Source organism: Gouania willdenowi, chromosome 13 (genome assembly GCF_900634775.1).
Source record: "Gouania willdenowi chromosome 13, fGouWil2.1, whole genome shotgun sequence".
Lineage (NCBI taxonomy): Eukaryota > Metazoa > Chordata > Actinopteri > Blenniiformes > Gobiesocidae > Gouania > Gouania willdenowi.
In genome coordinates, this window is record NC_041056.1 from 43,022,488 (window position 1) to 43,296,805 (window position 274,318).

The 274,318-nt window shown below is 38.0% G+C and overlaps 5 protein-coding genes across 10 annotated transcripts; 4 read left to right on the top strand and 1 right to left on the bottom strand.

Moving 5' to 3' along the window:
- Positions 1-15,944: 15,944 nt before the first annotated feature.
- Positions 15,945-54,960, top strand: tpst1 (tyrosylprotein sulfotransferase 1). Of its 2 annotated transcripts, XM_028464692.1 has the most exons (5): positions 15,945-16,951; positions 38,315-38,513; positions 48,712-48,762; positions 52,276-52,324; positions 54,627-54,960. In XM_028464692.1, exons 1-4 carry the CDS (start codon positions 16,095-16,097, stop codon positions 52,309-52,311), a joined length of 1,143 nt encoding a protein of 380 aa, XP_028320493.1. In that variant the 5' UTR covers positions 15,945-16,094; the 3' UTR covers positions 52,312-52,324; positions 54,627-54,960. The 2 variants fall into 2 exon arrangements, with proteins under 2 accessions (XP_028320493.1, XP_028320494.1); XM_028464693.1 differs by lacking the exon at positions 48,712-48,762.
- Positions 54,961-55,814: 854 nt separating this feature from the next.
- lyrm9 (LYR motif containing 9) lies at positions 55,815-68,333 on the top strand. Its single transcript, XM_028464697.1, has 4 exons — positions 55,815-55,909; positions 57,078-57,208; positions 68,002-68,094; positions 68,172-68,333. Exons 2-4 carry the CDS (start codon positions 57,086-57,088, stop codon positions 68,184-68,186), a joined length of 231 nt encoding a protein of 76 aa, XP_028320498.1. The 5' UTR covers positions 55,815-55,909; positions 57,078-57,085; the 3' UTR covers positions 68,187-68,333.
- A 1,151-nt stretch (positions 68,334-69,484) lies between these two features.
- Positions 69,485-73,594, bottom strand: ift20 (intraflagellar transport 20 homolog (Chlamydomonas)). 2 transcript variants are annotated; one of them, XM_028464695.1, is made up of 5 exons: positions 73,502-73,594; positions 72,308-72,529; positions 72,155-72,240; positions 70,041-70,144; positions 69,485-69,952 (listed from the first exon to the last, which is right to left on the bottom strand). In XM_028464695.1, exons 2-5 carry the CDS (start codon positions 72,516-72,518, stop codon positions 69,871-69,873), a joined length of 483 nt encoding a protein of 160 aa, XP_028320496.1. In that variant the 5' UTR covers positions 72,519-72,529; positions 73,502-73,594; the 3' UTR covers positions 69,485-69,870. The 2 variants fall into 2 exon arrangements, with proteins under 2 accessions (XP_028320496.1, XP_028320497.1); XM_028464696.1 differs by lacking the exon at positions 70,041-70,144.
- A 1,895-nt stretch (positions 73,595-75,489) lies between these two features.
- Positions 75,490-88,955, top strand: tnfaip1 (tumor necrosis factor, alpha-induced protein 1 (endothelial)). Its single transcript, XM_028464694.1, has 7 exons — positions 75,490-75,761; positions 81,270-81,586; positions 82,795-82,964; positions 83,679-83,762; positions 86,783-86,835; positions 87,200-87,395; positions 88,531-88,955. Exons 2-7 carry the CDS (start codon positions 81,370-81,372, stop codon positions 88,759-88,761), a joined length of 951 nt encoding a protein of 316 aa, XP_028320495.1. The 5' UTR covers positions 75,490-75,761; positions 81,270-81,369; the 3' UTR covers positions 88,762-88,955.
- Positions 88,956-106,287: 17,332 nt separating this feature from the next.
- sgsm2 (small G protein signaling modulator 2) lies at positions 106,288-219,281 on the top strand. Of its 4 annotated transcripts, none has more exons than XM_028464684.1 (24): positions 106,288-106,485; positions 135,881-135,956; positions 168,664-168,832; positions 175,665-175,835; positions 175,964-176,031; positions 177,249-177,397; positions 177,464-177,598; positions 179,631-179,755; positions 179,831-179,898; positions 183,644-183,831; positions 187,262-187,388; positions 190,179-190,313; positions 195,779-195,950; positions 200,053-200,117; positions 200,251-200,396; positions 201,424-201,552; positions 201,623-201,805; positions 204,386-204,733; positions 205,362-205,486; positions 211,429-211,511; positions 214,926-215,035; positions 215,133-215,229; positions 216,108-216,275; positions 218,893-219,281. In XM_028464684.1, exons 1-24 carry the CDS (start codon positions 106,426-106,428, stop codon positions 218,979-218,981), a joined length of 3,186 nt encoding a protein of 1,061 aa, XP_028320485.1. In that variant the 5' UTR covers positions 106,288-106,425; the 3' UTR covers positions 218,982-219,281. The 4 variants fall into 4 exon arrangements, with proteins under 4 accessions (XP_028320485.1, XP_028320486.1, XP_028320487.1 ...); XM_028464685.1 differs by having other exon boundaries at positions 175,668-175,835; XM_028464686.1 differs by lacking the exon at positions 190,179-190,313.
- Positions 219,282-274,318: the final 55,037 nt, after the last annotated feature.

Consider the following 274,318-nt stretch of genomic DNA (forward strand, 5'->3'; position numbering starts at 1 on the left):
ATGTATTAATGCAGTATGATCAAGAATGTTTTAATGTAGACATATAGAATCATCATACTGGTGTGATTTTGTGCATCAAAGTGTTAATTCAAGGGTAATGCAAAATATCGAGATATATATCGTGTATCGTGACATGGCCTAAAAATATCGCGGTATTTATAAAAGGCCATATCGCCCAGCCCTAATATATATATAGTGCAGCAGATAATGTCATCATGGAGGTGGTGGTGGGGGGGGTTCAGTGGGTGACTTGGGTTGTGTTCATGTGGATGGTGGCAGAGGGAAAGAAGCTGTTTTTGTGTCTGGAGGTTCTGGTCCTGATGGACCAGAACCTCCTTCCAGAAGGGAGAGATTGAAACAGGGGAGAGATAGGGGAGAGAGCCTCTGTAAGCAGCTGTGGTGAGACTGTAGCTTTGATGTGGGGGGTGCAGAAAAAATGTGCAGAAAAGACATTGAAATGTGATGAAGAAGTGTCAGAAATGGGAGAAATGTAGCAAAAATACATTAAAAGGAGCAAAAATATGGCAAGAAGTCTTGAGCTGGTTCAGCTCCAAATGGTTCTGACCGCACCAGAGAGCCAGCTGACCCCCCCGTCTGAAGGCAGACTCTTCCCCGTCCTGGATGACACTGATGACGGTGGTGTTGTCTGCAAACTTCTGGCGACCCCCTCTCAGTGAATCGCGACTGCAAATAGGGTCCTGACCCCAAGGTTGAGAACCCCTGATCAAAGGGAATATGAAATCTGTCAGAACACACAAACACACACAATGCAGTCCCTGCTGTTAGTTACTTTAAGTGTAAACTCTCAGCTTTACAAACGATGACTCAGACGTGAAGGAGATATTTTTCCGTCTCCATCAACAGTAAAAAATATTGAAACATTTCTTATGAACTATGTTTCTTTCTGTTTTCCTCACAGCACAGACTCACTCATATTGTGCTTTATTATCTGAAGGCTCGTATTATAGTGTTAACCTTAGGCATCTGGCAACTCGTGGTGCGTGCACACACACAAACACTCGTGCCCGCACACACACAAACACTCGTGCACACACACACAAAGCTCTGCAGGTGAATCAAACAGCTCCACATCACAGTCAGTGAAATATAAATCACACGACTCAACAAATCAATAATGATATTTGTTGCCAATGCTTTTAATGGTGGATTTTATTGATTGGTTGTTAGTGTATGTGTGAACTGATGCAGAGAATAGAGTGAGCTCTGAAATAATGGAATTGGGACTTTTTAAAAGGGAAAGTGTGAGTCCCTGCAGGGTGGTGGTGGTGGGCGGGGTCGTTGAGGATCATTGGTTCTACTGGTGAAGGAGAAGGACTCCTATGTGGATGTGGTCCAGGTTCTGCAGTGTGTACTAGGAGTCATCGATGAGCTGTGCTGATGAAATGCTGCAGTTTGACACAACATGACAAGGCTTGCAGCAGACGAAGAGATTTAGCAGAAGCAGCCAGTGATGATGACATCACACTTCCCTTATTTAAAGGTCTCAGTTACTATTAAATCACATTTCATAATCAATCAGGATTTGTTCTAAAGTTAGGGCAACCATACTTCCACTTGTACCCAGACATGTCCTCTTTTCACGTCTTTTACTAACTCCTCAAAATGTCTGGGTTTTTCCAGGGAGCCTGAACGTATCTAGGGGAACATGTTAGTTTAAATGACCGTAACCAGGGTTGGGATCAATTACAATTACGTCTTCAATTATTCATGTGCAATTACAGTCTCCATGACAACAGACAGAATAAAGCTCAGTCAGCATGGGACCATGGGATAGAAACTAACAGCCAGTGCAGAAGTGTATATTTCAGTATTATTTACTTTTCTGCAACTTGAATTTATTTTAGTTTTTAGGAGGAGATGTTTCTCATTGTTTCAATGATTGAGAGATTTTAAGAAGGTTGATGATATTTTTCAAGAACAGATTGTTATAATTAATAATGCAGGTGATTGACTTCAGTCATTTTTTTATGTCTTTGTTATAAAGAGAGTAATTCGATTTTAGACCTTATGGACAATATAGGCCTGGGCAATATATCGAGATTCAAGATATATCGAGTTTTCTTTTTTGGCGATATAGAAAATTTAAATATTGCCTATATCGATAGATTTTTATTTTATAGCTCATTTTGTATTAAAACAGTCGTTTGAGGAGTCGCTTTTTAAGACTTTATTGAGTTAAAAATAGAGAGATTTATATCGTATATAGACAATATTAAAAATATTGAGATGTGAATTTTGGTCCAAATGGCCCAGCCCTAGTCCCAGTATTTACAGCTAGTGAACAATGAACACGTAGCATCTCAAAACACGTTTCTTTCACTTATTAAACGCACACTGTGGATTTTTGGTTCTGTCTGACAAAATGTTTGTGCCACAGCTTTAGTTTCCATCTCAGGAAATACCCACATGGGTTATTTGGTTTTTTTGTTTGTTTTTTTTTTTTTACATATTTTTCATGTAGTTCTACTTAACATTCCAATATCAAGCAAAAAATACTAATTAGAGTGAATCATGTAAATGATTTTACAAATATTTCCTAAGCTTAAGAAGTGCAGGATGAAACCATACATTCAAGTCTCACACAATCAACCTTGACCAAGAACTCTTGTGTAAGATTTTGCACAATGTTTGACACATTTGACAGTTAAACACTTACTACACATTCAACCACATGTTTATTGGGTAATAATATGGTGAAAATGCATCATATTCTCCAATGATTTCCATTTCATATGATCACAGAAAAGTAGAGGCCCTACAGACTAGAGCACATGTGTCAAACTCATGGCTCGGGGGCCGAAACCAGCCCTTTCGAGCAGTGGTTCTCATTCTTTTTTGGCTCTAGTTCCCTTTTCACTTATTTCTGAAACCAAGTCCCCCCTTTGTCAGAATGCAACATTTTGCTTAGAAGATTATTTAAAAACCTCTAAAGATCATAATGATGGAATGAATGAGTGATAACACACATTATAAACAATCTAACTTTGTAAATAAATGGAAATAAACAGTATTTAGTGGTAGTTGAACTAGATTTATATATATTTTTATATAATCCTAATTTATTCTAATCCTCTTCTGTAAACACGAGATTGTGTGTTGTTTTAATAAATAGATGAATAATAATAGTTTTAATAAAGAAATGAATAATAATTAATTAAAATTTTTCCAAAGTTTCAGGCGACCCCTTTTAAACTCTAGGTGACCCCACATAAAGTTGAAAAACATTAATTTAGGGGCGTCTGACTAGATTTATTTTGATAGTTTTATTCACTTCTGGTCACTTTATTGGTTAATTTACCTCTCTCTCTCTCTCTCTCTCTCTCTCTCTCTCTCTCTCTCTGTCTCAAGTAGTGCCATTGCGTACCCCTTGGGGTTCACGTACCCCAATTTGAGAAACACTGATTTAGAGCATCCAATTTGGCCCGCAATATAATCCAAAAAATCACTTATGGGTCTCAGTGTAACTATGCTTATGTCACGAGTAAAAATTTTTATCACAAATTGTTGAATTTTTTTATTTTTTTTAAACTTGGAATTGCTTCACAAACTGTTCCACAAAATTCCCCTAAAGGTAACAGAAAGAATGTTCACAGTTACGCAATATAAAAAAAATGCATTATTTTACTTTTTACAAGAATAAGGTGTTCTCAACCATGGGGTCACCAATTTGAGCCCATTTTTGCTTATTTTTACCTTTTTTATGCAACTACACCAAACTCACCATTTTTTAACCTATTTTCATCACTTTTTCTTGCTATTTCAATGCCTTTTTTTGCACATTTTTCCCACTTTCCAGACATGTTCAGCACTTATAAAATCTTTCCACCACTTTTCCACCTAATGTCACATATGTTGACGACCATTGTTGTCACTTTTAATCTCTTTTCACCATTTTTTCAGCATTATTTTTGCCAATTTAACCACATTCACCATTTGTCATGCCAATTACTTGCCAGTTTAAACTAATTGTTCCAGTATTGACACTTTATACCAGTGGTCTCCAACCCGTTAATCTTTGAAATATTCCCTGTCGATCACTTCTCCCATGTATGAAAGTGTGTGAATGCTGGGACACCTCATCCACACAGTAGCTCTGGTCAGAGAGCACGCAGCCACAGCACGACAACAGTGATCAACTGTTCATTAGTTCACTGATGTAAAGGATAAACCATGTGATCACATGGTTTATCCTCATGAGCGCCAAATTTGCAGGGTGTGACCCTGGATTTCCACTGGATGTGTATCTGCACTGAAACTGCTCCGCTGCATGACTTCAGCGCAATCTGCAGTCCATCAATCCCCACCGCCTCCGGTTTTGCTGCACATCTGTTGCAGCAGTGACTCAGGATTTCTCACTAATTTACGTGTAATCGCACGATACATATGTGTGATTCAACCATGGTTAAATGCAATATTTATATGTGAAATACGATTTTAAAAGTGCTCGATCAGGCCAACCATGGTATCAACAGAAAGGTCTGGTCCCCCCGAGTCCGAATATGTGCTTGGTTTTTGGGTGGAGTCCAAACAAAAGCTGAAACACAAAATTTTATTTAAAAAAAAAAATAAATAAATAAATAAAGTCTTAATTTTTCAAAAATGTGGTATCAGTGGACAGGTTTTATTCCCGAGTCCGAATTGGGCCCATTTGGGGTCCCGGAAGGTCGGTATTTTCCCCCTGAAAATGTGTTTTATTTTGAAAATAATCCTGATATTTTATTCTGTCTATGTACTACGTCCTGTCCTGCACAAACTTATTTTTGTTAACTTGCTGCAGCACAGCTCCAGCATCCAGCAGAACGGTGCTGTGCTGGAGTAGATTCGCATGCGGTGGAAATTGACGCATTGACTTAAATGCTGCATTCACACTGAATGTGTCACGAAATGTTTGTGCAACCAGATTAATATGCTAGTTACAAATAGCATTTTGGGTTCATTATTTTTGAATGTTGGACCAAAGCATTTTGGGTAATTCAAATAAAGTTAGCCTGAATAAAAAGTGTGAAAGTGGGTAGAGTTTGCCGTCACCAAGGTGGAGGTCAGGGATCTTGGGCTTGAAAAGGTTGGAGACCACTGCTTTAAACCATTTTAACACTTTTTCTGTCTGGTTTTTTTTTTTCTAATTTGCAACTTTAAACCAATTTCTGTGGTTTTTAAAATCCTATTTCACCACTTTTTCCACCATTTTTGGTGGTCACTATTGGTATTTCTTTACTTACTGTATTGTTGTCTATAAAAGGAAAGTTATTTTTTCTTACAGACAAAACAACGTACTTGTTAGTCTGGTCAATAAATGTTGAATGCTTTGTTTTTACCTTAGTTTCTAATGTTTTAAAAGTATTATTTGCTTCAACACACGTTCAGCAACATGTTAAAGTGCAGGACAGTTGATCTCCAGGAACAGAGCCTTAGATAACGTTTGAAATAGAGCTCGAGGGACCACGTGACGTCTATATAAACAGGATAACAGTCATTGCTGTGTTCCAGCTCTTCTGTGGAGGCTCAGGAATGTTCTGGATCTGTTTTCAATCGGATGTGATGAGAAACAGAATGATGGCTCATCTCTGTTCCTCTGTGCACAGCAAATATTAGTGTGTGATGATGCATTGATGAATTGCTGAAACTAATTCAGTTGAAAAATATCTCAGCTAAATATCTCCAAAATAATACACAAATCAATACAATATTAGCAGGGCTCACATTTTCCCCGGGTGCTTATATCACATGATGTCTTTTTTAATCTCAGATTGTATCAAAAAAAAAACTGAATTCTTCCAAAATCCTGCCATTCTTCTCAAATTATTAAACAACTTCTCCCGAAATTGAAATTCCATAAAAATTGGTCACAAAATTAAAAAATAAATGTAGTGTCTATGACTTGAACCCAGAACGTTCTTGCTGTCAGTCAGACGTGTTAATTACTACATCAAGTCTAAATGTACACGTCTATATTTTACAACCACCCCCCTTTTTTTACCCCATAGTCTTTTTTTCTAGATCGGCCCAGAGCACAAATACTTTTTTGTTTTAAGGCAAACTCATTAAGACGTACCCTCTCATTTTAGAAAGTATTCATACTTAAAGCTGAAATATGTAAAAAAATTTTGTTATTTGGTTAATCAGCTTATTAGCATATTGTGATATTGTAATATAGGGATGTAACGATTAATCGTAAGGCAGTTAAAAATCGATTCATAGGTATCACGATTGACATCGATACTTTGAAAATTGAATCGCAGTACTTTTTTTAAACAGCTATATATTTATCCCTTCTCTTGTCCAGCAGTGTACCGGCGGGCAGAATCTGCTACTACTTTCTTTCTGGCTGCCTTCTACTCTTACATGTTAATGTTACATGTTAATAAATGATTCCTTGCCCCTTTAGCACCGAAAGAATATCTGTAATATTACGTGAATATCTGTAAAAGTCACGTTTTTATATTAGCTCTGTCTGCTAGCATAGCATCTCTTCTTCACTGCTAGATTAGCTGCATGCCAACCGACCACTGGGTTACCAGCGCCCTCTGCTGGTCCAAACAAATATCTGACGTAAATCAGTGCAATGATGGGTTTTTTTTTAAATTTTTTTAAAGTACAATTAAGGCAGGGGCGTCGCTCTGGGCCGGCGTGCGGCGGGGGTCGCCCCCTGGGGCACCAGGGGACGGGGACGGGGTTGGTACCTGGCTGCGCCCGGGGGTGGGGGGTGCCACCATGCTCCGCGGGGCCGTCGCGGTCTGGGGGGTGCCGTGGGGGGGGTCTCCGGCTTTGCTGCTCCGGGGCCCGCAGTGCCGCTTGCCCGTCTGCACCATCTACCATCTCGCGTGGCCCGCCATGCGGACGGGCCCGGCTCACACCGGACAGGCCTCCTACATGTACACTTCACCTCACTCCCAGCTGGTCTGGCCCATTCACAATATGCACCACACACCCATACCCAACCCTTGGGGGGCTGGATGGTGGGACTGGGGGTGGAGGGGGCCGCCACCTGTGTCACTATGTAATGGCGTGGGGGCGGCACTCCCACCTCTAGTTATCCTACTAATCCCTCCAATTTTAATCACACCTCAACATGCCACCCCCCGGAGGGTGTATCTTCACTTACACCCTCCGGCCTATTACACCACATACACATATATCCACAGAGGCAGGATGGGGAGCACCGCTCCCCTCCATCCCCCTTCTTTTAATTACACCCCATACATTCACTAAACACACACACTCACACAGGGGATAGGGAAGTGCCTCTCCATTGGGGAATGGAGAGGCACCATAACAGGGTGGTGGGTTGGTTCACATATTTGGGCCTCTCCGGTGGTGGCCTGGCCCCTCTGTTGGTGGCTGGGCCACTGCATAGAGTAAAAATACATCAGGATGGTGCGGTCGGGCGTGGCGGTGGGTCTCGGGGGAGCTTTGCTGGGGTCTCTCCTTGCGGGGTCTTTCCGGGCGGTGTCGGCCTGGTGGGGCGCGGGGGCGCTTCCTCCCCTTGAGTGTGGCTTGGTGCTTGGTTCGTCGGCTGGTGGCCTTGGGGGCGGGCCCCGCGGCGTGCGGGCCCGGGGCGGCCTGCCTCGCCGGTTTGGGGGGTGGGTGTGCTGGGGTTGTTCTGGTGTCCTCGCCGGGGTTGGGGCAGGGTTGCTCGGCACCCCGGAACGATGCTGTTTACTGGGGGGCGGCCCTAGCTGTTCCGGTGGTGGAGGTTGCTGTCGGCCGCCTGGTGGGTCTGTCCTGCCATCTGCGGACTGGTGGGTGGGTCTGGGGCATCTTTGGCTGGGGGCTGCTGTTCCGCACTTGATGTGTGCCATTGGGGTGCCTCCGTCCCCGCGGTGGGGATCGCCGGTTGCTCGCGGGCCGGTGGGGGGCGCTGCTCCGTGGCTGGGGCGGCGGGCCCTGGGCTGCTAGCCTTGGGCTGTCCGGGGCTGTGCGGTCCTGCTGGGCTGTGGCCGGGTCCTGGTGGGGGGTGCGTCCCGGGGGGCTTGGCCCGGGGGCTTGCCCTTGGGGGGTCCTGGTCCCGGGGGGTGCTCCTGGGGCCCGGGGTGATTGGCTGGCTGGCCAGGCCGGTCCTGGCGGGGGTCTTTCGGGGCGGGTGCCGCGTGCCGCGCCCTTGCATACCTACTGGTACGGCCCCTGCTTGGGCAGTGCCCCGTGAGGCAGGGTGTCGGGGCAAGAATAGGGGGCCACATCCCGGCAAGGCGGTCTGGCTTGGCCCTTGGAGGGGGCCCTGGCTTTAAAAAAACTGAAGCCCGTGGCGCGGGCGGCATCAACAAAAGGTGATTTGGGGCGCCATGGGGGGCTAGATTGGGGTGCCTGGGGGCCGGCGTGGAGACTCCCGGCTGCCCCCTGGTGCCTTATGCGGCCCTAACCCTAACCCTAACCCTCTGTTCACAGCCACTACCATTATTCCCAAGCCGCACACTGGTCACCAAACTGGCTTGATAACACAACAATAAGCACAATATACACAACCACAATTTCACATCGCATCACTTGAAACCTATCGACTACTCCCCACCCATTCCATTTCCTATCTTGTATCCCTCTTCCCTGTTAACTTCCCCACCCCCCTCCACCCCCTCACCTTGGTGTAACACTGCCCTCTCTTTTTTACATCCTCCCTTTAATAAAGTATTTCTTACCCTTCCCTAGGGAGAGCTGGTGATGGTCACAATTATGCAATAAAATAAATACATTTATTTAATTGCAATAATAAAATATGCATTGCTGTTAAAAGATTGCACTTCTTGTAGTGTTAACCTTCAACAGCATGTGCAAAAAAAAAAAAAAAAAAAAAAAAATGAAAGTACAATTAAGGCACAAAATACATTTTCAGTTGCACTTTTAAAAAGAAAAAGAACTATTATGCAGTTTTGTATTGTTTACTATAGAACCAGAATTTAAATTAATAAGCTTCTTCTTCATTTGTATTATTCCTTTATTTACAGTAATTCAAGATTTATTTTTAGTTAAATTGCATTGTTTTGAATAGTTTATCAAGGGATTCTTTTGACAATAAAAAAATAAAAAGAAAATAATACAGTATTTTCTAGTTTTTTTCCCAAAAAAATAAAGGAATATTTTTCAGTCATCATTTGACTACAGTCCCATCTTGTAATATAAATCGTGAGAGAATCGTATCGTGAACCCAGTATCGTGAATCGAATTGTATTGGGAGTTGAGTGAATCGTTACATCATATTGCTGCTCGAGCTACTCGTCAAAAGTCAATGCGCGTTCCTGATCTGAGAGTAGGGACAGTCCCATGGCTTTATATTCTAGCTGAAGTCTCTAACGTGACTTTTGGAACAGCGGTTACACGGCAAAGCAAGAGGAAAAAGGAAGACCAAGGTGGAGAAGCAACAGAATAAAGGCACAAACGTGTTCAGGAGGAACAGAATCATGGAGGTTCTTTTGACTCGGTGTGCGGTAGACTGCGCACGATCCGTTTTCAGTCTGTGCGCTGTCTGCCCTGAGTCAAAGAGAGTTAGTGATAACAGATGGAATAAATAGCTTGTAAAACTAAGAAAAACATTAACCAAGGTGGAGACACAAGAAAACACAAGCTAAAGTCCCGGCATTTGCCACTAGTCTCTATGGAGAAAACAGTTGTTCCACAGTTGTGCACGCAAGCATTCCCAAGAAGATCAGTGAGTTTTCAGGACAGGAGAGGGGAGTGTGGAGCTTCTAATGTCTTTAAACACTTTTGTTGATACACACAGCCCTGGGCAGGGCAGGTTACACTCCCAGTTAGGATCATGGAAAATAACATTTGCTCCATCTCAGTATCTAGTTTAGACTTTTTTTTTTTTTTAGCGCTGTGTCTCATGTATGACGGTTCACGAGGGGAACAGTACTCAGTCATGTTGGAAAGTCCAGAAATCACACAGCATCTCAGCCTGTCATTCTGTGGGTCCATGTCAGAAAATACCACAGACCAAGTATTTGTAGTGTTGTCATAGCATGACATATTTTTCTCTGCTCCAACTAGACACAACAAAGATCTGCTTGTTCATCACTGCAATGCCAAAGTCAGTGTCTGTGGACCATTTCAGGGACATCGTACCAGGTGTTGGTCACTGGGTTGTAAGCCTCAGCAGACCTCAGCTCTCTGGACCCATCTCTGCCTCCAACTGCAAACATGTGGCCAATATATGCAATGACCCCCCCAAGTCTATATCGAGGTGTTCCCATGGGAGTGATCAGTGTCCACTGGTTGGTGTCTGGGTTGTGTTACTCAGCAGTATTCAGGTCTCAATAGTTAATCCATCCTCCACATCTGTAAATCTTCAGTGTAGTGCAGCTGGAGTTTCTCCTCTCTTTATTCATTGATGCAATGATTGTCCACTGGTTGATGTCGGGCTGGTAGCGTTCAGCAGTTTGGACTAACGTACTTTCACCCTGTAGCCTCCCATAGCGAAGATGCATCCCTTTAGCACAGTAACGTATAGTCCCATGACTCGTGCATTGGTGACATCTCCTGCCAAGTGTGTGTGACTAAGATTAACCTCCACAGGATCTTAAACCACCACCCACAATGTAGAGGTATCTACCAAGGAAGACCGCGTCATGGAAGAATGCTGGAGATCTGTAGGAACGTAAGTGAGTCAAGGGTAAGGATGGGAATCAAGAACCGGTTCTTTCTGAGAACCGTTTCCCAGTAATTCAATTCCTAGGAATCGTTTGTTTGCTTGCCTGTCAATTCCGTTTATTAGTTCCTCTTCCGTAAATATGTAACAATAAACTCCTCCAGGTCCTGTAAATTGTGTTTATGCTAGCACCAAGTGAAGCTCCTCCCACCATATAGTTGTTTGCTGTCCACCACAGAGAATCCACCTCCTCCACCCACAGCTGTGCTGTCCTCCGTGCTGTGTTTGTAGCATCTCTGTTGCTACGCTACTCACTTCTGGGTTCTGTACACTCGCGCAAAAGTTGCTTCTTGCACAGACTTCCACAGGAACGCACACCTCGTTACCAATTTACCTCCTCATAACAAGTATCAGACACGAGAGACAAACTGGTACTGATCGTTGTCTTTAGTTTGATCTTTCACACGTTCATTCACTCACACACACACACACACACACACACACACACACACACACACACGGCTGATGACATCACATGTAACAACGGGGACGGTGTCTCTGAAGGTCCATTTATAGAAATGTAAACAAAGGCAAAGCTAAAGCTTTACCGTTTAAATACATAACAATAAGTGCATCTGTAAATATTCTCAAATGTTTGTAGCCAAAGTGTCATTTATTGTATATATTATTATCCAGTGAAAACAATCTATAGCTGGTGGATTAAAAGACAGCTGATATCCCTGCAGGAAATTAAAGAGACAAAGATAATATAATAAAGAGTTAAAGCAAACAAATAATTTGTATTATTTCATCCCCTCACCCAATGAGAATCAATAATGGAATCGGAATTGCTAAATTCTTATCAATTCCCATCTCGTTATTGATGAAGTCAAAGGCCTTTAAGGTCCGAGCAGCTGACTATAGGAGGTTTTTGGTCTCAGTCCATCGTGATGTTTAGGTCTTGCCACTCCTATCTTGCATTTCCTCATGTTAATTTCTGCACCACCTTTTTTTGTAGTTTATTTTAGTCATCTTCCTGAATTCTTCCAGCACTTTCACCATGAGCTTGTCTCCTTCTACAGCTAAGATCAGTTGTCCGCTGTAATAAAACTGAATTTGGTTGGTTGAATTCTAAAATCTAAAATTTATCATCTGTGTGTGTGCGTGCACATGCGTGCGTTGGCTGTCCTGAACCACCAGCCTCCTCCTCTCTCTCCTCATTTTGTTTTTTCAGAGATCCAACACCAAATAATTGGTGTTGGATCTCTGAATTTTAAAATAGCAACAGTTTGTCAGGCTTTGGTATGGAGTCATGCATGCGCTACGCGCGTACACTCTATCACTCCACTCGGCGCGTTCTTCCCTGTCTTCTGCCCCACATCCGCTAGGCACGTCCCCCATGCTCTCTGTTGCTATGCGTGCTCCTCGTTTCCTCCTTTTAGATTTTCAAAATAAGGTCACCCTGCGCACTCGCACAGATGGAATTTCCACTCGCACACACTTAAAAAATGCTCGCATTTGCGACCAATTTGGTCGCAGTCTCTAGCCCTGCCAACTAGTTCAAAGCAAAAGGTTTAGGTGTGCTGTGTTGGGCCACCCATAAATGTTGCTTTTCTTTGAGTGCCTTACTTTTGGCATCCACAAGATTTGGATTTGGGTCATTGATCAGCCAGAAACTATGTGGCCATCTTGAAACAATACCCGGGCTTGGGTTTTGACGATCCTGTAGTTATCTGTTTTATTTTGTTTCTGATTCAGGCTTTTGTCTTTTGTTTTCTTTGGGTGGTCATTTCAGAAGGCTTTTGGTGTTGCAGGCTTAGAGTTGTGCTACTTGAGCATGAAGATCTGCGATTCGTTTTCTGAGGTCACTATCAGCGGCAGTAGAATTGTCCTCAGGAGCTAAGAAGGAATCAAAACTGCTCATGTTTGGAATACATGGGGATTGCATGTTTGAGACAGAACTTGTTTTGTTACATCCAAGGTGTTTCAATCTGGTTGCTTTACTTTCTATCTTATCCTCTGCTGTTCGTTGATCACACAGATGTAACTTCCTCTTCCTCCTGACACACAGCGATGACCTGTTTGACCCAGTTAGTTGATGGTTTTATCTCACGACAACATTATCAATAATCTACTCAGGTCCACATGTTCTGTGTTAGTATGTGGTGCTGTGAGCTGCTGGATACTTCACAATATCACTCCGTAGCGCCATAATCTCCCTCGTTACTGCTTCTTCCTCCTTAGCTAATGGTAGCATTAGTGGCTAATCTCACATCTAAAGGTGTGCTGCTGTCACCTTTAGGTCACAGTTGGTTACTACATTACGTTACAGCTTAGATATTGATGAAGGACTTCCGCAGGGTGTATTCTAGTAATCTCTGTGATAAAACGCAAATGACGAGTTATCTCGTTAATGGCACTGAGTGAGTTAAACATAAATAAAATCCTTCAAAGACTGAAATCAAGTATGTTGACTTTTGCACAAAACAAAACACTTCTAGCACATGATGTGTCTATGCTCTAGGTCTTCATCATCAAACCCAAAGTGTTCCATAGAAGACAATTTGTCTTGCCACTTGTTTACCAAGTGGTTTTGCTGCGTTTCTCCTGCCATGTTTCAGACCACTAGCAACAACTTTCCTTGTGTTAGCCCGCAGGCTAGCTTTAGCTTTGAGAGGGGTGGGGTGGAGGGGAGGAGCTTGCATGTGCGTGAATTATGCAACTCAGTCAGTATTAATATGTGTGTTAGGGTGTCCCGATACAACTTTTTCACTTTCAATATGATACCGATATTGCAGCCTTGCGTATTGGCTGATAGCGATATTGATCCGATACAATATCAGCACGAATCATACGTACTTTTATTACTTATTTTGTAGTGTGGAACGTCAGAAAAGGCTTGATCAAGTGTTGGTACTGAAACCGAGAACAATAGTCAGCAACAGTAGGTTACTTTGTGGGAGTGTGAACCACAGTCACCTATGGATAGAAGTGCTGGGGCGGAAAATTTCATCGGAGAGCTCATATCGGTGATTCTAGATGCAGTCCGATAAAATCCGATATTCGTTTTCTGGCTGATATCAATATCCGATCGGGACACCTCTAATGTGTGTGCCAAGCTTTATTATTTGTAGGTGTCCAAATTAGTGGGTTTGTTTTATTTAGCGAATAAAACATATGTAAAGAAAAAGGTTTTTTTAGGTTGTTATTTTTGTAATCGTTAGGTGTAATAATCAAAATCATAATTAAATTTTGATTAATTGAGCAGCCTTAAAAAGAGGATAAAAATATGACTGCAGAGGGCGACAGTTCCAACTCTGAGGTTTGGTAGTAGACAATGAAGCAGAGAAGAGGAGCTCCTGATTCATTTAGTTGGTCATCCTCCATATATTCAGTGCAACATTCAGAGGAACAAACCTTCTTTCTTCTAAGGCTTTTTCAGCAGATCTTAAAAGTTTTCCAGTTGTCAGTGGCGTCCCTTTATCATCAGAGGTCCAGGAGGCCTTCAGTAGCCCTCCTCCTTATTAAGTGTTGGTGTGGTTTGGTTTCACTGTTGCTCCGTGGAGAGCATTCTCAACACTCACTGATTCCCTAACAGATCAATGGGAGAAATCTCCAGCCAGGAGGATAAAATATCAGTAACAGGAGAGAGGAGGCACACTTAATTTAACACAAACAAATTCCAGCCTCCACACGAGGTGTAATGTGATGCTGTATCGAGGCGTCACACACACACACACACTTACGCACACTTACACTTACACACACACAGTTTATCTGCCCATGCATTGAAACACTTAACTTTTTCACTGAATACTCTGCTTCTGATGTATGCTTCTTTTTTATTTCAAGATACAATAGTTAGAACTTAGCAGTGAAGTATAAACACTTTATAGTATGGTCCTTGTGCTGTGGATTCCTGATGATTATTCAGGAATTTCTTTGAGTTCCCTTTTGGGTCATTTTTTTGTCACTAGTGAAAAGCTAATAATAAATAATAGTTATTAGACACAGAGCTAAAACAACAATGGCCTCATATAAAGGATTTTCAATATTCACGAGTAGTGAAATAACCCAAAGTTAGGGTCCAAAATAGTTGCGTAAAGAAAAATAGTTTTTGAGTAACCTTTATATTATAAATTAAAACAGATCAGATTTTTTCTTAGCATGTGAGCCTAGAACCAATGCATATCTGTGACTAATCATTAGTGATGTGAACAGTCTATGTTCATAGCTCTAAGCTGATCACATTACAGGGAGCTGAGACATATGCTAAGTAGTTTACTGAAGACCCAAACATGTTCCAGACCCAAACACACACTGACTTTGTGACTATTTAGAGGAGCTGACATGTCCACCAGATAGGATGTATAGCAGATCTATTTCTATATTCTGAGAGAGTGGGTGGAGCTTATTACTATACCATATTTACCTTTCCCTGCACTAAATTGTCAATATCTCTAAAAGTATTCATCAGATCAAACTAAACATTTACAGTGTAAATATTGAATAATCATGAAACAATTGGTAAAAATTTCATTTTTTTTTTTTTAATCGATGGGATGTTGAAATGACTCTCTTATTTTTACTTCTTTCCACTGACAGCATCTGTATTTACCTTTGTGAGTTTGAACTTGTGCTGCTGTTGGTACAGTCCTGGGGGACCTGGTGACCCCAACTGTAATGTGACCCTAACCTATCACTGCTGTTGGAGATTTGACCTCAGCTTTTTTCCACTAGAAACATTTATTTTTTTTTTAACTTCTTTTTGATTATTATGGTTTTTATTTCAGAGAAGACTAGATGAATTCCATAATCTTCTCTACCTGCCCACTCCTGCACAGGCATCTACTGCTACCTTCCACAACCTTTTCACATTTGAATACAGTCATAATAATGTGAACCAACACATTGAAAACACACTTTAGATAAAGCTGTGCATTTACTTTCGGACACAGGATAACATGATCACTAGTCCAACTTTAACACATGGAGAGAGATTTTGAACAGGAATATGGGAGGACATACTGTTTCTAATTCTGGGTGTAAGGATGCACTCAACCAATGATTCTATTTGAATCCTGATTTTAAAAAAAACAAACTAAAGGTTGGGATGTAATCATGCACTCCTTTCAGTTTGTAAACACAGTGATCATATTTTGGAGAAAAACTTAGGTTTATTTTTTCCATTTCAGAACATGAATTCGATTCTTTTCCACGATTATGGACAATGGGGGGGTCCTAGGATAGGCCCCAGCAGACTCCCACATTACTGGACAGGTGTGCACAGAGGATATTGTATTTGTAAGTTCTAATGATTTTGATGGTGTCATTGTTTGTTTCACAGGCTTCATGGAGCTGGACACTCGACACCTGCTACTCACCAGGGGGCTCGACCCATGCCGGGGTCCCAGCAACCATCCATAAAGGCTGGGAACCCTCTCCATCCCTCAAACTACCTTTGTGGTGATCTAGTCCTTTCCACACAGTGGATACCATGATAGGGAAGTTGAAGCAGAACCTACTGGTGGCCTGTTTGGTCATCAGCTCGGTGACTGTCTTCTATCTGGGCCGCCATGCCATGGAGTGCCACCATCGCATTGAAGAGCGCGGCCAATCAGCGGGCATCCTTCCTCTGTCCGCCTTAGGAGGTAGCATCAGAACCACTTTACGAACTGGTCAGAACCTCAGTGCGCCATTTGTTTACAATAAAGACATGCCCCTCATTTTTATCGGCGGTGTGCCTCGCAGTGGGACCACGCTAATGCGAGCCATGCTGGACGCACACCCCGAGGTGCGCTGTGGCGAGGAGACCCGGGTCATCCCACGTATCCTGGCCATGAAGCAGATGTGGAGCCGGTCGGGCCGGGAGAAGATGCGCCTGGATGAGGCAGGGGTGACCGATGAGGTGCTGGACGCCGCCATGCAGGCCTTCCTGTTGGAGATCATCGTGAAACACGGGGAACCTGCCAACTTCCTCTGCAACAAGGACCCGTTTGCTCTAAAGTCGTTGTCTTACCTCGCCAAGATCTTTCCTCACGCCAAGTTCCTGCTTATGATACGTGACGGTCGGGCTTCTGTTCACTCCATGATCTCCAGGAAGGTGACCATCGCTGGCTTTGACCTGGGCAGCTACAGAGACTGCCTGACCAAGTGGAACCGGGCCATAGAAACCATGTACACTCAGTGCCTGGAGGCCACAGACAAGTGTTTACCTGTGCACTATGAACAGTTGGTCCTCCATCCTGAGAAATGGATGAGGACTCTTCTGAAATTTTTAGACATTCCTTGGAATGATGCAGTTCTTCACCATGAGGAACTTATTGGAAAGGCTGGGGGAGTGTCACTGTCTAAGTAAGTACATTTACTATATCTTTACTGTTAGCTACTATTAAGGGTGTGTGATCTGACGATAATAGATCGTTGAGGATAAAAACATGGTGACGATCTACCAAATCAGACGTGATCGGGCCCAATTTCTGATCACGTGATTGGATCGGCATTCTCACAGGGGTTTCAAACGCATTTTAGTTCAGGGGCCAAATACGGAGCCGTTCATCTTAATTGGGCCGCAGATTTTAGCTGGGAAAACTAGTATTTTAATCTTTATTGTGCTCCAGTTTGCACTTCCACGTATACATAAATTAATATGTAATATCTTCACTTTTAATTTATTGGCTTTTATTACCCATTATTATGTAAATTTTGAGATACATACAACTGAATTAGTTAATAATTTCTTCCTAAGGGCTTTGAGGTTGACACGTGTGGCGTAGGGGTTGACTTAGTGTGTTGCAGCCACATGGGCATGTGCTGCAGGTGCATGGATGTTAATTACATTGTCTCCATTCTCTGAGGTGTTCTTCCTTGCACCAAGATCAAAGATGGGACGAAATCACAGCGTAGGGCAGATATGGGCTCCCCGGGCCAACTGGTGGCCCGGGGAGTCTTATTTTTGTGGCCCCTAAAGCAAATCCCCAAAAATTGTAATTCAAGAAGTTGGAATGAATATGAAGCCCAACATAATACACAAGGTACAGAAATGCACAAAGTACACAAAAAATACACAAAATGACTAATAAAGCATAAAATGACAACAAAGACAGACACAGCAACCACTTAAACAAACAAAATGAGTACAAAAACACACAAAACAACAACACATTACAGAATAGCTCCAAAGACACAAACTGTTAACAAAATTACACAAAATGACAGGAAAATACAGAAAACAACAACAAAAATACAGAAACTGACCCTAAAAATGCACAAATCAACAACAAAATTGCAGAAAATTACAGAAAAATACACAAAATTACACCAAGAACACAAAAAATAACAAAAACACACAATGATTCCAAAATGACCAAAAACTGACAAGACATAAAACCCACAAAGACAACACCCTCCCCCACTGTATTAATGCTCTGTTCCCTGGTCATTGCGTCAGTGGAGCGATAAAGTGATGGCGCTCCGTAGATATCTTTATATTCTGTTTTAGTCATATTTTTCAATCTGTTTCGATTTTTCGATTCTCTATTACATTTTTTGAACAATAACGTCACAGTATTTGCAGCAGAACTGCCAAATTAGGACATTGACTCCAGGCCCAACACTTCGAGCAATCCGCCATTTTTATTTCTCGCTTTTATTTTGTAGTCCAAGCTCCAGGATGCTGAAGTTACGAGAGGATAAGTCAAAATGTTGGGTTGTTGGATGTAGTAACCCACACGCTTCATTACACCGTCTCTCAGCATCAGAACCTTTTCAAAGTGCCTGGTTGAGTTTTATTTTTTATAGAAATGTACCACATCTGTGGGTAAGGTCATTTTTGTGTGTGTGAAGCACTTCAATGATGACTGCTTCATCAACCTCCACCAGTATAAAGAAGGATTTACAGAAAGACTTTGTCTGATTGAGGGTTCAATTCCTTCTATCTTTGGAGACGATGAACAGAGCACTTCGGTAAGCTGTAAATAACGCTAAAAAGTGTGATAAGACGTCCCTGTCATTGTTTTGTTAGCATTAGCAGTTGTACCGTCTTCATATGTTAGCGCTGTGTGCTCGTTTTAGATCCTTGATGATATGGCCTACGTGATTTAATTTAAGTCTAAAGTTTTCATTAGTCATTTCATTTTGACGTTTTTGTCTTTGAAAAGACTGTATTAAAATGCATTTTGTGACGTTAGCTTGGCGCTAGCGTTAGCTCACTTGTTTGGGTTCTGCAGGTTCATCATCTTCATTTTCATCTCGCTCCGCTGGGTCAGACTCTGGCTGGAACATGTAAGGCTGGATGGACAAGTCTAACGTTGTTGACATTGTGTAAATAACGTGTGAATAAACATTTTCTGTGCCGCCAGGGTATGAAGTGTCTCATTTGCATTTAAAGAGACAGCACCAAAATGAGTTGCTTTCAGAAGCAAATCAGAAAAGGGGTAGAAAAGGGGTGGAGCTATAATAATGAGGAATTCAGACCCAAGCATTACAGTTCAGCTTTATATAGACCACAACTGTATGATTTATATATAAAAAGGAAGGATTTAAAAGCATGATTTGTCTCCTTTAAAATAACTCACATGGGTCAACTCTTTAGGTCACATGGTCCACGGTGTGCCTTAACTTTAATGTTCTCTCGTCATGTAACTCACTCAAGATTCTATGACTGTTAATAGCTTTCTCTCTCTCTCTGTCTCTCTCTCTCTCTCTCTCTCTCTCTTTCTCCCTGTCTCCATGTGCTTCTGCCTTGTGTCAGTGTTGTTTACATTCTGCTGTTTAGGGAGTTGGTCAGAAACACTGGAGGGTGAAACTTAACTCTTTAGCTTCAGTCTCATCCTACCATCCACGCAGCTCTGAAACCTCGTCTCCAGGTGTTACGCCCACGTTTTTTATTGTCCGCTTCTAAAAACATTTCTGGTTCTTCCTAAGGTGCTTTGCTCCTGTTGATACCTTTACTCCACTTCTGCTCTAATAAAACAAGCTGCCCCTCCAGGATTTCACAGCTTCTTTATGTGATTAGTGCGTCCCAAACTGTCTGATTTGTGGCAGCTTTTTCCAAAAAAATTGAAGCTAATGTTGCAGTATTTCAAGGTTTTATTGTTTTCCATAAATCTTCATAGAACACTTTACTTTGCAAAATAACTGATTGCCTTTTAAATATTTTATAATAATTCAGAAAACAGCTCAAATTCACAACAGTTTAAAGCAGAACCAAGTAACTTGTGCTTAGAGCTTGTGCTTAGAGCTCCCCCTAAAGGTCCCTTTTGGTTATGTCACTGTCGTAAACACTCTGCACCCCTTTCCCCCTGCCCCACCCCACAGCTACATGGGCACTTTTGCTCTCCCAAGACAGTACCAAGCGATCACTGAAAAATCCTACTACAACAGTGACACTAAAGGTGCTTTCACACATATAGTCCCATGTGACCATGTGAACAGTATGAGGAAGAGAGACAAGTAAAATAAATGAATGATGTGGGAGTAATACGGAAGGAAGTGTGGAAATGTGTGTGTGATTGTTTGTGTGCTGACAAATGGATGATGGATATTTGTGTGTGTGCTGCCTGATGGAGCACTGGGTTGTGAGTGTGCGCGTGCCTGTTGCTGTGACGGCAGTGTGTGTGTGATTGCTGTGTGCTGCTGCTGAGCTGTCACTGATGGAGTTGCTCCGTTCCTCAGACAAAGGTCTTCTCTGCCTTTTTTTTTAGTAGACAACCGTATGCAGCCACGGTGCTGGTCATGATCTAGCATTAGTTTGTATTGGGCTGATGTAAAGCAGTACGTCTGCCACTGGGTCAGAGGCAGGAAAGTTGCAGGTGTGGTTTTCTGTCCAGAGACAGCAGGGGGGGGTGTAAGACCCCCCAATCACCCCATAAACACCAGTATTACCCTCACAGGGACTATGAGGAGGATTTATTAAGGTGAAAAAGTTACTTAGTTCTGCTTGAACAAGATATGGATCATTTCCATCCTATTTTAAAGGTTTTTGGTAGTTGTGGGACTTGATTAAAACAATTTATCAAATTAATTAGAGACTGTCATTAATTGATAAAAAGTGGAGGGGGAAGGGAACAGGGAGGAAGAGTTGGTTATTGTGAAGTGAGAGTGAGATGTGAAGTTGTAGTTGTGCATTTTGTGTTGTGTTGCGTAATCAATCCAGTCTGCTGACCAGTGTGAAGCTTAGGTATAATGGTGTCTGTGGACAGAGGGAAGGAGTGAGTGGTAGTACCTAAAACAGGTATTTAGAATCAACGTGTCTAAGATTAAGCCCACTGCGAGTTTTATCCACAGTCCAAGGCAGGCATCGTAGACCAATGTATGTGTAAAAAACGCTACTGCAAACCCAAGCGCTGCCCCGGACCCAAAGATGCAGCCAGGCTAGCGGAAAAAGCGACCTCCCCGCGGCCGAGCAGCCCTCCAGACGCCCCTAAGACCCCAAGCAGAGAGGCAGCCACCGTCCCCCACACACACACCCGAGAAATCACCAAGGAGCCGAGGACCCAACGCACCCCGCCGCCAACCCTAACCCCAAGGCCCCCCACCAACATCCCCCCCAAGGGCCCTGTCAGACCGCCACATTGCCACCGCAAGGGCGTGGCAAAAGCGATTAACTGATGAAAAATTTAGTGGATTTCAGAGAACAAGTGGGTGTTTAAATTCTTAAAATAAATAAGTGATTGTTTTCCTATAAGAATCTCCTCAGTACAGGATTGTCAGTCTGAAAGTGTGCAGCTAACAACCCAATCCTCATAGATGTGTGATTACATAATGACAGCATATTTTTACAAAGTGTCTATAGTTCCAGACCCAGACCTCAGACAAATCTGAGTATTGTTCCAGCACTTCTTGTGTGCATGCACAGTTCCGTCACTGTCGGAGGGTTAGGGTTAGAGCTAAAATAAAACTGACAAAACTACAGCTAGAAGGACACGACATGCGCACAGGAAGTGCTGAAACTATAGTCAGGATTGTCTGAGGTCCTGGTCTGGACCAATAGCAACAGCCTATTTTATAATCATGTGATGCAATAAAAAGCAGTTAGTGGCTTCTGGCTGTGATCACAACATTTTTTCCCTTTTTAACTTTTTGGTTTTCAGTTTTCATCAATGAAAATATATACTGCTGCAGCACAATTTATAATCTATTTCAGAGCTCTCAACTCATTTAAACAGAAGAAAGACAATACTTTACCAGTCACAAAAGAAATACTTGGTCATTACAGGAACAATAAACTAATAAATACACAAATATAAGAGAAGGGAAAAACAGAGAATTTATTTCACTAACAGCCAAGTATGACCTTAAGTGGGCGAACCACTTGAGATTGTCCGATCAATGTCAGCACCTGATCGATCGGAGCTTCCCTGATCATTTACAGACTTTTAATGTGAAGCCAAATATGAGGGGAAGGATTGGTTCTGATTGATGGTGAGGAGACGTGCTCGTCTGCTGCTCTTTCTGAACAGATGCAGTTACAGCACGTCGTCTGATGTTAGAGGAGCTCTGTGTTAGCGTTGTTGTTACAGTAAAATAGATCACATCTATGGATACTCAACCATAGGAGCAGGCTTTTGGCTACACAGGAACATTAGGGGATTTGCTCAGTGCTTATTTTGTATGACCAGCAGAAAAAAGGAGCTGGTCACCATAATCAATGTAATTAATTCAGCCTTTGAACTCAAATCTTTGACTGATTTCATGCACTTTCAAAAGGAATGGGTAGATATCACAGAAGGGTTATTCCATGTCATTTCAACAAATGTTAAGGACATCCCACGCACGTCAGCGTCTGACATTTTGACTAATTGTTCCGTGATTATTCAATATTCACACTGTAATTTTTTGTTTGATCAGATGAATACTTTTCAGATATGAACAATGTAGTGAGGGGGGGGTTTGTCCTTATTTTTCTTCCATTTTCAGCTTCAAATATCTCAGGAACTACAGCACATAACAAATTATAATTTGGTATGATAATACAGCTCTACCTACTGTGGTCACAGATTTGTTTTGGGGTCACAACTGTCTTTATCCTCTTTCTGTATACAAAAGAGCATTACATTAACTTTTGCTGTTTTTTTAGAGCAACCAAAAGCAGCACAAGTTGTGATTGTGTCTGAAAAAGCTGCTAAATGATCTAAAAAGCTATTAGATTATGTAAAAAAGCTACTAATCATCTAAAAAGCTGTTAAATGATGTAATAAAGCTGCTAAATGATCTAAAAAATGTGCTAAATGATCTAAAAAGCTGTTAAATTATGTAAAAAAAAAAACTGCTAAATGATGTAAAAAAGCTACTAAATGATCTAAAAAAACTACTTCAGTGGGGCAAAAAACTATTTAGTCAGCCACCAATTGTGCAAGTTCTCCCACTTAAAAAGATGAGAGAGGCCTGTAATTTGGATCATAGGTAAACCTCAACTATGAGAGACAACATGAGAAAAAAAATCCAGAAAACCACATTGTAGGATTTTTAATGAATTTATTTACAAATTATGGTGGAAAATAAGTATGTGGTCAATAACAAAAGTTGATCTCAATACTTGTAATGTACCCTTTGTTGTCAATGACAGAGGTCAAATGTTTTCTGTAAGTCTTCACAAGGTTTTCACACACTGTTGCTGGTAGTTTGGTCCATTCCACCATACAGATCTCCTCTAGAGCAGTGATGTTTTGGGGCTGTCGCTGGGCAACACGGACTTTCAACTCACTCCAAGGATTTTCTATGGGGTTGAGATCTGAGACTGGCTAGGCCACTCCAGGACCTTGAAATGCTTCTTACGAAGCCACTCCTTTGTTGCCCGGGCGATGTGTTTGTGATCATTGTAGTGCTGAAAGACCCAACCACGTTTCATCTTCAATGCCCTTGCTGATGGAAGGAGGTTTCCTCTCAAAATCTCACAATACATGGCCCCATTCATTCTTTCCTTTACACGGATCAGTCGTCCTGGTCCCTTTGCAGAGAAACATCCCCAAAGCATGATGTTACCACCCCCATGCTTTACAGGAGGTATGGTGTTCTTTCTCCTCCAAACACAACAATGAGTTTTTACCCAAAAGTTCTATTTTGGTTTCATCTGACCATATGACATTCACCCAATCCTCTTCTGGATCATCGAAATGTTCTCTAGCAAACTTCAGACGGGCCTGGACATGTAGTTGCTTAAGCAGGGGGACACGTCTGGTACTGCAGGATTTGAGTCCCTGGTGGCGTAGTATGTTACTGATGGTAGCCTTTGTTACTTTGGTCCCAGCTCTCTGCAGGTCATTCATTAGGTTCATTTTCTAATAATTGCTCCCACAGTTGATTTCTTCACACCTATTGCAGATTCAGTCTTCCCAGCCTTAGTTTCTGGTGTCCTTTGACAGCTCTTTGGTCTTGGCCATAGTGGAGTTTGGAGTGTGACTGTTTGAGGTTGTGGACAGGTGTGTTTTATACTGATAACCAGTTCAAACAGGTTCCATTAATACAGGTAACGAGTGGAGGAGGAGCCTCTTAAAGAAGAAGTTACAGGTCTGTGAGAGACACAAATCTGGCTTGTTTGTAGATGACCAAACACTTATTTTACATAGAGATTTACCAATTAATTCATTAAAAATCCTACAATGTTATTTTATGTATTATTTTTTTCTCTCATTTTGTCTCTCATAGTTGAGGTTTATCTATGATGAAAATGACAGGCCTCTCATCTTTTTAAGTTGGAGAACTTGTACAATTGGTGGCTGACTGTAAATTATCTAAAAAACTACTGAATAATCTATAAATCAGGATGAATGTTTCACTTCAATAGAAAATAATGGGATGTTTACAGGCAGTGGGACCGTGTGACATCATCAATCGCATGATTTCAAGATGGAGGAACACAGGCTTTAAAACTGTAAAGTAGTCCTGTTTTTAAAAGGAAATTAAATGGTGCGTTATAATGTGTTTAGTTAAACATAGATCTACTATAAGGACATTTAGAAGGTTTCAGGACACGATTAAATTTCGATTCAGTATTGATTGATTTGATCTTTCAAATTTTACTTAATAGGATCGTTTCAAACTTGTGGGGTAGGCCAGACTACTGTATAGAGGGTTTTCCCACGACGCCACTTTCTGGGCAATAACCTGGATGTGCAGCCATGTTGGAAGTAAGCAGATGTTTACACTACATGTTGGAGGTTCACAGAAGTGTTCTCTGCGATGGATAAATCACAGAAAAGCTCCTCAAAATGCATTATAGGCATACAGGGAAGGACTTGGTCTGCAGGGCAGGGCACAATATTTGGATAAAAAATGGTTTATTGGTGGTACAGATCCATACGAGTTGGCTCCCGCGTCTTGGATCAATGACGACCCGGAGAGTCTTCCGTCTATTATGTATCCTGATATCATCAACTACCTGGATTTCACGAATCCCTACACAGCGGAAGACCTTAAATCTTATAGAAGTTTGGAGGTCGGCTGCGGCTGCAGAGGCTCGCGTTAGCAACGGATATACTGTATATCAGCAGATAACTCAGTCAGTTTTAATAATTTCACAGTGAGTGTAGTTACTAGATTGAGGTAAATCAAACAGTTTTAGTTCGTTATATGCGACTACTCTGGACCTCGAGCCTCGGATTGCTACCGCGGCTACATCCAGCGACCTGTGGAGTAGCGGAGCCTCGTACCAGTGGTGTTCGCTAGCGGATTAAACGTAAGCGGTGTGATCAGAAGCAGGAGCAGGGATGCCGAGCGGGGCTAGCAACCAAGCTAAAAGCTAAGCTCAGAGAACGCAGCTTCCTTCCATCCTGTGTTCTAATGTCTGTTCCCTGGAGAACAAACTGGACCTGAAGCTGGATTTAAATGTAAGACAGGAGATGTTTACATAAACATCAATAACAACTGGTGCAACAACAGTGAGTTAGTCACATGTCACTGCTCTCCTGATGTAGAACTACTGACTATAAAATACAGACATTGTTCTTCCCTGATCTGTTAGAACTTTTGGCAGTTTATAAAACTCTACATGTTTTTCACGGTCTGACCAATTAGTACAGCCAGAAACACGGTAATAGTTCACCATTTCCTCTCAAAATTCGGGATTTGCTTGTTTGTGTGCTGTTTGTAAACCTACTGCTTATCTCCAAAATGGCGACTTCCAGGTTGATGATACGTTGTGAAAACCTTTTATAGTGTGAGACTTGGCTTCAGCTTCTTGATTCTTGTATATGTCTGTATTTGCACATTTGTATATTATTATTATTATTTTTATTTTATTAATACATTTTTTTATTTATTTTTTTACTGTAATGTGTGCACTTATTTAATGATTCCTTATTTGAATAACAGTTTTCTTTCACTTAATTATGTAGGTTTTTTTATTTTATTTATTTTTTTTGTTTAGTTTTTCATTTTTTCAGTTGTAATATTTCACAAGTTTCTGTAACAAAGTAATTTCTCCCTGGGATCAATAAAGTATTTCTGATTCTGACTACTGGGGTTAGATTTTGGAGAATTTCAATGAAATCAGTTTCTTTACTCAGCAGCAGCTCTATTTACCAAAGAGGCCCTCTACATGATGACATCTCAAGGACTGCACTACTACCTTTTCCCATCATACACATGGCCCCACCTTCTCCTAAGTCATTTATTAAAAATGCATGTGTGTCAAACCCCATGACACCTGGTAGAAAACCCTTCTATCCCACCGTAACCACCAGCAGCACTAAACTAAACCAGCCGTGGGTCTCTATCTGTACAACAAAATCTGTCAGTGTCCAATTTCCCTTCATTAACATCAATTAGCTAATGTGGGTAGATAGAGTGGAGAGCATCTGGATCCATTACCACAACATAAAACATTGCTTCATTCAGAGCCTGATTGCATTCTGGATGTATTGAAATATCAGCCACTGGGCATAGAGAACAGCACCTTGTGTAGAGGAGATGTGGTGATGAATAATTGAGAAGCTGAAGGCTATTAGAAGCATCAGCCTAAGGAAAAGTGGTCATGTGACGGGTGAAAGGCTTTTTTGTCACATCCTATTTAAAGCCAAGAAGATGAGTGGGTGAGTGGGCATCTACCACTTGTTCAGGATTAAGAGTGCAAATAATTTAAGGTCAGCGTCAACTCTAAATCAAATCAATGGGATATTTAAACGTAGGAGCTGTCTCATTCAGTTACTCTCTATCTGTCCTTCTTTCTCCTAGTAATATTAATATTCATAATAATAATACTGATGCTGCTCTAACCATTACTGACTGAGCTCTATTAAAGGCTTCACCAGGACTAATGCTGCGTTCACACCAAACACGTTTTGGGCGTCAAAATCATGCCTCACGCCTGTAGTTAGACGCTTTTGCTCATTGAATCAGACGCTTGTCACCAACGTCGAAGATGCTCTGGACGTGCGTCCAAAAAAGTTGGGAAGGGGGCGCGTTGAGGGAAGGGGCTTCTTTGTTGCCTGTTGCTTTCATACAATGGATGATATTGTGGCAATCAGTTACGTTCATAATTCACCCAGTGATGTAAAATGTGAAGTGGTGGAACATTAATTATTGTGATGAGAAGGTGGTGTTTCTGGTCGGATGTATTTAGGTGTGATTCAGTGTGTGCACTGTGATGTCAAAGGGTTATAGAGAAGTGTGGTTAGATGGAGAATAAAGTTTGGAGTTCCTTGCTGAACACGCCCCCTCCGACTCCCGTTCATCGGCTCTACGTTATCCAGAGAGTGACTTGGCTTTATTTGTGCCTCGGCGTCGTTTCTGGATTCACCAGATCTGTGCTCGGACGAGAGTCGCTTTCAGCGCTACTTCTCTTTCTCGCATCGGTACTCGTATCTCCTACCAGGACCCCAACTACACTCTATGCCAGCAGAAGTGCCTGTCTATATGTCTCCGCCTTCGATCAGTGTTTTTTTTTTTTGCATTATTCTGAATATGTCACGCTTGAGGAACACTCTTGATTGGTCGACGCGCCTCAAAATGCCCCAAAAGTTCAACAATCCCAACTCCAGTGTCGGCCACGCTGGACGCACGTCAAAAGCGTCAAAACGCGCTGCACACGAGGCGCGGGACATGCAGCAGGACCTCTGACGCTTCTTAGAAGTGTGTCCACCATGTATTGTGAATGTACACCTGCCGCTTTTGACACATTTGGTGTGACTGCGCCATAGCTGCTACATGTTTAGCATTGAGGTGTTAGCTGCTACATGTTTAGCATTGAGGTGCCAGCTACTACATGTTTAGCATTGAGGTGCCAGCTACTACTTGTTTAGCATTGAGGTGCTAGCTGCTACATGTTTAAAATTGAGGTGCTAGCTGCTACATGTTTAGCATTGAGGTGCTAGCTGCTACATGTTTAGCATTGAGGTGATAGCTGCTACATGTTTAGCATTGAGGTGCTAGAGGCTACATGTTTAGCATTGAGATGCTAGCTGAGGCTAGCTGATCCACAAACTCTTTCTTTAACATTTTTCCCACAACTGAGCTTAAGTATTATGGGTATACCGAGAACTCGTGAAAAGGAAAAGGTTCTGTGCTGTTTGGAGTGAAAGAAAGAAAAGTTTTTAGTGCATTATTTTTCTGTACGTAATTAATTGCAATTCGTTTGATAAAGTACCAGCCCTAATGTTAATGACTAATATGTTGGTTCAGATTCATCACATCAGGTTTCCAACTTGTGTGCATATATTGGGATGATGGTAACTAACTTCTAAAACGTATTACTCAGAGCCTACTTTTTACACTAAAACTACAAATGGTATTATTTACATTTCAAGCCCCATTATAACAATAATCATATATACAGTATATATATACATATATATTCATGACTCATTATAAACTACAATAAATTGGTTTCATTGAGCATTTTTTTCCTGTTCTCTGCATTTGATACTATGAAGCTGAGTTTTTCAAACTCCTGCTTCATGTCAACACCCCAGCAGTCTCCTGGGTACTGATGGAGTTAGCTAAAGTGATTCCCAACCCATTTGTTGCAGAGTGGATATTTGGATGGAAGCCCACCTCTCAGCAACCACCTCAACCATCCTCCTGAGAGGCTGAAACCAGTTTACTCTATTAATCATGCAAGAGAATATACCTGGACAGTGTAAAGATTCAATTTCACACGTAAGTGAATTAGAGGAAGGTGAATTCAAGCTAACTGAAATGTACAGGCAAAGAGGAAAGATTAAGAAAGACTTGGTTCTGAACCCTGGGGGGTCTAAAGTTGAGTCAGCGTGTCTGAATCACATGACATTAGCCTTGCAGTCTAGTGAAGCCTTTAAACTCTGTACCAGTGTTAGAATGATGTTAAACAGCCCAGTAAAACCACTGTTAGGATAAATAGAAACACTATGTATTTAAGGCTGTTAGAAAAATAGATTAAGTGACAAATAGCAATATTTTACCATGTGATTATCATATCGATCCAAAAAAAAAATCCAAAATATTTTTTTTTCTGAAGGAAAACCCATTTAATTGCACTAACATATGCATAGCATGTAAACGTGCGGTCACTAGGTGTCAGTGAACTCACCATCAGATTGATTAAACCTTTTCTAACATTCCACGCTACAAAATAAGTTGTAAAAATATGTATGATTTATGCTGGTATTGGAATCGGTATCGGCCAATGCTCAAGGCAGCATTATTGGTATTGTATCGGAAGTGAAAAAGTTGTATCGGGACAGCCCTAGTAATTGTATGTATTTCTGAATATATTTTGTTTTTGTTTTTCTTTGTTTTTTTTTTACTATTATTTTGTGAGTTTGCTCTTTGGGCTGCACAAAATTAGTCAAAGGGCCTCATGTGGCCCCTGAGCCACCAGTTACCCATACCTGTTCTAAGATTATCTTTGGGTGAAATTTGTCACAATCCTTGAAATACACATGATGCAGTGCTGCTAACAAACAAACACATAAATAAACGGAGGAAATATAAGCTCCTTGGGGGAGGAAAAAAACCAAGTGATGTGCAGCTTTCGGTCACTGACAAAGAGGAAAACTGAGAGTAAATGGTAAACAGGCTTCACTTTATAGCACAGTTGGAGTCAAAGCACTCTACAATGAGTGTTGTTGTGTGGTTTGTGTGCAGTGAAGTGTGGGTAATGTGTTGTGTAATAGTTTGTTTATGTTGGGGCACAGACATTGTCATTTGGAAGTGCACACATGGGTCAAGCATTTAGGGCTCAAACATACTCGGGTGGACACCCGCAAAGCCTAATCTGCGTGGAGTCCACCAGGCCAATTAAAGGCAAAACTCAGATTTTATTACCGCAAGGACTCTTTCACGTATTGATGTCACACTAACACTGCTCAGCATTGTATCGACCCACATTACATGTAACACCGACCTGTATTTCACCGCCTGGTGAAACAGAAGAGAGACTGGCAGACGAGCTACGAAACTAGCAACACTGGTACACGGACTACAGAAAAGCCCTAAGAATCATGGGACATATTGGATTTTAATGGAAACTACTCCCCGGTGGTACGCCCCAGTATGTAAGCTCTGAGGAGAACAGACAGTCCGCGCGGAGTCCATTGTGCGAAGAGCCAAAGAATTAGCTGCCGCCTTCACCACCTTCACCTGGTCCATATCTTCACCTGGTCCATATCTTCACCTAGTCCGTTCCTTCACCTAGACCGTTCCTTCACCTAGTCCGTTCCTTCACCTAGACCGTTCCTTCACCTGGTCCATATCTTAACCTGGTCCGTATGTTCACCTGGTCCATATCTTCACCTAGTCCGTTCCTTCACCTGGTCCATATCTTCACCTGGTCCGTATCTTCACCTAGTCCGTTCCTTCACCTGATCCATATCTTCACCTGGTCCATATCTTTACCTGGTCCATATCTTCACCTGGTCCATATCTTTACCTGGTCCATATCTTCACCTGGTCCATATCTTAACCTGGTCCGTATCTTCACCTTGTCCATATCTTCACCTGGTCCATATCTTTACCTGGTCCATATCTTCACCTGGTCCATATCTTCACCTGGTCCGTTCCTTCACCTGGTCCATATCTTCACCTGGTCCATATCTTCACCTGATCCATTCCTTCACCTGATCCATTCCTTCAGGTGTTCGGATGTCATGCGTGACTTTAACTTTAGTTTCCTGAGCCGTGTTCATGTTCTTTGTCATTTAGTTATTATGAAAAACAATAGATTCTGAACATTTATGAATTATTATTGAAGTGTCACGTGGACTCAGGATTAATCTAACCATCGATGTGTTGGCACCCTTCTACATATGCTTCTCTTAGGTTTACACACAATTTATTCCGTCTGTTATCACTCTCTCTGACCATTGTACTTTACTACCAATAGGACGTGAACACACATCGACTTTAGTCCAGCAGCCAATAGTAACGCTCAAACAGCTGATGGAGCATTCTGTTAGTAAAAAGATCTCTGATTGGCTGAAATCTCGTGTCACATTCCTTCATGTCTAAAGCTTGAATAAAGAAAAGAAAAGAAAAGGAGCAGAGGTCCAGAGACCTCTCAGAATACTTTGGATTAGAATATGATCAAAGGTTAGGATGGATTCATTTATTTATTTACTTACTGCAGCTTTAACATCTGTCTCCCCCCCGTTTGTGATCCGTGATCACTGATAATAATCAGAGCTCCTACATTGGTCTGAGTCATGTGTTCATGTTGAGATGAGCGGTTTGTCTTCACTTCAACTTTAAGATATTTCCACATCATTCCATCTGTAAAGCTGCTACCACACGTCTGTTTTCTTTCCCTTCAGGCATGTTAGAGTCAAGTTCTGTTTACAGCAGCGTACAGAAAAAGATCAGCTGGAACTGATAAACTAAAGCCTTAAGATCAGATACAACAGAAAGATCCCATTAGGACATCCATACTAGTTATTAGACACATCTGTTGCATCAATCAAAAATGATCTGCTCAAAAATGTTGACACATGTTCAGTTCCTTTTTCCCACGACTGGAGGTAGAACCTTAAAAACAACAAAGTGATTCCTACATGCTAAATCCACTTTTTTAGCCGTTAAATGCATTTTGTTGTATATTTAGATTGTTTAGAAGCACAGAAAAGTTCAAATTAATCTCTTCAGGTCCTCCGTAGATATCTTTATATTCTGTTTTACCCATATTTTTCAATCTGTTTCGATTTTTCGATTCTCTATTACGTTTTTTGAACAATAACGTCACAGTATTTGCAGCAGAACTGCCAAATTAGTTCATCAACTCCAGGCCCAACACTTCGAGCAATCCGCCATTTTTATTTCTGGCTTTTATTTTGTAGTCCAAGCTCCAGGATGCAGAAGTTTCGAGAGGATAAGTCAAAATGTTGGGTTGTTGGATGTAGTAACCCACACGCTTCATTACACCGTCTCCCAGCATCAGAACCTTTTCAAAGTGTCTGGTTGAGTTTTATTTTTTATAGAAATGTACCACATCTGTGGATAAGGTCATTTTTGTGTGTGTGAAGCACTTCAATGATGACTGCTTCATCAACCTCCACCAGTATAAAGAAGGATTTACAGAAAGACTTTGTCTGATTGAGGGTTCAATTCCTTCTATCTTTGGAGACGATGAACAGAGCACTTCGGTAAGCTGTAAATAACGCTAAAAAGTGATGATGATAAGACGTCCCTGTCATTGTTTTGTTAGCATTAGCAGTTGCACCGTCTTCATATGTTAGCGCTGTGTGCTCGTTTTAGATCCTTGATGATATGGCCTACGTGATTTAATTTAAGTCTAAAGTTTTCATTAGTCATTTCATTTTGACGTTTTTGTTTGTTTTCGTTTTCTGAAATCCTGAAGCAGCTTTACAGAAAGTCTGTTAATGAGCCTCTCAGCTGTGTTGGAGCAGGGACACATTGAAAACCTGTTGGACCACCGGCCCTCGAGGACCGTGTTTGGACACCCCTGCCCTAGGGGTACATGTACCCCCATTTGAGAAACACTGCTGTACTGTGTAATATTCTCTGCACTGTGATGGAAATGATCTATATCTATAAATTGTTGTGAATCTGCTCTTGTCTGTATGTATATGAATTGAAAAGCAATCAGGTTTGTTGGGGGGAAAATTGACGAGTCTATGTAAAGTTCTATTTATTATTTAATTTTTTATTCTATCTATTTATTTATAGAAACCATTTTTATATCTAATAAATCAAATATATATTGAATAGCAATTGTCCATTTATTTCATGTAATTTTAAGGAATAAATACTACATCATGATATAAAACTTTCTCCATATCGCCCAGCCCTAGTGTGATCAGTGTGTTCTCTCTTTATTCTCCTGTTCGTGTGTTTAGAGCTGATAAAATGCATCAGTCTGACATTAATCCAATAGATTGTTTGGGACAAACATGAGTTTCAGCTGCTGTCCGTCATGTCAACAGCAAAGAGCTGCAGTGCTAATGGTCCACTACTATCTGACAATTATGGGAATGTATGAGGAAGTCTCCCAGTGATTACAAAACACAACGTGCTCTGTATCAGATGTCTTTATAGCCTCTGCCTGTCAGTAGAAATCAATAATGTTTCTTCCACAAAACAAAACGCGTTGCATTATACAAATCCAGGGAACATCTTATGGATTCAATAATCTTTACATAAAGTAACAGGTTTGACTTTTTGTAGATAAAACGTAGGAATATAACGATTCATGTCTTAATACCTTCTAAATGTCCTTATTAGTAGATCTATGTCTAACTAAACACATTATTTATTTAATTACCTTTTAAAAATAGGACTACTTTACACTTTTAGAGCCTGTGTTCCTCCATCACATGATTGATGATGTCACATGACCCCACTGCCTGTAAACTGTAAAAGGACTTCCACCCAAAAGTCCTTCTATTCTCAGGGTTTGTTTGTCTTCAACAGTCCTTGATTTAATCTCTAACTTCAGCCACCAGAGCGTGTCAGCTGACAGCTTCACTCTAATAGAAAACAATGGGATGTTTACAGGCCGTGTGACATCATCAATCACATGATTTCAAGATGGAGTCCCATGTAGTCCCATTTTTTTTCAATATATATTTATTGATTATGATGAAAACAGAATACAATAACACAGGACATACAAAAACAACAACTGGCCCGTTCATACAGTTAGTCCCATATTCAAAATGAGAATGCTCTTTTAATAATGGAGGAGGTTTTGAGTCCAGAATATGTCAGGAATGGTTCCCAGGTTTTTTTAAAGATATCATCTTTATGATGCAGCCGACAGGTCAGAAAATCAAGGGAAACAAAACTAAGAACCATTTTCTGCCTTTGAGTCTTTGAAGGAACATAGTCTGATATCCAGTTGACTAAAATACATTTTCTAGCACAAAAAGTCAACATTCTGTTGTGTTTACCTTTCACCACAGGGTCAGTTAGTCCCAACAATAAGGATTGAAATTCAAATTCACATTAAGGATTTGGTTTATCTCCAGTCCAATCATATGCCAGAACTGCTGAACCCCTGGACATGACCAAAAGCAGTGCGTGAGGGTACCAATGTCTGTTTTACACTTAAGACATAATGGAGATGAGTCGGGTTTGAATTTATTGCGTCTGTAAGGGGATATACAGTATGAGCCCTGTGGAGAATCATACGCTGAGTGGCTTTAACCCTGTTACACACGCACAGTGTTTTTACATTAACCAAACCTTTTCCATTCATCGTCAGAAATGTTGATTTAAGTTCCCTCTCCCAGAGTCCCTTTAGCTGAGATGTATTCACAGCAGAGTATCTCCTGAGGATATTATAAAACTTTGAGATAGAATCATTCGATTTAAATTGAAAGATCTCTCTTTCTGTGTCAGAAATTTCTTGAAACTCCAGATGTGATGAAATCTCTCACCTGTAAATATTGATAAAAATCCCTCCACTGAATATCATACCTCTCAACCAACTGATTAAATGACATTACATTGTTCCCCTCTAAAAAAGATTGTATTCTGGATAAGCCTTTTTGTGTCCAACTTCTATCTAAAATCTATTGTCTAACATCCCCGGTAAGAATTCAGGATTATTACATATAGAGGTAAAAACAGAAGTCACCTTCAGCCTGCCCTCTAGTTTTCTTAATGATCGCCATGACTGTAGTAATATTAATAGGATTAGAACAAACCTGCCTTATAGAGTTTACTTTCTTTAGAAACAGTAATGTCGTCAAAGGGCAATCAGACAAGGAGCTTTCTATGTCCATCCAAAGTGAAGTAGGACTTCTCTAACCATAACCCTAACCCTGAGGCGGGGTTTTCTTTTGGACCATATAAAGGAGCTAAGCCAACCATTTACCTGTTTAATCACCTTATGAGACAATAAGACTGGGAACATCTGCAATGGATGGAGTAACCTGGGAAGGATATTCATTTTCAGTAGTGCAATTCAGCCCATCCAGGAAACAGGAAGACTATTCCATCTCTCCAGATCAAGCCGAATACGGTCCAATAAAGGAGGGAAGTTGGCTTTATACATCTACTCCACTTTAGGCGTTATGTGTACCCCCAAGTAAACAAAGCCCCCTGCTGACCACTTAAAAGGAAAAGGACACATAGGTACTTGTTTTAGTCTACCCAGGGGCATCGACTCAGATTTTGTAAAATGTATTTTGTAGCCTGAAAAATAGCTGAATGTATTTATTGTTTTGATAAGACCTGGTATGGACCTCTCGGGCTCCGTCACAATTATCAGGACATCATCGGCGTAAAGTGTAATCTTATGTTCCCTGTCTGCAACTTTAAGTCCGCTAATGGAGTTATCTGCTCTGATGGCCTCAGCCAGGGGTTCCATTGCCAGGCAAACAGCAGTTCTTGGGAACCGTAGTCCCATTTTTAAAAGGAAATGAAATGAATATGGTGCATATAGAGATGTAACGATTAATCGTAAGGTAGTTAAAAATCGATTCATAGGTATCACGATTGACATCGATACTTTGAAAATTGAATCGCAGTACTTTTTTTAAACAGCATGGGGCGCTATATATTTATCCCTTCTTCTGTCCAGCAGTGTACGTGGCGGGCGGAATCTGCTACTACTTTCTTTCTGGCCGCCATCTACTCTTAAACATGTTAATAAATGATTCTTTACTCCTTTAGCACCGAAAGAATATCTGTAATATTACATGAATATCTGTAAAAGTCACGTTTTTCTATTACCTCTGACTGCTAGCATAGCATCTCTTCTTCACTGCTACATTAGCTGCATGCCAACCGACCACTGGGTTACCAGCGCCCTCTGCTGGTCCAAACAGATATCTGACGTAAATCAGTGCAATGACGGGTTTTTTTAAAAAGTACAATTGTTAAGGCACAAAACACATTTTCAGTTGCACTTTTAAAAAGAAAAAGAACTATTATGTAGTTTAAACCAGAATTTAAATGAATCGGCTTCTTCTTCATTTGTATTATTCCTTTATTTATTTCATTCAAGATTTATTTTTAGTTAAATTGCATTGTTTTGAATAGTTTACCATGAGATTCTTTTGAAAATAAAAAATAAATGGAAAATAGAACAGTATTTTTTAGTTTTCTTCCCAAAAAAAATACAGGAATATTTTTCATCCATCATTTGTCTATAGTCCCATTTTGTAAAATAAATCGTGAGAGAATCGTATCGTGAACCCAGTATCGTGAATCGAATCGTATCGGGAGTTGAGTGAATCGTTACATCCCTAGGTGCATAATAATGTGTTTAGTTAGACATAGATCTACTAAGAAGGATATTTAGAATGTTTTAGGACACATTAGTAAAAACAGGTCTTCTTCTAGGATCATCTTAACTCTCACTGATTCCGTGTGTTTTCTGTTCTATTCTATTTTTTCTGTCAAGTCCAACACTTGGCTCTGTGAGCTGTGATGTCATCCCTTTGCTGAAGATGAAAATACCAGTGTGTATAAACTGTGTTTGTGGGAACACTTCAGACTCGTAGATAAAGAATCCTTTCCTCTTACTCACTTTGACAACAGCCCAGCTTTGTGAAGCTAACGATGACTCAGTAATGAAACTTTCCATTCTGCTGCTCTTCCTATTCTAACGGATGAAAGATGTTGAAGCTTCACATGAGGTTGATTTCTGTACCAAATGGTTTCTGTTGTGGTTTTGGAAGCTGAGGAACGTAGAGCACGTTAAACTGTAGACATGTAGAAGTTTGCAGAGTAGAAACTGAACAGACAGATCCTTTATTTAAATTCCTGCTGACTAAAGGAAAGCAGGAAGCCATCGCTGATCTTGTTTCCTTATCAAGTTACAGCCAGTTAAACCCAGTCAGAAAGCACTGCTGGACTCACTGGGTCACATATGGGGCAGTGGGCTCAGAACCATAAAGCTGTGTTTAGATGATTACACAGACACTGAATTTAGTTTATATTATTCCTTCCCCGGGATGCACAGAAATAAACATTATTGGCAGAAAGATGAAATAAATGCGATGCACCAAATTTCAGCCACCAAAAATCTTCGGTCAAAAACCGAAAAATGCACTTTTGTTTCATTTTCGGGCAAAAAAATTACAGCATCCTGTTTCGGCCGAGTTGTTTTGGTAAAATTCGAAGATGCAGTTCTGGGCCATTTTTGAATGAAAAATTTTATGTGGCCGAATTTTTGTTGCTTCACTACTTATTGCTGTCAGTCAGAAAATTGTTCTCAAAAATTAATGTTTTCTTTCAACATTCCTTAGGGTCATTTCATGGCATTTCAACACTTTTTTTAGGACATCCTACATACTTGGCTCTCCAAAAATTTAGCAACTTTTACCAATTGTTCCTAATTATTCAATAGGCACACTGTAATTTTGTCAGATGAATACTTTTTGAGACATGGACAATTTAGTGATGGTGGTATGTGTCAATTTTCGTGTGATTTTTGTGTGTCCTTATTGTTCTTCCATTTTCATCTTCCAATATATCAGTAACTCCATCACATAGAAAGGTAAATATGGTATAGTAATAAGCTCCACCCACTCTCTCAGAATATAGAAATAGATCTGCTATACATCCTATCTGGTGGACATGTCAGCTGCTCTAAATAGTCACAAAGTCAGTGTGTGTTTGGGTCTGGAACATGTTCACTAAACTACTTAGCATATGTCTCAGCTCCCTGTAATGTGATCAGCTTAGAGCTATGAACATAGACTGTTCACATCACTAAGGATTAGTCACAAATATGTATTGGTTCTAGACTCACACACTCTGGAAATATGAACAATATACTTTATTTTTTACTATTTTTTTGTAAAAATAGTATATATGAAAATATACTGTTTTTATACTATTTTCATATTCCCATAACTGCATGTGGGAATGTAAGAAAAAAATCTGATGTATTGTAATTTATACTATAAATGTTACTCTTTAGTGGGATATAAAACATTTGTGCTGTAGTTCCTGAGATATTGAAAGATGAAAATAGAAGAAAATAAGGACACATACCCCCCCCATCACCACCACTAAATTGTCCATATCTCAAACAGTATTTATCTGATAAAACTACAAATGTGTTATTCAATGTGTTACTATTGAATAATTAAGGAACAATTGTTAAAAACTCCAGAATTTGTTGTAGGCCGACGTGCGTGAACCATTTGTTAAAAAGTCATGGAATGTTTTAGTTCTGGTCTTGGTCGTAGCTCACAGTTCAGATAACTGAGCTGTTGTTCTTTTGTCATGCTGTGGAGTAAATCCTCTTTACACATGTTACAGTGATTGGTCCCTGAGCTGCATGTTGCTGACCCCTGGTTCAGTGAATAAATCCCCTCCCTCTCCTTCTAGGGTGGAGAGGTCCACAGATCAAGTCATTAAGCCAGTCAATGTGGAAGCCTTGTCCAAGTGGGTGGGGAAGATTCCTGTCGATGTCGTCAGAGACATGGCCGCCGTTGCTCCCATGCTGTCCAGGCTAGGCTACGATCCTCATGCTAACCCACCCAACTACGGTCACCCTGATGCCAAAGTGCTGGACAACACCAGAAGGGTGAGTACAAACCATAGACTAAAAAGAATGGACGGGACAAGTGAAGAGAAGCTTTTATTTTTAGAGCTCCACCTGCTGACTGGCTGCAGTATAGGTCATAAACCCCGCCTCCTCAATAATAACAGATGGGATGAGGGTCAAACTGTAAAGTTAAAATACTCGTCACATAATTTTGATCATTAGTTATCACCCTACATTGTGTTCAAGTGCTCATTTTACTGTGAACTTTGTTTTAAATAAGTTATTTGAGGTTGAAAAACGGGATTTGAGTCATATATGATGATGATTGACAGCCGCGGGCCTTGCGTAGATCTCTTTGGGCTCTGTTCTCTCGTCTGGACTTAAGCGCTTTTTTACGCGCCTGCAGTTACGCACTTCTCTCCTATGCGTATTCTCCGGTCCAAGCTGCTGACACGCCCACCATACCATTTTTTATTATTATTATTTTTAAAACTATGTCTTTGTACAAGTTAGAAACACTTATTAATGACTTATAGGGTTGTTTGGTGCATGATAAGAGTACATGAACAAAAGCATATAAGCAATAAAAAAACTAATAAATGAAGTTAGAATGTATATGGTTGAAATAAAAAAAATAATCGTTGAGTTTCCTTTGCACATCAATTTATGTTTAACTAATATAAATAATCAACTTAGGATAACAAATTCACTGTCTTTAAAAAAAAAAAAAAAAGACAATAATTATTATTACATAATACAACATAATAAACCATAGAGGATAAAATACAATAAACAGAAAATGATTCCCTTAGAAAACTATATTTGTATGTATTTTCTGGGTGACGTCACTGGTGTTTTATGAGATTGGATATGATCCCTCCTTTGTATGTATATAATTTGTGAATATTGTTTGTACATTGTAAATATCTCTGTAAATAAAAAAAATTAAATAAAAAAAAAAAAGATATCACTCTGAGTCAGTGCGGAAAATCAAACAAAACAAATGTTCCCTCCTTTGGCTCCTATAGCTGGTGACAGCGCCTGCACAGTAGATCTCCTATTGCTTTATCGTCTCTGCCTCGTTCAAAGCCAAAATAGTTCCAAATGTGACTTTTGGAGTTTGGTTTTTTGAGCAGTGTTATGGAAAGCAGGGTAAAAGCAATTCTTCAAAGGACATTTACTGACCATTTTATAGACAAAATAAACACAAAAAACAGACAGAGATGTTATTATTACAGGTGTTAAAGGGTTAATACAAAATAGGCCATAAAATGTATATCTCCGACATATGGAAAAATTATAAAGGATACTGCGAATAATAATAAATACTTGTATGATGTGATTTTATAAATACAAAAACAAGTTGAAAAAAATGTGATATAGAAAATTACAATAGCGCTTATATCGAGATATATCGCGAAAATAGAAGACTCAATATATCCTAATTAACAATATATTGCCCAGTCCTACTGGTTACAGCAACTGGTTAGCTCATGGAACTGCACCGTATGGTGTTTGGAGTGGATCAGAAGCTGTTTTCTGAACTCAAACCCAGACAAACCAAGGAAATGAAATGATCAGATGTTCTCCACCCAGTCAGACCCAGTCCACCACTAAACCAGTCAGACCCAGTCCACCACTAAACCATTCAGACCCAGTCCACCACTAACCATTCAGACCCAGTCCATCACTAAACCAGTCAGACCCAGTCCATCACTAAACATTCAGACCCAGTCCACCACTAAACCATTCAGACCCAGTCCACCACTAACCATTCAGACCCAGTCCATCACTAAACCATTCAGACCCAGTCCATCACTAAACCATTCAGACCTAGTCCACCACTAAACCATTCAGACCCAGTCCACCACTAACCATTCAGACCTAGTCCACCACTAAACCATTCAGACCCAGTCCACCACTAAACCATTCAGACCCAGTCCACCACTAACCATTCAGACCTAGTCCATCACTAAACCATTCAGACCCAGTCCACCACTAAACCATTCAGACCCAGTCCACCACTAAACCATTCAGACCTAGTCCACCACTAACCATTCAGACCTAGTCCACCACTAAACCATTCAGACCCAGTCCATCACTAAACCATTCAGACCCAGTCCACCATTAAACCATTCAGACCCAGTCCACCACTAACCATTCAGACCTAGTCCATCACTAAACCATTCAGACCCAGTCCATCACTAAACCATTCAGACCCAGTCCATCACTAAACCATTCAGACCCAGTCCACCACTAAACCATTCAGACCCAGTCCATCACTAAACCATTTAGACCCAGTCCATCACTAAACCATTCAGACCCAGTCCACCACTAAACCATTCAGACCCAGTCCATCACTAAACCATTCAGACCCAGTCCACCACTAAACCATTCAGACCCAGTCCATCACTAAACCATTCAGACCCAGTCTGGGACTAAACCATTCAGACCCAGTCCATCACTAAACCATTCAGACCCAGTCTGGGACTAAACCATTCAGACCCAGTCCACCACTAAACCATTCAGACCCAGTCCATCACTAAACCAGGGTTTAAAGCGTCCTAGAATTCTCCTGTTTGCTGTTGACTCCATTTGCGTGTTCACACAGACCAAACGAGGAGGACTATCTCAGCAAACTAATCCTAGATCTGTTGGTGTGAACGCACCCTTAAGTCCAGCTTGTGGCTCCGCCCCCTCACCACAGACTGGGACTGAGACAAGATGGTGGATCTGTAGAGGAAACTGAAACACTTACAGTGTGTGTTGGACAGAAGGAGAATAACAAGTGTGTGTGTGCAGTGAAGGAGGGGCTGCAGACCATTTTCTATCTATTCTCTAAAGCAGGGTTTCTCAAATGGGGGTATGTGTACCCCTAGGGGTACGAGATGGCACTACAGGGGTACTTAAGAGATGGAGAGAAAAATAACATATAAAAGCATTAAAAATATAGGGTTTTATCATGTTTATGTTTAGTTAAAAAATTATAATAATACTGAATATTAAAAAGAACAAACAGACAAAAATCAACAAAATACACAAAATGACACCAAAAACATAACAGACACAATAAATGAGAGAAAAATACACAAATCACTACAAAATACACAAAAGTAAAATAGAGAAACATACAAAACGATATGAGAAACAACCAAAAACACACACACTGAGAGAGAACAATACAAATAATACCAAAAACACACAAAATAAGACAAATATATGCTGAATATTAAAAAAGAACAGACATACAACAATGAAAGAACAACAAAAACACTCAAAAGGATGATAGAAATGATCTTGATAGGAACATGAACTGAAAATACAAAGGTCCGTCTTGGTTCCACATCAGGAGGGAGATGACTGGAAATAATAAAAAGTATAGAAATAATTTTATTCAGTTCACTTATTTACAAAATGAGATTCTTTAAAATGTGTTATCACTCATTCATTCCATCATTATCTCTAGTTTTATTTCACAGAATTCTGAGCAAAATGTTGTCGTTGGACATGGGGGGGACTAGAACCAATAAAGTTTGACAACCACTGGGCCAAACATGCACGTACAGTACATGCACCAGCAGAAGGAGAAGCATTATCAGAAATGTACAGAAAAAGTCTCCAGATGGATCCAGTTGAATAGAGGTGAGTGGTGGGGGCAGTGAATGCCCCTAACCCCCACCCCCCACCCCCATGCACTCCAACACTTTGGTCATCTAAACAAATCCAATATGAGATAAAACCACATGTGGAAAATGGTTCCCCCCCCAATACTCTACAGCCAGGATTTTAAAGAGGAAAGTGGCTAATGTGAAGCTAATGGAAGGAGTCGCACAAAAAAGAAGGGGGGGGGGGGTGATGGGGGGGCTGCAGAAGCAGCTTGAAGTAATTACTGATCACGTCTGAGACAAAAGGTGAATCTACCACGATGACATCATCATTACACACAGTGTAAGATTTACACATGAAGCACGTTCAAAATATTTGCTTCCACTGATTCTTTCTGTTGACCACAGTTTCCAACAGTTTTTTTTTTTTTTCAATGGAAAAGAGGCTCATGTGGTTTTCGAGGTAGAAGAGAAAACTTGATGCAGATTCATATTCATATTCTCAACCTTTTTAGCCCACAATTCTATGAATCTGTGATAACCACATTTATTTATTCATCTGAATAATATCCACTGTTATCCAGAAACGTTTATTATTATTATTATAGTCATCTTAAAGATGGAAATCCTGGTTTTAATCACTAATAAAATGGTTCAAAGTGACCAAAAATGGTGGAAAAGGAGGTGAAATGGGATTTAAAAAACCACAGAAATTGGTTAAATTAGAGTGGTCAAAAACAAGGGTTATAGTATTCAGTATTCAGGCCCCTTTACATTTTTCACTCACTTTCATTATGAGTGTTACAGCAAAGGGTCTGAATACTTATGACCATGTGATATTTCATTTGCAAAAATTTCTACATTTCTATTTTTTTCTGTCAAGATGGGGTGCTGAGTGTGAAATAAAATTATATTTTTTGATTTTAGCAAATGGCTGCAATGAAACAAGAGTGAAAAATGTAAAGGGGTCTGAATAAATTCTGTACCCACTGTAAGTGTCAATATTGGCTTAAAAGTGGCAAAAATGGGGGGGGGCTCTGGTTCTATTGGACCAGCCCTGGTGACTCTGGTCTGGGATCATGTGAGGTCTGTTTCTCTCTCTCTCTGCTGTGAATTATGTTCATTTATCACGGCTCATGAAACCACAATCAATAAGTTTTAAGTGGCTTTAAAGTCGTCCTGGTCCCCTTTGAGAGATGGAAATAAGGATCAATAAGTTCTCAGTTCCTCCACATTTAGAACAACACAGTGAGTTATAGCTCTAAGGTGTGTGCTGACCTTTGACCTGCGGACCTCCCCAATGACTCGTCCACATTATGCATATGAATTATTAATGGAGGCCACATGTTTCACATTACTAATGTTGGATTTATTTAGTTGTAGCTGTAAATCTTCACAGTCGATCATGTTTCCAATGATCATCTTCATCCTTTATCTTCCTCAAGCTGCTGGAGACGACTATGTTTAATCAGATAAAAACATATCGTCTCCTCAAGCATAGACATAAACACTAGACGTCGCGGAGAAGCCGCCATATTGTGAGGGTCTAGTCTGCCCTTTAAGCTAAACAAGTCGACGCGACATGTTTTCTGAAGAAAACCACGAAAATATACATTTACGTGACTGTGAAGAATCATTGCATTCATTTTTAATTTATTTATAATTCTGAATGTAGCAAACATAGAAAGTATTGAGAGGAAATGGAAATGGAATCCTGGGACTGCTGTACTTTCCTTTTTGAGCAGAATCATGATGTGACTAAAATATGTGACATTTACTGTATGTACAATGAACATGTACATTAGGACACAAGTTCTAACATTTTTGGTGGAACAAATGTAGATATGTATATATATTTACACAATAACATATTTACCTATTATTTATGCATTTGTTACATTTTTTTTAATTATATTTGTTGTGACATTATTTACATATTTATAGATGGATGACAGAAACTGCTCAAACTGATTTTGAGGTTGTTTTATTTCACCAATTTAAAAACCTTGGAAAAGGACCGTCTTACACAGCCTCTAACATGACTTGCCAATTTGAAGTTTTAGTCTTCTCATTTTTGCTGTGTCATGGAATCTTAGTTTGATGAAAACTGTAACTACTGCTGACATGAGCCCAAAGTGATGGTTTTCAAATTATGCCATACTGTGTGTCCTTGATGTGCTTCCGGTTGAGAGAGGACACACTCATGGTTTGCTCTGGTTCTGACTGGCCAGTGAAACGTTCTGCTGATGTGACAACTGTCCCCTCAGAAGGAATCACCTCCCCTATTCCCGAGGGTCACTACAGCAACGCGTCTCACAACAAACCCTGTTATATATGTCAGAGCATTGTCCACAAGACCACCAATACATGTGGTCACACACGAGAGCAGGGATGTTGGCGAACGGGGAAGGGAGGTGTTCAGACTCTCCTGCTGCTGGAGCTGAGGAAAGATCAACAGGGACACAGTGTCATTGAATGCTGCTACGTTTCCAGACTCGCCAGGAGAAACATCACAGTTGACCATGAGGCGGCGGGAAATAGCCGATGGATTGTTATTCCTGCCCCCTGAGATAAACAACAAAAACACATCACTATCAATGTACAGACGTGCTGTGGACATTTACTCTGATCAGATCCTAACAAATATTAGCTAAACTAATGAAGCTTTACAGCTAACAATGTAGCCTCTGCAGACCATAGCTTATCAGCTTCACAACAAAGTATTTTTTTTGCATTGACAGTACTGTATATATTTGTTTATCAACACTAAGCAGACCATCACAGCTCTCAGTCACAAGGGGGAAAAAGGAAAATTCTGAAATCCCAACCACTGATTCTCAAACAGTGGTACGCAGGCTCCATCTAGTGGTACGCCAAAGAAACACCTAATTAAATATAAATACAATTGAAATTTATTTTTTTTATTTTCCTATATTTAAACACAGTGTTACTGTTCAAACTGTGTGTAATGTAACAGTGGCTGACAATAATAATAAATATGTACTTGTTAGATAAAACCTCTGCCTTGTTTTTAATGAATACAACTACGCTACTGTATTTTAATGTTGGTCATTATGGGGGTACTTGGAGAGCCAAGTATTTTCTGAGGTGGTACTTGGTGAAGAGAGTTTGAGAACCACTGCTCTACCAGATGTTCTGATGGAGTTGAAGAGGAACTCCAGGTGATCTTCACTGAAGCGATATGTGCAGATGTATCGCTGATTTTGAAGCTGCTCCAGTATCATAAATATTAGTGTGGATGTTAACGATGTACCCCATGACAGACAAGAACCTTCAAAAAGAGAACATTTTTAATATTTTCATAATAAGCCACAATAAACCATAGTTAAAGAACATTTTTTTACCTCATTTTATGACAGTAACGCCACTTGGAACAATGGCATAAAGCAACAAGCAGCACACTAGAAAAAGATGGGAACCAGTGAACAGAGCATCACATGAACTTGATGCAGAACAAGAGAATGGAAGGGGACCGGGCAATATATAGATATTATTTACATATGTTTGAAAACACCAACAGTCATACTTACAGGACGCTTACAACAGCAATAGAGGTAATAGATCCAAGTCAACGCAATATGCGTTTTTGCACTAATTGCCCGGTCGCGAGAATGTCATGAACTAGACATTTCTGAACTTATTGTGTGAACATAGGCCTCATATTGCCAAAAAATGCTTTGATCAGTGAAGGGGTGTGCCGCCTTTCATCATCAAAGCCATCAAGTAATTCCTGCCTCTCAGCAAGAACTCTACCCTCTCTGACCAGTTAAGAGGATCGCTTTGAGGGATTACGACCGTTCATTATGTCAAAGAACCTGTCCATGAGCTCATATAAGAGAAAATGTCTGGTTAACAATGGTATCAGAATCATGACCAAAATAAATAACATGTTTTGATGACTTGGTAGCCGTCTTTCTGAAATGAAAAAGGGAATCATATTCACAGCATGGGCAGAAAATGGGTACGTTGCAATTTATTTAATGTAATATTACCTCAATGACTTCAGCTGTTGCTTCACAGAGCATAAACTGTGAATATCCAAGGTCCCTCGATGTGCGTAGAGCCACGGTCACAGAACGACTCAGTGTCTGAGCAGCCAGGGACACCTTCATCTTCTGGGAGTCGAGGTTTACATGTTTGTCTTTATTCACAGCATGTACTGTAGTTCCTTTTTGACTTGGACATTGTTCAGTTGAACAACGTACGCCCAGTCCATCTGGCCAGTGCTGCTGATTATTGGGCTGTAAGCCTGCATCATGTTACGTGTCAGTTTTAACATGTGGCAGACATCCAGCATTACATACACCCTTTCTCCAGTAGCTGGAGGTTTGTAAGGGCTCAGTGGACTTCGCCTATAGCTGGAACAGATATTTGAAGCGTGCTCGTCCATAGTGTCACACACCACTGTAATTCCAGCCTCGTGCTGTACCTTCTGGGTCACAGGTGACAATGAGTGGGTCAGGTGATAAGCAACTGGGGCCTTGTAAGCTCCCGCCATGAACACAAGAGCCACAGGAGCAACATCTCTCGTTCACTCCATCTCCCATATCCACAAAGCTGGACATGTATGAGGATCATACTGGACATGTTGAAGTCCAACATGAGACACACGTCCATATTTAGTGAGGTCCTCCTCCTGTTTTTATGTCCAGCATCATGTTATTAAGGCCAGGTTTGGCGTCCACAGAACTCATCTACTTTGGTGAAATGAAAAAGTAATTAGTGTGAATGCCTAATCACGATTGTCGAGATCCACATTGATGTGTGGCCTTTTTTCATCTTGTTAATTTCATAAAGTGATAAAATTATATACACTGCTTGTATAGACAGTAGAGTTTAAATGACATGAATAATACCATTGTGATGTATGTGGATGTGGGAGATTCCAGTGAAATGACTCCTGTAGGTAGTTAGGTAGGTGTGTGTGTGCGTGTGCTTTTGGTTCATGTCTGATCCTTGGTGTATTCCTGGCTCTGTTTTGGTAGCAGGTGAAGCAGAAGATCTGAAATGTTTCCCTCAAAATAAAAACTAGGAACTTTAAACACAGACTGAAATGTTTTACCATTTGTTTATCAAATCTTCTTACAACTTGAAATGTAGTTTAACCTGAGTAACTGGTCATATTTGTTCATTTATGATGTGTCACCACTAGAGGGCAGTCTAAAAGAGGATAATGTATCATTAGTGGCTATGCATGGATATTTATATTATAGTAAACAATGTGATCACACTATTATTATATTCACATACTCTTTATGACAATTAGCATACCCCTGGGGGTACTCATACCCCACTTCAGGAACAGAGCTGAGGTCACTTCCTGTCTGGATCATTTAAAATATTTGTGAACAAACAATGACTTGTGTCCATTTCCTGGTTGATAACATTTAGAGCAGACATAGGCAACTGGTGGCCCGGGGGCCACATGTGTCCCTTAGTCTAATTCTGTGTGGCCCCCCAAGACAAATCCATCGAAAGTTGTAATTCAAAAAATTGGAAGAAATATGAAGGCCAACGTCATAATAATAATAATAATAATAATAATAATAATAATAATAATGCATCAATTTTATATAGCGCTTTATCATAGACACTCAAAGTCACTTTACAGAATTAAGGCATTATTCTTTCACTCCACACTTAATGGTGGTAAACTACTATTGTAGCCACAGCTGCCCTGGGGCAGACTGACGGAGGCAAGGCTGCCATAGTGCCCCATCGGCCCCTCCCACCACCACCAACACTCACTCACACACTACATTCATACTAGGCAATGTGGGTAAAGTGCCTTGCCCAAGGACACAATGACAGATACCACTGCAGTGACTGTCCCCCACTGTGGCCCCTGGAATTCTCAGTGGTCTCCATCATCTACTGACCAGGACCAGACCTGCTTATCTTCACAGATCTAACGGGATCAGGCAAAGACAGGCTGGTATGGACACAAAATAACTCCAAAAACACACAAAACAACAACAAAATGCACAGAATGTCAACGAAAATACACAAAGCAACAACAAAAACCCCCAAAATGCACAAAAAAGACGCAAATATAACACAAGAAATAACAAAAACACTTATAATGCCAGCAGAAATTCCCAAAATGACAGATTTAACACAAAATGATTAAAAACTCAGAAAAAATACACATAAAGACAATGACAAACCCTCAGTTTTTTCCTGTGTTAACGCTCATATTGTTGATAATGTGGCCCTCGCATCAGACTGTCACATTTTTGTGGCCCCTCTGTGATGACAGTAGCCTATTTTAGTGATTGATCAGGGCTTTCTGGGGGAGGGGCATATACGAGTGTTTCAGCTGATTTAGGATTGAACAGATTTCCTTTAAAAACAACCGTTTTTGTTTAACGGTGTGTGTTGGTCATTCTCAGCCCTGAGCTTATCACACACACTCAGCCTTTCTAGGAACAGTTCTCATTGGTTGAAGGTTGTTTGCTCTGACCTTGTGTTTAGCCCCTCCCCCTCTCTACCTCTGTAGCTGATACGTGTAGTGCTGTTTAAGTCCCAATGAATTCTCATCCACTTCATTTCATTCTGATTCATAACTAACTCCAGTCAAAGCCTCTAAATCGGCTTCTCTGTGTTTCCAGGTCTTTAAGGGGGAATTTCAGCTCCCAGATTTCCTAAGAGAACAAACGCAGGTACAGTAAGACATCTGCCTGTTTCTCATCATTATACAGTCATTCCATGTTATTTTATCACATTATCAGCACATTCCACACACTTCAGTCTCAAAAAATCTGACATTTTTACCAATTGTTTATTAATAATTCACTATTCTCGCTGTAAATGTTTAGTTTGATCTGATCAATACTTTATAGATATGGATAATGTAGTGGGGGTGGGGGTGTGTCCTTATTGTTCTTCCATTTTCATCTTCCAATATATCAGTAACTCCATCACACATAAAGGTAAATATGGTATAGTAATAAGCTCCACCCACTCTCTCAGAATATAGAAATAGATCTGCTATACATCCTATCTGGTGGACATGTCAGCTCCTCTAAATAGTCAGTGTGTGTTTGGGTCTGGAACATGTTTGGGTCTTCAGTAAACTACTGAGCATATGTCTCAGCTCCCTGTAATGTGATCAGCTTAGAGCTATGAACATAGACTGTTCACATCACTAATGATTAGTCACAGATATGCATTGGTTCGAGACTCACACACTCTGGAAATATGAACAATATACTTTATTTTTTACTATTTTTATTGGTTCATAACTACATGTAGGAATGTAAGAACAAAACTGATCTGTTTAATTTATAGTATAAATGTTACTGTTTATTAGAATATGTACCATATTATATACAGTATATATATTTCTGTGTGACTTCATTTTTATTTTGGACCCAAACTTATTTAATCACTGATGAATATTTTAAATCCTTTCCATGAGGTCATCGTAGCTTAACTTTGTGTCTGATAATCATTTATTATGTATTAGTTTTTGACTAGTGAAATAATGATTGTGTTAGGGTTACATATGTATTGTGTTCTACATCACATGTCAAACTCAAGGTCCGTGGGCCAAATCTGGCCCTTTAAAGCAGTGGTTCTCAAACAGTTTTGGCTCTAGTCCCCCTTTCTCTTATTTCTGAATCCAAGTCCCTCCTTTGTCCAACTACAACATTTTACTTATACAACTATTATAAAAACATCTATAGATCATAATGATGCAATGACTGAGTGATAACACACATTTTAAATAATCTCATTTTGTAAATAAGTGGAAGTAAACAATATTTAATTCAGTGGTTCACAACCATTTTGGATCACGACCCATTTTGATATCAAGACATTTTGGTGACCACAAAGACCTTTTTATTCTAGAATTAGTTTTTGATCATGTTTCAACCCAGATACATTTATACAGTAAGGCAATAAACTATTTAGTCAGCCACCAATTGTTCTCCCACTTAAAAAGATGAGAGAGGCCTGTAATTTGGATCATAGGTAAACCTCAACTATGAGAGACAACATGAGAAAAAAAATCCAGAAAATCACATTGTAGGATTTTTAATGAATTTATTTACAAATTATGGTGGAAAATAAGTATGTGGTCAATAACAAAAGTTGATCTCAATACTTGTAATGTACCCTTTGTTGTTAATGACAGAAGTCAAATGTTTTCTGTAAGTCTTCACAAGGTTTTCACACACTGTTGCTGGTAGTTTGGTCCATTCCTCCATACAGATCTCCTCTAGAGCAGTGATGTTTTGGGGCTGTCGCTGGGCAACACGGACTTTCAACTCACTCCAAGGATTTTCTATGGGGTTGAGATCTGAGACTGGCTAGGCCACTCCAGGACCTTGAAATGCTTCTTACGAAGCCACTCCTTTGTTGCCCGGGCGATGTGTTTGTGATCATTGTAGTGCTGAAAGACCCAACCACGTTTCATCTTCAATGCCCTTGCTGATGGAAGGAGGTTTCCTCTCAAAATCTCACAATACATGGCCCCATTCATTCTTTCCTTTACACGGATCAGTCGTCCTGGTCCCTTTGCAGAGAAACATCCCCAAAGCATGATGTTACCACCCCCATGCTTTACAGGAGGTATGGTGTTCTTTCTCCTCCAAACACAACAATGAGTTTTTACCCAAAAGTTCTATTTTGGTTTCATCTGACCATATGACATTCACCCAATCCTCTTCTGGATCATCGAAATGTTCTCTAGCAAACTTCAGACGGGCCTGGACATGTAGTTGCTTAAGCAGGGGGACACGTCTGGTACTGCAGGATTTGAGTCCCTGGTGGCGTAGTGTGTTACTGATGGTAGCCTTTGTTACTTTGGTCCCAGCTCTCTGCAGGTCATTCATTAGGTTCATTTTCTAATAATTGCTCCCACAGTTGATTTCTTCACACCAAGCTTTTTACCTATTGTAGATTCAGTCTTCCAGCCTGGTGCAGGTCTACTATTTAGTTTCTGGTGTCCTTTGACAGCTCTTTGGTCTTGGCCATAGTGGAGTTTGGAGTGTGACTGTTTGAGGTTGTGGACAGGTGTGTTTTATACTGATAACCAGTTCAAACAGGTTCCATTAATACAGGTAACGAGTGGAGGAGGAGCCTCTTAAAGAAGAAGTTACAGGTCTGTGAGAGACACAAATCTGGCTTGTTTGTAGATGACCAAACACTTATTTTACTGAGGAATTTAACAATTAATTCATTAAAAATCCTACAATGTGATTTTATGTGTTATTTTTTCTTTCATTTTGTCTCTCATAGTTGAGGTTTATCTATGATGAAAATGACAGGCCTCTCATCTTTTTAAGAAGGAGAACTTGTACAATTGGTGGCTGAATAAATACGTTTTTGCTCCACTGTATATGTATATATATATATATAGAAGTATAGAAACACAGTTGTTTAAGATTGTGTGTTATTTTCAGACCCCAAGGTGGAAAAACTCTGATTTATTGGATCCTGAATAAATTTTCTCACATTTGAGAAACTCTGCTTTAGATCAGCAAAAAGCAAAAAAGTCAGAGAAATCATGAATCTCCAAAATAATACACAAATGAAATAAAACTCCACAATTTTAACAGTGAAGGTCGTGCATGGACTGAAATCTGTCATTATTACTTTGATATTATCAGTGTTTGAAATATTTTATAATTTAATTATACGTGGAAGTGCAAACTAGAGCACAATAATGATTAAATTGCTCGTTTTCCCGCCTGAAATCTTTTTTCAAAATAAAATACTACCACATGCTTCCAACATGAGAAGCTGTACCTCACCAAGTATGAATTAGAAAAAAACACTGTGTAAATGTAGAAGTATGTCCATAATTAATAAATAAATGTTTTTCTGATGCAATGGTTTTTATATTTTTTGTTACTAGTGAAAAACTAATAAAAAAACATTTTTATTTTCTATTTTTGAAACCAAAGTGCGTAAGATTTCCTGAGAAAATGAGTAGAAATGACCTTGAATGACCCTGTTTCTCTGTTCTAATATAGAAGACACTCAGATACTCATGGTTTTTTGTGTGTTTCTGGACTTTTGGACGTTAAACACGGCTCATTGTTGGTTCTTTTGTTCCTTGATAGGAGTTTTTCTAAAAGCTGAGTCAGCGTTATTATGTGACGTCTCGACTGTTCTTTGTCACAGAAACACAAACTAGCCTTAACATGTTCTTTGTTCTCCTTCAGATCCAGAAGTCTGCAGAGGGACCCAAACCCAGTTAAAGCAGAACCACAGGTTGAGAACCACCTCCTTTATTACATTATGTCGAGTGCATGTCCCTTTATTATTCTTATTGTTATTGTTATTTTACTATTATTATTATTATATTGTTATTGTTGTTATTATTATTATTATTAATAAAGTCAGGATAGAATCTATATTTAGTTGGAAAACATAAAAATGTAAATGATGTTTTGAATGCATTTTATTCACAAGTTCAATTTTTAAATATTTAATGAGATGTAAATAATTCTTAGATGATTCACACGTTTGTTTTATGTCTGAGGCGTCATCGCCCTCTGGTGGACATAATGTTTCTACTGATCTAAATAAAGCCTGCAGAGGGTGTAGGATCATCATCAGCTGAATCTTTGTTTTTTAATGTTGATATTAATAACAATAACAATAATAATAATAATAATAATGCTTAGGCTTTGCAAATAAAGCACACACAAAATGACTCCAAAAACACACAAGATGACAATAAATATACACATAAGGACAAAAATACTCCAAAACATTCAAGATGAATATTTAGACACAAAAACTGAAAAATATACAAAAACACAAAAAAGAGAGGAAATTTGATTAAAATACACAAAATGATTCGACAGAAACCCAAAACTTACAGAAAAAACACACAAGACCACTTTAAATATACACAAAATATACAAAACGGCAACAAAAAAATACATGCAAAGAGACTAATTTACACAAAATGACTCCAAACACACAAAATAACAAAATGACTCAACAAAATATGCAAAAGACAAGAAAAATACATGCAATGAGAGTAATACACATAAAATAAATCCAAACACACAGGATAACAACAACTGTACAAAAACAACTGTACAAAAACAACACAAAAATATAGAAAACAACAATTACATAAAGGCCCTATTTTACAAATCTATATAATTATATCTTGGATTCATCTCCTTTAGGCAAGACAAATATATTTATGTAGTGCATTTCATACACAAGGCAACTCAATGTGCTTTACATGATAAAACAACTTCATAAACAAACACATGACATCATCAACATGACCATAAATCTCTCTCAATCATACACAGTACAGAAAAAAAGTTCCTTTAACTTTGATTTAAAAACTTCAGCTCTGCTTGTTCTCAGCTTCTCTCTGACAGGGAATGTTTGGTTAGTTGAATCTCGCTAACAGAGATTAAGTCAGGATATAATTATCTAGATTCGTAGCATTAAGGCCTTAATGTGCAAAAACGTGAGATTATTGATGATAATAATCCATAGGCTGACAAACAGACAGAGCTCTGCAGTTAAACTTTATTACATCACACACATGTTTCTATTCAGGTAGATCTATTTATCACACACTGCGATGAGAACACATTGTTTACTATAGTATGTTCCTGATGATGCTGTCAGCCTCACTAAGGTGTATGAATTAATTAATGAATTAATGACTTCACCCGTCCACGCATACGGTTCGACACACAGGCTTCATCAGCTGACAGTAGATCAGTCTATCAGATATAAATCTATAATGGGACAAAGCTGCCATGGAATGCGTTAGTCAACCACTGGGAGCAACCTGGGGTTCAGTGTTTTGCCCAAGGACACTTCGACACATAGACCGGTATAGACTGGGATCAAATCCCAAACCTCTCTACCACCTGAGCCATGATTCTAATGAAGACGAGCACTTAACCTAAACACTGTCAGCTGATTGGCTGAGAGGGAGAGCTCCAAGCTGAGAAGAGTTTGATAGAAAGGGGGCGTGGTCACGGACAGCTTTTAACCATGTTTAAACTGTAGGCTTGGCTCTACTAAGAACACTTTGATGAAATTACCCCCCGGTTAGCCGTTCAGCCTAAGCTACCATGGTGATTTAGCTCCGTAAGACGTTAGCGAGCGTCGTAGTCCAGCACACACTGATTAAATCCTGGAAGTTAGTGCAATAAGAGGAAATCTAGCTTCGTAGCTTACCCCCCAAAAAGACAAAAAAAATCCCAGAACTCGAACAAAAACAAAAAACTAAACAGGAAAATAAAATGTGTAAAATACACAACATGACTCAAAACAGACAAAAACACAACACACACACACACACACACACACACACACACACAGTCTTTGTTGTTTCTTGTTCATTTCTAAATGGTCATTATTCTAATGATGTAATGAATGTTGATCATGTGACCCTCAGATCAGATATAATCACTTGTTTTTGGCCCCGCCCCCTGTGATAGTAGTTGTGTATCTCTGCTATAGTGAGACATTCACTAGGTTTGAATCCTATGGAGCTGATCGAACCTGTTGTTGTTTATCTCTGCAGGAGGCGGAGCCAAGGAGCGCGTGGTCCAGCGTGGGATGGGACCGCCTCCTCGTCTCCTCGTCCAATCAGCTGCCTTAGTTCTGTGTTGTACTGATAGACCATGTGAGCTGAATGTCATTTCCTGTCGTGTCGCGCTCATCGTCACATTTAGATGAAAACTCTGTGATTCTGTTATAAGAAACTGCAGTGATTCGACATGGAAAAGTATTTATGAATGCAAAGATGCAATACCTATTTTAATGTTTCATTTTTCATGCCTTTGTATCGTGCACTGTCATCGGTACTGATCAGTCTGATGTATCGACTGATAAATAATGCTTTTTTATGAAGAAAACACGTGTTTGCTGTTTTTATTCAGTCACATTTAATTCAGATTTATTTATCATAACAAACAGTTATAACAGAGCTATGAACATAGACTGTTCACATCACTAATGATTAGTCACAGATGTGTATTGGTTCTAGACCCACACGCTCTGGAAACATGAATATACTGTTTTTATTGGCTCATAACTACATGTAGGAATGTAAGAACAAATCTGTTTAATTTATAGTATAAATGTTACTATTTATTAGAATATAAAACTATTTTTCTTTAAGTGACTTCTTCATTTTTATTTTGGACCCAAACATTGGGTTATTTAATCACTGATGAATATTAATAATCCATCGTAGCTTATCATTGTGTCTGATAATCATTTATTATTAATTGATTTTAAAAAACACAGACTACTCCATCTTGACAAGTATTTAATTTGATATTTTTAAATTACAAACAGTACAGAGACAAAATGTTTCTTATTAATCTTTTATTTATACCGCTTTAATTCATAATTTAAATATTATACAACTTCATCAAGTGCTCAGAAAATAATAAAGCTTTAAAAACTGTTTAAATAATACATAAATATACACTGATCACTACATGTACTATTTATACCACGAGGGGGAGCTGTTACTCTACAACAAAGCACTCAGGTTTTATTTTGTTTTTTTATATATATATAAACAATCAGAAACACCATGAAGCAGTCACATATTTAAATGTGTACTATTAAAATATTTAATATGGTCGGTTTACACTCAAATATCACGTCTCATGAGCTCTGTCGTAAGGATTGAGTGAAGGAAGTGACGTAGTACTCGCGCATGCGTTGAAAGGATCGGGCGGTCAGCGCGTGTGACTGGGTTATGTAACGGAAGTAGGAGTCAGTAAACGTCCCAAACTTCCGGTAAGGATCTGCAGTGCCGTGTTGATCCGAGAATTATCATCTGATTTAACGGTATTTATTGTTTATTGTCTTGGATTATTTTAAAAGTGTAAAGAATACGTAAAACACTGTGTGTGGTTGAGGGGACAACAATAGAGGTCGGACTTAGTCCTAAATTATTATAATATTTAAACCTGAACAAGAAAAACACAAAGTAGCCTTAGTTTGTTTTCATCACTTCTGTATTTAATGTAACTGAGTGGTTCTCAACCTTTCAAAATAAAGGTTCCAGAGAGCAGGGACCCTCCAAAAATAAAGGTCCCAGAGAGCAGGGACCCTCCAAAATAAAGGTTCCAGAGAGCGGGGACCCTCCAAAATAAAGGTTCCATAGAGCAGGGACCCCCACTGTAGCTGAAGGTGGTTGAACACAGACATGAACATTGAAGAACAGTCATGTGGAGACAGGACCATCTATAAGGGGGAATAAAGGAGAGATTTTTGGGGTCCATCCATAAAGTCAGTAAAATGATGGTCATTGTTCTATGAAGCTGTGATAACCACATTTATTTATTCATCTGAATAATATCCACTGTTATCCAGGAATGTTTACTATTATTATTATTATAGTCATCTTAAAGATGGAAATCATGGTTTTAATCACTAATAAAATGGTTCAAAGTGAATAAAAATGGTGGAAAAGGAGGTGAAATGGGATTTTAAAAACTACAGAAATTGGTAATAAGGATCTAAAGTGTCAATATTGGAACAATTAGTTTAAACTGGCAAATAATGGGCATGACAAATGGTGAATGTGGTTCAACTGGCAAATATAAGTATGAAATATGATGAAAAGAGGTTAAAAGTTATAATAATAGGTCAACATATGTGACATTAGGTGTAAAAGTAGTAGAAAGGTTTATAAGTGCTGAACATGTCTGGAAAATGTGTAGAAAAGTCATTAAAATGTGATGTTGAAGTGTCAGAAATGTAGCAAAAATACATTAAAAGGAGCAAAAATATGGCAAAAAAAGTGATGAAAATAGTAAAATATGGTGAGTTTAGTGAAGTTGTAAAAAAAAAAAGCAGAAATGGGCTCAAAATGTTCAGAAAATATTTTTTTAGTTTCTTGAAAGCATCAGGTGACCCCCGTGTCTTACTGTCCACTCACATTCACTGACAACAATAATAATAATATCACTTTTCTTTCTTTCCTGTTGTTAAACTATAACTTTATCCACAGAGGAAGTGATGTCACCTATTGGATCAGAGCTTGTTCACACACCTGTTCAGCTCTATCGTTACCTGTTGAGAAGCTGCAGGAAGTTACCATCAGCATCAATGCAGCAGCATTACAGACACGCCATCAGACAGGTACAGGTTAGCTCCTCCCACAGGTACAGGTTAGCTCCTCCTACTGCAGTGGTTCTCAAACTTTTTTGGCGTTTCCCACTTTTTCTAGCCCCGCCTGCTCCCATTGCCCCCACAAATCATCTGAGAAATAACCCATTTTCAACAAGGAACATCATATTGCAAAATAAAAAACAAATGTGAATCTGTCAAAAATACAGGAAATAATAAAACATTGTTTCCAGTCTCACATGCTGACATCAATTATTATTTTTAGTTCCACGTCACATTTAGTTTCTGGTCCAAATCTAATGCAGTCTAATCATTTAATATATACATTCTTATGTCCTCATATTACTTTCTTTGTGTGTTTAGTGTTAATGATCTTCATAATAAACGAAGAAAAGTTTTTTTTTTTTTTTTTTTTTTTTTTTTACCTTGTCTGCACATGCTGTCGAAGGTTAACACTACAAGAAGTGCAATCTTTTAACAGCAATGCATATTTTATTATTGCAATTAAATAAATTTATTTATTTCATTGCATAATTGTGACCATCACCAGCTCTCCCTAGGGAAGGGTAAGAAATACTTTATTAAAGGGAGGATGTAAAAAAAGAGAGGGCAGTGTTTACACCAAGGTGAGGGGTTGGAGGGGGGTGGGGAAGTTAACAGGGAAGAGGGATACAAGATAGGATATGGAATGAGTGGGGAATAGTTGTTAGGTTCCAAGTGATGCGATGTGAAATTGTGGTTGTGTATATTGTGCAGTTTGGTGACCAGTGTGCGGTTTAGGAATAATAGTGGTGGCTGTGAACAGAGGAAGAGGTGAGTGGAAATTCCATAAAACAGGTATTTGGGAACAAGGTGTCTAAGGTTGAGCCCAGTATGAGTGTTATCCCACAGCCCAAGGCCAGTGCATACATGACAAATGTATTTCCAAGAACCGCCACTGCAAAACCCACGAGCCGCCCCCGGGCCCGAAGAAGCAGTCAGGCCAGCAGCGAGAGCGGGCAGCCTAAGGGCCCCCGGCGACCACCCCACGGCCAAGCAGCCCCCCGCACGCCCCCAAGGTCCCAAGCCGAGAGGCAGCCATCGCCCCCCCCATACACACCCGAGAAAGCCCCAAGGAGCCAAGGACCCAGCGCACCACGCCACCGATCCCACCCCCAACCCCCAGACCCCCCACCCCACCGACCCCCCCCCCCCACACACACCCCCGCGCCCAACCCCCCGAGGGGAGGGCCCAGAGAACTCCCTGCCCGAGGCCCCAGCGGAGGAACCGAAGCCCACGCCCAGCAGACGACCAGAGCCGCACCGAACGGGCTGCCGGCGGGCACCCGCCGGCGAGCCCAGAGCCAGCAGGGGCCCGACCCCAGGCCAGAAGGACCCGGAATGGATGCAGCACCAGGAGCAGCCCGCCCAGGGAGGACGACCACACCCCAAGCCGCATAAGGCACCAGGGGGCCGCTGGGAGTCCCCCCGCCGGCCCCCAGGCACCCCAACCTAGCCCCCCATGGCGCCCCAGATCACCCCCTGCTGATGCCGCCCGCGCCACGAGCTTCAGTTTTTTTTTAAAGCCAGGGCCCCCCCCAAGGGCCAAGCCAGACCGCCCCGCCGGGATGTGGCCCCCTGTTCGGGCCCCGACACCCTGCCTCACGGGGCACTGCCCAAGCAGGGGCCGTACCAGTAGGTACGCAAGGGCGCGGCACGCGCCACCCGCCCCGAAAGACCCCCGCCACGACCGGCCCGGCCAGCAGGCCAAGCACCCCGGGCCCCAGGAGCACCCCCCGGGAACAGGACCCCCCAAGGGCAAGCCCCCGGGCCAAGCCCCCCGGGACGCGCCCCCCACCCCGGCCCAGGACCCGGCCACAGCCCAGCAGAACCGCACAGCCCCAGACGGCACAAGGCCAGCAGCCCAGGGCCCGCCGTCCCCCGGACGGCGCAAGCCACGGGGCAGCGCCCCCCGCCGGCCCGCGAGCAACCGGCGACCCCCACCGCGGGGACGGAGGCACCCCAACGGCACACATCAAGTAAGGGACAGCAGCCCCCAGCCAAAGATGCCCCGGACCCACCCACCAGTCCGCAGATGGCAGGACGTACCCACCAGGCGGCCGAAAGCAACCTCAACCACCGGAACAGCTAGCGCCGCCCCCCCAGTAAACAGCATCATCCCGAGGCGCCAAACAACCCCGCCCCAACCCCGGTGAGGACACCAGCACCCCCCCAGCACACCCACCCCCCAAACCGGCGAGGCAGGCCGCCCCGGGCCCGCACACCGCGGGGCCCGCCCCCAAGGCCACCAGGAGACGAAACAAGCACCAAGCCACACCCAAGGGGGAGAGGCACCCCCGCGCCCCACCAGGCCGACACCGCCCGGAAAGACCCCGCAAGGAGAGACCCCGGCAAAGCCCCTCCGAGACCCACCGCCACGCCCGACCGCACCATCGTGATGTATTTTTACTCTATGCAGTGGCCCAGCCACCAACAGAGGAGCCAGGCCCCCACCGGAGAGGCCCAAATGTGTGTACCAACCCACCACCCTGTTATGGTGCCTCTCCATTCCCCAATGGAGAGGCACTTCCCGATCCCCTGTGTGAATGTGTGTGTTTGGTGAATGTATGGGGTGTGATTAAAAGAAGGGGGATGGAGGGGAGCGGTGCTCCCCATCCAGCCTCTGTGGATTTATGTGTATGTGGTGTAATAGGCCGGAGGGTGTAAGTGATAATACACCCTCCGGGGGGTGGCATGTTGAGATGTGATTAAAATTGGAGGGATTAGTAGGGCAACTAGGGTGGGAGTGCCGCCCCCACGCCACTACATAGTAACACAGGTGGCGGCCCCCTCCACCCCCAGCCCCACCATCCAGCCCCCCGAGGGTTGGGTATGGGTGTGTGGTGCATTTTGTGAGTGAGCCAGACCAGCTGGGAGTGTGGTGAAGTGAACATGTAGGAGGCCTGTCCGGTGTGAGCCGGGCCCGTCCGCATGGCGGGCCACGCGAGAGGGTAGATGGCGCAGACGGGCAAGTGGCACTGTGGGCCCCGGAGCAGCACAGCCAGAGACCCCCCCCCACGGCACCCCCCAGACCGCGCCGGCCCCGCGGAGCACGGCGACAACCCCCACCCCCGGGCACAGCCAGGCACCAACCCCATCCCCCGGCGCCCCAGGGGGCGACCCCCGCCGCACGCCGGCCCGGAGCAACGCCACCCCGCCGCCAAGGGGAGCGGCCGAGCAGGGGGGAGGCCCGCGCCCGCACCAGGGCCAGCACAGGCCCACCCGGCGCCACGATACAACACTCTCCACCGGGAGGCGGCCCCGGCCCCCCCGACTAGAGAGGACGCCATCCACCGCCAAGCAGGGCCATCCCGCCAGCCACGGACCGGCAAGCCGGAGTACCGAAGCACCCCCAGCCCGGAACCGCCCCCCCACACCAACGGCGCCAAGGGGGCCCCCCCCCCCCCCCCCACGGAGGCGATCCCCGACGACCCACGCACCGGCACGAGACACCCCCCCGACGCCAGCCCACCCCGGACGACAGCGGGCCCGAGGCCACCAGCCCCGCCCCGCCCAAGGCTGCGCAGCGCCGCCACGAGCCGCGGCCGGTCCCCGGGCAGATGGCAGGAGAGCACTCCCCCGGAAACGTAGACCAAGGATCCGCCCCCGGGGCACCCCCGCCCCGGAATCGCGCCCACGGCGCCCGGTGCACCCAGCCAGCAGACCAGCCAATCCCGACAAGGATCCACCAGGCCAAGAACCACGCGCCGCGCCCCCGCACACCCACCCAATACGACCCCCGGGGAGACCCCATAGCACCCCCCCACCCCACCCCTCTAGCCGTAACGGCCACACCCCGGCCATTGCGGTCAAACAAAAAGCCCCGGAGGGGGCCCCGCCTGGCTCGCCGCGCAAGCGACATCCCTGGCAAAGGCGCGCCCCAGGGAGCCAAGCCTAGGACCCGCAAGGGCCGACGGAGCAACCCACAGCCACACCCCGCCACCCAGCGACCCAGGAGGCAATCGCCGACCCCGGGCAGCAGCCACCCCCAAAGCCACCCCCACCCCGGATCCCCCCGGACCGGAGCCAAGGACCCCACCACCCCAGGCCCCCCAACGAGACCACCCCCCAGCCAACCCACCCGGCACGGCACCGCCCGTCCCCCAGGCGGGAGCCACAGCCCCCCCACCAGCGCCCCAGGCCAACGGGAGCCCCCCAAACCCAACCCAACAGGATGGCGGGCGCAAGAGCAAAGGAGGAGGGGGGGGGAGGACGAGACAGGGGGACAGGGAGCAAGGGGAAGGAGCGGCAGGGGAGCACGCAGGGCCCCAGCCCCAGAGACCAACCAGATGTGCACGCGAGGGGCAACAGCGCCAAATCAAACAGCCCCGGGACCTCGTGAACACCCAGAAGGAATGCACACCCGTGTCGAGGCAACAAGAGACCCCGGCAACCCACCCCAGCCACCCCGGCCAAGACCACCCCAGAGGCCCAAGGTGGCCCAAGCTTACAGTTGGGCTAGTGCGTTAGTAAAGAGTGGTGCTGGCAGTCGCTTGCAGGCTAGATCATCAGGGTTTTAAAAATTTAGATTTAATGCAATTAAAAAAGGAGTCCAACGCTCCTCAAAGCACGTTATTTTTTTTTGTTTTCTGAGAGCAGACATCTTTTCCATGGAAATAAATTCTGTGAGGAGATTTTGCCATTGGTTTATGTTTAAGGATTTTTTGTCTTTCCAATTTAGTAATATTGTTTTTTTTTGCTATGGCTAGTGCCGCAAGGATTGATTGTGATTGGTTTGCTGGAAGTTGAAGCATTGTCAGGTCTCCAATCAAACAAAGATTTGGAGATAAAGGAATCCTGCAGTCCAAAATGGAGGACAGTTTTTCAGTGATTAGAATCCAAAAGTGTTGAACTGGGGAGCAAAGCCATAAGGCATGTAGATAGGAATCCGCTGTATTCTGGGTGCACTGAGAGCAGATGTCTGTTGCTAAGAAGCCCATTTTATGCATTTTCTGTTGGGTAGTGTGGGATCTGTGGAGGACCTTGTATTGAATTAGCTGAAGGTTTGTGTTTTTTGTCATCTTAAAAGTATTACAACAAATTTCTGTCCAGAAATCAGTGCTCGGGGTGATTGAGAGTTCGGCCTCCCACTTCGCGATTGGTAAGTAATTACAGTTAGTGTTCGAAAGCGCTCTGTATATTTTTGAGAGTTTTTTTGATTTTGTTGAGATTTTTTTCATATATATAGCCAGTTCTGGAGGTTGTAAAGTAGTTAAGTCTAGTGGAGTATTTTTCTTTATTGTCTCTGTTACTTGTAAGTACTGTAGAAAGTTACTTTTATTTATATCGAATGCTTGGGTTAGATTGTTATATGGCCTGATCTTGTCATTTTCAAAAAGGTCTTGGAGATGAGTGATTCCACTCTCTTCCCATGTTTTCAGATAGAGTGGTGTTTTTTTATTTTTAAAGTCGGGGTTGTGCCAGATTGGAGAGAGTATACTAATTTTTAATTGGACATTTGTGATGTCCAGGGCTTTCCACCATGCAGTCAGTGTGGAGGCAATTAGTGGGTTTTTAAAGCAGTTGTGATGTTTGAGGGTCGCAGTGATAAAAGGGAGATCAGAGAGTTTAATGTGTTTGCAGTCTAACTGTTCTATTTCTAGCCAGGTGTTGTAGTATTCTTTTGGTTTTAGCCATTCTGTTAAATATAGTATTTGGTTTGCTAAGTAATAATGCATGAAATTAGGGGCTTCTAAACCACCCTCGTCTTTGTTTTTTTGAAGGGTTGAAAGGCTTATTTTAGGTTTTTTATTTCTAGTATAGAATTTTGTAGTTGTAGAATCTAATCTTTGAAACCATTGTTTTGGTGGTTTCAGTGGATCATAGAGAACAGGTAGTTTATTTTAGGTAAGATTTTCATTTTAACTGAAGCTATCCTGCCAAGTAGTGAGATGGGGAGATTGTTCCATCTCCGCAGATCTTCTGTGACTTTGTCCAACATCGGATCATGATTTAGTTTAATTAATTCATTTAAGTTTGGTGATATATTTAAGCCTAGATATTTAATTGTATTTGTGGTGGAGGGGTGTTGTGGATTTTGGTTTGCAGGATTCCATGAGTTTTTTGTCAAAGGGAGGATTGATGATTTTGTCCAGTTAATGGAATAGTCTGATAATTTAGAGAAGCTGTTTATTAGATTAAATACTTCCTCTAAAGAGGATTGCGGTTCTTCCAAATAGAGTAAGATGTCATCCGCGTAAAGATTAATTTTGTGTTCTGAGATGGATGAGTGGATTCCTTTAATAACAGAGTTCTGATGAACAGCTGCTGCGAGAGGTTCAACGAATATTGCAAAAAGCAAAGGTGAGAGTGGACAGCCTTGTCTGGTTCCCCTCTGCAGTGTGAAGCTTTGGGATGTTATTTGGTTTGTGGTTACTGAGGCCTTAGGTTTATTGTACAGGGTGGAGATCCATTGTATGAATGATTCTCCGAAGCCAAATTTGCCAAGGACAGTTAGGAGGAATGACCAGTTTACTCTATCAAATGCTTTTTCTGCATCGAGTGATAAGATTATTTTTTTCTTTTTAGAGTTCTGTGCCATGTTGATCACATTAAACAGTCTTCTCACATTGTCTGTGGAGTGTCTATTTTTAATAAATCCTGTCTGGTCTTGGTGTATAATTGACTGTACTACTTTCTCTAACCTGGATGTGAGTGCTTTGGAAATAATTTTTAAGTCTGTGTTAATAAGTGAGATGGGACGATAGCTTGAGGGTAACATGGGGTTCTTGTCTGGTTTAAGTAACAATTTAATGTTCGCTGTATTCATGTGACCTCCTACATAACCTTTATTTTTGATCTCTGTTACTACTCTGAAAAATAGTGGAGCCAGCATTGACCAGAAATGTTTTAGGAATTCAGCAGGGAACCCATCTGGACCTGGTGCTTTGCCTGTTGACATGCTGTCTAAAGCATTTTGTAATTCTTGTAAGGTTAATGGTGAGTCTAAGGTGGTTTTCTGATCTATAGTGAGCTGTGGTAGGTTTAGTTTATTAAGAAAGGTTTTAATATCTTCAGTGTCAGGGTTTAAATTTGATGAGTATAAGTTTTGATAATAATCACGAAAAATTTTATTAATGTCCTGAGGTAAGTTTAAAGTTTGACCTGAGTTATTAGAAATTGTTGCTATAAAGGAATTTTCTTTATTGTGTTTAAGCTGATTTGCTAAGTATTTGCCTGATTTATTATTGTAATCAAAGTTTTTGTATCGTAATTGTTGCAAAATGAAGTCGGTTTTTTTAGATAAGATGATATCCAGATTAAGTTTTGTATTTTGAAGTTTTTCCCATAAAAGTTCAGATGGGTTAGCTGCGTATTCTTCCGTAAGTTTCTTAATTTTTTCTTCAAGTGTTTTTTCTGCTATCTGTTCCTGTTTTTTTCTTAAAAGAAGAGTATGATATAATCTTCCCTCTAATGACAGCCTTGCCAGTTTCCCAGAGTAAGGACGGTGATATTTCCGGGGAGTCGTTTGTCAATAGAAAGTCCTCCCATTCTTTTCTTATTATTTTTTCAAATTCACTGTCATTAAGTAATGAGGTGTTAAAGCGCCATAGAGAGGATACTTTCTGATTAGAGTCACACTGCAGGGTGAGGGATATTGGGGCATGATCGCTAATAATTATAGGATGTATTTTAGAGGACATCTTATGTATGATGGAATTATTTGAAAGAAAAAAGTCGATTCGGGAGAAGGATTTATGCGCGGGGGAGAAGAAGGTATATTCTTTTTTAGTTGGGTTATTCAGTCTCCATACATCTCCTATTCCAAGATCTTCCATGTAATCAATTAATACTTTAGCAGATCGAGATGGTTTTGTATTTGAGCACTTACTAGATCTGTCCAATGATGTGTTGAGCGCCAAATTGAAGTCACCTCCGATGATTAAAGATGAGTCTGCAGAAAAGTTTTTAAAAAGTTTGTCATGAAATTGAAAATGTCCTCCTGTTTGTCGCGCCCCACCTGTCATACCTCCATTCCCCACCAGGGGGTGCACCACAGAGTTTGAGAGGCACTGTTCTATAGAGACGAGGATCCTCATTTATTTAACTGTGTCTGGGTAAAATCACTTCAGCTGGTGTACGCTGAAAACTAGTACGCAAAAAAACATTACGACTTGTAAACAAGGGTGTCAAAAGTTGTCGCACATGAGGAACAACCTCACTCCGCCCATACAGTGCCTATGAAAGTTCAGGCTCCGTCCATACAGTGCCTATGAAAGTTCAGGCTCTGCCCATATGGTGCCTATATATGTTCAGGCTCCGCCCATACGGTGCCTATATATGTTCAGGCTCCGCCCATACAGAGCCTATAAAATTTCAGGCTCCGCCCATACGGTGCCTATAAAATTTCAGGCTCCGCCCATATGGTGCCTATAAAAGTTCAGGTTCCGCCCATACAGTGCCTATGAAAGTTCAGGCTCCGCCCATACGGTGCCTATATATGTTCAGGCTCCGCCCATACGGTGCCTACAAAAGTTCAGGCTCCGCCCATACGGTGCCTATAAAAGTTAGGGGTGTCACAATCTGATATTGATATCGGTCCAATATCAGCTTGAAAACGAATATTTTTTTCCCAATCCATGTTTTATTTTTTTATTGAATTGTAGAGTACAGTACCCACTAAACATCCAACGTCCACGGACCTCCAGATCACGTTCATAACGCGTCGGTCGGTCTGGACCACATCTGCACGTTTATATGACGTTCAACTTTTGAAACAATTTCTCATATGAAATTGAAAGCCTTGTATTTCTACACAGACACATGCCTGTGTATGTGCTTCTGTTTATTAAAAATCATTTACAGTCACTACGTATACTGTATATCCATGTGTACTTCATTAACATTTATGCTCTGCCATCTTTTTAAGAAATAATTCATGTTGACGTTGAGAGGACGTCTTTTTCGGACGTCGTTGGGTTTATTTAACAAACGCACACATGAATATGAATGGTATTCTATGTTCTTACAGTGAAAAACAGTTATTAAAATGTATTTCAATGCTGTATTTTGTCATAGTGTTTCAGACAATTAATTTGGTAAACATTTCAAATAATCGACAATGTACCTTTGAAAAATGATAGAAAAGATTAATAACTGACTGTACGGCACATCTTTTTTGAGGCTAGAGTTCTGATGTTTTTGAGGTTACGGTAGCTACAGTATGTCGGTAAGTTAAGGAAATGTGTTTGAAAGCATAAGGTTTATATCAGGTTGTGAAAACTTGCTCAGTGTTTACTGTAGATATTACAGTATGTTAAAGCAGAGGTGGGCAAACTGTTTGGCTCAGGGTCACATGGACTTTTAAAAATTGACAGATGGGCGGGGTCAGCACCCGATGCATACTGTACATACATTATTATTCTTCTTGTCTAAAGTTCAAATTTATAAAACTTCAAAACAAATCAACAATATGTTACAGATTTGCAACTTTCACCCACATTTATCCCCAATTCTACAGAAACATTTGTACATTTAAGGAGAAACAGACCTGTTAGTAAAGTGTGTGGTGGAGAACAAACAATCATCAACAATAAAGATCATTACTAGATAAATATAGAATCCTAAAATGTATCAGAAATTAAAAGCATTAAATTAAGACTACATTAGAAATGTAACGTGGAACTAAAATACAAACATAATGATTTACGTCGACATTTATTTACTTTTCTTTTCTTTTTGGCTCAGATTGTAAACAAAGTGTTGTTGTTTCCTGAATATTTGGACTGTTTTTTTATGCAGGTAAATCATTTCATTTAGTTTTGATTTAGTTTGTTCATTTCATACTTTTACTGTTTTCTACTTCACTTTTTACATTTGCTTTTTTTTAATTCAGATGATGAGTTTAATTTAGTTTTTGATTTATTGTGAAATATTATATTATTTGTTCCCTGTTGGTTCAACACATTTTAACATGTGTTATTTGTCAGAATTATTTGGGGGGCAATGGACACATGTGGGACTTAAAGTTTGCATAACACGTGTGTGTGTATATGTGTGTGTGTGTGTGTGTGTAAAAGTAGCTCAGTTAAATAAAAAGTATTTGATTGAAAAAACCCTCCAACATAATTTGTTAATAATAGTTTTTATCATAATTAACAACATGTTTGGAGGAAAAGTGGATGTTTTATTCCTTTAAAAACACAACAGTTTCTTAATAAATAATAAGATAAACAACCTTAGTGTAAAGTATTTACTTGTCCATTCATTATTAAACACTCACTGTTAACTCTTCTTTTCTTTGGGCCACTCATTGTTGTAGATGTGTATCGCTGTGTCAGCACCGCGGTTTTGCACCGTCAACCTCCACCTGGCTCTAAGGCGCTCTACGCTGCTTTGGAGGAAGACGGTTCATTTTGTGTTTTAATTGTTTATTTTGGCTTCAGTGGCCCGGATTAAAAAGACCAACGGTCCGGATGTGGCCCGCGGGCCGTAGTTTGCCCACCTATGTGTTAAAGGTTAAAATGTATGGAACCAATAGGTTGATAATAAATGGGTCAGGTTTTCTCATCCCTACAGTTGTTGATTATTGTTCTCTGTTTGAGTGACATCACATGATCAAACCTTTTCTAACGTTCTACAATATAAAGTACAGTGCCTATAAAAGGTTAGGCTCCGCCCATACGGTGCCTATAAGGTCAGAGGTGGAAACTTTATCTCACTAGGTTTTTTTTTCCCAAACGTTGCTTATATGTGGCGTATGCTTTCACACACACACACACACACACACACACACACACACACTAATGTTTCCTCTCTACGTCCAGGGCTTTAACAGCCACTCAGATGAAGACGACCCAGAGCGAATACGTGTGATTATTCACAGATCTGTGTCTGACGCTGAGTGGATCCTCCATAAAGTAAGAAACACTTTACATTAGTTTATGATTGTAAACATCCAATCACTGCTCAGTATTTCCTTTTGTTTAATTCACAGTACGCCAAGAAGTGAACGTCACCAGTAGGACTGCACCAGGACCACCTCAGTGTGTGTGTGTGTGTGTGTGTGTTAAATGTTATTATTGATCCTTATTGTTTGGACTCACTGTTAGATTCATATAGAATAAACATATGAGTAAAGCTTGTTATTAGAGCTGAACATGGACTAATGTGTGACTTTGGAACCACTGTATATATATATATATATACACACACTATACTTTAAAGCAAAGGAAGACATTTGGAGCTTTTATTTGTTGTAATTTTGATGCTTACAGGGGTTCTCATGCTTGGGGTCAGGACCCCATTTAGGGTCACGAGACATGGTGAGGTGGTCAATAGATGCCTTCAAGAAACAATCTGAGCCCATTTTTACCTTTTTCTGCACCAAACTCACGACAGGTGGTAGTGGGTCGTCTTCTGATCGAGAGGTTGGGGGTTCGATCCCAGTACCTGACTATGTGTCGAAGTGTCCTTGGGCAAGACACTGAACCCTAAGTTGCTCCCAGTGGTCGACTAGTGCCTTACATGGCAGTCCTGTCCCATTGGTGTGTGAATGTGAGAGTGATTGGGTGAATGAGCTGATATGTAAAGACTGTTTCAGTGGTGATAAAGCTCTATATAAATCAAGTCCATTTACCATATTTTAACCTATTTTCATCACTTTTTCTTGCCATATTTTTGTTACATTATTCCTATTTCTGACACTTCTACATCACATTTTAATGTTTTTTTCTACACATTTGTTCTACTTTCCAGAAATGTTCATCACTTATAAACCATTTCTACCACTTTTACACCTAATGTCACATGTTGACACATTATTGTCACTTTTAACCTCTTTTCACCATATTTTATAATTATTTGAACCACATTCACTAATTGTCATGTTCATTATTTACCAGTTTAAACTAATTGTTCCTACTTGTTAAATTACATCACTTATTTCTGCCACTATTGACACTTTAAACAGTGGTTTTGTCTAATTTTCAACTTTTTATTTCTGTGCTTTTTAAAAATCACATTCTACACCTTTGGTCACGTTGAACACATTTTTGACCCACAGTGGAGATAAAGTTATCAAACTACATGTTAAATTTCATTTAAAATTCATTGAATACATGACATTTGTAAATTAAATTTTACCTGATGGATGTAATTTTACAGTCAAAGCATCCTGTACGGATAATTATTCAATTAAAAGCCACGTCTGGGTTTATAGACGTTACAAAGGGTTAATCAGTCAATGTAAAACAAATGATAATTATATTAATAATAATAAGCGATGAAGTGTTTGTTTGAACCAGGTGATTTAAATGTTTGGTGGTATTTATTGCTCATTGTTATTTTAACTAATTACAAACACATGCATACATTATATCATCTCATACAAACAGTATAAAAATGTAAAGGTGTGTACAACATAGATAATTAATATTAAATAGTATAAATACACAGTTTGTGGAGTGAGGGGGTGTGGCCTGGTGGTTGTAATCGGAGGGTCACAGGTTTGAATCTCACACTGGCCATCACTGTGGGATGCTGAGCAAAACCCTCAACCCACCACTACTCGCCCCGCCCCCCAGGGAGGGGCCAAATGCAGAGAACACATTTCATATATGACGTGAAATGAAAGAAGCAGCAGTAACTGTGTGATGGACACTCAGGGGCAGGCACTGCTGTTGGACGACAACGTCTCACTTCTGAAGAATAAACTGATCGATGAACTCGTTCTGTTCAGACTCCACTTTGGACAGAGCTTCATACTCGATACGATACCTGTGGAAACAAGAAGGTTGAGATCCCCTGGATTAGCGTCGTCCAATGAGAGAACAGATGACGGGTCCTAAAGCCCGCCTCCTCTGACCTCTCCAGCTGTGTTTTCTTCTCTGTGATGAGCGCGTGTAGTTGCTGCTGCTGAGATTCTCTTTGCTTTGCCACAGACTTCAGTAGATTTCTGGCTCCAATAGCCTGACACAGAAACACAGCTTTTACTGCTCAAAGGCACTGCAGAAGAATCGAACTCACATTTAGCTCAATGGATATGATCTTTCCCTGTTTAGATACTTTATTGACTATTAAACCAAACATATTGATTAGTGTAAATATTGATCAGTGTAAATATTGATCAGTGTAAATATTGAAGAGTTAAATATTGATCAGTGTAAATATTGATCAGTGTAAATATTGAAGAGTGTAAATATTGATCAGTGTAAATATTGAAGAGTTAAATATTGATCAGTGTAAATATTGATCAGTGTAAATATTGATCAGTGTAAATATTGAAGAGTGTAAATATTGATCAGTAAATATTGAAGAGTGTAAATATTGATCAGTGTAAATATTGATCAGTGTAAATATTGATCAGTGTAAATATTGAAGAGTTAAATATTGATCAGTGTAAATATTGATCAGTGTAAATATTGATCAGTGTAAATATTGAAGAGTGTAAATATTGATCAGTAAATATTGAAGAGAGTAAATATTGATCAGTGTAAATATTGATCAGTGTAAATATTGAAGAGCGTAAATATTGATCAGTGTAAATATTGATTAGTGTAAATATTGATCAGTGTAAATATTGAAGAGTGTAAATATTGATCAGTGTAAATATTGATCAGTGTAAATATTGATCAGTGTAAATATTGAAGAGTGTAAATATTGATCAGTGTAAATATTGATCAGTGTAAATATTGAAGAGTGTAAATATTGATCAGTGTAAATATTGATTAGTGTAAATATTGTCCACTATTGATTTAACGCTACATTTGAGATGATTTGCGTAAAACCTTCAAATGATTCTACAAACAACCTTAAATTATTTAATGGCTGATATTTTCATGACGGGATCAACGCGTTAATATTTACAGTTCACATGCTAACCATTGAGCTAATTTGTTGCTAGCTTTAACTACTAACTTTTAAGTTAGACTCTTTGTTCAAATATGTTGTTCATATCTTTTGATGAGAAATAGCACGAGTACATTTAGATTTAAATTAAAATTTCTTTTAAACTTAAATGAAAAAGTTAAATGTTAAACATTTAGATTTAAATTCAACTTTTACATTTTAGATTTAACACTGACATTTAGATTTATTTATAATGTTTAACTAGTCCTTTGTAAGTTTTTTTGAGTCAAATATAAACTACCAGTCAAAAGTTTTAGAATTTTTCCAGTTATTTATTGTAATTCAAGTCCAATGAATAAGTTGAAATGTTACAAAGATAAGAACTGAACAGCCAGAGGTTAAAAAAAAAAAGGTTTGTTTACCAAAAACTGAAAAATAATGTACATTTCATAATGAAGAACATTAATCTAAAGCTGCAGTAATGAATCAGCTTTAAAAGCTACGACTAAAGTTCTACTCATTGCTACTGTTCTTGGTTCCTCGTATGAAGGTAGATATGTTGCAAAATGTGATGTTTTTTAATTACTTGCGACAAATATCGTTTACAACCACAACGCTCCGGTTCCAACGGCTCCAATCACGTCTCCAATCTGCTGCTACACAAACAAACTACTGTTCTCGTGTGAGACGTCTGGAGCAGAAGTGATTTTACGTTCAAGTACACCTTAAATCACGCTAACGGTACTGTACAGGCGTATTGTTCCAAAAATGCTTCATGGTGCGTTCAAGTACACCTCAGTTGCGCACACAAATCACACCAACAGTACAGGTGTATTGTACCAAAAATTCATTGAAAATGTCATTGTTTTCAGCAAACTCCACCACATTCTTGTTCTACAGCCTCCCAGGTACTGTACCTCTGTGTCCAGTTTCAACTGGATTTATTACTATTTGATTTTTTATGAATTTTTGCTACAATACGCCTGTACAGAACTGTTGGTGTGATTTGAGGTGGTTTACATGAATTTCTGTCTCAAATGAAAGAAAAAAGAGCTAAATGTTTACAATATGTGGTCTATGATACATGTTTACATTCTACATACATGAAACATGATAACCAATATTAATTACCATCATCTTTTCTGTCTCGGCTTCTTTCGCTAACTCGTCCACCAGCTCGATCAGACCACCCACGATCTTCTGAAACTGTCCGATCTCTGTGAGAATAACAACAAATGCTTAATAAACAGTGATAATAGTCATAATAGTAAACACTGAACTTACTGTCCACAAACTCTTTACACTCGTCCTTCAGCTCAGACGTTTTCTGACTGACCTCAGGCTCCAGGACTCGTAACTTGTCGACTTCATCGAAGTAAAAACCAGCCTCAGATAAAGGGTCCTTAGCCATGACTAAAGGGTCCTTAGCCATAACTAAAGGGTCCTTAGCCATAACTAAAGGGTCCTTAGCCATAACTAAAGGGTCCTTAGCCATGGCCACGAGGCCTGTTACACAGTTAATAAACACTCATTTAATAACTCCATTAAATATGTTTTAACACAATAGCAAGAAAAACAAGATGATTCATGATATCAAATAAAACTTTTTCAATTAAATGTATCAGATTTGGGTTCAATTAAAATTGTAATCACGTAATCTGTTGTGTTGTTTTGTGTCGTACCAGATTAAACATAATATCAAAACACCATTGAATGTTGGTTATTTTCTCAGTTTTAGAGTTCATAAATAATCTATACTGAGCATATATATATAGATATATATTTTTTTTTTTTAAATTGAATTAATTGGTGTTGTTTGATCTTAAAAATAATTGTACATTTTGTCAAACCTTTCATTTTCTACAGATGCCTTTGTGGAAAATAAATGAAGTTGTAATTGTGGTAGATTGTGTCTACATCAGATGTTTACTGTATGTAAGGGACCCGTACCAAGATTTATTACCAACAATAAAGAAAAGTAACTAGTAACTTTTACTTTGACTATTTAATTGAGCTTCTTGTACTTTAGTATTTCATGTATGACTTACTAGTACTTAAGTATAATATCAATGAAGTACCAGTACTTCTACATGAGTACAAATACTTCTAATACCTCTTAGCATATGGACATGTTACACTAGCTCTGCAATAATTACACATTTATGACGTCATTAACACAAAACTACCTCCATGTACCGTGTATTATTTACCGGTATATCACATGTAGAACATTATTAACACAACAGGAGTTAAAGCTGCTTTTAGCTCAGATCATGTTCAGGTGCTACTTTAGCTCTTTAGCTAGCTACATAGTGAGCTAGTTCAGTTGAATTGGTGTCTGTTGTTAGCATGATTCGCTAACGAACAGGCTAACCGGTCAGATAATCTTGTCGTTTGAAGCCTTATTTTAGGGTTATTGTGTAGCATGTGTGTATTAAATATTAGTCCAGGTGTGAGGCAGAGTAAACTGTGTGTTACCTGTTTATTCAGACGTCAGCACGAAGCTCTGTGTGTGTGTGTGTGTGTGTGTGTGTGTGTGTGTGTGTGTGTGTGTGTGTGCGTGTGTGTGTGTGTGTGTGTGTGTGTGTGTGTGTGTGTGTGTGTGTGTGTGTGTGTGTGTGTGTGTGTGTCGGCGCTGCCACGGAAACCAAACGCAGCCATAGACAGTGACGTGGACTGCCGCTGCCAATAGGAGCCACGTGCCTAAGCGGCGGCCATCTTGGTACAGGACAACTCGCTCCTACAGCTGATGTCCAGAGTTTATGAGAAACGTCTCTGCAATCTACCATAAGCCACGCCTCTACTTTTCTGCAACCAGTTTTTTATTGTTTGTTTATCCCTTTTTGACTCTAATGACGAAATATGCCTTGAGTTTGAGAAACGGAAATCAAAATAACCACTCGTTTTTTTGTTTTTCAATTTTCTTTTCTAAAAGGAAAATTCAATGACCAAAAGTAGTGACTCTGTCGCTAACTGAGCGGATCCACGGCTCTCTACTATACTCTTTATTCTATTTATAGCTCATGTTGGTGGATTTTTTCATTGCTAAAAAAAAAAAAAAAAAAAAAAAAACCATAAAAAAAGTGGTCTAGACCATAGTAAAAGACTATTTAGGTATTTTTTTGCATTTGAAAAGAGTGAAACATAACATATCAGCTTTAATGTCTACAGAGGAATGACGTGTTTGTTACATACGTCACACATGTAGGGCTGACAGACAGACATAAATAAAACAAAATCAATCAGGAAACGTGTTTTCAGGTCTTTATTTAGAGATGGTGATGATGATGATGATGATGATGATGATGATGAAGATGATGATGATGATGATGATGATGATGACATATTCAACATTATTGCTATTATAATTGTATTATTACTGTTATTTTAATTACTAGCAGGTGCGTAGCACCACATTTTGGGCCCTTGGTACATACTATATTGCTGGGCCCCATACTGTAAGTTATGTACACTTTATTTTCGCCCAGAAACTATACTAGTATTTTTGCATTATTATATAAGCTTTATTTTTACTTCCCTTTTTTTCTTTCTAGAATTAGTTATTGATTATGTCTATTAAAGTGTGTGTAAAATACACAGTAGCTGCGTTTTTTGGAGTAATTTTTATGTATTTCTGTTGTTGTTTTTTTCTTGTTTGTTAGTACTGTGGGTTTGCACAGTCATTTTTCATGTTTTTTTAATGTCTTTTTGTGTACTTTTGTTGTAATGTTTTGTAATTTTATATATTTTCTGAGTAATTTTTTGTATTATTGTTGTTGTATATTTTTGTTGCAGTTTCCAGGTGTTTTTGCAGTATTTTCAGTGTTTTTCTTTTGTCTTTTACTGTATTTTCCTACAATGCTGTAATTCTTTGTATCTTTTAATGTAATTTTGCTTTTGTTTTGTGTATTTTTTTTATTTTTTTTTTGTCATTTTGTACGTTTAATTTGGGGGCCACATGTGAAAGAAGAAGAAGAAGAAGAAGAAGAAGAAGAAGGGTGCATTCTCCATAGGTGTCGCTAGGGGAGCCGTAGAGTACATTCCTACTAACCGCTAACCTACTGGCTGAGAGAGAAGAAGAAGAAGAAGAAGAAGAAGAAGAAGAAGAAGAAGGGTGCATTCTCCATAGGTGTCGCTAGGGGAGCCGTAGAGCTACACTTCATACTAACGCTAACCCTACGGAGCTGAGAGAAGAAGAAGAAGAAGAAGAAGAAGAAGAAGAAGAAGAAGAAGGGTGCATTCTCCATAGGTGTCGCTAGGGGAGCCGTAGAGCTACACTTCATACTAACGCTAACCCTACGGAGCTGAGAGAAGAAGAAAGAAGAAGAAGAAGAAGAAGAAGAAGGTGAATAGGAGAGGGAGCGTAGAGAAAGAAAGAAAAGAGAGAAGAAGAAGAAGAAGAAGAAGAAGAAGAAGAAGAAGAAGAAGAAGAAGAAGAAGAAGAAGAAGAAGAAGAAGGGTGCATTCTCCATAGGTGTCGCTAGGGGAGCCGTAGAGCTACACTTCATACTAACGCTAACCCTACGGAGCTGAGAGAAGAAGAAGAAGAAGAAGAAGACGAAGAAGAAGAAGAAGAAGAAGTAGTAGCGGAAGGAGCTGATGACTTTATCCACACTTTAATAAGTGTAAAGTAACGGTGTTAGTGTGTTTTTCTCCTTTGGGACGGGTTCCGTACTGGTAAACTTCATCTTTGTGTCGCTGTTCCTGGGACAGACGGACAGACTGCACCTACGGACGGGTAAGAACTGACTGATGTAAGGGAGGGAGGGAGGCTCCGTTAGAAGAAGAAGAAGAAGAAGAAGAAGGGCCACAAACACACAACAACAACAACATGTTGGTCTACTTAAGAGACTTCATAATCCTGGATGTACGGAATGCTAAACGCGTTAGCATCTGTCTAGATTAGACATATACATTCATACGAATTAAACTTTTTATTTAGCTTTTAGTGTGTGTGTGTGTGTGTGTGTGTGTGTGTGTGTGTGTGTGTGTGTGTGTGTGTGTGTGTGTGTGTGTGTTAAAAATAGGTTATAAATAGGGATGCACCGAAATTAAAATATGAAACCGAATAAAATATAAACGCTTGGCCAAATATCAAATTATATCGAATGCGGTTATTAAGTTTTTCACTAATTTTTTAATAGTGCATAAATAGCCTAGAATACATTATTAGACATGTTTTTTCAAGAAAGTACATGTTTATTGAATATTATGACATTTTTTTAAATATTCCAGTAGCCTTTGCTTTTCATAAAAAGCACAACAAAGTTTTTCATTTATATTAGGCCTTCAATTAAAACAAAACATGCATTAAAAAAAACTAAAGCACATTAAAGGTGAGGTATGATGAATAAATGACTATCTAATGGTTTATCTACAGTGAAAAACATCATTTAGCCTCATTCAGAGGAACAAAGTGTAAAAAGTTCTGTTTCCTCCCTTGTTATTACATATTCAGTAAAAAGTCAGATTTAAACGGATTTTACCCACGTTGGCAGGTGACGTCACCTAACACGCCTCCTAGAATGTGAGCTCCTCCCTCTCCAACTATGTAACAGTTTAAACAAACACTGCTGTTTAATATAGAATATATATTGTACTTTATTACCATGTATCGCTTGTAAACTGAGGAGGAAACAATGGTGATGTTTATGGATTCATGGCTCACAGCGCTAACAACGGACTCGGTTGTGGAATTGGACGGTTTCCAACTTTTACACGGTGAGAGCGGTAAGGAGAGAGTCTGGATGTGTTTGTGTGTGGAAAGGAGGAGCTACTGCAGCTGATTCTGCAGCATTCGCACACACTTTTTTGACTCGCGTTGTTTGATTGCGTCACACGCTACTATTCAGCCTTGATTTTAACTCACTAAACCGTAGGCCGAATGTTGCTCTTTTTGCAATATTCAGCCGAATATATTCGGAGCATCCCTAATATATATATGTATATGAGCTGGGCATTATATCCAGATTCAAGATATATCATAATATTTTGGCGATGTAGAAAATTAGAATATCGCCAATAACAGTATGATTTTTTTAAAAGTAATTTTGTTTTTAAAGGAGCATTGGGCAGGATTTGAGAAAAAAAAAAAAAACATTCATTTTAAGTTTTTTTTTAATGCTAATGGGTGATGACGCGCTCTAAACCAAAGAGAATGAGGCCACACATATTTCTACCTATTGCCTTGAAAAGATTGTGTGATACATTCTGTACTGCTGTTAGTGTTACGGGTACTAACAGCAGTACAGTTTCCTGTGGACGTGACGTTAAATGACGCTGTGCACGTACTTGACAGCTTGGAAAGGCGTCCCGCTACCAGAAATAAAGGAAAATGAGAAGAAGACGTCTTGGAGACTGAAAGAAGACAAGCATAGTGTACTAAACTACTGTTTGGTTCCACCGACGTACCCAGAGGCATGTGCATATGTATTGCAGTAAACTGTCACATGAACGGAGAGTAAATAAATAACTGTGTCACAGTTTTATCCTATTGTGTTTTCAAAGACACGTTTTCTCTCTGTAATTAATCCTCCCTCTCATACTGGCCATGAAGACAAACTGTTGTTTTATTGATTTCATTATCTTATGTTGGGGCATCAACCTGCCAAAGGGACTAAAGTTGGAAAATTAGCCGTTGGCTATAATCTATATGTTCATTAATACAGTATGTATTGTTTCTGTTTTAAATAAAATAAACTCAAACACAGTGGGAGAGGGATCAGGACGACCCAACAGTGAAAACCTTATTCATTTGTTAAAGAAATGACATATTTACGTTTGTTTTAGTGGTAAACACCGATGTTATTAACAAACAACTGTTAATGTCACAGTAACAAGAGAAAGTGAAACACAAACAGGGGCACAGTGCACGTAAAGGACCCATGCGATGTATTTATATAATTAATGTATGAAAGATGATGATAATCCATGTAGTTATTCCCCTGCTCTGGGATCCTGTTCTCAGTGTTACAGTTAAAGCTGCATTATTCAGCTGCAGCAGGAAATGAAGAACGCTGCATGCTAACCACACCATGTGACCCAACACCACCACCACTTCTACATATCTGTCTGAACCCCACCCCTCAGGGTTTGGTCGGGTATCCATCCTCTAGTTACAGTAACTAATCAGCTGTGTTGTGTGAGAAACAAACAGCTGATGGCTGCAGTTCCACTAACCCCCTGTGGTGTCACTATAGAGTTTGATTTCTACGTCCTGCTCTCGGATCCTTTATAAACATGTAGAGACCTTCATCTAAACAAGCTACACTACAGAACTCACTCACACGTGCTGTCCCTAGAAAAGCCAAAAGTTGAACATATTGATCAGCTGTTTGTTAATGAATGTGTTTGTGTGGCATCAGCAAATCTAATCCAGAATTGTCTTTTTGGAAAGACTTAATTGAGTTAAAAATATTGAGATTAATATTGTATATCGCCATTTTGAGGAAAATATTGAGATATGGGTTTTGGTCCATATCACCCAGCTCCAATATATACAGTATTAGAGATTCACCACAATGAAAGTTCATGGCTGAAAACTGAAACATCAAAAGACATGACAATGCTAAATATTGGTATAATCAGATATGTATGAATATATACAGTACATGTGTACTTACCTCATATTAAAGCATTGTAATTGTATAAAATAATATTATTGATTGAAAGAATACATCCATCCATCCATTTTCTTGCACTTTATCCGGGGCTGGGTCACGGAGGCAGCAGTCTCAGCAGAGATGCCCAGACCTCCTGATCCACACACACCTCCTCCAGCTGTTCTGGGGGGACACCAGGCCAGCTCAGAGACATAGTCCCTCCAGCGTGTCCTGGGCCTCCCACGAGGCCTCTTCCCAATAGGACATGTCTGAAACACTTCCCGAGGGAGGCGAACAGGAGGCATTCGAAACAGATGCCCGAGCCACCTCAGCTGCTCCTTTCGATGTGAAGGAGCAGCGACTCTACTCAGAGCTCCTCCCGGGTGACTGAGCGTCTCATCCTATCTCGAAGGGTGCACCCAGCCACCCTGCAAAGGAAACTCATTTTGGCAGCCTGTATCCACGATCTTTTACCCAAATCTCATGACCATAGGTGAGGGTAGGAACGTAGATCGATCAGTAAATTGAGAGCTTCGCTCCCCGACTCAGCTCCCTCTTCACCACAACAGTCCGATACAGCGACCACATCGCTGCTGACGCTGCACCGATCCGTCTATCGATCTCACGCTCCATCCTACCCTCACTCGTGAACAAGACCCCGAGATACTTGAACTCCTCCACTTGAGGCAAGGACCTCCCACCAACCCAGAGAGGGGAAGCCACCTTTTCTCGGTGGAGAACCATGGCCTCATATTTAAAGGTGCTGATCCTCATCTCGGCCGCTTCACTCTCGGCTGCAAACCACCCCAGTGCACGCTGAAGGTCCTGATTTGATGAAGCCAACAGAACAACATCATACTGTAACATCTTTAGCTCATTCAATAAATAACATTCTGTCTGTATACCCCTAGATTACATTTTTTTAATGATAAAATGTGTGAAAGCTTAATATGAAACATTTAATAGTTAACGACATACAGTATTATTAACTACATGTATAGAACTGTACATAGAACTGTAACATGGTTCACCAGTTTTGCATTAAATTATAATTGACAATTTTTATAGAATTTTCATGCCAATTACAATTACAAAGTCAATTATATGAACTCAATTAGAATTTAATTATGATTACAACAGTAACAGATTTAAAACAATTACACTGTAATTATAATGAAATAATTATAATAAATAAACATAATCTGGATGTTTTTAGGTAGTATGGGGGTGAGAATGATTCATTTGTGTTTAGTCTGTTCTAAATCACAGTGAGCTCTACATGTTTACATGTTTAAGCTGCAGACGACAGTTCAGAGGTCAACGTGTCATTAAAACAACGGCTATTAATCTGTTTATTTTGGATTAAACAGAAACGGATGGGACAAATAAACAATAAATACAGAAACCCTCCATTGTGCTACGGACTAAACTTCCTGTTAACTTCAAAATAAGAGCCCTATCCACTAAAGAGGTAAAAAAAAAACCTAACAGAAGACAAGAGATGCTTTTATTTTGAAAAAGGGATGTAGAACGTATCTGTCCATGTTATCTTGAATGGTGAACCAGATCTGTTGGACCTTTACATGAGGCAGTCACATGGTTACAGCGGCTTGCCATACTTCTTACGTCGGCAGTGTCAGCATTGATCTGTGCATCATAAAATTCTGGACGAACACACACACACGTTGTAGCCTTGAAGCAGGAGGACATTGTTGGACTCGTTTAGCATGACGCTAACAGGAAGCTGTTTTCCACTGTCACTGATGCCTGTCCTCTGACTCGTCCACGTTACGGGTCAAACACACGTGTGAGATGAAGACTTCCTGTTAAACGGGTTCATCAGCTCAGACTGTTTCCTCCTCTTATCTGAGGTCCACTAACTGAGTTCTTTAACTGTCTCACACACGTGAACCATTGTAAGTGATAATAGTCTTCAACTGAACTCTGCTAAAACTAAGACATTTATCATCACCCCAGATAGTGCTCCTCCCACTATCAAACACAACGTGGGTGACCTGAGCCTTTCCTTTAGAACAAAGCTGAGGAATTTAGGGGTGATCTTTGAGTCCATGTCACTGGAGCAACACTGTAGACATCTAGTTCATAAGAGCTGCTTATTTATAGAGCTGAGTGTTGGAAAGGATGTTACATTATGATGTGTATCACGATACTTGGGTCATGATACGATATCACGATATTCTACCCAGTTAATATCAAAATTAAACGTAGAGATGAAAAATCAAGTTGCTGTAAATGTTCATCAGAAAATATTGATCATTCAGGACAAATTGAGTCAAAACTATTTGCTTCAAAACTTCCTATTTATTATTAGTGTTTTTGCACATTTTCACTGAAAAAAATAAAATAGTGTTAAAAGTAACCATGACAACATAATGACACATTAAAACCCTTGGAGTTCGATCATTCAAAGCTCGACTTTGGAATTAACTCCTACTCCACCTGTGCTCCCTGGACTCCGTGGATATCTTCAAAAAGTGCCTAAAACACATCTGTTTGTAAAAGCATTGTAGTCATTGTCTGTATTTATGTTCCTTTTTTTCCATTTTGTTTTATTACTGTGAAGCACTTTGTGACTCTATACAAATAAAGTTTACTTACTTACTTCTCTCCTCTCTGCTGGCCAGGAATGATCTGGAGGTTGTGGCGTCGCCATCACTAACGGTCACCACGGCGGGGGACCTCCGGACGTCCGTCTGCAGGGTGGTGATTTACCTCCAGAGGGATATGTCTGGGGACAGCTGCCTACCTCAGCACCCCACCCTCACCCCCCCATGGACTAAGACCTGCAGCTATCGAGGAGCCGTGGGGCTGGGCAACAAGTATGTGAGGCTGAACGTGGGCGGGGCTCTGTTCTACACCACGCTGCAGGTGCTCACCAGGCAGAGCTCCATGCTGAAAGCCATGTTCAGTGGGAAGAAGGAAGTGTTCACAGATAAAGAAGGTGATCACGTCTCTCTGCGAGTCATTAAATCTGTGTCCAAGATGGAAATCAAATAAAAACTACAATATTTGTATTCCCTGAAAATAATAGAAGTTAGGATGCTAATGCTGCCCCGCATCATCAAACACTGCATTAGCCTAGCATTAGCCAAGTATTAACATTAGCCTAGCATTAATATTAGCCTAGCATTAACATTAGCTAGATTAGGCCTAGCCTTAGCCCAGCATCAGCATAAAATTTATATAAAATTTGCATGAGTCAAACATTAGCATAAGTTAGCATTAGCCTAGTATCAATATTAGCCTAGTATTAGCATTAATCTCGCATTAGCTGCATTTAGCTTAACATTAACATTACCATTAGCAAACATTAGCCCAGCATTAGCATTATCCTGAAATTAGCAATTACCTAATATTAGCATTAGCTAGCATTAACAGCAATTAGCATTAACCTAGCATGACTATTAGCCTAGCATTAACATTAATCTAGCATTAGCTAGATTTAGCCTAGCATTAACATTACCAGTAGTTAGCATTAGCCCAGCATTAACATTATCCTGAAAATAGCATTTACTTAACATTAGCATTAGCTATAATTAACAGCAGTTAACATTAACCTAACATGACTATTAGCCTAGCATTAACATTAATCTAGCATTAGCTAGATATAGCCTAGCATTCACATTAACTAGCCTTACCCCAGCATTAGCATTAGCCTGAAATTAGCATTTACTTAACATTAGCATCTACTAGCATTAGCCTAGCATGAGTATTAGCTAGCATGAACTTAGCAATAACATTAACTAAGCATTAACCAAGCTTTAGCTAACCATTAACTTAGCAATATTTTTAGAATTAGCATCAGCCTAAAATTATTTTAGCCTTAATCGAGCACTGGATTAGCATTTACCTACCATTAGCACTTGCCTAGAATTAGCCTCGCTAATGAACCCTGTGTGAAATAATGCAGAAGATATAATGAAAATATATTAAAAAGGTTAAAAGGATTCAAAACAATCTAAATAAAGTTTAAAAAAAAAAGCTGAAAAAGATTGAAAATGCTACAAAGGTTGAAGGTATTAGCTGAAAGTAGTAGCAGTATCAGTGGAGAGTGATTGGATCTGAAATGGCGATGTAGAGGTTTGATAACTAAAGCTGTAATAATGAAGTTATTGATTGGTTTTGTTTTAAAATGTCGTTTCCTTCCAGGTTGGATTCTGATCGATCGCAGTGGGAAGCATTTCAGCAGCATTCTGTCGTTCCTGCGTGACAGCACCGTGACCCTGCCTGAAGGACGTCAGGCCATCCAGGAGTTGATGGCTGAGGCCAAGTATTACCTGATCCAGGGCCTGGTGGAGCTTTGTCACAACACGCTACAGGTTCATCATCACACACGTTCATTATGTCTACGTTTTAAATAATATGTTTGTTTCTTTTATTCACTTTCATCTCCTGACATGTTTCTACTGTCAACTGCCAGTCTTCTTCAGAGGTGCCTGCTGATTGCTTTGCTGTGTATTTAGAAAGAACTCATAAGCCTAGCATTAGCATTAACATCAACCTAGCAATAGAATTAACTTAGCATTAATCTAGCATTAACATTAGCCTTGCAATAGCATTAAAATTACTGTAGCATTAGCATAAGTATTAGCCTAACAATAACATTAACATAAGATTAGCATTACCATTGGCCCAGCAATACTATTAACTTAGCATTAGCCAAGGTTTAGCATTAACCTACCAATGGCATTAACCTAATATTTGCAATAGTCTTGCAATGGTATTAACCTAGCATTAGCAATAGCCTAGCAGTAGAATTAGCCAAGCATTACCATAGTATGCACCTAGCAATAACATTAGCATTAACCTAGCATTAGCATTACCCTAGTATTAGCATTACCCTAGCATTAGCAGGTCAATTGAAACATGTCAGGAGATCAAAGTAAATTTCCTGAATAAAAGAAACCAACATATAGTACGCTACAGGTTAGTCGCTAAGAAACCTGCCGACATGGGCGACGCCCCCTGCTGACTCCTGATCATCACACAGGTTTCATCATGTTTTTCTATCCATGTGAACTGTTTGTTTTTAGGACAGTATTGATCAGCCTCTGTGTGGAATCCCTGTGATCACCTCCAGTAAAGAAGAGGAGAAGCTCATTCACACCTCTACCAAGGTTAGATTCACTGTGTGTGTGTGTGTGTGTGTGTGTGTCTGCGTGTGTCTGTCTGTGTGTGTCTGCGTGTGTCTGTCTGTGTGTGTCTGCGTGTGTCTGTCTGTGTGTGTCTGCGTGTGTCTGCGTGTGTCTGCGTGTGCGCGTGCTGCTATGGTGTCAGTTTGAACCGTGGATGTAAGAGATATGAACTAATCACCAGTAAAAATCTCAGTAAAACTCTGTAAAACAATCACCAGTAATAAATATTATCTCCCTGGTAAAGACAGTAGCTCTAATAACTGGTAAAATTATAAACTGGTGATTTTACAGTCTGTGAATGTAGTACAGGGGATGCATTTACTCTGCCTCTGGGTCCTAGTGCCAGCCGGCCGGTGAAGCCTGTTCTGTTTATTGAGGTCTGTGTGTGTTTAATAAGTCTGTGTGTGTTTAATAAGTCTGTGTGTTTAATAAGTGTGTGTTTAATAAGTCTGTGTGTGTTTAATAAGTCTGTGTGTGTTTAATAAGTCTGTGTGTGTTTAATAAGTCTGTGTGTGTTTAATAAGTCTGTGTGTGTTTAATAAGTCTGTGTGTGTTTAATAAGTCTGTGTGTGTTTCATAAGTCTGTGTGTTTTTTATTTTTTTTTATTATTTTTTTTATTTATTCAGTTCATTTCCGACATGGTTGCATTCACAGAAATTCATTTGACATTCAAAATCACATCATTGTTTTTTTTTTTTTTTTTTTTTTTTTTTTTTTGTCCTTTTTCATGCCGGAAAGGGCGACGGAAAAAAGCATTATGCTTATCCAGATCCGTCCCCTAATTTGAACACAGATAATTTTACATCCAATAAGTCTGTGTGTGTTTAATAAGTCTGTGTGTGTTTAATAAGTCTGTGTGTGTTTAATAAGTCTGTGTGTGTTTAATAAGTCTGTGTGTGTGTTTAATAAGTCTGTGTGTGTTTAATAAGTCTGTGTGTGTGTTTAATAAGTCTGTGTTAAAGTCTACATCTTTATGTCTCTGTCCATTCACTCTTTTCACTATATTCATGTCTTTTAAGGCTCTTATTAAATAGTGTTGCTGTAGTCCAGGCCGCCGCCATCTTGGATTATGTCGTCACCAGCGCGTCATCGCCACAAGCGCAGAATGAGTCAAATGAACTTAAAGCGGTATTAAGCAAGTAAAGTGTTTAAAAAAAAAAAAAGAGGAATTATCAAATTTGGAATTAAAATCGGAATAAACCAGCCACCTAATTCAGAATTGAGTTTAATTCGGAATTAAATAAGCATTAGGAATTAAGTGTTTACATGGTTAGTTTAAAGAGGAATTAACTTTTATTCTGCTTTAAAGAGGAATTAAACCTCTTATGTAAATGTGGACAGTGACGGACGGGGGAGTTGTTTTTTTAATTAATTTATTTTTTATTGACACGTGCACTCCATACAACTATTACAATATAAACAATTCATACATTTACCCGTTTATATAAAATTTATAAATTATTTACAGTCATACAATTTACTTATGTACATAAAGAAGAAAGTAGTTGGTGTACTTTTACTTTGATTAACAGATTTAAGGATTCAAAAATATCTAAAGTTTCCTCTGTTGTTTTGTTTTATACTCCATGTAAAGAGGTCTAATATAAATATATATAATATTAGTCTGTTTTCTTTTTAAAGTGGTGCTTTTTTGTGGCTTTAGACTATATATACAGTAATATGTTCCAAACAATATAAACAACTTTAAAATATAACTATTTTTTATAGTTTCTGTTTCCACTGTATCCAGAATAATAATAATAATCATCAAGAACTATTGATTGATTTGTCACATGACTGTTCCAGGGTTTGTTTTATTTAGTTTCACATCTACCTGTAGATCTATGGTTTTTACACTGATGACAACTTGTTTGTAGTTTTATTTCAGAAAGTTTCACTTGTACAGTTACAGTTGGAAACCTTTGTTAATTTAATATCCTAGTCAAAGAATCAGAAGTGAGAATTGTTTAGAACAGGAATTGAAATTGAGAATCGGAATCAGAATCTTTAAAATCCAAACGATGCCCAACCCTAGACATAATGTCTCACTTCAGCTCCCAATGCATCATGGGACAGGTGAGTATGACTAGTGTGACCACCGTGCAGACTTAAAAATGTCCCCATATATTATACATCCTGGTATTTCTCACATACTATTCATACTATTTAATGTAACGCTCTACATCAGACATAGGCCACATGCAGCCCCCAAAGTAAACATACAAAATAACACAAAAATACACTAAACACAAGCAAGAATATATTAGAAAATAAAAACAATTACAACATTGTAGGAAAATACAGTAAAAGACAAATGAAAAACAAGAAAACACACAAAACAATGACAGTAATACACAACATTAATCAGAAAATATATAAAGTGACAGGAAATGACAACAAAGGTTGACAAAAAAACACAAAAAGGACTTTACAAACCCACAGCATTAACAAACGACAACAGAAATACACAAAAATAACTCTAAAAAATGCAATTTGACAGCACAAATACACAAAAACATACTTTACAGGAAAAATACACTAAAGGACAACAGAAATGCACAAAACCAGAGAACAATTACAAAACACACACAAATGATTCCAAAATGATAAAAACATACAAAGAACATCAGAAATTGCACAAAAGGGCAACAAACAAAAAAAACACGTCTTTTCTCCAAAAACACAGAAAATGTACTCAGAAAACACACAGTGACTACAAATATACACAAAAATAAACTGAACAGAAAAAGAATACACAAAAAAACACAACAACACAAACACTGTATTAATGCTCAGGTTGATCATTTAGTCTAAATATATATGAACATTTACAACATATGGTTCTGTGTTTTCAAAGCACAGACTTTATCATAATAACCATATTTTGGCTTTTCTTTAAGTTATACATAATGAATAATTATTAATAAGTATGAATGGATTTAATAAAGTTAATATTTGATAGAAATAATCATGTTTCTGTTATATTCTCTCTCTCCTCCAGCCTGTGGTGAAGCTGGTCTACAACAGAAGCAACAACAAGTACTCGTACACCAGGTGAGGAGACCTGAGAGCAGTGTTTCTCAAATAGTGGTACGTGTACCCCTAGGGGTACGTAATTACACTACAGGGGGTACTGGAGTGAGTGAGAGACAAATAGTGTCATTCTCGGTCCCAGACCAGGCGTGAGATGACCATTCAGGAGCCACTAAATCAGTGTTTCTCAACCTTGGGGTCGGGACCCAATGTGGGGTCGCCTGATATTTCTACTGAATGAAAATAGATTTTTATCACTCATTTATTCCATCATTATGATCTATAGTTTTCTAAGCAAAATGTAGTAGTTGGACAAAGAGGGGACTAGAACCACTGCTTTAGAACCCTGAGACCATGTGAGACCTTCTGTTCTCCTCCTCCACAGTAACTCTGATGATAATCTGCTGAAGAACATCGAGCTGTTTGATAGGCTGTCTCTGAGCTTCAATGGGCGTGTCCTATTCATCAAAGACGTGATCGGAGATGAGATCTGTTGCTGGTCCTTTTACGGCCAGGGACGCAAACTATCTGAGGTGTGCTGCACCTCCATCGTCTACGCTACGGAGAAGAAGCAGACCAAGGTGATCAGAACACCAGGGTTCTCAACCTTAGGGTCACAAGACACAGGGAGGAGTCAACAAACTAAAGAATCTTTTATAAACAATTTAAACCCACCATATTTTTTCTCCTTTTAATGTATTTTTGCTACATTTCTCACATTTCTGACACGTCTACATCACATTTTAATGACTTTTCTACACATTTTTTCCTCTTTCCAGACATGTTCATCACTTATAAACCCTTTCTACCACTTTTACACCTAATGTAACATACGTTGACCCATTATTGTCACTTTTAACCTCTTTTCATCGTATTTTACGATGATTTTTACCAGTTTAACCTCATTCACCATTTGTCGTGACCATTATTTACCAGTTCAAACTAATTGTTCTAATATTAACACTTTGAACTCTTTTTTAACAGTTTTTTTTCACACTCTAATTCAAAACTTTTAACTATTTGTGTGGTTTTTAAATCCCAGCTCTGCTCAGCAGCATCCGTCCATGACTCGTCACCCAGGGTTGGGGTCAATTATAACTGTAATCACATAACTGATGTTGCTGTTGTAATTGTAATGAAATTGTAATTTAGTTTAGATAATTGACTTTGTAATTGTAATTGCCATGAAAATTCTATAAAAAAATTTGAATTAAATGTAAAACTGCTGAACCATGTTACAGTTCTACACATATGTAGTTAATAATTATTAAAATATGTTTCATATTAAGCTTTCCCACATTTGAACAGTTAAATATATATAAATCTATGAGTACAGTGACAGAAAAAGCACCCACACCATAAATATTAATACAATATATTCATTGATTAAAGTAATCATTAGATGAGAAACTAATTAGATGATAAATAATATTTATTAGTGTATTTTACAGCTGATTTAATAGGCTTTCTGTTAGCATTAGAGATGCTAACAGAAAGCTAACACAAGAGGAAGGTTATGTTTAATAAGAGTTATTTATTAAAGGATCAGTAATTTACATTAATTGTAAGTCAGAACATAATTGTAATTTACTTTTTGAGGATAAAAATAATTGTAATTTAATTGTAATTGGGAAAAAATGCAGGTGACTGTAATCATAATCAAATTGTAATTGAACATGGGTAATTACAAATGTAATTGTAATTGTTTCCTGTCAGGTGGAGTTTCCTGAAGCTCGTATCTATGAGGAGACGCTGAACGTGATGCTCTATGAAACCAAACCACTACCAGACCACTCTCTGCTGGAGGCCACGCGCCGCAGCTTTACCACCTGTGGCTCTCACAGTGAGGACGAGGACGGGCCAGGAGGGGCGGAGCTACGGGAGCGCGTCCGTCGAATACACGTGAAGAGATACAGCACGTACGAGGAGCGGCCAATGGGACACTGACACTGAGTCACATGACATCAAACAGCTGCTGTGTAAAGCTGTGAGTTCACCTTAAATAGATCCTCCATTGGTTTATAAATGTAGCTTTAAACCTTATAATGTCCTTATTAGTAGATCTATGTCTAATAAACATATTATTATGCACCATATTCATTTAAAAATAGCACAACTTTACAGTTTTAGAGCCTGTGTTCCTCCATCTAGAAATCATGTGATTGATGATGTCACACGGCCCCACTGCCTGTAAACATCCATTGTTTTCTATTGGAGTGAAACATTCAGCCTGATTTATACATTATTTAGTAGATTTTTACATCATTTTCCCACAGGTTTTAGGTGGGAAAACAAACAGTTTCAACATAAATGTACCCATGTTTGTACTGTCAGTTATAAATTAGTCATTAAGTACAGAAGGAATCAACATCTAATCTATAAGTGACAGATACTTAAATGTTCTTTCATTTATTTATTTTTTTAACCAATTTTTATTACATTTGGGGAGATTTTGTCAAATAATTTGAGGTAATTTACACAATGATTCATATTTTCACTTTCTCCTGCGGGCCGAATCAGATGCTCTGAAGGGCTGGATTTGGCCCCCTGGCCTTGACTTTAACACATGATGATTTAGAACAACCAAAAGCAGCAGAAGTTGTGATTTTGACTAGAAATGATGTAAAAACAATGTGTTTTGTTAGACGTAGATCTATTTAGAAGGTTTTAGAACACATTTATAAAACAGTGGAGGCGTGAAGCAGATACTCCTCAGTCACTACTATGCACTCACTCAGAATACTTTATTACAGAGGTCATCAGTTTGAATCCCAGCTTTGTGCCTTGATGAGAGTTTCTCTGATTATAACCATAAAATAGTTCTTTCTTCTTCTTCTGGTGCCTTTGATGTGTTTTACAGAGATTGTGTCAATATTTTAAAGGACTTTTTAGCTTTGAAATCACATTCTGTTTTATGTTATCCATACAGTGAAAGTATATTTTACATACATTAAAATGTTAAGACATATTGGACTGAGGTTCTCAACCTGTTCATTCCTCAACCCTCCAAAATAAAGGTCCCAGAGAGCGGAGACCCTCCAAAATAAAGGTTCCAGAGAGCAGGGACCCCCACTATAGCTGAAGGTGGTTGAACACAGACATGAACATTGAAGAACAGTCATGTGGAGACAGGACCATCTATAAGGGGGAATAAAGGAGAGATTTTTGGGGTCCATCCATAAAGTCAGTAAAATGATGGTCTATTGTTCTATGAATCTGTAATAACCACATTTATTTATTCATCTGAATAATATCCACTGTTATCCAGGAACGTTTATTATTATTATTATAGTCATCTTAAAGATGGAAATACTGGTTTTAATCACTAATAAAATGGTTCAAAGTGACCAAAAATGGTGGAAAAGAAGGTGAAATGGGATTTTAAAAACACAGAAATTGGTTAAAAGTTAGAAATTGTTGGTAATGGAATTTAAACTAGTAGCAAAAGTTAGTTTACACTAGCAAAATATGAGTATTAAAATTGTAAATGTGGTTAAATTGGCAAAAAATAATCATGAAATATAGTGAAAAGAGGTTAAAAGTGACAATATTGTGTCAACATATGTGACATTAGGTGTAAAAGTGGTAGAAAGGGTTTATAAGTGATGAACATGTCTGGAAAGTGGAAAAAATGTGTAGAAAAGTCATTAAAATGTGATGTAGACGTGTCAGAAATTGGAGAAATGTAGCAAAAATACATTAAAAGGAGCAAAAATATGACAAGAAAAAGTGATGAAAATAGATTAAAATATGGTGAGTTTGGTGGATTTGTAGAAAAAAGGTAAAAATAAGCAAAAATTGATTAAAAACTAATCCTAGTTTTTTCTTACGACCCCCGCCCAGTGTCTCACGACTTTAAATGAAGTCCTGGCTCCAAGGTTGAGAACCCCTTATATACTGTAAGTCTATGTTGTAAATGTCCCACTAACTAACTATCCACTCCAAACTCAATAAGTACAAACTATACTATACTATAGTATATAGTAGACAGTATATACTATACTATATAGTAGACAGTATATACTATACTATATAGTAGACAGTATATACTATAGTATATAGTAGACAGTATATACTATAGTATATAGTAGACAGTATATACTATAGTATATAGTAGACAGTATATACTACAGTATATGGTAGACAGTATATACTATAGTATATAGTAGACGGTATATACTATAGTATATAGTAGACGGTATATACTATAGTATATAGTAGACGGTATATACTATAGTATATAGTAGACGGTATATACTATAGTATATAGTAGACGGTATATACTATAGTATATAGTAGACAGTATATACTATAGTATATAGTAGACGGTATATACTATAGTATATAGTAGACGGTATATACTATAGTATATAGTAGACGGTATATACTATAGTATATACTAGACATTATATACTATAGTATATAGTAGACAGTATATACTATACTATATAGTAGACATATACTATAGTATATAGTAGACATATACTATAGTATATAGTAGACAGTATATAATATAGTATATTGTAGACAGTATATACTATAGTATATAGTAGACAGTATATAATATAGTATATAGTAGACAGTATATACTATAGTATATAGTAGACAGTATATACTATAGTATATAGTAGACATTATATACTATAGTATATAGTAGACAGTATATACTATAGAATATAGTAGACAGTATATACTATAGTATATAGTAGACAGTATATACTATAGTATATAGTAGACAGTATATACTATAGTATATAGTAGACAGTATATACTATAGTATATAGTAGACAGTATATAATATAGTATATAGTAGACAGTATATACTATAGTATATAGTAGACATATACTATAGTATATAGTAGACAGTATATAATATAGTATATAGTAGACAGTATATACTATAGTATATAGTAGACAGTATATACTATAGTATATAGTAGACAGTATATAATATAGTATATAGTAGACAGTATATACTATAGTATATAGTAGACATATACTATAGTATATAGTAGACAGTATATACTATAGTATATAGTAGACAGTATATACTATAGTATATAGTAGACAGTATATAATATAGTATATAGTAGACAGTATATACTATAGTATATAGTAGACATATACTATAGTATATAGTAGACAGCATATACTATAGTATATAGTAAACAGTATATACTATAGTATATAGTAGACAGTATATAATATAGTATATAGTAGACAGTATATAATATAGTATATAGTAGACAGTATATACTATAGTATATAGTAGACATATACTATAGTATATACTATAGTATATAGTAGACAGTATATACTATAGTATATAGTAGACAGTATATAATATAGTATATAGTAGACAGTATATAATATAGTATATAGTAGACAGTATATAATATAGTATATAGTAGACAGTATATACTATAGTATATAGTGACATATACTATAGTATATAGTAGACAGTATATACTATAGTATATAGTAGACAGTATATACTATAGTATATAGTAAACAGTATATAATATAGTATATAGTAGACATATACTATAGTATATAGTAGACAGTATATAATATAGTATATAGAAGACAGTATATACTATAGTATATAGTAGACATATACTATAGTATATACTATAGTATATAGTAGACAGTATATACTATAGTATATAGTAGACAGTATATACTACAGTATATGGTAGACAGTATATACTATAGTATATAGTAGACAGTATATACTATAGTATATAGTAGACGGTATATACTATAGTATATAGTAGACGGTATATACTATAGTATATAGTAGACGGTATATACTATAGTATATAGTAGACGGTATATACTATAGTATATAGTAGACGGTATATACTATAGTATATAGTATACAGTATATACTATAGTATATAGTAGACAGTATATACTATAGTATATAGTAGACAGTATATACTATAGTATATAGTAGACGGTATATACTATAGTATATAGTAGACGGTATATACTATAGTATATAGTAGACGGTATATACTATAGTATATAGTAGACGGTATATACTATAGTATATACTAGACATTATATACTATAGTATATAGTAGACAGTATATACTATACTATATAGTAGACATATACTATAGTATATAGTAGACATATACTATAGTATATAGTAGACAGTATATAATATAGTATATTGTAGACAGTATATACTATAGTATATAGTAGACAGTATATAATATAGTATATAGTAGACAGTATATACTATAGTATATAGTAGACATTATATACTATAGTATATAGTAGACAGTATATACTATAGAATATAGTAGACAGTATATACTATAGTATATAGTAGACAGTATATACTATAGTATATAGTAGACAGTATATACTATAGTATATAGTAGACAGTATATACTATAGTATATAGTAGACAGTATATAATATAGTATATAGTAGACAGTATATACTATAGTATATAGTAGACATATACTATAGTATATAGTAGACATATACTATAGTATATAGTAGACAGCATATACTATAGTATATAGTAAACAGTATATACTATAGTATATAGTAGACATATACTATAGTATATAGTAGACAGTATATAATATAGTATATAGTAGACAGTATATACTATAGTATATAGTAGACATATACTATAGTATATACTATAGTATATAGTAGACAGTATATAATAAAGTATATAGTAGACAGTATATAATATAGTATATAGTAGACAGTATATAATATAGTATATAGTAGACAGTATATAATATAGTATATAGTAGACAGTATATAATATAGTATATAGTAGACAGTATATACTATAGTATATAGTGACATATACTATAGTATATAGTAGACAGTATATACTATAGTATATAGTAGACAGTATATACTATAGTATATAGTAGACAGTATATACTATAGTATATAGTAAACAGTATATAATATAGTATATAGTAGACATATACTATAGTATATAGTAGACAGTATATAATATAGTATATAGAAGACAGTATATACTATAGTATATAGTATATAGTAGACATATACTATAGTATATACTATAGTATATAGTAGACAGTATATACTATAGTATATACTATAGTATATAGTATATAGTAAATATATAGTAAACAGTATATACTATAGTATATAGTAGACATATACTATAGTATATAGTAGTCAGTATATAATATAGTATATAGTAGACAGTATATACTATAGTATATAGTAGACAGTATATACTATAGTATATAGTAGACAGTATATAATATAGTATATAGTAGACAGTATATACTATAGTATATAGTAGACAGTATATACTATAGTATATAGTAGACAGTATATACTATAGTATATAGTAGACAGTATATACTATAGTATATAGTAGACAGTATATACTATAGTATATAGTAAACAGTGTATACTATAGTATAAAGTAGACAGTATATACTATAGTATATAGTAGACAGTATATACTATAGTATATAGTAGACATATACTATAGTATATAGTAGACAGTATATACTATAGTATATAGTAGACATATACTATAGTATATAGTAGACAGTATATATTATAGTATATAGTAGACAGTATATATTATAGTATATAGTAGACATATACTATAGTATATAGTAGACAGTATATACTATAGTATATAGTAGACATATACTATAGTATATAGTAGACATATACTATAGTATATAGTAGACAGTATATAATATAGTATATAGTAGACAGTATATACTATAGTATATAGTAGACGCTATATACTATAGTATATAGTAGACGCTATATACTATAGTCTATAGTAGACAGTATATAATATAGTATATAGTAGACAGTATATACTATAGTATATAGTAGACATTATAAACTATAGTATATAGTAGACATTATATACTATAGTATATAGTAGACAGTATGTACTATACTATATAGTAGACATTATATACTATAGTATATAGTAGACAGTATATACTATACTATATAGCAGACATTATAAACTATAGTATATAGTAGACAGTATATACTATAGTATATAGTAGACAGTAAATACTATAGTATATAGTAGACAGTATATACTATACTATATAGTAGACAGTATATAGTATATACTGTTTATCTACTATAATATATACTGTCTACTATATACTATAGTATATAGTAGACAGTATATACTATAGTATATAGTAGACAGTATATACTATAGTATATAGTAGACAGTATATACTAAAGTATATAGTAAACAGTATATACTATAGTATATAGTAGACAGTATATAATATAGTATATAGTAGACAGTATATACTATAGTATATAGTAGACAGTTTATACTATAGTATATAGTAGACAGTATATACTATAGTATATAGTAAACAGTATATACTATAGTATATAGTAAACAGTATATACTATAGTATATATCAGACATATACTATAGTATATAGTAGACAGTATATAATATAGTATATAGTAGACAGTATATAATATAGTATATAGTAGACAGTATATACTATAGTATATAGTAGACATTATATACTATAGTATATAGTAGACAGTATATACTATAGTACATAGTAGACAGTATATAATATAGTATATAGTAGACAGTATATACTATAGTATATAGTAGACAGTATATACTATAGTATATAGTAGACAGTATATAATATAGTATATAGTAGACATATACTATAGTATATAGTAGACAGTATATAATATAGTATATAGTAGACAGTATATAATATAGTATATAGTAGACGCTATATACTATAGTATATAGTAGACAGTATATAATATAGTATATAGTAGACGCTATATACTATAGTATATAGTAGACAGTATATAATATAGTATATAGTAAACAGTATATACTATAGTATATAGTAGACAGTATATACTATAGTATATAGTAGACATTATATAATATAGTATATAGTAGACAGTATATACTATACTATATAGTAGACATATACTATAGTATATAGTAGACATTATATACTATAGTATATAGTAGACAGTATATACTATAGTATATAGTAGACATATTCTATAGTATATAGTAGACAGTATATAATATAGTATATAGTAGACAGTATATACTATAGTATATAGTAGACATATACTATAGTATATACTATAGTATATAGTAGACAGTATATACTATAGTATATAGTAGACATATATTATAGTATATAGTAGACAGTATATACTATAGTATATAGTAGACATATATTATAGTATATAGTAGACAGTATATAATATAGTATATAGTAGACAGTATATACTATAGTATATAGTAGACAGTATATAATATAGTATATAGTAGACAGTATATACTATAGTATATAGTAGACATATACTATAGTATATAGTAGACAGTATATACTATAGTATATAGTAGACAGTATATACTATAGTATATAGTAGACAGTATATACTATAGTATATAGTAAACAGTATATACTATAGTATATAGTAGACATATACTATAGTATATAGTAGACATATACTATAGTATATAGTAGACAGTATATAATATAGTATATAGTAGAAATATACTATAGTATATACTATAGTATATACTATAGTATATAGTAGACAGTATATACTATAGTATATAGTAGACATATATTATAGTATATAGTAGACAGTATATACTATAGTATATAGTAGACAGTTTATACTATAGTATATAGTAGACAGTATATACTATAGTATATAGTAGACAGTATATAATATAGTATATAGTAGACAGTATATAATATAGTATATAGTAGACAGTATATACTATAGTATATAGTAGACAGTATATACTATAGTATATAGTAGACAGTATATACTATAGTATGTAGTAGACAGTATATACTATAGTATATAGTAGACATATACTATAGTAGACAGTATATATTAAAGTATATAGTAGACATATACTATAGTATATCGTAGACAGTATATACTATAGTATATAGTAGACATATACTATAGTATATAGTAGACATATACTATAGTATATAGTAGACAGTATATAATATAGTATATAGTAGACAGTATATACTATAGTATATAGTAGACGCTATATACTATAGTATATAGTAGACAGTATATAATATAGTATATAGTAGACAGTATATACTATAGTATATAGTAGACATTATAAACTATAGTATATAGTAGACAGTTTATACTATAGTATATAGTAGACATTATATACTATAGTATATAGTAGACAGTATGTACTATACTATATAGTAGACATTATATACTATAGTATATAGTAGACAGTATATACTATAGTATATAGTAGACAGTATATAGTAGACAGTATATACTATAGTATATAGTAGACATTATATACTATAGTATATAGTAGACAGTATATAATATAGTATATAGTAGACATTATATACTATATTATATAGTAGACAGTATATAATATAGTATATAGTAGACAGTATATACTATAGTATATAGTAGACATTATATACTATAGTATATAGTAGACAGTATATACTATAGTATATAGTAGACATTATATACTATAGTATATAGTAGACAGTATATAATATAGTATATAGTAGACAGTATTTACTATAGTATATAGTAGACAGTATATACTATAGTATATAGTAGAAGGTATATACTATAGTATATAGTAGACAGTATATAATATAGTATATAGTAGACATATACTATAGTATATAGTATATAGTAGACAGTATATAATATAGTATATAGTAGACAGTATATAATATAGTATATAGTAGACAGTATATACTATAGTATATAGTAGACAGTATATACTATAGTATATAGTAGACAGTATATACTATAGTATATAGTAGACATTATATACTATAGTATATAGTAGACAGTATATACTATACTATATAGTAGACATATACTATAGTATATAGTAGACATTATATACTATAGTATATAGTAGACAGTATATACTATAGTATATAGTAGACATATTCTATAGTATATAGTAGACAGTATATAATATAGTATATAGTAGACAGTATATACTATAGTATATAGTAGACATTATATACTATAGTATATAGTAGACAGTATATAATATAGTATATAGTAGACAGTATATACTATAGTATATAGTAGACATTATATACTATAGTATATAGTAGACAGTATATACTATAGTATATAGTAGACATTATATACTATAGTATATAGTAGACAGTATATAATATAGTATATAGTAGACAGTATTTACTATAGTATATAGTAGACAGTATATACTATAGTATATAGTAGAAGGTATATACTATAGTATATAGTAGACATATACTATAGTATATAGTAGACATATACTATAGTATATAGTAGACAGTATATACTATAGTATATAAATGGTAAATGGACTTGATTTATATAGCGCTTTATCCCCACACTGAAGCAGTCTCAAAGCGCTTTACACATCAGCTCATTCACCCAATCACTCTCACATTCACACACCAATGGGACAGGACTGACATGCAAGGCGCTAGTCGACCACTGGGAGCAACTTAGGGTTCAGTGTCTTGCCCAATGACACTTCGACACATAGTCAGGTACTGGGATCGAACCCCCAACCTCTCGATCAGAGGACGACCCACTACCACCTGAGCCACGGTCGCATTATATACTATAGTATATAGTAGACAGTATATACTATAGTATATAGTAGACATTATATACTACAGTATATAGTAGACAGTATATAATATAGTATATAGTAGACAGTATATACTATAGTATATAGTAGACAGTATATACTATAGTATATAGTAGAAGGTATATACTATAGTATATAGTAGACATATACTATAGTATATAGTAGACAGTATATAATATAGTATATAGTAGACAGTATATACTATAGTATATAGTAGACAGTATATAATATAGTATATAGTAGACAGTATATACTATAGTATATAGTAGACAGTATATACTATAGTATATAGTAGACAGTATATACTATAGTATATAGTAGACAGTATATAATATAGTATATAGTAGACAGTATATAATATAGTATATAGTAGACATATACTATAGTATATAGTAGACAGTATATAATATAGTATATAGTAGACAGTATATAATATAGTATATAGTAGACAGTATATAATATAGTATATAGTAGACAGTATATACTATAGTATATAGTAGACATTATATACTATAGTATATAGTAGACAGTATATACTATAGTATATAGTAGACATTATATACTATAGTATATAGTAGACAGTATATAATATAGTATATAGTAGACATATACTATAGTATATAGTAGACAGTATATAATATAGTATATAGTAGACAGTATATAATATAGTATATAGTAGACAGTATATAATATAGTATATAGTAGACAGTATATAATATAGTATATAGTAGACATTATATACTATAGTATATAGTAGACAGTATATACTATAGTATATAGTAGACATTATATACTATAGTATATAGTAGACAGTATATAATATAGTATATAGTAGACAGTATATACTATAGTATATAGTAGACAGTATATAATATAGTATATAGTAGACAGTATATACTATAGTATATAGTAGACATATACTATAGTATATAGTAGACAGTATATAATATAGTATATAGTAGACATATACTATAGTATATAGTAGACAGTATATAATATAGTATATAGTAGACAGTATATAATATAGTATATAGTAGACGCTATATACTATAGTATATAGTAGACATATACTATAGTATATAGTGACAGTATATAATATAGTATAGTAGACATTATAAACTATAGTATATAGTAGACAGTGTATACTATAGTATATAGTAGACATTATATACTATAGTATATAGTAGACAGTATGTACTATACTATATAGTAGACATTATATACTATAGTATATAGTATATACTGTTTATCTACTATAGTATATACTGTCTACTATATACTATAGTTTATAATGTCTACTATATACTATAGTATATAGTAGACAGTATATACTATAGTATATAGTAGACAGTATATACTATAGTATATAGTAGACAGTATATACTATAGTATATAGTAGACAGTATATACTATAGTATATAGTAAACAGTATATACTATAGTATATAGTAGACATATACTATAGTATATAGTAGACAGTATATAATATAGTATATAGTAGAAATATACTATAGTATATACTATAGTATATACTATAGTATATAGTAGACAGTATATACTATAGTATATAGTAGACATATATTATAGTATATAGTAGACAGTATATACTATAGTATATAGTAGACAGTATATACTATAGTATATAGTAGACAGTATATAATATAGTATATAGTAGACAGTATATAATATAGTATATAGTAGACAGTATATACTATAGTATATAGTAGACAGTATATACTATAGTATATAGTAGACAGTATATACTATAGTATATAGTAGACAGTATATAATATAGTATATAGTAGACAGTATATAATATAGTATATAGTAGACAGTATATACTATAGTATATAGTAGACAGTATATACTATAGTATATAGTAGACAGTATATACTATAGTATATAGTAGACAGTATATACTATAGTATATAGTAGACAGTATATACTATAGTATATAGTAGACAGTATATACTATAGTATATAGTAAACAGTGTATACTATAGTATATAGTAGACAGTATATACTATAGTATATAGTAGACATATACTATAGTATATAGTAGACATATACTATAGTATATAGTAGACAGTATATACTATAGTATATAGTAGACATATACTATAGTATATAGTAGACAGTATATATTAAAGTATATAGTAGACATATACTATAGTATATCGTAGACAGTATATACTATAGTATATAGTAGACAGTATATACTATAGTATATAGTAGACATTATATATACTATAGTATATAGTATATCCTGTTTATCTACTATAGTTTATAATGTCTACTATATACTATAGTATATATACTGTCTACTATAGACTATATATGATGATGAGCGTTCCCACTGAAGTATACTTCCAAATTTCCCAAGATGCATCTGGATCCTCCAGCGTTAAAAACCTTGTTCACACTGAGGCTAAATATCTCTGTTGATTTTGCACCTTTATTTTGAAAATTCTGAAAACTTTTGAAGTGAGAAAGTGACCAAGTAGAATATCAACATGTGCTCATTTGATCCATAAAACTCACATAGACATATTTCATTCACACATTTTCAGAGACCCTCCATTGGTCTACTGACTACACTTCCTGTTCACTTCAAAATAAGAGCCCTATTTACAAAACAGTTAAAAAAAAACAAAGAAAAGAAAGGAAGACGGGATGTTTGATTTGTAGCTTGAAGCTGGTCCCAGGACCATTTTACATTCAGCTCCCAATGCATCATGGGATGGTTGAGTATGACTAGTGTGCATACTGTGCATACTTTAAAAATGTCCTTATATAGCACTGTGTCAAACTCAAGGTCAGGGGGCCAAATCCGGCCTTTTAGAGCAACCAATTCGTCCCAAAGCAGAAAGTAAAAAAAGTCAGAGAAACAATGAATTACTGTATAAATGATCATCTATTTCAGGTGTAGATATATTTAAATTTCAATAAAACTCCACAATATTACAGGACTCACATTAACCACTTAATTATATCACATGATGGCAGACATTTTGAATCTCAAATTGTTAAAAGAACTCTTAATTTTTCCCAAATCCTGCAATTTTCTTCAAATTATTCCACAAAATTCCCCCAAATTACATAAAAGTTTGTCACAAAATCAAATAAATGTAAAGTGATGATTTTGTAGGAACTGAAATCTGTCATTTATTGCTTTGATATGATCAGTTTTGTACATGTTTGATCATTTATTTTTATCTAACTGTGTTAGAAATAATATGGTCACTCTATCTTTACACATTTTCTTTTATAGCTTTATTTTTTCTAACTTTAGACAAAAACTATGAATAAAACTAAAATAAGAATCAGTAATATCTGTTTATATACAGTAAATATATAAATAAAGAGGAAGTGATGAGCGCGTAGACACTGTGGATGCAACATTTCTGCTCTACATGCAGGGTTTCTATGGCAACCAAGAATGGCTGTGAGGTTACAGGATTAAATGAGGACATGATGAGCTGTCGTGATCTTTGGAAACATCAAAGTCTGAAGGAATGACTTTATTTAATTTAACATGAATGTATATACAGTATAATTACATCACATTCTTTTTCTCTTCTTTGTTAATCTGATGTTAAGGTTTAAATGTTTTTTTTCAGGAAATTGATTGTGATAGAATTCACAAGGAAACATCAAAGTGATCAGCAGATGCCTCTGAGGAAGACTGGCAGTTGACAGTCGAAACATGTCAGGGGATCAAAGTAAATTTCCTCAAAAAAGTTGACTAAATAACTGAAGCCTTAACATATTGAAGTCCCTAAGTTTGTGTTTTACACAACGTATAAATGATACATACAGTATGTAATAATAACAGATATATGATCAGTCCCTGCAGGATTTACTCTTTTACATTTCATTGATTTTGTGACAAATTTTGATGAAATTTCATGAAATAATTCCAGGAAACTTGAGTTCTTAGAAGAATTTGAGAAATAAAATGACGGCAGTCGTGATGAAAACATGAGTTATTTAGTCATTTAGTCAAAAATGTATGTTTTTTCTGTCTTTTTAACTTGTTCCTGTGGGTCTTAAAGCAGTGGTTCTCAACCTTTTCAGCCTGCGACCCCCAAAATAAGGGGGAATAAAGGGGAGAGATTTTTGGGGTCCATCCATAAAGTCAGTAAAATGATGGTCCATTGTTCTATGAATCTGTGATAACCACATTTATTTATTCATCTGAATAATATCCACTGTTATCAGGAACGTTTATTATTATTATTATATTCATCTTAAAGATGGAAATCATGGTTTTAATCACTAATAAAATGGTTCAAAGTGACCAAAAATGGTGGAAAAGGAGGTGAAATGGGATTTTAAAAAACCACAGAAATTAGTTAAAGTTGTAAATTAAAGTGGATAAAAACAGACAGAAAAAATGATTAAAAAGGTTCAAAGTGTTAATATTGGAACAATTATTTTTCAAATGACAAATGGTGAATGTGGTTAAATGAGCTAAAATAATGATGAAATATGATGAAAAGAGGTTAAAAGTGACAATAATGGTCAACATATGTGACATTAGGTGTAAAAGTGGTAGAAATGGTTTATAAGTGATGAACATGTCTGGAAAGTGGAAAAAATGTGTAGAAAAGTCATTAAAATGTGATGTAAAAGTGTCAGAAATGTGAGAAATGTAGCAAAAATACATTAAAAGGAGAAAAAATATGGCAAGAAAAAAGATAAAAATGGGTTAAAATATGGTGAGTTTGGTGTAAAGGGTAAAAATGAGCAAAAATGGGCTGAAATTGTTTTTTGAAGGCATCTGGCGACCCTCTCCCAGTTGCTTGCGACCCCAAATGAGGTCCTGAGCCCAAGGTTGAGAGCCGCCATCTAAAGGGCCTGATGTTGATCTCCACAATCCAAACGCACAGTCAGCAGATACTGGAACTAATGGAAGGATTAGGGTCACAGTGACCCCACAGATGAAACGTTATGGGCTCAGTCTGAAAACGCTCCGTTAGGCTCGATCTGCTCAGGGCCTCCATCACATTTACATTAATCTGATTCCCTTCATCAGAAAACAGATTAAATATTTCATACAGGAAGTTATTGTTTGTTGTTGATTGTTCACAAACTGTTGGAATAATAAATGATAGTTTAAGTCAAAAATATGAACAGTTTATCCAAAGAAAGCTGCATATTTCAGGTGTAAGATCATAATTGTGCTCTAGTTGCACTTCTACATATGAATAAGTGATAAAATATGTACAACACTGATAATATTAAATCAATAAGTGACAGATATCATTCTCTGCAGGATCTTCACTTTACATTGATTTATTTATTTTGTGTAATTTTGTATCATCATGTGATATAATCACAGGGTAAATGTGAGCTCTGCTAATATTGTTGAGTTTCATTGATTTGTGTATTAATTTAATAATATTTGTAGCTGAATTAGTCATTTACACAATTAGTCATGGTTTCTATGACTTCTTGTCTTTCTGCTGAGGGCCAAAATGGACACTCTAATGGGCCGGATTTGGCCCCCGGGCCTTAAGTTTGACATTTGGTTGAATTAAAAAACATTGTTTTTCTTTATTACTTTGATCTAGAATTAGAAATGATAAAAAACATAAAGCAGCACAAAACTGTACTCCACTGTGTCCTGGTGGCTGTGAGGATAATCTAATCTAATTACAATGTAATTATAATGCAATTCTAATGTAATTACATCCAATGTAATTCTAATATAATTACAATCTCATCTAATTGTAATGCAATTTAAATTTTATTCTAATCAAATCTAGCTCTAATCTGATGTTATTCTAATCTAATGTAGTTCTAATCGGATCTAGTTTTAATGTAGTTCTAATTATAATTTAATTTTAATGTACTTCTAATTACAATCTAATTATAATCTAACCCAATCAAATTCTAATGTAGTTCTAATGTAATTCCAATCTAATTCTAATCAAATTACAATGTTGTTTTAATCTAATCTTATTCTAATATAATTTTAATGTATTTATAATTTGATTTTATTTTAATCTAATTCAATCTAATTCTAATGTAGTTCTAATCTGATCTAATCTAATGCTAATGTAGTTCTAATCTGATCTAATCTAATTCTAATGTAGTTCTAATCTGATCTAATCTAATTCTAATGTAGTTCTAATCTGATCTAATCTAATTCTAATGTAGTTCTAATCTGATCTAATCTAATTCTAATGTAGTTCTAATCTGATCTAATCTAATTCTAATGTAGTTCTAATCTGATCTAATCTAATTCTAATGTAGTTCTAATCTGATCTAATCTAATTCTAATGTAGTTCTAATCTGATCTAATCTAATGCTAATGTAGTTCTAATCTGATCTAATCTAATTCTAATGTAGTTCTAATCTGATCTAATCTAATTCTAATGTAGTTCTAATCTGATCTAATCTAATTCTAATGTAGTTCTAATCTGATCTAATCTAATTCTAATGTAGTTACTGTATCTACAGATGAATAATAAATAACAGTCTTTAGCAGAAGCCACAGATATTTTTATGATAGAGAATCACTCCATACATTAAATAACAGCTACTGTACATTCTATTTATGAACACATCCATCCATCCATCCATCCATCATCCATCCATCCATCCATCCATCCCGAGGCATTCCCAGACTAGCTGAGGGACATAGTCTCTCCAGCGTGTCCTGGGTCTCCTACCAGAGGGACGTGCCCTGAACACCTCACTAGGGGAGGAGTCGCAGCTCTACTCTGAGCTCCTCCTGGATGACTGCATTTCTCACCCTATTTTCTTAATCCCCCCCTAGTGGCAGGTCAGCAGAAAGCAGGAATGAAGGTAGAGAGGAAGTTGTGAAGAGAGGGTTAAAGCAGAAATAAATACAAAGTATATAAATTAGAAAATCATAGAAAAATAAGCATTTCTCTGCTCTGACATTCTGGGGGCGTGTCAGTTAGAGGCGCTGGAGACACGCCCACGCACGGGAAGAGCACCGCCTCCGTGTACTGTGTCTATGGGAGAGAGCAGTGTGAAAGCAGCTCCAGCGTCGATAATGCTACATTGGTTTTCTAAACAGGCTCAGATCAGGCCAAAGATGTGCTCCGCCCCAGTCCGTATGTGTGCATCCCTCCCAGGTACAGTCAGGACGGCGCCCGCTAGAGGCAATAAACTACATTGCGATGTAAAAAAGTGCTAATTTCATGGAAAATAAGTAATAAGGGTTAATAAGGGCTCAGTTATGTTTTATGATTTTTGACCCACTGAACACAGACATTTGAAACACACTTTGTGAATAATTACATTTTAAACGTTTGAATGGTTTTTAAATGTTTTAAGGAAAACCTTTATGACTTATTTAATGTGTTTAAAAGAAAATGGCTGAATTTACTTTACACTGTCTTTAGAAATTGGCCATCGTCAGCTTCCGTAGGTTTGACTTTATCACAATATTCTAGTTTGAGTTTTTTTCTCAAAATTTCAACTTTAATCTTGTCTTTTTGACTTTTATCTCGACATTACATTTCAACTTCATTCTTGAAATTTCTTCTTTAATCTCTGCATTTAGATTTGATTCTTGCCCAAAATTATTTTCCCTAATCTGTTGCCGTAGCAACGACCAGGACCTGATGATTCCATCACCTGTTGGCTTTTCATCCTCAGAGAGAGCTGGATGCTGAGGGGGCGGGGCTGGATGCTGAGGGGGTGTGGCTAGATGCTGTTGCTTAACAACGTCGCCATTGATGGCGGCTGTGCAGGAGGCGGGGCCAGTGACGTCACCGTGCAGCCTCTGCGTGCGTCAGAGTCCAGCTGAGCTGAGGAAGAAGGAAACGGAATCAGAGCCGAGGAGAAGGCTTGGTCCGTGCGTGTGTGTGCGCGTGTCCGTCCGTGTGTGCGTGTGTGTGTGTGTGTGTGTGTGCTGCGGTGCACGGACACGGACTGACGGACATGGACGCCTCACCTGAAGAAGACTACAAACAGAAACTATTATGGAATGTCAAACGAGAGGTGAGCGATATATAGTGTGTGTGTGTGTGTGTGCGCGCGTGTGTGTGTGTGTGTGTGTGTGTGTGTGTTTGTTCCTGGTTGTTCTCCCTCAGAAACAATGGTGGTGCGTTCAGGTTCTCACTAATAAATCAGACTTAAAGCTTCTACTCAGCAGGAGGGAAAGTTCAGCACATTTACTTCCTTCAGCATTAATAAAGCTTTATTATATTATCTTTAAAACAATATCCTTTATTTAACCAGATTTAAATCACATCCAGGAACTACAACTACTAAACTCAAAGTTAAAGATTTATTTATTAGACCTTTCTCAAAGTTTAAAATGATTCAACAGTGATGATAAATAATTAGTGGTGGGACTCAATTAAAAAAATATATGTAATTAAGTAGATACTTTGTAATTAGTTAATCTAAATTAATGGAATAACAATATTTGTATGTTGGTTTATGACTGAATCAATGAAAATAAATTATGTTAAACAACTAAATAATGTTTATTATTTACATCACTGAGTGCTAACATAATGTGTAATATGAATAAATAATATTATGATTGTATTGTTCACAAAACACTAACTTATATTTAACTAAAATATATTTATGCTTTTATGGATTTTTAGTAAACTTTCTAAAACAAATGTGTTTTTGTAATAAAATAAAAACATGACTTAGTCCAGAACATTCCAGAGAAATATAAACTGAACAGTGTAAAATATTTATAATATCTGTGGATATCATGAAATAAACAGAAGAACTGATGAAGATGATGAATTTAGTCTGAAATAGTTTTTCTACACTCTCGGAACTCTCGCTCTCGTTCAGTTCTCACGCGTGAGGTCAAAGGTCAGAGGGATAAACTCTCCACGGCCGACAACAAGTCTAACAGAGATTTAGATTATTTTTCCCGTTGGAGAGTTGATTCTTTGAAAGATTTTTTGCGGACACTAAAGCTAATGCTGCTAAAGCTAATGCTGCACACGAGCTAAAAAACGAGGTTTTTCCTGCTTCATAAACAGTGATCAATCAACTGATCAGTGCGGTTTCACTTATCGACCATCTTTGTGCACTAACTTCAAATTTGTTAATAAGGATGTCTCAATCCGATATTGATATCAGATATCGGTCCGATATCATCCAGAAAACGAATATTGATTTTTTCGGTCTGCATCTAAAATCACCAATATAGGTGCTCTGATAAAATACACACATATATATATATATATATATATATATATATATATATATATATATATATATATTTGGATAGAACTTCTATTCATAGATGACTGTGGTTCACACTCCAACAAAATAGATGGCAGCAATGCAGCAATACGCCTTCACACTCTCGCTCAGATCCCACATGATCACAACAACAACGTGTGTGCGGCGCTACTGGGAGAAGATGAAGTGATGTCGGCCGTGTGGGAATATAATTTTATTAAATTATAGATTGTATATTTTATGTTTAAGGTTAACATTGATGAATAATAAATGGGTCAGTTTTTTTCATACCTACTGTTGCTGACTATTGTTCTCTGAGTGACATCACATGATCAAGACTTTACTAACATTTCATACTACAAAATAAGTCATTATTTTATTTTATCAAAGAATTAAAAAAAATTAAAGTATGTATGATTCATGCTAATATCGGATCAATATCGGTATCGGCCGATATGCAAGGCTGCAATATCGGAATCATATCGGAAATGAAAAAGTTCAGGAGGAAACAGGAGGTACGGTCGCTTTGATGCTGTTTCTCTCATTGGTTTTTACAAAAGTGCTCAGATATGTCAATCAATCAATCAATCAATCATTATTTGTATAGCGCAAATTACAACAAAGGTCATCTCATAGCGCTATCAAAATATAAAAATCAGAATAATAAAGAAAAAACCAAACAAGATCCACATGAACAAGTATTTAGTGACAGTGAGAAGAAACAACTCCCTTTAACAGGAATAAATCTCTGTTAGAACCAGGTTCAGAGGTGGCAGCCATCTGCGTGGACTGGTTGTGGTTAGTAGACAGAAGGACCAACAGAACAGGATATAGAGATAGAACATCAGAGTGTTCCAGACTAGTTGAGACGTGAACCACATATCAGGAAGTGACATCATCAGCTTCACGACACCTGAAACAGAGCAGAGAGAGAAGGATGAGGAGAAGACACTGACTGCAGAAAAACATGATACATTATTATCAAGTCAGCCTGTCTTGGCCTTGGACCTCACTCCCAGTGCCTAGTCAGCACTTATTATAAAGGTGATCAATCTCTTCCTGTTTATTGATAAGCTAACAGTGACTCTAAAGTTTGTAAATGTGACTGTTCACAGACGAACCCATGTCTGCTCTAGTGGTTAGATTATGTTATGATTCAGTCCTGTTAATGACGACTGTAAATCATAACCAGCTACATCAGAATTTGAGTCTCCCTGAGTCCGAATATGTGTAATATTAATAATATAAACACTATTACAATGCTAAAGATCTCTGGAATGAAATTACAAACACTGTTAAGTTGTAAATATCAACAGAGTGGACGAGCTTGTTTACATTTTTATCCCTCTGACCTTTGACCCCCCAGCACGCATGCACAGTTCCAGAGTGTGAAAAGGCTTATAGTCTTTCTACATAGCAGTTGATAAGTTGGGTCAGACGATGCTATCTGTAGCAGCGCTTCTAGCCCCGCCCACATCCTCTACCACAGAGTGGTCGACTGTCACTACAATCATTTATCACTGACTTTGTTCATTTGTCACTCATGGATTTATTATTGGTTCTGAACCCTGTCTGAGTGTCAGTGTGGATTGGAGACACTGTCTGCTCCACCAGGACCATTGTCCCTGCTAGCTGCTACATGTTAGCATTGAGGTGTTAGCTGCTACATGGTTAGCATTGAGGTTCTAGCTGCTATATGCTAGCATTGAGGTACGAGCTGCTACATGTTCGCATTGAGGTGCTAGCTGTTACATGTGAGCATTGATGTGCTAGCTGCTACATGGTTAGCATTGAGGTTCTAGCTGCTATATGCTAGCATTGAGGTACGAGCTGCTACATGTTAGCATTGAGGTACTAGCTGCTACATGTTTGCATTGAGGTTCTAGCTGCTACATGCTAGCATTGAGGTGCTAGCTGCTACATGTTAGCATTGAGGTTCTAGCTGCTACATGCTAGCATTGAGGTACTAGCTGCTACATGTTTGCATTGAGGTTCTAGCTGCTACATGCTAGCATTGAGGTACTAGCTGCTACATGTTTGCATTGAGGTGCTAGCTGCTACATGTTAGCATTGAGGTGCTAGCTGCCTCATGTTAGCATTGAGGTACTAGATTCTACATGTTAGCATTGAGGTGCTAGCTGCTACATGTTTGTATTGAAGTGCTAGCAGCTACCTGTTAGTATTGAGGTGTTAGCTGCTACATGTTAGCATTGAGATGTTAGCTGCGACATGTTAGCATTGAGGTGCTAGCTGCTACATATTAGCATTGAAGTGCTAGCTGCTCATGTTAGCATTAAAGTGCTAGCTGTTACATGTTTAGAATTGAGGTGCTAGCTTCTACATGTTCGCATTGAGGTGCTACTTGTTACATGTTAGCATTGAGCTGTTAGCTACTACGTGTTAATATTTAGGTGCTAGCTGCTACATATTAACATTGAGGTGTAAGCTGCTACATGGTTAGCATTGAGGTGCGAGCTGCTACATGGTTAGCATTGAGGTGCTAGCTGCTACTTGTTTGTATTGAGGTGCTAGCTGTTACATGTTAGCATTGAGGTGTTAGATGCTACATGTTAGCATTGAGGTGCTAGCTGTTACATGTTAGCCTTGAGGTGCTATCTACTACATGTTTAGCATTGAGGTGTTAGCTGCTACATGTTAGCATTGATTTGTTAGCAACTATATGTTTGGCATTTAGGTGCTAGCTACTACACATTTATCATTGAGGTGTTAGCTGCTACATGTTAGCATTGAGGTGTTAGCAAATATATGTTTGGCATTGAGGTGCTAGCTACTACACATTTAGCATTGAGGTGTTAGCTGCTACATGTTAGCATTGAGGTGTTAGCAAACATGTTTGGCATTGAGGTGCTAGCTACTACACATTTAGCATTGAAGTGCTAGCTGCTACATGTTAGCATTGAGGTGCTAGCTGAGACTAGCAGAGCTCCGCTCCACAACTAGACTGTATTTTTCCATCCAGTGTTTTTATTTAAACTAAAATTAACTCCCATGAAGCACAGCAATGACTTCTGTGGTTCTCCTGTTTCTAGTGTTGTGGTCTGTGCATCAGTATTATGGGTATACAGGGAACTCGTGCAATGAGAAGATGTTTGGAGTGCAAAAAAAAGCAATTAACAGCGTTATTTTTTTTGTGCATTATTTTTCTGTAAATAATGAATCACTTTTAACATGATCAAATCCCAGCCCTAGTAATAATGTTTAAAGTATATTCCATTTTTCATAATAAATCGCTGAGTGTTTGAATGTTAAAGTGTCAGTTGTTATTGATCGTGGTGAACATCCACATTGTTTTCCTGCTCAGGAAGCATTCAGTGCTTTGAGGCATTGGTGGAGATCTCAGTAGGAGTTGAACTTGCAACCTCTAAATGACACTTCTGCTTCTCTAACCTTTAGTTAAAAAGTGTGGCATTCAGAGCTGATGGATTATTGTTGGAAAGTTTCAAACAGAGGTGAGAGAGGAGTCATTTTGTCTTTGGGTAGAACGCTGAAGCTGTGGTTGATCTAATGTCAGGTTTCACCTTTCAGGCTCCGCCCCTTTAGTGTGTGGATGGATGAAGGTGACTCAGACTACAGGACTGATGTCTTAGATCCTCACTAGTGTTCATGGACAAAACTGTGTCCAAGCATTGGACACATCAAAGCAATCAGCAGACACTTCTGAGGAAGACTGGCAGTTCACAGTCGAAACATGTCAGGAGATCAAAGTATATTTCCTGAAAAAAATATATCAGGGTTCTCGCCAGGAATTGTTGACAGTGAGTCATGTAGGGGGGCCATCCCAATCCTGACAATATCTAAATTAATAACTAGTGCCGTCAAGTGATTTAAAAAATTGTGCGATTAATTAATCATGCTCTGTAATTAATTATTCTAACTAATCTCTTTTTTTATCGCACCTATAATTTGCTGAGAAACAGCCTCAACTTGAGGTATTTTCATTTAAATTACATTAATGTGGCAGATCAAAGCATTCATATATAACTAAATGTTTTTATAAAGTCATTTATTGTTTGTTTTTAACAGACTTGAACAGATGCAGACGTAGACATTTACATTCCTCTGTATGCGTGACTAGTCCGAGGGCTACGTGTCATATTAATGTGGACTTTAGTTTGTCCAAATTTTATTTAGTCCAAATAATAGAAAATACAAATGAAATAAAACGTCATACGTAGCGCTATAAGTTAGTTATAAACAGTAAAAACACTTTTCTGACACCGAACTTGTTGCTTTTTCTCTCCTTCAGCTAGTACTGTCCGAGTGTGCACGCTAGCTGTCCACGCTAGCTGTCCGTGCTAGCTGTCCGTGCTAGTTGTCCGTGCTAGTTGTCCGTGCTAGTTGTCCATGCTAGTTGTCCGTGCTAGTTGTCCGCGCTAGTTGTCCGTGCTAGTTGTCCGTGCTAGTTGTCCGTGCTTGTTGTCCGTACTAGCAGTCTGTGCTAGTTGTCCGTGCTAGTTGTCCGTACTAGCAGTCCGTGCTAGTTGTCCGTGCTAGTTGTCCGTGCTAGTTGTCCGTGCTAGTTGTCCGTGCTAGTTGTCCGTGTTAGTTGTCCGTGCTAGTAGTCCGTGCTAGTTGTCTGTGCTAGTTGTCTGTGCTAGTTATCCGTACTAGCAGTCCGTACTAGCAGTTCGTACTAGCAGTCCGTGCTAGCAGTCCGTGCTAGTTGTCCGTGCTAGTTGTCCGTGCTAGTTGTCCGTGTTAGTTGTCCGTGCTAGTAGTCCGTGCTAGTAGTCCGTGCTAGTTGTCTGTGCTAGTTGTCTGTGCTAGTTGTCCGTACTAGCAGTTCGTACTAGCAGTTCGTACTAGCAGTTCGTACTAGCAGTCCGTGCTAGCTGTCCGTGCTAGCTGTCCGTGCTAGTTGTCCGTGTTAGTTGTCCGTACTAGCCTCTACATTAAGGTGGTAGCTGAGGCTACAAAGCAAACTCGTTCTTGCACAATTTTTACACAACTCAGCTTTAGTTTTCCATCCAGTGTTTTTAAAAGACAAAATTAATGCAAACAAAACTTAACAGCTCAGCATTCTCCTGTTGTTATTGTAGTCGTTGCATCAGTATTATGGGAATACCGGGAACTCTTAAAGTAATAAAGGTTCCGCCCTGTTTGGAATGCTAAAAAAGCGATTAACGGCGTTATTTTTTTAGCACGTAATTTTTTCCTGTAATTAATTAATTGCAATTAACGCGTTAAAGCCCTAATTATAACCCTCAGAATCAGTAGTTCCTGCATTTTGAAGGCCACATTCTGTGAAGTAAAGCTCTAGTTTCACACAGGCAACATAGGGGCAGCTAAGTGGCTGCAGGGGTCCTCAGGTGAAGGTGGAAGCATCCGAGCAGATCACCTGTATTACATGTACGTGTTTCTGGGTTATTCAGATTAAAAAGAGAGTTTAAACACGCCTGGAAGTCCCTTTGTGACAGAAAAGCCCCCCTACACTGGTTGGAACACATCACATCACAGCGTAGAGAATTATAATCACAGCGTAGGGGCCGAGTACGGTGGCTGGGAAGTGTCAGGTGAATGCATTTACAGAAATGAACACAAATGCAAACAGGTCACAACACGAATGCAAATCGGCCACAACGGAAGTGTTTCCGACGGATCGGTATTACAGACGGACACGTTTCTGGCAGATGTTTTTAACCCACCAGAACAGAGAAGAACAAGAAGAAGACATCGAAACGCGTGTGAAAGTAAGTGAAAGTTGATTAGGATACTCTTATATTTTTCATATCATATCATAATACCCGTCCGTCTGTAATACCGGTCCGTCGGAAACCCTTCAGCAGTGCTGAGACAGACTCACAATCACAATAGTCTCTTAAATATCCATGTGTTTTATTGTAATGTGCAGATGAAAACAATAACAGTGTGTGAATAGCAGAATAAAAGCACTTTGGTGATCACTGATCTCCCTCAGCGAGGCATGAAGTCAGCGTCTATAGACACGCCCACTCATGAATATGCATAAATAGGCCCCTAAACAGCACGTTGCTCAGAAAGTGACTTTCAGAGGCAAAAACTCCAGAAAACAGGCGAGTTTGGGGAAATAAACCTCAAATATGATGTTTTTGGGGTTCTTAGAACTAATGGAGATGGTGAAAAATAACATAATATATGACCTTTAAAGAGGAAGATACCAAATCTACCACAATAGGAACTTCATTTTTTTTTCCACAAAGGCATTTGTATAAAATAAAAGGTTTGTCAAAATGTACAATTATTTTTTAAATAAAACAACACTGAATTCAATTCAATTTAATTTAATGAAAATTCTCATTCTCCAAGTATAGATCGATGCATTTATTAACGTTTAATCTGATTGGTCAGCTATGATGTGATACATTAGGTTTAATCTGATTGGTCAGCTATGATGTGATACATTAGGTTTAATCTGATTGGTCAGCTATGATGTGATACATTAGGTTTAATCTGATTGGTCAGCTATGATGTGATACATTACGTTTAATCTGATTGGTCAGCTATGATGTCATACATTACGTTTAATCTGATTGGTCAGCTATGATGTGATACATTGTTTAATCTGATTGGTCAGCTATGATGTGATACATTAGGTTTAATCTGATTGGTCAGCTATGATGTGATACATTATGTTTAATCTGATTGGTCAGCTATGATGTGATACATTAGGTTTAATCTGATTGGTCAGCTATGATGTGATACATTAGGTTTAATCTGATTGGTCAGCTATGATGTGATACATTACGTTTAATCTGATTGGTCAGCTATGATGTCATACATTTGATTGTTGTCTGGTCATTTCATTTTTTGTAGTTTCACAATGTTTGTTGATTATTGTAAAATTAATAATTTCCTCACGTTGGGTGTAGAAATGTAATGAATTATTTTACTTCTTTTAAAACATACTTAAGTACAAGTAAAATGACTGATTTAGAAAAATACTCAAAAAAGTACAAATCCCCATAACAGCAACTCATTACAGTAGTGTGAGTACTTGTAATCCATTACTTTACTCTAAAAATACGTAATGCTGCGTTCCAGATGTTTCCCAGTTATCTCAAACATGGCTGACCATTAGAATATTCTTTTTTCTGTGTTCCACGTTCACTTTTCCAAGTAGGAGCTCAGAAAATTCCGAGCTGCTTGGAACGTAGCATTGGATCACGTTGTTAGATCTGGTTTGATATTTGTGTCTTGGAGGAAGATCGATGGGACAGAATGCGCCGCCTACACCATGCCTAAATATTAGGGACACAGGAAGCAAAACGCTTTGTCTTGTAACGCAGTAATCCTTCTGCTGGATACAACCTCTGGTTCCTCCTGTGACTCAAAGGTCAGTGAGTGTAGAAGAAGAGATGGAGCTCCTCTGTTTCTGCCCTAAAATGACTGAGTGGAAACATTATTGTGAAGCGTTCATCATTACAATGGAGAGAAAAGGTCAGACGTCTTCTATTATTACACAGTTTACCCTCACACAATGTAGAGACCCACAATTACAGAATTGGCCCCAAAAAAAACTTAATTCACTGTTAAACGTGGAAAGTGATGTAATGTGAATGAAACGCCATCATTGTTCTGTTGTTGTAGACGAGACCATCAATGGTGGGATTGTAGAGCCTGAAGCATGGTAGGTTCATGATAGCTACTAATACTCTACAATACTCTGCCCCCTATTGGTGAAATCACTCATGTATCATGGTGTCCGTTTATTTTTGTCTTATCATTACAGTCTGGAATGATGTCATCAGGATCATTTAAATGAAGTTGATTAAAACTAAATCAATAAACCTGATCAGATTCAGTAAACTGTTGATCCCTGTTGATTAATGCAGGAATTCTTCACAGAGGGAACGTGTGGAGCACGAGAATTTAGAAATGTATAACTTTCTGTTTGTAATATTTTTGTATTTGTGGTTTTGTCAGTTTGTAGTCATTTTGTGTGTTTTCGTACTCATGTTGTGTGTTTTTGTAGTCATGTTGTGTGTTTTTGTACTCATGTTGTGTGTTTTTTAAGTCATGTTGTGTGTTTTTTAAGTCATGTTGTGTGTTTTTGTACTCATGTTGTGTGTTTTTGTACTCATGTTGTGTGTTTTTGTAGTCATGATGTGTGTTTTTGTAGTCATGTGTGTTTTTGTACTCATGTTGTGTGTTTTTGTAGTCATGTTGTGTGTTTTTGTACTCATGTTGTGTGTTTTCGTAGTCATGTTGTGTGTTTTTGTACTGATGTTGTGTGTTTTTGTAGTCATGTTGTGTGTTTTTGAAGTCATGTGTGTTTTTGTAGTCATGTTGTGTGTTTTTGTAGTCATGTTGTGTGTTTTCGTAGTCATGTTGTGTGTTTTCGTACTCACGTTGTGTGTTTTCGTACTCACGTTGTGTGTTTTCGGACTGACGTTGTGTGTTTTCGTAGTCATGTTGTGTGTTTTCGTAGTCATGTTGTGTGTTTTCGTAGTCATGTTGTGTGTTTTTGTAGTCATGTTGTGTGTTTTCGTAGTCATGTTGTGTGTTTTTGTACTGATGTTGTGTGTTTTTGTAGTCATGTTGTGTGTTTTTGTCGTCATGTTGTGTGTTTTTGTAGTCATGTTGTGTGTTTTTGTAGTCATGTTGTGTGTTTTCGTAGTCATGTTGTGTGTTTTCGTACTGACGTTGTGTGTTTTCGTACTCACGTTGTGTGTTTTCGCACTGACGTTGTGTGTTTTCGTACTCATGTTGTGTGTTTTTGAAGTCATGTTGTGTGTTTTCGTAGTCATGTTGTGTGTTTTTGAAGTCATGTTGTGTGTTTTCGTAGTCATGTTGTGTGTTTTTGAAGTCATGTTGTGTGTTTTTGTAGTCACGTTGTGTGTTTTTGTAGTCATGTTGTGTGTTTTTTAAGTCATGTTGTGTGTTTTCGTAGTCACGTTGTGTGTTTTTGTAGCCATGTTGTGTGTTTTCGTAGTCATGTTGTGTGTTTTTGTACTCATGTTGTGTGTTTTTGTACTCATGTTGTGTGTTTTTGTACTCATGTTGTGTGTTTTCGTACTCATGTTGTGTGTTTTTGTAGTCATGTTGTGTGTTTTTGTAGTCATGTTGTGTGTTTTTTAAGTCATGTTGTGTGTTTTCGTACTCATGTTGTGTGTTTTCGTACTCATGTTGTGTGTTACCAATTGGTAGACCCCTACATTTAATATATTGCACAACAAAATTCAACAATTGACCACATTGGGACCAATTATAGAGTTGGGTATTTTGGCAGCCATCTTGAATATCTTAAAAGCCTGATTGATGCAGCTTCACATCATCTTCAGAACCAGAGTCTAGACCATCAGGATGTGGGAATAAACTGAATACAGTGACTGAATAATACAAGCAGTGAATTAAACTTCACTTTCACACAGGAAGGAGTTTGGTTTGTTGGAGGACTTCATGCTGAGTGTTAGAAACGTTATATCACTGCAGCTGAGATTAAATAAACACGTTGATTTCTACTCCGACAGCGCTCTGTGGTCACAGAATCAATATAGAAACAGATTTATATCTGTGGACACTTCTTCAGCTCATCGTTCCTGTCACTGAGAGTAGACGAATGTCAAAGTAACAACCTGATCCTCCATGAGGAGGAACCTGACCTTAGAACAACGTTAGTTTCACTGAACGTCTCAATTATAGAAAGAATTATAATCGTGATTGTTTTAGTCATAATTGAAATCATGATTATTCAAACAATTTGTCAACCAAAAATGTATTTTTTTTGTACAAAACAATGTAAAATATGTTATTTAAACATAAATAAAATCCTTCAAACACTGAAATCAAGACTGTTCACTTTTGCACAGAACAAAACACTTGTTTCACGTGATGTGTCTTTGTTATAGATGTTCATCATCAAACCCAAAGTGTTCCATAGAAGCCTTGTTTCTCCTGCTATGTTTCAGGATCGCGAGCAACAACTTTCCTCGTGTTAGCCTGTTAGCCTGTTAGCCTGTAGCCTTGAGAGGGGCGGGGCGGAGGAGCTTACATACGTGTGCATTAAACAACTCAAAGTTAGTATTAACAGTTCTATTGTTTAGGGCTGGGATGATATTGTTTTGTTCAGTTCCATTTTAATCACCATTCTTTGGTGTCGATTTGACTTAAATTGCGATTCTCTTTTTACAAGTACAGTGTTGTGATTCTACAGTGACGATTATCACAGTTTTTTCCTCATACAAACACGTAAATTGAATCCTAAACTTCTAGAAATATGTCACAGTTCCAAAAAAACAATGCACATCACATTCAGTCATTCGCTGATTTATTATTATTATTTATTCAGTGATTTATTATTATTTAGACTGAATTAAATCAAATATAACCTCCATCAGAAAGGAGGTCAACATGTACAATGTCACAAGTAGGATTTTTGTACCATTTATTCTCTTTTTGCCTTGTTTGATTTATTTTCATTAATAAATAAATATTATTATTATTATTATTATTTGTTGTTTTCATTGTGAGATACACTGCTGTTGTGTTCATGTTTGAAATCAAATCAAAACAACTAATTTGTGCAGAACTTGTTGACGTTAGTCAACTGAAACTTTAAATGTTGATCAAGCGCGTGCTTTGTAATGTCTATGTTTTAGTGTGAGAACAGGTCAACATGCTGCTAGTTATGCTGACTCACCATATATTACAGTGTGAGCATCACAAACGTCCTATCGGACTCTAAACGTTGTGTACACCCCTTAAAATCACTACTCTGTGAACGGATCAGGCTGAAATGTAGAGCTATAATCTATGGATGTGTACGCATCCACGCTCAGAGCCCCATTTTTGATTTGGGGTGGTACCGAGTCATTGGCACCTACCCATATATAAATGGGGCCCATTACCACGTACATGTCGGGGGGGGGGGCACTAGGGGCCCCATTTTTCAAATGACTACTCCTTTGTTAGTTCTCGTTAGATCAGAATGCAGTTTAGTATGAATGCTCTAGGAATGAATATGATGAGATGCTCAGAGCCCTTTCTTTGAAATGGGGCCCGGGGGCCCACCCCCCATTTCCAATGATTTCCACATTTATGGGAACATGGTCATGTGATATATTGTTTCAAAAGTAATTCAACGTAGAACATGATAATGTAGTATAGTAGTACTAGTCTACCTACTCTTACATTCCTACATGCAGTTATGGACTAATAAAAATGGTAAAATAAGTATATTGTTCATATATCCAGAGTGTGTGAGTCTAGAACCAATGCATATCTGTGACTAATCATTAGTGATGTGAACAGTCTATGTTCATAGCTCTAAGCTGATCACATTACAGGGAGCTGAGACATATGCTAAGTAGTTTACTGAACATGTTCCAGACCCAAACACACACTGACTATTTAGAGGAGCTGACATGTCCACCAGATAGGATGTATAGCAGATCTATTTCTATATTCTGAGAGAGTGGGTGGAGCTTATTTCTATACCATATTTACCTTTCTATGTGATGGAGTTACTGATATATTGGAAGATGAACATGGAAGAACAATAAGGACACACCCCCCTCACTAAATTATCCATATCTGAAAAACTATTACCATATTTTTCGGACTATCAGGTGCATTGGTTTGTTATTATTATTATTATTATTAAGACGCATTAGGCAAAACAAAATAGTCAGATAAGTCAAACTTTATTCAACTCATTAACAATAACTCCCAACATTGTTCATGTTTAACACATAAAATACAGAACAATACAGTATGTTAAAGCACAGTACAGGTACATATCACTCCACGAGGCGTCTGACTACGGTAGCCCTAAAGTGCCAAAAATCCATCAAGCAGTGCAGCCTCATAGTTTACCAAAGTTGTACTGAAACATTTTGACATATTAATTTCATACATTTTTTTTTTAGAAAAATAAAGGATTTTAAGTGTGCCTTATAATCCGAAAAATACGGTAATCTAAACTAAAACTAAAAATGTGAATATTGAATAATCACAGAACAATTGGTCAAAACTTCAGGATTTCTTTTAGTCCAAAGTACGTGGAACGTTTGTTGAAATGACTCTAATGAAGTTGTTTGGTCATGTGTGGTTCAGTGGAGGCTGTGAGGCAGATTGTTAGCTTAGCTTCCATTAGCATGCTTCATTGTATCCATGGTTACCACTGTTATCACTGTGGTGTTCCTTTTGTAGCAGTTACATCAACTCAGTGATTATTAATAGAGTCCAGGCTGTGACCCACTGACACACACTATTAGCTTTAATGAACACACACTGACAATACGTGGACACACACAGCTACTACACACACCTACACACACCTACACACACACACTATTAGCTTTAATGAACACACACTGACAATACGTGGACACACACAGCAACTACACACACCTACACACACCTACACACACACACTATTAGCTTTAATGAACACACACTGACAATACGTGGACACACACAGCTACTACACACACCTACACACACCTACACACACACACTATTAGCTTTAATGAACACACACTGACAATACGTGGACACACACAGCAACTACACACACCTACACACACCTACACACACACACTATTAGCTTTAATGAACACACACTGACAATACGTGGACACACAGACTACACAACGACTACACACAGACTACACACAGACTACACACAGCTACTACACACACCTACACACACTATTAGCTTTAATGAACACACACTGACAATACGTGGACACACACAGCTACTACACACACCTACACACACCTACACACACACTATTAGCTTTAATGAAGACACACTGACAATACGTGGACACACACAGCTACTACACACACCTACACACACCTACACACACACACTATTAGCTTTAATGAACACACACTGACAATACGTGGACACACACAGCAACTACACACACCTACACACACCTACACACACACACTATTAGCTTTAATGAACACACACTGACAATACGTGGACACACAGACTACACAACGACTACACACAGACTACACACAGCTACTACACACACCTACACACACTATTAGCTTTAATGAACACACACTGACAATACGTGGACACACACAGCTACTACACACACCTACACACACCTACACACACACTATTAGCTTTAATGAAGACACACTGACAATACGTGGACACACACAGCTACTACACACACCTACACACACCTACACACACACTATTAGCTTTAATGAACACACACTGACAATACGTGGACACACACAGCTACTACACACACCTACACACACACTATTAGCTTTAATGAACACACACTGACAATACGTGGACACACACAGCTACTACACACACCTACACACACTATTAGCTTTAATGAACACACACTGACAATACGTGGACACACACAGCAACTACACACACCTACACACACCTACACACACACACTATTAGCTTTAATGAACACACACTGACAATACGTGGACACACACAGCTACTACACACACCTACACACACACTATTAGCTTTAATGAACACACACTGACAATACGTGGACACACAGACTACACAACGACTACACACAGACTACACAACGACTACACACAGACTACACAACGACTACACACAGCTAATACACACGATATCACGATAACGATAAACATCACGATGAATAAAAAAACTATAAATAAAATAATTCCAACTTAAAGTATAAACAGCTTCTTTACAAACACAAATAAATGTTAATACATCAACATTAGACACATTTCAAAAGTTTACAATATTTGCTGACTCATGAGTTCATGAGCTGATATAATATGGAATATATTAGTGCATGTGGGTCACTCTATTAGTGTTATTGTATGTAATTCATTTATTTCCTCACTTGAAATTAATTTTTTTTCGGGGAAAAAAATCACATGAAAAGCACAAATAACTGAAGTCAGAGTCATTTAACCCTTTTATTTTACACTGAACCACAAAGTGCTGACGCAGCAGTGCTAAACACAGTGCTGGTAGATGCAGAAAAAAATCAGAGATACAAAAAATACAAAAATAACCCAAAACTAATGTAGAATTGGACAAACTCTCAAAAAGTAACCCAAACTTAGGTAAACTTGAATTGCAAAAAATGAGGCATTTAACAGGTCTCTGCTGAGCTGCTCTGGCACATACTGTTCACTCCAGGCCCTCCAGAGGAGCTTCAGCCATTCCTTATATAGTGCAAGCTCCTCCTACAAGACAAACCAAATGTTAGTCAATAATCAAAATAACCAACACTTTTAATAATTATCTTATTTTGAAATGACGTATGTTAATATTAACTATATTTATACATATAACCCCTGCAGGCATTTATGGATTAAAACTATGAATTTATTTTAAGGCTTCCACTAAGCATAAACATTTAACCCAAAATACCTCTGGTTCCAGTTTACCAGTGGTATGATCCAAATGACCCATGTCTACTTGAATAATGGAACCATGGTCAGCAGCAGCTACACACACAACATGTAACACATTGTCCCAATAAAAGTCTCTCAACTACACAATGTGTGTTGTTTTTAAGTGTAGTAGAGTTTATCAGAGTTCTGTCATTAAAACACCTGCTAGGTTAGCTGGTTAGCTGCTACGTTGCTGACTTTACACTCATTGACGGGAAGAAACAGTTCAAAAAGCAAGTATAGCAACACAGACTTAACTTATTAAAAAGAACACCATCTATCTGCTGGTGTGATGTTAAAAATAATGTGTTTAGTTGTGAGTAGAAGCTGGGTGCAGCATACATCACCCTAGTCTTGGGTTAGCCCCATGATAATGAGTTACATAAAGTTATGGTTAATAAATATCTCTGATTTCCTATAATTATACCAGATCAATCTGATGATTTATTCATTCAGTATATTTATGTGTAATAATCTCAATAGTTACGTTAGTCTAATGGGACCAGCTTTGTCTGTGAACATGTGAAATATAAGTAAAAAATAGTGAATAGTGACATCATTATTTATGCTAATATTTATTTCACACAACGTGTGCCATGTTTAGTTTTTATTCTTCATAAAAGTATTAAATCTGACCATAAACAAATCTATGGTTCTCTGTGGTTTTATGACAGTAAGACGTGTGCATTTTATTTGGTCTATTATTCCTTATATGGAGTCGTTAGCATTAGCTCTTAGCCCAGTCAGTGTGTTAGCTTAGCATAGTTAGCTTTAGTTGAATTTCCAGTTCATAATTGTTGCTACAGGTTCATCTCTGTCCCTGTGTTTGTAGAACTTTGTGTGGATCTGATGGAGGAACTTGGATTGGTTCACTTTGTTGATGTTTATCTGGTTTTAACTAAGTAGTGGTTTATGATGTATCATAGCATAGTAGCTTCTGGTAGCTGTGCGTGTTGTTGACAACTGTGACAGGGCGGCACAAGCAGGAGGCGGTGAGTAATGAGAAAAAAGACCAGGGAGGCCGTCTTAGTGGTCCACTTCCTTTTTTTGGGGGGTATTTATTTTTGGTGCATCAGAAGACTGACAGGTCTCCTCCAGCAGCAGGCGCCTTAAATACCCTCCCACTAAACTGGATAAAACCATAAAAGCTAAGCAGGTGTAGAAAATAACATTAGCTTCTAAAACCACATTCAAATCCTCCAATAAAACCCATAGCCATAATATAAACAAAGAAAAACCCCACTACAATAAACTCCCAGCCAACATCACCTAACTGAATCAAACTACATCCTAAAACCAGTTAAAACCTATTCAGCCACCCCCACGCTTTTTCGCCCCTTGGGGCAGCGTCTGTTTCCCTGGGGAATCTTTTGGCCAAACACCGCCACCCTGGACACAAGAGGAAACGTAAGTAGCTTGAACCCACACAGATACACATTCACCGCATGCACACAACACCTAAAGCATCAACTAATTCTGAAAACATGGCACATAATATTGCACAATCCCAATCCTAAACATCCCGTTGCCTCCGCAGGACCGGCTGCCATTACCGGAGGTGACGCATCCCGACTGGACCCACGGGCCACAACAACAAATCCTTTCAAAAAACAATTTAAAACTGACCAATGTGTGCAAGACTTTTATATGTGCAAATTAGCGTGTTTCAAGTGCAGTGTGCATAAAAGTGCTAGTGAATATAAAAGTGCTGTGTGTGTAAAGTGCAAGTGCACAATGTTCGTTACAACAACAAACAGGGACAGTTTTTGTCTCTGGAACATTGTTTATTTTGGGGCGTTCTTTGCTAAATTGAGGGACAAATGGCCCCTGGCCCTCAATAATTTCCAACATGGGAATTTATTGTTTCTATCGTGGGATGACAAATTCTTACTGATGAGAATGTTTTTGACTATATATCGTGAACAACGATATATCACACATTTTGACTTGTTACAGCCTCAAACACATAAAAAGTTCATTACACAATTGATACAAAGTAAATATTCATAAATATGAATGTGTCCATAAATGACAGTGAACATGTTCAGGTTGTGTCTGATGTACAGTAAGAATGATCCTGTTTACTGTAGACATGTATTGATAATGATTGGCTCCTTCTTAAACCAATAGAGGGGCTCAGTTATTAGGTAGCACTCTATTAACTGATGAGGTGCAGAGATGTCCAGAAAGATAAAAGTAGAATGCTAAAACTCACGGCTAGTTGCCATAGGGGGGGGGGCGGGGGGCATGCCCCCCCCGCCCGGAAAATTTAGCAAAAATGATGGTATATGGCGGCTTTTGGTGCATTATATTAGTGTAATTGTGGCTTTTTTATTTTGTAGCACTTTTCTTAGCATGATGTATTTTCTCACCTAGTTTTTGTTTGCATGTTGCATTTACAAGTTGGAATCCTTACATTTGTGATTTTCATAACCCAGTACCCTGAACGCAGGACTTTTAATTCATGATTCATGATATTAAAAAATTCTATAGAGAAGAATTAAAAAAATCCTTCAAAATCTACTTTTTTTCAAATTTGGTCTGTGAATTATTATTATTACCAGCGACTCTTTTCTTTGTTGAATCTTTTTTAAAGACAATGTTTATTTAATTTAGTTGAATTCAGTAATATTATATAATTAATATAATTGCGTAAATGTTTAGAGAATGATTGTTTTCCTTCAGTTGCAGCCACTAGATATTAGTTTGGACCAGCAGAGGGCGCTGGTAACCCAGTGTTCAGTTGGGATGCAGCTATTCTGTGCAGTAAAGAAGAGATGCTATGCTAGCAGACAGAGCTAATAGAAAAACCTGACTTTTACAGATCTTCACGTAATATTACAGATTTTCTTTCGCTGCTAAAGGGGTAATGAATTATTTATGAACATGTTTAAGAGTAGAAGGCGGCCAGAAAGAGAGTAGTAGGAGATTCCGCCCGCCGCCTACGCTTCTGGAGTTGAATAAAAAAATATTTTCAGATTTTTAATTGATTTATTCTTTGAAGCGTTAATATTAATTTATATATTTTTTTATTTTAGTGTTTAGTACACATTCAGAGCCAGAAATGAAATGGGAATAATAATTTGCATAATAGTTCCATTCAGCGTTTTGGTTTCGGGCAATAATTTTAATTTCCATGCATCCCTAAATATGATGCATATGAAAGCATAATCTAAGAGAATAAAATGAATCAACCCTTGAATCAATACAAAATCTATGGCTGCACTGTGATGAATTAGAGAAATAATCCTTTTTTTAACCAGGGGTGTAAAACCCGTTTTAGTTCAGGGGCCAAATATGGAGCAGTTTGATCTCAACCACAGATTTTACGAGGAGGAAAAACTACTTTAATTTCCGTTGTGCCATAGTTTTAAATATCAGTTTCTGCTGGAACTTTACATCAAAAATTCTTGATTTTTGTGGAATTGTTTGAGAAATGCCAAGATTTGTGGAAAACTTGATTTATTTCCACAATTTTGCAATTAAAAATGACTGCATTAATGTGATAAAAACACACACAATAATTTACACAATATTTCATGTTTTCCCTGTTGTTTTTAATGTTTTCTGTGGGCCAAAATGGATGCTCTACAGGGCCGGATTTGGCCCCCGGGCCTTGAGTTTGACACTTGTTCCTAACTCAGGGAAACATTGTTTAACAACCATCCACAGTGCTGCACTATTGGTCAAATATTAACTAGTGTTTAGTAGACAGATGTAGCTTGTGGATGTTTCCATCCAGTGTGTGAGCTGAGATGAGAAAGTAAAAGGGCGTGGCCTGTCACTTTAAGAAGCTCGTCTCTGCTCTCTGTGCGTTGCCTGGCAACAGAAAGCTTTGGTTGTTCCTGAGAAGGAACTGATATCAGACAGATGTAGAGCTGGGCGGTATCACCGTAAATGTGTATCACGGTATTTTTCCAAATTCTAGCAGTTTCATGGTTTATGTTGGTCATTTTTGTTCATTCATAATCAAGGTGTTCACAGCATTTTCTAATGGTTGAGAGAAATTATTCAGTAGATTGACTTAGGATGCTCTATTTTACTGTCATGATAAGTGAATATTATTGACTTACTGTAGAATCAGTAAATAATAAGAATATAGTATTCATTTTATGATTTAATAATAATATTACAATATACAGAAATATACAAAAACATAAATATACACGGACTGACTCCAAAAAATCCACAAAATGACAAAAGGAATACTTACAGTTAGAGAATAATTCAGAAAATGACTTAAAATGCTCACAAAATAATAGAAAAATGAGTAAAAAACACACCAAACAACAGCAAAAATATTTATTTACTCAAAGAAACACAAAAGACAACTAAAAAAAATACAAAACAGGTATATATATATAAATTACACCCAAAACAGTTTAAACTCAATGACATGTATATATATATATATATATTTATATATATATATATATATATATATATATATATACACGCCTTAAAAAGTATTAAATTGTCTTAAATTTTGATGAGAAAAGTCTGAAATGTGCTTTACTGACTGTAATATGTATATTTTTGAAATATGAAAGAAAAACACATTGTTATTTATTTATTAACAGAAGCTTTATTTTTTGTATGCTTTAAAGGGGACATATCATGTTAAATCCACTTTTTTAGCCCTTAAATGCATTTTGTTGTATATATAGAGTGTTTAGAAGCACAGAAAAGTTCAAATTAGTCTCTTCAGGTGCTCCGTAGATATCTTTATATTCTGTTTTGCTCATATTTTTCAATCTGTTTCGATTTTTCTATTCTCTATTACGTTTTTTGAACAATAACGTCACAGTATTTGCAGCAGAACTGCCAAATTAGTTCATCAACTCCAGGCCCAACACTTCGAGCAATCCGCCATTTTTATTTCTGGCTTTTATTTTGTAGTCCAAGCTCCAGGATGCAGAAGTTACGAGAGGATGAGTCAAAATGTTGGGTTGTTGGATGTAGTAACCCACACGCTTCATTACACCGTCTCCCAGCATCAGAACCTTTTCAAAGTGTCTGGTTGAGTTTTATTTTTTATAGAAATGTACCACATCTGTGGATAAGGTCATTTTTGTGTGTGTGAAGCACTTCAATGATGACTGCTTCATCAACCTCCACCAGTATAAAGAAGGATTTACAGAAAGACTTTGTCTGATTGAGGGTTCAATTCCTTCTATCTTTGGAGACGATGAACAGAGCACTTCGCTAAGCTGTAAATAACGCTAAAAAGTGTGATGATAAGACGTCCCTGTCATTGTTTTGTTAGCATTAGCAGTTGCACCGTCTTCATATGTTAGCGCTGTGTGCTCATTTTAGATCCTTGATAATATGGCCTACGTGATTTAATTTAAGTCTAAAGTTTTCATTAGTCATTTCATTTTGACGTTTTTGTCTTTGAAAAGACTGTATTAAAGTGCATTTCGTGACGTTAGCTTGGTGCTAGCGTTAGCTCGGTGCTTGTGTTAGCTCACTTGTTAGGGTTCTGCAGGTTCATCATCTTCATTTTCATCTCGCTCCACTGGGTCAGACTCTGGCTGGAACATGTAAGGCTGGATGGACAAGTCTAACGTTGTTGACATTTTGTAAATAACGTGTGAATAAACATTTTCTGCGCCGCTACATAGCCATATCTCTTCTATCAAACTACAAAAATGGCCGAACAGGGTGGAGTTGAACCGAGTGTCACCTCTGCAACCTGGAGAGGGGGCGGGGTATGAAGTGTCTCATTTGCATTTAAAGAGACAGCACCAAAACGAGTTGCTCTCAGAAGAACATCAGAAAAGTGGTAGAAAAGGGGTGGAGCTATAATAATGAGGAATTCAGACCCAAGCATTACAGTTCTGCTTTATATAGACCACAACTGTATGATTTATATGTAAAAAGGAAGGATTTAAAAGCATGATATGTCTCCTTTAAAGTATTCTTGGTTTCACTGAGAATTGAGACTTACTAAAAAAAGTGCCTATTTTAAAAAATCACACGAAACACCAATTTGTGTTTTTTCTGGGAGAAAAAGGCAGCTTTTATTTAGGCTATTTTATTTATGTAAGTTATTTCATGTACAGTAAATACGTTTTTATTTGTTTAGCATGAATACATGTTACCACAAGTTTGTTTATGGTAAAATATCTTATACAAACTATATTGTTTTGATGTCATAATTTGCCTTAACACGCTATGTATTTTATTAATTTTGAATAGTGAAATGTTTGAATCAAGAATCGGTTAAAACGACAATTGATTTTGAATTGAATCATGACCCTAAGAATGGAATCGAATGGTGAGACACCCATAAAATCACCAATTAAATGGTTGTTTGTTCAACCAAAAAACCTCCAAACAACAGACACGCCTCCTTTTTTTAGCACCTTCTTCTGTGTCATCATCAGTGTTTGGAATAACGGCGTTTTGTTTTTCAGTAATGAGGTAATCTAACTAATTTCTTTTTACGCCGTTACAACATCGTCAACGTTACTGAACGTTAAATGTGGTGCGTTACGTGTATTGATTAAATAAACTGATCTGAAAACATCCCTGACTTCATACTCAGCTGTAGTGAGGAGGTGGGTTCAAAACAAGGTGAGAGATTATGATTGGTTAAGGCAGCGTCATGTTTCATGGCAGCCAATCAGAGCCAGTGTTTTTACACATGTGCCAACACACACACACACACTACAGATGTGATGACTCAGCAGAGATGGTGAGCGTGGAACAATCTGATGAAAAGTTGTTATTTTTAATTGGTGACGAAACAAACACTACTTTATATTAATTATGGTCAAAGACAAGAACGTACATGTGAAGTGTTCATTATATCCAGGAGTGAAGACTTTGTCCACATCTGTTGTAAACAACTATAAATTAATGAAACACCTCACAACGACACACACATCTAAAAAATATGAATTATTTGACATATAACAACTTTTTTTTTTTTTTTTAACAGTAACGCAAATAATTACTTTCTTTGGTAATGAGTTACTTTTATTATAGAGTAATAACTCAGTTACTTTTTAGAGTAGTGAGTAACTATAACTATGACTTTTTAAAGTTAGGCAAGACAAGGCAAATTTATTTGTATAGCGCATTTCATACTCAAGGCAACTCAATGTGCTTTACATGATAAAACATTCAATTGTTTAAAATCAATAAGAACATTTAAAATCATCAGTAAAATCAATTAAAATCATCAGTAAAATCAATTAAAATCACCAGTAAAATCAATTAAAATCATCAGTAAAATCATCATGACATCATCAACATGACCATAAATCTCTCTCAATCATACACAGTAGATAAAAAAAGTTCTTTTAACTTTGATTTAAAAATGTTCACATGTGATGCTGACTTCAGCTCTGCTGCAGTTTGTTCCACTTCTTTGCAGCATAACAACTAAACACAGCATCACCATGGTTACTGTGAGCTCTGGGCTCCACTATCTGACCTGTGTCCATAGATCTCAGAGACCTGCTGGGTTCATACCTGACTAACATCTCACTGATGTATTCTGGACCAAACCCATTCACACATTTATAACCAGCAGCAGAACTTTACAGTCTCCTCTGAGGCTGACTGGGAGCCAGTGTAAAGACTTTAAAACTGGACTAATGTGTTCTCACCTCTTTGTTCTAGTTCAGACCTGAGCTGCAGCGTTCTGAACCAGCTGTAGATGTTTGATGAAGACCATTACAATAGTCCAGTCTGCTGGAGATAAAAGCATGGACCAGTTTCTCCTGATCTTTCTGAGTCATTAAACCTTTCACTCTGGAGATGTTCTTTAGGTGGTAGAAGATGTTTTTGTGATAGATTTGATCTGATGCTGAATGTCAGATCTGAGTCAATCAGAACACCAAGGTTTTTGACTTGGTCTTTATCTTCTAAAGATCCAGACTCAAAGTAACATTCCCAACACTGATCATCATGTTGTACAAGTTCTGCAGCTTCAGAGCTTTATTGTGTCTCTAATCCATTTACACCATAACTAACACCAGACCCTCCCCCCATGCAACCGTGACAAGGTCCGTCTGAAACGAGCGTTCCCAATGTTGTGTAAACACATACACTAGTACGGTGGTATATTAGAAATGCATATCATAAGGAAAATATACACCGTTATCCGTTATGAAGCGGTCTACCACCCTGCACTAGTAGGATTGATATCTCAGCAGTGCCAGGTGCTCCCACACATGTAGCAACTGTGAGGTTTATGTCTGTTCCAGGCCTCAGGGCTTTTGTTTTTCTCATACTGATAATTCACATCTGGAGTTAAAAGAAACTCATTGCGAAGTAGTGTAAAGTAACCCCTCCCCCCCATCTAAACTAAAACTAAAAATGTGAATATTGAATAATCACAGAACAATTGGTCAAAACTTCAGGATTTCTTTTAGACCAAAGTACGTGGAACTTTTGTTGAAATGACTCTAATGAAGTTGTTTGGTCATGTGTGGTTCAGTGGAGGCTGTGAGGCAGATTGTTAGCTTAGCTTCCATTAGCATGCTTCATTGTATCCATGGTTACCACTGTTATCACTGTGGTGTTCCTTTTGTAGCAGTTACATCAACTCAGTGATTATTAATAGAGTCCAGGCTGTGACCCACTGACACACACTATTAGCTTTAATGAACACACACTGACAATACGTGGACACACACAGCTACTACACACACCTACACAGCGACTACACACAACAGCGACTACACGACGACTACACGACGACTTTATAAAATAATACTTATTTTAGGAGTCGCTGCTTTCACTACGTCTTAGAACAGCATTACAATCACAGGTCGATGAATTTCTGAGTGCTTTCCAAACCAGACCTTCATCTAAATAAGCTACACTACAGAACTCACTCACACGTGCTGTCCCTTAGAGGAGAAAAAGCCTAAAGTGGCTGATATTGTGCAGCTGTTTGTTAATGAATGTGCCAGTGGCATTTAACCCACAATTGTTTCTCTGTTCAGACAAATATCAAGAAATAAATTGTATATCGCCATTTTGAGAAAAAATGATCGAGATATGAATCGTGTTCTATATCGCCCAGCACTACTACATACTATAACTTTATAAATAACAGTAGAGCCTATCTTTTACATTTGAACACTCCTTTTTTAGCTCATTGCCTGTATTTTTCAAGGTGAAAATGAAAGGTATATTTCAAAGGTTGTAACTGCAGGCTATGCGTTATTTCTCCCTGGGTAGTTCACTGCTGCATTAGTCTAAGAAACTACATTACACTGAGCATCTGTCTGACCACACCACAGACATGCTCAGTAATGAGGTGATTATTCAACAGTCGGTGGTTGCAGAGGAAAGGCTGATGGGATTTCTAACCGTAAATACGTCTGAAGTCAGATTCTGAGTCTGGATCAAAACCACAAAGAAACAAATGAACATTTAACCTGATTATACACAAATCAACATGTTGACTGCACTCTGAAGCTCCTCACAACATGTTTCACAGTGTTATTGTAGAGAAGGGGTTCTCAACTTTGGGGTCAGGACCCCATTTGGGGTCACAAGACACTGTGAGGGGGTCGCCAGATGTCTTCAAAAAACTAAGATTTTTTTTTTTTAAGCAATATGAGCCCGGTTGGGGGGGTTGGGGGTTGGGGGCGGTGGCGGAATGCGCTGGCTCCTCGGCTTCTAGGTGCTTTCTCGGATGTGTATGTGGGGGGCGGTGGCTGCCTCTCGGCTTGGTGTCTGGGGGGCTGCTCGGCCGGGGGGGGGTTGCCTGGGCTCGCTGGTCCCCGCTCTCTGTCTGCTATTCTGGCTGCGTCCTCGAGTCCGGGGCAGTGCTTGGGTTTACAGTGGCAGTTTCTTGGTCATACATCGGTCTACGATGCACTAGCATGCCTTGGACTGTGGGATAAAACTGGTAGTGGGCTTAACTTTAGACACGTTGATCCCAAATACCTGTTTCAGGTATTACCACTCACTCCTTCCCTCTGCCCACAGACACCACCATTATAGTTAAGCCTCACGTCTACAACTTCACATCTCACTTTACAATAACCAAATCCTCCCCACCCTTCCACTTCTCTACCTTGAATCGCTCCTCCCTGCTCTCTTCCCCTGCCACCCCCCCCCCCCCACCCCCTCACCTAGGTGTAACACCGCTCTCTCTTTTTATATTCTCCCTTTAATAAAATGTTTCTTACCCTTCCTTAGGGAGGGCTGGTGATGGTCACAATTATGCAATAAAATAATGCAATTTATTTAATTGCAATAACAAAAAAACTAAAAATAAAATGCATTGCTGTCTAAAAAAAGATTGCACTTCTTGTAGTGTTGACCTTTGACAGCATGTGCAGACAAGTAGAAAAATAAATAAAAAAATAAACCCTTTCCTCCTAAAGTCACTTTTAACCTCTTTTCACCATATTTCATGTTTACTTCAGCGAATTTAAAGGAGACATATCATGCCTTTAAATCCTTCCTTTTTACATATAAATCATACAGTTGTGGTCTATATAAAGCAGAACTGCAATGCTTGGGTCTGAATTCCTCATTATTATAGCTCCACCCCTTTTCTACCCCTTTTCTGATGTGCTTCTAAGAGCAACTCGTTTTGGTGCTGTCTCTTTAAATGCAAATGAGACACTTCATACCCCGCCCCCTCTCCAGGTTCAACTCCACCCTGTTCGGCCATTTTTGTAGTTTGATAGAAGAGATACGGTTATGTAGCGGTGCAGAAAAAGTTTATTCACACGTTATTTACACAATGTCAACAACGTTAGACTTGTCCATCCAGCCTTACATGTTCCAGCCAGAGTCTGACCCAGTGGAGCGAGATGAAAATGAAGATGATGAACCTGCAGAACCCTAACAAGTGAGCTAACACAAGCACCGAGCTAACGCTAGCGCCAAGCTAACGTCACGTGGTGACACTCGGTTCAACTCCATCATTGAAGTGCTTCACACACACAAAAATGATCTTACCCACAGATGTGGTACATTTCTATAAAAAATAAAACTCAACCAGACACTTTGAAAAGGTTCTGATGCTGGGAGACGGTGTAATGAAGCGTGTGGGTTACTACATCCAACAACCCAACATTTTGACTTATCCTCTCGTAACTTCTGCATCCTGGAGCTTGGACTACAAAATAAAAGAGAAATAAAAATGGCGGATTGCTCGAAGTGTTGGGCCTGGAGTTGATGAACTAATTTAGCAGTTCTGCTGCAAATACTGTGACGTTATTGTTCAAAAAACGTAATAGAAAATCGAAAAATCAAAACAGATTTAAAAATATGACCAAAACAGAATATAAAGATATCTACGGAGCACCTGAAGAGACTAATTTGAACTTTTCTGTACTTCTAAACAATCTAAATATACAACAAAATGCATTTAAGGGCTAAAAAAGTGGATTTAGAATGATATGTGCCCTTTAACTAAATTCACAATTTTACCATTTGGAACTAATTGTTCCAATATTGACACTTTGAACCCTTTTCAACACCAATGCCTTTTTCAGCTCATTCAAAAAATATCAGCATGATGATTTCATGCATAATCATTTGCACCCATAAAAATAGGAAAAGTTATGAAATATGAAGCAACCAAGTCAACTCTTATTTTTTGAATGATAAACATTGAATGGGGTCAAATTGATAATAAGAGGGTTAAAACTCCGGTTACTACGGTTTCCTCCCACCATCCAAAAACATGACTGTTGGGTTGATTGGAGTCTCTAGATTACCTGTACCTGTGAATGTGAGTGTGAGTGATTGCCCTGTGATGGACTGGCGCCCTGTCCAGGGTGTACCCCTGCCTAACACCCATTGAGAGGTGAAGATAGGCATCAGCAGACCCCTATGACCATGAAAACAGGAACAAGCGGGTCAGAAACAGGTTCTCCTGTTTTTTGTGTTGTGCTCTGTGCATCAGTATGATAGGTGTGCAGGGAACTTGTGATATGAGAAAGGTTCCACCATTATTGTGTTTTTTCTGTGTTTAATGAATCACAATAAATGCGATAGTCTCCACACTATTTAAAATAAAATGTTTTTATATTCTTTCAATTCAATTCAACTTTATTTATATGGGGCAAAATACAACAAAGTCATCTCAAAGCGCAGAACAAAATATAAAGTCCATAGTAAAAAGAAAGAACCCAACAAGATCCACATGAACAAGCATTTAGCAACAGTGGGAAGAAAAACCTTTTTTTGGAGGAAGAATTCTCCATTAGAACCAGGTTCAGAGGTGGAGAACATCCGCTTCACATACTGTATATAATGTCAAGAGTATTGGTCCTAAAACTGAACGTTGTGGAACTCCATGATTAACTCTGGCGTGCGCTGAGGAGAGATTATTAACATGAACAAAGTGGGTTCTGTCTGATAGGTAGGATTTAAACCAACCCAGCGCTGTTTCTTTAATCCTAAAAACACTTTCCAGTCTCTGCAGCAGTAGATGATGATCCACTGTATCAAAGGCTGCACTGAGATCTAAGATCACCAGAACTGAGACCAACCCTCTGTCTGAGGCTAAGAGGAGATCATTGGTTACTGTTACTAAGGCAGTCTCTGTGCTGTGATTGGCTCTAAAGCCAGACTGAAAGCTCTCTATAAATTGTTCCTATGTAGGTGATCACATAGTTGACCTGTGATGACTTTTTCAAGAATTTTTGAAGGGAGATTAGATATTGGTCTATAATTGGACAAATCACTGTGGTTCATAACCTGTTACTAGAGATGTGTTAATCCAGTTCATCATATTAGTGCTAATTAGTGGAAGAACATCTTTAAATAGTGGAGTTGGGATTGGATCTAAAAGACAGGTTGTTGGTTTAGAATCACTAACTATTGAGGTCAGTTCAGATAGACCAATTGGAGTGAAACTATGTAAATAAAAGCTGCATGTTGGGGATATTTCAGGAGCTGCTTTGTTTAATAAAGTATTGAGCACTCCTGCAGGGGGAACATTAGCTTTGTTTCTAATTGTTAGAATTTTATCAGTAAAGAAGTTGATGAAGTCGTCACTGCTCAGGTTGACAGGAATAGAGGGTTCAACAGAGCTGTGGCTTTTGGTGAGCCTGGCTACGGTGTTGAATAGAAACTGAGGATTGTTTTTGTTTTCCTCTATTAAAGTTGAATAATAGGAGGTTCTAGCTTTGCTGAGAACTTTTTTACAAGTTAACAAACTCTTTCTTCAAGCAGTATGAACTTCTACCATGTTTGACAAGAGCCGCTTCCTTTCTAATTTTTGCCTGTTTTAAAAGACGCAATTCAGATTTAAACCAGCGAGCTACCTTTTTATGACATATCATCTTCTTTTTAAGCAGAACAACAGCATCCAGAGCTGTGTGCACTGACAACATTGCACTGTTGATCAGATCATCTATTTTCTCTGTCGTTAGACATTGATAGTTACTCTCTGTTGAGATATCATATGGATCAGAGGTAAGCAATGACGGAACTAAATCTTTAAATCTAGCTACAGTTTTCTCAGACAGTGATCTACTCTAGTGTACTCTACTCTCAGAGTTTAAGCAGGCTGATATTCTGAATTCAAAGGACAACTTGTTTTTATTATTTTGTTAATACGTTTTACTGAAGGCTCTTCTAACAGATTTATTTATTTATTTTTTAATTCCTTGAACTTGTGCTTGTTGAGCATTTTTGGTGTGTGCATGTGTGGTGTGTGTGTTTTTAGTCCATATCGCCCAGCCCTACTTTGTTGATATTGATGTTAATATGAATCCAAATGTGAGTAGGAATGGATAATGTTTATTTGTGATTGGGCTCTGAGCTTAAAGAACCAGTTCTAATGATCCCACTCTGTGTTCAGGTCAAACAGATCATGGAAGAAGCTGTGACTAAGAAGTTTGTCCACGAAGACAGTAGCCACATCATAGCTCTGTGCAGTAAGTACACATACACACACACACACACACACTTGCTCCTTTCACTGTCACACACTCTGACACACACTTATTGAGCACAGCAGGTGATTTGTTGCTGTTTTACCATCAATGACACGCTTTGACGTCAGTGTGACTGCTGCCTTTTCAACGGAAAATTAGTGATCTCAGTGGAACTAATGAAAGAACATTAGCACAGTGTGTGTGCGTGTGTGTTCATAGCATTATGGTGTCTTTTCAGTCTTTATCTAGAACAGTGGTTCCCAAACGTTCCACAGTCCCGTACCCCTTCAGACCTTTATGCTGAACCTATGTACCCCCTACTCCTACAAAATTAAAAACATAATTCAATCAGGACCGCTTTGGTCAAAATAAATGAGTTATTAACAATAATAATGCATTGGATTTTATATGGCGCCTTCAAGCGCTTTACATTGATATGCATGCAATCTTACATTTGGTGGTATGGATCTGTTCCGGGACCTCCTTGTTCTTTCCGCGTGATTACGTGGAAAGCCAGAGGCCGAGATTGCACTCCTCCCTGACCTTCCATGAGCCTTCATGGGGCTAAAGCAAGGAGAGCGGTCAGCAGAAACCCCTGGAACAGAGCAGAGCAGATGTTAATAACACCCAGTTGGTTGGATACATACTGACCTGGAGGAGGTGGTTGGAGGTGGGTTGCTGAAGAGGTATGAGGCAACTGTCATGGTTTAAGTTGTGCATCCTCTATGCGTTGGCCAATATGGAGCCAATCTGTGCTGTTGGTTGATTGAAGGTGTGGCAAACCTGACGTCAGCGGCCGACCTGAACTAACGCTATGCTCAATTATTGTAACATCAAATACAATGTAGCCCAACAGTGATATTTGTATCTGAATTTTACCTATGCTGTTGAGGAATTATATATAATAATAAATGAATAATGATCTGCAAGGACTCAAGAAAACTTATTTAGAATTATTACACAATCACTCAGTGAGAAAAAATGTTTCTTTTTCATCATCCTGAAACTGTGAAATACAACTCGCTACAACTTTAAAGAGAGGCTGAGGATGAGAGGATGGACAGAACTCTGTAATGTTTGCATGAATATGAGAGAGTTTGAGTCTTTAATTGTTTCCTCTGAAAATCTTCTTTTATATTTTGTAGGGATGTAACGATTCACTCAACTCCCGATACGATTCGATTCACGATACTGGGTTCACGATACAATTCTCTCACGATTTATTTTACAAAATGGAACTGTACATAAATGACTGAAAAATATTCCTTTATTTTTTTTTGGGAAAATACGGTACTATTTTCCTTTTATTTTTCATTGTCAAAAGAATCCCTTGATAAACTATTCAAAACAATGCAATTTAACTAAAAATAAATCTTGAATTAAATAAATAAAGGAATAATACAAATGAAAAAGAAGCCTATTCATTTAAATTCTGGTTCTATAGTAAACAATGCAAAACTGCATAATAGTTCTTTTTCTTTTTAAAAGTGCAAGTGAAAATGTATTTTATGCCTTAACAATTGGACTTAAAAAAAAAAAAAAAAAAACAGTCATTTCACTGTATTTACATCAGATATTTGTTTGAACCAGCAGAGGGCGCTGGTAACCCAGTGGTCGGTTGGCATGTAGATATCTTGCAGTGAAGAAGAGATGCTATGCTAGCAGATAGAGCTAATAGAAAAACGTGACTTTTACAGATATTCACGTAATATTACAGATTTTCTTTCACTGCCAAAGGGGTAAGGGATCATTTATGAATATGTTTAAGAGTAGAAGGTGGCCAGAAAGAAAGTATTAGCAGATTCTGCCCGCCGCCATGACTTCTGGATAGCGCCCTCTGCTGGTTAAAAAAAGTACTGCAATTCAATTTTCACAGCATTGATGTGAACTGTGATACCTATGAATCGATTTTTCACATCCTTACGATTAATCGTTGCATCCCTAATATTTTGTTTTCATGTTTGTCAAGATGAACTTTCACATGAGTACGTGGTGGCAAAGGGCACCACGTACTCACGTGGCCACAAACTAGTATTTCGTGGCCACAAATAGGGGTGGGAATCTTTAGGCACCTCACGATTCGATTCGATTACAATTCAAGGGGCTTCAATTCGATTCTCAATTGATTATTAATGTAATTTGATGCATGTTTTATTCACAAAATATATGTTGTATTTACTGAGTCCACGCACTTTATAAAATTAAATATTATTTGTATTTAGAAAAAAAGATACATTACCATTCATTAACCTTTATTACACTAATGCAAAAAGTATGTGAACTGAAAATGTACAAATTTTTGAAACAGAGGGAGTAGCAGCCTTCCTTATAACATAACTTCAAGAAGAGATGGTATATCTAGGCTCCAAGTATGCAGCAGCGCACGACCGAGTAAGGACGTAAATCCTTAGCAATAAATGTTGCAATGGACTTGTTAATCCACTTTACCTTTTCTGAAGAGGGTGGAAGCTTTGTTGTGACTTGTTCGATTGTTCTCTGGTTAGCAGAGGAACTTTTAGCCACAGCAGCAGCCGACTTTGCCTCCTCCTCCGGGTGAAAGCGTGCTATAGGGCTTCTCATGTTCGTTGTGTTCTTAAAGTACTTAATTTTAGTGTAACAGAGCTTACATTCAGCGTGACTCTTGTCCAATTCATTTCCACCGTGGACATTAAAGAAACATCACATTTTAAGCTGCACGGGGCTGGTCTAAACTCCCACACGTCCATGCTTCCTTGTTGTGGTGCTCTCTTTAAAGTGTCCCTCTGGAAACGTGCTTCACGCCACAGTTACACGGCCTTTTTGTTCCACTTTTTTTCAGACTTTTAAACGGACTCTAAAATTTAGATTTTCGATTACTGGAAATTAAAGAATCGATTCAGAGTTATCCACCTCCGAATCTCGATGCATCTAAGAATCGATTTTTTTCTCCCACCTCTAGCCACAAATTAGTATTCCTTGGCCATAAACTAGTATTTTTTGGCCACAAACTAGTATTTGATGTTCTTATGGCGTAAGATTCTTTATTTCAGAAGACATTAGAACCCTAAATTATAACAAATATCACCTAGTTTATCAAACTTTGTGGTGAGCAGGTCCAACACATCATCTAATCTCTAATCTCTATTCCATGAAGCGTTTTTGAACATTTCCGTCTGATGTGTACAGTGTGAGTCATGGTTCTCGATGTCTACACCACCCTGAGGAGGAAATGACCGTGAAGGTCTGGTGAACTTAGTGCTCTGCTGGTACGTGTGTGCGTGTGGGCGTGATGTGAACAATCGGGCTCGACATTAGTGCTTGATCTGATATGAGTTTGTTCTCTATCTGCTCCCAATCGGCTCCTCACATTATTGTTGCCTACATCACATTTTTATCAAATTATCTCCACAAAAAACACTTTTTTAAACATAGATTTGGTCTGGTTCAATCAAAGTGTTGTCTGTTGTTCAGCAGCTAAATCCATCAACGTGTTGCCTTGACACATAACCCTCAAAGTCAGTTATCACTGATTAGTGTCAGATAATTAACAGCTCATTCCAATCAGGCACCGTTCCAAAGAGAACACTGGATGTCTCTATACTGGCTAACTATAGACCAATCAGAACCTTCCATTCATGGCCAAGATCATTGAGAAGGTGGTCTTCAACCAACTGAGTCAATTCTTAACATTCAACAAAATATTTGATAAATTTCAGTCAGGTTTTGGTTCTCATCACAGCACAGAAACTGATCTGATCAAAGTGATCAATGACTGATCTGTTCTCATTCTATTGATCTCAGTGATCCAGAACATTTTGTTGCACAGATTGGAAACGTGGGTTGGACTAAATGGAAAAGTAATGCAATGGTTTAACCTCTGAAGCCCCATCCACTTTTCTCCTAAAGTCACATACCCAAAACAAATAATGTTTTTCAAAGCTTCTACATGACTAACGGCCAATTTTAGTTCAGACTGAAGTAGGACCCTTAGTGGTTACAGATGATGTGAGATTTTGGAGATATATGATACTGAGTGACAATAAATCATGTTTTAAAAACAGGAATCTGTAGTCCTTCCCAAAAACCTAGAGATTTACATCAAATATAAATCAAATTATCATTATTGAAGGCTGAAAAAGCAGAAATAAGTTTGGTGGTGATGATAAAAATTAGGCCAAAGATATACATGTTTTTGTACAAAAAAACTTCAGGCAAAAGCCCACTTGTTCTGCAAGTTTGTAACCATTGGCGTGCACAGACGTTATGGGGGGCAGATGCTCAGTGAAAAATAAGGCACTTTATGCAGAATGTAGAACTGACGGCTGCCTTATTATAGCAGTGTGAGATTTAAAAAATAATAACAAACATTACAGGCACATGTTGAATGTAACTGCATATTTATTTATGTCAATATCGTAATAAAAGGATGACCTTTGAACTCCTACAGTTTCACACTATATCAGTCAATCACTATTGTTTTATTTCTTTGCAATGAACGCACATGGAGAGGTTTGAAGTAAGTTACAATGATAGATTAATGTGGTATTTTTCCTCTGTCAGAACAAAAGAAGTGAACAAAGTGTCATTTTGAAGTGAAGAGTGAGCGTTAGCATTCTCTAACGCAGCATGCTCCTTGGTGACACGTCTTTATAGAGTCTGATGACCTCACTATGATTTACCTGGATGTCTTTCTCTGTGGCAAGCTGTTGGATATTACATAACTGCTAGTTTTTCAATTGTGTAATCTCTTTCACGTACAGCTGCTACATCATGACTTTCTTGTTCTCCATCATTCTGGTCATCAGACTCTGCTTTATCTCATCTTCTTTGCTGGTAGATGTCCTACTGCTTTCCTACTGTAGCTGTAGAATAGAATAATAACAGTTTTAGTAATAGCCTTGTTTTAAGGTTGAATATAGCCTATTAAGGTAAATACAAGATCACTGCAAGTCTTGTAACATAGAAAATAACTTGTTGGTACACAATAATATAATTAGCTAAAATGGCTTAATGCCTAATTTAGTACAGCCAAACCACTTTGAGTAGTTAAAATAAAATGTGATGGGCTTTTAAGATATTTCAGTAAAATTAGAGGAACAGTTCAATCCCCGGCTCGGGGGTCACATGCGGTCTAATTTTAAGTGGCCCCCAAAGTAAACATTCAAAATAACAGAAAAATACACAAAAGCAAGAATACATTAAAAAATACAAAGAATTTCAACATTGCAGGAAAATACAGCAAAAACACACAAAACTACAACAGTAATACACAAAATTACTAAAAAAAACATACAAAATGACATAAAATGACAAAAAAAGTACACAAAAAGACAATAAAAACATGAAATATGACTCAGCAAACCCATAGTACTAACAAACAAGCAAAGCAACAACATAGATACACAAAAATTACTCCAAAAAATGCAAAATGACAACATAAATACACAATAAGACTCCAACAAACATATATTTTACAGGAAAAATACACAAAAGGACTACAGAAATGCACCAAATGCTTCACAATGAGCAAGACAACAACAAACATACACATTATGAGAGAAAACACAAAATTACGATAAAAACCCATCGTTCTTTCCTGTATTAAAGGTCACATATTATGTTATTTTTCACTCATTTGTTCTAAGAACCCCAAAAACATAGTATTTGAGGTTTATTTTCCAGAGTTTTATCTTCTGAAAAGTCACTTTCTGACCAACTCTACACAAACAGGCTGATTCACGTCCTATTTATGCATATTCATGAGTGGGCGTGTCTATAGACGGGACAATGACTTCCTCCTCCCCACATGGTGACGTAGGGCCAGAGGAAGGCCTGCCCTCCTCCCACCCACTCTGTAGCTGAGCTCATGCTGCTTTATAAACACAGACAGAGCGTGGGGGCGGGGCATTCACCGGTTCATACATAGACTGTAGAAAATACATACATAACACTGTGTGAAGGACGCTGACATGATCACCTTTGTGGGCGTGTCTGTTTACATGTCAATCACAACAGAGAGCTTCCTGGAGGCGTGGCTTCTCCAGCTCAGTGCAGCGTCATATTCATCATCAAAGTGGGAACGAGTCATCGAATTGTAGAGATGTGTTTGTGTTCACCCTGTAGTAAGAAAGTAGTAAATCACCCTCTGACGAATGATTGATAGAATCAATAAAAACACTTTATCATGTTTATGACGCCATAATAACACTTTATCATGTTTAAAGCATAGAAATGTTAATTTACTGTAACATGGGCTCTTTAATGCTCAGATTGCTCATTAATCTAATGCTGACATGAATGTTGGTCATGTGACCCTCTGATCAGACAAACACATGTTTGTGGCCCCGTTGTGATAAAAGTTACTTACCTCTGATCTATGAAGTACTTTTAATTTAATTAACAAACGAATAATTAAATAAAGTAAAAAAAAAAATGTAATAATGCCATCAATATAATTTATTTGTATTTGTAGTAATTTTTCAGACGTTTTATGTTAGAGATGTGAGTGTGTAACGATGGTAACAGAGAGAACAAAGAGTGTGAAAAGGTTTGTGAATGTGGAGGAACTGAGTGAATTATGGGCTGGATTAATGATTCATGTTTTGGGTTATTTTTACTACACACACACACACACACACACACACACACACACACACACACACACACACTTTGGCTGAGGGGGAGGATTTAAGCTTTCAGAGAGTCGTGAAATCATGTCTATAGTCATTGTTTGATCCATGCATTCTGCTTTGTGTTTAAATGCTTTATTAAATAAATATAAAGACTAATAGACATTATTAGGATGTGTGGAACTCACCTGATCAAAAAAAAAAAAACGTAATTAGACGGAAAATAATTGGACAAAAACAACAAGAAGAGGAAAAGGCCACGATTCCAGATACTTCCTGTTTGTCTGAAAAACAATCACTGCCGACGTCTTAGATCAGCTCTGGTGAAACAGTGTTTCTATTAATAATTGTTTCTATTAATAATCTGTGTGTGGTACTTTTTAGTTTTGTGCATTTTCAACTGTCTGTGATTTACTTGTTAACTTCAGCTATCAGAGCGTGTCAGCGCACTGTTTAGGGCAGGAGTTCTCAACATTTTGCCCTTTTTCTGCATTTACACCAAACTCACCATATTTTAATATTTTTATGCTGACCCATTATTGTCACTTTTAACCTCTTTTCACCGTATTTCATTATTATTTTTGTCAGTTTAACCACATTCACCATTTGTCATGCCCATTATTTACCAGTTTAAACTAATTTTTCCTACTTTTTAATTACAGTACCCCCTCCCCCTCCCCCTCCCCCTCCCCCCATTTCTGCACTTTTAAGCTAATATTGACACTTTGAACTCTTTTTACAACTTTTCCTTCACTTTTTATCCACTCTCATTTTTCAACCAATTTCTGTGGTTTTTAAAATCCCATTTCACCTCCTTTTCCACCATTTTTGGTCACTTTGAACCATTTTATTAGTGATTAAAGCTATGATTTCCATCTTTAAGATGATTATAATAATAATAATAATAAATGTTCCTGGATAATAGTGGATATTATTCAGATGAATAAATAATTGTGGTTATCACAGATTCATAGAACAATGGACCATCATTTTACTGACTTTATGGATGGACCCCAAAAATCTCTCCCCTTTATTCCCCCTTATAGATGGTCCTGTCTCCACATGACTGTTCTTCAATGTCTGTGTTCAACCTTTATTTTAGAGGTTACAGGCTCAACAGGTTGAGAACCACTGGCTTAAGGGAAAGTAAAGGTCCCTTAGGAGAGCTCTTCTTCTCTGCTTCATTGTCTACTACCAAACCTCAGAGCTGGAACTGTCGCCCCCTGCAGTCATACATTATTTGTATTACTTTTTGTATCCTCTTTTTGTAAACAAAAAAGGAAATATTTAACTTTTCCTATTCAACCAACTAAAAGCAGAACAAGTTGTTATTTTGACTGAAAAATCTACTAAATAATCTATAAATCTACTAAATGATCTATAAATCTACTAAATAATCTATAAATCTACTAAATGATCTATAAATCTACTAAATAATCTATAAATCTACTAAATAATCTATAAATCTACTAAATGATCTATAAATCTACTAAATAATCTATAAATCAGGCTGAATGTTTCACTCTAATAGAAAACAATGGATGTTTACAGACAGTGGGGCCGTGTGACATCATCAATCACATGATTTCAAGATGGAGGAACACAGGCTCTAGAACTATAACGTAGTCCCATTTTTAAAGGTTATTAAATGAATATGGTGCATAATAATGTGTTTATTAGACATAGATCTACTAATGAGGACATTTAGAATATTTTAGGACACATTTATAAAAACCGTGGAGGATTTATTTAATAAAGCAGGATTAAAAGGTAAAGGCTTTATTACTGGGTTATCAATATGAAACCGTATTGTTTTAAGGACAAATGGAGAAGGTTTAAAGCCAAAGGTTTTGTGTGATGAATAACACGAGTATATGTGTGTGTTTTTACGAGAATGGGCTGAAAATCTGTCCTTTTCAAACACACATTAACGTTTAGCAGAGGCTAATCTGGGAATCTCAGAAAATGCTAATTATGATGTGATTATGGCACAACTTGTAGCAAAGAACAAGCAGTGTGAATGTGAAGCTGCAGCTGATCGTAGGCTCAGGGAGAGTCGTGACTGCAGATCTGTCTAATGCTATTACCTCTAGCATCATATCATATCATATCAGAGCTAAAGCTGTTCTCATGTCTCCACACACAGAGGAAACCATCACTGGATGACAAACACTACAATAGGCTTTTACTGTATTTACACACCACTACCAAACCTACCTCACTGTCTATAAAAACCTGCATTTACGTCATATTTCTCACAAACAGGTCAAATTACAATGTTTTACAAATGTACAACCTAAACCAGTGGTTCTCAAATGGGGGTACGCGATGGCACTACAGGGGGTACTAGAGAGAGAGAGGGAAAATCTAACAAATGAAAGCATTAAACATGTGGTTTTATAATGTTTATTTTTAGTTAAAAACTGATAATCACACTAAATATTTACAGCAACTCACAAAATAACAGAAACATTTACTGAATAATAAAAAGAACTCGGGACGATACAATTTTTTCACTTCTGATACGATACCGATATTGATCTGATCCGATATCAGCACGATTCATACATACTTTTATTATTTATTTTGTAGTGTAGAATGTTAGAAAAGGTTTGATCATGTGATCAAACAGAGAACAATAGTCAGAAACATTAGGGATGAGAAAACCATTTATTATGAACTGATTGGTTACATACATTTTAACTTTTAACATAATATCTACAGTATTTTACAACTGAATAAATATAATATAATATAATATAGATGCAGTGTGATTAAATCCAATATTGGTTTTCTGGCTGATATCAGACGATTTTCTGATATCAATATCTGATCAGGACACCCTTAAAAAGTACAAACAACAAAATACACAAAATGACACTAGAAACGCACACACTAAGAGAAAAAAATACTCACTATTATGTTTTTATTTTGTTTGTTGTTATTATTCATTTTATTCCCTCGCAGGAGTTGAAAACCAAATGAATGTGAAAAAGGGAAAAAAAGTTTTTTGTAGGGTCCTACTAGCCTTTTGCTACACTTGCTAAAGCTAACATTAGCCCACCTGTTTTACAGTTTAAAAACTATGATGTAAATGTGTTTGTGCTAGTGTTGACCTTTCTGTCTCTGTCCTTCTTTATAGATGCACATTCTCAAAACATGCATGTGAGGATGTTTTCAGTGTCAAGTTGGAATTTCTGCTTGTTTTTGTTTAAAATTAAAATAAAAATGTCACAATTCTGGACAGTGGGAAGTGCTGTAGATGTCTGCTCATGGTGTAAATATTTCAATGTTGGTTTGTGTGAAGAGAATGAAAAGTGAAACTTGATACTTCATAAATGAATGAATTCATCTTCTGACCATCTGTTTGCTGCTCGGGTTCGTTGGGGCGTAGATAGTGGAAAGTTCTGGATAATTCACACGCGCAACGACCAGAACCACATGTATTAAAACTTTGTCTCTCTTTGTTCCAGTTGCATTGCCATCATTATTTTCTGATTATTTTTGTCTCCTCCCACTCCTCCCACCCTCCCATGATGGCTGCTCACCATTGCACTCTCTGATGTTCTACTGATCCAACCACTACATGTTCTGCTCCATTAATGGGACCTCAGGGATTGGAATCAATGGCTGACATCTTAGGTCGTGTGTGGGCGTTTCTTCTCACTGTCAGTGTGTGTTTTAGTAGAGAAACCTCACTACTGGGACCAGGGGTGGAAAGTAACAAATTACATCTGCTCTCGTTACTGTAATTGAGTAGCTTTTTTGTGTACTTCTACTTTTTAGAGTACTTTCTGAAATCTGTAATTTTACTTTTACTTAAATAAATATTGTTTCAAGTAACAGTACTTTGTTACATTTGAAATAGATTCTGTTACAAAGTAAAATAAATCCCACACACGGACTGTAGTGTGTTACATTTGTGCTATAGAACGTACCCTAGAGCTGTTGTTCGGATCAGCCAATAGAATGTGTATATGTCTATGTCCTGCTCTGTTGATTCATGTGATGTCACTCACATTGATGCATTGCGACAAAGCTAGAGCGCTAAACTCTGATGGAAAGCAGGAAACTTGAGAATTTTCCATCTGAAATAATCATAATGTCTATGTTTTGTGTAGTTTACGGCTGCTCCAATCGTTCTAACTGAGAAAAGGAATATAGATTTTATAGAGTACCAAAGATTGTCGTTCACAAAGGTGAGAAATGTAAAAAGCTCACAAAACAACGCCGTAAAAAGTGGATTTTAAACCTACGTCTGTGGTCAGGAGGAGCAGAGTCTCCTGATGCCTGTTTCTATAGCGACCACTTGGTCAGAGGTTTGTTAGCTTAGCGAGCTAACTTTGTTTTTGTGGCTGTGTTAAATAGCATTAGTTTGTCGTTAAATGTTCATTTATTATTATTTACCTTCTTTCTTTCACCCCTGCTGCACACTGTGCACATAAAGCTGAACACCCTAATGCTAAAGCTACATGTCATAAAGTACTATTCAGTAGTAATATTTATATACATGTATAAGTATATATATATGTGTGTGTGTGTGTGTGTGTGTATGTGACAAACAAACCATGTTTCATTGACTGTCAGACTAACGTCGTCAACATGTTTAATATGTTTATTTACATTATAGCTGTTACTGCTGAAGAGGATGTGGACCCACCCACTCATAAATGCACAGATTTTTGGTGGGTGGGTGGGTGTTATAGTTTTTCAGAGATAGGAAATGTTCTCTTACTGGAAAATGTCTTATTGTACGCTCTAACACATTGGATGTGTTGACACAAGCACTTACCTCATCAATTTTTATACACGTCTTTGTACTTTTTTATTGCATGGGAGAGATGCCCCCCCCCCCCCCAAAAAAACAAAAACATTTTACGTGAGCTACTTTTTACTTTTACTTGAAGTAAAATGTAATCAAAGTAACAGTACTTTTACTGAAGTAGATTTTTCTCTTTCCACCCCCTCAATAACTCACACAAAACCCTGCACCTAATCACTTTTTTTTGCACTCCAAACAGCGTGGAACCTTTTTCATTGCATGAGTTCCCAGTATACCCGTCATACTGATGCACCGACCACAACACAAGAAACAGGAGAACCAGAGGAGAATCACTGTTGAAGCACTGGGAGGGTGTCGCCAGATTCCTTCAAGACACTAGAAATATTATTTAAACAGTTTGATTCCATTTTTGCTTATTTTTTTACAATTTTTCTATAATTCCACCAAACTCACCATATTTTAACCTATTTTCATCACTTTTTCTTGACATATTTTTGCTCCTTTTAATGTATTTTTGCTACATTACTCACATTTCTGACACTTCTACATCACATTTTAATCACTTTTCTGCACATTTTTCCTCTTTCCAGACATGTTCATCACTTATAAACCATTTATACCACTTTTATACCTAATGTCACATATGTTGACTAATTATTACTTTTTACCATATTTCAAGATTATTTTTGCCAATGTAATCACATTCATGATTCGTCACTCCCATTATTTGCCAGTTTAAACTAATTCTTACTTTTTTGCCACTCTTAAGCCAATATTGACACTTAAAACTTTTACCACTTTTTTATGTCTGTTTTTGGCCACTCTAATTTGGAATTTTTAACCTGTTTGCCAAGATGCTTTTTTTTAAAGGGGAATTTAACTTTTCTGGTTTTTAGAGCAACAAAGCAGCACAAGTTGTCATTGGGGACTGAAAAAGCGAAGAAAGTAAGCGAAAAAGATACTAAAGGAGCGAAAAAATCGAGAAAGGATCTAAAAGCTACTGAAAAGATGCTAGAAAAAGCGACGTAAAGATTATGAAAAAAGCTACTGAATAAGCGAAAAAGCGACGAAAATTCGAAAAATCGCTAATAAAAATCGACAAAAATCGAAAAACTACTAAATATTCAAAAAATCTACTAAATAATCTAAAAATCTACTAAATATTCTAAAAATCTACTAAATAATCTAAAAATCTACTAAATATTCTAAAAATCTACTAAATAATCTAAAAATCTACTAAATATTCTAAAAATCTACTAAATAATCTAAAAATCTACTAAATAATCTAAAAATCTACTAAATGATCTATAAATCTACTAAATGATCTAAAAGCCAGGCTGAATGTTTCACTCCAATAGAAAACAATGGATGTTTACAGGCAGTGGGACCGTGTGACATCATCAATCACATGATTTTAAGATGGAATAACACAGGCTAAAACTGTAAAGTAGTCCTATTTTTAAAGGGTTATTACATGATTATGGTGCATAGTAATGTGTTTATTAGACATAATAAGTACATTTGATATTTTGGGCCACATTAGTACTTTATCATAAGTTCAGGTTTCTGGTGAGCAGGAAGTGCAGGGGGTGTTGTGGTGATGCTAAAGATGAAGGGAGGGGTTGTGGGAACCAATATAAATCCAGGTCCTAATCGTTCTCTCCTCAGTGACTTTAACCTCTCACTCCTACGCCAACAACTCTCAGTGTTTATCTCCAGTGGGAGGAAGTAGTAATAGAAACTAGCATTAGAGTAAAGTTACAAGATTATGTGGGTTTCACTGAGAACATCCATCCAGCCTGTTACATACAGTATTTAGTAAAATAAATAATGCACAGATGTAAATGAATACAGCATGGTTTTTATTTCCACTATCTATGATTTTGTGAAGCACACACAGCTGTTTGCAGCTGTAAAGCTTCTACTCACTCCAGCTCTAGTTTCTCTTTTAATAGAATAATAACACAAGACAAAAGAGAATTTAATGAAGGCAGTGATTGCACCAATAATCTTTATTTCTTTTGAAAAGCAATGAAGTATCGTTAAGTGTTCATTCACTAGTAATGAATGACGAGTGTGAAGAACTTCCTGTTGTTGCTTCCAGTCGATTCTAAACAAATGTGATGGATTGATGCTGGTTTTAAAAACAGTTACTGGTTTACAGTTTTTTATTGACTCTGGGTGGTATTATCTATTAACACTTCATGATCTTTGACCTATTTCTCTTCTTTCAGTTTACCCAGAGTGAGCCTGTTGCTGTGTCATGTTTTGAAAATGTAGTAATGCTTTATTTGATTAAAATGATGCAATTTATCATGACAAATTCATACACATTCTTAGATATTTACCGGTGGGTGGATTTGCCACATAATGGTGGATGTACAGTAGCAGCTTTAGCATAGCTTTAGCATAGCTTTAGCATAGCTAGCTTGTTGTGAGAGGTCAAGCTGCTGTTTCTGAGCCCTCTCGAAGGCAGACTCTCTCTACGGTGGTGCCATAAAATTATTCCAGGGAAAGAAAGATGGAACCGCTCCACTTTTAAGGCGTCTGATAATGACTGGATCAGCTGAGTGAAGTGTCAGTGTAGTGTAGAATACAGATTCTGGACCCTCATCCCTCCTAACTGCTCAGATCAGACCTGGGCATTTTACGGCCCGCGGGCCACATGCGGCCCTATGGTTGACTCTGACGGCCCGCGTAAGCAGTAGTCATAGTGGAACAAATCAGTGCTTCAGCACCACGGAGAGCAACAGCTTTATTTTGACACACACTTTGTTCACAAACACAATTTCGATATGAAGTACCATAAGCCCACTGCATATCAGTCCATTTACAGCTTTTTATGGTCACTTTTTACTGGATCCAGACTAAGATCACGCTCCGTCCGCTCACCGTGCACCATGGCCTCAGCAGTCCTCCGGTTGCGCACACATGCACCTAATTTAGTATGACGCATTTTACCCCCAAAATGTCGACTAAAAAGAGAAAGGTAGACGCTGAATGCAGGGTTTTCAACAAGATATGGACTGAAGTCAGAGGTAAAGCGGTGTGTTTGGTTTGCGGGGACCAGATTGCTGTGTTCAAGGATTACAATTTGAGTCGACATTACGAGAAGAAACATTCGGAGAAATATAAAAACTTGAATGACGGTGAAATGGCGCGGATATCGTAAGATTTGGTAGCGAAGCTCGAAAAGCAACAAGGAGTTTTTACCAAGCTTCACACATCCAGGGATGCTTCGTAATATCCCACAAAACGCTAAAAACAGTGAGTCATTCTCAGAGGGAGAGTTTGTCAAAGAGTGCTTGGTGGACTCTGCAGCGCTGATTTGTCCTGAAAAAAAAAGAAGTATTTGAACAAGTCCCGCTGTCCCGGCGCACAGTGACGAGAAGGATCGAGGACATTGCAGGAAATTTGGAGCTTCTTCTGCAACGTGAAGTGGCAAGTTTGGACTTTTTCTCCTTGGCTTTGGACGAGTGCTGTGATGTCCGTCACACAGCCCATCCCATGGCTCAGCCTGGACAAAGTGCTAAAAAGAGTCTGGGATCTGAAAGCAGAGATCCAGAGTGTTGTGATAAGAAAGGCAAAGACATCCCAGAAATGGATGACTTTTTGCATTTGTTGTTGACGTGACTGCACTGAACACCAAACTGCAAGGCAAGGGCCTTTTGGTCCATGAAATGCACAACCTGGTGAAGGCTTTCATGGCCAAGTTACAGTTTCTTTCAAAGCAACTGGAGAGCAACAATCTCACTCACATCAAACCCTGAAGGAAGTCACACCATCAGATGATCACCTCTGCAGGTACTCGTCTATGTTAGGAGCACTGCGTGGACAGTTTTCGAGGCGATTTGAAGATCTCAGAACAATGGAGAGTGAGATGTACTTGATTTCCTCACCATTTACCTGCAATGTGGATGATGCACCAAGTGATGTCCAGCTGGAACTCATTGAGCTGCAGTCTGATGCAGAGGACTTAAAGTCACAACCACTGCTGGGTTTCTGCTCTGCTCTTAAGCAAGAGAAGTTTCCAAACATGAGGACACATGCTCAGAAGATTTTTGTGCTCTTTGGCTCCACCTACATATGTGAGCAAACATTCTCAGTGATGAAGTTTAACAGATCCTCTCTCACTGATGATCATCTGTCAGCTGTGCTTCACATCTCCACCTCAGACATTCATCCTGACTTTGATGCACTTGTTAAAGAGACTAGATTTCTCTCATTGAATAAGAAAAAAGAACTGGAAAACACACAGAATGAGTGTGAATGTGATGAACCAACAAACTTCATTTTGTTCCAATATGATGTCATACAATGTCATACTGAATGTGGCTGAAAATGGTCACTAATATAGTGAATCAAAAACTGTACAAATTTTCACATTTTGTAACCATTGTTTTGGGAAGTTTTAATGAATAAATGTCATTTTTTTCTCAGACAACCTCTCTTTTATTGTTCAGTTGTAACATATAGTCTAACCAGTCTCTCCAGCTTATCAAAACAATGCTATTTACTGCTTTATATAAAGAAACACAATTAATGTTATTCCAGTTCTGTTTTGGTCCATTTTCTTGTTCTCATGTGGACCCTTGTAAAAAACACCTGGTTTAGTCCACGACCTCTTTTGGTCTGGGTCTGTCAGAACAGCTGGGTAGACAGGTTTAGTGCTCCACAAGAGCAACCAGCAACAGAACAAGAGCAACCAGCAACAGAACAAGAGCAACCAGCAACAGAACAAGAGCAACCAGCAACAGAACAAGAGCAACCAGCAACAGAACAAGAGCAACCAGCAACAGAACAAGAGCAACCAGCAACAGAACAAGAGCAACCAGCAACAAAACAAGAGCAACCAGCAACAGAACAAGAGCAACCAGCAACAGAACAAGAGCAACCAGCAACAGAACAAGAGCAACCAGCAACAAAACAAGAGCAACCAGCAACAGAACAAGAGCAACCAGCAACAGAACAAGAGCAACCAGCAACAAAACAAGAGCAACCACGCCGAGACTGAGCCTTTTTGTCACTGTCTAACGCTAAAGCTATAGCCACAGGAAGTTGTTGTGCACCACTTCTGGTTTAAAAAGCGGAAGTGTAAAAAAGGTTTATTCCGGGTGGATAATCTAGAGTATTGGTCCTCCTAACTGTCAATCATTTTGAGACAAGGCCGTCATACGTGCTCGTCCCTTGCCAGTTTTTGCTTGTTGCGCATGTGCACTAAAGGTGCGTTGACACCAAATGCGACTGGAGCGACTAGATAACATTCAAATCAGTATAAATGCCGCGACCTCAAGTTATCTCCCCTCCAGCGACGTGACGCGACTAGTCAAGCATTACCTAGTCGCTCCAAGTTGAAAAATTTGAACTTTTTAAGCGACTTCAAGCGACAACTCCCCCGTCCTTCACTGTCTGTAGAGCCGAGGTAGTTGCCCCCCCTCCCCCCGCCACTATCGTGAGACGGCTGCAGTCAGGACCTCTTGAATTTACCGGGGCAAAATTAAAGCGGTTAACTTCTTGAATAAGCGTATATACTGTACATTCTGCATGAACTCATCCTTTAGTAACACCGTAAGTTGGTCATTTAAACCGTAAAAGTGGAGCTGGAGAAGAAGTGATCAACCCTCTCTCTCCCATCAGCGACACACACACACACACACACACACACACACACACACACACACACACAGTGGCGTTTTGTGTGAACGCACCTTTACATGTATTGAAGCTCGCCGTTCTCACCGGGTAAGTAAACATACAAGCTTATACAAGTATGAGCGATACCGACACTAACTTGTAAACAGAGAGAACTGGGCTGGTGCACGCCCTCTCGCTCACATTTAATGGGCGTTCCCTCTTCGGAGCAGGTAGAGTGTTGTGCATGTGCATTTTTTTAAAAAGTGGAGGACATTTCTTTTCTAAACTTTGAGAAAATCCTCCTCTATACCTTTAAATCTAAATGTTAAATCTAAATGCTAAATGTTAGATTTAAATCTTAAATGTTTAATCTAAATGTCAAGTCTAAATGTAAAACGTAATTCTAAATGCTAAATTGTTAATGTAAATTTTAAATGTAAATGTAATATTTACCATTTCAATTTAAAATTGACATTATATTTTACGAGAAGAAAACTTCACCAATATTGCTGTAAATATGGTCAATGGTAACATCAAAATAAAATTCTCATACGTTTTTTAAAGGTGATTTGTTGCTAAATGTTGCTTTACGTTATAATCGTCTTCCACAGACCTACGGTCTTTCTTTGGTGAAAATTTTGTCAAAATGCACCTGATAATGTTGACGTAATCGTTCTAACAGACAAACATTAATAAATAAATGGAGGAGGTAAAATACATCCTATGTATTTTGTAAATGAGAACTGGTTCTTAATTATTTACTTGCAGGTTAAATAAAGTGATTCACTGATGATGGCTATTTATCAATATCTGTGATTTATAGTTTATAGAAAGAATGTTTACTAATTAATAAAATTAAATCATTTTATATCATCTCATCTTCTGGTAATGTTAGCATCTATTGAGAAAAAATAAAGATGAAGAAAAATGAATAATAAATGTAATTAATATAAAGTATAAAATGTATTAATATTTAAACGTAGTGAGGTGTTGTTTTCCCTGTGATGCTGACAAACATGTTTTTAATCACACCCTCCTGTCTTTAAAATGATGATGATGCAAACATAATGAGAGCACGTGCACTGCTCAATAGACATTAATGATCTATGAATGAACTTATCTAACATACATTACTGCTGCACGATTTCTATGTAAAGTGCAGAGTCGACAGAAAGCTGATGAATTATAGTGTGAGCAGCAGAGCTTCCATTTTTACAGCGAAGCATTATGTTTTCATTCCATTCATAAGCCACGCCCACAGCCATCATACTCACTGCAATTATTACCATTAAATCTATATCAGAAATAAGGTCTTGTTTCTATTAATATGTGTTCCTAAAAGCAGTAATAATAATATACAAAGAAGTGACTTTAAATATAAATTAAGGCATCACGTGTCTAAGCCTGTTGGTCATACTTTAGTGAAAAATTAGCACATAAACACACGTAAACATGTTAACACACACATAAACACATGTTAACACACACGTAAACACATGTTAACACACACGTAAATGCATGTAAACACACGTAAACAAACGTGTTAACACTCGTAAACACATTAACACTTATAAACACATGTAAACACACGTGAACATTAAAGATTAAATCGGGGCTTTCGCCTTTAATTGGCCATGTAGTGTTGTTACATACATGGAATTTGTCCTCTGCATTTAACCCATCCCTGAGGAGCAGTGGGCAGCCTTTTTTTGCGGCGCCTGGGGAGCAGTTCAGGGTTAAGGGACTTGCTCAACATCCCACAGTGATGTAAACATGTTAACACTCATAAACACACGTAAACACACATAAACATGTTAACACACGTAAACATGTTTACACACACGTAAACACATGTTAACACTCGTAAACACACGTAAACATGTTAACACACGTAAACATGTTAACACTCATTAACACATGTAAACATGTTAACACCCGTAAACACACGTAAATATGTTAACACACGTAAACACACGTAAACATGTTAACACACGTAAACATGTTAACACTCATTAACACATTTAAACATGTTAACACTCGTAAACACATGTAAACACACGTAAACATGTTAACACTCATTAACACATGTAAACATGTTAAAACTCGTAAACACACGTAAACATATTAACACACACGTAAACACGTTAACACACACGTAAACACATGTTAACACACACGTAAATGCATGTAAACACACGTAAACAAACGTGTTAACACTCGTAAACACATTAACACTTAAAAACACATGTAAACACACGTGAACATTAAAGATTAAATCGGGGCATTCGCCTTTAATTAGCCATGTAGTGTTGTTACATACATGGAATTTGTCCTCTGCATTTAACCCATCCCTGAGGAGCAGTGGGCAGCCTTTTTTTGCGGCGCCTGGGGAGCAGTTCAGGGTTAAGGGACTTGCTCAACATCCCACAGTGATGTAAACATGTTAACACTCATAAACACACGTAAACACACGTAAACATGTTTACACACACGTAAACATGTTTACACACACGTAAACACATGTAAACACTCGTAAACATGTTAACACTCGTAAACACACATAAACACACGTGAACATGTTTACACTCATTAACACATGTAAACATGTTAACACTCGTAAACACACGTAAATATGTTAACACACGTAAACATGTTAACACACGTAAACACACGTAAACACACGTAAACACATGTAAACACACGTAAACATGTTAACACTCATTAACACATTTAAACATGTTAACACTCGTAAACACATGTTAACACATGTAAACACACATAAACATGTTAACACTCATTAACACATGTAAACATGTTAACACTCGTAAACACACATAAACATGTTAACACACACGTAAACACATGTAAACACACGTAAACATGTTTACACACACGTAAACACATGTAAACACTCGTAAACACATGTAAACATGTAAACACACATAAACACACGTAAACATGTTAACACTCATTAACACATGTAAACATGTTAACACTCGTAAACATGTTAACACACACGTAAACACATGTAAACACACGTAAACATGTTTACACACACGTAAACACATGTAAACACTCGTAAACACATGTAAACATGTTAACACACGTAAACATGTTCACACTCATTAACACATGTAAACATGTTAACACTCGTAAACACACATAAACATGTTAACACACACATAAACACATGTAAACACATGTAAACACATGTTAACACTCGTAAACACATGTTAACACTCGTAAACACATGTAAACATGTTAACACTTGTAAACACATGTAAACATGTTAACACTCGTAAACACATGTAAACATGTTAACACTCGAAAATACACATAAAAATATTAACACTCGTAAACACACGTAAACATATTAACACACACGTAAACACATGTTAACACTCGTAAACACATGTAAACATGTTAACACTCGTAAACACATGTAAACATGTTAACACTCGTAAACACATGTTAACACTTGTAAACACACGTAAAAATGTTAACACTCATAAACACATGTAAACATGTTAACACACATGTTAACACACATGTAAACACACGTAAACATGTTAACACTCATTAACACATGTAAACATGTTAACACTCGTAAAAACATGTAAACACACGTAAACATGTTAACACACACGTAAACAGATGTAAACACATGTAAACATGTTTACACACACGTAAACACATGTAAACACTCGTAAACACATGTAAACATGTTAACACTCGTAAACACACATAAACACACGTAAACATGTTAACACTCATTAACACATGTAAACATGTTAACACTCGTAAACACACGTAAACATGTTAACACACACGTAAACATGTTAACACACACGTAAACACACGTAAACACACGTAAACATGTTTACACACACGTAAACACATGTAAACACTCGTAAACACATGTAAACATGTTAACACTCGTAAACACACATAAACACACGTAAACATGTTCACACTCATTAACACATGTAAACATGTTAACACTCGTAAACACTCATAAACATGTTAACACACACATAAACACATGTAAACACATGTTAACACTCGTAAACACATGTAAACACTCGTAAACACATGTAAACATGTTAACACTTGTAAGCACATGTAAACATGTTAACACTTGTAAACACATGTAAACATGTTAACACTTGTAAACACATGTAAACATGTTAACACTCGTAAACACATGTAAACATGTTAACACTCGAAAACACACATAAAAATATTAACACTCGTAAACACACGTAAACATATTAACACACACGTAAACACATGTTAACACTCGTAAACACATGTAAACATGTTAACACATGTTAACATGTTAACACACATGTAAACACATGTTAACACTTGTAAACACACGTAAACATGTTAACACTCATAAACACATGTAAACATGTTAACACACACGTAAACACGTTAACACTTGTAAACACACGTAAACAAGTCAACACTTGTCAACACATGTAAACATGTTAACACTCATAAACACATGTAAACATGTTAACACACACGTAAACACATGTTAACACTTGTAAACACACGTAAACAAGTCAACACTTGTCAACACATGTAAACATGTTAACACTCATAAACACACGTAAACACATGTAAACATGTTAACACTTGTAAACACATTAACACTTATAAACACATGTAAACACATGTAAACATGTTAACACTTATAAACACATGTAAACATGTTAACACTCGTAAGCACACGTAAACATGTTAACACTCATAAACACATGTAAACATGTTAACACTTGTAAACACATTAACACTTATAAACACATGTAAACATGTTAACACTCGCAAGCACACGTAAACATGTTAATACTCAAACACACGTAAACACATGTAAACATGTTAACACACACGTAAACACATGTTAACACTCGTAAATACATGTAAACACATGTAAACACACGTAAACATGTTAATACTCGTAAACACATGGAAACATGTTAACACTCGAAAACACACATAAGCACACATAAATATTAACACTCGTAAACACACGTATGTTAACACAAATAAACACGTAAACACATGTAAACATGCTAACACTCTTTAAACACATGTAAACATGTTAACACTCGTAAACACACATAAACACACGTAAACATGTTAACACTCATTAACACATGTAAACATGTTAACACTCGTAAACACACATAAACATGTTAACACACGTAAACACATGTAAACACACGTAAACATGTTAACACTCATTAACACATGTAAACATGTTAACACTCATTAACACATGTAAACATGTTAACACTCATTAACACATGTAAACATGTTAACACTCGTAAACACATGTAAACACACGTAAACATGTTAACACTCATTAACACATGTAAACATGTTAACACTCGTAAACACATCTAAACACATGTAAACATGTTAACACACACGTAAACACATGTAAACACACGTAAACACACGTAAACACATGTTAACACTCGTAAACACATGTTAACACTCGTAAACACATGTTAACACTCGTAAACACATGTAAACATGTTAACACTTGTAAACACATGTAAACATGTTAACACTTGTAAACACATGTAAACTTGTAAACACATGTAAACTTGTAAACACATGTAAACATGTTAACACTCGTAAACACATGTAAACTTGTAAACACATGTAAACATGTTAACACTCGTAAACACATGTTAACACTCGTAAACATGTTAACACTCGTAAACACATGTAAACATGTTAACACTTGTAAACACATGTAAACTTGTAAACACATGTAAACATGTTAACACTCGTAAACACATGTAAACATGTTAACACTCGAAAACACACATAAGCACACATAAAATATTAACACTCGTAAACACACGTAAATATTTTAACACACACGTAAACACATGTAAACACTCGTAAACACATGTAAACATGTTAACACTCGTAAACACACATAAACACACGTAAACATGTTAACACTCATTAACACATGTAAACATGTTAACACTCGTAAACACACGTAAACATGTTAACACACACGTAAACATGTTAACACACACGTAAACACACGTAAACACACGTAAACATGTTTACACACACGTAAACACATGTAAACACTCGTAAACACATGTAAACATGTTAACACTCGTAAACACACATAAACACACGTAAACATGTTCACACTCATTAACACATGTAAACATGTTAACACTCGTAAACACACATAAACATGTTAACACACACATAAACACATGTAAACACATGTTAACACTCGTAAACACATGTTAACACTCGTAAACACATGTTAACACTCGTAAACACATGTAAACACTCGTAAACACATGTAAACATGTTAACACTTGTAAACACATGTAAACATGTTAACACTTGTAAACACATGTAAACATGTTAACACTTGTAAACACATGTAAACATGTTAACACTCGTAAACACATGTAAACATGTTAACACTCGAAAACACACATAAAAATATTAACACTCGTAAACACACGTAAACATATTAACACACACGTAAACACATGTTAACACTCGTAAACACATGTAAACATGTTAACACATGTTAACATGTTAACACACATGTAAACACATGTTAACACTTGTAAACACACGTAAACATGTTAACACTCATAAACACATGTAAACATGTTAACACACACGTTAACACTTGTAAACACACGTAAACAAGTCAACACTTGTCAACACATGTAAACATGTTAACACTCATAAACACATGTAAACATGTTAACACACACGTAAACACATGTTAACACTTGTAAACACACGTAAACAAGTCAACACTTGTCAACACATGTAAACATGTTAACACTCATAAACACACGTAAACACATGTAAACATGTTAACATTTGTAAACACATTAACACTTATAAACACATGTAAACACATGTAAACATGTTAACACTTATAAACACATGTAAACATGTTAACACTCGTAAGCACACGTAAACATGTTAACACTCATAAACACATGTAAACATGTTAACACTTGTAAACACATTAACACTTATAAACACATGTAAACATGTTAACACTCGCAAGCACACGTAAACATGTTAATACTCAAACACACGTAAACACATGTAAACATGTTAACACACACGTAAACACATGTTAACACTCGTAAATACATGTAAACACATGTAAACACACGTAAACATGTTAATACTCGTAAACACATGGAAACATGTTAACACTCGAAAACACACATAAGCACACATATAAATATTAACACTCGTAAACACACGTATGTTAACACAAATAAACACGTAAACACATGTAAACATGCTAACACTCTTTAAACACATGTAAACATGTTAACACTCGTAAACACACATAAACACACGTAAACATGTTAACACTCATTAACACATGTAAACATGTTAACACTCGTAAACACACATAAACATGTTAACACACGTAAACACATGTAAACACACGTAAACATGTTAACACTCATTAACACATGTAAACATGTTAACACTCATAAACACATGTAAACATGTTAACACTCATTAACACATGTAAACATGTTAACACTCGTAAACACATGTAAACACACGTAAACATGTTAACACTCATTAACACATGTAAACATGTTAACACTCGTAAACACATCTAAACACATGTAAACATGTTAACACACACGTAAACACATGTAAACACACGTAAACACACGTAAACACATGTTAACACTCGTAAACACATGTTAACACTCGTAAACACATGTTAACACTCGTAAACACATGTAAACATGTTAACACTTGTAAACACATGTAAACATGTTAACACTTGTAAACACATGTAAACTTGTAAACACATGTAAACATGTTAACACTCGTAAACACATGTAAACTTGTAAACACATGTAAACATGTTAACACTCGTAAACACATGTTAACACTCGTAAACATGTTAACACTCGTAAACACATGTAAACATGTTAACACTTGTAAACACATGTAAACTTGTAAACACATGTAAACATGTTAACACTCGTAAACACATGTAAACATGTTAACACTCGAAAACACACATAAGCACACATAAAATATTAACACTCGTAAACACACGTAAATATTTTAACACACACGTAAACACATGTTAACACTCGTAAACATGTTAACACTCGTAAACACATGTTAACACTTGTAAACACACGTAAAACTGTTAACACTCATAAACACATGTAAACACACGTAAACATGTTCACACACACGTAAACACATGTTAACACTTGTAAACACATGTTAACACTTGTAAACACATGCAAACATGTTAACACACATGTAAACACATGTTAACACTTGTAAACACACGTAAACAAGTCAACACTTGTCAACACATGTAAACATGTTAACACTCATAAACACATGTAAACATGTTAACACACACGTAAACACATGTTAACACTTGTAAACACACATAAACAAGTCAACACTTGTCAACACATGTAAACATGTTAACACTCATAAACACATGTAAACATGTTAACACTTGTAAACACATTAACACTTATAAACACATGTAAACACATGTAAACATGTTAACACTTATAAACACATGTAAACATGTTAACACTCGTAAGCACACGTAAACATGTTAACACTCATAAACACATGTAAACATGTTAACACTTGTAAACATGTTAACACTTGTAAACATGTTAACACTTATTAACACTTATAAACACATGTAAACACATGTAAACATGTTAACACTCGTAAGCACACGTAAACATGTTAATACTCATAAACACACGTAAACACATGTAAACATGTTAACACACACGTAAACACATGTTTACACTCGTAAATACATGTAAACACATGTAAACACACATAAACACATGTAAACACACGTAAACATGTTAATACTCGTAAACACATGTAAACATGTTAACACTCGTAAACACATGTAAACATGTTAACACTCGAAAACACACATAAGCACACATAAAAATATTAACACTCGTAAACACACACATGTTAACACAAATAAACACATAAACACACGTAAACACATGTAAACATGCTAACACTCTTTAAACACATGTAAACATGATAACACTTGTAAACACAAACAAATTAACACTTATAAACACATGTAAACACACGTAAACATGTTAACACTCGTACACACGTAAACATGTTAATACTCGTAAATACACGTCCACTTTTGGGTCATTTTCAGAGGTCGGAATTTTGGTATATCACTAGATTTTTCCCGATCACAGAAAATGGGTGGCCGTAGACATAGTGAGTTACAGAACCATTAGGGGAGCACGGTGATCATAGTGGATCCACCTCCATGTAGAACCACAGGAGAGCAGGTCAGGACTGTCTGCATGAACTCAAATGAATGGTTTATTTCACAATTATTGTTAATATCATCATTGATTACTTTTGCATAATATGTGGCATTATGGGGTATTTGTGCTCCTCAGAGTTTTTACTGTAATATAATTTAACTCTGAATATCACCTGTTTGTTTGTAAAATACTAAAGATTGGACAAAATCTGCTGTTTTGGCAGCAATTTAGATTTTTAGTTTAAAAGGTAAAGGTTCCAGTTACAGCTGGTCAACATTGTCATCCACGGTCTAAACCAGTGGTTCTCGTTCCTCTTTCTCTTATTTCTCACCTTTGTCCAACTACAACATTTTGCTCTGAAAACTATTTAAAAACAACTATAGAGCATAATGACGGAATGAATGAGTGACTACAAAGCTAGTTGGAGCTTAATCACTATGGCAACTAATGCTGAACGGCTAAACTGGTCGTGACCAGGTTTTTCTCTGGCTAGGATCTTAGAGAGTCCTGGCCCCGCCTCCTGACCAATCAGATCTCTTAGAAAACGACCTGCCTATTCTTAGAAGATCCTGGTTGGTGCAGATCTGACATCTGAGTTGAGGAAATAATTATTAATTATAAATGCAATCCTTTCATTTACTGATGACATCATTTAGGAAAGATTCACAGTCAGCTGATGAAGTCTGTGTTTCTATCATACAGTATGTGGACGACTGAAGACATTCATTCATTCATTTATTCATACACTGGGTCTGATTTTATCAACAGGAACATAAACTATGTGTTCTCATCCCAGTGTGTGATAAATAGATCTATATGAATAGAAACACGTGTGTGATGTAATAAAGTTTAACTGCAGAGCTCTGTACGTTTATCATCTTATGGATTATTATAATAAATAATCTCACACTTTTACACATTAACAGTATCAGCAGCTTCCTGTCTGAGTTCTTTCATTCCTGTCTTTTCTGTAACAACAGGTTGTTTTTGGTCTGAATTATGGATTTGAATTATTCATCATTTTAAACTTCATCAACCTGGTCAGGACCAAGTTATGAAGTGGATCAGATCTGAGCGAGTATAAAAGCTCCGCCTCCTGCTGTGTGCTGCATTAACACTGTTGCTGTTCACTGTCATCATGGATTTATATTTATTATATTTATTTAAGATCATAAACTGTTCATTCATTGTAAAGATGCTAGGTCTGACTGTTCTCTCCATTGATTGGTCAGACGCTGCAATCTCCGCCCTTTTCATGTGCACGTGCACGTAGCTAGGCTTAAATTAGCGTGTTGTGATCATAGGTGATTGACAGCTCCTGTCTGACAGGGAATGTTTGGTTAGTTGAAGCCAGCTAACGTAGATGAATCACATCTAGAGTCATAACGTAGGACATTTGTGTGTTTTGTTGTTTCATGTGTTGCTGATAATAGTATTTTTCTCTCTTACTGTGTGTGTTTTTGGTGTTTTTGTGTACTTTGTTGTTGTTTGTCTGTTTTTTTAATTATTCAGTATATTTCTTTCCTATTGTGTGTGTTTGTTGTCGTTTTGTGAGTTGCTGCTGTGATAATCATCTTGAATTAAAAACAAACATTATAAAACCTAATGTTTTTAATTTTCCTCTCTCTCTCTGACTCTAACTGACTTTAAGGACATCTCAAACTGATTTGACTAAAATGCTAAAGATTGGACAAAATCTGATGTTTTGGCAGCAATTTAGATTTTTCATTTAAGAAGTGCCCTGTGATGGACTGGCGCCCTGTCCAGGGTGTACCCCCCCAGCGCCCAATGAGAGCTGGAGATTGGCACCGGCAGACCCCCTCCCCCCACCCTGAACAGGAATAAGTGTGTCTGAAAATGAATGAATGAATTTAAGAAGTAAAGGACTCTAGTTACAGCTCATGAACATTGATATTCTGAATCAGCATTTATACACTATGGGTTCTATTCTCACGTCTGGACTGAAGCACTTTTTACTCACCTGTAGTTACGCACAGCTCTCTTACACGTATTCTCCAGGTTCCTGACACGCCCACCGCGCATAAGTAGACAAAAAGCACATAGTCTGTGAATGAAGGACGTCTGAAGCAAAGGAGGCGGGGCCATGATGTCATTATTTTTTGGACTGTCTAGAAATCACGGAACATGGAGTTTTCTCAACGCTTGTAAATGTCATTGAAATCTGTGAAAATGATAAAGTTTTAATTTTAAACGTCTTGGTATACACGTATATATACGCCATTGGTAAACAATGTAACAGGTTTATTTGATCAGATTATTGTGTGTGTGAGGATTGGCTGCATTCTGTGTGCGTCACAGTTAAAATCTCCTTTTTTCCCTCATACTACGACAAATTAACATTTGTTTGTGTGGAAAACCTGATTTCATGAACTTTTTCCATCTCTGCAGTCAGAAATGATCATCATCATCATCAATATAGTACCTGCTCTAAAGCGTGACAGTGTGTGATGCGTCTGTGTGGCTTCAAATGCAACTAAGTCCATATTTCTAATGCAATATAATGTTTCACCTTATGGGGGCGCTGCACTTATTCCAGGGTTAGAAGTGCGTAAGTACAAAGCAATTGTGAAGCAGACGGGAGGATGCCCGTAAGGCCAGATTTGAATGGGAACGCCCACATTTCAGGGAGGCTCCACCCACAGTGTGGAACTGGGATGAAGGTGCGCAGTGACTGACTTAAGTATAGGTGTAGAATAGCATACAGCCAGAAACGGCTTACGTGCCCTGAGTGAACAAATAAACCTGCTTCCACACTTTGACCCCTAAATGTTCACCTCTGAGAATGGGGCCTAGTCCATAAGTGATTAGTTGAATGATAAATCAATAATAGATGTGTGACTGTAGTTATTGTCAGTGAATGGTCCAAAAAGTCAAGTTTTAAAGAGCACAGAGAGGATAAGAGTTAAATAATTACTGCTACTACCGTTAATCACACACAGACAGGATCTCCAATGGCAACTGAAGGCAAACCTACTTTAGTCGCCATGCCAACTGAAGGAAACCTTTGACCTTTTCTCCTCCTCCTCAGTTTTTCATATCCAACTGTGGCAAAGTGTGATGGTAGTAAAGCTCAGGAGACACAGTCCATTTACACCCCCCCCCCCCCCCCCCCCCCCCAGGTATTTGTCTTTGTTAGAGACTTCTACCTCTTGGAAAAGAGAATCATCATCCTACACTGTACTTGTCCTTATCCTATAGTTTCTGTGGAGTGTAGTTTATCACTTTGGGTCAGAGTGTGTGAAAGGAAACGAGCCTTTGGTCAGTAGATACTGTATGTTCTACCTGTGAGATGATCCAGAAGTCTGTGGAAGAACCATCATTTTATGGAGATACATGTAAAGTAGGCAAGTATAGTGCATTTCACACACAAGGCATTACAGGATTCAAAAGTGCAACAGAAAACATTCAACATCTTAAAAATCAATCATAACACATAACAGTGCACGTAAAAGGTTTTTTTTTTTTTTTTACAATCTGAGCCCAGTTTTTTCCTAGTCTATTAATGCAGCACTAATAACATGTATATCATCTCATAGGGACAATGTTAACGATGTGCAGTTGACCTTTTTTGTCAAGGTCACGGTCAAGGTCTTATCAAGTGTCAAAAACCAAACTTTTTCATATCTCTACTAATATTTATCGTACAAGTTACATTACATTTATGAAAAGCTCATCTCAAGGGGAGTATTTTATTTCATTGGACCAAAGCTGTACGACCTACCAGTAAAATGATAGGTAGAGGTCAAAGTTCATGATGTCACCAAAAAGAACAAAAAAAAAACTTGGTCACAAACTGAGTTACAGTGCTCACACTGGTACCATTGAACAACTTTTCCTTATAACGTGTGACCTTGACTTTTGCTCAATGTCATATTTAAGGTCAAGGTCAGTCTTCTGTTTTTCCTGCATTATTACTTTAAATTTCATTAGTAAAAAGAACAAACTAATCAACAAATCCAGACACAGGTCGTCATGTTTACCAATTTTTTCAAATTGCCAAATATATATTGGCCATACAGTATATAATACAGGTTTGCCTAGTTTAACCTGTTTTCACTTTTTCTTGACATACTGACATTTCTGACACTTCTACATCACATTTCAATGCATTTTCATCACCTTTTTCCCACTTTCCAGACATGTTCAGCACTTATAAACCATTTCTACCACTTTTACACCTAATGTCACATATGTTGATCCATTATTGTCACTTTTAACCTCTTTTCACCAGATTTCATGATTATTTTTGTCAATTTAACCACATTCATGATTATAACGTATTACTTTTAGGGCTTGGACTTTAACACAATAATTGCAATGAATTAGTAGCAGAAAAATAATGCAGTAACTTTTTTTTTTTTTGCATTCTAAACAGCGTGGAGCCTTTCTTCATTGCATGAGTCCCTGGTATACCGTTAATACTGATGCACAGACCACAACACAATAAACAGCAGAACCAGAGAAGTCGTTGCTGTGCTTCGTGGGAGTTGATTTTAATTTAAAATGTTGCTTTGTAGATATTGTTGCAGCATTTGTTTTTGTATCGGTAAATGACATTAATGTTCATCAGAGACTTCAGTACTGCCCCATGTTGGAGGGGTGGAGCTTTACACACATGTGGGTTGGGTCTCAGTGTGTGAAACTGCTTTACGTTTGTCTCAAAAATAAATTCATTACACAATTCACAAGCACAATGGAAGATTTTCACATGATTTATTACAAGAGAGAGACCTGTTGATAAAAAGGTCATATCTAAACGTAGCAGCATAAGTTCATGTTCCTGGAGCTGATGTGAAGGTGTTACACAGACAGAACCAGTCGCTCTAATCTCTGCCTTTAAGAAAAGCAATAAGTGAAGAAAAACTATAGAGTCTAATATTCAGATCATTAGAGGATGCTGGATGTCTCTAATAAAAAACTAAAATGTGTTTCTCTGACAAATTAGTTTGGGAATTCTCGGCATTGAGGGGTTTTTTCTCAGTGTAGTCTAATAATGGGAGATTTCAGCTGAATATTAAACTGTTGTTACTAAGGCAATAACTGGTAAAAAAAAAAATCTTCAGTAATGTCATCGTCAACATCGGCCGTTAAACATCGTGACTGAAGACGTCAATAAAACTAGTGAATGATGACCTCATTCCTCTGGGACTTGTTTTCTGCCTGTGAGCGTTTTATTTATTTCTCATTGGTTAATACATTTATTGTTCATGTGGAGACAGGACCATCTATAAGGAGGAATAAAGGGGAGACATTTTTGGGGTCCATCCATAAAGTCAGTAAAATGATGGTCATTGTTCTATGAATCTGTGATAACCACATTTATTTATTCATCTGAATAATATCCACTGTTATCCAGGAACGTTTATTATTATTATTATAGTCATCTTAAAGATGGAAATCATGGTTTTAATCACTAATAAAATGATTCAAAGTGACCAAAAATGGTGGAAAAGGAGGTGAAATGGGATTTTAAAAAAACTGGTTAAAAGTTGTAAATTAAAGTGGATAAAAACAGACAGAAAAAATGCAAAAAAGGCTTCAAAGTGTTAATATTGGAACAATTAGTTTAAACTGGTAAATAATGGACATGACAAATCCTGAATGTGGTTAAATTGACAAAAAATAATGATGAAATCTGGTAAAAAGAGGTTAAAAATGACAATAATGGGTCAACATATGTGACATTAGGTGTAAAAGTGGTAGAAAGGGTTTATAAGTGATGTAGAAGTGTCAGAAATGGGAGAAATGTAGCAAAAATACATTAAAAGGAGCAAAAATATGGCAAGAAAAAGTGATGAAAATAGGTTAAAATATGGTGAGTTTGGTGTAGCAGAAAAATTGTAAAAATAAACAAAAATGGGCTCAAACTGTTCAAAAACTATTCTTAGTCTTTTTCGACCCTCTTTCAGTGATACCTGACCCCAAGGTTGAGAACACCTGCTTTAATCCATTGAATTTGTTTTAACAATAGCAAGAAAAAGATGCTGAAATAAAGGTAAATAAAGTGTATAAGGTTTGAACTCATGTGGTTTATTGATCCTAGTCTCACTCTTTACATTTTAGTCTAAGTATTTAAATGTAGTGTTTTTAGTCAGAGTGACTGCCCTCTATGGGTTAAACGCTGCTATTACAATAGAATGTTTCTATTGGTTGAGATTTGATCAGTGACATCACTAACCGTCACTGTTGGCCCCGCCCCTCCTAGAAAAGACGGAGGAGGGACTGGCTTTCATTGACAGCTCCATGTGGGGGCGGGGCTGCTGTGACTGGGCGTATCTTAATCAATGTGTGTGTGTGTTCCTCAGCTGCCATCGAGGTGTGTCTGGGTCATCAGCTGAAGAGACGAGCAGCTGGATTCCTGCGTAGCGACAAGATAGCTGCTCTCTTCACGAAGGTGGGAAAAGTTTATAAAACTGCAGGAAACGTTTGTCAGAAGGTCCAGGAGCAGCTGCAGCAGCAGGCGGACCTCACCAGGTTAGTGCACCATCACTTTTATACTTCTATTATCAGCACATGGTGGAAAAATAAGAACTTCACTAGATCTTTGACTCACTTTGTGAAAAGTGGAGATGATGGAAGTCTTCATCAGCTAGTGAGATACTTCTACCACGAACAGCTGTTATTATCTACTGTGCTGGGGGTTATAATTTGATTGTTATATTGATTTACACTATTACAATTATTAAATAATTATTCATTATTTACATAATATTAAAATACAGTAATAATATTAAAACAGTAACAGTTAGATTGAAATGTATTTAAAAATACAACAAATAGCACGTTCCACGTTCTCTAGAATTCAGTCAAATGACTCGATTCCTCGAGTTAAAAAAGACTAGCATTAGACGTGTAACATCGATTTTAGTGTCGTTGTGGCAGCGATGCACAGCTGATACCAGACCTTGGGAAAAGAATGTTTCACTGGTGTATTTCTTTAAAATTGTCCTCTGCTCCTGTTATGGAAATATTCAAGCATACACTGAATGTCTGATGAAATAAATTCAAAATAAACCAAACTATATATTTTGTCGATTTGATTCCAGAGCTGACATGGAAAATGGGTTCAGATGAAAAGGTCTTGTTGGGGGAAAATGAAAAACACAGTAACTATTGTAAATAATTCTTATAGGCTGGAAAAGACAAAATGATCAGAAAGGCTGCTATTGGCTAATCACACTGAAGAGGGGAGGGACTAAGTTTTTACAGCTCATGACACACTTTGTTATGAGATTATTAGTGTTCTGACACTAAGAGAGAATGTCTGTGGGAACAACACATGTATATATATATATATATATATATATATATAGGTATCTATACTGACATAAGCTCAGAATTATAATGTGCATATCATTCTACCATTACACTACATTTTACATCCATTGTGGATCAGCTGTTGGTGCTGGAAAGGAGGAATTCTGTAACGTAAACCACACTATGTGACCAAACCCAACCACTACTTCTCAATATCTGTCTGAACCCGACCCGTCTGGTGCCGTCGGGTCCTGAAGACTCTACGTTTCAAGTTTCACACTGATTGGACAAAACCCCAAGGAGGAATTCGAAAAAGTAGCTTTTCCAGTTTTTCCGCCACACAGTTAGAGGCGGAAATGGGCGTGGCCCACCAGCTGATTCAGTGCTCGTCAGGGAATCTGTGGATATGAAGTTTTTGAATGTGCGACATACGGTGTGGGAGTTAGAGGCCAAAACGTGTTGACCTTGGCTATAGCGCCACCTGCTGGCTTCAACACACGCACACACACACACGCACGCACGCACACACACACGCACACACACACACACACTGTGACGAAGTGAGTCTTAAACTCCACTTGTCCCTGTAGTTGAACAGCACACACTCTGTTCCACATACACATTTACTAAACTACATTCATCCTTACCTGCTCCATGTGGCACCTAAAAGGGGAGTGCTGTCAACATTTCCTGGTTTTATACTCCAGACTGGTGAGGTCATTGGTGACCTCACCAGGAGCTACGCCCAGTAAGGGGATGGGCCAATGGGTGTGTGCTTTGTTCAGGGTTGGTCCATTTGTGCTTGGTCTTTGGAGGAAGACACATCATGGTACCAGCACTCTGTAGATGTTTGGGAGGCACTGTAAATAAAATGGACACAGATTTTGCAACTTCCTGCCTGAGATGTTTCTTCATTCACTTTAAATAGCCACTGAAAGCCACACTACCTTACACACACACACACACAGTCACACACACACACAGTCACACACACACACAGTCACACACACACACAGTCACACACACACACAGTCACACACAGTCTCACACACACACACACACACACAGTCACACACACAGTCACACACAGTCACACACACACACACAGTCACACACACACACACACACACAGTCGCACACACACACACACACACAGTCACACACACACACACACACACACACACACAGTCACACACACAGTCACACACAGTCACACACACACACAGTCACACACACACACACACACACACACAGTCACACACATTCTCACACACACACACACAGTCACACACACACACAGTCACACACACACACACACACACGCAGTCACACACACAGTCACACACACACACACATACACACACACACAGTCACACACATTCACACACACCAACACACACATTCACACACACACACACACACGCACACACACAATAAGTCAAACCTGTTCCGTGTTCTCCACATTGATCAGTTAGCTTAGCGGTTATCTTAGCAGTTAGCTTAGCGGTTAGCTAGCTGATTGGTCTTTATTTCCCTGATGTAACACGAGTCTAAAGCCGATTATATTCATGAGGACTGACTTCACCCTACGTACTCTCCCTACCTCAGGGCTCTGACTCCCATTAACGCTGGTTGCCATGACAACGGGCTTTTCATTACTGCTGCTACATGTGATAGGAAACACAATCAAATAGTTGAGATATTAAAACCATTCAGAATCATACCAGAGAAAATGTAACATTGTGACACAATAAGAAGCTCTCAGTGTTTGTTATTATAAGTCCAGAGGAAAATGGCAAATGCACGCAGCAAATTTTTTAGGTATTCTTTATTGTGCATGCAAAATGTTTCATAATGTTTACCTAAATAAACAAAATATGCAGTTTACTATAGCTTTAACTATCTACCTGACTGTTTTACTGCTTATCCCCACATTTCTACTGTTCATTCAAGTTATTTCAGACAAACTAATACAAGCTTTTATTTTTGGACTCAGTAAAAATAGACTTTACTGACCTTTTCTTTAACTCTTGTTTAAAGTACTGAAATTCTCAAAGATTTTTTGCCTAGAGATTCACAATATCTCTAAAACTAAACTCGAAGATTCCATAAAACTAAAGTGTTTCTGAAGTAAAGATAATAAATCTATATTGTCAGTAATGAATGAATAGAACAGACACTCTTTAAATGATTCTGTTCACATCCCAGTATTAAATCATTGTAGGGCTCTATTCTCCCTCTGTACTTAAAAGGTTCATGTTACAGTAAATTAACATCTCTATGCTTTAAACATGATAAAGTGTTATTATGACTTCATAAACATGATTAAAGTGTTTTTCATTGATTCCATCAATCGTTAGTCAGAGGGTGATTTACTCCTTTCTTACTACAGGGTGAACACAAACACATCACTATAATTTGATGACTTGTTCCCACTTTGATGACAAATATGACACGGCACTGAGCTGGAGAAGCCACGCCTCCAGGAAGCTCTCTGCCATGATTGACGTGTAAACAGACACGCCCACGAAGGTGAACATGTCAGCGTCTTTCGCACAGTGTTATGTATGTATTTTCTACAGTCTATGTATGTACCGGTGAACGCCCCGCCCCCACGCTCTTTCTCGTCTTTATAAAGTAGCATGAGCTCGGCTACGGAGTGGTGGGAGGAGTCACACAAGCACGCCAAAGGATTGGCCATCAGCATTTCTAACATGTTCACATTTACGAGTTCTAGAGAGGACATAATGTGTTCCATTTGATTATGTTTTATTCGTGCCATCCACTCCTTTTCCTGGAGGGGGAGGGGTTATAATATGGGTGGAGAAACAATTTTTTTTATATTTAGTTAGTGTTTTTCTTATTGTATTTTTCACATTTTGGTAGACGACCGCTGAGTGGTGGTTCGGTAATGCACCAATAGGTGATAGCACACGCAAGAAAGACTAGCAGCAATTGTGATTTCCCTTTTGGCGGACAAAGATGGCGGACAAAGATGGAGGACAAAGGTGGCGGACAAAGGTGGCGGACAAAGGTGGCGGACAAAGGTGGCGGACAAAGGTGGAGGACAAAGATGGAGGACAAAGATGGAGGACAAAGATGGAGGACAAAGATGGAGGACAAAGATGGAGGACAAAGATGGAGGACAAAGGTGGAGGACAAAGATGGCGGACAAAGGTGGCGGACAAAGATGGCGGACAAAGCGACACCCGAGATTAAACCCGCACCTGTGCGATTTGAATCTAAAGTATGGCTCACTCGTGATAATTGTCACTGTAGAATCGCAATCCATGTAAAATCTGAATCACAATTTTAATCGAATCGTGACAAAATGGTATCGTCCCAGCCCTAATGTAGAACGTAAAACCACAGATTGATCCACTACAGAGTAAATAACAAGTGAAACGGTGATGACTGATGATGATGAAGATGATGATGATGTGCACTGATTATTTCTGAATGCAGGAATGTAAGAAGTTAATAAAAATGTTTTCCACGCAAACAAACATTAATAATATGAGAAGAAAAAGAGAGATTTTTAACTGTGACTCAAACAGAAAAATGTGTCCGATCTTCATCCAGGAGTAATTTTGATCAATAATCTGATCAGTAATCTGATCAATAATCTGATCAATAATCTGATCAAATCAACCTGTTACATTGTTATCAACGTTGGTAAATTAAAAGTGAACTTTATCATTTTCATGGATTTCAATGACATTTACAAGCTTTTGGAAAACTTCATGTTCTGTGACATCATGGCCCCGCCTCCTTTGCTTCAGACCGCCTTCATTCACAAACTACGTGTTTTTGGTTGATTTAGGCACTTTACAACATAAATGTGAGACAGAAGCTTTATTGTTGTTTTAAATGAGATGTGACAATGACAGTGTTTGACTTTATTTAATGTCATTATTTTTTTATGTTTGACTACTTTCTGTTCTTTTTCATTCATTGTTTTCTTTTGTTTCATGTGCGGGAGAAAGAAATTAGTTTTAATGTCTAAAATTAAATAAATAAACAAACAAACAAACAAAGCCTTCACAGGTTTTAGGCAGAATTCTGAAAAACATTTTTTTCCAAATGTTTGACAATCTGCAAAAGTCACAGACATTCACAAATGTTAATCTAAATATTAAATCAATCCCATAAACCAGGGTTGTCAAAGTCATTTTAGTTCAGGGGCCAAATACGGACCAGTTTGATCTCAAGTGGGCCACAGATTTTATGCTGGAAAACCAGTCATTTCCACATTTATTGTGCTTAGTTTACACTTCTACATATATATATGAAATACTAAATATGTAAGAAACCATCAATATCCAAGCAGTAAGTACCAGATATCAGTCCCAACAAGCTTAGAGCTCCCCCTAAAGGTTCCTTTGGTTATGTCACTGTCGTAAACACTCCCCCTGCTCCACCCCACAGCACCTTTGCTCTTCCAAGACAGTAGCAACCGATCACTGAACAATCCTAAAACAAGTTACACTAAGGGTGCTTTCACACATATACATATACATAAACATATACATATACAGTATGAGGAACAGAAACAAGTAAAATATGGAAAGGAGTGTGGAAATGTTTGTTTATGTGCTGACAAAACGCCTGTGAAAATGGATGGATGGCTAAATGGATAAATCGATTGATATTTGTGTGTGTGCTGCCTGATAGAGCACTGGGTTGTGAGTGTATGCGCGTGCCTGTTGCTGTGACGACAGTGTGTGTGTGATTGCTGTGTGCTGCTGCTGAGCTGTCACTGATGGAGTTGCTCCGTTCCTCAGACAAAGGTCTTCTCTGCCTTTTTTTTTAGTAGACAACCGTATGCAGCCACGGTGCTGGTCATGATCTAGCATTAGTTTGTATTGGACTGCTGTAAAGCAGTACGTCTGCCACTGGGTCAGAGGCAGGAAACTTGCAGGTGTGGTTTTCTGTCCAGAGACAGCAGGGGGGGGTGTAAGACCCCCCAATCACCCCATAAACACCAGTATTACCCTCACAGGGACTATGAGGAGGATTTATTAAGGTGAAAAAGTTACTTAGTTTGGCTTTAAATGAGATGTTATGTCATAATTAAAGGAAATTTAAGAATTTTGAATTTTTTCAACTTTTTAACAGTAAAAAAAAAAAAACTGTAATCATGTAATATAAGAACAGGGAAAACTGTGAAATTATGTGTAAATATTGATGACATTCATTTACACAATGATTCATGTTTTCTCTGTCATTTTCACTTTCTCCTGCCGGCTGAATTGGATGCTGTAAGGGCCAGATTTAAAACTTAAAACAACTGCATTTAAAAAGCACAGGTGTTCTGTTTTATGTTTTTTATGCTCACACCTATACCTTTAATGTAATATTAGGTTTTATGCTTTTACTGTAAACTGCTCCAGTATCTGTCCATTTTTAACTCAGAGACACAATTTTAGCACCAAAATGTTGTCAATTTTTTCATCTTCAATTCTAGGTAATTTGTAGATTAGGACACAATTAATGCAAATCTTAAACAACATTCACAGATGAACATGTTCTGCTGCTCAGAGACAATGAAAATATTTAATTTATAAAATGCTAACTCTTACTTTTATCGTAATTTAAGGTTTTATGCAAATTTTGCTGCTTTTTCATTCTTTGAGTGCTTGATTAGGTCTGTTAGAGTGTGACAGCTGTTGCTCATGAACTTTGAGGAAAAACTGCTGTTAAAGTTTTAATTCTGCAGCTACAGCCATAATTTATAGTTAAAACTTCTTTCTTATTACACTTTTAGTGAGAATGCTTAGCATTTACTTCTTACTTTGCTTCCACAAGTAGGACTTTTACCGTCCTTTGAGCAATCATCATGAGGAAACTGGTTGAAATCTTGCCCTGCACAATGTCTGTAAATAACTGTTAAATGACTTAACGTAATGCTGTTTACAGCTATCATTGACATTGAACACATGCTGTACAGCTGAAGGAGTTATCAGTTATTTTTTTGCGTTGTCGCGGCAACGCAAACGTGTCCAGTTAATTTTCATTTCTCTTCTCTTGTCGTGTTTTTCTGCCGCAGCAGAAGAACTCAGAGTCTGGGTCATGAACCTCTGAGGAGACAAGGCTCGTCCACCACCACTCGCCCCCATCAGCCTCTCTCTGCTCAGGCCATCAAACACATCTGGGTCCGCACGGCTCTCTTTGAGAAGGTTCTGGATAAAATAGTTCAGTACATTGTGGACAACTCCAGGTAACTCTTTTAGATTGGGGTCGTGGGTTTTACTTTGAAGGAGAATGTTATTTTGACCCACCACAATAAAAGAAGCTGTGCTTCCTGTGTGAGTACATGATACAGTATGTTTGTGTTGTTTGATGTAGTACATACTATGAACGGGAGGCTCTGATGCATGACTCTGTATTTGGGCCCATCCTGGCAGCCTTGTTAGGTGAGTATATACTATTTATACTCAACTACAATCTAGTTGTTCAATCCTGGCTTTGAGTATGCACACTTTTCACACAATTCACTAATAATTAATAAGGTTTTTTCATTTATTTTCTTCTTTTATTTTAATTTATTTATGGTGAAAAACCTTTATGTGACGGAGCAGCGCCGTCACTAACCGAGCAGCAGCGCACACACACACACACACACACACGTCCCACACATTCTCTTTCTCCCTCCGTATTTCTCCTCACATCATCATTTAACTAATCTCCTTCTTCTCCAACTGTTGCTAGAGTCATCCAGGGGTGAACACTTGACTGTTCTAGGTTCACCTGCTGCACAAACATTCACACATTCTCACACACACACACACACGGAAACTCTTACCGGTCACATGACGTCTCTGAGCAGCTGACGGACAAAACGGGGCGGAGTTAACTAAGGGATTATGTAAGGCAGTAGCGCAGGGTGGGAGATCATGTGATCAGGAGTTATTTTGTCTTAATTGTTTTTACATTTCTATGGAGATTAATTTAGGATGTGATTTGAAAAATGCATTTGTTTATTAGAAAATCAGTTTCTGTTTTTGTTTGTATTCCTTAATAATTGTTTTTGGTTTAATTTAAACCACACCCATGGGAGGGGCTAACCTGTTAAAAGCAGTGTAGGAAGCTGCATAGAGGGCAGTCTTTCTCTGGAGGTGCATGTGGACCAATGTACCTGGACATTTCTGAAAGCCTCTCAGCTGGTAGTAGAGCTGGGACCAGGTTGTGGTTTTTTTTTTTCTCTTGATGTAAATATTTGTGTTCCACTGTAAATAATGAGCACCGGCAACATTTATGGAAAAATAAATGAAAGTCCACTTGCCATATGATCTTCTTTTTGAACGAAAATCGAACCCCGCCACACTTCATATACCAATATTACCAGTGTAACTATACATGATAAAGTATAATTAACAATTAACACATCAATAAAAAAACAGCTTACAGAAATATGACATCACAATTATAGTAAATAGACAATTTAGCAAGTACTCAATATATTAAATACATTTACATTAGAATAGAAACTATTTGAATCAAATTATTAACCATTTATCCTAAATATGCATGTTGATATATCATTTATCAAGCACTCTAAAATATAATTATTACATTTGATATATTATGAATAAATATAATTTTCTTGTGTGTGTGTGTGTGTGTGTGTTAGTGGGGCCCTGTGCTCTAGAATACACCAAGCTGAAGACCTCAGATCATTTCTGGACAGATCCCTCAGCCAATGAGCTGGTCCAGCGTCATCGTATCCACGGCGCTCACCGAGGCCAGGAGCTGTTGGCTGGGCGTCGGCCGGCCCTGGGAGTGAGGACACTTCTGATTGGTTCTGCTGTATGATGTCATGTGATTTACACGTGTGTGTGTTTGTAGATCAGGAAGAGACAGTCCAGCAGCAGCATGTGTGAGGACCGCTTTGCTGCCTCAGCCAGAGAATACGTGGAGTCACTTCATCAGAACTCTAGAACACACCTCCTTTATGGAAAAAACAACGTCCTCGTACAGCCGGTACAACTATCACCTTAACTTACTGCTCATCCTGATAAGTGGTTCTCAACCTTGGGATCAGGACCCCACACTGGGAGGGGTCACCAGATGCTATCAAGAAAATTGTATTTTATATATATTTAATATTTTTTTTAACAATTTGAGCCAATTTTTGCTTATTTTTACCCTTTAACTTATCATATTTTAACCTATTTTCATCACTTTTTATTGCCATATTTTTGCTCCTTTTAAAGTATTTTTGCTACATTTCTCACATTTCTGACACTTCTACATCATATTTTAATGACTTTTCTCCACATTTTTTCCACTTTCCAGATATTTTCATCACTTATAAACCATTTCTACCACTTTTACACCTAATGTCACATATGTTGACCCATTATTGTCACTTTTAACCTCTTTTCACCATATTTCATAATTATTTTTAGCAAATTAACCACATTCACCATTTGTCATGACTATTATTTGCCAGTTTAAACTAATTGTTCATACTTTTTTATTTACATTACCCTATTTCTGACACTTTTTATCCAATATTGACACTTTGAACCCTTTTTACCACTTTGTCTGTTTTTATCCACTCTAATTTACAACTTTAAACCAATTTCTGTGGTTTTTAAAATCCCATTTCACCACCTTTTGCACCATTTTTTGTCACTTTGAACCATTTTATTAGTGATTAAAACCAGGATTTCCATCTTTAAGATGAATATATATTATGACCAGAGTTTAAAGTGTAAATCATCAGAACAAACACCACGTGTTGTTCCAGCACTAAGAGAGAAACAAAAATGTTACAGAATAAAACATATTTTAAAGCTTCTTTTGTAACTGAACAGACCAATAATATAACGTGAACACAAACAACCAATGAATCTAAATGATTAATAAAAGAATGATGAGTCAGCATTAAAGAAACACAGACAATCGTCCGTCTCTCACTCTGAGTGACATCTGTCACATCTCATGTTTCAGCACCAAGGACAGCGCTAATCACCGCTAATGTAGCCATACAATGTACCCATAACTCCTCTAATGAATCAGTAGAAAATGAAAATATAGTGTGTTTACATTTTATTTGTCCAAAACAGAAGGAGAACTTTGAATCCTAGCAACTTTTTTCCATATTTCCAGCCAAGGCCTGCCTTGTCTTTCATAAACCTAGAGCAGCAGATCATCTGAGCTTTGAACTGAGCCTGAGTCTTAATGTCTATATCAGAACTTTAACTTCTCTCTGTCCCTGAGTCCTCCTCATGTCCTCTGGATAGTTCTCCTCCTGTGTCCTGTCTGTTGGTTCTCCTGTATTAGCATCATCTACAGGTGCTGCTGCTAGCTACGCTAACTGCTGCTGCTAGCTACGCTAACTGATGCTAGTTGCTATGCTAACGGCTGCTGCTAGCTACACTAACTGCTGCTACTATCTATGCTAACTGCTGCTACTAGCTATGCTAACTGCTGCTGCTAGCTACGCTAACGGCCGCTGCTAGCTATGCTAATTGCCGCTGCTAGCTATGCTAACTGCTGTTGCTGCTACTCTGTGATTTCCACAACCTTTACCTCAGGCTTAGCTTCACTTATTGGCTTAAAAAAACACTTTAAATCCAACTTCCTTTTTTATTCATTTTCTACTATTTTTCAAACTGACAGAAACTATTTTTGTGAAAAATTACACTTTGGGTGTATTGTGGGCGTGGCCTGACTTTCCCCTCTCTTCCTCACTCATGCTCAGTTTTTACATTTCATTTTGTGTTGACAATGAGATTTCCAGTGATTTCAACTCAATAAAAGACACATCTGTCCTAATATAATACTGAAATATTTATTAAAAACACATAAATACAAATGAGGTGCTGGAAAAAAAATTATGAAAAAATGAAATGCTTATAAGTGCCAATGAAAATGTGGGAGGTGCCAGATCCTGCTCCCAAATGAAGCTCTGTGTGTGTGTTTTCTTTACATATTCATGAGAAATCTATACCTTGTTATCACATTAGTGTTTTTACAGCATGATCTTCATCTTCTCACACTGCAGAAGAAGGACATGGAGGTGCTGCGTGGATACTTGTCTCTACATCAGGCTGCAGAGAACCTAACACTGAAGTGGACCCCCAACCAGCTCATCAATGGAACGCTGGGAGACTGTGACCTGGAGAAGAGGTGATCACACACACACACACACACACACACACACACAGGAAGCAGAATCTTCACGATGATGTGATTCTATTTCAGTATTTACTGGGACTACGCCCTGACTGTTCCTCTGCGTCAGATCGTCTGCATCCACTGTCACCAACGCTGTGAGTCACATGTGCTTTTCTTTACACCAGGGATTCTCAACGTTGGGGTTAGGACCCCATTTGCGGTCACGAGACACTGGGAGGGGGTTCGCCAGATGCTTCAAGAATCTAAGAATATGTTCTGAACAATTTGAGCCCATTTTTGCCTTTTTTTACCCCTTTTCTACATCTGCACCAAACTCACCATATTTTAACCTATTTTCATCACTTTTTTTGCCATATTTTTGCTCGTTTTAATGTATTTTTGCTACATTTCTCCCATTTCTGACACTTCTTCATCACATTTCAATGCATTTTCTGTGCATTTTTCCACTTTCAAGACAAATCCACCACTTTTACACCTAATGTCACATATGTTGACCCTTTATTGTCACTTTTAACCTCTTTTCACCAGATTTCATTATTATTTTTGCCAATTTAACCACATTCACCATTTGTCATGTCCATTATTCGCCAGTTTAAACTAATTGTTCCAATATTGACACTTTGGTAACACTTGAAGTTTTATACAGTACATACATGCTGACATTACGCTGTCATTATTATAACATGCCACTTGTCATTAGCATTAATAATCTGTCATGCTAATGATAGATAATGACAGAGTGATGTCAGCCTTATGTATAGAACTTCACATAAAGTATGACCGACACTTTGAACCTTTTTTTACCACTTTTTTCGGTCAGTTTGGCAACTTTTGACCAATTTCTATGGTTTTTAAAATCCCAATTCAACAACTTTTCCACCATTATTTTCACTTTTAACTTATTTTCACCAAATTTTATGATTATTTTTGCAAATTTAACCATATTCACACTTTTTCATGCCCATTATATACCAGTTTAAAGTAATTATTCCAATATTGACACTTTTGAACCACTTTTTCTGTCTGTTTTTATCAACTCTAATTTGCAACCTTAAACCTTAAAATTTCTGTGGTTTTTAAAATCTCATTTCAACACATTTTCCACCATTTTTGGGATTTATAAAACCATACAAGCGTCGTTCTAGGTTTTTTCCTCATTCATAATAAAAAATAATAATGTTTTACTCAAGAATGAGACAAAACCAAGACTTTTGGAAGTTGAGACCAAAAAGATAAAAAATAAAATAAATTCTAAAAAACAAGGTTGACCAGTTGAAGAGAATTTCTTTTTAAAATGTATTTCACACAAAAACAAGGAGTCTGCAATGATTTCAGTCTTTGTATGTTTATGTATATATAAATAATAATATTAATAAATGAACAATGTGTGTTTGTCAGGTGAATGAGGCGTAAAGTAAATGTTCTGAGTTATTTCTAATCAGTGAGCTAACGCTAAATGCTAACGCTACATGTTTAAAGTTCACCCGTAGTGTAAACGTATGTAACAAAAAGTGTGTTTCGTCATTCTACAGTTTCTGAACGATAGTGGAGTGTAAAGCCAGTGGTTGCTATGACAACAGAAACATTTATTTAGCGTCTTTGAGCCAAATAACCACAGTTAGTCAGCGTTATGCAGACGTTAGCTCCATAACATCGGTACGAGATACTAGGGTGACGCAAAATAATGTTTATTTATTTCAGTTACAATTAAATCATGCAAAATGTGTCATTCTAAAAATGCACGACACAATTAATTATAAGTTAACTAATACAATTAAGTATATATATTTTCACGCAATGCACGATATTGGATTTGTTCACATTGGGAAACACACAAATAAGCAGAGGTGTAAAGAGTAGTGATATACAGTATCTACTACAAAGTAGCTTCATTAAATAGTGCTCAGTAAAAGTTACTTTAGTTTATTGTTGGTAATAAATCTTGGTACGGGTCCCTTACATACATTAAACATCTCATTAGAAACTTAAAAATAAATACTTACATTTCAAAATAAATAAAAAATTATCAGGCTCTGAGTTTAGATACATTTATGAACTTTAATTGTTTTGGTGCCATACATTACGTTTAATCTGATTGGTCAGCTATGATGTCATACATTACGTTTAATCTGATTGATCAGCTATGATGTGATGCATTACGTTTAATCTGGTTGGTCAGCTATGATGTCATACATTAGGTTTAATCTGGTTGGTCAGCTATGATGTGATACATTACGTTTAATCTGGTTGGTCAGCTATGATGTCATACATTAGGTTTAATCTGATTGGTCAGCTATGATGTGATACATTACGTTTAATCTGGTTGGTCAGCTATGATGTCATACATTACGTTTAATCTGATTGATCAGCTATGATGTGATGCATTACGTTTAATCTGATTGGTCAGCTATGATGTCATACATTACGTTTAATCTGATTGATCAGCTATGATGTGATGCATTACGTTTAATCTGATTGGTCAGCTATGATGTCATACATTAGGTTTAATCTGATTGGTCAGCTATGATGTGATACATTACGTTTAATCTGGTTGGTCAGCTATGATGTCATACATTACGTTTAATCTGATTGATCAGCTATGATGTGATGCATTACGTTTAATCTGATTGGTCAGCTATGATGTCATACATTACGTTTAATCTGATTGATCAGCTATGATGTGATGCATTACGTTTAATCTGATTGGTCAGCTATGATGTCATACATTAGGTTTAATCTGATTGATCAGCTATGATGTGATGCATTACGTTTAATCTGATTGGTCAGCTATGATGTCATACATTAGGTTTAATCTGATTGATCAGCTATGATGTGATGCATTACGTTTAATCTGATTGGTCAGCTATGATGTCATACATTACGTTTAATCTGATTGATCAGCTATGATGTGATGCATTACGTTTAATCTGATTGGTCAGCTATGATGTGATGCATTACGTTTAATCTGGTTGGTCAGCTATGATGTGATGCATTACGTTTAATCTGATTGATCAGCTATGATGTCATACATTACGTTTAATCTGATTGGTCAGCTATGATGTGATGCATTACGTTTAATCTGATTGGTCAGCTATGATGTCATACATTAGGTTTAATCTGATTGGTCAGCTATGATGTCATACATTAGGTTTAATCTGATTGGTCAGCTATGATGTCATACATTAGGTTTAATCTGATTGGTCAGCTATGATGTCATACATTAGGTTTAATCTGGTTGGTCAGCTATGATGTGATACATTACGTTTAATCTGATTGGTCAGCTATGATGTCATACATTAGGTTTAATCTGATTGGTCAGCTATGATGTCATACATTAGGTTTAATCTGATTGGTCAGCTATGATGTCATACATTACATTTAATCTGACAATGTCTGTTGATCATTTAAAATAATAAATAATAATTTACTCAGTAATGGTTGGGTGTAGAAATAGAATTAATGACTTTACTTTTTTTAAAACTGATTTATAAATATACTCAAAAATTACAAATACCAATAAAAGTAACTTAATGACAGTAACATCAATACTTCTAATTCATTAATTTCACCTCTGCAAAAAGTTTGAGAATCACTGTCAGAGTTCACAAGTTAAATGTTTATTTGCTTTATTTTTCAATCTTATTGTATTATTATTATTAAAATATTATTTGCTGTAGTTTAATATCCTGTTATATTATTATTATTATTATTATTGTATAATTATTTTTTTCATCATTATTATTATTATTATTATTATTATTATTATTGTTATTATTATTATTATTGTTATTGTTATTATTATTATTATTATTATTATTATTATTATCATGTGCTGTATTTTTCATATATATGTGTTCCTGTTTCTGCTCGTATCTAAAGCTCTTCTCTCTGACGCTGCTGCAGCTGATTGTGGGGGGACGTTGGTTCTAGTGAGTCAGGATGGAATCCAGCGGCCCCCCCTCCACTTCCCTCCTGGGGGTCACCTCCTGGCCTTCCTCTCCTGTCTGGAGACGGGTTTATTACCCAGGGGTCAGCTGGAACCCCCCCTCTGGTCCCAGAAAGGCAAGGTGAGGACCTATGTCTTCAATTATCCATGTTCAATTACAATTCAACTATGATTACAGTCACTGACATTTTTTCTAATTACAATTATTCTTTTCTTCTGAAAGTTGATTACATTTACGTTCTCAATTACTAGCAATACAATACAATTACTGAGCCTTTAATAATTAACCTTATTAAACATAACCTTCCTCATGTGTTAGCTTTCTGTTAGCATCTCTAATGCTAACGGCTCAGTTTGACCATGTCTGTAATCAGCTGTAATATACACTCATCAATATTATCTATCATCTAATTAGTTTCTCATCTATTGATTACCTTGTTAGGATTCATAATCAATGAATATATTGGTATTAATATTTATGGTGTGGAGTCTTTTTTCTGTCACTATAAACATAGATTTATTTATATATTGATTAATTTTTATTTTAAATGGTAAAATGATTGTGAAGAGAAATGACAGGTAAACTTTATCTGATACATATTTTAATAATTATTAACACATAAAACTAACTGTAACATGGTTCCACAGGTTTGCATTTTAATTCAATTGTAATCGACAATTTTTATAGAATTTTCATGACAATTACAATTACAAAGTCAATTACCTGAACTCAATTACAATTACAATTCAACTATAGACACCTGTTTAAACCAAAGTAACATAACTAATAGTTATTGTTATTATACCTTGAACAAAGTGTAAACATACTGTAAACTAAAACTTTAGTTGTATTTCTGTTACACACTTGTTCCTGCACACTGCACACTACACACTACACGCTACACGCTACACGCTACACGCTACACACTACACACTACACACTACACACAACACACTACACACTACACACAGCACACGGCACACTACACACTACACACAGCACACTACACACAGCACACTACACACAGCACACAGCACACTACACACTACACACAGCACACTACACACAACACACTACACACAACACACAACACACTACACACAACACACAGCACACTACACACAGCACACTACATACTACACACAGCACACTACATACTACACACAGCACACTACACACTACACACTACACACTACACACAGCACACTACACACTACACACTACACACAACACACTACACACAGCACACTACACACTACACACTACACACAGCACACAACGCACAGCACACAGCACGCTACACACTACACACTACACGCTACACACGGCACACTACACGCTACACACTACACGCTACACGCTACACACTACACGCTACACGCTACACGCTGCACACTACACACTACACACAGCACACAGCACACTACACACTACACACTACACACTACACACTACACACTACACACTACACGCTACACGCTACACGCTGCACACTACACACAGCACACTACACACTACACGCTACACGCTACACACTACACACTACACGCTACACGCTACACGCTGCACACTACACACAGCACACTACACGCTGCACACTACACACAGCACACTACACACTGCACACTACACACTACACACAGCACACTACACACAGCACACAGCACACTACACACTACACGCTACACACGGCACACTACACACGGCACGCTACACACGGCACGCTACACACGGCACGCTACACACGGCACACTACACACGGCACACTACACACGGCACACTACACACGGCACACTACACACTACACACTACACACTGCACACTACACACTACACACGGCACACTACACACTACACGCTACACACGGCACGCTACACACGGCACACTACACACGGCACACTACACACTACACACTACACACTGTTTCATACATAAGACACTTATTATTATTATGAAAACACATCTATTTAAAACACAACAAACACTGGGTAATTAAAAATACTCAATACACAACTGAAAATACTTAAAAATGATTCAATCAATCATCAGCTACAAAAAGGTCTCAGTTTAGACATTTTGAGAACTTTGCAAGCATGGAAGCAGGAAGAGGAAGAGGAAGAGGAAGAGGAAGAGGAAGAGGAGGACGTGTTTGAAGAGGTCATGCAAGGACATCAGATGATCTTTGGTGGAGCATGTGATAAACTATGGTCTGACTATGAGTCCATCCTAATCTAAACCAGTTCATAGTTTCATCTATAATGACATTAACAGGTACAGTATGTTTTCAGCTCTCTGCTCTACTCTGACTGTATCTACAGTATTTACAGTACTCTACCATATCACGCTACCGTACTTCATGATGCAGTGGTACAGGATAGAACAGAACAGTTGTTGTTGGTTTCCATCAGACTGCTCTGGTCCACCACTGGTTCATCAACCATCATCCAGGACTTTGCCTGTAGATGGTGTATTTATGATCATAAACCACATGACTGTAAGTCTGTTCTACAGGAAGTGGATATTTTACTAATGTTTAGTGATGTTGATGAGATTCTGTGTTCAGACCCCAACAGACGGATCCATAAACACACACACACACAATTGTGTTTGTTTGTGTTTACAGTAGTGTATTGTTTGTTTTATTTCTGCTTTAACTGAATTTGCTGTACTGTAAAATACATTAATGTATTTATTTAGAATTGAGTATTTCATTTCTTTTGGTTGATGTGAAAACGTTCGTTCTGTGGAAGTGAATAAAAAACAGTCAATACTAAAGACTGCAGTGTTTTATATAAAGTAGACTAATGTGTTTATCATTTATTATTACAGTGATATTTAGACAAAGGATCGTTAGGTTATGATAGTGTATATATTTAATATAGATGTGAATGTTTTATTTCACATTTTACATGGCATTATTCTTTCATTCCACACTTAGTGGTGGTAAGCTACAATAGTAGCCACAGCTGCCCTGGGGTCAATTATAATTTTAATCATGTAATTGATCATTAATTACATTTACGATGTAATTATCATTGTAATTGTAAACTTTTGCTGTTTTATTCATAAATAAATTGTAATTGAGTTCAGATAATTGACTTTGTGTTTGTAATTGCAGGAAATTTGATTAAAAACTCAATTACAATGAAATTAAATGAGAAACTGGTGAACATTGTTACAGTGTTTTACACATATATAGTTAATAAATATTAAAATATGTTTCTAATCAACTTTTCCCACTACCTGTCACTTCTCTTTATGATTATTTTAACATTTCAGTAATAAATAAATCTATGTTTATAGTGACACCCACACCATAAATATTAATACCAATATATTCATTGATTATGAATCCTAACAAGGTAATCAATAGATGAGAAACTAATTAGATGATAGATAATATTTATTAGTGTATTTTACAGCTGATTATAAACATGGGTTAAACTGACCCGTTAGATAATTGAAGATGTAATTGTAATTGAGAAATGTAATTGACCCCAACCCTGCAGAATCATGATGTGTTTCTAAAGCGTTGGTTCGTGGTCTTCAGGGGAAAGTGTTTCCAAAGCTGAAGAAGAGGAGCAGCTCCGTGCGGCTCCTGGAGCAGGACAGCGAGGAGCAGACGGCTGCAGACTACGTGTTCCGTATCGTCTACCCTGGATACCGACACGATGCCAGTGAGTGACCCCTGACCCCTGACCCCTCCCCCAGCCTGGTTCACAATGGTAACTCTCAGATTGCTTTTTAATCCATGTACCCTTCGTTCTTTGGTTATTCTGTTTTAAAACCAAATCAAAATAACAAATAAACAATGTGGTTATTTTTGTTTTACTGACTTAAAACCAAAACATAAATACAGAAAAACTAAAAAACAGACAAGCAGCTTTTTTCTGTTTTATAATTAAATCTTGTTCTGTTTATTAGATATTTGAATATTTAAGTGAAACTAGGAAACGAGAGCTTCATGTTTTAATCTCACCACACAGAGGGGACACACAGGGGGGCGGACTTTTACTACGGGACAAAAAAAAGGGCAACGCATAAGTCACATGACTGATGAACTGGTGAATAGAAACGTTATTAATAGATGAACAAATCAAAACAATAAATGAATGATGAACTGTTATTAATACATTAACTGCCAATGACGTCTAAAGACGTCACGTATGTTTGTCAGTGGGAACGGGTACAGTGAAGCCTTAAGACAATATTTTATTCAGCCAGTAGGTGGCAACAGTGCTCTTTGGATGAGAGATTAGCGCTGATAGCAGAGGTGGAGAAAGGAGGGAAGGAGTTGAAAATGGCGCTACCAGAGCTGAGAGTAAACTATCCAAAAGCTCAGAGCGTCTCACACGTGACCAGACTATGTCTGCACCTAACTGGGCTTTTGTGGACTATTGAGTGAGTTGTGATCATCAGGAAATAAGATTTAAAAAATTAAGGGTCAAAGAGGAAGCTGCGTCTGAGCAGTCTGACGGAGGGAGAGACTTGGAGGTCGGCCAAAATACAATAAGAAAACTATTCAACTCTGACCAAGATAGCAAAATAATGATAGTTTTGCCGTCAAAAGCTTGATCTCAGTGTTGTTTTTGTAGTTTATAGAAAGAATCCGATGTTGAGTTGTTCCTAAAGCAAAAAAATAGCTTCAAATTTACTAACAGGTTTTTTTTTTTAGAAAAATGCTGTTTTCTCAGTTTTCTGTCAGAAACAGGCGATTTGTGTAAAACTTGCCTTTGTTCAACTGCTGTTTACGGAAGAATAAAACAGGACACAAAGAATGAGTTCATAAATAAGAAAAAATGTATGTTACGTAAAACATGCACATGATATGTGATTAAAAGAACCAGAGGTGGTGTAATGATTCAACTGGTGCTCCTTGTTTCTTGTGATCAACTTCTCTGTGTGTGTTCACAGTTGTTACAGCTAGAAGTATTATAACGTGCAAAATAAATGTTTTACTGCCCTCAAAAATCTGTAATAGTTTTTGCAAAAGTGTGAAATGGTAGAAGTTCTAACATCTATTGTTCCTCACAGTCGATAGTCAGTCACCAGTTTATCTGGACCGTAGCCGTGAGCAGCTTTATACGAGTTAAAACATCCACAGACTGAATGAAAACATGAGCAGAAAACTTCTGAAATGAATCCTAAACAGTCCTATTGTGTGAGGAGACCTGGTCCAGGACCTGGGGAGGGAAACCAGGGGCAGTGGACTTCAGACGGGCAGACTTTTACTCTGCTGTGTTTGATAAAATCATCTTGTATCATGTTGTCCACCTCACACCGTTGGCAAAGAGGCGCAATTTATGTGTCGATCCCATTTCGTTAAATAGTTATTGATGCTGGAAGTCTGAATCTGTGAATATCTGCCAACTTTACCGAACAGTGTTACGGTCCAAATAGTATCCAGATAATCTGGTGACTCACTATCAACTGTGAGGAACAATAGATGTTAGAACTTCTACCATTTGACACTTTGCAAAAACTATTACATCTTATGTTATAATACCACTAGTCACTAACGGCAGCCGTCAGCACACACTGAAGTTGATCACAAGAAACGAGGAGCACCACTGGAGTCATTACACCACCTCTGCTTCCTCTAATCTCATATCATGTGCATGTTTTATGTAACATTCATTTATTGTTTTGATTTGTTCATCTATTAATAACGTTTCTATTCACCAGTTCATCAGTCATGTGACTTATTCGTTGTTCCTTTTTTTTGTCCGGGAGTAAAAGTCCGCCCCCCTGTGTGTCTCCTCTGTGTGGTGAGATTAAAACATGAAGCACTCGTCCTAGTTTTCCTTAAATATCCAAATATCTAATAAACAGAAGATTTAATATTAAAACAGAAAAACGCTGCTTATCTGGTTTCTGTGTTTCTGTTTAGGTTTTAAGTCATTAAAACAAAATAACCACACTATTTATTTGTTATTATGATTAGGTTTTTAAAGGGAATAACCAAAGAACGAAGGGTATAGATTATTTTGTCTTGTTCACATTGACCTTGTAAACATTTGGACCAAAAATGGGGTCACTGCTGCACATTAAGGGGAGTCACACTTTTTCCCAATTTTTAAAATTTTCAGTAATAGCGTTTGAACTGTTCTATTGGTCTTATTGATAAGACTGTTAATGACTATATTTACCTTAATATTGTTCAAATTTCTGATACCTGTGAAAGTTACGCATTCTAACATCCTTTACTGACGTTATATTAGCTACGTTTTTGGTACAGATGTTTAAAATGTCAGTGGGGACACAGAAAAATGTGATCTGGCGAACTGATACCTTATATTGTGAACCATCTTATCCTTAACAACAACAACAACAGCTGCTGATGCTGATGCTGATGCTGATGCTGATGCTGATGCTGATGCTCTCCACTGTGGTGTGTTACCATGGTGTCCACTGGGCTAGCGCGGCGTTGCTAACTGTGTTCTCTGTTGTTCCACTGGTGCACACAGTCACCATAAACTACCACCACACCACGGGCAGCCGCGCTCCGTCGCTGGACGATGATGAAGAAGAGGAAGATAGGCTCCATGCTATGATCTCAATGATCTGCTCGCGGAACCTCACAGACCCTAATGTCATGAAAGGTTTTTATCACCTTAACACACCCACCCATCCAAGCCCTGAACCCCTCACCCCCAGCTTCAGACACGCTTCCTGTCCTCCTCTCTAAGGACACCTATCTACACCCCCCCCTTCCATCTATCTTTACTCACACTGTGTCCAGTTTGCTCTGCCGTCTGGCTGCGTGTGTGTGTGTGTGTGTGTGAGTGTGTGTGTGTGTGTGTGTGTGTGTGTGTGGGGGGGGGTGGATCCATTCTAAATTCATGCGCACCAGTCCAACTAACGCGTAAACGAACGTATACCCTGCGTCTGCACGTCTGATCTACATTTCCCATAAACTTAGAACGAGTAGATGGGCACAATGCACAAGTTACGTCTGCATGTGTGTTTGTAGACGTGTTGACACGTGTGCAGACGCTTTAATGTACACACACATTAAAGCATACACACACCTACGCCACACCTGGATGTACACCTAACAAACATACATATATCAGTCACACGTAGACACAGGTGTGGTGTGTGTGAAGCTATAGTGATCATGTGACCTTCACTATGTAGCACCGTCTACGTGACATGTAAACACTTAGAAAATAATATTAGGTGCTTACTCGTGTACACGTGTGCAGGTGTGTGTGTGTGTGTGTGTGTGTGTGTGTGTGTGTGTGTGTGTGTGTGTGTGTGTGTGTGTGTGTGAGTGTGAGTGTGCGTGTATAACAGACCACCATTTAGTCTGGTTACAGTCTGTGTCACTACACCCGTCCATAGAGTGGTAGTGACTGTAGTGTTACGCTCTGAGTCAGATCATTGCTGTGATTGGACAGGATACAACAAAGTTAGACACGTACACGTGTGTCAGACTGGTGTGTATGAGTTTAGAATGAATACACCCTCCATAGTGTGTGTGCGTGCGTGCGTGTGCTTCCCAAGGCTAAACCCAACAGCTGCAAAAAACAAGTTAGAACCTCAGTGATATATTAATGCATCATAGAATAATTAACAATAGGGTCATTACATGTAATTAAACGCATTTCAGTGGAAAAAAATTGTTCAGCTGTTCTTTAATTATTCAATAATAATAGTTTGATCTGATGAATACTTTTTCAAATTAAATTCAAATTCCAAGAAATGTATTTTTCCGTTTGGAACTTCTTTTATGACAGAGTGTAAGTGCTATAAACAAAGCATAAAATGCTGTAAACACATTTTACATATACATATGTCATAAATAGCAAATAAAAGCTCCAAAAAAAATATAGACAATCAAGTATATGCTGATTTTTGTGTGTCCTTATTTTTCAGCTTACAATATCTCAGGAACTACAGTACATATTAGTATAGCACATTTCATACACAAGGCAGTTCAATGTGTTTTACATGATTAAAAAGAGCAAAAGACAGGGGGTGGGATCGGTGGCGTGGTGCGCTGGGTCCTTGGCTCCTTGGGGCTTTCTCGGGTGTGTATGGGGGGGCGATGGCTGCCTCTCGGCTTGGGATCTTGGGGGCGTTCGGGGGACTGCTTGGCCGTGGGGTGGTCGCCGGGGGCCCTTAGGCTGCCTGCTTTTGCTGCTGGCCTGACTGCTTCTTCGGGCCCGGGGGCGGCTCTTGGGTTTTGCAGTGGCGGTACTTGGAAATACATTTGTCATGGATGCACTGGCCTTGGGCTGTGGGATAACACTCATACTGGGCTCAACCTTAGACACGTTGTTCCCAAATACCTGTTTTATGGAATTTCCACTCACCTCTTCCTCTGTTCACAGCCACCACCATTATTCCTAAACCACACACTGGTCACCAAACTGGCTTGACAACACAACAATAAACACAATATACACAACCACAATTTCACATCGCATCACTTAAAACTATTCCTCACCCATTCCATATCCTATCTTGTATCCCTCTTCCCTGCTAACTTCCCCACCCCCCTCCAACCCCTCACCTTGGTGTAACACTGCCCTCTCTTTTTTACATCCTCCCTTTAATAAAGTATTTCTTACCCTTCCCTAGGGTGACCCTGTGGCTGAAAAGCATTTTATTAGCAAGCGAGCTGGGGCTCATTTATACAGGATTACCTGAAAATAACTCAAATGTAATGTTTTGTTTTTAAATGTATAACTTCAACTTTGAAGAACCACTTCACCTTTAAAATGACTTGTTCTACCAGTGACTCTCCCCACAATGAATTTAATTTAGCTTTTTTGTCACATTAGTGAATGGAAATGGCAGTGATTGATTTTGTCCACCAGGGGGAGCAGATCTCATTCTCTTCCTTTAAAACCATTCATTCTGGATTTCTAGAAGGAATGAGACAAAAACCTAAATTATTTTTGTAATCAACTCATTGTGGGGAGAGTCACTGATAGAACAAGTCATTTTAAAGGTGAAATTTTACTTTTAAAAACAAAACATTACATATGAGTTTTTAGGGCAATCTTGTATAAATAAGCCCAACGACTGTTAAACATTGTCTGTATTTTATATTTTCTGGATCAATCCATCCATCAATTCTTCTTCTCCACCACTTGTCCTTTTCAGAGCATAGGGTGCTACAGCCAATCCTAGCGTACTATGGGTGAGGACAGGACACACCCTGAATAGATCACCAGTTTGACACTGGGTTGATTGATTCTTAGGGCCAGATTCACTACGATCTGAAATAAAAGGTGGTAATAATCCTTTAGTGACACAGTTTCTTCACCTACTGTGCAGAATTCACTAACATTGCAGCAATGATTAGTGCACGTGCAGAATTGGTGCAGACCGCCCCTATTTAAATGAGTGTTTAATGTGGAGACGTCAGTGTGCACAAGCACTGACATTTGAGGAAGTTAAATATGAGGCAGATGGATTTCTCTGTTTGCTGCACAAACATTTAATAATGTAGAAAACTAAATAATATCAAATATTTTTTCCACCTCATTTAATGTGGGTGCTCCGTCAGGTCCTGTAACTTTGCTCTGATTAGTCCATGAAAAATAGTCAGATTAGGACAGAAACCGTCCTATTGTTAATACAGATACACAGTCTGTCAATCAGTCTGTATTATATGAAGATCATCTACTGACCATCATCCAGTAGGTCTGAGCAGTGCTGTGTCAGCACACTCTCATATATGAACATCAGTGATGATGTGTAAATTACATCTGATCAGCTGATCCTGGTCTGACATCAACACGATACGAGACTTTGACGTTAAAACATGGAGAGAAGGAGATCAGTGGAGAAGTGAGTCTGAAGCTACATCTGAAGCTATATCCATCTACACACGCACACACACACACACACACACACATCTTCGCTGTGTTTTCTGTCCACATTTACTGCAGTGATGATCTCTGTGTGTGTGTTTGCACCTCCTTCTCAGTCGTGATATTTTCTGGTACTAAAACTATCAATGCAAACAGTTCCAGATTTCATGAATCACATTACGTCCCCCTGCATTCATTTATTTGCATTTCCTCCTCCCATATTTTTGCTCCCCCCTGGGAGATCCGCCTACTATACATATTCATCAGAGGGAAACGTGTTAAATGGAATCAGGGCACATTTAGAAGTGCAGCGGCGGTGCACAGCTGATTCCCTAGACTTTGTTCTCCTTAGTAGAGCATGACGTGATATTTGTACACGTTTTAAAATCACTAAACCTTTAGTGAATCCGGCCCTTAGTCTATAAATTCTTCATTTTATTTTATTTTATTCATTTCAAGGTGTGAAAGTGTCTTCAAATGTCTGGGATTGTAGGAGTTACATTTGTTACATTTGGTTGTGTTTCACAGACAAATATTGTGAAAATAACTCTACAAACATATGGATATCTCAGTCAAAACGTCCTTACCAGTGCCTCGGCAGGTCATTTTTTTAATGGCTTGTTTAGGACTTGGACTTGACTCAAGACTCGACTGTCTAGACTTGGGACTCGAGCACAAAGACTTGAGACTTGACTTTGACTTGCAAAACAAGGACTTGGTCCCACCTCTGGGTATAATACTCGACCTGTGAATTCACGACAGGGTGTCATTCAGTGCTTGAAGTACTTTTTTATGGCCACAAACTAGTATTTCTTTGCAACAAATTAGTTTTTTGAAGCCAAATACTGCTATTTCGTGGCCACAAATTAGTATTTCATAGCCAAAAACTAATATTTTGTGGAAACTAACTACTATTTCATGGGCCACCAATTAGCATTTTATGGCCACAAACTAGTATTTCTTTGCAACAAATTAGTTCTTCGTAGCAAAAATTTAGTCTTTCATGGGCCACCAATTAGTTTTTGCGTGGTCAAAAACTTTATGGCCACAGACTAATATTTCTTTGCAACAAACTAATATTCATAGCCAAAAACTAGTAAATGAGTTTTTTGTGGCCATTAATTAATTTATTTTACATCATAGGCCTGTCGTTGTTGTGTTTCCTCTTTTTACACACACACACACACACACACACACACACACACACACACACACACACACACACACACACACACACACTCCAGCACTGTTGGGTTTCCATGGTCTTGGTTCAGAGTGTTTTGATTGGTTGGTCTATTGTTTTCCTTCCAGCTGCTTGAATGAACTTCTTCTTCTGTGGTTTCTCTCTTCATTGTCCAGCTACAACATGCCTGACTCTCTGCATGGGAAATGGTTCCACTTCCTTTGATGTTTGATCCAATCCTCTCCCTGTGTGTCTCCTCACCATTTGTGCAGTAGTTTGCTACAATGCTGTTCACTGTAATTCTTTACTAACCACACCCTTGCCCCGCCCCATCCCGTGGCCCCGCCCTCCAACCCTCTCATTACGGTCCTGTGGGGTTCCGCAGTAGTAGAGACGTGGAGTCCTGGTGTGAGGAAGAGAAATAAACGCTAGGCACCATGTTGGTCTCACTCCACCATTCTTTCCTTTTCTTTTTCATTTCTTTTTATCTTTGATTTGATCTTTTCTCTTTGATCTTCTTATGATTTGTGGTCCGGGGGTCACTGACCAACCAAAAACACAGCTTCATATTTATGACAGGTCATCAGCTCCAACCTGAAGAGTTAAGGTGAAGAGCATTTCCTCATTATTTCCTCCCCCCTTCCTGCTGCTCATGTGTCTGTGTGTGGAATAGTAGCTACTGATGTGGATTGTCTCTTTCTTCTTCTTCTTCTTCTTCTGGTCTTGGTGCATCCTGCATGGCCTGAGCCCCTCCCTCTCCTCTGCTCTTCCTTCATCACTCTTTTCTCCTCTGTCTTCATCATCTGATCCAGCATTGCACTGCCTGCTCCCCCCCCCCCCTCCCCCCCCCCCTGTGGTTTCCGCTCTACACTTGTTCAGCTACCAACCAACATGCATTTCCATCTATCCACTCATTCATCTGTGTACCAATGACTCAGCACATTTATGGTTGAGCTGAGGGACGATGTCATGATATGTAAGACAACATCAGAATCCATCGTCACGTTTACACACACTCAGCGTTCATTTCTCATGTTCCTTCTCTTTGGCGTAGATCACAGCGAGATGATGGAGATTCAAGGTTTTGGAAGCAGCCCGTCGTCGTGGCAACAGGCTGAAGCCGGCGCCCACGAGTCCCTGTGTCAGTCGTGCTCTTCCAGCGGCCCCAACGTGTCTTTAAACCACCAGGGCTGCATGTGCATCCACAACGCTGCAGATATTCACACGTACGTACGAATAAAGCCTCCAAATGGAAGACCACCAGGCGTGACACACACATCTTCCCCCTCGCTGTTTACAGTGGGATTCATTGTTGGAAACGTATTTGTCCAGTTAGATTGATTAAATGGTGATCAGCCAATCACAGCCAGACATTTGACAAAGGTAAACAAAGAGTTAACAGCGATGAGTAAATGGTCCAAAAGTGACAAAAACATGTTCAGAAAAGAGTGAAAAGTGACTAAAATGAAACAAAAGCAGTCAAGAGTTGTAAAAAAATTGACAAATTTTTAAATGGACAAAGGACGTTTCAAAGGTTTTTTTCTGGTAGAATAATAATTAAGATGAAGAGCCACATGTTCAGTATCACTGACTTAATAAGTGCTTTCTCATGGTTTTAGTTAATAATCTGACCCTACCCTTAGAACACCCTCACTGCTCCGCCCTGATTACCACCTAAATCACACCCGTCATACATTTCATATGTAAACAGACAGACACCACAGTGACTAATGAAAACATTTTCTTCAATTATTCATGTACAGTACTTGCCGGACTATAAGTCGCTACTTTTTTCCCACGCTTTGAACCCTGCGACTTAAACAATGACGCGGCTAATTTGTGGATTTTCCAAACTTCATGTCACCAAAAAGTTGAGCTCCGTCACATTGGACCAGTGGATTAATGAAACTGTTTACATTAAGTTCTTCCCACTGAATCATTCTGATGAGTCATTTAGTCAATGAACACGCCCTCACCATGGCAACGATGTGGAGAAATACATACAATGCAGCTTTCACGTTGTGGGTAAAGTAAAAAATCAGCCAGTTTGTAATAGAAGGGAACAATAAACTATAAAGTTTGTTTAGAAGCTGTGATCGTTCTGTGTTAGTTCACGTTAAGAAGAACGAACAAAACTGTAAAAAGTCACCATAAAAAGATGTAAATGGACTGATGAGCAGTGAGGAGGAGACAATAGGCTATAATCATACCTCCGTTAAACCCGCCTACCTGTCCATTCTGATTGGCTGAGTCGCCTGATTGACAGGCTCCCTCATCAGCCAATAGGGTGAGAATATGTTACAATGTGGCCTTTGTGTGAATTATTCTCAGAAATTTTGCTAAATTATTGGAATGCTACAAACTAGTATTTTGTGGCCACAAACTATTAAATAGCATTAAATTAGTAATTCTTGGCCATAAACTAATATTTAAAGGCAATAAAATAGTATTTTGTATCAACAATCTGATCCTTTTCTTTAATTATATATATATATATATATATATATATATATATATATATATATATATATATATATATATATATATTATTACTTAGTTTAGCGTCGTTGACCAGAATTTAGTGTAATTCAGGTAACATAGGAGAAAATATTTTTCCTATTCACTCGATTTGAGTGGATTTTAATACGAAATCCAAAATGACGTTTAAATTTATAGTAAAAAAGGTACAGACTGTGCTCCAGCAACAAGACGCATATCATATCAGAAATGTGGAGCCCTCATCGTTTCCTTTTCTTTTGGTGGAAAAAAAACAATATTCAAAATTTTCCCACATTTCCTCCACCACCAATTAATATTTTCACGAGTTCTTATTCTAGTCAATCATTGAAAAAGAAAGGCACTGATTTCTATCTGAAATGTCTCATTATCTGATGTATTTAGATCCTGGACAAGCCCCCAACTTTAAATAAATATTGAACATAGAAGTATTTCATGGTTGTAACATGAGTTTTATCAGAGAGGGAAACGTACAGTGAGTAATCCACTGCTTTACACAACGCTTCTCTAAATGTCAACGTCCTAGACCTCAGAGAACATTTAAATCATTCTGATGTTTTCTAGTGTTTGTGGGAAAGAGGCCAGAGATAATGTAGACACACAGTTCTTCTTTTATTTATCATCAGATGCTGACTAAGTCTTTTTTCAACCAAGGTTCCTCTTTTCATTGAAAAAAAAAATCAATGGAACACTTTATAGCCTATATTAACAATATACAGTTATTCTCATCAACAAGTGTTGAATAGGAATCAAATAAACATAAAGAAACAAGGTTTTATGACCTTTTATATTAATTCTTTCTAATAAAAAGTTGCTGTTGAAGGACTTCCACCCAAAAGTTCTTCTATTCTCAGGGTTTGAGTGTCTTAAACAGTCTGTGATTTACTCTCTAGCTTCCACCAGAGCGTGTCAGCACACTGTTTTAGGGAGAGTAAAGGTCCCTTAGGAGAGCTCTTCTTCTCTGCTTCATTGTCTACTACAAAACCTCAGAGTTAGAACTGTCGCCCCCTGTGGTCACAACTGTTTTTATCCACTTTCTGTAAACAAGAGGTTTTCATCCACATCTTAACTTTACCTGTTTTTTTAGAGAAACTAAAATGATGTAAAAAGCTGCTAAATAATCTATAAATCTACTAAATAATCTATAGATCTACTAAAAAATCTATAAATCTACTAAATAATCTATAAATCTACTAAATAATCTATAAATCTACTAAATAATCTATAGATCTCTTAAATAATCTATAAATCTACTAAATAATCTATAAATCTACTAAATAATCTATAAATCTACTAAATAATCTATAAATCTACTAAATAATCTATAGATCTATTAAATAATCTATAAATCTACTAAATGATCTATAAATCTATTAAATGATCTATAAATCTACTAAATAATCTATAAATCTACTAAATAATCTATAGATCTCTTAAATAATCTATAAATCTACTAAATAATCTATAAATCTACTAAATAATCTATAAATCTACTAAATAATCTATAAATCTACTAAATAATCTATAAATCTACTAAATAATCTATAGATCTATTAAATAATCTATAAATCTACTAAATGATCTATAAATCTATTAAATGATCTATAAATCTACTAAATAATCTATAAATCTATTAAATGATCTATAAATCTACTAAATAATCTATAAATCTATTAAATAATCTATAAATCTATTAAATGATCTATAAATCTATTAAATGATCTATAAATCTACTAAATAATCTATAGATCTATTAAATAATCTATAAATCTACTAAATAATCTATAAATCTACTAAATAATCTATAAATCTATTAAATAATCTATAAATCTACTAAATAATCTATAAATCTATTAAATAATCTATAGATCTACTAAATAATCTATAAATCTACTAAATAATCTATAGATCTATTAAATAATCTATAAATCTATTAAATAATCTATAAATCTACTAAATAATCTATAAATCTACTAAATAATCTATAGATCTATTAAATAATCTATAAATCTACTAAATAATCTATAAATCTATTAAATAATCTATAAATCTACTAAATAATCTATAAATCTACTAAATGATCTATAAATCTACTAAATAATCTATAAATCTACTAAATAATCTATAAATCTATTAAATAATCTATAAATCTACTAAATAATCTATAAATCTATTAAATAATCTATAGATCTACTAAATAATCTATAAATCTACTAAATAATCTATAGATCTATTAAATAATCTATAAATCTATTAAATAATCTATAAATCTACTAAATAATCTATAAATCTACTAAATAATCTATAGATCTATTAAATAATCTATAAATCTACTAAATAATCTATAAATCTATTAAATAATCTATAAATCTATTAAATGATCTATAAATCTACTAAATAATCTATAAATCTACTAAATGATCTATAAATCTATTAAATGATCTATAAATCTACTAAATAATCTATAAATCAGGCTGAATGTTTCACTCTAATAAAAAACAATGGATGTTTACAGGCAGTGGAGCCGTGTGACATCATCAATCACATGATTTCAAGATGGAGGAACACAGGCTCTAAAACTGTAAAGTAGTCCTGTTTAAAGTTAATAAAATGAACAAGGTGCATAATAATGTGTTTTGTTAGGCATAGATCTACTAATAAAGATGTTTTTCAGGCACATTAGTAAAAACAGTAGATAATCACTTTAAAGACGGGGCTTCGTTGACTTTGTTTTTGTTTAAAATACTTGTAATAAAACACAGTTTGATGTAAAGTGCTGATCTTTATGATGATGTGTATTTATTTATTTAGGGTTCCTCTAAAGATGCTCTGTCAGAACATGAAGAGGCAGATCGTATCTCGAGCGTTCTATGGATGTAAGTATATCATTATGTTCTTCTGTGATGACAGTAGAGGACATACTGTAATAAGTAGAAGATCAGTGGTATTAATGTGTCCTATAGATGTAAAGGATTGTTTTCTGTTCCTACTGTATATTTCCTTATCCAGGGTTAGCGTACTGCCGCCACCTGTCCACAGTGCGGACCCACCTGTCGGCTTTGGTAAACCACAACATTGTTCCTCCAGACCGGCCCTGTGAGGCAGCAGGAGGTCTCAGTAAGGAGGTGTGGAGCAAGTACCAGAAAGACTGTAAGGTGGGTGGAGAGAAGAGCTCCACCATTAGGATAATAACGACCAAACAGTTATTAATAACAGTTATTAACATTTATCAACATTTATTATCAACAGTTATTAACATTTATTATTAACAGTTATTAACTGTTATTAATAACAGTTATTAATAACAGTTATTATTAGCAGTTATTATTAACTGTTATTATCAACTGTTATTATCAACTGTTATTATTAACTGTTATTAATAACTGTTAATAATAACAGTTGATAATAACTGTTGATAATAACTGTTATTAATAACAGTTATTAATAACAGTTAATAATAACAGTTAATAATAACAGTTGATAATAACAGTTGATAATAACTGTTATTAATAACAGTTATTATCGACAGTTATTATCGACAGTTATTATTAACAGTTATTATTGACAGTTATTATTAACAGTTATTATTAGGAACGATGAAGGTGCTCGTTTTTCTCAAACGATTGGGGACCTGTTTAGGCCACACCCCCCAGACCTGAGAGTCAAAGTCATGTACAAAACACTGACCTTTTCACAGACAATTGGCCGTAGTTTAGTTGTAATTATGTAAATAAAGTGCATGTGTGTGTTTTTATACAGTTGTTTATTTCCTACATATTTACAGGAGCTGAACGTGATAAAGTTCTCACATGAAGCGCTAAAAAATGTTACAGTGCACTTTATTTGTGGAGCTAATCATGTAGTTTCATTTCCAACATGAACACAGTATATTTACCACAAAGTGAGAATAAATAGTTACAATATCCTATATTATAAACTTATGATCATAGCTCCTGTAATATCTAGGACTATAATTATTTCAATACATTCATCTTCTTATATACACCCATTTATACTATGAAGGGAGGCATAATTCATTGATCATTAATTCTGATGTGATCATATTTTCTTATGTATACATCAGTTATAATGAGAACCAATGACTGTCTTTTTGTTTCAAATATTTTCACTTTCATTATAGAACATAGTCTAACGTGTGTGTGTGTGTGTGTGTGTGTGTAGAACTATAAGGAGCTAGAGCTGCTGAGGCTGGTTTATTATGGAGGTGTGCAGCATGACATCAGGAGGGAGGTGTGGCCTTTTCTGTTGGGACACTACAAGTTTGGAATGGGGAAGAAGGACATGAGTCAGGTACACACACAAACGCACACACACACACACATACACACACACACTAATGTAACTCCATGTTGGTCCTCAGATTGACTCCAGGATCAGTGAGCGCTACCAGCAGGTGATGCGTGAGTGGAAGTCCTGTGAGGTGATAGTGAAGCAGAGGGAGAAGGAGATGCAGTCGGCCATCTTTGCTAAGCTGTCGTCAGGAAGTAGCATCGACAGCCACGTCCTGCGCTTGGTGCACAGAGACTCCATCCTTAGTAACGAGGTACACACACCACACATCTGTACATTCTTTCATTCCAGTTCTTCTTCTTCTTCTTCTTCTTCTTCTTCTTCTTCTTCTTCTTCTTCTTCTTCTTCTTCTTCTTCTTCTTCTTCTTCTTCTTCTTCTTCTTCTTCTTCTTCTTCTTCTTCTTCTTCTTCTTCTTCTTCTTCTTCTTCTTCTTCTTCTTCTTCTTCTTCTTCTTCTTCTTCTCAGTTAAAGTGTTTCTGCTGTGGGGTGGAGGGACACCTTATTAGAGCGTGTCCTAATCGTGCAGGTGGAGTTGCTCACGTCATGGCCGGCCGAGCTGGCTGCGGCGGCCAAGCCACGTGGCCCGGCCGACGAGGCGCCTCTACTTCTGCGTCTGCCGCAGGGCAGCCCGGTCAGACTGTGGGGAGGGGAGACGCTGAGGGGGGTTCAGAGCATCAGGTGGAGGAGAGATCGGGGGTCGATGAGCGTACCGAGGTGTTGGGAGACGTAGAAGGTGAAACGGGTAAGGATAATGATGAGGGACCGGAGGTACCTGAGATAAGGGGGAGATAGGTGGAGACAACAGAGAGGCAGGTGAGCAGGGGGAGAGTGTGGAGATGATTGATGAGATGATTGTTGAGCTTAGTGAGACTGGTGGGGCTGTGGGATAAACTGGTAGTGGGCTTAATCTTAGACACGTTGATCCTAAATACCTGTTTTAGGTAAAACCACTCACTCCACCACCATTATACCTAAGCTTCACACTGGTCAACAAGACTGGCTGAATGGATTTCACAACACAATAAACACAATATAAAAAAAAGAAAAAGAGATTCGATGTTTCCTTTATAACCTCCTTTAGCCTAGGAAACACTGATGCATCCTTTACCAAAGGAGACCACATAATGATGACCCACAATTGCTGATAACATTTTAAGGGACACGCACACCTGAGCGCTCACGGAGACTCATGATAAGTAACGTAGATCATGTAAGTTCACAATGCAATAATATTCCCTGAACAACTTTAAATAAATAATCTAAAACCCATATATTATGATATGTAAGACATATAATGAGATTATAACAGATATAAAACAGACACTCTGTGGTTCTAGAAAAATGGATCAGAGACATTTTTCTCCACATGATGTTTTATTTATACATAATTCATATTAATGAGTAGAAGGTGAGTGTGAGCAACCATTCTCAATCTTTTAGTTTACCTTTAGTTCCTTGTAGCCATGGTAACCTCTTTTCCTTTGATTTACATTCAAACCTCTTTGTTCAGCTAATAACAGTTTGTGGGAAGAAGCTGTTAATGTGGTGAGATGTTCTGCATCTCAATGAACGATATCTTCTCCTGGAGGGAAGGATCTGGACCATGGCTTTACCAGGTGACCAGTACCAGAAGAATCATTGATGATTATCAGAGCTCGATTAAAGAGTCTGTAATCATAGAGAACCTCCAGAACACACAGCTCACAGAGCTTTTTACACAGAGAACCACCTTGTTCAGAGTTCTCCTTTCTTTAGCTGTGATGTTTCATAGAGCTATAACAAACACACTGTCTATGGTGCAGACATTAAACTTAAGCAGAATCTTATTTGTAAATCCTCTAAGTTTCTGCAGAAAGAAGAGATGCTGACGAGTTTTTCTGATGATGTGATTATAGTGTTTTAGTTTCATCTCAGGTCATTAGACAAAGTTTAACTCCTCAACAATTAGCACTTAGGAGTTATCGATGACAACAGGCGTGTGAGAGTTACCACGACTGAAATCAAAAACAAGTTCACATGTTTTAGACGTAAAGAGTAAAAAAAAAGGACTTAAAATGTTCCCTGAGGAGATCCAGGACTCATAAACACTTCATCAGAAAGATGTTTACGCTCTATGATCTAGCAGTTAAAAAGATAAACATCCACTTACACATAACATCACTGGAAAAAGAGAATTAAATGCAGAGCTGTAATCAACAATATTCTAGTGTGAGATCAGTGTGATAGTGTCCAAATATTATCTTCATAACCAGGTGACATGTTTCATTTTCATAAAATTGTATAGAAAATCCACCTTGTGATTTTAAAAATATATCTTATGTTATATATATAACCTACACCAGATCTGCAACACTTGAAAACATATTTTACTATGATTCAGTGAAAATAAACATTTAAAGATGGTTCATTTAACACTAAAACTTTCTCAGCAGTATTTAACTTTACTAAGTCGTAACTACATCTGTCATATGTATTTATCTTTGTGTGTTTAAATCCTAGAAAGTAAATCAGCCCCTGAGGGCCCCTCACATGGTCCATGGGTGCTACCTGGGGCCCACGGGCCCCATATTGGTGGCCCCTGATTTAAAGGGTCCTAATTATAAAGAAGTGTCTATTTCTACAGTTGCCGTACCCCCGGTGCTATTGGTACGCATACCAAAGTACAAGTACGTAGCGTCTTAGGCTTAGGGTAAGGTTTAGTCTTAGTCACATGACCTAAACTGGCCATAGAGGGGTGCTGCATATGGATAGAATGTTGGTATATTGATACAGAACCCGTACAGATAGCCACTGCCTAATTATAAACCAATGGTGTCCCTGTGTCTCTCTCAGGTGTTCATGTCTGTAGACGAGCCTGATGCAGGCCAGGACACCCCCAGCAGAGAGGACGGGGCCCCCGCTGTGACCACGCTGGTCCCCCCTGTGGCCCTCCACCCAGAGGAGCGAGCGCTGCTGGAGTTTGACTCTCCTGACTCAGGTCTCCCCTCCTCCAGAAACTACTCAGTGACTTCAGCTCACTCACAGATTCTGTCCAGCACAGAGGAGGAGGGAGTGGAGGAGGAGCTTCCTACTCCTGGCCACGCCTCCCTGAGTGAGGAGAAGCTGTGCAGTCAGCTGGACAAACTGGTGACCAATGGAGGAGCTGCAGAAGGCCTTTCACCATCTCTGTCCTCCTACACGGTATCAGACATACTGTAGACCCAACAACACTCTGGGATGTGATCACATGCTAACGTAGTTTTTACTGTGATCACATGCTAACCTGTAGTTTTACTGTGATCACATGCTAACCTGTAGTTTTACTGTGATCACATGCTAACGTAGTTTTTACTGTGATCACATGCTAACCTGTAGTTTTACTGTGATCACATGCTAACCTGTAGTTTTTACTGTGATCACATGCTAACGTGTAGTTTTTACTGTGATCACATGCTAACATGTAGTTTTTACTGTGATCACATGCTAACCTGTAGTTTTACTGTGATCACATGCTAACCTGTAGTTTTACTGTGATCACATGCTAACCTGTAGTTTTACTGTGATCACATGCTAACGTGTAGTTTTTACTGTGATCACATGCTAACCTGTAGTTTTACTGTGATCACATGCTAACGTAGTTTTTACTGTGATCACATGCTAACCTGTAGTTTTTACTGTGATCACATGCTAACCTGTAGTTTTACTGTGATCACATGCTAACGTAGTTTTACTGTGATCACATGCTAACCTGTAGTTTTACTGTGATCACATGCTAACATGTAGTTTTTACTGTGATCACATGCTAACATGTAGTTGTTCTTATTTCCAGATCGAGCTGTTGGACACAGTCGCTCTGAACCTTCACAGAATAGACAAAGATGTCCAACGCTGTGATCGAACCTATTATTACTTCACACCAGGAAACCTGGAGAAGCTCAGAAACATCATGTGCAGGTAGAGAGCACGCTCAGTGGGAATGACAGGAAGCACTTGGGTCTGATAGAAACGTACCCATCGGTGTTACATGAAGGACATTTATTTATCTGGAGGCTTGTTGTCCTGCGGCCATGGTGTGAACTTTCTAAAAAGCAGATTCCACAGAATCAGAATCTGAATGAGGCTAGCTGGCATCATTGAGGGTTTGAGAAATTCAAGATGGCCGCCAAAATTCCCAAATCTATAATTGGTCCTAATTTGGTCAGTTGATACCAATTTTGTTGTATAACATCAAATATAAGGTTTTATGATGACCATAAGGTTGTAGGTAATCATTTTATTCAGTTATTGTCGTCATAAACTATTTTGGTACAAATATGATAGAACATTTAAGTACATGAACATAAATCCCTACCAGGTTTGGAGAGTCACTCTCAGATCTTTATTCTTTTCTGTGGTGGCAGCTCGCTACATGGCCACGCCCCCAGAGAATACTGCTGCTAGTGTGTGAAGTATGTTTATTACTCATGGTGTCGACACGGAAAATGTTTGAGAGAAAAAAAAATACGACACCACATAATGAAGGGGGAGGATCAACTCAGCACTGATACTCCATTTCTGCACTTTTTTTAACCTAAAATACTACTATTTTGACAAAAATATAATCCCTACAACCTTGTGGTCGTCATAAATGAATTCCTTGACCTTGAGAACCCTATGTTTGATATATTGCACAATAGAAGAATTGAACAAATTAGGACCAATAAGCGGATTCGGATTCGGCATCTCGCAAAGCATGCTGGTCTGGGTCAAAGGTCAGGACTACCCAGCTCCCGCCTAGCTCATGTCATAAAACGTAAACATGGCCGAGTCTGACAAAGATATTGAATATTTTGAGCGTTGTAAAGTGGATGTTTTAAAAGAATATTGTAAGAGACGTGGACACGTTGTTACTGGGAAGAGGAAGAAAGAACTGGTGGCCCTCGCGTGGGCATTGTCATTTCAAAAAGCGCAGGAACGAGAGGCTGTCAACCTTGATTATAAATCTCTGCTCGAGATCGATGTTGACAGTTGATCCTGGGGGGATCGGGTATATTGTGGCGAGAAAGAAAAGGACGCCAACAAACCCCCGAAACCTGCTGGGTGAGAGACACCTCTCTAACATGTACACCACAATATAATATTTATATACTAGTTTACTAGTTAGCTTTAATGTAGTACAGTATATGTCAAACTTACTGATTTAATCCATTCGGCACGACGTTCTGGATCTTTTCTTTCAGTAGGAAATGGGATGAGTACGTATGGCGGGTCGCATATACATCGTGAGGTTCCTTTATTGCACTCGTGAACGGGGCAAAACTCTTTCATCCACGTATTAAGCCCACGTGTACCGTTGGAACAGCCACGCACTGAACAATGGGACCCTGGCATATTGCCTTAAAACGACCTTAAGCAAAGTAAATGCCTAAAAGTCCGTATAAGTAGCCGGTTGTTCCGCTAGACAGGGGCTTTGTTGACACGCTGGGCAGTCGTGAACTCTGACCCGGATATATTGACCCGGGAATCGCGCATGCGTACTGATAATGCTGATTTGGCTTATTATAGATTTAGATATTTTGGCGGCCATCTTGAATTTCTTAAAACTAAGAGTCACGAATGTAACTGTGCTTCTATGAATCCCAAATGATCACCAGAGGCGGTGCTTTAAGCACTGAATATTCCCCTTCACGCATGCGCAGTGCAAGTACGTATAGCAACAATGTCACCTGTGACCCCTGGATAACCTGGAGGAATATATCTTCAGGTGTCACTCCAGGACACTTTCCTATAGAATCTTCTCACAAGCCAACAAGGATTCTGACTGACAAAGAGGGTCCGCCCATCTGCATAGAGACGGGATCAAGCCTTACTGTCCCTCCAACAGGACTGTAACTCCTTCAGATAATCCTCTGAATGTGGAATAGCAAAAGCTGTGGGGGCGGGCCTGCTGTGGGACAGCTGTGTGCAGCCGCTGTAAAGCCAGGCGCATGATAGCGTGCATGGAGTTGTCCTTCACCTTGGTCCCTGAACTCTGATCTGAGAAGTGGGAGCTCTGCTCAGACATCTGGGATCCGACATCCAAATCCTCCACATAATCACAGAAATGAGAGTGTATCCTCCTCAGGCAGCAGCGCTGGCATTGGAGGAGAAAGTGCTGCATCAGCCACCAGGGGAATAACCGGCCAATCAGCAGACAGCTGCTCGACTAGAAGATAACCCACTATGGTCAGACTTGGCTTTCTGCCGGGAGGGGGCAGCTGCCGTAGCCTCTCCCCGCTGCTTAGAGTGTGTCTGACGAGCCGGAGGTGGCTGGCCTGGGAGGAGGTCGACTTCAGCTACTGAGCCTTCCACTCCTGCCAACCTGGCAACCCTTGCTGCCCGAGGCAAGTAGCTGCAGTTAATGCAGGGTTTGCCTGACCGCAGGTGCTCAGGGGCAAGGCATGCGGGGCATAGGTCAAGCATCCTCTGGCTGTAACGAAGCCACACAGGATGTGCAGATATGAGAGACATCCATTGTAGTTGCACTGAGAAGACACAGTTAACACAGTTGTTCTAGCTCAACAGAGGGAGGGGGCGCGTACGCCGCCTGTCCGGTATCACCCTGCACTGTGTGTATCGGCAGAACCAAACACAAACCATATGCTGGGGGGAGGCGGCACTAACGCGGCCTGTGCCAACAGAGGTTGCTAATGGTTGAAGCTACCACTATCCAAACACTCACCGTCACAGCTCCTGGAGGGCGAATGCTCGCTGCTCCGACCTACCACAGTCGCGTAGCTACTAGCGACGGTAGCTTTAGCTATATGCACAATCTTCCAGCAAACTGTGCGTGAGAAGAAAAAAAAGGAAAGTGTCCTGGAGTGACACCTGAAGATATAAGCTTCCTCCGGTTCATCCAGGGGTCACAGGTGACATTGTTGGTATACACACTCGCACTGCGCATGCACGAAGGGGAATATTCAGTGCTTAAAGCCCCGCCTCTGGTGGTCAGCAGGGATGAAATAGAACTCTGGTGCAGCGTGGAATCATCCAGATTCTGATGCTATGGAATGTTCTCTACCAGAATCAGTTGGAGGGGATTTTAACAAGTTTCACACGAAAACTAGGGTTTGGCAAATGGACTATTTAGTCGACCTGATCCACAGATCAGTGTTTTATAAAGATTCTTCTTTTCCTTTTTTATAATTTCCCACATTCTGTTTCAGAGTTTATCCATCTCCATGTCTGTTTATTCAAAAAGCGCCTTTCAAGCCACTTTACAATAAAAACAGGATAATAAAAACAGTGCAATACATTAAAAACAGTAAAATACAAAGAAGAAGAGAAGAGAAAAGTAATGTAGGTGAAATCAGGGATGATAATTTACAGAAAATGGACAGATTGGAAGAGATGCGTTTTGAGTCTGGATTTGAAGAGGGGTAAAGTATTGATAAGGTATCCACATGACCTCATGTTTCCCTAACATGACTGATCACAGGCTGTTAAACATCCTGAAATATTAAAGTGAATGTGGAACTCTGCACGGAAACAAGGCCGTGCGTCACATCAGCAAACAGGTAAATATAATGATGGCTCTTACCTGACCCATAGACATATATCAATGAGACCTCGTTATGTTCCGCGATGCGCTTGCAGAAAAGTAGAGGCGTGGCTTCTGGTAGATTGGCAGAGGCAGGGGGAGGAAGTGGAGCTGTTTAGGGCGGGACATGATTAATGGAGGAAACTGTTGTCAGCTGTTTGCTACACATGCTAAAGCTAACATTAGCTCTCTGACCACATGTTTACAAAGACAAGTATGTGATATTTTCCCAAAACATGCATGTGAAGTTATATTCAGTGTCAGATTGGAATTTCCCATTGATTTCAATTCGAAATGAAAAATATGTTTAAAAAAATAATACATTTTTCGCTGTTTTTTTGTTTTCAAGTAAATTAAGATTTTTTTGTATGTTTTCTGAGATCTCAGATACGTTTGTGAACCTTTTTCAGTCTCTGGCGTGCGTGTGTGTGCGTGTGTGTGTGCGTGCGTGCGTGCGTGTGTGTGTGTGCGTGTGTGTGTGCGTGCCTGTGTGTGCGTGCGTGTGTGTACATGCCTGTGCGTGTGTGTGCGTGCGCGTGTGTGCGTACGTGCGTGTGTACATGCCTGTGCGTGCGTGTGTGTGTGCGCGTGCATACGTGTGTGCGTGTGCGTGCGTGTGTGTGTGCGTGCGTGTGTGTGCGTGTGCGTGCAGTGGTTTTTTTAATAACTACTGATAATCAAGTGTGTAAAAGCATAATTTGAAATCACTTTCCAGTTGCTGTAGTTGTAAACCTCACAGTTGTGCATCAGGTGTGAATGTTAGAGAATGTAGACTCACTGAAACTGCTCTGATCAAAGTGATCAATGACATAAGGTTGAACACTGACTCAGGAAAAGTATCTGTTCTAATTCTATTGGATCTAAGTCTACATTTGACACTGTAGATCATACAATTTAGTTACACAGATTGTAAACATGGGTTGGACTAAATGTTAAAGTAATGGTTTAAGTTCTACTTGAGGATCAAAGTTATTTTGTAAACATAGTAAACTTTGAATCTGACAGATTACCAATGTCCTGTGGGGTTCCTCAGGGATCTGTTCTTGGACCTCTTCTGTTTAGCCTTTATATGCTTCCTTTAGGACACATTTTACACAACTGTAAGGTTGATTATCAGAGCTACGCAGATGACACACAACTATATCTATCACTGAACCCAGATGACTATGGTCCCATTGAGGTGTTGTGTGACTACTTAGAAAAAGTAAACTGCTGGATGAGTGAAAACTTCCTTCAACTAAACCATGACAAGATGGAGGTGATTGTCTTTGGTAACAATGAAAAGAGGACTGCTGTCAGCAAGTATCTGAGTCTGGATCTTTAGAAGATAAAGACCAAGTCAAAAACCTTGGTGTTCTGATTGACTCAGATCTGACATTCAGCATCAGATCAAATCTATCACAAAAACATCTTCTACCACCTAAAGAACATCTCCAGAGTGAAAGGTTTAATGACTCAGAAAGATCAGGAGAAACTCGTCCATGCTTTTATCTCCAGCAGACTGGACTATTGTAATGGTCTTCATCAAACATCTACAGCTGGTTCAGAACGCTGCAGCTCAGGTCTGAACCAGAACAAAGAGGTCAGAACACATTAGTCCAGTTTTAAAGTCTTTACACTGGCTCCCAGTCAGCCTCAGAGGAGACTGTAAAGTTCTGCTGCTGGTTATAAATGTGTGAATGGGTTTGGTCCAGAATACATCAGTGAGATGTTAGTCAGGTATGAACCCAGCAGGTCTCTGAGATCTATGGACACAGGTCAGATAGTGGAGCCCAGAGCTCACAGTAACCATGGTGATGCTGTGTTTAGTTGTTATGCTGCAAAGAAGTGGAACAAACTGCAGCAGAGCTGAAGTCAGCATCACATGTGAACATTTTTAAATCAAAGTTAAAGGAACTTTTTTTCTCTACTGTGTATGATTGAGAGAGATTTATGGTCATGTTGTTGATGTCATGATGATTTTACTGATGATTTTAATTGATTTTACTGATGATTTTAATTGATTTTACTGATGATTTTAAATGTTCTTATTGATTTTAAACAATTGAATGTTTTATCATGTAAAGCACATTGAGTTGCCTTGAGTATGAAATGCGCTATACAAATAAATTTGAATAGTTTTTCATTTCTTTTTAATACACAAAGAAAGATAAATGTTACCTTTGTTTGTTTGTTTAGATTTAAACTTCTATATCTTTGAGGTTTGGAAACACTGAGATAAAGAATGTGAAATAATGTTGTTTACAGAATTAGAATCTGATATTAAACCTGCCCTTGTGTTTTTATTGGTGTGATTAATTCTGCTGTGATGTGTTGTCATTGTTCTTGTGTGTTACAGCTATGTGTGGGAACATCTCGAGATGGGCTACGTACAGGGCATGTGTGACCTACTGGCTCCTCTCATGGTGATCCTCAACGATGGTGAGGACTAATAATCCATTCATGTGAAACTAATCACTGTTATTAACACACTGTGAGAAAAGTGAAGCATCTTATTTCATGTTCACACAGATGTTAAACACTGTGTTTACATTAATAAGATGAAGTATTATAGGGACAAATATATCCACAATATACACGTGTTTAATAATCTGTGTGTATAATTCATTATCATGTGTAAATCTTTGCTTATGAATTATGTAAAGTGTGTTTGTGGATCGGCCGCTGTTTGAATTTATTTTTGAGAACAACACGAGTGTAAAGCTCCACCCCTCCATTAGGGGGCAGTATTGAAGTCTCTGATGAAGATTAATTAGATTTTAATCGTAGTCTGATACCTGACATTAAAGGGGCGGTATTATGAATGAATCACTTTCTAATGGTTCTGCTACAGTGATATACGTTCATTTATCCTCAGAGGGTCAGAGTGGAAAAAGTTCTGTTTCCTCCTCCCTCGTTATTCCACATTTTGTAAAAAATTAGCTCCAAACGAGACAGATTTTTCTTGGTACCTGACGTCACGTACCGGAGTACCGGAAACTCCTCCTGCTGACAATCCTGGCTCCTCCTACCTTATAAGAATGTGAGCTCCTCCCTCTCCAACTACCCCACAGCTAAAACAAATACTGCAGTTTAATATAGAATATACATTATACTTTATTTGGGGCGACCGTGGCTCAGGTGGTAGAGGGGGTCGTCTTCTGATCAAGAGGTTGGGGGTTCCATCCCAGTCTTTACCTGTCTGGTCGTAGTGTATCCCATGGCAGCTCAGTCCCATTGGTGTGTGAATGGATGAATGAGTTGATATTGTGGGACTACTTCAGTGTGGGGATAAAGCACTATATCAATCAAGACCATCAGCCATTTATTGTCATATATGTAAATGTAAATGCACTACTGGACGCCCAAATTGCACTACTTTTTCTGCTGCTTGTGTCTACAATTTTTGCGATCGTGTCGGGAGTCACTGCTCGGAGCCACAGACCAATTGTTTACACCAATCAGCTGTTAGCACTCCGTGCTAATGCTAAGCCAGCCTATGCAGCGAGACCCAACATCCCTCGTGAACTGAGGAGTAAACAACGGGGGCCGTCGTCATAGGGAATGTTAGCTCTTTCTCCAATAAGATGGACGAGCTAGCGGCGCTAACCCGGCATGAGAAGGACTTCTGGGAAGTCTGCAGATGTCGTGACTCACAACGCTAACACCAGACTCAATTGTGGAATTGGACGGCTTCCAACTTTTATGCGGTGACAGGATGACGGAGAGCGGTAAGCGTAAAGAAGGGGGTGTGGCTGTGTATGTAAATGATAGATGGTGTTATCCGGGGCACATCACTATCGAGGAGCAGTTTAGTAGTAAAGATATTGATATTGTGTGTGTAACTGTGGAGGAGGAAGAGGAAGAGGATGTTCAGCCGCTGAGAGGATGAAGGTCCACCTTCACAGCATAAAACAGTGTTTGTCTGACTCACAATCACAATAACCGCTTAAATATCCATGTGTTTTACCGTAATTAGCAGTTTTTTGCCTGAAAACAATAACAAGTGTGTGGATAGAAAAAGATAATCAATAGTGATCAGCTGTTGTGTGTATCTAGCGTCTACAGACATGCCTACTTATTAATATGCATAAGTAGGCCATGAATCAGCACGTTTTGAGAGTTGCTCAGAAAGTGACTTTTCATTTTTTTTTTTTTTTTTTTTTTTTTTACTTGTCTGCACATGCTGTCAAAGGTCAACACCACAGGAAGTGCAATCATTATGAGACAGCAATGCATATTTTGTTATTGCAATAAAATACATTGATTTATTTTATTACTTAATTGTGACCATCACCAGCCCTCCCTAAGGAAGGGTAAGAAATCTTTTATTATAGGGAGGATATAAAAAGGGAGAGCAGTGTTACACCTAAGTGGAGGGGGAGGGGGAAGGGGAGGGGAAAGGGAGCAGGGAGGAGAGACTCAAGGCAGGAAATAGAAAAGGTGGGGAAGAATAGACTGTTTTGCAGTGAGGGTGAGATGTGAGGTTGTAGAATATATTGTGCTTATTATGTTGTGTAATCCAGCCAGTATGGTGACAAGTGTGAAGCTTAGCTATAATGGTGGTGGCTGTGAACAGGGGGAATGAGTGAGTGGTAGTACCTAAAGCAGGTATTTGAGATTAACGTGTCTAAGGTTAAGCCCAGTATGAGTTTCATCCCACATCCCAAGGCGTGCCAGTGCATCGTGTACCAGTTTATGTACAAAAAAAAAAACGCTACTGCAAGCCCAGGAACTGCCCTGGGCCCGCAGATGCAGCCAGGCCAGCAGAAAGAGCGGGGGCCAGGGAGCCCCAGGCAACCCCCCCGCGGCCGAGCAACCCCCCAAATGCCCCCAAGATCCCAGGCCGAGAGGCAGCCACCGCCCCCCACACACACATCCGAGGAAGCCCCGAGCACCCAGCGCATCCCCCCACCGACCCCAACCCCAAGGCCCCCCGCCAGCATCCAGCCACCACAGGAGAGAGGGACCCCAATGGCACACAACCGATGCAGAGTAGCAGCCCCCAGCCAAAGGCGCAGAACCCACCCACCCGCCAGCCCGCAGATAGCAGGACAGACCTACCAAGTGGCCGATACCGACCTCAACCCCCGGAACAGCTAGAGCCGCCCCCCAGCAAAGAGCACCACCCCGGAGCGCCAAGCAATCCCGCCCCAACCCCGGCGCAGACGCCGGCACCCACCAGCGCGCCCACCTCCCACACCGGCGCGGCAAGCCGCCCCGGACCCACACGCCGCGAGGCACGCCCCCAAGGCAACCAGGAAACGAGACAAGCGCCAAGCCCCACCCGCAGGGAAGGGGCACCCCCACGCCGCACCAGGCCGGCACCGCCCAGAGAGACCCCGCAAAGGGAGCCCCCAGCAACACCCCTCCACACCCCCCAGAGACCCACCGCCCCAGATGTGTGAATTTACCCACCACCCTGTTATGGTCCCTATCCCCTGACTTTTCAGAAAGTGACTTTTCAGAGGCTAAAACTCCAGAAAACAGAAGAGTTCAGGAAAATAAACCTCAAATACTATGTTGTTAAGATTCTTAAAACAAACACATTTAAAGTTGTTTTTTTTTTTTACACAAATCTCTCCCCATAAAATACTGCTCCAAAATCATCATCATATTCATGATTTTTGTTCCTAACAAAGTTTTAAACAGCTCTTCTTTATTTCTCACATTTGTCATTGGAGGATTGTAGCATCCTGACACACACACACACACACACACACACACACACACACACACACACACACACACACACACACACACACACACACACACACAGCTATGAATTGACATCAATCACATTTAATATCTGGGGGTGTGTTTAATGAACTGTCTGTCTCTATGCCCCACCCACAGAGTGTCTGGCCTACAGTTGTTTCTCTCAGCTGATGAAGAGGATGTGTCAGAACTTTCCTAACGGTGGAGCCATGGACACACACTTTGCCAACATGAGGTCATTGATCCAGGTGATGATCAATAAACATCTGCAGGAAGTGTTTTAAATGTTCCTGTCGGGTAGAGGAAGTGTTTCCAACGTTAAAATCCTCTTCCTTCCTCCTTTAGATCCTGGACTCTGAGCTGTTTGAGCTGATGCAGCAGAATGGAGACTACACTCACTTCTACTTCTGCTACCGCTGGTTCCTGCTGGACTTTAAGAGAGGTGATTAAAACTCATAATATAACACAATATACATTATTAAAGTTAAAACAAAGATTATTAAAGCACATCAAACATACAAAACTTATAAAGATCCTCCAGTGTTTTTATAAATGTCCTAATATATTCTAAATGTCCTTATTAGTAGATTTGTCTAAATAAACACATTATTATGGATCATTTACATTTAATTACCATTTAAAAACAGGATTATTTTACAGTTTTAGAGCCTGTGTTCCTCCATCTTGAAATCATGTGATTGATGATGTCACACGGCCTGTAAACATTATTTAGTAACTTTTTCAGTCACAGTTGCTCTAAATAATCAGGAAAAGTTAAAGATGTTGATGTAAACCTCTTGTTTACAGAAAGAGGATAAAAACAGTTGTGACCACAGGGGGCGACACTTTCAACTCTGAGGTTTGGTAGTAGACAATGAAGCAGAGAAGAAGAGCTCTCCTTTAATGACCTTTAATCTCCCTTAAACAGTGCGTTGACACGCTCTGGTGGCTGAAGTTAGAGAGTAAACTGTTGAAGACACACACTAACCCAGCAGTTTGTTAGAAATGTGTTTATTAATGTTACTTATGTCTTTTATCTCACGTGAAACAGGTCATTATTTATTAGAAATATGCAAACATGCTTCAAAGGCCCAGAGTGAACAAACTATTGGTAGAATTCATCCTGAAAACTCTTTATCTCATCATACAGAAAACTGTGTGTGTGTGTGTGTGTGTGTGTGTGTGTGTGTGTGTGTGTGTGTGTGTGTGTGTGTGTGTGTGTGTGTGTGTGTGTGTGTGTGTGTGTGTGTGTGTGTGTGTGTGTGTGTGTGTGTGTGTGTGTGTGTGTGTGTGTGTGTGTGTGTGTGTGTGTGTGCTCAGAGCTCCTGTATGAGGACGTGTTCTCCGTATGGGAAGTGATCTGGGTGGCTTCCAGGATTTCCTCCCAGCACTTCGTCCTCTTCCTGGCGTTGGCGTTGGTCACAGTTTACCGTGACATCATCATGGACAACAACATGGATTTCACCGACATCATCAAGTTTTTTAACGGTACGTGCTCGTTAAACGTGTTGGGAAGTCACTTTGGTGCTGATCCACATCATAGAACACAGCATTAGCCTAGCATTAGCATTGACATTAACATTATCATTAGCTAGCATTAAAATTAGCATTAGCAAGCATGAACATTAACTAGCATTGGCATTAGCATTTACCTAGCATTTACTAGCATTAACATTAACCTAGCAGTAGCTAGCGTTAGCATTAGCTAGCATTAGCTAATGTTCGCATTAGCTGTAACCTAGCGTTACCCTAATATTAGCATTAGCCTATCATTAGCCAAGTATTAGCATTAGCCTATCATTAGCCAAGTATTAGCATTAGCCTATCATTAGCCAAGTATTAGCATTAACCAAGCAATAGCATTTTGTTCGCTAACATTTTTAGGTAAAGATTGGACCTGCTCTACTCTAACTTAACGTGCTGTCCACTCTAAAAATGGAATCGGAGCGTAAAATCCAGTGCAGTTGACTAGCTGTAGGTGAAGATAGAGAAACGTTGAAAGACAGCTGAACATTTTAAAATTTGAAATACGTTAAAGAACAGCTGAAGTTCAAAGTTGAAGCCGTTAACTCTTAAAACGCTGAAATTCCCAATCGAAATAAATGGAGACTTTTTTTAACAAAAAAAAATCTATTTTAAAAAATTGATAACATTTACAAATCACAAAAGTACAATCACCCCTGGGCTGAATTATTTACACATTTCAATATCTTAATGATCAAAATCAGTCAAAAGCTGAAGGAGTTGAAACGTGTCAAAGAAGAAGAGTAAAAACACTTTTATCATCCGTCTACAGGACTCCACATCCCACAATGCAATGCACCAAACTTTACCAACAATATCAATCAGAGAGAGTTTACAGTGGAGATCAATATAAACCTTTAACATCATTTATTTTGATTTATTGATCTGAGGCTACACTACGTCTTTATCTGATAAAACATCATCGTCTCCAGCAGCTTCACAATAAACATCTTCTTTCCTGGGTCATTTCATGTCCCACATACTGTACCCCATTCAATGTTTACCAATTATTCTATTCAATATCCACTCTGTAAATGTTTAGTTTGATTTGATCAATGCTTTATAGATATGGATATTGTAGTGAGGGGGGGTGTGTCCTTATTCTTCTTCCAATATATCAGTAACTCCATCACATATAAAGGTAAATATGGTATAGTAATAAGCTCCACCCACTCTCTCAGAATATAGAAATAGATCTGCTATACATCCTATCTGGTGGACATGTCAGCTCCTCTAAATAGTCAGTGTGTGTTTGGGTCTGGAACATGTTTGGGTCTTCAGTAAACTACTGAGCATATGTCTCAGCTCCCTGTAATGTGATCAGCTTAGAGCTATGAACATAGACTGTTCACATCACTAATGATTAGTCACAGATATGCATTGGTTCTAGACTCACACGCTCTGGATATATGAACATATGCTTTATTTTTATTCAAGTTCAATTTATTTGTCATTTGCAGTGAAAAAACCACTGGAATATTTGTGCAGAAATCCCCCAGAATGCACCAGAGACACCAACACAAACACCAAAATAGACAAAATAAATGAACAGTAAAAGTTCAAAGGGAAATATTTGACACTATGAAGCGTGGTAATAAAAACACACTTATAACCTCTTTAAAACCTCTTTGTTCAGCTAATAACAGTTTGTGGGAAGAAGCTGTTAATGTGGTGAGATGTTCTGCATCTCAATGAACGATATCTTCTCCTGGAGGGAAGGATCTGGATCATGGCTTTACCAGGTGACCAGTACCAGAAGAATCATTGATGATTATCAGATTAAAGAGTCTGTAATCATAGAGAACCTCCAGAACACACAGCTCACAGAGCTTTTTACACAGAGAACCACCTTGTTCAGAGTTCTCCTTTCTTTAGCTGTGATGTTTCATAGAGCTATAACAAACACACTGTCTATGGTGCAGACATTAAACTTAAGCAGAATCTTATTTGTAAATCCTCTAAGTTTCTGCAGAAAGAAGAGAGTTTTTCTGATGATGTGATTATAGTGTTTTAGTTTCATCTCAGGTCATTAGACAAAGTTTAACTCATTCTCATAACTATATGTGGGAAGATAAGAAAAAAAATCAGATTTTTACTTTTCAATCCTAATTCCCCTTTGTCTGACGACAACATTTTGCTTAGAAAACTATTGAAAAACATCTATAGATCATAATGATGAAAACTCATTCTTTAAATAAGTGAATGTAACAGTGTTTAGTTCCTCCTGAATAAATGTATTTCATAAGATTTTATTATTTCCAGTCATCTCTCTCCTGATGGAACCATCACAGAACCTTTCTATGTGATGGAGTTCCTGATATATTGGAAGATGAAAATGGAAGAAAAATAAGGACACACCCCCTCACTACATTATCTATATCTGAAAAAGTATTGATCAGATCAAACTAAACATTTACAGTCAGCATAATGAATAATCATTGAACAATTGGTAAAAATATGTGATTTTTTAGACCTAAGTACGTGGGATATTTGTTGAAATGACATAGAATGATATTTTCAGACAGTATCTGTATTTTATCTATCATCTGTTTGTCTATAATCTCTGTTATTTAATGAACAGAAATGGCAGAGCGACATGACGTCCAACACATCCTGAAGGTAGCGCGTGAGTTAGTGCACAAAGTCCAGGCTCTGATGGACAACAAGTGAGCGTTACTGGATAAAGGACTAACAGGAGCTCCGCCCACATCTGTTTACATATCTGGTCACATGGTCACATGATCACATGGCTCGGACGTTGTTCAGACGCGTGGATTTCTCTGCATGCATGTGAGTTTGATCACACTGTGAACGTATTTACACGTCTGCTGGGTCCTAGAGAGTCTGTACACAACACACACGTAACCATACACACATGCACACACACACATGCACACAGACACATGCACACACACGTAAGCATGCACACGCACACACACACATGCACACACACACGTAACCATACACACATGCACACACACACATGCACACACACACGTAAGCATGCACACGTACACACACGTACAAACACACATGCACACACGCACACGTAACCATACACAAACGTACACACACACATAAGCATGCACACACGTACACACACACGCACACACACACGTACAAACACACATGCACACACGCACACGTAACCATACACACACACACACACACACACATAAGCATGCACACGTACACACACACGCACACACACACGTAACCATACACAAACACGTAAGCATGCACACGCACACACAGAGGACCAGAGGACGTTGCCACGTAGAACACGTAGAACTCTCCACATGGACCACACAGACTGTGCCAACTCCTTTCTCAGAGTGTTTTCTAAAGGCGAGTGTGTTTGTTCTCCTTCAGTGTTGCCTTTACGTGACGGACCAGGGACTCTGATGCACTTTTAGGTTTGTGAGACGATCAGATACGGTTGGTGATCAATAGAACCACGTCACAGGAACAACTGCAGCCACATTTATAACAAAACATCTAAACTTTAAGTAGGACGTGTTTCAGATGAATCAAATATTACTGTCATGCATGTTGGTGACACCAGGGGTTCTCAACATTGGGGTTGTGAGTCATTTTTGTTTATTTTTACCCTTTTTTCTACAATTCCACCAAACTCACCATATTTTAACCTATTTTCATCACTTTTTCTTGCCATATTTTTGCTCCTTTTAATGTATTTTTGCTACATTTCTCCCATTTCTGACACTTCTACATCACATTTTAATGACTTTTTTGTAAATTTTTTCTATGTTCAGCACTTATAAACCCTTTACACCTAATGTCACATATGCTGATTTATTATTGTCATTTTTAACCTCTTTTCACTATATTTCATGATTATTTTGCCAATTTAACCACATTCACCATTTTTAATGCCCATATCTTGCTAGTTTAAACTAATTTTCCCTACATTTTTAAATTCCATTTCCCACAATGTAGCTGATCCAATAACAATAATAGAAGTGTAAATGTATTGATCGTAGATGTTTATAAACGTGGCTGCAGTCCTCGTTTTAAAGAGAAATCACTGATAAAAAAAGAGCTGATGCTGCTTTTAATGCCAAACCTTTAGTGTTTCAGTGACTTTAGAGAAACAGCACATTGACTTTGTATCTGACAGGAGGAGGATGGAGGCTTTTTATACTGTTGTTACCTCCTCCTCTTCCTCCTCTTCCTCACGTCTCCCTAAAGTGTACAAGTGTTGCTCCAGCATGGACCTGCACCTGTGATCCAAGTGCCAACAGTCTTCCCCCTCCCTGCACTGCCCTGTACCCTCCCTGTTTGGTCCCAGTGACGCGTACTGTGGCATACGGCAGCCCTGCACTGTCCTGTACTCAGGGTTGGGCTCAATTACATTTTTCAGTTACATGTACGTCTTCAATTATCCATGTTCAATTACGATTACGGTGACCGATATTTTTTCTGATTACAATTAAATTCACAATTATTATTTTCCCCCTGAAAGTCAATTACAATTACGTTCTCAATTACTAAAGTTCAATCGCAATTAATCATCAGCCTTTAATAAACAACCTTATTAAACATAACCTTCCTCTTGTGTTAGCTTTTTGTTAGCATCTGTAATGCTAACGGTTCAGTTTGACCCATGCCTCTTCACTGGACCCGCCGGTGGGGGCTGCTCCTCCTTCCGTCACTCTCACGGGTCTAAATGTTGTAAAGAATGAATGAAATCACACCTTCTAGACCTCTCTGTGATCCTTAGAATCTATAGAAGCTACAACTGTAGCTAACCCACATTCACAGCACACACACCAGGCCAAAGTAGACGACTCAGCCTTTTTCCACTGCTGTGAGTCACAAAATAAACACAGATCTTACAAACTACAGGCTGAGCTGAATCCACTGATATACAGGTCAGGTATGTTACGTACCAAAACAATGACACAAAATCAAAAAATACACAATGAAAAAAGTCAGCAATGATGATAAATGGTGTCCTACTTTTGTTGTTTCTTATTAAAAGTTGCTCCAATGTGCATAAAATTCCTTATTTTGATAAATCCAGATTGTGTAGTGAGATCGATACCACTATTACACACATCTGAGCATTTCTCAGTCCAGAAATCTGTCCAATGAGGCGCACAGCGCTCGTGTGTAAAATGGTCGGTCCCTCTTTACCCAGCTTTGATTGGCCAGGGCTAAAGCCACTCCCATAGTGTTTGATATCACCAATTTTTACAGGCTCTCAACTTTACAAGGCTGTGTCAATCATTCTAAATGGTCAATAACACCCATGTGTAACAGCATAAAAGAGTGGAACCAAAACAGCATTACGCATGGCACAGCAGAAAACCTCAATAAAAATGGACTTGTTTATTTCAAGCCAAATTGCAACACCTAGTGGTCAAACATAAGACTAATCATGATTGGAATCAATTTCACTAACATTTTACAGTTACACACTTGTTGAAAACTTTGGCACAGTTGTGTCAAAGTGGGCTTCTGCCTGAACCTTCCTGTACAAAAACATGTGTATCTTTGGCCTAATGTTTATTATTATTACCAAAGTTGCTGCAGTTGATGTCCATACATTGCTTCAATTATTTCTGCTTTTATAGCCTTTGTTAATGAGAAGTGGCTTTATTTTTGATGTAAATCTCTAGTTTTTTTGGGCAGACTACAGATTCCTGTATTTAAAACATGAATTATTGTCATTCAATATCATATATTTCCAAATTTTCACATCATCTGTAACCACTAACGGTCCTACTTCATTCTGAACAAAAATTAGCCATGTACGTCATGTAGAAGCTTAGAAAAACGTTATTTGTTAACGGTATGTGATTTTCGGAGAAAATTGGCTGGGGCTGAAGAGGTTAAATCAGCTGTAAAATACACTAATGAATATTATCTATCATCGAATTCGTTTCTCATCTCTTGGTTACTTTGCTAGGCTTTCTAATCAATGAATATATTGGTATTAATATTTTTGGTGTCACTATACCCTTAAATTTGTATAATTTTTTGGTAAAATGATCCTCAAGAGAAGCGACAGGTAGACTTGGAATGAAACACATTTGAATAATTATTAACTACCAACTGTATGTGTAAGACATAGAACTATAACATGGTTCAACAGGTTTAAGTTAAATTAAATTGTAAATTAGTTTTTTATAGAATTTCCACAACAATTACAAAGTCAAATATTTGAACTCAATTACAATTGAATTATGATTAATCAGAATCAGAAATACTTAATTTATCCCAGGAAGAAATTACTTTTGTTACAGAGGCTCAAGAATATAACAAATAAAAAGAAAAAACACTAAACATAAAAAAGAAAAATGTAGATAATTAATTCAAAGAATGGTAATTAAATACGAGTGCAAACATTACAGTAAGAAAATAAAAAAGAAGACTATTAATAAGAAGAAGACACAGTCATCAAAATCCCACGCCAGATTGGTTCTCATTAGAACTCACAACCTTTTCCTAAATGTTCTAAATCTAAGAACTTAGATGTATACATCAGAATATAAAATGACTAATTATCTTAAACGGTTTGTAAGAAAAGTTTGTCCCCTTTGAAGATACCTCCAACAGAGTAAAAACAAGTTCTGATGAACTTCGGTCCACGACGAATAGCTCGTACCACGTTCCCGAGAATTCAGTGAAATGACTCGGTTCCACCGAAAAAAACAAATGAAATTGTAATCTACGTTAAATTGCCTTTGAAACTATATATCACACGACTATGCTTTGATAAATTTAGAAATGACCAGAAAAGGGGCGGGCCTACCACCAACCGTCGTAATATTTGACTGACAAATAAATGAATAAAACTTTAGATTTTTTTCTTTTGGGGGGAAAAAATAATTGTACACTTCTCATTTTCGAACTCCATCAAGGCATTGATTGATACCCTGAAGCCACACACTGACTGTAGTTCTGTAGTTATGTTCAGCAGTTTCTGAGAGAAACTGTCCACTTTAACACGGACGGACGGACGGACGGACGGATGGACGGACGGATGGAGCTCAAACATCCTCTTTCCTCTTTTGTGGCGGGGAATAAAAATAATACAGATATATACAACAATCAAAGCTGTCACGTTACAGTTATCAATTGTACAGTGACATATTTTCAAAATTATGATTTAAATTCTAATTGAGCCCAACCCTGCATGTACTCTCCCTGTTTGGTCCCAGTGACGCGTGCTGTGGGATCCGGTGCCCCCTGTGGCCTGTGCCACAGCTCTTTCTTCCTCCAATCAGGACGTTGTGAACCAAAGCCTTGAAACATTTTCCCTGTGGCATGACAACAACGATGTGCAATCACTGCAGACTGTTCACCATCAGCCAATCCTTTAACCACCCCAATATTTTATGTCTTTTGGAAACAATATAGCCTTTATTGTATTGCTGTACATAGGGACCAGATTTATATGAACACACACACACACACACACGCACACACACACACACACACACACACACTATTAATGCTGAGATCTATTTTTCTGTGAGCTACAGCAGCGCTCGTTGCTGGTGTTTTTGTGCAGAAAGGCTGAATGTGTTACATGTTGACTGTTCAATGTTTTTCTCTAAATGTTCTATTTATTTATTTAGCGCCAATGACTGCATTAATAATAACTCTGTATCAGTGAGGATGTATCATTTGCCTTGAATGTATTGCATTAATAAAGCAGAAGTTGTTGATTATAATATTGTTGTTTATTTGTGATTTTTCATTATTTACATCATTGTTTTCCACTTTTTTTGAGCCAAGGTTCATATTTTCATTGAAAAAATCTCAAGTTACAGATACCTGCTACAAAAAATGTTAAAAAATGAAACTTTGTAGCATAAATTAGGGGTTTTTAACACGTGTGCTGTGAGAAATGATTCAATTTCACCAAATTGTTCTAAAAACCAATTAATTATTGTCTGCAAATATGTCATTGTGCTGTTGTGAGCCCCTCCCCCTCCCAAAGTGCACAGACATAATAATACTAATAATATATTCATATATTATACGTTATATAGAAATGTAAAAAATACATTGTACAAAACAAAACAATATTTAACAGAATAAAGTTCTATCACCACCAGGGGGCAGTATGACTTGTCATGTGTGTGGAACACGTGGAACACGTTCTGCACATGACTTTGGGTTTTGATTGAATGAGTTATTTGAAAAGTTCCAGTTTTAAAAATGATGAGATTGTAGCACCCCCTGTAGGCCTGGAAATGTGGTGAAAAACTCACTGTTTTTAGGAACGACGGGTCTCCAACTTGTCAAGAACATAAATCCTAAATTTCATGTAGAAATTATAAACGCTCTAGGAAGAGTTCACTTTTTTTGGCAAAAAAATTAGAAAAGGTGCTAAATTTGGCCTGATAAAAATGAAAATGGCAGACTTCCTGTTAAATTAAGGTTATTGGTCCAAATTGCATTTCTGCTAGTCACTGTCCACTGCATATACCTACTGAATGTCATCCAGCTAGTTCAAACCATTGAAAAGTTACAAACTCTAGGTGGCGCTAACGAGTCCCGAAATTGCATAAAAAAACTACACGTTAAATGTTTCACTAAACTATACCGTCACGCCAAATTTCATGAAATTGCAGCCCCGGGAAGGGCCTCAAAAATTCAAGTAAAATGGCGGTTAAAGAAGAAGAATCCTGATGGGAACAATAGGGCCTTGGCCCCAGTCCTGGTGCTCGGGCCCTAATGAAAACCATTGCATCAGATAAACATTTATTTTTAATAATATATTATACTTTATTGTCATATATTTAAAGCTACATATATTTAACCCCTCCCTGAGGAGCAGTGGGCAGCAACAATTTAGCACCCAGATAGCAGTTCCATTTTTAGTAACTGTTATATCGCCTCCTATTACGTTTGACTGGATCTGACGTGTTTGTGACACAATGTGACGCAGTGGTTGCACTAAACAGTGATCATCGTCTTAAATGGACTATTTCTGTGGTCAGAGAAGTAGCAGCTGTTTGAAACAGCTGACTCAGCTGACTGACTCCGCTGCTGCTGCTGCGCGCGCACACACACACACCCTGAAACTGTTTTTGTTTGACTCACAATCACAATAACCGCTGTTGTGTGGCGTCAGCAGCTACAGACACGCCCACTCATGAATACGCATCAGTAGGCCCCAAAATGGCCTGTTTTTAGAACTGCTCAGAAAGTGACTTTTCAGAGGCTAAAACTCCAGAAAATAGGCGAGTTTGGGAAAATAAAGCTTAAATACTATATTGTTGGAGTTCTTAGAACATATAGAGATGGTGTAAAATAGCATAACATGGGACATTTAATATATATCATCATTTTGATGATCATAGCAGTAATGAAGCCTCTGTTTGTGTGATGATTAATAATGATGAATTAATAACATGTGGACTCACATTGTTAGTGTTTGTGAAGAACCAACACCATGGATGAGTCTACACCACGTTTATATGTTATATATATATATTGGTTCCTGATCCTAAACCTGTGGTTTCTCTGACTTTCAGGACGTTGAGAACTTTAAATGGACATGATTTATATAGAGCTTTATCACCACTGAAACAGTCTCAAAGTGCTTTACATATCAGCTCATTCACCCAATCACTCTCACATTCACACACCAATGGGACAGGACTGACATGCAAGGCACTAGTCGACCACTGGGAGCAACTTAGGGTTCAGTGTCTTGCCCAAGGACACTTCGACACATAGTCAGGTACTGGGATCGAACCCCCAACCTCTCGATCAGAAGACGACCCTCTACCACCTGAGCCACGGTCGCCCTCCTCACAACCTCCTCCACATATCTGGCATATGGCACATATTTACAGATATGTATGATATTTACAGACATGTATGATATTTACAGATATGTATGATATTTACAGATATGTATGATATTTACAGATATATATGTCCGATTACAACATTTTGCTCAGAATTCTTTGTAAAAACAACTATATAATATTTCACAGACAGATTAATAATAAGAAGAAGCTTCTCTGAAGGATGCATATATTAATAAAGGGCAGCAATGATCACCTCCAGGCAAAGGAACGCCAGCGATATTATGTGAAAATATCTATAGCAGCTGTCAATCACATCTACATTGTGAAGTATCTGATAAATGATCAGAGTACGTATACGTTGATAATTGTATATGAATCAGCTGTGTTGTGGATGGTACGTGATGTGTAAAGTATGATCGTGTTGGTGATAGCAAAGATATGTCAATCTGTTTGGAATATAGGAAACTATGTACAGTATGTACATGAACAAATGTGGCTGTTATGTGTTCCCTGAACAAATATTCTGTATATTATTCATATTGAATTCTTACACATTTTTACACATGCAAAAAACTAAACAAAAGGCTTCGTTAAAGGATAAAAGTTAAGAATACAAACGATATTTACCTGTAATGAAGTATGAATATTTCATAGGTGTATCATTTCTGTTGATATTAACCACAGCAGACGACATTGAGTGATTTGTGATGAAGAACGTATCAGTCCTAGCGCTGTTAGCATGCACCTACCCAACACCAATAACATTTCCCATCATGTAAAACATCACTTATTTACTGCAAATATGACGAGAGCGTATCAGTGTCCGTAACCGTAAACTTACTGTGCCAAAAAAAAAACTAACGGACACACAAACCGAACGTGATGACGTCACACGGGAACTATGTATAGATCATAATAATGGAATGAATGAGAGATAAAACACATTTCAAAGAATCTCATTTAGTAAATAAGTGAATGTAACAGTATTTAATTCCTCCTGAATAGATTTAATTTATCATTTACAGTAATCTTCCTCCTTTGTATTTTCAGTTCATCTTCTAATCAACACCATTTATATCATCATTTTGTGTGTTTTTTGTGTATTTTATTATTGTTTGTCGTGTTAATTTTTTATTTTTCTCTTATTTTGTGTGTTTTTGTTGTTGTGGTAATATTTATTATGATTGAAACTAAAAATGTTTTTAATGCTTTCATGTGTCAGCTTGTGTTTGGATTATTTTCAGAGATTTTCATTTATTTTGTTTTATTTGAATTTATGTCAAATATGAAATTGCTTTTTTATTTTTGAAGGAAAGTGATATTTTGTTCTAAATATAACAGTAATGTGATTAAATGGCCCTTTGTGCAGGTATTCTGTTAACCTAGAGCAGAGGTAAACAACTATTATCACAGTGGGCCAAAAAAAATATGTTTGTTTGATCTGATGGTCACATGATCAACATTCATGTCAGCATTTAGAATAATGACCAATATGAGCATTAATACAGGAAAAAACAAATCGTTTTCATATGAACTTTGTGTGTTTTTCTCTCATTCTGTGACAGTTAAAACTGCACCTAGTGGTAAACCACAGTAACTACTGATCATAACAGTTCCTTCTCTATTTATTTTGCCTTCTGTCAGTTTCACTTCATCTCATTACTGATTACATACTGCAGCACATTTTTAAAAGTTAAAATCACACTTTACATTGAAAAGCATTAATGAGGGCTTAGATATAGATCCCAGTGATGTGGTGTACGGAGGAAATAAGACCTCATTCTACAACATAGATTCTGATTCTTATAATGTTGATAACGATGTTGTGTAGAATCAGGTGATGACAGACAACAACAACCAAAAGTGGTGCGGCACTATTTTTCTGCCGCGGCACATTGTCCCACATTTGTGTCCATCCCAGCCTGTGATTGGCTGATCTGGTTAGATCTCTGAAGCTAAGCAGGTCTGAGCCTGGTTTGTAGTTGGATGGAGACCACAGTGGGGGACAGTCACTACAGTGGTATCTGTCATTGTGTCCTTGGGCAAGGCACTTCACCCACATTGCCTATGAATGTAGTGTGTGAGTGAGTGTTGGTGGCGGTGGGAGGGGCTGATGGTTCACTATGGCAGCTTTGCTTCCGTCAGTCTGCCCCAGGGCAGCTGTGGCTACAATACTAGCTTACCACCACTAAGGGTGGAGTGAAAGAATAATGCCTTAATTCTGTAAAGTGCTTTGTGTGTCAATGATAAAGCACAATATAAAATGCAATGCATGATTATTATTATTATTATTATTATTATTATTATTAATTGTCCCAAATTGTCCCAGAGTGTCTAAAATGGTCCTACATTGTCCCAAATTGTCGATGTCGCCCGCACAATGGGCCTTAGTTCTTGTCAAAGTCAGGTCCCCCCCAAGGGCCCCAGTTACCGCCCACACTGCCCGCCACGGAAGACCCCCATCCAGACCAGCCCAGCCAGCAGGCCAAACCCTTCAGACCCCGAGGGCACCCCCCGTCACCAGGAACCCCCAAGGGCAAGCCTCTGGGCGAAGCCCCCAGGTGAGAGCCCCCCTCCCCAGTTCACAAACCAGCCACCATCCAGCAGGACCGTACAGCCCCAGACGGTGCAAGGACAGCAGCCCAAGCCCCACCGCCCACCGAACAGCACAAGCCAAGGGGCGACGCCCACCACTGGCGCCCGCCCAACCGCACAGGAACCCCACAGGACATTGGTAATCTGTCAGATTCAAAGTTTACAATGTTTACAAAATAACTTTGATCCTCCAAGTAGAACTTAAACCATTACTTTAACATTTAGTCCAACCCATGTTTACAATCTGTGTAACTAAATTGTATGATCTACAGTGTCAAATGTAGACTTAGATCCAATAGAATGAGAACAGATACTTTTCCTGAATCAGTGTTCAACCTTATGTCATTGATCACTTTGATCAGAGCAGTTTCAGTGCTGTGATGAGAACCAAAACCTGACTGAAATTTATCAAATATTTTGTTGAATGTTAAGAATTGACTCAGTTGGTTGAAGACCACCTTCTCAATGATCTTGGCCATGAATGGAAGGTTCTGATTGGTCTATAGTTAGCCAGTATAGAGGCATCCAGTGTTCTCTTTTTAACAGAGGTTTCACAGCAGCTACTTTCAGGGATTTTGGTACGGTGCCTGATTGGAATGATCAGTTAATTATCTGACACTAATCAGTGACAATTGACTTTACAACAGTTTTAAAGAAGTTTGAGGGTTTTGTGTCAAGGCAACACGTTGATGGATTCAGCTGCTGAACAGTTTCCTCTATTGTTTTTGGGTTCACTGTAATAAACTCTAACATTGTAGTTGACTCATCCCTCAGTGGTTGAAGCTGTTCAAGCTTTTTGTGATTTTGCTGGTTTGTTCTGATGTTTGACCTTATTGATTGTATTTTTTCATTGAAATTTACAGAAATTTCATTGCATTTTCCAGCTGACAGTAATTCAGAGGCTATCTGATCTGGGGGGTTGTGAGCTTTTCAATTACAGAAAACAATGTGTGAGTTGTTGACATTTTTTGCAATAATTTCAGAAAAGTTTTGCTGCCTCGTTTTGAACAAGCCATCATTGAATTTTCGCAGACTTATTTTGTATAGTTCTAGATGAATTTGGAGTTTTGTTGATCTCCATTTACGCTCAGCTCTTCTACAGTCAGATTTTAATTCTGCATTATCTCAGTCCTCCTCCAAGGTGTTTTCTGTGTGTTTGGTTTTCTCTTAGTTTTGATTGGAGCCACCACATCTATGACATCACAGACTTTTGTATTAAACTCATCCAAAAGATCATCAACTGTCTCAGCACTCAATGTTGGTGTCATTGCTATGGCTTCCATAAACTGTGCACATGTTGTCATTTATGTACCTTTTCTTTAAACACACATAACTAGGGTGAACAGATGTTACAGTCTCTAGGTCAAAAAAGACACAGAAATGATCAGATAGAGCTAAGTCTCTTACATCAACAGCAGAGATATCAACACCTTTAGAGATAACCAGATCCAAAGTGTGACCTTGAGTGTGTGTCGGACCAGTCACATGTTGTATAAGACCAAAAGTATCCATTAAAGCATACAGTTCTTTGGCAGTATTGTCCATGTTATTGTCTACATGAATATTTAAGTCACCTGTTATTATTAAAAAGTTGTATTCAGTGCATACAACTGACAGCAGTTCAACAAACTCATCCATGAATTCTCCAGAATATTTTGGGGGTCTATAAACGACTAAAAACAGAACTCTTGAATCACCCTTCAGTAAGAATGACATATATTCAAAGGAGATAAAATCACCAAATGTTATTTCTTTGCACTGAAATATTGATTTAAAAATGGCAGCAACTCCACCACCTTTCCTGTAAGTACGACACTTATTGAAATAAATAAAGTCTTGTGGTGAACTTTCATTGAGAATAGTATTACTGATACCATCATTCAACCATGTTTCATTAAGAAATAAAAAGTCTAAGTGATGTGTCAAAATAAAATCATTAATTAGTAGTGACTTGTTAACAAGAGATCTAACATTAAGAAGAGCTCATTTTAAAGACTTTACTGGAGACACTGGTGGACTTTTTGGATGACATGTTATAGGAGTCACATTTTTATCTCTATTAAGCTTTTTGTTTTTCTTTAATTTAACAATTTTACCTGTGTTACCTGTCACCACAGGAATTAAAGAAGCTGCATTAACTCCATAAGGCCCTGACTTTTTCTGGTTGTTCCTAAACATAGAGCTATTGCAGTCTGGACCCAGCACACATCAGACCTGTGTCGCTCTAAGATGAACACATCTGGCCTGAGGAGAAGAGTGATCCTGGACCTGGTATCACTGAGGAGGGATGGGTGGTGCTGATTGGTTCTTTAGAGGAGATAAGATGGGACCATGGTGGGGTAAAGGGTGGGGTGTCAGTCTTGTACCAGCCAGAACCAGCTCGTTCATCTGGGCAGTTAAATCCAAGAAGGCAGGGGTAGGAGAGAAGCTGGATGAGGTGAATTTTGGGGTAAAGCAGGTGGGTACTGAGATGTGGGGGTTGGGTTGACCTCTTCATTTTGGTGATTTTGATTTCTTGCTGGAAGCTCATGGACTCCATGTTCTTTCCTTGTTGTTTTGTTCTCTGATGGTACATGTTGTCCTCTGTCTTTATCAGAACTGATAGCAGTGTGACTGGTGAAGTTAAATAAGTTGGATGTGAAGAGTTTTACTCCAGCCTTGTTTAGACACAGTCCATCTGCTCTAAAAAGATGACCACGTTCAGAAAAAACTGAAACTTTTCTATAAAATTTAGTGAAAGGGCAGCACAAGCCGAAGACAGAAATTTATTCAAAGAGTAAATCCTTGAGAATTTCAGATCTCCTTTGTGGACTGGAGGTATCTGGCCACTGATGAACACTTTAGGCTGTAAACAGCTCACAGTTTTTAGCAGATGGGTGAAATCCTGCTTTAACACCTCAGACTCCTCCTTGGCTAAATCATTTAATCCAAAATGAATCACAACATTTTTCAAATGTGGGTAATCTGCAACGATATGCAAGATTTTGTCAGCCAGGTCTGATACTGTGTCATTAGGTAAACAGATCACTTTCACGTTGCTGCTAAACATCTTCTGAGCATCTTTAACAGAAACGTCTCCCACTATCAGTGTGTGAGGTTGTTGCTTTGGCCGACCATGTCGCTTTTGTTTTCCTGAAGCACTTTCAGTCTTCACAGTTCCAGAAGGTTGTGTGTTGACCTCAAACTGGGTTTGTGACTTGGTGATACTCCTGCCTTTAACAGATGTCCACTTTTGTGCCTGGGCAGACAAAGGAGTTGATGTTGAGGCTACAGTCTGAGAAGGGAGTGCAGGCCAGTCCGTCTCATTATTGATATCAGGGCGCTTTGCTCGGCCCGTTAGTCTTTGAAGTGGATATGACTTTTTCTTAGGCTTAGCTCCCAGAGTATTCCAGGGAGGACTCACACCTGTTGGCTTATCAATGTGAACATGATCCTCTCTAGGTCTGATAGCTTTGTTAGCGCAGGCTGGTAGTGAGTTAGCTTTATCCACTTTGCTGTTTATTATCATATCCACAGTGTCCATTAACCTCAATGTTTACTTGTATTCCTCGCACTGTAGTCTACAGTTCAGTAATCTTTTGAAGAAGACTGCTGTATTCTGTTGTGGAAAGGCCATTCTTCTGCTAGGTAGCTTGCTACTTGTAGCTAGGTAGCTTGCTACTTAGCTTTCCAGTTGAGCCAGCGAATAAAAAAGGAGTAGATGATTACCTCAGAGCTAGAGTCAGATGGTAAATGTTAGAGTTTGTTGTTCATGTTATCGTGTCCTTTCTCAGAAGAAAAAGTTCATGTTTATTTATCAAATTCCTCTGTGTGCTTCACTCTGCTCTTTTGCTGCCGCCAGCTCAGCTGCTGGAAGTAGTAGTGAGGCGTATATGTAAGCATCCTGAACTTGTACCTCCTAAGAAACCTGTTCAGAGCTCGTAAATCCAGGATAGGGCGAAAGCCCGCCCCCCTCGTTTGGGAATTAGAACATACCTACAGGAGAACCCGCTCTGGGACTGTGCGGGCGGAACGCTCGAAACTGCTCTTCTGCTCAGCAGAGAGCCGATCTCCTTCTGTAATACACGGGCCTAGTCCCCCTGGGCCTGAGTGTGTATTACGCCGTCGAACCGGGAAAGGACAGCCGCACACTGCATCCTGTAACCCCTCGATATCATCCGCAGCACCCATGGTGGGGCTGCGATTGCTGCCCATCTCTCCCTCTTTAGTGAAAGGGTGGTAAAGCGCTCTGACTTTTTCATCCTGGGAGGCACCAACCATGGTACGATGGCACCCTCTCCTGGGGGCAGACTGGTCGGAGAAACTAGTTGTGGCATAATGGCGCCCTCTTGAGGTGACGTGCCGCACACCACAAGGTCGTGAAGGCGTCTGTCGGCTGCAGCCTGCCCAACAGCAGAGGACCGAGCCACATCACGGCGACGCCCTCTGCCGGTGGAGCAGAGCCATACCCCCAGGGACAAGCATGCAGTACATACAGGGGACAGCGTGGCAACTGGAGCTCCGCAGCATTCAACCCGGAGGGGGCCAAGGCCTCCCCCCGAGTGAAGACATCAGGTACCATTACCACGCTGCTTATAATAAAGGATTTTGCTTTCACATGTTGCGATGAACTCATCACTTTTACTAGAACAACCGTGGGCGGCCTTGGCTCAGGTGGTAGTGGGTCGTCTTCTGATCGAGAGGTTGGGGTTCGATCCCAGTACATGACTATGTGTCGAAGTGTCCTTGGGCAAGACACTGAACCCTAAGTTGCTCCCAGTGGTCGACTAGCGCCTTGCATGGCAGTCCTGTCCCACTGGTGTGTGAATGTGAGAGTGATTGGGTGAATGAGCTGATATGTAAAACGCTTTGAGACTGCTCCAGTGTGGTGATAAAGCGCTATATAAAATCAAGTCCATTTACCCTTTCCATTTAACATGTGTGTGGGTGCGTGCTTGTGGACATGAAGAGGAGGGCAACAGCCGGACTTCCCTGAAAACATGTCCTTGACATGGACCATGACTCGGTGGTGGGGGGGATGGGGTGTGAGGAGCCCATAGATCCACATGTGAGAACATAAACAGGTGAAGCTGGTGAACGAGGAATATCTAGCAGCCTCACCAGGGGGAGAAAGCGGACAGACCACCTTTTCCTTCCTCCTCGTCTGTGTATGTTGAGCAGGCTGTGCCGGCACTGCAGCAGCCAAGGCTGGGGGCTTTTCGAACCAGCCGGGCAGGCCTTGCTGAGGCTGCAGCAGGGTGGAGCTGCCAATCTTGGTGTCTTGAACTGCGGACCCTGAGGGGCAGTTTGAGACGGTCTCTTCCATGCGGACGGAAACGGGGCCTGAAATTTCCGTGGAAGACACAGGTGGAGAGCTTCATAATCCCTCTTCTCTTTTCTGCAGCGCTGCTGCAAAGAAGCCAGCGCCGGGACGAATATCCCGTCAGGGACCACTGGCACATCAAGGATGTGGCTCTTTTTTGTGTCAGAACAGCTTGCGAAGTTGAAGCCTGCACAGAGCAGCGCTGAGTGCGGACACATATACCTGCTGAAATTTCCTCCGCTGGGTCCTGAGACTGAGCGACAACCTCACACAGTTCATCTTGGTAAGCTGTGAGGAGGGAGAGGACATTCAGAGCTCTCACTGAGAGCGCAGCTACAGCGTACGTCCTGCCAGACAGATCCAACTGATGACGGTCCACCCTGGCCGGTAGCACAAGTCTCTGGATAGACAGAGCAGGCTGGCGTGGCAACAGATGAGTCGCCACCAACGGCTCCACTGGCGGCATTCTGAGCAGTCCGAGGCTCTCATAGCTTCACAGTTGAGAGTGGCAGCACTTGCCACATGAGACTTTCCACTGAAAGGGCGGTCCTTCCATGGATGCGCCACTTCCACACCAGCCCCAGGAAAGCGGGGAGAACTTGTCTCGGCGTGCCCTCGGAGGTGGGAAGCATCTTACTCTCATAGCAGGACCCGGTGGCCTCCCTCACAACAGTGGGCCAAGGGATGGCAAGGCGTGCCGCAGCGTGTCTGCACAGCTCCACAGTGTCCAAGCTTGAGAGAGAGGAGGCAGTTGTGGAAACCTCCTCCTCCTCCTAAGAGGCAACAAAGGTGGCAAGCCATTGGGAACCTCAGCTGGAGCCATAGGCAGCAGCAGAGTCCATAAGGGACGTGTCCTTGTCGCTTGCTGGAGGTGAGGTAGAAGAAAGGGGTCCTGACATCAGATGCCTGGGCTACGCGTGGTGTGGACTTGTTCTCTTTAGTTTTGAGCGCTTCATCACCCATTAGCATTAAAAGACTTCAGATGTATGATATTTTTACACTAATTCTGCTCTATGCTTCTTTAACTGTGGCTTCTTTATTTATCGTTGAGCAATCGCTGTGGGATGTTGAGCAAGTCCCTTAACCCCTAACTGCTCCCCAGGCAACGTAAAATGGCTGCCCACTGCTCCTCAGGGATGGGTTAAATGCAGAGGACAAATTTCATATATGTAACAACATACTGTATATGACCAATAAAGGTGAAAGCCCCAATTTAATCTTTAAAATAGCTGGAGTGTGGTGTGACACGCTGTGGAGGAGAGAGTTTGTTTTGTTTTCTACATTATTGACTGTTTGTGCAGCAGACAGAGAAGTACATCTGCATCCAATTGAACTTCTTCAAATGTCATTTTGTGTTTCTGTGCACTCACTTCTTCACGTTAAACCAGAAAAATGATCATTTAAATAGGGCGGTCTCAACCACGTCAATACGCACACTTATTAGTGCTGTGAATTCCTCACAGCAGGTGAAGAAACGACTCCACCGAAGGATTTAGGCATGCACCTGGTTTACCACCTTTTATTTCAAATCTGAGTGAATCCACCCCTTAGTCCTTTAACAGGTGTTGTCCAGACAGACACGGTCGTGACCTCTGACCCCTGTATAACACCTATTACACTGCTTACACACCATTTCAACTGATGTCCACCCCGTACTCATTCTCATTCCACTCCCACATAGCTTATAGCACCAGGTGTTTCCATTCAGGCAGACTTGCTAATACTGTTTCAGGTTCTCGATGCTGGAGCTAACAGTTCCTCATCTGTGGTGCTCTGATGTTCTATCTCTCTATCCTGTTCTGTTCTCCTCTTTCTGTCACTAACCCCAACCAGTGGAGCCCAAAAAACAGCCTGTTTTTAGGAGCGCTCTGAAAGTGACTTTTCAGAGTCCAAAACTCCAGAAAACAGGCGAGTTTGGGAAAACAAACCTCAAATACTTTGTTTGTTGGAGTTCTTAGAACAAATGGAGATGGATGAAAAATAGCATAATACTGGACCTTTAAGAAGTTGAATTTAATTGAGAGATGCTGAGCACGCACACACACACACACACACACACACACACACACTGTAATGTAGATGAGTTCCTTCCCTGGCTGTCGTTGCCCCTGTACCCCCTCGTCCCCCTTCTCTCTCTCTCTCTCTCTCTCTCTCTCTCTCTCTCTCGCTCTCTCTAAGCAGAGTAAACACAGTGTTCCAGAGGAATGTTGGACTCCCTGACCTCCGCTGTGGTTCACTCAGTTCATCCTGGCCGCTCCGTGCCCCACTCCCCCCACACCCCCTCCTCCTCTTCCTCCAATACTACAGGCTGCTCCTGCTCAATATTTCCTTCTCCTCGTCTCTTTTTGACATCTTCAGATAAACCTCTTTTTTCTTCTCATGTTCATTGTCTTTAATATCACACGGTGTGTACCCCCCCCCCCCCCCCCCCCCCCCCCATCTTATCCTTTTCTTTATTTTACAAACGTTACCTCTACCTGGGGTCACATGATGCCATGGACTGCATCGCCTCTGCACACTGAGCTAATGCTTCCCCCTCTCCTCTGTAAAGAGACCAGCAGCAGTTCCTAGAAACCACGCAGTAGCTGCCAAAAGCTCCAGATTATAAATAACTCAGCCATTTATTTCAGGTTGTTCTCCAGGAGGTTTGGAACCAGAACACGTTCAGCGTAAGAGACGAGAACCAGCCACAGCTAGTGTATCACTATGTAACGCTGACCAATCACAGCGAAGCAGGAGTACAGTGGATACAAATACATATAATATAAAAACAGTAGATATAAATATATATAATATGAATAAAGTGGATGCTACAATTAAAAAATCACATACTAACGTATTATCCACTCCAAACTCAATGAGTATATACTGTCTACTGTATACTATAGTATATACTGTCTACTGTATACTATAGTATATACTGTCTACTGTATACTATAGTATATACTGTCTACTATATACTATAGTATATACTGTCTACTGTATACTATAGTATATACTGTCTACTATATTCCTATAGTATATACTGTCTACTGTATACTATAGTATATACTGTCTACTATATACTATAGTATATACTGTCTACTGTATACTATAGTATATACTGTCTACTGTATACTATAGTATATACTGTCTACTGTATACTATAGTATATACTGTCTACTGTATACTATAGTATATACTGTCTACTATATTACTATAGTATATACTGTCTATTGTATACTATAGTATATACTGTCTACACTATACTATAGTATATACTGTCTAATATGTACTATAGTATATACTGTCTATTGTATACTGTAGTATATACTGTCTACACTATACTATAGTATATACTATCTACTATATACTGTAGTATATACTGTCTACTATATACTATAGTATATACTGTCTACTGTATACTATAGTATATACTGTCTACTATATACTATAGTATATACTGTTTACTATATACTATAGTATATACTGTCTACTATATACTATAGTATATACTGTCTACTGTATACTATAGTATATACTGTCTACTATATACTATAGTATATACTGTCTATTGTATACTATAGTATATACTGTCTACTGTATACTATAGTATATACTGTCTACACTATACTATAGTATATACTGTCTAATATGTACTATAATATATACTGTCTAATATGTACTATAGTATATACTGTCTACTGTATACTATAGTATATACTGTCTACTATATACTATAGTATATACTGTCTGCTATATACTATAATATATACTGTCTACTGTATACTATAGTATATACTGTCTGCTATATACTATAATATATACTGTCTACTGTATACTATAGTTCCCACTGAAGTATACTTCCAAGTTTCCCAAGATGCATCTAGATCCTCCAGCATTAAAAACCTTGTTCACACTGAGGTTAAATATCTATGTTGATTCTCCACCTTTATTTTGAAAGTTCTGAAAACATTTAAAGTGAGAAAGTGACCAAATAGAATATCAACATGTGCTCATTTGATCCATAAAACTCACATAGACATATTTCATTCACACATTTTCAGAGACCCTCCATTGGTCTACTGACTACACTTCCTGTTCACTTCAAAATAAGAGCTTTATTTAAAAACACGTAAAAAGAAAAAAACAAATATGAGAAGAGATGCTTTTATTTTGAAAAAAATATGTTTGTTTTTTTAGCTTGAAGCTGGTTCCAGAACCATTTTACATTCTGCTCCCAATGCATCATGTGACGGTTCAGTATGACTAGTGTGCACACTGTGCATACTTAAAACATGTCCCCATAAAATGCACATCCTGGTATTTCTTGCCTACTCAATCCTATCATACTATCTAATGTGAACGCACTACATTTAGTATGAGTAGTACGTTAGTGTGAGTAGTACGTTAGTATGAGTAGTACGTTAGTGTGAGTAGTACGTTAGTATGAGTAGTACGTTAGTGTGAGTAGTACGTTAGTGTGAGTAGTACGTTAGTGTGAGTAGTACGTTAGTGTGAGTAGTACGTTAGTGAGAGTAGTACGTTAGTGTGAGTAGTACGTTAGTGTGAGTAGTACGTTAGTGTGAGTAGTACGTTAGTGAGAGTAGTACGTTTGTGTGAGTAGTACGTTAGTATGAGTAGTACGTTAGTGTGAGTAGTACGTTAGTGTGAGTAGTACGTTAGTGTGAGTAGTACGTTAGTATGAGTAGTACGTTAGTGAGAGTAGTACGTTAGTGTGAGTAGTACGTTTGTATGAGTAGTACGTTAGTGAGAGTAGTACGTTAGTGTGAGTAGTACGTTTGTGTGAGTAGTACGTTAGTATGAGTAGTACGTTAGTGTGAGTAGTACGTTAGTGTGAGTAATACGTTAGTGTGAGTAGTACGTTTGTATGAGTAGTACGTTAGTGAGAGTAGTACGTTAGTGTGAGTAGTACGTTTGTGTGAGTAGTACGTTAGTATGAGTAGTACGTTAGTGTGAGTAGTACGTTAGTGTGAGTAGTACGTTAGTGTGAGTAGTACGTTAGTATGAGTAGTACGTTAGTGTGAGTAGTACGTTAGTGTGAGTAGTACGTTAGTGTGAGTAGTACGTTAGTGGGAGTAGTACGTTAGTATGAGTAGTACGTTAGTGTGAGTAGTACGTTAGTGTGAGTAGTACGTTAGTGTGAGTAGTACGTTAGTGTGAGTAGTACGTTTGTGTGAGTAGTACGTTTGTGTGAGTAGTACGTTTGTGTGAGTAGTACGTTAATGTGTTATTTTGAACACAGCCCAGGGCTTGAACCCAGGACCTTCTTGCTGTGATGCGGACATGCTTACCACTATCACTACCAACTATGCAGATTACAAGTACTCATGTTACTGTAATTGAGTTGCTTTTCTGTGTACTTGTACTTTTTCAAGTATATTTCTATTGCTTGTACTTAAGTATGTTTTGAATGAATTAAAGTACTTACATCTACACTAAACCGTTACTGAGTAAATCGTTATTTTTTCACAGACATTGTGAAACTATAAAAATGAAATGACCAGACAATCAAATAATCCATATGTTCTCAATAGTTCCATTTCTGATCAAAGCCACTTTCTATGGTTCAGGTTGTGCTTTCTACATAATATGTTGTTACACATATGGAACAGTTTTAGAGTTCATAAATGTATCTATACTTAGATAATAATTTTATTATTTTGAATTGACTTTATTGGGGTTATTTTATTTTTTAAAGTATTGTACATTTTGACAAACCTTTTGTTTTATACAGATGCCTTTGTGGAAAATAAATTAAATTCCAGTTGTGGTAGATTGTGGTTCTTCCTTTTTAAGTTTCTACATGAGATGTTTACTGTATGTAAGGGACCCGTACCAAGATTTATTACCAACAATAAACGTGGGGGTGAAAGTAATGAATAACATTTACTTTGAGTACTATTTAATTGAGCTACTTTTTACTTGTACTTGTAGTATTTTATGTATGATCTACTTTTATTTGAGTACAATTTCAATTAATTAACAGTACTTCTATTTGAGTAGAATATATCAGTACTCTAGGTGAGATACATACACCGCTGCTTACCCTACGCTCTGCAGGTTGCCGGTTTGACGCTCCCTGCTATTACAGGTAATGAGACAGAAGCTGTGGGGAGCCAATGAGAGCTCAGCTACCTCCCCCAGGGGGAGGAGCTTAGCTTAACTTCTACTGGGCTCTCAGACACAGTGGGCGTGTACTGTAGCTGTTCCCACTCAACGTTCTTAAAGCCAAAACATGGCGCTTAGGGGCACAGCCAGGGGCAGATCTAGACAAAATGAAATGGGGTGGCAAGAGGGGGGCAGGAATTTTTTAGAGGTGGCAACATATAGCTTAAATCATATTATAGGGCCGGGTATTGCCTGGTAATTAATATATTGCAGGAAAATTAATCCATGATCCATCAAGATAACTGTGACTGAAGAAATTTAGAATTTATCTACTGCACTGAATCCATTTCACAGGAATTACAAAACATTGTCAATCAATTTCACTTGAATGACAACCAAGTGTAAACAGCACAATATACTGTATGAAGTCTGAATACAGTTTTATGACATGGTTAAAATGAGCCTGTGCAATATTTACAGTTAAGAAGATCCACTGCAACAGTGACTCTTCTTAACACACACTGACCACAACTAGTCACATGTCCTTGTGTTTTGTTTAAGTCTTTAAGGAAAAACCTGATACAAAATAATGCTTCACCAAAATATTGTTAATATTTGTGCAAATTAACTTTAAATCATTAAAAACAAAATTATGCAGAAAACACTAATTTCAGTGCTAGTACAGTAGTCCCTTGTTTATTGCTGGGGTTATGTTCTAAAAATAACCCGCAATAGGCAAAATCCGCGAGGTAGTCAGCTTTATTTTTAACAGTTATTATACATGTTTTAAGGTTGTAAAACCCTCACCACACACTTTATACACTTTTCTCAGACAGGAATGAACATTTCTCTCTTGTTTAAACTCTCTCAAAGTTCAAACTGCACCGGACTAGGAAGGATTTGGTGTTCTCTCTGTAACACTGAGCTAGGTTAGCATTAGCCGCTAATCACACCGGCTTTTTTCACTGGCGGTTTATGTTTATGAGAGGAGAAAAAGGAGCACAGCTCCTCGCTTCAGCAGGTAGTGAAACTCACCGAGTTAGATGTGTCGCTGGTGGGTGAACGCAGCATTAGCCAATCAGGACGCAGAACACAATGTGCGTTCATACATAAAAAAAATACGTGAAACACTGAGGCCGCAAAAGGTGAATCGTGTTATAGCGAGGAACTACTGTATTATCAACTAAACATGGACACGTATCAGTGCTGCTTAACAAGCACAATGATTATATCCTCTTCATTTCTGATCATAATTATATTTGAAGTTAGTCATCAATCATCAATCAAACAGTTCATTGTTTTAATATATGTTTGAAAACTATAGGGAGCCATCACAAAAAGAGTCAAAGAGCCACATGAGGCTCCAGAGCCGCAGGTTGCAGACCCCTGTCCTAGGCAATAACTGCACACTGTTAATATTTACTGTAGTGGAGACTAACATCCACACAGAAAAACAGCTGATGATGACAGAGGCTCCCACTTAAAACACTGTGGCCCAAGGCAGTGCTACCTTTACCTCAGCTCTCCTTGTCTGCAACAGAAAGGACGTCATTAAAAAGATCATCATGTAAAAAACATTCAAATATCAAGTCATTTTTCATTGAATCAATGTCTATAGAAATACACTATTACATACAATAATAATCATAAGAACAGTTCAAATGAACATTAGATTATGTATTTATGATGATATAACCTACAAGTGTAATTCAGCTACTAGCAGTGAATAAGAGTTTTAATTCATTTAAGTTAATGTCTAACACAGACATACACACATAGGAGTGGGAGATATGGGAAAAAAAGTTATTTACCAATAAAACAAAACAATTTGCCTACTTAAAAAAATCACCTTTGTTTACCTAAAGTAGTGTAGCATTAGCATTAGCATCACATGCTACATATCAAGGCATCATATCAGTCTAGTGATTTCTATTAGTTATTAAGGTAACACACTCATATTAATAAAATCATACTTTAAACAGTGTTTGAACGCCTCATTTCACACAGTTTAGACAATTATATCGTTTACAAGATAAAACGTTACTGCTTTGGTTACATTAGGCCTGGGTGATATGGACCAATATTCATATCTATATATTTTTACTCAAAATGACAATAGGTGATATAAACCATTTAGTTTTTTATCAATAGTTTTACAATAAAAACAATAATGTGTCAAAGTCAGTGGAGCCATAAAGACCCTTTTATTAATCACTAGCAGCACAATAACTACATTTTGTGTCACTTTGGACTTTGACTGACACACTGGACACACTCACGTCAGTGCACATTGCCTCACACACACTCAAACCTACACAATCTGTGAACACACAAGCTGCAGCACACAAAACACACTCAAACGAGCAAAACCTGAGCACACACACTCACCGATGTCTGAAGGCAGCCCCGCCCATTTAGCATACTGCCCTGATGAGTTACGCAGCCCAGCTACGCCAACAACATAATATCTTTCCCTCTGGAAATTCTACCAACGTCTTGTTCAGATCATAGAGGTTAGTACTAGTGCTAGCAGCTCAAAAAAGACCAAAAAACTGAACGGCATCTCGGCTTTCCTTCATGACGTAACTGCTATTCACAAAGAGAGCTACGCTAGATCCGAGGCTGTCAATCATTGTCATATATGACATCAAATCACGTTTTTCAACCTCAAATAACTTATTTAAAAACAAATTTCACAGAAAAATTAGCACTTGAACACAATATATGGCAGCTATAGGCAGTGGCTATCCGTACGGTAGCCATATCTATATACCGACATTCTATCCGTATACAGTGCCCCTCATTGGCCAGTTTAGGTCACGTGAGTAAGACTAAACCTAACCATAAATCTAACCCACACCCTAAAAATATTTGCGATATAAGGTTATAACCTAACTCTAACCCTAAGACGTTACTTTGATAAACTTACCAATAACACCAGGGGTTTTCCGTACGGCAACCGTACAAATAGACACTTTCTAAGAACTAATGATCACAGCAGAGTTTAGGTTTGGAAAAAATGATATGAGTGTTTTCCCATCTGTTATCATTGAGGAGGCGGGGCTTATGACCTATTCTGCAGCCAATCAGCAGGGGAAGCTCTATAAATAAAAGCTTCACTTCCTCAAGGATGTCCCGCCCATCTTTTTTACAGTCTATGGTAAGTATGGTAAGTGCTTCTTCTTCTTCTTCTTCTTCTTCTTCTTCTTCTTCTTCTTCTTTCTTCTTCTTCTTCTTCTTCTTCTTCTTCTTCTTCTTCTTTTTTCGTCTTCGTCTCAATAGTAATCTATCAAACATAGGAACAGATTATGATTTTAATGATGGTAAAGTAATGAGTGAGTGTAAGAAAGAAGATGGTGATAAATAATGCCTAATCAATTATTCATGAGGTCGTGTCTGGAGATACAGAAATAGATTAGTTTAGAGGAGACATTGACACTTTTAGAATTCCAAAGTCACTGAAATGTATCTTTTGGGCCATAATATATTTCCATCCTAAAGATGGAAATCCATGTTTAATCAGAAATAAATAGGCTAAAAGTGACCACAAATGGTAGAAAAGGTGGTGAAATGGAGTTTAAAAAACCACAGAAATTGGTTAAAAGTTCCAAATTAGAGTGGTGAAAAATGGACAGAAAGTGTCAACATTGGAACAATTAGTTTAAACTGGTAAATAATGGGCATTACCAATGGTGAATGTCACAAAAAAAAGCATGAAATTTGATGAAAATAGGTTTAAAGTGACAATAATGGGTCAACATACGTGACTTTAGGCGGAAAGTGTTTATAAGTGCTGAACATGTCTAGAAAGTGGAAAAAATGTGCAGAAAAGACATTGAAATTTGATGGAGAAGTGTCAGAAATGGGAGAAATGTAGCAAAAATGGCAAGAAAAAGTGATTGTATTAGGTAAAAAAATAGTTAAAGAAATGCAAAAAAGGTCTGAAATTGTTCAAAAGATTAATACTTCTTAGTTTTGTAAAGGCATCTGGTGACCCCCTCTCAGGTTGAGAACCCCTGCCGTATAGTACACATCCTGGTATCAAAATCACTTTATAATGGTTTTGCTACAGTGATATACATCCCATTAGCCTCATTCAGAGTTCTGTTTCCTCCCTCCCTTGTTATTCTACCTTATAAGAATGTGAGCTCCTCCCTCTCAAACTACCTCACAGCTAAAACAAACACTGTGGTTTAATATAGAATATGTATTATACTTTATTGTCATATATGTAAAGCTACATACACTAAATGTGTTCTCTACATTTAACCCCTCCCTTATACCGCCTCGTATCACCTTTGACTTGATCTGACTTGTTTGTGACACAATGCGATGCAGTGGTTGAACAAAACAGTGACTATTGTCTTAAATGGACTATTCCTGTGGTCAGTAGTGGACAAGAAAGCAATGTAGCAGCTCCGGTGAGTGTTTGAAACAGGGTTAGGGTTAGGGTTAGGGTTCAGGAGGAACAATGCGGTTTTCGTCCCAGTCGCGGCACACTGGACCAGCTCTATACCATTCATCGGGTGCTCGAGGGTTTGTGGGAGTTCGCCCAACCAGTCCACATGTGCTTTGTGGATCTGGAGAAGGCGTTCGACCGTGTCCCTCGTGGTGCCCTGTGCGGGATGCTGCGGGAGTATGGGGTCCGGGGCCCTTTGCAAAGGGCTGTCCGTTCCCTGTATGACCGCAGCAGGAGCCTGGTTTGCATTGCCGACAGTAAGTCAGACCTGTTCCCAGTGCATGTTGGTCTCCGCCAGGGCTGCCCTTTGTCACAGGTTCTGTTCATTACTTTTATGGACAGAATTTCTAGGTGCAGCCAGGGACCGGAGGGAGCCCGATGTGGGAACCTCAGGATTTCATCTCTGCTGTTTGCAGATGATGTTGTTCTGTTGGCTTCATCAAATCAGGACCTTCAGCGTGCACTGGGGTGGTTTGCAGCCGAGAGTGAAGCAGCCGGGATGAGGATCAGCACCTTTAAATATGAGGCCATGGTTCTCCACCGAGAAAAGGTGGCTTCCCCTCTCTGGGTTGGTGGGAGGTCCTTGCCTCAAGTGGAGGAGTTCAAGTATCTCGGGGTCTTGTTCACGAGTGAGGGTAGGATGGAGCGTGAGATTGATAGACGGATCGGTGCAGCGTCAGCAGTGTTGCTGTATCGGACTGTTGTGGTGAAGAGGGAGCTGAGTCGGGGGGCGAAGCTCTCAATTTACCGATCGATCTACGTTCCTACCCTCACCTATGGTCATGACATTTGGGTAATGACCGAAAGGACAAGATACAGGCTGCCAAAATGAGTTTCCTTTGCAGGGTGGCTGGGTGCACCCTTTGAGATAGGGTGAGAAGCTCAGTCACCCGGGAGGAGCTCTGAGTAGAGTCGCTGCTCCTTCACATCGAAAGGAACCAGCTGAAGTGGCTCAGACATCGGTTTCGAATGCCTCCTGGTCGCCTCCCTCGGGAAGTGTTTCAGACATGTCCTATTGGGAAGAGGCCTCGTGGGAGGCCCAGGACACGCTGGAGGGACTATGTCTCTGAGCTGGCCTGGTGTCGCCTCGGGGTCCCCCCAGAACAGCTGGAGGAGGTGTGTGTGGATCAGGAGGTCTGGGCATCTCTGCTGAGACTGCTGCCTCTGTGACCCAGCCCCGGATAAAACGGAAGAAGATAGATGGATGGATAAAAACAGGAAGTGGATGTGTGATTAAATAAACACGTTTGAGGAGCTAAATATGATCGTTTGTTATTAAACACCGTGTTGGAGGACGTTTGAACGCCACAAGTCACGTCAAAGTGAATTTAGCAGAATGTGTGTGTGTGTGTGTGTGTGTGTGTGTGTGTGTGTGTGTGTGTGTGTGTGTGTGTGTGTGTGTGTGTGTGTGTGTGTGTGTGTGTGTGTGTGTGTGCGTGCGTGTGTCTGTGTCTGTGTGTGTGTTTGTGTGTGTGTGTGTGTGTGTGTGTCTGTGTGCGTGTGCGCGTGCGTGTGGCGAACAGCTAAAGCGAAATGATCATATTGGAGGAAACTTGTGAGTTCAGATGAAACATTTTTGGGAAAGAAAGAAGGAAAGAAAGAAGAAAGAAAGAAAGAAAGAAAGAAAGAAGAAAGAAAGCAAAGGTTCTAACAGCAGCAGAGAAATGGGAGGAGGAGGCGGAGTAGATGGGGGGGGGGGGGGGGGGCTGAGGTTGTCTGAGGATAAAACTCTTCCTGCAGCTCAACCATCATCAGCATCAGTTACATAAAGACTGAGGATAAACCCAGTGCTCTCTGTTCACTGTACAATAAAGCAGAGTGTTGGATGAGCAGGATGGATGAGCAGGATGGATGATGGAGGTGTCATGTTTCACTGTGATCAGTCCTGGACTAATGACTGGTATTAATGGAGCTTGTTTAGCCTCTGATGATGATGATGATGATGATGATGATGAACACCAACACAGATGTAATGTTGATATTTGAAGCCACGCCCACTCTGAGTCGCTGCTCTGCAGGAAAAGATGAAGGTGACCTTCTTCATCATCATCACCATCATCAAAGCTAATTAACCTGCTCTACTACTAATCACTTTATTCACACAAACCAAAGCCACCATAGATACACATTAATATGGTTCTAATGTAAAATGGAAATCTAAATGTTGAATCTAAATGTTAAATCCTTGATGTAAATGTTAAATCTAAGCTAAATGTTAAATCTAAAGCTAAATGTTAAATTTAAATCTAAATGTAAATCTAAAAATGTAAATTTAAATGTTGAATCTAAATGTAATAGTTCAATTTTCATGTTAAATCTGAATGTCTAATCACATTTAAAAAATTTCGCTCATTTTTCTTTTACAGACAATTTTTTTAGACAGATTAATGTGAAACAGCATGTTCTATATCACTGTTGAAAATGTGTACACATGAAAAATAAATCTGAAGATATATGTTAAATCTAAATGTTATATTGTATATGTTTAATCGTACAGTAATCGAAATGTTAAAACTAAATCTGAATGTTAAATCTAAATCTAAATGTTTAATCTAAATGTTGAATCTAAATCTAAATGTTAAGTTTAATGTAAATATTAATGTAAATGCAAATGTTAAATTTAAAATTAAATCTAACTGTTAAGTCCTGATGTAAATGTTAAATCTAAATCTAAAGATTACATTTGAATCTAATGTAAAAGTTAAATTTTCATGTTAAATCTAAATGTATATGTATCATTTCTATATTGTAGTCAAGGCACGGTAATTATTTAAGAGGCTCAGGGGTTTGGGGTGAGGGGAGGGCGGGGCTTTCTTTGTTTTGTTTGGATCAAGTTTTTGTTTTTTTTTGTCCAAATTGTTCAACTGTATAAAAAGAAAAGAAATTTGTAAGTTTTTGAATACAATGATATCTGTGACTTGCATTTCATAAATAAAATTATAAAAAATCTAAATGTTAAATTTAAATCTAAATGTTAAATTAAATCTAAAATGTTAAATTTAAATCTAAATGTTAAATTTAAATCTAATATTATATTAATCTAAACTGCACGATACAGAGGTCGAGACCTCAAAGTTGGTCGTAGACAAGCTCGTCAAAAATAAATACTAATAAATGTCTCTCATGTTGGACTTTTATCTTGAAAGAAACTTTTTTTTTGACAGGCATGCTGTGAATGCATGTTGCACAGAACAATATATAGATTTCTGTTTTAAAAATATGATATATGTGTGTTTTTCAACAGCAGTTTTTGAAAAACTAAATCTGGTTGGTTGGATTCTTAAATAATAAAAATAAAAAAGTGGGTGGCAATTCACTGACCGTGGTGAAATGTGGGTCCCAGGGTGAGACCAGGGTGAGACCAGGTGAGAACCTCTGATTTAGACAATAATTGATGTTTTTCTGTCTTTTCATTTTCTCCAGCGGGCTGAACTGGATGGTCTAAAGGTCCAGATTTTGGCCTTGAGTTTGACACACGTGGTGTAGTCTGTAAACTGTTTGTGTTGTTGGAGCTCCTTCTTCACAAACTACTGCTCACCACTGTGTGTGTGTGGTGGTGTGTGTGTATGTGTGTGTGTGTGTGTGTGTGTGTGTGTGTGTGTGTGTGTGTGTGTGTGTGTGTGTCTCACTCAGCGCTGAGAAGTTTTAAACTCTGAGAATCAGTTTACTACTTGTTTGAATATTTATTCTTGTTAATAATGATGTAATTTAGAACAGAAACTTGAACAGTTTGTTGCTTAATGCACATCTGACATCACGTTATTTTCCTCTGTTAATTTATGTTGTGGGTTGTGTTGGAATGGACTATTATTCTGATTTCTTTTTGTGTTTAATACCATAATTATATATTTATACTCAATAATCCTGTTAATAAAATATATCTTCAGTCAGACCAACTTTTGTCAAAGCTATTTTCAGGACAAGGACGAACAGTTGTTTCATAATATTTCATGAGATCTCACTCTATTTTTTACTTGTTCTTGTTCTACTACATCCCGTTTTTATTATTTGTTAAATATTACTTTGTTAATTTCAATAATGTTCCTTTCTTTAAATTGAGACTTGTACCATTTGTTATCATCATTGTGTAATTTTTATGATGTAAATTCAGGAAGTAAAAGTAGATCGGCTCCAAATATCAGCTGAAGAAAATCAGCAGTCTGTATCAGTCATCGCTAAGGCTGATGGGAAAAAAAGTGGTATCGGCATCGCCCTAAAAAAACCCATATCAGTCCATCCCTAATATAAAACAGATGTAAATCATAGACAATAAGTTTATATTGTGTAATATTTGGGAATGTGTTTTGTGTAGAAAGAAACAACAGTATTTTCACAGATCAGGGAAATCCTCAGTGTACTGAAGTAATAGTTCTTCAGTACACTGCAGAATGCTGACATCATCATGGTAGTAAATGATGATGTCAGAATTTTGCCTAAGTTCCACAGTGATGATGTCATCAGTTCAAGCTGGAAGCCAATGCAATTTTCAAGGGGGCGCTATTGAGTCATTTTGCCATTCACATGCACAATTTCCCCAAAATATCGTATTTTTCACCAGTCCTAATATGCTCACAAATTTTCATGGGTTTTTGAATGCGTTTAGGCCCTCAAAAATGTGATTATTTAGCCGTAAATAAAATAATAATAATAATAAAAATGAGGTGCATTACAATAGGGTCCAACGCTAGTAAAAAGTAGCTCAATTATATAGTACTCAAATATTTATTGTTGGTAATAAATCTTGGTACGGTTCCCTTACATACAGTAAACATCTCATGTAGAAACTTAAAAAGGAAGAAACACAATTTACCACAATTAGAACTTAATTCCAATCATCTACTAAAGTAGAATCTACTACCAATAGAACTCAAAACCATTTGTGACTTCAAAATGTTCACCTTCCTTCTTAAGTCTTGGCTGAAAGAAACAAACTGTATTATTTGTAAAAGTCATAGAGGAATGAGGTTGTTTAATAGGGTCTGATGGTGCGTTCACTGACACCTAGTGACCACAGGATGTTTATATGGATATGTTTTTTTTCTCTGTTTGAAGCTCCGCTTGTGTCTGAATTATTATCTGTGCTCCCAGACTGTCTGACACACACACACACACACACACACACACACACACACACACACACACACACACACACACACACACATTCTGCAACATTAAACTAGGACAACAGAACCACAATCACTATTAAAGCCCACTGCTTAGTTATGAATATAGATGAGAACATTTGCATTATGCTTCTAAACTTTGTCCTTTAAATATTTCACATAACATTTTAATATTTTGTGTCTCTTAAAAATCTAAAATTAATCTTTTGGGGTGTCAAATGTAAAAACAAGGTTTCATGAACATTTAGCTAATTTTTCTTTCATTTGAGACATAAATGAATGTAAAACAGCATGTTCTATATCATTGTTAAAGATGAGTAACATGAAAAACAAATGTAAATGTAAATGTTAAATCTAAATCTAAATCAACTGTTAATTCTAAATCTAAATGTTGAATCTAATTCTAAATGTTAAATCTAAATTAAATGTTAATTCTAAATCTAAATGTTAAATGTAAATCTAAATGTTAAATCTATATGTAAATTGAAATGTTTAATCTCAATGCAAATGTTAAATGTACATGTTAAATCTAAATCTAAATGTTAAATTCATATCTAAATCTAAATATTGAATATAAATCTAAATGTTAAATGTAAGTGTAAAGCTAAATGTTTATAAATTACACAAGGTGGGCAGGTCAGTGCCTGTTGATCATGAGGCCCCGCCCACACTCCACACACCCCACCCTCCAACGTCTTCTTCTTCCTTGGTGTCTTCCTCACTGGTTGAAGTGTGCATACAGTGAATCTACGTCTATGTGAGGGCAGTCCATACACCAGTCATAATCTTTACAGTTCCTCAGTTTGGAGCCATCCCACCATGTCTCTGATTCCTCCCCTCTCCTCACTCACTAAGCCTCAGTCAGTGATGTGGGCGGGGCCTCGAAAAGTGAGCTAAATGTTCAAAATGTGTAAGCTATGAAACAATAGCTGGGTTTCAATTACAGATTTTTGCAAAATAAAAGCGATATTTCTAAATGTCCACAAAGTATAACTGAGCTTTAAACGTGTTTCCACTGAAGGTTGTTTTGGGGGCGGAGCCTAGTAACTCTGGCGAAATCTCATCCTGTAAGACTTCTCTGCAGGAAGATGGACGCTCCAAACCTCCTTAGAACACTCTCATACCTGTCAAGTATCCCATTTCAAACAGGAAACGCTCGTATTTTACCCCTCTTTCCCCCTATCTTCCCGTATTAGTATTTTCCTGTAAATATCCTGTAGTTTACTGTAGTAATAATTAAAAAATGCCTTACTAAACTGAACACCATCACTAGCCTCGCAAGAACTGACCTGGCTTGGTGGCAGTTCTCGCAAGATTAGTGCTGACATCAGCAATAAACCCAGAAACAACAGAACAGAGATGATGAATGAAGAAGTTCTGGTGATAAAAACAAAGAACTGGTGTAAATATGTTGTAAAATATACATAGAGTTTATCTTCATAAAGACCATCAGGATGTGACACAGTTACACGTTCTGTTAGATTAATAACTGATATTATAACGTCTACCACAGAGGAAGGAACCACGTAAGTCACCATGAAAAATCATCCAATCACAAGCTCCATAAATATACACTGTTTATAAAGTGTTAAATAATGTAAAGTCTGGTAATAAATGTGTCTAATAAGTCATTAGTGAATACCAGAGAACCATATGAGTGAACATGAGAAATTAATAACATATATAATGAAAATAAAATTTTAATGTCTAATTTAAAGACAAGCAACGTTAAATTAACAGTAAATATACAACGTGTTGACTTGTATATAAACTGTAAGTATATTAAATAAACATGAACTTCATATACACATTTATGTTTTTATTTAGGCTGTTTTATAATTTAGGAATTAGGGCTGGGCGATATATCGAGATTCAAGATGTATCGAGTTTTCTATTTTGGTGATATAGAAAACTATAATATTTCATATATATGTATATATATAGCTTATTATGGAGTCGCTGCTTTTACTTCTCAGAACAACATGTAAAGCTCAGTTAGATGATTAATAAGTGTCACATATTGATCAGATGTTTATTAATAAATGAGCCTGTGGACATTTTGTGGCAATTTAACCCAGAATTGTTTTTCTGGTCAGACTTTATTTAATAAATTATCTAGATTTATATCATATTTCACCATTTTGAGAAAATATATTGAGATATGAGTTTTGGTTCATATCACCAGCCCTAGTAGGAATGTTTACAGTATTTTAATATTAATAAAGGTCGACCTACCAGATTATAATCACATTATTGTATTGTAAGTGGTTGATAAGTGGATATTTTACATTTATTGTACATCTATATTAATATATAAGAGATACTGGAGCTTGGTTGGGTGGGTGGGACGACTGGTAGTGGGTGTCAGAAAATGTCCCTTATTTTCAAATCCAGTTATGTAATGACAGTTATGTACTCTGCATTCAAAGGTTGTTTCACGTCTAATAATCACTGATCATTATTAAGTCTAATAATCACTAATTATTATTAAGTCTAATAATCACTAATCATTAATAAGTCTAATAATCACTAATCATTAATAAGTCTAATAATCACTAATTATTATTATTAATCTAATAATTACTAATTATATTAAGTCTAATATTCACTAATTATTATTAAGTCTAATAATTACTAATTATTATTAAGTCTAATAATTACTAATTATTATTAAGTCTAATATTCACTAATTATTATTAAGTCTAATAATTACTAATTATTATTAAGTCTAATATTCACTAATTATTATTAAGTCTAATAATTACTAATTATTATTAAGTCTAATAATCACTTATTAATAAGTCTAATAATCACTAATTGTTATTAAATCTAATGATAAATATCTGTCTCCTCTTCTGTTCACACGTACTACGTCATGTTTTCTCAGAGAGAAGTGGTCATGTGACCAAGGACGTCTTCTGTGACACATTTCAATAGCAAAACGTCTGAAATTCCTCCTCATGAAACTTTTTATATATATTTTAGTGTTTTTTCCATGACCAGTTTTTATTGAACTTTTTAGATTTTGTGCATTTCCAAGGCTAAAGGAAACATAGCTATTCACTGTTTTACATTTGACACCTCATACAGCTCTACCATATATAGTTCTATAGTTTTAAACAGAGCCGTATAGAGAGAGTTACGACAACGGAAGTCCAAAATGTTTGATCTTCACATGATTCATGGAGACTAATTAGTTCTCCGGAAGTTATTGGAGGGCAATTCAAATCCATTGATTCCGAGTGACATAACTGGGTTTTGGTAATTTGTCATCAATAACTGCATTGATTTACAATATTTATACAGTATACAGTCATATATCTGTGTATTTCATAAATAGTTTTTCTTCCTAACGTAAATTTGTTTTAAAGATTAATGTAAACAACTAGCTTACCTGCTTTTAGCACATTAGCACGTTAGCACGTTAGCTTCTCGCTAATACATCAGGGCACTGAATGAATTAGCATTAGAACCTGACCCACCAGTAAACCTCACCCTACCTACACCTGTCTGACGCCTGCAGCACATTAGCACGTTAGCACGTTAGCTTCTCTCTAATACATCAGGGCACTGAATGAATTAGCATTAGAACCTGACCCACCAGTAAACCTCACCCTACCTACACCTGTCTGACGCCTGCAGCATGTTAATCATTTACCTCTGCTACATGTTAGCTCTATATTTCTCTCTTTCTTCCCATGAGGATGTTAGTGAACAACTTCCTCTGACCCAGTTTTCCTACTTTCCATCTTTCATCTTCTGCGTCTTCCTCACCTCCCTCTGACTGAGAGTTTATAAATAGACACAACTGATGGATACACTGGAGTTAAACTCATCCTTCCATAAATTTACACTTTTTCATCATCAGTAGAACATAAACATGTACTTTATTGTCACATATGTTCAAAGAATGACTCATCCTTTAAAGCCCACTCCTGAAGGGGCCAAAGGTGTCGACCAATGTCGTGTCCAACGTAGCCGCCCATGGCTGTGAGGGGGCGGGACTTTATGAACGACAGAGAACAAACACCTTTATTTGTTTGCATTTTTTTTTCAAATTTCAAATCCATTAGTTTTGTTTGCAAATATATTTTTTAAATTACAAATCTATTATTTCTGTCTGCAAACCTCCTCCTCCAGATAAATCTGTCATTGTTATCATCCAGTGATACAAGAGTACGAACGAGATTAGACATAATAATTAGAGACTTTTTAATTAATCAAACATAAATAATCGCTTAATATTTGACACGAGAAGCAACGTTTTTCCACTTAAATGAATTTTTGTATATAAATGAATGAAAAAAAACGAATAAACAATGAATTATTATGAGACACAGAGTTTATGGAGGAGGAGGAGTGCCACAATTTAATACATAAATACACTGTTCATTAAATAATGTGTCAGTAATTAATGAAATCTATTTTAATTTCATTCCAAAAAGTATGAAATATACATTTTTCACTATTCATTTATGTATTTATTTACTTCATAAATTAATTGTATCTGTTAAACTCGCTCGTCAAAGTCTGTGGGGGTGGGGTTAACATCAATCCAGCCAAATCCATTGCTTTGGTCTTCACTCCAATCGTGGCGGCTACGACGATGGAAGATGTTCATGAACTTTCTAGTGAGATAATGAGAGAGATTTCAGACCTCGCTGAGAATGTAGAAGTAAGAATATAGAACAAAACCAACGCACAGACTGTATAGCAGAGTAATGTTTACTAGCTCTGCCTTAATCCATTGTCAGGGATCAATTTAGCTTGACTTGATAAACGAGAACAAAGAGGTCAGAACACATTAGTCCAGTTTTAAAGTTTTTACACTGTATACTATAGTATATAGTAGACAGTATATACTATAGTATATAGTAGACAGTATATACTATAGTATATAGTAGACAGTATATACTATAGTATATAGTAGACAGTATATACTATAGTATATAGTAGACAGTATATACTATAGTATATAGTAGACAGTATATACTATAGTATATAGTAGACAGTATATACTATAGTATATAGTAGACAGTATATACTATAGTATATAGTAGACAGTATATACTATAGTATATAGTAGACAGTATACTATAGTATATAGTAGACAGTATATACTATAGTAATAGTAGACAGTATAACTATAGTATATAGTAGACAATATATACTATAGTATATAGTAGACAGTGTATACTATAGTATATAGTAGACAGTATATACTATTGTATATATGACAGTATATACTATAGTATATAGTAGACAGTATATACTATAGTATATAGTAGACAGTATATACTATAGTATATAGTAGACAGTATAAACTATAGTATATAGTAGACAGTATATACTATAGTATATAGTAGACAGTGTATACTATAGTATATAGTAGACAGTATATACTATAGTATATAGTAGACAGTATATACTATAGTATATAGTAGACAGTGTATACTATAGTATATAGTAGACAGTATATACTATAGTATATAGTAGACAGTATATACTATAGTATATAGTAGACGGTGTATACTATAGTATATAGTAGACAGTATATACTATAGTATATGGTAGACGCTATATACTTTAGTATATAGTAGACGGTGTATACTATAGTATATACTATAGTATATAGTAGACAGTATATACTATAGTATATAGTAGACAGTATATACTATATTATATAGTAGACAGTGTATACTATAGTATAGTAGACAGTATATACTATAGTAATAGTAGACAGTATATACTAGTATATATAGACGGTGTATACTATAGTATATAGTAGACAGTATATACTATAGTATATAGTAGACAGTATATACTATAGTATATGGTAGACGCTATATACTTTAGTATATAGTAGACGGTGTATACTATAGTATATAGCAAACAGTAAATACTATAGTATATAGTAGACAGTATATACTATAGTATATGGTAAACGGTGGTACTATAGTATATAGACAGTAACTATAGTATATGGTAGACGCTATATACTATAGTATATAGTAGACAGTATATACTATAGTATATAGTAGACAAAAATACTAGAGTAATATAGACAGTATATACTATAGTATATAGTAGACAATAAATACTATAGTATATAGTAGACAGTATATACTATAGTATATAGTAGACAGTATATACTATAGTATATAGTAGACAGTATATACTATAGTATATAGTAGACGTATATACTATAGTATATAGTAGACAGTATAAATACTATAGTATATAGTAGACAGTATATACTATAGTATATAGTAGACAGTATATACTATAGTATATAGTAGACAGTATATACTATATATTAGTAGAGACAGTATATACTATAGTATATAGTAGAATAGACATATAAATACTATAGTATATAGTAGACATATTACTATAGTATAGGTAGACAATATAAATACTAGTATATAGACAGTATATACTATAGTATATAGTAGACAGTATATTCTATAGTATATAGTAGACAGTATAAACTACTATAGTATATAGTAGACAGTATAAATACTATGTATATAGTAGACAGTATATTCTATAGTATATAGTAGACAGTATAAATACTATAGTATATAGTAGACAGTATAAATATAGTATATAGTAGACAGTATATTCTATAGTATATAGGTAGACAGTAAAATACTAGTATATAGTAGACAGTATATACGATAGTATTAGTAGACAGTATATACTATAGTATATGGTAGACGCTATATACTAGTATATAGTAGACGGTGTATACTATAGTATATAGTAGACAGTATATACTATAGTATATAGTAGACAGTATATACTAAAGTATATAGTAGACGGTGTATACTATAGTATTAGTAGACAGTATATACTATAGTATATGGTAGACGTATATACTAGTATATAGTAGACGGTGTATACTATAGTATATAGTAGACAGTATATACTATAGTATATAGTAGACGTATATACTATAGTATATAGTAGACGTATATACTATAGTAGACAAGTAAATACTATAGTATATATAACTATATACTATAGTATATAGTAGACAGTATATACTATAGAATATAATAGATGGTGGATACTATAGTATATAGTAGACGGTGTATACTATAGTATATAGTAGACAGTATATACTATAGAATATAGTAGACAGTTTATACTATAGTATATAGTAGACAGTATATACTATAGTATATAGTAAACAGTATATACTATAGTATATAGTAGATGGTGTATACTATGTATATAGTAGACAGTATATACTATAGTATATAGTAGACAGTATATACTATAGTATATAGTAGACGGTATATACTATAGTATAGTAGATTGTGTATACTATGTATATAGTAGACAGTATATACTATAGTATATAGTAGACAATATACTAGTATATAGCAACTGCATACTATAGTATATAGTAGACGGTGTATTCTATAGTATAAGCAAACAGTATATACTACAGTATATACTAGAGTATAGTAGACAGTATAAATACTATAGTATATATTAGACAGTATAAATAATATAGTATATAGTAGACAGTATATACTATAGTATATAGTAGACAGTATAAATACTATAGTATATAGTAGACAGTAATACTATAGTATATAGCAAACAGTGTATACTACAGTATATACTATAGTATATAGTAGACAATATAAATAATATAGTATATAGTAGACAGTATATTCTATAGTATATAGTAGACAGTATAAATACTATAGTATATAGTAGACAGTATAAATACTATAGTATATAGTAGATAGTATATACTATAGTATATAGTAGACAGTATAAATACTATATATAGTAGACATATATACTATAGTATATAGTAGACAGTATATACATAGTATATAGTAGACAGTATAAATACTATAGTATAGTAGACAGTATATTCTATAGTATTAGTAGACAGTATAAATACTATAGTATATAGTAGACAGTATAAATACTATAGTATAGTAGACAGTATATACTATAGTATATAGTAGACAGTATAAATACTAAGTATATAGTAGACAGTATATTCTATAGTATATAGTAGACAGTATATACTATAGTATATAGTAGACAATATAAATACTATAGTATATAGTAGACAGTATATACTATAGTATATAGTAGACAATATAAATACTATAGTATATAGTAGACAGTATATACTATAGTATATAGTAGACAGTATAAATACTATAGTATATAGTAGACAGTATAAATACTATAGTTATAGTAGACAGTATAAATACTATAATATATAGTAGACAGTATAAATACTATAGTATATAGTAGACAGTATATACTATAGTATATAGTAGACAATATAAATACTATAGTATATAGTAGACAGTATATACTATAGTATATAGTAGACAATATAAATACTATAGTATATAGTAGACAGTATATACTATATATAGTAGACAATATAAATACTATAGTATATAGTAGACAGTATATACTATAGTATATAGTAGACAGTATAAATACTATAGTATATAGTAGACAGTATATTCTATAGTATATAGTAGACAGTAATAATACTAAGTAATAGTAGACAGTATAAATACTATAGTATATAGTAGACAGTATAAATACTATAGTATATAGTAGACAGTATATACTATAGTATAGTAGACAATATAAATAATATAGTATATAGTAGACAGTATATACTATGGTAATAGTAGACAATATAAATACTATAGTATATAGTAGACAGTAATATTCTATAGTATATAGTAGACAGTATAAATACTATAGTATATAGTAGACAGTATAAATACTATAGTATATAGTAGACAGTATATACTATAGTATATAGTAGACAATATAAATAATATAGTATATAGTAGACAGTATACTATAGTATTAGTAGACAATATAATACTATAGTATATAGTAGACAGTATATAGGGTTCTATACCTGTCTTGCCAATGTCAAGTACTGAGTTTGCATCGTACTGAGACTGTATATGTGCATTCGTGCACATGCGCACTACCAGAAAATGATTTTTTGCTCCAAAAAATAAATAAATATTTTTTGTTTTTTTTTGTTTTCAAAGTAAACAGACATATTTCATTTGTTGGATTGGGTTAAGGTTGAGTAACTATCTCGTGCCACCCTCCCCCGACTTAACTACCTCGAGCCCCGACTTATTAACTCGGTATTTAACTCTTAGTAAATCGGGATCCTGGCAGATTTACCTACTTTTTAATCTCATCCATGTTCTTTCCAGGCTCTATACTCTGAGACCAGAGGTTTATTCCATAAAGCAGGTTATGTTCAAACTCTAGATATGTTACCATGGCAACATTGTCTGTGAACTAAACCTGGTCACTGGCAGGTTTTATCAAAGAAACCCTGGGTTTCTACCTGGCTCCGCCCACCTGAACACTTTAATGAACCTTAACACTTTTCTCTGAAACACATTAGTAACATCACACACCACAGACGTGTTCACATCATGACTAATGTTGTGTTGCTTTATGTTTATTTATTTTTTTATCAAACGGTAGTTTTCTTTCTAACATTGTAGATGTAGATCATTAAGTGAAACACACTGAGAGGTTGATCTACATTAAAACATCTACTGACGTCTGTAGTAAAGTTCACTGAATACAAACCTGTAGATAATATAAAGGAGGAGATGATCATTAAATTAATACACTTTTAAGGCTCAATTGTTGTTTTATATTGTTATACAGTTAAATCTGTAGATCATACATCTATGAAGATATGATGTCACAGTGATTTATGACACTGCTCTTGGAAACGATGGGTCACGGGTTCACATCCCGCTTCAGTGTTTTTTTATGACATTTTTTTTAGGACGTTGAGATGACTTTGGTGACAATATTACATTAAAAATCAATATAAATGATTAGATATGAAGCAGCATTTACTGTGTTTATATCCAGTGTAACAGGAGGACTCTCTATGCAGACATCCTATGCTGCTGCACGTCTCCTCAGACACATTTTATTCATATTATTCACCATCGTCACGTCACTGAAGCAATAAAGTGATGAAGTGACCAAAAAGTGTGACTAATTACAGGTGATTTAAGCCACTATAGTCACTGAAGACTGAACACACCTTTAGAACAGGATCATATTCATCAAACACACCGACTTATTTCACCCATTAGGGTGAATAAATCACTATTTTTCGGGTGGTTGTCATGGCAGCTCGAGTCATCTCTGATCCATTGATGATGTCTTTTTATCAAACGCGTGCACGTCAGTAACCCAAGGTTTACATACTCAGGGTTGATTAACCCACTTCATACCAGCTGTAATGGAATCAGATACACAGAGTTTACCATGGAGGGTATGTTGACCCAGAGTTTGGATAGATCAGAGTTTGTTAACCCTCCTTTATGGAACACCCCTCAGAGGACGTCCTAAAACCTGCACCATAGGCTCCGCCTCCCTGAATACACATCACTGTAGCAGAGAGAGAACCTGCACCTGCTGCTTCATTGTCTAAAGGTACCTTCATGTCTGCTCCTACATTTGGTGTAAAATCCCTTTTGTCCATTCCCAGAGCAGATGAGGTCATGGATGAACTTTAGCTTTAATAGTCTGAATAGTGTCCCACTGAGGGAGCTCTTTGTTTACAACTGTTAACCGTACAACAAAATACGTCTGTTGTTAAGGAATGTGTGAAGTGATCTAAAGCTTTCATCACTGAACACATTTAATGTTTTATTCCACATTTTCTGTCTGACAGACTTGGTGAAATACTTGAGTTTGGTAATAAATGAACTTGAGAGTAGAGCTGGACCAATGGGAACGCACGATGAAGTGTCGTGGAACAGGGGAGAGTTTGTGTGCTGATTGTAGATGGGGCGTCTGTGGGGGGGTCGGAGGTGTGGATTAAAGCAGCTATTGGTGGAGGGCTGTCGCAGTCACTCGTGAGCAGAATATTAGAGCGAGAAAGAAGAGGAGGAAAAAAGCTCCTGTAAAGTTCAGTTGGAAACAGTCCCTCACCAAACCCACGTTACTGGACTTTAGGTCACGAGACACTGGGAGGGGGGGGGTCACCAGATGCCTTCGAGGAACCGAGAATATATTTTTTTAACAATTTGAGCCCAATTGTTGCTTATTTTACCTTTATTCTGCAACTCTATCAAACTCACCATATTTTAACCTATTTTTATCACTTTTTCTTCCCATATTTTTGCTCCTTTTAATGTATTTTTGCTACATTTCTCACATTTCTGACACTTCTACATCACATTTCAATGACTTTTCTACATTTTTCTACTTTCCAGATATTTTCATCGCTTATAAACCATTTCTACCACTTTTACACCTAATGTCACATATCTGGTCACTTATTAGTGAGGATGCAGGAGGCATTGATATTGTTATCATTAAACTTTATTATTGTTATTCTTCTTTTCAACCTATTCCAAACATTTTCGTCTCAAACTATTTATGGACATTCTGCTATTTAGTTGCTTTTTTCTAAATTTCAACTTTTTAAACTATTTAACTTTTCATTTTCACATTCACATTTTCAACATTTTAAATCTTCAACTTAGAACTTCAGCTGTTCAGCCATTTTTCAACTCATTAAAATCATATTCATCACTTCAACCCATTTCAACTTTTTCAACTGATTTCTACTTTTTTCAACCTAATTGCTAATATTAAGCTATTGCAACGTTATTGCTATTGCTAGGTTAATGCTAGAGCTAAGTTAGTGATTATGCTAGGCTAATGCCAATGCTAGGCTAATGCCAATGCTAGGCTAATGCCAATGCTAGGTTAATGCTAATGTATGGCAAATGCCAATGCTAGGCTAATGCCAATGCTAGGCTAATGCCAATGCTAGGCTAATGCCAATGCTAGGTTAATGCTAATGTATGGCTAATGCTAACACTAGTATAATGTTAATGCTAGGCTAATGCTAACACTAGGCTAATGATAATGCTAGGCTAAGGCTAGGCTAATGCTAGGTTAATGCTAACATTGAGCTAATGCTAATGCTAAGCTAATCAGTGCAACGTGGGCCAGTACCTGAATCCTCATTTGCATTTTCTTCAGGAAATGCTAATACTCTAGTTGAACATGTGACTCCCCCACCTCCTGCTTCAGGGCTCACAGACACAAACCTGGAGTTACAAATCTTTTGTTTTTACTTCACACAAGTTTGTATCTATCTCTTAAAAAAAAATTAAAATACTCATAGCACCAAAAGTACGACGGCATATTAGGGCCACATTAAAATAAACTCAAAATATGGGCACTACAGGATTAAAGTTGTAATAATTCCAGAATAAAATCCTAATTTTATGAGAATAAAGTCGTATTTTAATAACATCGTAATTCTATGAGATTAAAGAAATAATATTAAAAGATTAAAGCTGTTCATATTTTAAGATTAAAATTGTAATTTTCAAGATTAAAATCATAATATTAAGAGAAAAAATTTACTTTTATGAGAATAAAGTAGTTAATTAATATTGTATTTTTATGAGATTAAAGTAATAATATTTAAAGATAAAGTTGTAATATTTCAAGATTGAAAATTCAATATTTCGAAAATAAATTGTAATTTTATGAGAATAAAGTTGTATCTTATAAATATTGTAATTTTTTTGGTCATGTCTGTGTTCAACCACCTTCAGCTACAGTGGGGGTCCACGCTCTCTGGACCTTTATTTTGGGGGGGGCAGGGCTGAAAAACTGGAGGTTTTATTACTAAACGAACCGTGGTATATACCATACTACAGAACCCCTCCTCTCCCACCAGCTGTATTAGAGCCATTAAAAGATGTTTTTGGTTCGTCTCCTAATCATTTACAGTAGGATCAGATTGAATACTCCCACAGTTCTAGATGTCTGTTCTGCTGCCAACAACATAATCACTCCAGTGAGGACAGGGTTTAGATTTATTCTGCTTACACGGAAACATGGGAATAACAAACACATGATGTTTAAACACACTGACTGATTCTACCTATAGAGACTAAATAAATGTAATATGATCAAAGATACTTTGCTCCTATAGCTGGAGGCAAAGCGTTTGATTTCTGATGTAATAAAAAACCTATAATATAATGAACTACTACTACTATAATAGGACACTTTTTCACATGGAGATGAATATGTCCCAAATAGATGGGATGAGAGAGGACATATGATAAACAGAACAACTGATGAAGATGATGAATTTAGTTTAAAATAGTTTTTCTACATAACAGTTGATACGTTGGGTCAGACGATGCTATCTGTAGCAGCACCACTAGCCCCGCCCACATCCTCTACCACAGAGTGGTCGACTGTCACTACAATCATTAATCACTGACTTTGTTCATTTGTCACTCATGGGTTTATTATTGGTTCTGAACCCTGTCTGAGTGTCAGTGTGGATTGGAGACACTGTCTGCTCCACTAGGACCATTGTCCCTGCTAGCTGCTACATGTTAGCATTGATGCTAGCTGCTACATGTTAGCATTGAGGTGTTAGCTGTTACATGTTAGCAGTGAGGTGTTAGCTGCTACATGTTAGCATTGATGCTAGCTGCTACATGTTAGCATTGAGGTGTTAGCTGTTACATGTTAGCAGTGAGGTGCTAGCTGCTACATGGTTAGCATTGAGGTGCTAGCTGCTACATGTTAGCATTGAGGTGTTAGCTGCTACATGTTAGCATTGAGGTGTTAGCTGTTACATGTTAGCATTGAGATGCTAGCTTCTACATGTTAGCATTGAGGTGTTAGCTGTTACATGTTAGCATTGAGGTGCTAGTTACTACATGTTAGCATTGAGGTGTTATCTGCTACATGTTAGCATTGAGGTGCTAGCTGCTACATGGTTAGCATTTTTTTATTTTTCTGTAATTGATTAATCGCAATTAATGAGATAAAGTCCCAGCCCTAATTTTAACACTAAAATGCATTGAAAACAGGATGTGTTGTAGCTCTGAGGTACGTCGTGGTGGTCTATGGTTGTTCTTTGGTAAACCAGAGCTACGTCCTCAAATGACTTCTTCATTTTTCTCTTCACAGCTGAGGCTCAGTGAAGAGTCCCTTTTTTGTGTGTGGTGTGTGTGTGTGTGTGTGTAAATGGTAAATGAACATGATTTATATAGAGCTTTATCACCACTGAAACAGTCTCAAAGCTCTTTACATATCAGCTCATTCACCCAATCACTCTCACATTCACACACCAGTGGGACAGGACTGACATGCAATGCACTAGTCGACCACTGGGAGCAACTTAGGGTTCAGTGTCTTGCCCAATGACACTTCGACACATAGTCAGGTACTGGGATCGACCCCCAACCTCTCAATCAGAAGACGACCCTCTACCACCTGAGCCATGGTTGCCCACGTGTGTGTGTGTGTGTGTGTGTGTGTGTGTGTGTGTTTCACCCTGGTTTTAATGTTTTTTTCTCTCACACATGATGGATGAGGGAGCGAAAGTGAACAGAAAAGGTATTTTTCTTGTTGTTGAACAGACTGAAAGGCTGAAAGTTAAATCCTCCAGCAGTGTGTTATGATTAGTGAACTATAACCAAATATTTATCTGTTATCATCTACTTTTCCTCCCAGCCTCCCTCCATCCAGTCACCTTATCTCACTCTTTGCTCTGCTGCTGCTCCCTTTGTCTTTGCTGGTGTTTCTCTGAATATCAGAGCAGCATTTCTTGGGTTTATATTGCACGTGACCATATCTATTCTTTGTTGTAAAGCTGCACATTTACAGGAACACATTTGGAAACTAAAGGCAGAAGTAGGTAAGTCCACGCTTTGTTTCCATCTCTCCTTTGGCTCCACTTCTTCTTCACTTCAGTTTGTTTGAGTGTGAAACACTCTTATAGATTCCTCTTTACAATATCATTTTATTTGCTTTTTGTGCTATTCATTGAAAGTGGAGCTCAGAACAGAATCGAACCTGTTGGTATTAGAGCTAATATCATGTTTGTATCCTGTGCTGAGCTTCCTGTCAAACCCTGGATTGAGGAGCTGTAGTTATTAATTGCATATTTGATAATTGTGGCTGATATTCTTAGGATGTCGCTTGTAAATTCAAGAGCAGATTTTACTTTATCTTCTGAACTTAGTTTAGATTCTACTCGTGTGAGTCGATTAATCCCACTAAAATCTACCAAGAGTTCTCTTACTTGTACCTTCATATCATCTTTATCGCATATGTAATATTTTTCTCATACTGAGAGTGAGAAGAAGCAAAAATAAAATTCAAAATGTCTTTCTGTTTACGAAACCAAAATGATCACAGTAACCATTACTCCCATTGAACCATCAAAGGAAACGCTCATTCTATGATATTTCAACAAATAGACCAAAAAAAATCGTTCTGTGATTATTCAATGGTCACACTGTAATATTTGACTTTTTGAGATATGGACAATTTAGTGATGGGGGTATGTGTAATCTAATGAAATTACAACTTTAATCTAATGAAATTACAACTTTAATCTAATGAAATTACAACTTTAATCTAATGAAATTACAACTTAATCTAATGAAATTACAACTTTATCTCAAAACATTATGACTTTAATAAAATTATGATGTTATTAAGATACAACTTTAATGTAATTCTTAAAATATTATGACTTTAATCCTGTCGTGTCCAGGTTTTTTATTTTAATGTGGCCCTAATATTAATGTTGGTCCTATGAGTGTTTTTACCATTATTATTGAACCTTCATTACATCAGTCCAGTAGAAATTAATTTGCTCTCAGCCTCAAACCCGTAGATACGAACTTGTTGAAATGAAACCACAAGTGAAAAACAACTGAACAAACAAGGATTATTCTCCTGGTCTCAGGACCAAAAATGATCAAAACTATAGAAATAAATCTATTCATGAGGCACTAAATACTTTTTTTACACTTGCTATGTTATGTTATGGTAGGATTGAACTGAATTTAATTGGTTAGTGTTGATGCTAGGTTAGTTCTAATGTTAGGCCAATGCTATTATTAGGCTAATGCTAACGCTTGGTTAGTGCTAATATTAGGCTAATGTTATTGTGAATGCTAGGTTATTGTTTGCTGCTAGGCTAATGCTAATGTTAGAGTTGTGCTATTGATTGGCTAATGCTATTGTTAGGTTAGCGTGCTCGGTTAGTGCTAATGCTATTACTAGGCTACTTCTTGGTTTGTGCTAATCGGAACTAGAATCAGCTTTATTTTGTCAACATACGTTACAGAGAAACAGAATTTCATTTCAGTTTTATCCTGTCCAAAGAAACATGAAAAACAACACATATAACATGAAAGGACAAGAACGGGAGAACTGTGGGTGGCCATGGGCGGCGCCCTGTATTTTGATGAAAAGTGGGAGAACAACAGGAGAGATGAGGGGAAAAGCAGGTTCTAAACTGACTATTGGGGAGGACAGAATCATAATAACTAGAAAAACTCCATTTATGTCAATCAAGGCAACAACACAGTCGACTGAAACTCACAACAGAAACTCGCGAACATACAACTGGGCGGGCGGGTGGGTGGGGGGGGGGTTGTTCGGGGTTTGGGGGGGTGGGGTTTGCAGGGAGGAGAAATTTAAAAAATTGTCGGCCGCTGTGGGGGGGGGCGCATGCAGCTTCACACGTTTCTTTCTAGCTTGCGGGGAGGGAGGGAGGACGGAGAACCGATAGAGGTGTTGAAATATAAACCTTTTGTTTTCTCTCTGATACAGTCAGATGATGTGTGACCACCTTGGTAGATCTGCTTCAGAAAACAAAAGTCCCAGGTGGCAATGGGGGAAGAGGAGGAGGAGGGGGGGGTTGCGTTTCCATTTTTGTTTTTCAAAAGTTCTGCATTCACGTGGCAACGCTTTCAAAACAATCTCTGTTTACATGGGACCGCTGAAAGCATCAACAACGATGTAGTAAACATGCCAGGCCAATAGATGGAGGTGTGGTTTATCAGTGAATCAAAATAAGCAAACACAAGTAAGAGTGTTCACATCCATCACTCTTTGGATTTAAACTGAATTTCTCAAAGTATTAATTTACTTCACCTTCCCCTGGATCAGATTCTGACCAATCACAGAGCTGCACTCATAATGAGAGATGTTTGACCCAACCCGGGCTCAGGCTTCATTTCTGTCTTTTTAACACAGACTCTGATTGGACGCTGCTGCAGTAATGTTTGCTGTAAATGGAGGCTCCTCTGGTATATTGATAAATGTTGTTTTTGACTGTAGCTGTGTCGCATATGTAGAGAGCATCTCTCTGATCTGTGTGTGTTATAGCTTTAAATCTCTACGTAGCGTCTGTAGCTTAGCATGAAGCTTTTTGTCATGTTTACAGTTTAATGCAGAACAAGTGTTTATTAAATAAAGCTGAGTTATTAAAGAAACTCTCCTACATGTGCACGGTTCAGGATTAAAGAACGATCAGCTTTATTCAGGTTCAGGTTGTCTTCTGACGCTACGGGCTGGGTCGGGTCGTAGGTCAGATTAAAGCTAAAGCTAACATCTGAGCCTGTGCAGCCACAGTGCGCATACTTAAAGTATTGTTTCCTGTGTACACGGACACGGAGGGGGAAGCGTTTTAAATGAACTTCCACTCTGGAGCCTGTTTTTTAAAATGATCTGTTGTCAAGCACCAAACCAGCGTTGCCGTGTAAATGCATCATCAAAACACAACAAAACTTTAGCATTTTCACTAGAAAATATACTTGTGTAAACAGTGCCTGTAGTAGAATAACGTCAGTTAGTTCTGCTGTCAATATGTGTAACTGTAAAAACTATATTGTAAATATTAGTTTACCAACCGTCCCACATTATCTCTACCCTTTTCTACCCATTCATGCTTTTGGACCACAAGAGTTAAATCCAAAGCTGGTTGTGGAAGAATCCACAGAAGAATTTTACTACAAACAACATTAGGACCAGATTCCAACCTGGAGTCGAACCCATACACACACACACACACACACACACACACAGTCATAAAGCTAAAGCTAGCCTGTTAGCATTATAGCTGAGGATAAAAGTCTCAGTGCTCTCTCCTCTCCGTCACTGATTCCATCCTGTTCTCAGTTGAACGTCGTTGCTCTCCTTCGTTTCCCTCCATCTGTTCCTCCCCATCATCTCCCTTTCTCTCTCTCTCTCTCTCTCTCTCTCTCTCTCTCTCTCTCTCTCTCTCTCTCATACCTAAGCCTTGGGGAGCCAGTGCAGATTAAATGTAGCCTCCATAAGCCAGAGCACATCATGTAGCAATAGGTCTACACCTCTTTTTCATTCCATTCCCTCTCTTGGTTATTTCTCCCTATAAGGACCATCATCATCATCATCTTCATCATCGAGTGGATGAAGCAGAAAAACAGCAGAGAAATAAAGTGACTGGAGTGGATTTCCATGGGTTTTGTTTCCCTGTTGTTGGCTGTTGATGGTGTCACTGACCAATGGAGGAGGTGAGGACTGGATCCTTGTTTTTCCTCATCTTCATCACTAGGAGCAGCGTGCACGTACTGAGGAGGAGCACGCACGTATACCTGCTCCTGTAGGAGGACAGATAGGGAAATGGAAGGTCAGGAGCAAACACGTGTGTCACTGTGTGTGCATGCATGTGTGTGTGTGTGTCTGGTGTGTGTGTGTCTGTGTGTGTGTGTGTGTGTCTCTGTGTGTGTGTGTGTGTGTCTGTGTGTGTGTGTGTCTGTGTGTGGTGTGGTGTGTGTTGTGTGTGTGTGCTGCGTGTGTGTGGGTGTGTGTGTGTGTGTGTCTGTGTGTGTGTGTGTGTGTGTCTGTGTGGTGTGTGGTGTGTGGTGGGTGTGTGTGTGTGTGTGTGTGGTGTGTGTGTGTGTGAGAGACAGTGGTAGAGGTAACGTGCTCATGCTTCATTCAGTCTCATCCTCGTCTCCTTCGCTCCGTCTTTTTGCTTCTTCTTCTTCTTTCTTCTTCTTCTTCTGTCTACATTTGTTGTCGTTATATCTAAAATCAAAGCTTTCGCCTCACTTTCACTCTCCTACATCTATCGACCTGTAACATCATCATCATCATGTCAAAGATGGATCGTTATTGAAGGTAAGTCACTACCAGTGGATCAGTGGATGTTCCTCTGTGACCCCCCCCCCCCCCCCCGTAGACCACCATGGTAGCATGATGCAGACATGCAGGTTCTAGTGTGTTGTGTTTCTAAGGGATGGAGGAACGCGCTAACGTTTTACAGCCTGAACACGTGTCGTCACATGTTCAAGGCGGTAATAAATGTAAATGTGTGGATGCTAACTTAACTTAGCCTGATGTGTTTATAGCCATTATTCACAGTGTGTTACTGTACCTGTGTATTGTTGGGCTGAGGTGGGGGAGGGGGCTCTGTTGTGTCTGCATTGGTGCTAATGAGAGGAAATATAACACATACTGTAAATAGATAGTTGGGGTCCATTATAATTGAAACTGTAATAGAAAAGAATGTGTTGCTGTTGCAATCATGACTGCATTGTAATTGGGTTCAGATAATTTACTTTGTAATTGTAATTGTCATGGAAATTCTATAAAAACTGTCATTACAAACGTTCAATTAAGCACAAACCTGGTGAACCATGTTACAGTTCTATGTCTTACACATACGTAGTTAATAATTAATAAAATATGTTTCAGTTCAACTTTTCCCACTACTTGTCACTTCCCTTCAGGATAATTTTAACATTTAAAAAATTAAATAAATCTATAGGTATATATATATATATATATATATATATATATATATATATATATATATATATATATATATATAATATATATGGCATTCAGTACTGTACACATTAGGTAAAAACAATAGCAAAACTATTAATAAACTAAGTAAAACAAGAAAATAATATTTATTATTTTACAGCTGATTAGAGACATGGGTAAAACTGACCCATTAGCATTAGAGATGCTAACAGAAAGCTAACACAAAAGGAAGGTTATGTTTAATAAGGTTATTTATTAAAGGCTCACTAATTGTAATTTTAATTGTAATTGGAAAAAACCAGTCAACGTAATATATCATGAATTATTGCAGGGGCCCTTGGTACAAACCATCTTGTTGGGCCCCTACTGTAAGTTATGTACACTTTTTAAGTAGAAAATAATTGTAATTTTAATTGTAATTGGAAAGAATACCATGATGTAGACCCTGATGTAGACCATGATGTAGACCATGATAGAGACACTGATGTAGACTTAGATTAGATTAGATTGGTTTATTTGAAAGGGGACAGTGCAATTTTATATAACACATGAACAAACATGGTTAAAAAAGCCAGAATTAGCCAGAAGGCTATTTTTCATCTGTAGTCATCTGGCCAAGATGTAAAAAGGCATTAAAATACAAGCATGACAATACATTTACAAGTCAATAACAACAATAACGGTACCTGTTACAATATTAAAACACACAAAAACACGTGTTCAAAAGGCTACGTTATCTAATACAATACAATGCAGAGCAACATGCTCGACTTTTAATGTTGGCAGATGTACATGTTAATAAGACAAATTTTCCATTTTTTTGTAAAGGCCTTGTAAGTGGTTAGCTGTTTAACCTCCTCAGGTGTTGAGTTCCACTCAGCAGCGCCCTAACTGACCAGGCCGAGCGACTGAAAGCACTCCTGCGCAGAGGGATGACACAATGGCCTCTTACAGAGCCTGGAGTGACGAGCTCAGAGCTGTTTCTTTGGCTGATGAACTGCCAGAGGAGCTGGAGCCAAATCATGTGTTACTTTGTATATGAGACTAAAATCTGCAAATCTATGGAGACTGTCCCAATTTAAAAGGTGGTACTTTTTTAGGATTGCACAGTGATGATAGTGCCTTGGTTTTCAACCCAAGACTTTAATGGCTTGTTTGTATAATGTTTCCAAAGGTCTTTTAGCACTCTGACTAGCCTGAGACCAACTTGTTAGGCAGTAGTTAAAGTGGCTGAAAATCACGGAATGTAGATTTAGCGGAAATTTGCTAGATTACACTTGATAATTTACATAATTTGTCAATATGGCCTTTAAAGGTGAAGTGAGAATCTATTACTAACCCAAGGTATTTGTATTGATTTACAATTTGTAATTTTTCTCCAGCTACTAGTATGTCAGGATTAGATGAGGCTCTATTGGTTTTACTGAAAAACATACCTACAGTTTTTGAAGTATTTAGCTGCAGGCAGTTCTCCTGCAGCCAGGAAGTGACAAGAGTCATTGCTTTGGTAAGTTTATCTGAAACAATGTCGTTGGAGCGACCGTGAACAAATACAACGCTGTCATCTGCATACATCAAACATTCAACTTCAGAGCAGACAGTCGGCAAATCATTAATATAAAGGCTAAATAAGAGGGGCCCTAATATTGAGCCCTGAGGAACTCCGGTGGTTAGCCTGAGACTCAGACTTGCTGTTGTTAATTAATACAGATTGAGTACGATCATACAGGTATGATTCAAACCAGCTCACAGTCACGAGAGAAATTAAATTGTGTGAGTTTAGAAAGTAGAACAGAGTGGTTTACTGTGTCGAAAGCTGTCCTGAGATCGAAGAATACCGCCCCTACTACTCCACCCTTGTCAAGAGATGATTTTATTCTCTCAATAAAAAGGCATGTAGCGTTTCATGGAGTGTTTGGATCTGAAGCCAAACTGTGTGGTGTGGAAAGAGGAGAGCTACTGTTTAAGTACTGGACAATCTGCTCAGCCACCCATTTTTCTGCAACTTTGGAAATGGCTGGAAGAATGCTTATGGGTCGGTAGTTATTTAGAGAAGTTGAAACACCAGATTTAAAAACTGGTGTAATAATAACAGATTTCCAGGCCTTTGGAAAGTGGCCACTGGAAATTGAAAGATTAATGACAGAAGCAACGGGAGGAGCCAGAGCGGATCCCAAATCTTTGAGCATGTTCGTGTCCATTCCAAATACATCCCTGGCCTTAGATGGTTTGAGGGTTTTAATTATGTTAATGACTTTGGTCTCAGTGATGTTTGATATGAAAAAAGACTGTGTTGCAGACAATGAGTATTCTTTTTTTTGTTTTACTGTAAAGTTCCCAGAGATGTCTGCTACAGAATCAATAAAGTAGTTGTTAAAGGCATCAGTTTACATTGGGTTCTGTTGAAATGTCTCCATTTAGTTCAATTTGCATTTGTTTTGTCTTATTTCTGAGGGAGTCACCTGTCAGTTTTTTATATAATGCCAGGTTATTTTAGAATTTCCACGTGCACTATTCAAAGCAGTGATGAAAAAGTCAGCTTTAGATTTTCTTATTTCTTTCACTACTCTATTTATTAAAGAGATAAATTGATGTCTGTTATATCCTGATTTTACAGCCAACTTCAAGGAATTACCCTGAAAGAGACCCTGATGGAGACCATGATGGAGACCATGATGGAGACCCTGATGTAGACCCTGATGTAGACCATGATAGAGACCCTGATGTAGACCCTGATGTAGACCCTGATGTAGACCATGATAGAGACCCTGATGTAGACCCTGATGTAGACCATGATGGAGACCCTGATAGAGACACTGATGGAGACCATGATGGAGACCATGATGGAGACCCTGATAGAGACCCTGATGTAGACCATGATGGAGACCATGATGGAGACCCTGATGTAGACCATGATAGAGACCCTGATGTAGACCATGATGAAGACCATGATGGAGACCATGATGGAGACCAAGATGGAGACCACGATGTAGACCATGATAGAGACCCTGATGGAGACCCTGATGGAGACCATGATGGAGACCATGATGTAGACCATGATAGAGACCATGATGGAGACCCTGATGTAGAACATGATAGAGACCCTGATGTAGACCATGATGGAGACCATGATGTAGACCATGATAGAGACCCTGATGGAGACCATGATGGAGACCATGATGGAGACCGTGATGGAGACCGTGATGCAGACACTGATAGAGACCCTGTTAGAGACCCTGATGGAGACCCTGATGTAGACCATGATGGAGACCATGATGTAGACCATGATAGAGACCCTGATGTAGACCCTGATGTAGACCATGATAGAGACCCTGATGTAGACCCTGATGTAGACCCTGATGTAGACCATGATAGAGACCCTGATGTAGACCCTGATGTAGACCATGATGGAGACCCTGATAGAGACACTGATGGAGACCATGATGGAGACCGTGATGGAGACCCTGATGTAGACCATGATAGAGACCCTGATAGAGACCCTGATGTAGACCATGATGAAGACCATGATGGAGACCATGATGGAGACCAAGATGGAGACCACGATGTAGACCATGATAGAGACCCTGATGGAGACCCTGATGGAGACCATGATGGAGACCATGATGTAGACCATGATAGAGACCATGATGGAGACCCTGATGTAGAACATGATAGAGACCCTGATGTAGACCATGATGGAGACCATGATGTAGACCATGATAGAGACCCTGATGGAGACCGTGATGGAGACACTGATAGAGACCCTGTTAGAGACCCTGATGGAGACCCTGATGTAGACCATGATGGAGACCATGATGTAGACCATGATAGAGACCCTGATGTAGACCCTGATGGAGACCATGATGGAGACCATGATGTAGACCATGATAGAGACCCTGATGGAGACCATGATGGAGACCATGATAGAGACCCTGATGGAGACCATGATGGAGACCGTGATGGAGACCCTGATAGAGACCCTGACGTAGACCCTGATGTAGACCATGATGTAGACCATGATAGAGACCCTGATGTAGACCATGATGGAGACCATGATGTAGACCATGATGGAGACCCTGGTAGAGACCCTGGTAGAGACACTGATAGAAACCCTGATGTAGACCATGATGAAGACCATTATGTAGACCATGATCGAGACCCTGGTAGAGACCATGATGGAGACCATGATAGAGACCCTGATGGAGACCCTAATAAAGACCATGATGGAGACCATGATAGAGACCCTGGTAGAGACCATGATGGAGACCATGATAGAGACCCTGATGGAGACCCTAATAAAGACCATGATGTAGACCAGGGGTGGGCAACTCCAGTCCTCGAGGGCCGGATTCCTGAGACTTTTAGATGTGTGCCTGTTCCAACGCACCTGGTTGAAACCAATGTGTTGGAGCAGGGACACATCTAAAAGTCATAGGAATCCGGCCCTCGATGTAGACCATGACGGAGACCATGATGTAGACCATGATAGAGATCCTGAAGGAGACCCTGATGGAGACCCTAATAGAGACCATGAGGTAGACCATGATGGAGACCCTGATGGAGACCCTAATAGAGACCATGAGGTAGACCATGATAGAGACCCTGATGGAGACCCTAATAGAGACCATGATGTAGACCATGATAGAGACCCTGATGGAGACCATGATGGAGACCCTAATAGAGACCATGAGGTAGACCATGATAGAGACCCTGATGGAGACCCTATTAGAGACCATGATGGAGACCCTAATAGAGACCATGATATAGACCCTGATGGAGACCCTAATAGAGACCATGATGTAGACCATGATAGAGACCCTGATGGAGACCATGATGGAGACCATGATGGAGACCGTGATGGAGACACTGATAGAGACCCTGTTAGAGACCCTGATGGAGACCCTGATGTAGACCATGATGGAGACCATGATGTAGACCATGATAGAGAA

Bases quoted from the DNA above. Each gene is read 5' to 3' on its own strand.
- tpst1 (XM_028464692.1), top strand. From the start codon at position 16,095: ATGATAGGGAAGTTGAAGCAGAACCTACTGGTGGCCTGTTTGGTCATC. The intron at 38,514-48,711 runs GTGAGTACAAAC...CTGTGTTTCCAG, and splicing joins TGCTGGACAACACCAGAAGG to GTCTTTAAGGGGGAATTTCA. The intron at 48,763-52,275 runs GTACAGTAAGAC...GTTCTCCTTCAG, and splicing joins TCCTAAGAGAACAAACGCAG to ATCCAGAAGTCTGCAGAGGG.
- sgsm2 (XM_028464684.1), top strand. From the start codon at position 106,426: ATGGACGCCTCACCTGAAGAAGACTACAAACAGAAACTATTATGGAAT. The intron at 135,957-168,663 runs GTAAGTACACAT...TGTGTTCCTCAG, and splicing joins CCACATCATAGCTCTGTGCA to CTGCCATCGAGGTGTGTCTG. The intron at 200,397-201,423 runs GTGGGTGGAGAG...GTGTGTGTGTAG, and splicing joins AGTACCAGAAAGACTGTAAG to AACTATAAGGAGCTAGAGCT.
- lyrm9 (XM_028464697.1), top strand. From the start codon at position 57,086: ATGTCACCTATTGGATCAGAGCTTGTTCACACACCTGTTCAGCTCTAT. The intron at 57,209-68,001 runs GTACAGGTTAGC...CTCTACGTCCAG, and splicing joins ACAGACACGCCATCAGACAG to GGCTTTAACAGCCACTCAGA.
- ift20 (XM_028464695.1), bottom strand. From the start codon at position 72,518: ATGGCTAAGGACCCTTTAGTTATGGCTAAGGACCCTTTAGTTATGGCT. The intron at 72,241-72,307 runs GTAAGTTCAGTG...TTATTCTCACAG, and splicing joins GTGTAAAGAGTTTGTGGACA to AGATCGGACAGTTTCAGAAG. The intron at 69,953-70,040 runs GTCAGAGGAGGC...TTGTTTCCACAG, and splicing joins AAGAAAACACAGCTGGAGAG to GTATCGTATCGAGTATGAAG.
- tnfaip1 (XM_028464694.1), top strand. From the start codon at position 81,370: ATGTCTGGGGACAGCTGCCTACCTCAGCACCCCACCCTCACCCCCCCA. The intron at 81,587-82,794 runs GTGATCACGTCT...GTTTCCTTCCAG, and splicing joins AGTGTTCACAGATAAAGAAG to GTTGGATTCTGATCGATCGC. The intron at 86,836-87,199 runs GTGAGGAGACCT...CCTCCTCCACAG, and splicing joins AACAAGTACTCGTACACCAG to TAACTCTGATGATAATCTGC.